Source organism: Mastigoproctus giganteus, chromosome 7, assembly GCF_048544385.1.
Source record: "Mastigoproctus giganteus isolate SK-2022 chromosome 7, ASM4854438v1, whole genome shotgun sequence".
NCBI classification, from domain to species: Eukaryota; Metazoa; Arthropoda; class Arachnida; order Uropygi; family Thelyphonidae; genus Mastigoproctus; species Mastigoproctus giganteus.
In genome coordinates, this window is record NC_143581.1 from 90,783,765 (window position 1) to 91,026,619 (window position 242,855).

The 242,855-nt window shown below is 37.6% G+C and overlaps 1 protein-coding gene across 1 annotated transcript; it reads left to right on the forward strand.

Moving 5' to 3' along the window:
* Positions 1-28,090: 28,090 nt before the first annotated feature.
* Positions 28,091-236,201, forward strand: LOC150083067 (hexosaminidase D-like). Its single transcript, XM_090378382.1, has 15 exons — positions 28,091-28,170; positions 46,585-46,680; positions 62,635-62,689; positions 72,779-72,888; positions 87,962-88,049; positions 117,362-117,440; positions 143,967-144,052; positions 152,106-152,289; positions 161,210-161,284; positions 175,144-175,339; positions 200,242-200,324; positions 204,879-204,960; positions 215,410-215,520; positions 221,236-221,322; positions 236,012-236,201. The coding sequence occupies exons 2-15, from the start codon at positions 46,643-46,645 to the stop codon at positions 236,199-236,201; spliced, it is 1,464 nt and encodes a 487-aa protein (XP_090234508.1). The 5' UTR covers positions 28,091-28,170; positions 46,585-46,642.
* Positions 236,202-242,855: the final 6,654 nt, after the last annotated feature.

Sequence of the window (242,855 nt, forward strand, 5' to 3'; positions counted from 1 at the left end):
TTACTCATTCAAGCAGTAGTCGCCGCACGAAGAGCATGCATCAATATACGAACTGTGAGCTAGCAGACATGCACCTAGTGTATGGATTAGCAGAGGGCCCACACGGTGTGCGCCCCATGCGGCACAACATCGCTTCGCAATAAATGTGTGGGCAGGTATGGTCGGTGACTGCTTAGTCGGACATACCTATTACCGTCCCGCATGAACTCCGCTAAATATCAGATCTTTCTTGAACAAGTTCTACAAGGGTTACTTGACGATGTTCCAGCAAATGTGAGACGCAACATTTGGTTTCAACAGGACGGGGCGCCTGCCCATTATGGAAGGTGTGTTCGTGACCATTTGAACAGGCGTTTTGGGCGTCGATGGATTGGCCGTGGTGGACCCGTTGCCGGCCCCCACGCTCACCTGATTTATTGAGCCTTCATTTCTTTCTGTAGGGGGGGCCCTCAAATCTATCGTGTATGAATCGTCTAAGTACAAATGTAAGTGTAAGTGTTTTTAGGGACAAGCGGCACCAGGGATTCCCACCATCTCCGCGTAGTTTACGTTGTGGTGTATTACAGTAAATGCCAGAGATTTAAAAGTGTATGGATCTTGGATCGTGTAATGTCGTGTACCGTTGTTCTTCTGGCCATTTAGCCGCTGGACCCCAGTTGGGATCCAACGTTGCCCCACTTACGCCCCGTGGAGGCAGGCCAGGAACTCCGTAGACTTAGTTTACTCTGGCAGGTCCTGCCGCTTAGTTTCCTGAGATTTCGGCGGCTAGGACCACAAAAAAAAAAAAAAAAAAAAAATTTTGGGTGGCATATTCCAATGGTCATCAAGAAAATAAAATAAAGTGATTTTTATTATTTGCGTTGACGTGGGGATATTATCGCTTTAATTTCTTAGACTGAATGCTGGGCGTATGGCGGTTTTGATGTATTAATTTTGATGTGTGCGACTTTCGCTAGCGTGAAGATAGAGGGGAGGGAGGCAGAAGACTGGGGGGGAAAAGGCAGAAGTATGGAGCCAATAGAGAAGGCGGCCCCAGTTTCAGTGGGGCATGCCCATGCCCCACCAGAGAGGAAACAGGGGATGGCGAGAAGGGGGGGAACCGTGTGGCCGTCCCCTCCTCCCAGGGAGTTAGGAATTATAGGTGAAGAGGGCTAGAGTGCTCTCTTCAGGTCTCCAATATGACCTTTGTCTTACGTCTATTTCTCTTCACTGTCACTCATGGGGCAAGTCGCATCCTTGTGTTCCTCTTTCTTTAGTTCAGCATCCTTCTCTGATTGTGTGATACCTTTTTTTTTTTTTTTTACTTCCCTATCAGGTGGGTTCTGTTATCTTAAACGGGTGGCGTTCCGTTCTCAACTTTGGGTGGCCTATTCCAATGGTCATCATCATTGGTTGATATCCCCGTCCTTAGTTTCTCGTATTCCTTGGTGTCCATATTTGGTTTCATTACTCCTGTTGGCCTTGGCGAATGGCTATTTGTAGTTTTCTTCTGGAGAAGACGTCCTGGGCAAAGCGACTAAAGGCCGCAAATTCTTCTGGTGTGTCCAGTAGATGGTGTTCCTGGGTGTTAGGGATGTATTTAATTCTCGTGATCATTTGACATCTGATGTCTTCGTATATTTCACACTGATGCATAATGTGATGCCATGTTTCTAGTTCGCCGCAGAGACAGTGTGATTCCTCGATTATGCCCATGGCATTTAATTTGCCCTTGAAAGGACCGTGGCCGGTGAGTAGAAAAGTAGTGTTCAGGCCTGGGTACAGCCATGCGGGAGCCTTGGGATACAGCTTGGTTACTTGGGGAATAAATTTTTTTGTTTCCGCTCCTTTTTCCACGTCTGTCCATCTTCTCTGCCAAATTTGTACTAGGTGGTCCACTATTTTTTGTTTCTCGTTTTTCCTGTTATTGGTGATGTCAATGGTAAGATCGTTGTAGGTGGTTTGGGTTCCTTTGGCTAGTAGACACATAAGTCCGCAGCGGGTTACCTCTAAATCCAAGGGTAGGGTCCCCGCAAGGACCTGTAGGGCACTCGTACTAACCGTGTTACATGCTCTTGTTATTGTTAATAATATGTTGCGTTGGATCGTGTCCAGTATCCTTTTATTCACTGCTGTTCCTGCTTTCTTGTACCATATGGGAGATCCATATGTTATTATCGGGATGAAGATGGCTTTATAATACAGGGACAGGGTTCTCCTGTTTAACCCCCAGTCCCTGCGTGTAACTCTGGCAACGAGCGCTGTGTATTTCCGCAGCTTCTCTTTTAGATAGATTAGGTGCGGTTTAAATGAGAAGTTCTGATCGATGATCAGTCCCAGATATTTAATTTGCGTTGACAGTTTGATTGTTTGTCCTGCCAGCTTGATTTGTGGTGGTCTTCTAAGGTTTAACCTCCCTCTCAATAGCACTGAGTCCGTCTTCGTTGGCGAGATTGTTAAGGTGTGTAGTTTTGCCCAGTCCTGCAAGCGTTTCAAGGTTCTGTCTGGAATCCGCCGCGACCGTCAGTACGAGGTCGTCTGTGGAGACGGAAATGGATCTCGTGGCGAGATTCGTCTGCGCTGCTGCTACTGTCAAAGAAACTCCAGGTGTGTTCGACCATGTCCGCCAATCCATGCTGCGTCGGTGTCACGCATGCATCGCGTCTCATGGTGGAACCTTCGAGCATCTGTTGTAACATCATGAAATGCATCCATCTCGTACTCCACTGTTAATATTATGTCAAATAAATGTTTGCCACTAATTACTGTCTTGTGTCATTTCTGCTTCTTGTGCCTCTGCTACTACTTTCCCGTGACGTTTCCGGTTATGGGTTCCTATGCGATTCACATTCCTTTAGATGTTACCTACCTCCCCTAAACGTTTGTACCAATATTTTTGAGACACCCTGTATATTGGCTCGACCCAAAATTTACTTTCGGTAAGGATACAGCAGCATGTGGCATCACTTAGGGCAGGTAGAACGGGTGCCTCTGAGCTTGCGTTTCATGCAACACTAATGGACATGTGTTTCCTTTTAATGAATCGAAAGTTATTAATAAACAACAGGAATATTTTAAATTATTAATTGCCGAAACATCAGAAATTAGATTAAATGTTGACTCTATTAATATACGCAGACTTTACGTGGACGCTTACGCGCATGCATGAATAGTAATTCATACATTGGTCTATATAAACAATCTCATGTCAGGTGTCGTTAATTTTATATAAAACAGGGGGGAATATCATTCGCGAATCACTTTTGTACTTCTTGTGAACACGGTAATAAATCGAGTAAAATGGTCTCTTAAAAGAAGTTTAAAAACGGTTTTAAAGTTTAATTTTTGTGTGAGTTAATGGATATTTATTTGTTTCGTCGTTTTTAGGTTTTTGCGACAATTGTTTTTCAATTCTTATGGTGGCATGTGATGTTGATTGGTTTTTTGGAGGTTGGTGGCCGCCGTCTTTCCGTAATTCTTTCCGATTCGCTTGACGTGATATGAAAGTTGAAGGCATGATTATTTTAATTAATAGCTATTGTAATTTGGTTTATTTATGACTATGCACGGGGGGGGGGTTCACATTATAATCATTCGCGATTGATTGTTGAGAGATTAATAGTCCTACTAAAAAAGGTACGAGGTTTTCTCCTATAATTTAAGATTTCGGAAATGCGTACATTTATATGCATTTCCGGCAGTATATTTGTCTACTCTCAACAATGGTTTTGTTTTAGTTTCTTATTGTTTTTTTTTTTAAGATTTAGTTTCATTGTTCATTTACGTTTATAGCTATTTTCTGATCGTCTGTCATGTCAACCTTAAATTACATGCCGGCAGGCTTTACATTCTCCCTTATAGCTTTAATTTTACATTATTTCATATAATTTTTTTTTCCAATATTATATTTATATGTAATTCTATTTTGTCATGGCATGTATGTTACGTTAGAAACAGAGGACATTATATTGTCTTGTGTATCAATTCTGGTGGTTGACGCTTGAAAATGAATCGGGATTCTGCGTTATATGACAATATAATCATGTATATATCTAGTATAATAATATTGACTTACTTTATATACACCGATGAGCCAAAACATTATGACCAGCGCGAGTCGTTATGTAAATCGAAGCAACTGCAGGTGAAATACGGCACGTGAGCGGGTCGCGACACGGTATAAAAAACACCTGATACTGAGCTCCGTTAATCAGTGTTACTCTTTTTCTTCAGATGGGAAAGGCAGCGGACTTAAGAGCAAGTTTGGCAAAGGCCAAATTGTAATAGCGAGACGACTGGGTCAGAGCATATCCAAAAAAAAAAAAAAAAAACCCAACCAAAACCAAACTATTATTTTTAGGCCACCCGAATAATTAAACTCATCTGCCGTGCTGTGTGTGTCTTATGTCTATTAATTGCGTGTGTTCTATGGTCGATTTCTCTGTTTTGCTGGACCAAAAACCCCAGATTCTGAGGAAAAACCTTGCTATCTACGCCTGAGACCAACTCTCTCAACTAATTCAGCCATGGAGTGAAAAAAGCCCATTAAAGTTCCTTGCGTCATCGACGGGATTCGAACCTGGGCCTTTTCCACCCGGTGTGGGGAGGACGGTGATGGTCAGAGCATATCCGAAACGGCATGGCTGGTGGGATACTCACGGTTACCTGTGGTCAGTACCTATCGAAAGTGATCCGAGAAGGAAAAACCACGAACCGCCGGTGAGGTGTTGGACGACCACGGCTCATCGATGCTTGAGGTAAGCGAGGGCTCTTCCGGATGGTACATGGCAAAAGAAGAGCGACTGTGGCGCAACTCGCCGGTAATTGGAATGCTGGTGATGGGAGTAATGTGTCATAACATACACAGTACATCGAACCCTGCCGAAAATGGGGCTGCATAGCCGCAGGCCGCTCCGAGTGCCCATGCTAACCACGGTTCACCGGCGATAGCACCTACAATGGGCATGCGAGCATCGAAACTGGACCTTAATTGATTGGAAGGATGTCATCTGGTCCGATGAATCAGGTTTCCTGTTGCACCATGTGGACTGCACCATGTGGACACTGCCGGGTACGTGTTTGTCGTTTACCTAGGGAAGTTATGGCGCTTGGATGCACTGTGAGACGGAAACAAGCCAGTGGCGGCAGTGTCATACTTTGGGCGATGTTCTGCTTGGATACCCTGGGTCCAGTCATCCATGTGCCAGGCACTCTGACATCTACCACCTAATTAAACACCATGGTTAAGCATGGGCTACTCTATCAACTGACCAAAGGCAGAACAGGAACATGCCTCGACTACACCATAGATCTGTCAAATGATTCCAATTTCAAAATCAATGCGTCTGATAGGAAAAAAATATCTATTCATTTCGTTTATCAAAGCAAAACTGAGTGTTCACATCGCTGATCTACGGTCTAAGACCATTATACTCCCCATTAACAAAAAAGACAAAATCAATGTATTTTTCCTGCATGTGATGATGATGTTACTTACTGTAATTATTAATGTTTGGTTCTCAAGGAGAAAACCACATCGGGGAAAACCGCTTTGTAACGTGCTAACCACACAAAGCTAGGCTTCCAACATATACAAAATTTGTACACACCATCACTCGAGTTCAAGAAATTAGAAAGACTAGCTCTGAAGAGTTAAAATAGGCACTCGTGTTTGTTTCAGCGAAATGTCCATTTTTGATTCAGTTTACAGAAGCAATAATCTGCTATTAAATAGATTTTTTATTTGTAATACATTGGAAATGTCAATTTATTCAATTAATATTACAAAGGTTTATTATTTATTTTATTTTTTTTTTGCCTGTTTGGATCTATCAGAAATTGTATGCATTTATCTCAAATATGTATATAAAGTGCTTAGCATCATATCAGCTTGAGGCTCTAGCCCTAAATGCGCCTTAGTCTTTATCTCAAATATAAAATGCTCGAGGTTGTTCGCACAGAGGCCGGAAATGACCTCGAACTTACCGACATGTTCTTTTCGAGTGGAAATTAGTCAAACTGGAGAGAATATCGTGTACAGTCATGTTTTCGCTTAGCAATATGCATACACAAACAACCGTGAGCAAAGACAACAAAGTGAGCCCCCTCTGAAAAACCTCACCAAGGTTACTTTCATGAAAACAGCAGATTGACTCTACTTTTTTTACCCTAGAGCGTATGTAGCACCTTTCTTGCAAGTTACAGGGAATATCATATGTAGTTATCGGTACTCTGATTACCTATCAATGTTCTGAACACACTGTAAACCCATCTAGAACTCTCATTAGATGTAATTTTAACTATTCCAAACAATCTGACTCGTGCATTTGAATCCCCGATTGTGTTTAAAAGGGGAAAACTCGGTTACAGTTTCGTGTTCCTGTGTTATTCCTTAATTTTAATTTCTGTTACCCCCCCCCCCCCCCGCATTCTTCGGGGTACGCCTGTGACGTCTATCTTGCTTCAATTATGCAATCAGTTAGGACAATAATCTGAGCCCTGGGAAATCAGGGGTTTTAGGGGCCCCGGATTTCTGCGGTAACAGATCGCGTTGTGTTTTTAATGGAGAGATCGCTTAGCATCTTTCCATCCCACAAAATCCATTTTTTTAGTTTGTTTACCCTGGTTTAAGGTGTTGACAGAGAGAGAGAGAGAGAGAGAGAGAGAGAGAGAGAGAGAGAGAGAGAATGCGACATGCAGATAACACTTAACAACATTCATTATAAATAACAAGGTCATGTACACAATCTGCTTTCACACAATAATAGTACAATGAGTAAAGTGTGCATTAGTTCTAAGTGCATCAATTATGCGATATGCTAACAGTAGGACATAGAGTTACAAAATTCAATGGTCTCGTGATTTCATGCGATTGTGCATTTCATCTTTCTAAACAAATCTTATTCCTTACTTCTAACATCCTATAAACAATACTAGAATTGTAAACGATGATACACCTTATTGAATTAATTCTAATTTCCACATATAAAAGAAAATGAGAAAGAAAGCATTGAGTTTAAAGTATATTTGGCTGTTTCACACATGTTCATTTATACATAAGGATAGTTTGCTTACCAGGTTAAGTTGGTTTGACCTGGAGCTGGTTACACGGCTTCCTTCTATAGTGGAGTGGACTGTGTTCTTCTCTGGCCATCCCAGTTCTATCTCTTCAGCCTGACCTGATGGTTCGGGCAGCTACTGAAGAGGCGTGAGCGAGAAGCCGATGATAACTTCGGCAGTGGCGCCAATCAGCATCGATGACCGCAGGGATTCTCTAGACGACGGCGAACCGGCAGCGACTATGTTGGTGGTGAATATCTTCCGAGGAACATAGGAGTGATGTTGACCAGAACTAGCAGGGCCTTTGGCGGTGGCGACGAAGACACCCCTTAAGTCTCATATGGGCTCTTTTTATGTTTTGTGCTCTCCTTTGTCTTCTAGAGCAAAACTCTCTCATTGGAGACTGGAAGTCACGAGTTTCCTACCCAAACGGTCTAGGGATGATTCATGCTTCCGAAAAGATCCCTCTGTCTCTGGTTAACTTATTTGGGCACCATGGTGTTGGAGACGTTAATGAATAATAAGAAACGCCCATTTACTTTCTCACGCTAGTTTTCCTTCTTACCAACCTCCCACGACTTCTGTTCTGTTACCCTGGTTGTAAAATCGTTTGGGCATCGCGGTTGGCAAAGAGGGCCTCACCCACTACATTCTTTCATTGTAGATTAATTGATGCAATCCCAGATGTAACCCTAGATAACATTCTCTCTGACTCACTGTATCCCATGTTCGACATATGCTGCAAATGTGTGGCCTTTAGCCTGGGTGCTATGATAGTCTTTGGGGAAGTTTTTTCTTGCTTTTCATCGGATATGGGGGAGAAACTAGTTAAAGGAAGAGATTTTCACATTCCCTTGGTTTAGCATTAGCATTAGCATTAGCAGAGGCATTTGATGCAAGAAAGCAAGCTTATGCAGCATCAGCCAAAAAAAAAAAAAAAAAAACCCACTTCCACTTCACCCCTCTGTTCGTTCAAAATACCTGTCCAGCTGAGCCTTAAACTTATTTAGGCTATCAACCTCCACTACAAGGGATGGAAGTCTGTTCCACCAACCAACCACCCGCTGGCTAAAGGTAAATTTCCGCACGTCTATCCTACATCTGTCTTTCCTCAATTTGAATTTATGCCCTCTCAGGTGATTATTCTGAGCTAGAGGAAGAATCCCATCAGCATTGAGCATGCTCAAACCATTCAAGGCTTTATACACCTCTATCAGATCACCTCGCTGGTGCCTAGTCTCCAGACACTGTAATTTGCAAAACTTAAACCTTTCTTCGTAAGAGCACCCTTTGTTCCATTCACTAATCTTGTTGCCCTTCTCTGTACTCGTTCCAGCAGCTCTACATCCTTCTTGAAATGAGGCCTCCAGACCTGTATACAGTACTCTAGGTGTGGCCTGACCATTGCCTTATACAAGGGAATAATCACCTCCTTATCCCTGCTGGAAAAATTCCTGTATATCATTGACAATACTCCATGAGCTACTCTTGCAGCCCGTCTGCACTGCTCAGAGGACTTCATATCTGCCTGCACAACCACCCCCAAGTCCCTTTCATTCTCTACCACTGTCAGTAGTGTAGTACCACAGAGTTGATACGTTGCTCTGGGGTTGCTGTTTCCCATGTGTAGTACTTTACATTTGTCAATGTTAAACTTCCCTGGGATACAAACTTTATCTAGCTACAATGGGAATATTCTCTCTATTCTTTCAACTGGCAATAGATACCCAACAGTTACACAACTCAGGCTTGATGTTGCTCCATTACAATATTGATAATTGAGTATTAGTATGGCTTGGTTATAATTCCAGGGAAAGTAAAAACACTCAGGCTAACATTTCACCTGTAGGAGAATGTCTGAATCAGAGTGCTATGGTTACTGGGAGTCTGGGGATAACAGAGTGTAGAGTGTGTTTAGTGTCAAACGGCACAAGGGGTTCCCCCCCCCCCATCTCCGCGTAGTATACATTGTGGGTAAGTGTAAGTGTAAGTGTAAGTGTGTGTTGTTGTCTTACGGCACCAGGGGTTTCCCCCATCTCCGCGTTGCTTTCATTGTGGTGAACCAGTTCACTGGGAAATGCCAGAGATTTAAAAGTGTGTGGGAATTGTTCATGTGTTGTGTTCTGTACCGTTGTTCATCTGGTCATTTAGCCGTTGGACCCCTATTGAGGCCCAACGTTGTCCCACTTACGCCCCGTGGAGGCAGACCAGGAACCCAGTAGCTGTAGATTCACTCTGGCAGGTCCTGCCGCTTAATTTCCTGGGATTTCGGCGGCTAGGACCTTAAAAAAAAAAAAAATAATAAATAAATAAAATAAAAAAAAAAATAAAATAAAAATAAATAAAAAAAAAAAAAAAAAAAATAATAAAAATAAATATATAAGTAAATAAAAAATCTGCGCTGGGGTAATGTCGCTTTGGTTTGCTAGGCCGAGTTTTGGGCGTAAGGTAATTTTATCATATTTAGTTTTTGACGTGTGGGGCTTTCGCTATGATGAAGGTAGAGAGGGGAGGGAGACCGAAGATTGGGGGGAAAAGACAGAAATATGGGGCCAATAGAGTAGATAGCCCCAGTTTTCAGTGGGGCATGCCCATGCCCCACCAGAGTAGAAGTTTGGGGGTAAGGTGTAAGGTGTAAGGTGTATTTAGTGTCAGACGGCACCAGGGGTTCCCCCCATCTCCGCGTAGTTTTCATTGTGGGTGTACCAGTTCACTGGAAATGCCAGAGATTTAAAAGTGTATGGATATTGTATATGTGTAGTGCCGTGTACCGTTGTTCATCTGGTCGTTTAGCCGCTGGACCCCTGCTGAGGCCCAACGTTGCCCCACCTTAGCCCCGTGGAGGCAGACCAGGAACCCAGTAGACTTAAGTTACTCTGGCAGGTCCTGCCACCTAATTTCCTGAGATTTCAGTGGCTAGGACCTAAAAAAAAAAAAAAAAAAAAAAAAAAAAAAAAAATAAATAAATAAATAAAATAAATAAATAAATAAAAAAAAATAAATAATAATAATAATAATAATAAAAAAAAAATAATAATAATAATAAATAAATAAATAAAAGAAAATAAAATAAATAAAGAAATAAAATAATAATAAAAGGATAAATAAATAAAAGGATAATAAGAAAAAAAAAAAAAAAAAAAGAATGTATTTATATTGCATGCATATATGCATGTATACAAGCACATATATGTACACACAACGTGCATACATGTGCCAACGTCAATCGTGGGGTTGACGTCGCTTGAATTGGGCCAGAACGTGGGTGAAGATATTTTGGATGTATTTAAATTTAGGTGTGTGGGACTTCGCTAGCGTGAAGATAGAGAGGGGGGGAAGGCTGAAGTCTGGGGGGAGAAAGACAGAAATATGGAGCCAATAGGGAAGACAGCCCCAAGTTTAGTGTGGCATGCCCATGCCCCACCAGAGTGGAAATGAGGGGGGGGGGGGCGACGAGAGAATCGTCTCCCCGGGGGAGTAGGGTTTAAAGATGAAGGGGGCTAGGGTGCCCTCTTCAGGCTGCCGTGAGGCTAAGTTTGGGGGTGGAGGAGAAGGAACAAAAAATGTCCCCTCCCCCCAAGGAAGTGGGAATAATAGGTGAAGAGGGCGAGGGTGTCCTCTTCAGATCGCCATCAAGCTGTTTGCAACTGTGCTGCGTTTAGTCTGTTCTCTACTGTCTGTGCTGCATTCCCCCGTCCTTGCTTTTCTCTTCCGTGTGATCAGCACTCTTCTTTTCCAAGTACTGGTCCTCTGCAAGGTTTCAGTTTTTTTGTCACATTTGGCGCCGATTTTTGTCAATCTCTGTGTACGTTGCTGTAGATAGCTATTAGTGTTTTTCTCCTGGTGAATAAGTCTTGCGCATACTGGGAGAGTGCCCTATATTCATCCTCAGTGTCCAGGAAGTGGTGCTCCAGTCCTTTTGGGAAGTATCTTAACCTTGTTATTAGTAGCCCTCTGAGGTCTTCATAGTGTTGACAATCATAGACTATGTGGCTCCAGCTTTCACTTTCTCCACATATGCAGTTGGGGTCCTCAACGAGTCGGAAGCCAAACAGCTTCTCCTTGTAGGGTCCGTGTCCGGTTAATAGTGTTGTCATATGGTACCCTGGGAAGTACCACGGTGGCTGCTTTGGGTATATTTTCTGGAGGTCTGGTAGAAATCTTTTTGTTACTTCGCCTTTTGTAGTCTCTGTCCATCTTCTCTGCCAAAGATCTAGGAGGTGGGTCTGTAGCCTATTTTTTTCGTGTTTTAGGTTGCCCGCCGGGTCAGTCGTGTATCCTTGGTGGGTAGCGGCCACTCCCCTAGCCAGCAAAAACAGTAGCCCGGCCTGAACTGCCTCCAGGTCCAGAGGGAGCGCTCCAGCAAGTACCTGCAATGCTGGGGTACTTACCGTGCTGCAGGCGCGCGTTGTTGATAGCAGTATGGTCCTTTGGGTCATTTCTAGTGTTCTTTTGTTGACTACCAGTGTCGTTTTTGGATACCAAACCGCTGCTGCATAGGGGATTGCAGGCAGGAAGGTTGTTTTATAGTAAAGCATCAGTGCTTTTTTCTTGAGTCCCCAATCTTTCCTTGTGATTCTGGTTACCAGTCCAGAGTATCCTCTGATTTTTCTTCTGATGTATTTCAGATGCGGCTGGAACGTCATGTTTTTATCTAGGATAACGCCCAGATACTTCAGTTGGCTCACAAATTTGATTGTTACATTGTTGATTTTAATTTGCGGGGGTCGTCGTAGTTGCAGAGTCCCCTTTAGCAGGATCGATGAGGTCTTGTCTGACGATATTTTCAGCTGGTTCTTTGATGCCCATTGCTGCAGCCGCTGCAGTGCCTGATTTGCCAGCGTCTCCAATTGGGCCCTGGAGTCCGCCTCTACCGTCAATGTCAAGTCGTCCGCGAAGGCGTGTACTGCCACAGAACCCAGGTCCGTAGTCAGGAATTCATCGAGGACCATTGTCCACAGAAGCGGCCCAAGCACCGATCCCTGCGGACATCCTCTGTGCACCTCTCTTGTTATTTTTTGATAGTGTACATTGATTTCCACTCTTCTTTGTGTTAAATAGCTTTCGATTACTTTGTAGAGGTTAAGAGGCACCTCAGCCTCCCTCAACCTTGCCAGGACGCTTGGCCACCAAAGTGAATCAAACGCCCCAGCAAAGTCAACAGAGATGAGCAGCAGATACTTTCGTCTACAATCCTGGAAAATCCTTAGCAAGTTTCCCAGTGCGTCCACGGTTGAGGATCCTGGTCTGAAGCCATACTGATTTCTGGCATGTAGGCCTGCCGCTTCATAGTGTTTTATAACTCTCACATGGAGTAATCTTTCAAACAATTTGCTTGCCACTGGGAGCAGTGCGATGGGTCGATATGAATCCGGAAATTCTGGATTTTTGGTAGGATTTTTCAGTATTAGTTTTAAATTTGCTGTTTTCCATGCAGTTGGGAAATGTCCTGTTTCCAAGCATCTATTGTATAGTGTTAGGAGTAGGTGCGGATTGTATTCCACGGTTTTCTTCAGTATTTCAGGCTCAATAAGATCGAGGCCCGGGCATTTTCTATTTCTGACCCTACTAGCGGCCACGCTGAGTTCATCCAGGGTGAAGGGAGGCTCAATCGCCTGGTTTCTGTAGTTATCGTTTCTGTAGCATGTCTGTTTCTGACCTGGCATAGTTAACATATTTGGTTTTTGATATATTCTGTCGAGTATGTTATTCATCGACTGCTCCCAGGTTGTGGTGAGATCTCCCTGCCGAGTCCTAGTGGTAGAAATCACCTCCCCCCTAGGCAGTCTATTGGTTGTTACTTTGTAGACAGTGCCCCAGGGGTCATTGTTCCCTGCTGTGGAGACCAAGGACTCCCAAGAGCGTCTATACATTGTGGGTGTGGAACAGACATCGATCTTCTGGAAATAGCAGAAGGCCTGGAGACCTATCGCTCTACACAGTGGCGTAGCTACAATGTAGGCGGGCCAGGCAATTGCCTCCGGGCCCGGACCCTTTAGAGGCTCGGCATCTTTGGCTGGCTCATCTTTTTGCAATTTTCATTAATTAAGTAGGGGCCCGAACATGTTCTTTGCCTCCGGGCCCGAAAAAGGGTAGCTACACTACTGGCTCTACTTCTATGTTTCTCACCACCACGTTGTTCATCACTTATAGGCCCATCCTTAGTGTGTCCATAGTATCTGTATTTGCAGAACAGCCAGCCTGTTATGACGCTGATGTTTCCGCCAGCCAATCGAAGTACCACTATACTGATTAGCATTAGTAGAGGCATATGACGCAAGAAAGCAAGCTTATGCAGCATCAGCCAAAAAAAAAAAAAAAAAACAAACACGCTCCCATTTCATCCCTCCGTTCATTCCAAATACCTGTCCAGCTCAGCCTTAAATTTATTTAAGCTATCAACTTCCACAACAAATGATGGAAGTTTGTTCCACCAACCAACTACCCGCTGGCTCAAGGCAAACTTCCGCACATCTATCCTACATCTGTCTTTCCTCAATTTGAATCTGTGCCTCCTCAAGTTCTTAATCTGAACAAGAGTAAGAATCCCATCAGCATTGAGCATGCTCAAACCATTCAAGGCTTTATACACCTCAATCAGATCACCTCGCAAGTGCCTAGTCTCCAGACACTGTAATTTGCAAAACTTAAGCCTTTCTTCTTAAGAGCAACCCTTTGTTCCATTCACTAATCTCGTTGCCCTTCTCTGCACTCGTTCCAACAGCTCTACATCCTTCTTAAAATGAGGCCTCCAGACTTGTATACAGTATTCAAGGTGTGGCCTGACCATTGCTTTATACAAGAGGATAATCACCTCCTTAACCCTGCTAGAAAATTTCCTGTATATCATTGACAAGACACTATGAGCTACTCTTACAGACCGTTTGTACTGCTCAGAAAACTTCATATCTGCCTGCACAATTACCCCCAGGTTCTTTTCATTCTCTATCACTGTCAGTGTAGTACCACAGAGTTGATACGTTGCTCTGGGGTTGCTGTTTCCCGTATGTAGTTGCTGATGATGAAGATCAACGGATGAATGCGGTCGATTTGGAAGAGGCGTCAGTGAGATCCCGTGACTTTAACAGCTTCTTGTCCCAGGATTCACTTGATAGCTACTTTTCAACTTCGGGCGTGTTGGAGTGATCACAGTATGGAAGCACTTTCTAGAATAATGGGTATACCAGTCAGAATAATCACGATTAATTGTAAGTGTATTTTCTTTTCGGAAGTAAATTATTTTGTGACAATTCAACTGTTTCCTTTTCACCATTAAGGAAAAAATAGTTGTGTAAAAAAAAAAAAAAAAACACATCAAAAATAATAAAAACTATTGACAATGGAACTGCTTAATTTTTTGAATCTTAAACTTTTCTTTTTTTTACATTTCGAAATTATTTACGCATCAAGTATATTCAGAGATTTAAAACACATCGCTGTACACTTCATAAGTCTTCAAAGTTACAAATAGAATTAGTTAACCCTAACGAACTTGTGAGTTGAAGCCTAAATTTGTTTTTTTCTAAAGTGGAATTTCTTTTGATTTTGAGTATATTTTTTTTATTTAGGAAGTAATTGAAGAAATATTGAATTACATCTAAGTACGAATTAGCTTAGCAAAATTAACACGTTGCTGTCTATATCGCGTGTAAGGCGCCTAAGTCTTTCACGTTAACATATGATGGTTATTGTGATCTTCTATCCTGGTTTGTTTGTTTTTTCAGGAAAACGCTTCATCTCTCTAATGTTTTTGTAGCTGGTGATCAGGGAGTTTTTTTTTTTTTTCATGATGACGAACTGCAAAGACATGAACGTCACAAAGTATGAGCCCTAAGTGGCCTTAAATGTGTTCATGGATTTTCAATAAAACTATGTTTTTTGAAAATTATATCTGTGATTGTTTCTTTTTTTAAGGATAAAAAATTTAAAACTTTAATTGTTAATGAGTTTTAATACTTGCAAATATAACTTAACTGTCTAATTTCATCATTAAAACTTTGGAAATTCTCATTTCAAGTAGGTTGCTCAAAACATCTTTATTTGCTTTATGACTTGGAATAAAAACTTAACGGTCTAATTTCATCTTTAAAACTTTGGAAATAACCTGGAAAAGTGTAAACAACCACTTTCATTACACTTATAAAGTTCATTTCCACTCAACAATGAGAATGGACAGAAATCTTGGAATGTTGCTATGTTCCTTTCAACTCAGTTTGAATCAAAAAGGGGACAGATTCGAACAACTCGTCGGCTTGTACTTTTAAAACTTTTTCCAATTTGGATCCATCAGAAATCGTATTCACGTAGTGAAAATAAAACGAGTGATTATGTTCACTTCAAATAGTAAATGCACCCCCCCCTCCCCCCGAATGGATTGGTACATCTCAAAAGCGAGGAAATGATGATGATATTAAAATGATGATGATATTCAAAAAATATCCAGTGAAAATTAACAAGAAGAAAAAAAAAAATTTGCATTATATCGTTTCAGCCATTAAGGACAATAATTCGCCATGTGATTTTCGTGTGTGTACGTGAGTGGTTAGGCTCGAGAATATTTTACCAATTTCCCCATCAAGTAAGTGCAAATAAAGGGCTGAAAGCTTTTGAATAGTTTGCTTTTGAAATTTTATCGGTCTTTGTGATTACTAAACATAATTACTTTGGATAGAGATAAAGGTATAAAAATAAACTGTTGACGTTAGAAAAAATATTCTGTATAACTTTTTCAGGAGGGAAATATCCATTTTAATTACAAAGACGTGCATTATATAACCAGAATAAAATCGAATTATCTAGTTCTCGATATTCACAAATTACAGTTTTGAGAAAAGAACGTAATCATTGCAGGTTAAACTAACAAAAAACCTTAATGGAAGCCCATAGGTTTAATTTTCAGCTTTTCAAGAACAGGTGGAACTATGGTCAAGAAAAACTAAGAATATAGAAATTTATCAGTCTTTGATTCCTAAACATAATTACTGTGGATAGAGCTAAGGGTATAAAAATAAAATGTTGACAAGAGATATATATACAGGATGATTCACTACCAGTGCGACAAACTTGCAGGAGGTGTAGGGGGCACAAAGACGAATCGGAATCACATAGCATTGCAGGGTCCGAAATGCCTTCGTCATGCGGTAGAGGACGTTGAACGGGAGGCGTGTGAACAGCGATCCCGTTGGAAGTCACCATTTGCGAACCGTTTCTGTTGAAGAAACCAAGTAGCAAAAGTCCTCTGGAGTGGATAATCCGCAGGCTCCAATGATTGGACACGTTGCAGATGGTATGAACTCATTTGGTTTGTTGACAGTATCCTCCATACAGTGGATTGGGAAATACCCAATCGTTGGCCTATCGCTCGAGTACTCGTACTCGGATTGCCTTCTGCAAGACGTAGGACATTCTCCTCATTGTCTGGCGTCCTCGTCGTTCGCTCTCGATTCATGGTACCTCTCGTGAAACAACCAGTCTCACGTAACCTTCTGTGCACACGTGCGAAAATCGTATGATGAGGGCATGCCTGTGCGGGAAACGTTCCTGGTACAAGCGCAGAGCGGCGCGCCCGTTACAGTCCGCAGCTCCATACGCGAGGTGCATGTCGGCCAGTTAAACGTTTGAATACTCGTCCATCCTACTGCCTCGGAAACCGGTTCGCAAATGCTGACTTCCAGCGGGATCGCTGTTCACGCGACCTCCCGTTCAACGTCCTCTACTGCATGACGAAGGCATTTCGGACCCTGGAATGCTATGTGATTCCGATTCGTCTTTGTGCCCCCCTACACCTCCTGCAAGTTTGTCGCACGGTAGTGAATCACCCTGTATATATATTCTGTATAGGTTTTTCAAAGGAAAAATATCCATTTTAATTCCAAAGAAGAGCAATATAACCAGAGTAAAATCTAATTGTTTAGTTCTCGATATTCACAAATTACAAAAAACAATTATGTTTTTTTTTTCTTTTGAGAAAAAAAAAAACAATCATTGCAGATTAAACTGACAAAACTTCAAGGAAACAGTTTTAATTTTCAGCTTTTTAAGAATAGATGGAAGTTTGGTAGGAAAAAACTTTAAGAATGCAGATTTTATTTTCAGGTCTCAAGAACAGATGGAAACAGCAAGGAATTTTTTTTTCAGAAAAAAAAAGTTTTTCATCCAGGATGGTTTTTCATCCTATCACACAAGGTGCCGTTACTGCGTCTGCAAAGCAGATTCGGGGTGACGACCCTCCCCCACACAACATAAACACTCCAAAATAAACCCCCCTATTAAGACCCACAATGCATTGCCAAATAACGTTAAAATTATCTGACGTCATAACCAATATATTCAACTACCATCTTTGCTCTCACTCTGCCAATAAACAACATATCCCCGCGGAAATGCAGATAGGCACCAACCAGACAGATTCAAGCCGTAAAAAAAAATTGAAAATTATATTCTGAAATTAAAACAAGCCATTTACCGAGAGAAAAACAAACCTTTTTATTTCCAAACAGGCCGACCGGGCTAGCCAGGTAGGTAAAGTGCCTGCCTGGCAACCCAAAGGTAAAGTGTAAAGTAAAGTGTGTTTAGGGTCAAGCGGCACCAGGGGTTTCCCCTATCTCCGCGTAGTTTACATTGTGGGTGAACCAGTTGACTGGAAAAGCCAGAGATTCAAAAGTGTATGGACTTTGTATATGTGTGATGCCTTGTACCGTTGTTCACAACCCAAAGGTAAAGTGTAAAGTGTGTTTAGGGTCAAGCGGCACCAGGGGTATCCCCCATCTCAGCGTAGTTTACATTGTGGGTGAACCAGTTGACTGGAAAAGCCAGTGATTTAAAAGTGTATGGACTTTGTATATATTTGATGCCTTGTACCGTTGTTCATCTGGTCATTTAGCCGCCAGACCCCTACTGAGGCCCGACGTTGTCCCACTTTAGCCCCGTGGAGGCAGACCAGGTACTCACTAGTATATAGTTCACTCTGGCAGGTCCTGCCACCTAATTTCCTAAGATTTCAGTGGCTAGGACCTTAAAAAAAAAAAAAAAAAATCGCGTACATGTCGCGGGGAGCGCTAGAAGTCCAAAATGTTGGGCAAAATTAATTTAGATTGGTGATTTTAGATTGTGTGGGGCGTGTTCACGTTGCTATCAGATAGAGTGGGGTCACAACCCAAAGGTAGCGGGTTCGATTCCCGCCTTGGACTTGGATCACAGTAAAATGCAAAAAAACTTTGGGAGGTGCATTATGGCCATAGAAGCTGATGCGCCAACAACTAACAAGGAAAAAAAAAAAAAAATTTCCAAACACCATTTCCCGCCAAATCGGAACCCGCCTCCTCCAGGGGGAATGAGAAGCATTCGGCTCATGAGTCATACGTCCACTTGTTACCACCAACCTCTAGGTGGTGTGGTGGGGGGGGGGAACATGTGAACCACTCATTCTCAAAGTATTCTGGGTCAATTTCATTACTACTACTCTGTCTTTCAGGTATCCCGCTAGCCAGAAATCACAGGGATTGAGATCTGTTGATTGGGCTGGCCACGCCTGCAGAAAGTCTCTAGAAATGATGCGATCATTTCCGAATGTTGAACGGAGCAGTTCCTTCACTTGTCGACCAACGTGGTGAGGAGCACCATCTTGCATGAACACTATGGTCTCCAAGCATTGCTTTTCTTGTAGAGCGAGAATAATGTAATCTCTTAGAAGAGCATGCACTAGCTACTGTACCCCTTACGGGGTCGTGAGGTGTAGATTCCTCAAAGAAAAATGGTCCGTTTATAAACTGCTGTGAATCCACACCATACTGTAACAGATGGACAAGAAGTTCCCTTATTCGGCAGTTTTGTGCATTTACAGCCCCTTGAGGAGTGAAATGTGCCTCATCAAACCACAAGATCTTTCGAGCCCAGGTATCGTCAAGATCCATACGAGCCAGAAATCGTAGAGCAAAGTCTATTCGTTGTTGATGATCACAAGACTTTAGTTCTTTCACTATGTGAATCATGTATGGGAACCAGCTTAAAATTATTCGAGGCACTTTACGTAAAGGTATACCAAGGAAGGTTCAAGTCTCTTGACACACCTCTGGCTCTACTGACTGGTACTGTTTCGCATTCGGACCATTGCAACCGCCACTTCATCCACTACCTCCGTACCGATACGTGGTCGTCTCCTGTCTGGAATTACACCTAACTCCCCAGTCTCTTCAAATTTCTTTATTTGTTGGTTTTCAAAGCCCCACTGACGTCAAAGGCCCTTTAAGCAAACTTTTTAAGTTTCTGATATTCATGTAGTGCTGCATTAGCATTACTATTATTCTGGTAGAACAGTTTTACTAAAAGAGCACGTTCCTTTTTTGTAAGAGCCATAATAGTTATTGACGGTAGTGTTGGTTTTTCTGCTGTTATCTAACAGGACGTCATTTGCGTAAGCAGCGTGTCTTGAAGTAAATGATAACTTTTACACATGTGCAGTGCCGTTTTCCCCCTGGTGGCGGAAATTTGAGATAATTTTTTTCTACTTCAAATCGCTTTCCCATACCCTAAATGACATACCCACCGATGTTCACAGCGCTATGCTAACCGTTTTGATACTAGGGTATATTGAATAGGGAAACTTATTTTATAACTACCCAGTCTTTATATATATATATAGCCATTCCATGGCTTAAGCAATACTCGACTTACGGATTTTAGACTTTACGTAAGTTTTTGCCGGCTGGAAAACGGCCTCCGTAGCCGAGTGGGCAGGAGCGGGAGTGCAGTAGCACACGCTCTTTGAGTAGACCGGGGTTCAAGCCCCTGCCTGCTGAATACGGTCGATCTGCCAACCCGCACTGGACCAGCGTGGCAGATTATGGTCCATTTCCCTCAGCATGAATTGTTGAGGAGGCTTCCACCCTGCAGTGGGTTGATAATGGCTGCACTTTTTTTTTTTTTTTTTTTTTTTGCCGGCTGGTGCAAACCAAAAAAAATGTGGGCACTTATTTTGCATCCCGTAGGAATAAATGGAGGTATCTTGAAAATATCATAATGTGAAACAATTCGTTCCAAGATCTCGGAAGTTGAAATTTTCGCTATATAACTAACCTATTTATCTCTCTAAAAGGTCATTTTTATAATGGAAATTTTACTACGCTTTCATCGTTATCATACACTGTGCTGCCACTTTATTAGGTACACCCCTGCTGTGTACACAAATGGTTTGTCCCACAACCATTTGTGGGAACAAATGGTTGTGGGACAAATCAATATCATATATCAATATCAAATCAATATCATATATCAATGATATTGATGAAGGTATATCAGGCTTAATGTCGAAGTTTGCAGATGATTCAAAGGTTGGCAGGGTTGTTAATGACAGTAATGGCAGTGTGCTACTGCAACAGGATCTAGATAATTTGGGCAGATGGGCTAAGAAGTGGCAACTGAAGTTTAACTTTGACAAATGCAAAGTACTGCATATGGGTAGAAGTAACCCCAGAAAAACGTACCAACTGTGTGGTACTACACTTAAGGTGGTAGAAAATGAAAAAGACCTGGGAGTAATTGTGCAGGCAGATATGAAGTTTTCTGAGCAATGCAGACAGGTTGCCTGGGCAGGTCATGGGGTTTTGCAATGATATATAGGAATTTTGCTAGCAGGGAAAAGGAGGTGATTATCCCTCTGTATAAGGCAATGGTCAGGCCACGCCTTGAGTACTGCGTACAGGTCTGGAGGCCTCATTTCAGGAAGGATGTAGATTTACTTGAGCGTGTACAGAGAAGGGCAACAAGATTGGTGAGGGGAATGAAGGGATCCTCTTACCAAGGGAGGTTTAAGCTCTGCAAATTGCAGTGGCTGGAGACTAGGCACCTGCGCGGTGATCTGATTGAGGTATGTAAGGCCTTGAATGGGTTGAGCACGCTGAATTCTGATGGGATCCTTCCACTTGTTCAGATTATGAACTTAAGGGGACATAAATTCAAATTAAGAAAAGACAGATGTAGAATAGATGTGCGAAAATTTGCCTTTAGCCAGCGGGTGGTTAATTGCTCGAACAAACTTCCATCTATCGTTGTGGAAGTTGATAGGTTGAATAAATTTAAGGAGGAACTGGACAGGCATTTGGAGAGAATGGTGTGATTTTTTTTTTTTTTTTTGTTGGCTGATGCTGCATAAGCTCATACATTTGCTTTCTTGCATCACATGCCACTACTACTACTACTACTACAACGTTGCAAGTAACATGACCACAGTTGTGGATATAAATGAAGCAGAACAACCTTTCTAGTATTAGTTAAGCGTACAAACCGTAGCAAGGATGGGGAAAAGGAGTGATCTAACGGACTTCGAACGTGGCATGGTAGTTTCAAGGCACCACAGTTTCAAGGGGGTATCGAGAATGGTGGAACGAACAGAAAACCTCCTCTCAACGGCACTGTTGTAGAAGAAAATCACTTGTTGATGAGAGAGATCAGAGGCTAGAATTTTGCAAGCAAACAGATGGGCCACAATGTCGCACATTACGTCTGAATACAACCTTGGTGCGCAGAACAAAATATCGCAAACCTCTAGTCGCACTTTGTCGCGAATGGGCTTCAACAACCGACGGCCACATCGCGTACCTTTATTATCAATGAAGAACAAGACAGCATGCCTCCTGTGGACACAGCAACATCAGCACTGGACTATCGAAGATTGGAAAACAGTTGCTTGGTCTGACGAGTTGAAGTTCCTGGTGCATCATGTTGATGGAAGGCCCTCAAAATTTTGGGGAAAACAACATGAATCCCTGGACCTGTCATGTCTGACGACTACTGTGCAAGGTGGTGGTGGCAGTGTTATGATGTGGGGAATATTTTCTTGGCACACGTTGGGTCTATTGATACCCATAGATTCAGGTCTGAATGCCACATCGTACCTTAGCATCGTTGCTGACCAAGTGCATCCGTTCATGTTGACAGTTTACGCTCAGTCAGTTGGTTATTTCCAGCAGGATAATTCGCAGGTGCACAAAGCCTGAATCGCTATGGAATGGTTCCAGGAACATGACAATGACTTTTCTTTGCTGCAGTGGCCCTCTCAGTCCACGGATCTCAATCCTTTTGAACATCTCTGGGATGAGCTGGAAAGGGTTGTTCGCTACAGGCCCACACCTCCGTCGAATCTCAAGGAACTGCGTGACACACTCATGTCTGCATGGTATTCCATTCCTGCATAACGTTTCAGTATCTTGTTCAATCCATGCCTAGACGAATTCAGGCTGTTTTAAAGGCTAAAGGAAGCTCATCGCGCTACTAGATAGGTGTACCTAATAAAGTGGCAGCACAATGTATATTCGTCGAACATTTCTTTTTTGCTTTAATCAAATTTGCTAGTGCTGCATAAGCATTTAGGGAAATTCTGAAGTATGTAGAGTTCCGCAGAACAAAACCCTTACGTAAGTCGTGGGGTGGCCATATATATATACATGGTGTTTCAAGAATGATGGTCAATAATGTAAAAGTGAAAAGTACAAACTAAAATAAGCAAAAGAGTTCCCGTGAACATCAGACCGCAAATGAACCGTTTTCGAGATAATGCACATTTTCTGTTAAGATCTGCCACTGACTATGGGAGCACTATTTTAGCCAAAAGCTGTGAATCCTTTGCTGAGGGTGGTTTTATTAAACATAATATAAATACATTTTTAATTTTTGGTTTCAACACCACAGGATTTTACAGATGTTACAGGATTTTACAAAAGGTGCCATTGTATCCCTACGCAGCTTTATAATCTTGTCCGCATTGAGTTGCGAATGCTCTCAGGCATTCCTGGGTCATTTCTGATTTCCCGAAAGGCTCCTTCAACCCGAAGCTGCAATTCCTCAACTGTGTTAATGTCAGATGTGTCACCAAGCTTTTTACATGACCCCAAATACAAAAATCATTGGATTTAAGTCTGGTGATCTAGGAGGCCATATTACAGCCCCACCTCTACCTATCCACCGTTGACCATACCTTCTAGTTATATACCGAGTCACAACTCGAGCAAAATATGCCGGTGCACCATCATGCTTAAACCACATGTTCTGGCGTTGCTGAATAGGAACATTATCATCATCAAGGAGGTCTGGAAGTACATTCTGCAGGAACTGAAGGTACAGCTCTCCTTTTAGCCTGTTTAGCAGAAAGTGTAGTCCAATTAGACAGTCTCCTAGTAGTCCTGCCCAGACATTCAACGAGAAATGTTGCTGATGTCGTGACTCATGAATTGCATTAGGATTTTCGTTGTACCAAACGTGACAGTTATGAAAATTATAAATACCATCACGAGTAACCCAGCTTCGTCAGTGAACAAAATGTTGTTTAAAAATTGGGAGTTCAGGACACACTGCTGTTGCATCCACTGGCAGAAGATCACTCTGGGATGGAAGTCTGTATTGCTCAGATCTTGTACACACTGGATATGGTAGTGGTACAGTAATTGGCGATGTAAAATTCGCCACGCACTGCTATGACTCTGTACACGCTCTTGTAGAGCAACCCTCCTTGTCGAAATGCCTGGATTTTGTTCTAGTATTCTTTCCAATACCCTTTCCTCAACATCGGATATTATGCTTCTGGACCTACCTTCTCGTATTCCATGTGCGAAATGCTCATGTTCTCTAAGGCATTGATGTACCCTGATGAATTTCAGCCTGTCGGGCTGCTTCGGCGGGGAAATTTTTCTTGGTACAAACGTGCAGCCTCGCGTGCACTGCCATTGATTTTACATTACATGGAGTGCATGTCCGCATACTCTTCGTTGCTGTGACATCTTTCCATGTTGACTATCCTTTGACAAGTACTACTGTCTGCTATGTCTCAGAGCATTGAGAGAGGGGAAAGGGAGAGAATGAACATACCCTTAACAAACAAGTCAGTGGTGGATCCCAACTAGAAATGTGCAATATCTCGAAAACGATTCATTTAAGGACCCATGTTTACTAGGCTTTTTTGCATATTATATTGTCTGTACAGTTCACCTTTAAATTATTGACCATCACTTTTGAAACACCCTGTATATATTGCTAGCAGGGATAATGTTCCCTTGTATAAGGCAATGGTTAGGCCACACCTTGAGTAATGCATACAGGTGTGGAGATTCCATTTTAGGAAGGATGTAGAGCTTCTGGAATGAGTACAGAGAAGGGCAACGGGATTGGTTAATGGAACAAAGGGTTGCTGTTACTAAGAAAGGCTGAAGTTGTACAAGTTGCAGCCTCTGGAGACTAGGCACCTGCGAGGTATTCACCTTGAATGGTTTGAGCAAGCTCAATGCTGATGGGATTCTCCCTCTTGCTCACATTACTCACCTGAAGGGACATAAATTCAAATTGAGGAAAGACAATTGCAGAATAGATGTGTGGAAATTTGCCTTTAGCTAGCGGGTAGTTGATAGTGGGAACAAACTTTCATCTGTCATAGTGGAGGTCGAAAACTTAAATAAGTTTAAGGAAGAAATAAACACGCATTTGGGGTGAATGGATGGGTGAAATGGGAATTTTTTTTTTTTTTTGCTAATTCTATATAAACTTGCTTTCTTGCATCATGTGCCTCTTTCAATGTTAATGCTAAATTCTCAGCATAGAGACGGGCAAGTGAAGGACAACAGTGTAGATAAAATAGACCCAGCCTATTCTGTGCAACTGTCGTGGTACTTCAACAAGCATTCACGGTAGAACTCCAGATCTTGGGTACAAGTCCATAATTTGACTAACGGTCAGAAAGAAAGAAGTGATGGGCAGGTGCCACTCACTGCTTTTCCCGCCCACATGTAATAGGCCAAACACATAGTAATACATCGAAGTCTAAATAAAGATAAAGAGATACGGCAACACAAAATTAAAATAAGAGAAAATAATTAAAATGTTAAAAAATAACGTAGTTATTTCATTAAATCCCTCCCGAAGTCGCATAAAAACCCTCCCGAAGTCGCATAAAAACTAATCTTTGTTAAAATATCTTATAAAAATGTGAACATTTTTATATCGTGATACATTCCCATGAATAGCCACACATTACTTTTGCTAGTCACTATATGTATGAAGCAATGAGGCCGTGTTGAAAGTTGTTTTGTCTAATTCTATGTTATCTCCGCAATAGGAAAGCAGTAATCGAGTTTCCATCTCACTCCCATAGTTTCGGTCAATTCACTGCATGGAGGCGAAACTCGATAGGGTCAGCTAAGCGTCGCGTGAGCATAGCTCAGGTATACAGTGGCAAAATCTGTGGGTGCCAGTGAGTAGATCGGAATTAGGAAAGTACTCTTGAGGGAAATTCGAGCTGATTACTGCGAGTTGACTCTTGTCAGGAAATGGATAGAGGTGAAGAGACATTGAATGTAGAGAATGCCTTTATACAACCCGGAAACACCACCGCATATCAATTAATAATTTGCTCCTCTCTCTCTCTCAATAGATTTCTCAAATAAAACTAATTACGAGGATGGGGGATCTTAGATGCGCTTTTCCCTACAAAATTAGCCACTAACCAATCTAAACATTGCCATCGAAAAGGGGAACGGGACCTATATATATTAAAAATAGGAAAAAAAAGGGGGAGAAAAAATTGGAAAAGTTGGCTAGCGAAGACACGTTTTTGCGGGACGGGTAGAGAAGAAACGATTGGTAATAGAAGTGAAGATAGAGAAGGAGATTCTCAATGGCCAATGATAGAGGAAGAGTATTGCCTTGCCAGTCAGGATGGAATTTATTGGGTAAGTCCGCCCCCCCTAGTTTAATGACCGGATACCTGGAATTATTAAACAGCTACATTTACCATATCCCCTGCCTAATACAGCATACTAACATCCCTCCTCCCAGATACATATACCGAGTAATGTTCACTTCACAATGGAATACTGTTAGAAAATATTGTCAATTGTACTGATTAATGATAGTTATATTTTCAGCCATTATAAAGTTAGATGATATGTCAGCCTTACATAGTTGCCGTACATTTGTATTTACAATAGAAGCCTGTCTATGAGGGGACCAAGAAAAACTAATTGTTTACAGAAGATCACACGAAGAACACTGACGTTTTGGGCAAATATATACATACATCACGATACCTTGATTCTTTACCTGGTACAACTTAAAACTATGGCAATTGAATCAGTTATTCTTACAAGACAATTATTAAGTTGTTAAACAGCTATTGTGTAATTTGTACATATATAATAAACAAAGTTTTATTTGTTTATCCCTTTTGCCTCTTGACTATTTTCTCAATAGAAACAACGCACAGTGCTGAATTAGTTATTTAAAGAACGTTATTTAAATAAATTAGTTATTTATTTAAAGTGGTCTTGCGGCCACTCTAGATCGCTGCCATAAGGAAAAGAAGGGGGCAGAGTGGAGAACACAGCGCATCTCGATGTTGCAGTTTACTCTTTACTTCCCAGAATAAATTTTAGAACGCAGCTATTGTGTAATTTGTACATATATAATAAACAAAGTTTTATTTGTTTATCCCTTTTGCCTCTTGACTATTTTCTCAATAGAAACAACGCACAGTGCTGAATTAGTTATTTAAAGAACGTTATTTAAATAAATTAGTTATTTATTTAAAGTGGTCTTGCGGCCACTCTAGATCCCTGCCATAAGGAAAAGAAGGGGCCAGAGTGGAGAACACAGCGCATCTCGATGTTGCAGTTTACTCTTTACTTCCCAGAATAAATTTTAGAACGCAGGATTCAGTCCTAAATAAACCACTAGACTTCCATATTAATCCAAGTCCTTCTAGATCTAATATTAGTGTTTGGGGTTTGCCCAAAGTAGTTTGGTGTCTGGCAAACGCTACACTATAATAGAAACGACTTCGGAACAATCTCTTACCGTTGATTTTAAATAGGTAACTCTTTTCTCCGCTATAAAAACAGGTAAGGCGGGGGATATGGTGATTCCCTTCTACTTTTGACACTTGTTTTCCCTCCCTCTCTCCCTCCCCCTCTCTCTCTCTCGCCCCTATATATAGGGGGGAGGGCAATGTTCAAAGGGCGCCTGAAAACATGAAACTTACATACACATATGAGGAAAAATTTAAAGCCCGGGTGCCAAATTACGATTGGCACCAGGGCACCACATACCCTAGGAACGCCCCTGTATATATATATATATATATATATATATAACAATAAATATTTATTGTAGTTAACCTTGTTAATTTTAATTTCCTGCGCTTATAGCAGCAATATTTCCCCCACTGCTACAAATAAAGTAATAAAATTTGACATTCCATCCGGAAATAAACTATTCATACACTTTGTACACCACGATAAACAATTTTAATATTAATAATGAATATTAAAGGAAAATTTTAGGGTTTCATGTCGTGAAATACACCCGACGTGCATGCACATAAATAAATGAATTTATGGGTAAACTATGGTGTATCCATACCGATATTATATAACAAATTAATTAAGTAGAATGGGACGTGTAGATACGTATATTGCGAAAGTATCTTACTACTCTGTGTCTGTGCGTATATGCATTCTCTTATTACAGCGGTAACGTGGATACTTCAGTCTGCTTTATACCTGGACTTGGTATGCACACGAATATACGAGTATGTCCCGTTTTAAATTTTGAAATTTGGGTGCATACACACACACATTAGAAAAATATATATGCGTGTGTATTTCAATGATTTGAAACACCATAATTGTATTACTTTATAGAGCAGCAGAAATATTGCTGCTAAAAGCGCAGGAAATTAAAACGTTAACTACAGTAAAAAAAAAAAAAAAAAATCATTCATTCTTATTGAACATTGGACAAATCTCATCCAGGGGGTGGGGAATCCAACACCAAGAATAGGAAGTTTAAATTCCCAACATACAGACGGGAAAATTTAATCAAAAAGAAAAACGTTAAAAGTATATACATATAAAAAAAAAACTTACAATTATTTCTGAATTATTGAAAGTACGTCGCAAAAAATAGAGACGGGCAAACAGAGTGAGCCAGAATAACACTGGCTGGAATCACTAGTTGGAGCTGGAGCGCATCGATGCCAAAGTAAAGGATTGCTAGCAGCCCAGAGAAGTATGTGGCTAGCAGTTTGAGTCGATTGATCATTCCATTGGCTTATTGGTGCGGCTGTGGTTAATGCGTGTTTGGAATTGAACTCTGGTAAAATTTTCGTTTCATGAAATTTAAACATTCAGAATTCGATATTTTGATATAAGAGTTCAGAATTCAACATTTTGTTATGAATATGTTATAAATGTTATGTTACAAATTTTATCCTTTAAACCAGAATAGTTTAGCCATTTAAACCAGTTTAGCCGTTGCGTCATTTTGTAATGCTGTTTGCGCAACTATGAAAAAAAAAAAAAAAAAATGAGCGTTGTAATTATTAGTCGCGATTACTTATTTCAGGGGAGTAGTTTATAAATCAATGAACTAATTAATAGTTTACAAAACAAGCATAATAGTTGACTGAAACACGAATTAATTTTTTTTTTAATTTCAAAAAGTTTTTTAACTCTTGGAGGTTGCCCGCAGAACTGGGTCATGCGCTTATTTATATCCTAATTATCTACCTAATTTCCTGCCTTCTTATTTAGATCACGGAAGTGTATAATTATTACAGTGAAACCCTTCTAAATTTACTGTCCAAAGCGGACACAAATGGGTTAAGAGAAAGTGTCCGTTATAAAAAGGTGTCTGATTTTCAGTGGTTCATGTAGCTGGTTTCAGTAATTCGAGAAAATGGATTTAACTGCAACCGGTTGCTTACCCAGACTAGTTTTTATTGATTATCGATGGACTTAATGTGTTTCGATTAATTGTCCTTTACACAACCACAATTGCTCATTCCCGAGTGGAAGTGGCATGGGAAAATTGGTGTCGGCCCTTAGGCATGAATTTACACATCGCTATTGTTAGAGCATTTAGGAAAGTAGTGTCCAGCATCACATAGTCTTTTTTTTATCGAGTTTGCTGGGTTGTCACAAACAAACCTTGAGAAAACCAATTTGTTATTGTGTGACTAGAGTATATGATATTACCTGAAACCGCTTACAAGTTATAGGGAATATCTAGGGTTGCCACTTTCAAAAATAAAAAAATACAGGCCACCAGACAAAAAAAAAAAAAAAAAACAAACAAACAAAAATTCAATCAAATTTCTTCAATATGTATAATAATTTTTTTTTAAATAAAACATTATAAAAACATACCATGTCAGGTAATTTTATTTGCAAAACACCCAGATAATGCTTGAAAATACATATTTTAGTTTTTACCTTTTATCCAACATCAGTTAAAAATAGCAGACAGGGGGATAAAATCCTGCACTAGTGGCAGTCCTAAGGATTTCTTCAAGTTTTTATTCTCCAGTTAGAAAATGTGCATGCCCTAGTAGGTGGCAGCATAATTGCATGACTATAATTATGGATAAATTTACCAACAAAATTTTCACTGCCTTGGTTTTGTTTTGATCAACCCAGAGCCGGACCAAGGTATTTATATACCGCAGGCAGAAAGATTTTTCAGGGCTCTTTACTAAGGATATATATGTTTTTGCCTCATTGTTCTGTTTTTGGTGCCCTGGGCGAGGGCCCTGCTAGCCCGTATCTTGATCCGGCACTGGGTCAACAGCTTCTATACAAGCTGTAATTGTATGATTTCATCCTCAGGCAGTGACGTAACATGTTACATGCTTGACCTTGTCATGTTAAGCTCACAATTGGCATGTCATGTGGATTTTCCTGTGCTTTGCATTAAACCCTCGAATCATCCCCACTTCATACCTCACTGACCTTTTGTTTGGTCACTAGCCTCTGCCAGGATGATTGTACAAACAGGTGTCCTCTATGAATTTTCCATGCCATAGATTTGCAGGCGAATTTTTTGAAAATAAAAGCTATTTTCAAAAAAAGAGAATTATTGCTTGTACAAAGAGCCAAATTATAAATGCTGTGGTGTAGATATATTATGTGATGACATTTTCTGTAATTCATGTAATCACCTTGAAAGGGGGGGGGATTGATAGTGGTTTTTATACAACCAGTCTGATTCCAAAAATAATAAATGTGATCCCTTGCATTATGTTTATGAGATGCCTGTTAGATTAAATTTCAGGGTACGATAGATATGATTTCATTCCCAGTTAATAATAAAATTATAGAAAATGATGCCTGTCAGGTGCATGCTGTTCTGGTTTGTCACATGCCTGGTAATAGGAATCCAACACAGGTCCTTTGTGTGGGAGGAAAGTGCATCTGGATCCCAGACTGAAATGGGCTCAAAATCCCAACAAAGGGTCCTTTTAATCCTTTTGGATTAAGAGAACTGGGGCACATATTGAGAAGAGCCTTTCATTGTTCTTTATAACAATGAAATTCTGCATTCATTCATTTTATCAACCCCTCTTAGAACCTTATAAACCTCAGTTAGGTCTCCTCTAAGGTGCCTGGTTGCCAAGCTCCAGAGCCCACACAAAGGCTTTCCTTGTATAGTTGTCCTTTTTCTGATCTTGCCATTTGAGTTGCCCATTCCTTCCAAGAAGCAACATTACAATTTATATAAAATCAGGCAACTTGGGGTTCAAAATTCTGTCTATTCCCAGGACCAAATAATGTTCAAATAGGCCCTGTTTACTCTACTTTATGGACTAATTAGGCTTTTGTTGGCTAGGAACTCCCCCCCCCCCGCAAGGCTTTTTACAGACATTCTTCCAGATGTAACAGCCCCGGGTTTGCCAAATGGGGATCTAAAGTGCTGATGGAACTGATATTCAGATCTCATTGTGAATTAAAAGGACTGAATTTCAGTGAAGTCTGGTTCTGTAATAACCAAATCTTCTGCTTGCATCTTCCCTATTTGCAAGGCATGAAACACTGCATCTAGTATACTGGAGATGACTATCCAACATGTGAACCAATGTAAACAAGGGTTGAGGTATGACAACACCGCAACCCACGCCTTGAGTACTGCATACAGGTCTGGAGGCCTCATTTTAAGAAGGATGTAGATTTGCTTGAATGTGTACAGAGAAGGGCAACAAGATTGGTGAGGGGAATGAAGGGATCCTCTTACCAAGAGAGGCTTAAGTTATGCAAATTGCAGTGGATGGAGACTAGGCACCTGTGCGGTGATCTGATGAGATGTATAAGGCCTTGAATGGGTTGAGTACGCTGAATTCTGATGGGATTCTTCCACTTGTTCAGATTACGATCCTAAGGGGGGCATAAATTCAAATTAAGAAAAGACAGATGTAGAATAGATGTGCGGAAATTTGCCTTTAGCCAACGGGTGGTTAATTGCCGGAACAAACTTCCATCTGTCGTTGTGGAAGTTGATAGGTTAAATAAATTTAAGGAGGAACTGGACAGGCATTTGGAGGGAATGTGTGATTTTTTTTTTTTGGTCGATGATGCATAAGCTCGTACACTTGCTTTCTTTTATCACATGCCATTACTAGTACTACATCGACATCACACAGAGGAATGCCATTCCTCTGTGTTTCCAGGCAATACTAGGTGATATGTGACTTGCATCATCTGGTGCAAGACATGTTTTGTTCCAGATGATGAGCGAGTGTTCAGAGCAAGGCTCTGGCAACCTTTTATCTTTTCCATTATGCAGTATGAATGATGCCTTTGTGGTTATGATTTACTTTATGACAGGATCCAGTATTCCTTATGTTTATTTCAAGAGTAATGGTGTTTGTAGGCTGAGGCTGCTAGATAATCTACTGGACTGAACCTATTTGTAATTTTCTAGGAGTCATCCTGATCAGCTAGCTTATCATCTTACTGCCTTTATTACTCAGCCAGCTGGAGGGAATCTAGTTAGTTATTAGTATTAGCAATGGCCACATGGTGCAAGGAAGCTTATACTGCACCAGCCAAAAAAAAATTTAAAATAATAATAAAATAGAATAAAAAATAACAAAAAAAAAAAAATCATTAATAAGAGAAAAGGAAATGGACAACCTGTGCGTTTCCCTTCTCCCGTAGGTAATTGTCCAGCTGATTGTCATCAGAAATGCCACCCAGGCAAAGAGAAGCCTGGGGCAGCAGTGGAAGAAATGTTCCATGGCATAGGAGAGTGCGGAGTTAAAGCTGGTAAGGGAATTAAAGTCTGATGGAGTATCCCCTCATCGTTATAAAATCCAGAATTTGATTATGACAAGGGGATACTCCATGAAGACTCAGATTTATGGTGTTGTGCAAGGCATCGGTGAAGAGAACTGTCTATGGGAAAAAGCCAGGTAGAGTTGTATCAGTATCCAGGATTGGAGTGATTGATGAATTCAGAGCTTACTAAGCAGCTGTAGATTAAAGGGGCATGCTGTTCAAATCTGATAATGTGAAAGGCACAATGTTTGACAGCCTACATGGCATACATGGTAAATGCATTGTAGGACTCCCTGGTAATGACGAGTTGGTGTTCTAGTTTTAAGTGAGGTGCTATTCAGAGGGTGCATGAGAGTCATCCTGTGGTTGGTGTACATTGGGCACATTAGCATTAGCAAAGGCACATAATGCAAGAAAGCAAGCTTATATAGCATCAGCCAAACAAAAAAAAAAAAAAAAAAAAAAACCCCCCTTATTTCACCCACCCAATCGCTCCAAATGTTTGTCAAGTTCTGCCTTCAATCTATTTAAACTGTCAACTCAACTTCTACTTCTACAACGACAGATGGAAGTTTGTTCCAGCAATCAACCACATGCTGACTAAAGGCAAACTTTCGCACATCATACTACAACCGTCTTTCCTCAATTTGAATTTATGCCCTCTCAGGTGATAATTCTAAGTAAGAGAAAGAATCCCATCAGCATTGAGCATGCTCAAACCATTCAAGGCTTTATACACCTCAGTCAGATCACGTCGCAGGTGCCTAGTCTCCAGACACTATAATTTGCAAAACTTAAGCCTTTCTTCATAAGAGCAACTCCTTGTTTCATTCACTACTCTTGTTGCCCTTCTCTGTACTCATTCCAACAGCTCTACATCCTTCTTAAAATGAGGCCTCCAGACCTGTATACAGTACTCAAGGTGTAGCCTGACCATTGCTAGCCAGGTGGGAAGGAGCAGCAGTGCGTAGCACACGCTTCTTGATTAGACCGGGGTTCGAGCCAGTCACCATCAAATACGGAGGATGCGGAAAGGTCAGGGAATGACCACCGCATTTCCCGGAGCAATATGGCCTTAGTTGCTAATGCTCCTAAAAACCAAATAACTAACTAACCAACCATTGCCTTATACAATGGGATAATCACCTCTTTATCCCTGCTAGAAAAATTCCTGTATATCATTGACAAGACACCGTGAGCTACTCTTGCAGACTGTCTGCACTGCTCAGAAAATTTCATATCTGCCTGCACAATTACCCCTGGGTCCTTTTCATTCTCTACCACTGTCAGTGTAGTACCACAGAGTTGATAAGTTATCTGGGGTTACTGCTTCCCATATGTAGTACTTTACATTTTTTAATGTTAAACTTCATTTGCCACCTCTCAGCCCATCTACTCAACTTTTCTAGATCTTGTTGCGGCAGCATACTGTCATTAACAACCCTGCCAACCTTAGTATCGTCTGCAAACTTGGACATTAAGCCTGATATACCATCATCAATATCATTTATAAATACAGAAAACAACAATGGACCAAACACTGAACCCTGAGGGACTCCACTAATAACATTAGTCCACGAAGAGCAGTGTCCATTGATTACCACTCTCTGTCTTCTCCCACTCAACCATCCATTTATCCATAGCAGCAATTTGCCTCCAATGCCACACTGCTCTAATTTGTGTGGCAGTCTGCCATGTGTAACAGTATCAAAGGCCTTTCTAAGATCCAAATATATGATATCAAAGTTATTCTTTGCATCTAGTTCCTTTGTGACTACATCATAGTATTTAATCAGATTGGTCAGACAAGTCTTCCCCTTAACAAACCCATGCTGTGTCCGAGCTATAACTGAAGTCTTGTCTAGATGATCCTGCGATGCTTCTTTAACCAGTGCTTCCATTAATTTCCCTGGAACAGGTCTGTAATTACCTGCATCTCCCTTTGATCCTCCTCTGTGGATTGGGGTCACATTTGCACATCTCCAGTTCTTGGGTACCTCCCCTGAGTCCAGGGAGCTCTCATAATTATGGCTAAGGGTTTGCCTACTTCCTTTGCTGCCTCCTTTAATTTAACTGTTCTTTGAGGTTGTCGCAGACATTCTCTCAGATATGCCAGACAAGCTGTACTTGCTCCTGGGAGTCTAAAACGCTGATGGAACTGATACTCGGGTGACACTCAAGTCAAGTGGACCCAATTTCGGTAAAGTCCGGACGGTCTGTGACAGCCAAATCCTCTACTTGCACCTTCACGATGGTGGGACTGTTAGTAATCCTGGGTATGACCTCCATGCACAAGTACATGATGGGTGACCACCCAAGTGTGAACCAACGTAAGCAGGGGTCGAGGTGTGGCACCCACACCACATGGAGGAACGCCACCCCTCTGTGTTACCAGGCAGTACTAGGTGGTAGATGACTCTCATCAACCGGTGAAATACCACCACTTTGCTTATTGGAGGCTTGAAGTGGTGGAACCCATGTTTAGTCTCTAGAGCTAAGTTCCGGTCAACCCTTCCCTATCTCTTCCATCATGCAGTATGATTGATGACTTTTGAGGTTATGATGAACGTCGTGGCGAGATCCAATATTCCTTACATTTCGAGGGTACAGCTCTAAAACGGTGTTCGCAGGCCAGCCGCTAGTTAGTACACCGGACTGAACCTATTGGCAACTCTCTAGGAGGCTTCTGGATCAGCTAATGTATAATCTTGCTATCTCTACTCTGCTAGATAGTGATTGGAGGGAGTCTGAGTAGTGTGTATGCAAGGAGTGTTGTCGAGACCACGTTATGTCAAGGATCTGCGTATATTCTTACCATGTACGCCATATCCAAAAATTTCATTACTTCATACAGCATGTCACATCCACTTTTTCTTACCATTGAATACACCATGAGTTGTCAAACTAATACAGCAAGCTTATATGCGAAAAGATCTAAACCTCCAAAGCACTTCCTAATTCATTCCCCAAATATACGTGGTCTCAATTCTAATCTCAACAATGTCCATTTCCACTTGCAGTCTGCCAAACCCCATGTACTTTTTCTGACAGAATCTCGGTTATCGGTTGATTCAACTACTGCTCATCCCAGATGCCCAAATTATTCACTGTATGATTCCTTTCACCTCAAAGGTGATACTTGTGCATATGTCCATTCTGATATTCCCTGTCAGAGACTTGCCAATTTGGAATCTCCTCTCTTTGATCTTCTCTGGCTTAAAATCTCTTTACCTCATTGTGTAAAATTCATCTGTTGTCTCTATCGTTCTCCCAATTCCACTGATCACTTGGAGCTCTTTGACTTCCTCTCTTTGCAACTTGACTTTCTCCAGTCAAACTTTCCTAACAGCGAGATCATTTTCCTTGGTGATTTTAATGTTCACAACTCCAGCTGGCTTCCGTTTTCTAGTCACACCGACCCAGCAAGTTGAGATGCTGAGGCTTTTGCAATTACTAATGAACTAGCATAGATTGTTCATTTACGTACAAGAATACCGGACAATCGTAATCATACAGCCAATACGCTTGATCTTTTTCTCACAAACAACCCTTCTAAGTACACGGTCGAAGTGAGAGGTCCTTTAGGCACTTCAGATCACAACTTGGTGATTGTCTCTTCTCCAACGGAACCTTTATCTCATGGATATTCCCAACCTCGTGTTGTTTGGCATTACAAGAATGCAAAATGGGATGACCTGCGAGACTTCTTTTCTTCTTTTCCATGGTCGGATTATTGTTTCAAAACTTCTTCTGATGTCAACGTTTGCTCAGATCGTGTCAGTGAAATTATTCTTGCAGGAATGGAATCCTTTATCCTACACTCCACTTTAAAATCTCATCCTTTATCTAAACCTTGGTTTTCCAATAAATGTGCTAAGGCTGTTCAAGAGAAGAACGTTGCATATCGTAATTGGCTTGTTTGTAATTCTTCAGTTTCATTTTCTGCCTACACCAAAGTTCACAACAATTGTAAGGCAGTTATTAATCAGTCCAAACTAGCGTTTGAACAGGCTAAGAGTAGAAAACTTGCTTCTTGCCCTAATGGTAGCGAGCATTCTGGTCTCTTGCCAAAGCTATTGGCCGCAACTTTTGCCCATCTCTGCTCCCACCTCTGTTTAAACCAGATGGTTCTGTTGCCACTTCAGCCAAGGATAAAGCTGACCGGCTAGCATCCCATTTTTCTTCCAGCTCATGTATTGATGATCTTGGTAAAGCATCTCCCACCATTCCCAACACACTCCATTCAGTGCCTCCTGTGGTCTTCCGTTAAAAGGATATCAGAAGGATTTTGATGAATCTTGATGCTAAGAAAGCTCCAGGTCCTGATGGTATTTCTTCACTTGTTCTCAAAACCTGTGCTCCTGAACTTACTCCTATTCTTTGCCGCCTTTTTTTTACTTTCTTATTCCAAAGGTGTTTTTCCTTCTGTTTGGAAATTTGCTCATATCCAGGCCTGTTCCTAAAAAGGGTGACAAATCCCTCCCATCCAGTTATCGTTCCATTGCAATTATTTCTACTCTTTCTAAGGTAATGGAGAAATCAATTAACCGCCAACTCTTAAACTACCTAGAAACCTTCCGTCTGATCAACGATCGCCAGTATGGATTCCATCAATGTCGATCCACTGGTGATATTCTGGCTTATTTTACCCATTTATGGACTAATTCGATGGAAAGGTTCGGTGAAACACAAGTAGTTGCTCTTGACATCTCAAAGTCTTTTGATCGTGTTTGGCATAAAGTCTCCTAAACAAACTTCCATCTTATGGTTTGCCAACTGTTTTTAGTAATTGGTTATCTAGTTTTCTCTCTTATCGCTCACTGAGAGTGATGGTAGATCGCTCTCTGTCTTCTAACTTCTCCACTAATGCCAGTGTCCCCCAACATTCAGTTTTTTCCCTCACTCTTTTCCTCTTGTATATTAATGACCTTCTTCCACTGACTGGAAATCCTATCCATAGTTTTGCTGATGAAAGCACAATGCATTCCCCTTTCCATTTTGAGAAACCTTGTTCTGCTCAATCAGCTTCAACATCTCTAAAATCTGCTACCAATTCCTTAAATCTGCTACCAATTCCAAAGACAACTTAGTTGATTTAAACCCTTCTAAAACTCAATCTTGTCTTCTATCTCGCAAAAAAAGGATTCTTCTGCTCCTATGCTTATCTTTAGTGACACTCCGATTTCTAGGCAAAATGATATATCTCTTTTGGGGATTACCCTGACTTCTAATCTCTCTTGGCACTAGCACATTACAAATATTGCTTCCTCTGCATCTAAAAAACTTGGTTTTCTCTTTCGCTCTTGGCGTTACTTTTCTTCCAAACAGCTGCTTACTTTGTATAAATCGCAAATCTGCCCTGCCATGGAATATTGTTCCCACATCTGGGGTGGTGCCCCCAAAACCTCTCTTGGGCTTCTTGATTCCATTCAGAAGAGGGCAGTTATGTTAATTAATGATTCATCTCTAACAGAGTCTCTCCACTCACTTTCTCATAGACGTACTGTTTCTGCTGCATGCCTCTTCTACAGATACTTCCATGGGCACTGTTCTTCTGAATTGGCTTCTATAATTCCTGCTCTCTCTTTCAAAACAGTCCGAACATGTGGCGCCACCAGCCAACATCCATTTACTGTCCAACTTCAAACCCACAGAACCAACTTTTCTTCTTCCTCATTTATTCATTCAACTGCCGTTTTCTGGAACAACCTTCCTTCATACGTATTTCCTGAAAATTACAGTCTACAGAAGTTCAAGTCCTGTGTCAACAAATATCTTTTTTCGTCTTCTCAACCTCCAACCCAAGCATGGTACTAAGTACTATAGGTTGTAATACCTCTCGTGTTTGGGGTTCACTTAAAAAAAAAAAAAAAAACAACTGGATAGATTCCATCCACCCCAGGTGCCTTTCTTATATTTATCTTCAACAATTTCTCCTCCACTCTGCTCTCAGTTATTACAAGATTATCTAGCTTACTGTCAGAGTTTAATACATCTGTGGCATTCCCCTCCCTGAATAACTCCTCAAATTTGAATGTAAATGCAGAATATTAATTTAGTTTGTTAGCTACCTGAGCAAGATCATCAACAGTTGAACCATCGATATCAAGTGGACCAATCTGATTCATCCCTAGAGTTTACATAAGTAAAGAACTCTTTGCCGTTTTTCTTTGCATCCTTTGCCAAAGATTTCTCGTAATTTGCCTTTACCTGTCTAACCTCCTTTGTGACTTGGTTACAGACCAGCTTATATCCATCATAGGCGTCTGTGTCACCTGTATTTTATATGTATCCCATGCATTTTTCCTCTCTGCCACATGTCTAATTAGTTCATCTGACATCCATTTAGGCCTAAATCTTGAACAATATTTCTTAGTTGGTACGAGAACCCTAGTAGCTTCCAAGATTAATTTGAATGATTTTGAATTTGTTGTTGGTAACATCTTCAGTTGGTCCCACCGTATAGAATTTAAATACTGTCTCTGACCATTGTAGTCACCTTTATGAAAGCAAAAACCCTTCCCTTTACTCTTGATGGTAGTTACCTCTTTGATTAAATCTCACTTCAGTACACTGTGATCACTGCCACCTAGTGGTTCCTGTATCTGCAAATTCTTAATTCATGAAGAAACTCTACTGATAATCAGATCAAGAGTATTACTCCCTTTAGTTGCCTCCTGAACATGCTGCTGTAGAAAACCATCATCCAGTAAATCCACAAAAGACTTGCTAGTGTGTGTGTGACAAACCCACAAATTCCAGTCAGTATCTGAGATATTAAAATCCCCCATTATAAGACACTCTAATTTAGTGGCACACTCTATTTCTCTGCAGAATTGCTCATTATACTCATCAGGCCTATAACACACACTTACTCTCATTTTTCCTTTTCCACTGCTTATGTCATACCAAACAGACTCAACATTGCATTGTCCACCAACATCAATTGAATGCACTTCCTTAGATTTTATGTGTTTTTTAATTAACAGCATAACCCCTCCTCTCTTTCTGTTCTGTCTGTCCTTTCTTTACACATTATATGTACATGTGCATTATATGGTTCCAGTCCTTCTCATCATTACAGTTATAGAGTTCATTTCCTTGTAATCTAGGTTTTATGGTTTTCATGAATTTCACTGTGAGGAAATTTTCTGTGACTTCACCTTTTCTAGGAGCTGACCATATATCCTGCCATCAGGTACGATCATATCTCAAGTACATATTTTCTCCCTGAGGATGTCAGTGTCTACCTGCAAGTAAATTTTGAAGTAGCCCACTGATATGTTGGTTCTAATGTAATGGGCAAGGTCCATAGTAGGCAGCACAAAGATCTAGAGGTAGCTTTTCTGTTGGCACTTGGAGAGTTGTGGTGAAGATGGTGCAGCAGTCTTTTCATTCAGTACCCAGTCTCTCTTGGTGATTCTTGCCAAAAGGAGGAGGTTCTTTGCCCTCTCCTTAATGTACTGGACATGAGGGAGAAATGATTTATGGTTGTACTGGATAATTCCTATGTGCTTCACAGAATGGCGTTTTTTTTTTTTTTTTTTTTTTCAGTGCTGTTTTGGTAACATTTAGTTTGAAGTTGATGGATGTTTAGCTTGTCCTTCAATATCAGGGTGCTACATTAGGTGAGACAGCTTGTATAAGTTGAACCACTGAGAGTGCCAAAAGAACATTGTTGGCTTGGGACTCTAGCACTGCCCAGGTAGGACCATATACCACAGTGACAAGATTGTCAGCATAGGACAACATGAATGTGTTAAGAAAGAAATTAGCATTAGTAGAGGCATATGATGCAAGAAAGCAAGCTTATTCAGCATCAGCCAAAAAAAAAAAAAAAAAAAAACAACAACCACTACTCCCATTTCACCCCTCCGTTTGTTCGAAATACCTGTCCAGCTGAGCCTTAAATTTGTTTAGGCTATCAACTTCAACAACAAAGGATGGAAGTCTGTTCCAACAACCAACTACCCGCTGGCTAAAGGCAAACTTCCGGACATCTATCCTACATCTGTCTTTCCTCGATCTGAATTTATGCCCTCTCGGGTGATTATTCTAAGCAACAACTACCCGCTGGCTAAAGGCAAATTTCTGCACATCTATCCGACATCCGTCCTTCCTCAATTTGAATTTATGCCCTCTCAGGTGATTATTCTGAGCAAGAGGAAGAATCCCATCGGCATTGAGCATGCTCAAGCCATTCAAAGCCTTATACACCTCTATCAGATCACCTCGCCGATGCCTAGTCTCCAGGCTCTGTAATTTGCAAAACTTAAGCCTTTCTTCGTAAGAGCAACCCTTTGTTCCATTCACTAATCTTGTTGCCCTTCTCTGTACTCGTTCCAGCAGCTCTACATCCTTCTTGAAATGAGGCCTCCAGACCTGTATACAGTACTCAACGTGTGGCCTGACCAATGCCTTATACAAGGGAATAATCACATCCCTGTCCCTGCTAGACAAATTCCTGTATATCATTGACAAGACACAATGAGCTACTCTTGCAGCTCGTCTGCACTGCTCAGAGAACTTCATATCTGCCTGCACAATTACCCCCAGGTCCTTTTCATTCTCTACCACTGTCAGCGTAGTATCACAGAGTTGATACGTTGATCTGGGGTTACTGTTTCCCATATGTAGTACTTTACATTTGTCAATGTTAAACTTCATTTGCCACCTCTCAGCCCATCTGCTCAACCTTTCCAGATCCTGTTGCAGCAGCATAGTATCAGTAGTGTCCTTAACAACCCTGCCAACCTTGGTATCGTCTGCAAACTTGGACATTAAGCCTGATATACCATCATCAGTATCATTTATAAATACAGAAAACAACAATGGACCCAACACTGAACCCTGAGGAACTCCACTAATAACATTAGTCCACGTTGAGCAGTGTCCATTGATTACCACTCTCTGTCTTCTGCCACTCAACCATCCCTTTATCCATAGCAGCAATTTGCCTCCAATGCCACACTTCTCCAATTTGTGACGGAGCAATATGGCCTTAGTTGCTAATGCTCCTAAAAACCAAATAACAACAACATCTCCAATTTGTGCAGCAGTCTTCCATGCGCAACAGTATCAAAAGCCTTTCTAAGATCCAAATATATAATATCAAAGTTATTCCCTGCATCCAGTTCTTTTGTGACTACATCATAGTATCCAATCAAATTGGTCAGACAAGACCTGCCCTTAACAAAACCATGCTGTGTCTGAGCTATAACTGAATTCTTGTCCAGATGATCTTGCAGTGCTTCTTTAACCAGTGCCTCCATTAATTTTCCTTTAACCGAAGTTAAACTAACAGGTCTATAATTACTTGTGTCAGCCTTTGATCCTCCTTTGTGAATTGGGGTTACATTTGCACATCTCCAGTCCATGGGTACCTCCCCTGAGTCCAAAGAAGCTCTCATAATTATGGCTAGGGGTTTGCTTACTTCCTTTGCTGCCTCCTTTAATATAACTGGATAGATCCCATCCACCCCAGGTGCCTTTTTTATGTTTATCCTCAACAATTTCTCCTCCACTTTCCTCTCAGTTATTAGAAAATAATCTAGCTCACTGCCAATGTTTACTTCACCTACGACATTCCCCTTCCTGAATAACTCCTAATGTGTGAATGTAGATGCAAAATACTAGTTTAGATTGTTAGCCACCTGAGCTGGATCCTCAACTGTTGAACCATCAACATCCAGTGGACCAATCTGATTCATCCCTTTCCTTCTTGAGTTTAAATAGGTAAAGAACTCTTTTCTGTTTTTCTTTGCATCCTGTGCCAAGGATTTCTCATAATCTCTCTTTGCCTGCCTAATCTCCTCTGTGACTTGGTTACAGACCAACTTATATCTATCATAGGCTTCCATGTCACCCATTAATTTGTATGTATCCCATGCATTTTTCTTCTCTGCCATATGTCTCATTAGTTCATCTGACAACCATTTAGGCCTGAACCTTGAACAATATTTCTTGGTTGGTATGTAAAGCCTGGTAGCTTCCAAGATTAGTTCCTTGAATGCTTCCCATTTTGAATTTGCTGTTGGTAACATCATCAGTTGGTCCCATTGTATAGAATTTAAATACTGTCTCAGACCATCATAGTCGCCTTTACGAAAGCAGAAACCCTTCCCTTTACCTCTGATGGTAGTTACCTCCTTGAGTAAATCCCACTTCAGCACACTGTGATCACTGCCACCCAGTGGTTCCTTTATCTGCAGATTCCTAATGCATGAAGAATCACTACTGATAATCAGATCAAGAGTATTACTCCCTCTAGTTGCCTCCCGAACATGCTGGTGTAGAAAACAATCATCCAATAAATCCACAAAAGCCTTGCTAGTGTGTGAGTGACCAACCCACAAATTCCAGTCAATATCTGGGAAATTAAAATCCCCCATTATAAGACTCTCTGATTTACTGGCCCATTCTATTTCCCTGTACAGTATCTTATTATACTCATCAGAGTCATTAGGCCTATAGCACACTCCTACTCTCAATTTTGATTTACCTATGCTTATGTCACACCAAACTGACTCGACACTGCCCTGTCCATCAATGTCGACTGGCTTCACTTCCTTGGATTTTATGTGTTTTTTAACTAATAGCATAACCCCTCCTCCCCTCCTGTCTATCCTTTCTATACACATTGTACTCCCCAAATTCCAGTTGTGCATTTCTTATTTCTGTGTGACACCACGTCTCTGATATCCCAACAATATCTGCCTTTGATGTTTTGAGCAATACCTCAAATTCATCAAATTTATTTACTAAACTCCTAGCATTGGTGTACACGCAAGTATACATGCACCTGTTTCTATTCTTAGCTACCCTAACACAACTCATGTGTTTACTTGTACCGCAATGACTTCCAGCAGTCTCTGAAATATCCTGCATCTTGTTTTTCAGGCTTCTGCTCATTCCAATAGAAGCAGTGCAAGAATCTCTTTCACCTCTGCCAGTGGCTACTGTTAATCCATTAGTCTTTGTCTCCCCCCCCAAGCTAGCAGTTTTCCGACCCACCTAACACTGCCTCGATAGCATCAGCAAATATTCTTGCACCCTTTCTATTTAAGTGTATCCCATCCCTGTAGAAGCAATCTCTCCTGTTAACAAGTACATTCCAGGCTGAAAAAAATTCTACCCCTTGAGCCTTGCACAATCTTTCCAGGGCCGAATTGATCGACAAGGCTCTCATCATATACTCCCTTCTATCGTGTCTGGGCAGAATTGCAGACACTTTCAAATTCCACCCTACTTCACGGCTTTTTTTCAACAGTGACCTGTACTTGTTAAGTAATTCCGCTGGTCTCCTGCTCTTAATATCATTAGTGGCAACGTGTACAACTATATCACCTTTTGTGCCCTTAAAAGATGATATCTGCTCTGCAACGTCATCAACCTTTGCCTCTGGCAGACATACCCTGGTCCTGTTCCACCTATCCTTTTTACAAAGCATGTTCCCCGTTTCCCTGACAAAGAAATGTCAACCATTCATCCATGACTATGTTCCAGGCTGATGGTCAGTAATAGAGCCCTGAGAGTATCTCTAGTCACAGGCCTGGAAAGTTGGTGGAATTTGCAGCAGTGATCTTTCTGCAGGCAAAGTAGGCTTTTGAAGGCAGCAATGAACTTCCTTGGATCATTACGCAGAACATGCTCTGCAAACAACACTTTGCCACCAAACTTTCAAATCAATGAAAATGGTATACATGCATAGGTGGAGGGCATGGCCTTCACTTGAAGAAGAATGTGGAAGAGGGCATTCACTGTGGAGCATAACTTCTTGAATCTAAATAGGTTGCTGCATACCAGACTTTGGGTTAGCTACTCGTAGGTAAGCTGGGTGATAATGTGATGATCAAAGATTTTTTCAAAGGTTTTGTAGCAGGGCTATTGGTCTGTGTGCTTTAAGCACATCTGCAGGGCATGCTGGTCCGTTTATAATCAAGCAGTGATTAGCATATTTCCACTTAGAAGGGAAGACGCCCTTGAGGCACCAAGTGTTGAACAAGTCCATCAATAGATGTGGTGCCAGCATCTGGTGCTCCTTCACGGCTCACTCTCAATGAAATTGTTGAATGGTGCTTTTTTGTGCTTAATCTGTTTTGATATTACACTTTGTGCCCTTAAAAGATTATATCTGCTCTACAATGTCATCAGATTTTGTCTCTTGCAGATGTATCCTGCTCCACCTACCCTTTTTGTACAATATATTTCCCATTTCCCAGATAATGGGGTCACCATCAACAACTAGTTTCTGTGGGAACAGCACATTCTGCCTTGGGGGTTGCTGCTGTGTTGCCTGATGATAAAGTGCAAGCTCTGATGTTGATGTGGGCAGCTGAGAGCTTGATGGGCCCCAAGTTTAATTCCTTCAAGGGCATAGACCTTGTTCTTCAAGCTGTCGTAAAGGGCGATAACAGTGCTGCATTGGCACCTAATATCCTCACACTCTTTACATTAAGCACATGACATCCCCCTTGTCAAAATCATGTCCCTTTTCTGATAGCTCTCAAGCATCCAAGAAGTCATACATCTTATAAGGCAGTGATTTGGAGGACAACTGCCCCCCCCCCATTGTCAGAGCCACAGCACCCCAATGGGTTGACACTGCTTTGCTGCTCTGGTCTGAGGCATGATTTTCATTCAAATTTAGTATAATTAAAAATACTTCACTGAACAAATATATCTAATGCAGTAATTACACTATATACTGGCTGTGCTATGAAGTTTACATTAGTAATTATATATAATTAAAATTCAAACGTTCTTGTCGATATTGAACATTCTTGTTGTGGTATAAATAGTGGCAATTAATACAAGAAAGCAAGCTTATGGAGAATCAGCCAAAAGGGGAGTGGGAAAGCCTCTCACATTCCCTATCCATCCCCCTCTAATAATTTGTTTAATTGCTTAATCCTTCTTTAAATTTATTTAAACTGCTCACTTCTAGAATACAAGATGGAAATTTGTGATAACAGTCAATTATTCTCTGGCTGAAGGCAAACTGTTGCACATCTATCCTGCAACTATCTTTTTTCAGTTTAAATTTATGCCACCTTGTATGTTGTCTGAGCAAGAGTAAGGGACCATTATAATTTAGTTTACTCAATCTGTTCAAAGCTTCAAACCTCGGTGAGGTGTTTGAAGCTATTTGCATGTGCTCCGAATTCTAGGCACTGAAATTTGCAAGTCTTGTCTTCCTTGGTAAGTGTACCCTCTGACTAACCTTGTTACTCTTCTCTGTACTTGTTCCAATAGTCCACAACATTTTTTGAAATGAAGCATCCAGACCTGTATGCAGTGCTGAAAGTGCAGCCTAACCCTTGCCTTATACAACAAGATAATCACTTCCTTGTCTCTGCTGGCAGAATTCCAGTATATTATTGACAGAGCCCTATGAGTTGCCCCAGCAACCCTGTTTTCTGTGTTCAGAGAACTTCATGTCTGGCAGTGCAATTACTCCAGGTCCTTTTTTCTCCCCCACTGCCTCAAGAGTGGTACCACCCAATTACATATGTTATTAGTAGTGTTATCATATGTTATTTCTGTGTGGTTACTTCTGCTCATATGCAGAAAATTGCATTTATCAGTGTTAATTCTCTAATTGCCACTTCTCAGGCCATCTGTCCAATTTTAAATGCTTGGAGATGCCTGCACATTTTTGAATATTTTTCCTATTATTTCATTTAACTATTTTTAACAGTTTCACCAGTGTTCAGTTTTGTGTTAGTGTAGTCTTGTATGTATTGAAGTTGGAAATTTATATGTTGCATCCTGATGTGCACATTGTAAAAGGTCAGTTAGTGCCTTAAGAGTAATGTATATATAAAAAGAAAGCATTGATTTGTTAGCCCATTTTAGAATGAGAGTTGAAGTTCCGTCCTTGCAAAGAATTAAATCTAGGCAAATGATTAGTATACATCACATATGCCATGGTTATGAGTTTTATCCCACAGGTTAATTGGCTCAGACAGACATTTAATGCTAAGCTTGATAAAAAAAAAAAAAAAATTAAGTTTTTAAAGTGGGTATTGTGTCAGGAATAAATATGTATTTGTAACATCATAGTTTCTTTTTTAAATTCTTAAGTCAAGTGTCAAGTTTTATTTCATACTGTGGGGAAGGAAACTGAAGGGCTGTCTTTAAGTGGTAGAACCATTTTTTGGTATAATCTTAGTTAATGCTTGAATAAGGCAGGCTGCTCAAAACAGGCTGCTTTTTTTTTCTGCTATTAAAAGTAAGGAAATTCTATTTTTTTTTTTTTTTTTTTTTTTTTGAAATCGAGCCTGGTTGAATATAAATATTTGTTTTGCTGTTCATATTTTGCTAATTGTTTTTAGTTCTCTTTCTTAAGATAAGCTTGATATATAAAACGACATCATAAGAGATTTACACTTATTTGAAATATATTTTATTTTATGTTGTGAAATTTGCTTTGACTTTTTTTTCCCCCTTATTACAGATCTTTAAAAGAGTTTGAAAAATTTTATCCTTATTGAGTATTGCATTCATGATTAGTCATGAGTTTACTGGATCTTTCTTCTGCTGAATTTGAAAAGTAAGGTTCCGTTTATTTCTTGTTTACATGTATTTAAATTACTTTGTTTATTGTGTGCATGATTTGTGTAATACACACCCTATTTATTTATCTTCTTTGAAAAGAGCAAGAAAGATTGAATTTCTTAGCAGAATTTTTTCATATGCTTATAACTGCAAAAATAACTTTTCTTCTTGAACTGACTCTCTAAGAAGTTTTTCCAAATGTAAAGGAACACGTGTTGATGGCACTTTATTGATATATAAAAAATACATGCATAAATTTATATTTAGTAATGAGTTCTATTAATTTTGCAAGACCATAAAGTTACTAATTTGTATACATCAGTTTATGTAAATCTTTACCCCTATGATACCCCCAGCCTTTCTTACATTTTTGCAGTTCTGTATACAGGATGTGTTCTTTATTTTATGATAGAATTGAAGAATTATTAAAAGCAGTTAAAAACGACTTGTATGAAAAAAAAGGACTTCAGTGCCTTTTTGCTGATCATTAAGGATGCATGTTTGTATACTTAGAGGTAGTTCATTTGCAAAATTCACTCAAAGATTCTGGGAATAGCAAGCTGTCAGTTTTCAAGATTGATGATAGAGAGACAACCCCTACCCCCTTTATTTAACATATTCCTACTCACCATCCTAACAGTTTTTTTTCTGTTTTTCTCACAAAAAAAAAAAAAAAAAAACAGTAAAAAACTGGTTTTGCCATTAAATTCAGAGTTTTTAAAACAGTTTCTGTCATTAAATTTATCCCCATCTATTATGTAGCCATCCTTTTTTAGTTGCACTTTGTCCACCTTGTGCACAATGTTTGAGAAAGTCTGAATACCATTATCATTAAGTTTGCTTGATCCCTTTAGAGCAACGGTTCTTAAACTGTGCTGTGATCCCCCAGAGGGATTGTGAAAAAGATTCTGGGGGTTGCAGCAAACATTGATAAATGTGAGTAAATTAAAAAATGTATTATAGAACTATCGAAATTATTATACTCTACAACCTTTCATTCTATATTTGTTTAGTTTATTACAGAAATAAAGCAGGCTGGCCATATAAAAAAACTTAACTTAACTAGTACTGCTAGGGGTCGCTAATAATTTTATCTTATGAAAAGGGATTGCAGATAAAAAAAAAAAAAAAAAGTTTAAGAACTGTGCTTTAACACCTTAAACACTTCAGTCAGGTTTATTCAGAGGTGTCTAGTTTTGAAGTGCTGCAATTTGCAGATTTGAAATCTTTTGTGGTAAGAGTGCTCCTTCGTGTTCTTGACTAATCTCTGTACCCTTCCCTGAACCCTTTCCAAGAACTGCACATCATTTCTTAAATTGAGGCTTCCAGACCTGTATGCAGTACTCAAGATGTGGTCTAAGTATTGCCTTATACAATGGGATAATCATCTCCTTGTTCCTGATGAGTGCACGTGTAGTGTGTAAACAAGTGATTTGTATGCTCTTCAACTTTTAAAAAATTTATATAGTTTCTTCCCGCTTATCAAATCTAAACTAATACTAATAGATGCCTCATTGGATGTTTTTCTCGTCCTTCAACTTATATTATGCAGATTGTCATCAGGTAACCTTCTTATTTGAAAAATTTCCTATATGATATGTATACATATTATGATACTCTGTTGCTGCAGTGTGACACAAGTGGTACACCAAAAAAGTGAAGTAGTGATGGTATTAATTCAACAGTGGTCAAGTATAATGCCAAAAGAATCTTTTTTGCACAAATTTTTAGTTCAAGGTTAATGACTGAAACTTTGCCTTCCTAAGACAGTTTTACTAGTGGTTTCTAAAGTGGAATTATGTTTTTCAGAGTCAGGATCTCTTCTCACACAATTGTATATTGTGTGAGAACAGTTGTTAGAATTTTTGTTTGAATTTTAAAAAATTGCTATGGAATTTAATGTTGAAAAATGATAAAAATAGTAAAAAAAGATGAATAAATAAATATGCACATAGTGTATTTTATTCGTATTTATTATTTTTTTTACCATTGTAAACGTAAACATTTTTTTAAAATTCAAACAAATATAGCTCCATGACTGTTAAAGCATATATGTTTGTATTAACTCTTTCATTATTTTTAGATCTTGGATTGATCCTGAAAGTACAGCCCACATATTTTGTAATACCTGTAATATACGCATGTTGAGTGGCATCTGTAATATACAATTATTGACAGCAAACTGACTTTACTCCAGTCGTTAATGCTCTCTGTCTTTGTTGACATTGACGCATCATGTGGAATCAAACTGTTAGAAGTGCACTTCACATTTCATGCAGCAGGCACTCCAATTATTGACAGACTGGCATCAAGTTGCATGAGTTTTTTGATTTTCATTTCACTCACCAACAGGTTTAAAGAGTGTGTTTTCATTTTAAAAATTAATTAAAAATGTTTTTAATATAAAAAATTGACTTTTCACAGTTATGTTCAGAAAAGATTGAAAATAAATGTGGCATCAAAAAAAAAGTCAACAGTTGTGATTATTTTAAAAAAGCACTGGGGTCACTGAGATCCCATGCAATTTGATTCCAAACAATCCTTTTTGTGATGGCTGATGAGTTAAATGAAAAATAAAGTTTAATTAAATGAGTAATAAAAGTATTCTTACTTTATGTATTTTAGTTATCTGTTTCTCTGTGTGTGTGTGTGTGTGTGTGTGTGTGTGTGTGTGTGTGTGTGTGTGTGTGTGTGTGTGTGTGTGTGTGTGTGTGTGTGTGTGTGTGTGTGTGTGATCATTTAACCCTAAAACTCCAAGCTAAAATTATCTACGTCTATTCCCAAGTGGGGAACTTTTTTTGCCTGCACATGTTTTTGGCACTCTATTTTCGCAAAAATGTTTTTTAAAAATTTTTTATTAAATTTTTTTTTAAAAATTCCATTAAAAATAACTTTAAAACAAGTTGTTGCAAAGAAAATTACCTTTATTGTTGATTATTTGGTATATTAAAATGCAGGCATTATAATTATAAAGAAAAAACACAGTATAATTACTTCATGAAACACAACTTATAGTAACATTGTTTAGTTGAAACATATTTTACAGAAATAAACTATTTTAGTCATCTGAGGACTGATCGTAACAGTTATTGCACAAAATGTTAGTTTCAGTGTGGTTTTTACAAACATTTTTTCCACAATGTTTGCATTGTTCCAACAATGGTTAGTCCGTAATTTTGGTATAACTCTTCTGTTAAATCAACCGATGTGTAATAATGATCTAATGATACATTTCAGCCACTCCCCTTGATACACTCTACAAGGAATTTCATAACTTCTTTTGGACCATGCTGTTCGTGACTTCGCTCATCTATTCCTGCATACATTTCTGTTTTAGAAACATAGTGAGTTTTTTCATCTTTAAGCATGCATGTGAGCATTCCATATTAACCAGCCGACCGGGCTAGCCGAGTGGGTAAAGTACCTGCCCGGCAACCCAAAGGTCGCGGGTTCGATTCCCGCCTCGGGCTTGGATCAAAGTACTGCAAAAACCTTGGGAGGTGCAATATGGCCACAGAAGCCGATGCGCCAATAACTACCAAATCAAATCAAAATCAACCATATTAACCAGGTTTTTCTTTAGGAAAAGCTTTAAAGGGGCATCTTCCTCTGTATAGTGACAGCATTTTGTTGATTATTGTGTGGAAACTAGGAGTATAATATTTTGTAAAAATAGCATCTCCAATATTGCTTTTGGTTAACCTAATCATGCATGAGAATCATTCTTTTGCAACCCTGGACTGCCTGAGTACCACTGTATTCCCCTTCTTCGGCGCCTCCGTAGCCAGGTGGGAAGGAGCAGCAGTGCGTAGCACACGCTTCTTGATTAGACCGGGGTTCGAGCCCGTCACCACCAAATACGGATGATGCGGAAAGGTCAGGAAATGGCCACCGCATATGCCGGAGCAATATGGCCTAAGCTGCTAATGCTCCTAAAAACCAAAAACAACAACATCCCCTTCTTCCAATTAATTTTTACTGTTCTTACACCCTTTATTTTTTATTTCTCATGTGCTATTAGGTTAACCAAAAGCAACATTCGAGATGCTATTCTTCTGCTATTTCTCATTTTTTCGTATCAAACAAAGTTTAGAGACTTTTTTTTTCTCTACTTTGTCAGTTTTATATGTCTCCCCTATACTGGGTTGTTTATGCTTCATTTGTTTAATTGCTTATTCTCTACTACATGGGTAACTTTGACCTATTTACATCTTCTTCCCTTTCCACACTTGGTTACTTCAGCATGTGAAGATGAATTGTCACATGAATTAGTGAGGCTAGTGGCAGAGAAAAAAAATGCATGGGATGCATATAAATTATCAGGCGACACAGAAGCCTATGGAAGATACAAACAAGTTTGTAATCAAGTCACAAAGGAGGTTAGGCAGGCCAAGGCAGATAACCAGAAAACCTTGTTAAAGAATGCAAAGAAAAATAGCAAAAGTTATTTACTTATGTAAACTCTACAAGGAAAAGGATGAATCAGATTGGTCTGCTTAACATAGATGGTTTGATGATCACGCTCAGGTAGCTGATAAACTGAATGAGTATTTTGCATCTACATTCACACATGAGAAGTTATTAAAGGAGGGGAGTGCCAGAAGTTTATCAAACTCTAACAGGGAGCTAAGTGATTTTGTAATAACTGAGAGCAAAGTGGAGGAGAAATTAGCATTAGTAGAGGCATATGATGCAAGAAAGCAAGCTTATGCAGCATCAGCCAAAAAAAAAAAAGAAAACCTTCCATTTCACCCCTCCGTTTGTTCAAAATACCTGTCCAGCTGAGCCTTAAATTTATTTAGGCTATCAACTTCCACAACAAGGGATGGAAGTCTGTTCCACCAACCAACTACCCGCTGGCTAAAGGCAAATTTCTGCACATCTATCCTACATCTGTCTTTCCTCAATTTGAATTTATGCCCTCTCAGGTGATTATTCTGAGCAAGAGGCAGTATCCCATCAGCATTGAGCATGCTCAAACCATTCAAGGCTTTGTACACCTCTAGCAGTTCACCTCGCCGGTGCCTAGTTTCCAGACACTGTAATTTGCAAAACTTAAGCCTTTCTTTGTAAGAGCAACCCTTCGTTCCGTTCACTAACCTTGTTGCCCTTCTCTGTACTCATTCCAGCAGCTCTACATCCTTCTTGAAATGAGGCTTCCAGACCTGTATACAGTACTCACGGTACGGCCTGACCAATTGCCTTATACAAGGGAATAATCACCTCCCTATCCCTGCTAGAAAAATTCCTGTATATCATTGATAAGACAACATGAGCTACTTTTGCAGCCCGTCTGCACTGCTCAGAGAACTTCATATCTGCCTGCACAATTACCCCCAGGTCCTTTTCATTCTCTACCACTGTCAGCGTAGTACCATAGAGTTGATACATTGCTCTGGGGTTCCTGTTTCCCATATGTAGTATTTACATTTGTCAATGTTAAATTTCATTGCCACCTCTCAGCCCATCTGCTCAACCTTTCCAGATCCTGTTGCAGCAGCATAGCGTCAGTAGCAGCCTTAACAATCCTACCAACCTTTGTATTGTATGCAAACTTGGACATTAAGCTTGATATACTATCATCAATATTATTTATAAATACAGAAAACAACAATGGACCCAACACTGAACCCTGAGGGACTCCACTAATAACATTAGTCCACGATGAGCAGTATCTATTAATTACCACTCTGTCTTCTGCCACTCAACCATCCCTTTATCCATAGCAACAATTTGCCACCAATGCCACACTGCTCCAATTTGTGCAGCATTCTTCCATGTGCAAGGGTATCAAAAGCCTTTCTAAGATCCAAACCATGGATCTTAGAAACCATGTCCCTCAGGGTTCAGTGTTGGGTCCATTGTTGTTTTCTGTATTTTTAACAAAACCATGCTGTGTCTGAGCTATAACTGATTTCTTGTCTAGATGATCCTGCAGTGCTTCTTTAACCAGTGCTTCCATTAATTTTCCTGGAACAGAAGTTAAACTCACAGGTTTATAATTACTTGTGTCAGCCTTTGATCCTCCTTTGTGAATTGGGGTTACATTTGCACATCTCCAGTCTGTGGGTACCTCCCTTGAGTCCAAGGAAGCTCTCATAATTATGGCTAACGGATTGCTTTCTTCCTTTGCTGCCTCCTTTAATATAACTGGATAAATCCCATCCACCCCAGGTGCCTTTCTTGTATTTATCTTCAAGAATTTCTCCTCCACTTTACTCTCAATTATTACAAGATCATCTAGCTCACTGCCAGTGTTTACTTCCTCTATGGCATTCCCCTTCCTGAATAACTCCTAATGTGTCAATGTAGATGCAAAATATTGATTTAGTTTGTTAGCTACCTGAGCAGGATCATGAACAGTTTACCCATCGATATCAAGTGGACTAATCTGATTCATCCCCTTCCTTCTAGAGTTTACATAAGTAAAGAACTCCTTGCTGTTTTTCTTTGCATCCCTTTTCAAAGATTTCTCGTAATCTGCCTCTCGCCTGCCTAACCTCCTTTGTAACTTCGTTAGAGATCAACTTATATCTATCATAGGCTTCTGTGTCAGATGTTAATTTATATGTATCCCATGCATTTTTTTCTTCTCTGCCATATGTCTCATTAGTTCATCTGACATCCATTTAGGCTTAAATCTTGAACAATATTTCTTAGTTGGTATGAGAACCCTAGTAGCTTCCAAGATTAATTTGAATGCTTCTCATTTTGAATTTGCTGTTGGTAACATCTTCAGTTGGTCCCACCGTATAGAATTTAAATACTGTCTCCGACCATTGTAGTCACCTTTATGAAAGCAAAAACCCTTCCCTTTACTCTTGATAGTAATTACCTCTTTGATTAAATCTCACTTCAGTACACTGTGATCACTGCCACCTAGTGGTTCCTGTATCTGCAGATTCTTAATGCATGAAGAATCACTACTGATAATCAAATCAAGAGTATTGCTCCCTCTAGTTGCCTCCCGAACATGCTGATTTAGAAAACAATCTTGCAATAAATCTACAAAAGCCTTGCTAGTGTGTGAGTGACCAACCCACAAATTCCAGTCAATATCTGGGAAATTAAAATCCCCCATTATAAGATTCTCTGATTTACTGGCCTACTCTGTTTCCCTGTACAGTTTCTTATTATACTCATCAGAGTCATTAGGCCTATAACACACTCCTACTCTCAATTTTGATCTCCCAATGCTTATGTCACACCAAACTGACTCGACACTGCACTGTCCAGCGATGTCGACTGGCTTCACTTCCTTGGATTATATGTGTTTCTTAACTAATAGCATAACCCCTCCTCCCTTGCTATCCTGTCTATCCTTTCTGTAGAAGTTGTACTCCCCCAATTCCAGTTCTGCATTACTTATATCTGTGTGACACCACATCTCTGATATCCCAACAATATCCGCCTTTGATGCTTTGAGCAATACCTCAAGTTCATCAAATTTATTTACCAAACTCCTACCATTGGTCTACACACAAGTATACATGCACCTGTTCTTTTTCCTAGCTACCCTAACACAACCCTGTTTACTTGTACCCCAATGTCTCCCAGCAGTCTCTGAAATATCTTGCATCTTATTTTCCAGGCTGCTGCTCATTCCAATAGAAGCAGTGCAAGAATCACTGTCAACTGCTAGTGGCTACTGTTAATCTATTAGTCCTTGTATCCCCCCAATCTAGCAGTTTTCCGACCCACCTAACACTGCCTCGATAGCATCAGCAAACATTCTTGCACCCTTTCTATTTAAGTGTATCCCATCCCTGTAGAAGCAGTCTCTCCTGTTAACAAGTACAGACCAGGCTGAAAAAAATTCTACCCCTTGAGCCTTGCACAATCTTTTCAGGGCCGAATTGATCTACAGGGCTCTCATCATATACTCCCTCCTATCGTGTCTGGGTAGAATTGCAGGCACTTTCTAATTGAACCCTAATTCACGGCTTTTTTTCAACAGTGACCTGTACTTGTTAAGTAATTCCGCCGGTCTCCTACTTCAACAAATTGTTGAAGTTAAACATAAGGAAGGCACCTGGGGTGGATAAGATCTAAACAGTTAGTATTAGCAATGGCCATATGATGCAAGGAAGCCATAGGCTTCCTTGCACCAGCCAAAAAAAAAAAAAAAAAAAAATTAACAAAATAAATAAAATAAAATAAAATAATAGGAATAAAATAATAATAACAAAATTAAAAAAAAAATAATAGTAAGAAGAAAATTAAAAAATAATAAGGAGAAAATTATATTAAAGTTATATTAGAGTAGGTAGCAGAGGAAGTAAGCAAACCCTTAGCCATAATTATGAGAGTTTCCTTGACCTCAGCCTGCACACTCTCTCTCTCTGGCTTCTGGACTCCATTCAAAAGAGGGCAATTGGGTTAATTAATGCTATCTCTAATAAAGTCTCTCCACTCTGTCTCATAGACATTGTTTCTGTTGTGTGCATTTCCTGTAGGTACTTCCATGGGCACTGTTCTTCTGAACTGGCTTCTGTAAATCCTCCTTTCTCACTCTCTTCCAACCCTGTCTAAACATGTGCTGCAATCAGTCAGCATCCTTTTATTGTCCAACTTAAAACTCATGGAACCAACTTTTCTTCTCTCATTTAGTCCAACTTCAAATTTCTGGAACAGCCACCCTTCATACATATTACCTGAAAATTACAATGTACAGAAATTCAAGTCTAATGTCAACAAATGTCTTCTTTCATCTCAATTTTCAACCCATGCATGGTACTAAGTACAATAGGTTTTAATATCTCACATGTTGGGATTTTCCTTAAAAATAATAAAAAAATAAATAAAATAAATACTGATCACAACAGAAACCACTTTCTTCTTTCAGTTCATTTATTGTATGGGGATTATTTCTATACTCATGGTGTTTCAGATACTTTCATAAAAAGTGATCATGGGTATCAAGGTCAGAAGAACATGGTAGCCTTAGCTATTAGCATCGCATCCAGTTAAACAACTCAAGATAACACAATAGTAGGGTACTTATTGAGAGTATTGAAAATTGAATTTGCTGTACGTAGCACTTCATCCTATTGGAAGAATGTTTCCTCAAACTCGAATACCCATGCCTTGGAGAAATAGGATGAAGTCTACTGTATATGGTCAAGTCCTATCCTGTTTGAAGATTATTTTCTCAAACTAAACACTCATGATGAAGACTTTAATGCTTTAGAGAAAAGCTATGGAGTTTTCTTTTTTAAAGACTTTATGAAAATAATTTAGATGTCATTGTATTTGTTGGTATTGGAGATGGGACTACCAATTCCTTTAGCTTGAACCAGCACACTTTTTTTTTTGTCATTTTGTTGATTGTTGTGTGTCATTGTCCAAGGTCATTGTTGTAGTGTGTGAGTGACCATTAATGTGTTAGGATTTTCTGTGGCTCATCTTCACATGTTCTGCTTTTTAGCCATAGAGATGAAAACAAACCTCATCTATTCAAAATGTTTTGAAGAATTGCAGGATTTCCTTGCAAACGTGAACAAACTCAATTCTAATATGTTTGGTGTATTTTCTAAGACATCAGTGCATTTGAGTGATATATGAAACATTGCCAGATTAGGATCCTGTTAGTTGAAGCTTATTATTTAGCCTATTGTTGTGACAGATGTTTCACAGTTTTGGGGGACTTTACATAACAGCTTAATTAATGCATGCAATGTTCACTTTTTACTGACATTGCCCTTTTTATTTTTGTTCACAATGCCTATATTTTAAAACTTTGTCTCAGCCTGTTTGTCAATGACCTGTTTAGACCTGCAATTGAATTACTGTGAGAGTTGCACTACAATGCCAGTAGAATAAAACATTTCCACTACAAGCACATATGTTTTTGGAAATGTTTTATAGCAGGCATGGGCAACCTCTTTTGTTCAGCAGGCCACACAAGAATAAGTCCATCCTGATTCACACCTAGGGTCCTGAGCTGGATATCATCATTCTTCTCTTTCTTGGTGATTCCCTTCTTCTCTTTCTCTCTCTTAAGGTAATTCAGAATTTTTTTTTTTTTTTTTTTTTGGCTGGTGTATTATTATGTATTATTAGCATACAGCTCATAATACATAATAATAATTCAGGCCACACTACTAAAATAATAGCAAATTTATCTAATAATCATAACTTCTAACATAAAATAATAAAATTTCAACTATTTTATTATAAATAAATCATAAAAATTATGAATTAAGATATATTAAGAAATTATATAGTTGAAGCAATAATATTTTCATATATCTAATTGCCATTCATCAAATTCCAAAAATATATATTGTAATTTTGAAAATTGTATAATTATAGAAACAAAGTTTATTAGAAAAAAAATGTAGCCAACTTAGATACAGGTAGTGAAATACTTTGCACTTGAGAATCTCTTACCAAATTTTCAAGATTAGCGGGAATAGAAGTTGTTGCTACCCTCTAGTTGCTTTCTAAATGTGTATTTTTCAATCTTGATCTTGTTTTAGACTTTTTGAATTTCATTCTTGAAAATAGCTGTTCACATTTATAGGTACTGCCCAAAAATTGAGGCACGTGTTCTATCAAATTTTATCATTTAGCATTAGCATTAGTAGAGGCATTTGATGCAAGAAAGCAAGCTTATGCAGCATAAGCCAAAAAAAAAAATAATAAATAAATAAAAAATAACCACTTCCACTTCACCCCTCTGTTCGTTCGAGATACCTGTCCAGCTGAGCCTTAAACTTATTTAGGCTATCAACTTCCACGACAAGGGATGGAAGTCTATTCCAGCAACCAACCACCTGCTGGCTAAAGGCAAATTTCCTCACGTCTATCCTACATCTGTCTTTCTTCAATTTGAATTTATGCCCTCTCAAGTGATTATTCTGAGCAAGAGGAAGAATCCCATTGGCATTGAGCATGCTCAAACCATTCAAGGCTTTATACACCTCTATCAGATCACCTCGCCGGTGCCTAGTCTCCAGACACTGTAATTTGCAAAACTTAAACCTTTCTTCGTAAGAGCACCCCTTTGTTCTATTCACTAACCTTGTTGCCCTTCTCTGTACTCGTTCCACCAGCTCTACATCCTTCTTGAAATGAGGCCTCCAGACCTGTATACAGTACTCTAAGTGCGGTCTGACCATTGTCTTATGCAAGGGAATAATCACCTCCTTATCACTGCTAAAAAAATTCCTATATATCATCGACAATACACCATGCGCTACTCTTGCAGCCCGTCTGCACTGCTCAAAAAACTTCATATCTGCCTGCACAACCACCCCCAGATCCCTTTCATTCTCTACCACTGTCAGTGTAGTACCACAGAGTTGATACGTTGCTCTGGGGTTGCTGTTTCCCATATGTAGTACTTTACATTTGTCAATGTTAAACTTCATTTGCCACCTCTCAGCCCATCTGCTCAACCTTTCCAGATCCTGTTGCAGTAGCATAGTGTCAGTAGTGTCCTTGACAACCCTGCCAACCTTCGTATCGTCTGCAAACTTGGACATTAAGCTTGATATACCATCATCAATATCATTTATAAATACAGAAAACAATAGTGGACCCAATACTTGAACCCTGAGGAACTCCACTAATAACATTAGTTCACGATGAGCAGTGTCCATTGATTACCACTTTGTCTTCTCCCCCTCAACCACCCCCTTTATCCACAGCAGCAATTTGCCTCCAATGCCACACTGCTCCAATTTGTGCAGTAGTCTTCCATGTGCAACAGTATCAAAAGCCTTTCTAAAATCCAAGTATATAATATCAAAGTTATTCCCTGCATCCAGTTCTTTTGTGACTGCATCATAGTATCCAATCAAATTGGTCAGGCAAGACTTCCCCTTAACAAAACCATGCTGTGTCTGAGCTATAACTGAAGTCTTGTTTAGATGATCCTGCAGTGCTTCTTTAACCAGTGCCTACATTAATTTTCCAGGAACAGAAGTTAAACTAACAGGTCTATAATTACTTGTGTCGCCCTTTGATCCTCCTTTGTGAATTGGGGTCACATTTGCACATCTCCAGTCCATGGGTACTTCCCCTGAGTCCAAGGAAGCTCTCATAATTATGGCTAAGGGTTTGCTTACTACCTTTGCTGCCTCCTTTAATATAACTGGATAGATCCCATCCACCCCAGGTGCCTTTCTTGTATTTATCTTCAACAAATTCTCCTCCACTTTACTCTCAGTTATTACAAGATTCTCTATACTTACTGCCAGAGTTGAATACACCTCTGGCATTCCCCTCGCTGAATAACTCTTCATGCGAAATATTCATTCAGTTTGTTAGCTACCTGAGCAGGATCATCAACAGTTGACCCATCGATATCAAGTGGACCAATCTGATTGATCCCCTTCCTGCTAGAGTTTACATAAGTAAAGAACTCTTTGCTGTTTTTCTTTGCATCCCTTGCCAAAGATTTCTCGTAATCTGCCTTCGCCTGCCTAACCTCCTTTGTAACTTGGTTACAGATCAACTTGTATCTATCATAGGCTTCTGTGTCACGTGTTAATTTGTATGTATACCATGCATTTTTCTTCTCTGCCATATGTCTCATTAGTTCATCTGACATCCACTTAGGCCTAAACTTTGAACAATATTTCTTAGTTGGTATGTAAAGCCTAGTAGCTTCCAAGATAAGTTCTTTGAATGCTTCCCATTTTGAATTTGCTGTTGGTAACATCATCAGTTGGTCCCACTATATAGAATTTAAATACTGTCTCAGTCCATCGTAGTCACCTTTACGAAAGCAATAACCCTTCCCTTTACCCCTAATGGTAGTTACCTCTTTGAGTAAATCCCACTTTAGCACAATGTGATCACTGCCACCTAGTGGTTCATTTACCTGCAGATTCTTTAATGCAAGAAGAATCACTACTGATAATCAAATGAAGAGTATTACTCCCTCTAGTTGCCTCCTGAACATGCTGATGTAGAAAACAATCATCCAATAAATCCAGAAAAGCCTTGCTAGTGTGTGGGTGACCAGCCCCCAAATTCGAGTCAATATCTGGGAAATTAAAATCCCCCATTATAAGACTCTCTGATTTACTGGCCCACTCTATTTCCCCGTACAGTTTCTTATTATACTCATCGGAGTCATTAGGCCTATAGCACACTCCTACTCTCGATTTTGATCTCCCAATGCTTATGTCACACCAAACTGACTCGACACTGCACTGTCCAGCAATGTCGACTGGCTTCACTTCCTTGGATTTTATTTATTTCTTAACTAATAGCATAACCCCTCCTCCCTTCCTATCCTGTCTGTCCTTTCTGTAGACATTGTACTCCCTAAATTCCAGTTCTGCATTATATCTGTGTGACACCACGTCTCTGAAATCCCCACAATATCTGCCTTTGATGTTTTGAGCAATACCTCAAATTCATCAAATTTATTTACTAAATTCCTAGCATTGGTGTATACGCAAGTATACGTGCACCTGTTCTTTTTCTTAGCTACCCTAACACAATTTATGTGTTTATTTGTACCCCAATGATTCCCAGCAGTCTCTGAAATATCCTGCATCTTATTTTCCAGGCTGCGGCTCGTTCCAATAGAAGCAGTGCAAGAATCACTTTCACCTCTGCCAGTGGCTACTGTTAATCTATTAGTCCTTGTATCCTCCCAATCTAGCAGTTTTTTCCGACCCACCTAACACTGCCTCGATAGCATCAGCAAACATTCTTGCACCCTTTCTATTTAAGTATATCCCATCCCTGTAGAAGCAGTCTCTCCTGTTACCAAGTACAGACCAGGATGAAAAAAATTCTACCCCTTGAGCCTTGCACAATCCTTCCAGGGCCGAATTGATCGACAGGGCTCTCATCATATACTCCCTCCTATCGTGTCTGGGCAGAATTGCAGACACTTTCAAATTCAACCCTAATTCACGGCTTTTTTTCAACAGTGACCTGTACTTGTTAAGTAATTCCGCTGGTCTCCTACTCTTAATATCATTAGTGCCAACGTGTACAACTATATCACCTTTTGTGCCCTTAAAAGATGATATCCGCTCTACAACGTCATCAACTTTTGCCCCTGGTAGACATACCCTGGTCCTGTTCCACCTATCCTTTTTACAAAGCATGTTTCCCGTTTCCCTGAGAATAGAGTCACCAACAACTACTAGTTCCTTTGGGCCCAGCGCAATCTGCCTTGGGGGCTGCCGCTGTGTTGCATGATGACCAACCACAAGTTCTGGCATTGGTGTGGGCAGCTGAAAGCTTGATGGGCCGTCACTTTTAATCCTTCGAGGGTATCCACCCTGTCCTTCAAGCTCTCATATAGGCCCATAATAATGCTGAGTTGTCGCCTGATTTCCTTACACTCCTTGCATCGCGCGCACACAAAGACATCCCCCATGGCAGTATCATGTCCCGTACCTGACTGCTCCACAAACATCAAGCAAGTAGTGCATTTTAATAGGCTGTGATTCAGAGGGCAACTTCCCCCCTCAGTTCTCCCTTGAGCCACAGCACTCCCATTAGCTTGAGCCTTGTGGAAAGCAATCTAACGGAAGAGAGGCATAGAATTCCAATAGAGAAATATGTTGAAATTTTTATAGAAGAAGATCACTGTTTTTAGTTCAATTAGTTCTATTTGCAGCTCTTTTCTTGCCTGATAAATATCTGCATTAAAAAAATTTGAAAATAGTGTGGAATTTGCATCTTTTGATTTGAAATCTTGAAATGTAACACCGAATTCTATGTTAATGGCTACTAACTTTTCAGCATATGAAATATAATCAGAACTATTGTGATTGGCTCAAGTCGAAAAGTGGTTAGTGTGACCATCTCTAAGTTGTCTTTTCTGAAGTTGAAGTTTGGTTTGAAAAGCTTTTATATGAGCATAAAGTTCATGAACTAACTGATTTTGTACTTGTATTTTCTGATTTTGCTTGTTTAAATGAGATGTGATAGCAACAAGAAATGCAAGATCATGTGTCCATTCAATATTTTCTAGTTCTGGAACAGATTTTCCTTTCTTCTCCATACAGACTTTTCTAAGATTATAAAAGTGCTGAAGCATTTTTCCTTTGCTAAACCAATGAACCTTACAGTAATAGACCCATGTTCAATATTCATTCTCAAGTTCCTCAAGGAATAGCTTGAACTGGCGATGGTTGATCCCCTTTGATTTTGTAAAATTAATGGTTGAGACCACAACTTTCATCACATTTGCAAATTTAAGAGATTTAGCAAACAAGTTCTCCTTGTGTATCAAACAGTGAAAAGAAGCAAAATCTTTTTCTTCCAAGTTGAGAAAAATGTATTTCTGATTTTATTTTGGAAATTAGACCCACTTTATTTCCGATCATTGCTGGAGCCCCATCTGTTATCACACTTTTGAGCTTATTAAAAGAAAGGTTAAATTTCTTCATGGATGCTTTTAATTTGTTAAAATCGATACTACCACAACACCTGTGATAGTATCATTCGTACTTTAAAGGCTTCAAAATTGCATCAAGTAGAACAGTCAATTTTGTCTAAATAGCTAACTTAATTTTATTTAATTTTAGGGATATATATATATATATATATATATATATGAATTAACATTATTTATTTTATTTAACCAAATCCTTATCTTTCTACAAAATTATAACATTATCTTTCATAGCAGAATTTACAGTTTACAGTATATTAAATATATTGTCTGTATTGGTTGCGGGCCACATGAAAAGTTGTCTCTGGCCCACAGGCCCAAGGTTGCCCATAAGTGTTTTATAGCATGTCGCCAAACAATGATTCTGGAAGTTACTATTTGTGACAGCATATTCTCCCAACTTTGGGTAATTAACAGCCTAAAATTATTCCTGGATGTTAAATGTATTGAAAAATATATGCAATTTAAACTGAAGTATCTTTTTGATTGCACTTGTACATTTATCTGAATATTTTGTAGTTAATTTTCTTTTATTTTTTATTTTGCCCTAATTATCAGTTCTTTCATTTTCAGACTTGTTCATCTTGATTTAAAGGGTGCCCCTCCAAGGATATCGTACTATGAGCTGGTAAGAATTTAAATAGAAATACAGAAAAATTGCTTAAATTCTTTAATATATATATATATATATATAAACAAATGTTTATATTCAGTGTATAGGGAAGGAAGGGTTTCTGACCAATCAATTGTAATTACCATGGAAAAATTGAGAAGGCCTGTAAGGTGAAGGAGATAACCTGAAATAAATTGATTAACATAAAAATAATAATGATGTTACCTAAAGTAGTGGGTCCTAGGGCTTTTACTACTTCTTCAAAGGTTCAGCAGCCAAAACTGTAGGAGCCACCACAATAAGCAGGGTCTCTGTTTCTCTTACAATGTATATGTGCAAAATGTATAAATCATAGCTGACTTGACAGAGACCAAAAAGAAAGGAATAAAATTAACTTTCAAACAAAAAAAAAAAAAAAAAAAATTAGCTAAAATAATGCCATTAAAGCAAAAAGAAGAATAAAAATTTGAAATCAAAAAGACCAATAGATTACAAAAATTAAAAAAGTAACTGTAGATTACAGGATAAAGTCAGGTTAAAGCCAACTTATTGTGTGTTTGGACCAGAATCGCTGAAATAGCTGCGTGTGGTGTTTACAGAGCAATACTTGCAGCTATTTCTGTGAAAGATCTATCGCACTTTCTTCCTTGAATATTCTGGACAGAGATCTATCGGCTTTCTTCCTTGGGTCTCCAATGTTTCTCTGTAAACACCACACGTAACTATTTCACCGATTCCGGTCCAAACACATAGTAAGTTGGCTTTAACCTGACTTTATCCTGTAATCTACAGTTACTTTTTTAATTTTTGTAATCTATTGGTCTTTTTGATTTCAAAATTTTTATTCTTCTTTTTGATTTCAAAATTTTTATTCTTCTTTTTGCTTTCAAAATTTTTTTACAATTGATAGGTCAGCATCCCTTCCCTATACACTGAATATAAACATTTGTCTATATTTCATTATGGTTGCCGGGGTTTCTCTACTGTAACTAGTAGTACCCATGTAGGATCCATGACACAGTTTAATAAATTTGTTTTGCTTGCTTGCTTTGTCATTCAGTAACCTGATTATTTTTATCAATATTTTATATATATACAATGGATAAGAGATATATATATATATATATATACACACACACACACACAGTCCATTCCGGTTATTTGGAACACATCGGGACTAGTGCATTTTGGCCTGATTAAGTGGCTGCCCCAATTATCCGAAGTTTCACGTAAATAGTTAAAAATACAATGTACCCCCCCCCCCTTTACAATTAGGTCACTGTACAATCAAATCAACATATTAAAGTACCATTCACTATATGATGTGTAGTAAGCGCCGGTCATTGTGATCACTTTTACAAATTGAATTTTAATTCAATTAAACAGCGATTATAATTAGAGAAAATAGGAGGAATATTATCCACAAGCTATAAAAGTAAAGATATTAAACACAAATTTACCCTTTATTACATTACCAATTAAAAAATTAAATGATATGTGAAAATCAGAAGAATATACATGATAATCGGAATAATTAATACGTACTGTAATATGTACATACGAACTAGTTGACATTTCTGTTCACTGACATTTTTGGGTGGGGGTTAAAATTTAAAACATTAAAAAGATAAGCAATCAGTAACAAAGAACACAGCACACACAAATTGCAAGTAACACGATATGTGCAAGTGAGAACAGAGTAACGAGTTATAAAGCTTTAAAAATAGGAATGAAGAGAAGATCTGAAAATTAATTTTTTTATATGATTGAAGATTCCATGGAAGTGTAAACACATTTCACCATAATAAACCACAGAATTCCAGCTGTCGGTATTATCGCAAATTCAGTAAGATCGAGTTTACTGTCTGTTTTGATAGATTTCACTAACAGAAAAGCCCAATAAACAGGTGACTGCTTATTGTTTTATGGTTGTGACCTCCAGAATTTCGACTGAACCACGTGGTACCGTCGGAGACAATCGTAGGGTAATCTCCACTGCTGCGGTCTCCTTCCCCGATTAAATGGCAAGCTATCCCAATTAAGCGAAGTAAATCCTGGCTATTTTCTCGATTGGGTTCTGTTTTTTAAGATTTGCCCCAAATAAACAGCTGCCCCAATTAACCGATGGCCCAAATAACCGAAATCCACTGTACTTATATTTGAATAATGTTTGAAATAATTGAAGACTGAATTTTTCATAATAAAAATAAAAAGATAAAGCAAACATCAGAGGCAGCAAAAAGCATATTCCTCTACATGATGCTTGAAATATAAAAGTAAAGTAAATTAGAATGATAATTAAAAAATAAAAATAATGCCAGTAGCATGGCAAGACAGAAGAGTGAAAATAATCAAAATTAAACATAACGATCAAACCAACAAGGAGGGAAGAGAAGGGTAACAAAAGTAAAAATATTTCAGCAGAAACTCTCCAAGATAATTTAGAAATTCTAAATACAAAGATAATAATCGATTAAATTTTGAAAGCCAATTAAATAGAAATTTAACGGCGCCCCCTATGATGGGCACCAAGTCCAAATTTATGTGAAATATCACCAGCAGAGAAGTAAACCAACTACAATAAAATAAAACAAAAATAAACCAAAAAATAGACTGACCATTATGCTCCATCTCAACAAAGGATCATAAGGCCAATAATGGTCAGGGAATTGCTGCATTTCGATCGCTAGACAAATCACCACAAAGGTGATTTGTCTAGCGATCTAATATACAGGCTAAGGATAGGATACAAAATACTACACCAATCAACAATAGTAATATCAAAAAATACTTTTTCTGTCCCATATGTTGAACAGTGGCACAAACAGCTTAACAGATTCTTTAAAGATTCCGAATTTAAAATTGTAGCTAGGCCAATATGGAAGTTACACACTATACTGAACAATCGCTCAGTTCTTTCCGCGTTTGCAACACAAATTAATGATCTGGTATACAACATTTCTTGCGGTGATTGTGACTCGTCTTACCAAGGTTCGACGCGATTTTCTCTTAATATTCGTGTAAATCAACATGAAGCCTCAGTTCGTGCTTCTCGTTCAGCAGCGTCAGAATTAGCCTTTCATGCCATTAACGAAAAACATACTTTTTTATTTAACGAGGCCAAAATACTTAATGTTCAATGTAATTATACGCGACTATTAATTGCAGAAACTGTTGAAATTAAATTACACGAGAATTCTGTTAATGTTCGGCGGCCATATTTGATCTCCGATGAGTGGACCTTTTCGCGCATGCGCGAAGACAAATAATCACTATTTAAGTTTCAGGTTTAACTCGATTCAGTAATTTTCATTCCTGTGATCACGACCATACGGTCGAAAAGCGTTGTCAGCTTCAGGAAGGAAAATCATTTTGAATATTTTCGTTAGATTATTTTAATTGCGTTAATTTGATTTTTAATTGTTTTAAATTGATTTGAATTGTGTTAAATTGATTATTTAATTATTTATATTTTACTCTAATGTACTGGTAAGTTGTCGGTTTTTTTTCGTTTTTCCGTTTTTATTTCTGGAGGGTATCATACGGAAGTGTTCTACGTACTATATTGAGGTAAACTCCTCTTATTATTTTACTAATATTGGCAATATATGTACAGCGGAGTGCTTGTTACCCGACGGCAAAATGATACTTACAGTGGTTGTCTATATTTTTCCTAACAGTAACATACAGGATATAATTGACTTCATTCATTTTGTTTTGCTGCCCTACTCAATTCAAGGTGCAGCGCTGTTAAAGAAAGATTTATATAAAATAACCATGATCATGAGTGGCGATTTCAACATTAACTTTGAATTGTAAGAAACTAAACCATTAATTGCTTCATGCAAGAAAATGAATACATGATTTTACTCTAAACACTTATCCCTCAATTTCAACTACAAGATCAGGCACCTCAATCAGTGTTGTTTTCCACAGACATTTAGATAGCAACCGCAAGTATACATCTCTTACTTTAGTTATTGTAAATCCATTGTATCTTGTCTTCCAGCTGAAATTATGGAAATTTGTGAATGATGAATAAAATATTTACAATACAAAAGCTCTTTTATTTGTAATCAATATATACAAATCAAAATACTGCAAAGGATGTTTCACATAAAACCATCTAGTGCGTGTATGTGCAATATTTTTTTTTTTTTTTTTTTTTTTTTTGGCTGATGCTATATAAGCTTGCTTCCTTGCATCACATGCCATTTTTATTACTACTACTATCAATCCTCTCCTAGTTAGTTTCCCTGTGTACATGGTACTGTTAGCTGTTCATAAGTTTGGTAAATGTTAGCATATAGTGAATGCTGACAGCAGTGAGTATGTGGAACTTTTCATTTTCCACTTTTGTGAGGATATTTGCATTTTGTTTGTTACTATGTATATGAAACCATATGAGCAATTAAAGACAAACTGTAACATTCAGAAATTTTTAAAATTTGAAGATCACATTCAAAACAATAACAATAAGAAACGTTGATCTTCAAAGTTTAAAATTTTGTCTATATCTTCGCTACTGTTTACTGACATGGTATGGGCTGTTTAATATAAATAATTTTTTTTTAAAATTTTGATGAAATGTAATGAAAGTAAGTACTTTATAGTCCAGATGTTAGACTGTATTTTAAATGTCCAAATGTATGTATTTTACAGTCCAGATGTTAGACTTTTAGTATGCTTGCTGTCACAGTGGCTTGGCAGTTCCTTTATAGAAGTAATAATAACCTTATTTAAGCCCAGCATTGTCTGGAATATATTTCAGGCATAACCATGTTTCAAAAAAAAAGAAAACATTTTAGACAATGTAACTGTTTATTGTAGGGAATGAAAACGTGGCATATTATTTTTAAATTAAATTTAAGCGACACTTGAACCACAAAAATAAATATAGCAAAATAATTAATGCTGATAATAGGGTTATGAGTAAGGTGCTATACTGTTCCTGAATGTAACCACTCCTATATCAGAACAAAGAAAAAAAAATTAATTAATTAAACATAAGTTAAAGAAAAGGAAATAAAGGAACCAAAGGAACACTTGCTCCCCTGGAAGGGGGGGGCCAAACACAGCACCTCAACCAAAGAGACACATGTTTGTTATATTTGTCTTTCTTCTATAGTTTAATTTTATTGCTTATGTCCACCACTATGATTATTCATTATGTTTTAATTTATTTATCATTTAGTTTATAGTAGTAATTTAATTATTTGAGTTATAAATGAATAGCAAATGCTTAGAAAACGGTACTCACCTTGTATAAATCTGCAATAAAATATTTTTTGGTAGATGGTGGTTAAATTTAGGTTGAGAAGCATTAAAAAGAACTAAGGCGGGGAATGGGGTGAAAATTATTTTAAACAGATTTTAAAATGAGCGCAAGGAAGTAGAAATGCAGACCTCCAATCCTTGGTTGTCATAAAGAGGTTAAAAAACGTAAATGAAAAAAGAGAGAAGACCGGTGGTGGCGCCAATAGTCGTTACGAAGGACTTTCTTGAGTAAACCGTCATCAGTTGGCAAATGGAAGAAAAGTGAGCGCGTGTTGTATTTAAAGTTATCTAAACTCCCATGATGCTCTTTTTGACACGTGGGAACTTTAGCCGCGAGAGGTTCCAAGCCGGTGAAAGGTTGAAGGGAAGTTTAGCGTTAATAATGTTGAGATCAGAATGGTGTCGGTACCATTCGATGGTGAGGGCTTCATATTGAAGAATTCTGTAGCTCGATCTAAGTTTAATAATAGTGATGGTAGAGTCAACAAGGGGGGGGTGTGGTTGTGGGTTTGAGCATGGGTTGTTAACTCAGTGCAGGATTGACTTGTCTTGAAACTGTTGAAGTGGTAGTATGTGCGGGTATTGGAAGTTGTGGAGGAACCGAATTTGGTGGTAGTGCTGCCGATGTAACAGGTGTTGCAGTTCGGTTGACATTTTATGAGATATATTAAGTTATTGAGATCATTGATGGGATATTTGTGTGTATCTTTGTAAGAATTAAATAGGGAATCTAGTTTATTGTAAGTGGAGAAGGTGAGGGAGATGTCGGTATCTTTGAATGTACATCGGAATTGTGCTGCGAGTTCACTATGGTAAGGGAGAACTATGCAAGTATTTGTCTTGTGACTGTGTCTGGTGGGATTATTAATACTGTTTTTAACGGTGGATATTGTGTGTTGGATGAGTTGAGGGGTATAGCTCCTGGCTATGAATTTATCAGTAAGGTATTGAAGTTCATTGTGTAGATCGTTTTGTGAAGAGGTGAATTTGATAGCGTTGTAGATTTGGTTGTGTAGGACAGCTTTTTTGGTACTAAGGGGCAAAATAATGTGAAGTGAAATGTAGATATTTATCGGTGTGCGTATTTTTTCTGAAAATCTTGGTATTTAAATTTGTGTCCGTTGTATAAATAGTAAGATTAAGAAAATTAATCTGGTTGTTTGTTGCGATTTCGAGGGTAAGGTTTAGCCTGTCATGTATTGTATTGAATTTTAAGAAAAGATTGTCTATGGTTGTTCTGTTGCCTATTATTATTAGGATATCATCGGCGTAGCAGATGTATAATTTAATTTCAGAGGGGAAAGGTTGTAAAATTTGATTTTCAATAGTAGCGAAATAAATTTCAGAAAGGGGGGCAGAAATGCCTAAACCCATTGGTAAACCAAATGTTTGTCGATAAATTTTATTGTTGAATCTAAAATATCTAGCATCTAGTAAAAGAGTGGTAAGTTCAAGGATGTGGTCAACTGAAAGAGAGGTACGTTCCGTTAAAGTGTCATCAGCTGTTCGAAGTACGCTCAATGCTTGTAGGGTGAAAGGGATATGCACATTAGTGTATAGGGATATGACGTCAGAAGAAGCTAATACGTCTTCGTCGGATATGGTGGTGTTGCTGATTTTTTGGAATGCTTGGTTGGTATTATTAATTTTGAATGTAGAGAATCAAGTGAGTGAGGATATAATTTTGACAAGGAAGGTGGATAAATTAGCAAAAGCTGACTTACTAAAAGAAACGATAGGTCTTAGTGGGTGGCCAGATTTGTGTAACTTGGTTATTCGGAACATGTGAGGCAGAATGTTGTTGCAAATACCTATCTGTTGTAATGTAAAGAGGTTGATTTCTTTGTTCTGTCTGAGTTTTCTGAGAATTGTATCAAGCTTATTTTTAAGTTTTGTAATGTTGTGGTTGCTGTCATTTGTATATGTATCTTGGTCGGCTAAAATTAACTCCATTTTTTTCTGTGTAGGTGTTCTTGTCCAGGATAACGATTGTCTCCTTTGTCAGCTTTTTGGATGATGATATTTGGGGTTTTGCTTAGTCTTTGTAAATCCTAGAGTTGTTGTTTTTTTATGTTAGGGAGATGTGAGTTTAGAATTTATTATCCTATTAGACTGGTGTATAAGTCGCCACTTATCGGGATGTTGATAGAGTTCAGACTGGAGTTCGATTATGCAATCTTTTATTGGATAGTGTTGTTCTTTAATGGCAAAATTGAAGCCAAATTCTAGGCCGGAGAGTTCAGAAGGAGTGAAGGATTTTGAGGAGAGGTTAACAGTGGAGATTTTTGGGGGTGGTTTTGGATGTGAGTGTGTTCCATTTTTTGGTGTGTGTTTGTGCTATGTGTTGGATGGTGGCGTTGATATGTATATTGTTGTGGTTAATATATTCAATCCAGGGGTCTGGTGGCATGTTTCTTTTGAGAAAGAATCGTAAGTGGTGTATACAGTTTAAAAGTTGGTGTTTTTTGTTAAATCTTTTCTTAAGTTCTTCACGTATGATCGCGATAGAAGTGTGGTGTATGATATGCGGGTATTTTTTACAGTTATTTTTGGGAAAAATGCGGGCGAATTTGGGGATGACGTTGTGATATTAGCATTTTAACTTAAGGCAATGACAACCAAGGATTGGAGATCTGCATTTCTACTTCCTTGCGCTCATTTTAAAATCTGTTTAAAATATTTTCACCCCATTCCCCGCCTTAGTTCTTTTTAATGCTTCTTCCAACCTAAATTTAACCACCATCTACCAAAAAATATTTTATTGCAGATTTATACAAGGTGAGTACCATTTTCTAAGCATTTGCTATTCATTTTTTAGTCAGATTTATCACGGTATTATAAGGTTACTATAATTTCACTATTATTTGAGTTATTTATTTAAGTTCAAGCTTTGTTTTTGTGATTTTTTAATTTTGAGTTGCATGTTGTTTTGGATACCTTGATTGTAGGAATCGATGCCAAAATTTTCATCTTGTTATGTTTTCTTATTTATTCCATAAAGGGTGGCATAGGCCATAATGTTTGATTTTTGTTATTTCTCTTAATTTCTGGGGCTTATCGGGACATCAGCTGATATTTGACTGGGATAGTGATCAGTGATTGAAATACTACCCCTTTTTCTGAGTTCACAAGTGCTGATGTCTCTTGAAAAGACGGTGCTTGTGGGCTGTTTCTCTTGTTGTGGTATTTCTATTTTAGTTGTGCTTGTTCTTTGAGGTGTGGGCATGTCTCTTTGGATAGGTTGCCATGTGTTCCCTCCCACAAGAATGAACGTCACTTTAGTTCCCTTCTTCCTTTTCTATTTTTTAACTTATTATATTTTTATGTTTAATTTATTCTTTATTTATTATTATTATTTTTTTGTGGTGGTCGTTAGTTTCATGAAAACAAGATAACACCTTACCTTACCTTACCATTTGATACTGTTGCACATGGAAGACTGCTGAACAGATTGGAGCAGTATGGCATTGGAGGCAAATTGCTGCTATAGATAAAGGGATGGTTGAGTGGGAGAAGACAGAGTGGTAATCAATGGACACTGCTCATCATGGACTAATGTTATTAGTGGAGTCCCTTGGGGTTCAGTGTTGGGTCCATTGTTGTTTTCTGTATTTATTAATGATATTGATGATGGTATATCAAGCTTAATGTCCAAGTTTACAGACGATACAAAGGTTGGCAGGGTTGTTAAGGACACTAATGACACTATGCTGCTGCAACAGGATCTGGAAAGGTTGAGCAGAGATGGGCTGAGAGGTGGCAAATGAAGTTTAACATTGACAAATGTAAAGTACTACATATGGGAAGCAGTAACCGCAGAGTGATGTATCAACTGTGTGGTACTACACTGACAGTGATAGAGAACAAAAAGGACCTGGGGGTAATTGTGCATGTAGATAGGAAGTTTTCTGAGCAGTACAAACGGTCTGTAAGAGTAGCTCATAGTGTCTTGTCAATGATATACAGGAATTTTTCTAGCAGGGTTAAGGAGGTGATTATCCTCTTGTATAAGGCAATGGTCAGGCCCCACACCTTGAGTACTGTATACAGGTCTGGAGGCCTCATTTTAAGAAGGATGTAGAGTTGTTGGAACGAGTACAGAGAAAGGCAACAAGATTAATGAATGGAACAAAGGGTTGCTCTTACGAAGAAAGGCTTAAGTTTTGCAAATTACAGTGTCTGGAGACTAGGCACTTGCGAGGTGATCTGATTGAGGTGTATAAAGCCTTGAATGGTTTGAGCATGCTCAATGCTGATGGGATTTTTCCTCTTGTTCATATTAAGAACTTAGGAGGCACAGATTCAAATTGAGGAAAGGCAGATGTAGGATAGATGTGCGGAAGTTTGCCTTTAGCCAGCGGGTAAGTTGGTTGGTGGAACAGACTTCCATCCTTTGTTGTGGAAGTTGATAGCCTAAATAAATTTAAGGTTGAGCTGGACAGGTATTTGGAATGAACAGAGGGGTGAAATGGGAGCGTGTTGTTTTTGTTTTTTTTTTTTTTTTTTTGGCTGATGCTGCATAAGCTTCCGTTTTTGCATCATATGCCTATGCTAATAACTCTATTAACAGCATTAATTGTTTTGCTATATTTTTTTTGTAGTTCAAGTGTTTCTTAAATTTAATTTAAAAAGTTAGACAATGGCAAACTATTTGTGTTGAACAGGAAATATTGTATAGGTTAGGCACTGTGAAGGTGATTTCTTAAGGCCATTGATATTAATTTATTAGGAGTAATTTTTTTTTTTTTTTTTTTTTGTTTTAGAATATCTTCTTTTCTAATATTTTGTCATTTTTTTTTTTATAAAAATTATATATGTACATTTCAGTTATTTCCATTACTAAAGCAGTTGGGTGCTACAGGTTTGCTCATTGAGTATGAGGATATGTTTCCTTACCAGGGTGACTTAAATAGTATTGTTTCGTCAGAAGTTTATAGGTAAGTAATAATTGTAAGATGATTACATTTAATAACAAATGTTATTAGTGATTTCAATTTTAACTTAAAAAATAGATTCATACCTGCCAGCTTTTCTTATATAGTTGGAGGTTTCCTGATAATTGTGCACCTTCTAGTTTTCTGGTAACTTTAGTTTTCCTCCCATTTTTGGTAGGAATAAGCAGATAAGCAGATATTGTTTTTTGTCAACTATACATCTTATGTTTAGTTGATTTTAATGATATGTGTTTTATAGTTGATGCTAGGTAGTTCTATTCATGTTTAGCCTAAGTCTAGAGATCATTTTCCATTGTGTTCTCTTTAGTTATGGAGATAGTAATGATTTGATGCTCTGAGTAGAATATCATACTGATGCTATCAAAAACTATAGTGATTTTTCATTCCCAGGCAATTGACTACATTTACCTGGGAATACAAATTCTTCATTTTGATATATGGATCAAGTGGTATTTATTTCTTATTTAAAGTGCTCTTTGCATGCTTTTAATATTCATTATCATTGGTAGGTGATTTTACAGAGTACAACATTGAACATTTTCTACTGAACAGACTGAAAGCATGTGGGATTCCTCCAAAAACTATCTAGCACTTAGAATTGATAATGTGCTGGTTATGATATGCCTAAAAATTGTAGTAGTAAGGATATTAAAAGAGGAAATTGAGCATTTTGTAGTAATAGGTTGCCCTTATTATCTTATTGATTTGTGTGCTGAAAAGGAAGCTGTATGCCTTCCTGTGAAATTGCATAAATATTGGATGGAAATTTATTATTATCTAGAAAGAAGTGCTAAAAGAAAGATTTTTACCTTTCTTTTAGCACCAAATTGATCCTTTATCCATAGCAGTAACTTGACTAATGCCACTTTGCTGCAGCTTGTATGGTGGTCTTTTGTTGGTAACAGTATCAAAACCTTTACTGAAATCTAAGTGTATGATATCAAAATGATTTTTTGCATTCAATTTCTTTGTTACTGTTTCATAATATTCAATCAATTTGGTCAGACAAGATCACCTCTTAACAAATTGATGCTGTGATTTGCCATATAACTGGATTCCTGTTTAGATGAGTCTGCATTATTTGTTTAATCAGCGAATCTGTTATTTTACTCCAACAGGTGTCTAGCTTGCAGTTCTATAATTACTCATTTCTCCCTGTGATCATGCTCTGTGAATTGGGGATACATTTGCATTTCTCTAGTCCTTGGGTACCTCCTCTGAATCCAAGGATGCTATGGCTAAAGATTTGCTGAGCTCTTTTGCTATCTCTCTTAATGTAATTAGGCCTAAATGGATGTTAGATGAACTAATGAGACTTTAGCATTAGTTGAAGCATATGATGCAAGAAAGCAAGCTTATACAGCATCAGCCAAAAAAAAAAAAAAGAAAAAAAAAACCTCATTTTACCTATCCGGTTACTCCAAATGTTTGTCTAATTCAGCCTTAAAATTTATTTAAGCTATCAACTTAACAACAGATGGAAGTCTGTTCCAGCAGTCAACTACCTGCTGGCTAAAGGAAAACTTCTGCACATCTATTTTGCAACAGTCTTTCCTCAGTTTGAATCTATGCTCTCTCAGGTTTGTAATCTGAGCAAGTGAAAGAATCTCATCAGCATTGAGCCTGCTCAAACTATTCAAGGCCTTATACATCTCAATCAGATCACCTTGCAGGTGCCTAGTCTCCAGATGCTACAACTTGCAGAACTTAAGCCTTTCTTTGTAATAGCACCCCTTTGTTCCTCTCACCAATCTTGTTGCCCTTCTTTGTACTCATTCTAGCAACTCTACGTCCTTCCTAAAATGAGTCCTCCAGACATGTATGCAATACTCAAGGTGTGTCCTGACCATTGCCTTATACAAAGGGATAATCACCTCCTTGTCTCTGCTAGCAAAATTCCTATATATCATTGACAAGACTCCATGACCTGCTCTGGAAGCCCATTTGCACTACTCGGAGAACTTCATATCTGACTACACAATTACCTTCCCCCACAAAAGTCTTTTTCATTCTCCACTTCTCTGAGTGTAGTACCACACAGTTGGTACATTTCTCTTGGGTTACTGCTACCCCTATGCAGTACTTGCATTTGACAATGTTAAACTTCAGTTGCCACTTCTCAGCCCATGTGCCTAACTTTTCTAGATGCTGTCAGTAGCATACTGTCTTTACTGTCATTAACAACCCTGCCAACCTTTGTATCATCTGCAAACTTGGACATTAAGCCTGATATACCTTCATCAATATCGTTGATAAATACACAAAACAACAATGGGCCCAGCATGGAACCCTGGGAATTTCATGGACTAATAGCATTAGTCCATGAAGAGCATTCCATAAAGGAAATGAACCATCCCTTTATCCATTGTAGCAACTTGCCCTTAATGCCATACAGCTCCAATTTGTACAGCAGTCTTCTGTGTATAACGGTATCAAAAGCTTTCCTGAAATCCAAGTACAGGTGAAAAAAAAAAGTACAGCTAACTCTTGTATAACACGGTAGTTAGGTTCCTCTAAAATGTTGTGTTGTGCGAAACTGTGTTATATGGTACTAAGAAAAAGTAGAAAAAGGGGAGTTACGTTCCAAAAGCTAACAAAAATACACTATTTTGTTAACAAAATTAACAAAAATACAGTATTCTAGATTTTGTGTATCTTCTGCTCTCTTTAAAAAATCAGTAATCTTGTTTTGTTAGCTTTTGCTTGATAAATCTTTGACTTTCATCATATGGAACTAATAATTTTTGAAGCTCCCTTTTGAACTTTGGGATTCTTTCATTCAAGAATCTGCATTTAATAAATAAGATTCTAATTGCTCGGGTAACTTTATGCCTTCCCGTATGCTTTTTAGTGTAAAATTTGGAAGTTTAGAAGTTTAGATGATAGTGCAGATGAAAAATATGTGCTATCATCCTCTGAATTGATTTGATTTGCCTCCAATGCCATTTCCAACAAATCCGCCTTGCCAGCCTCTTTTTTTCTACCAGTAATTCTCGAATGTCTTCAATAATCATATATATTTTTTTATTTTTTACGAGCATCGGCGACTAAGGCCATGTTGCTCTGTGTGTATTGTCTATAAATTGTGTGTGTGTGTGTGTGTGTGCTGAGATTGATTTTCTATTTTGCTGGACAAAGAACCCAATTATCTGGGAGAAAAAACCATGCTACCGTCGCCTGAGACTAATGCAGCCACTTTGTGAAAAAGACCCATAAACATTCCATCTGTTAACAACGGGATTCAAACTAATGTCTTTTCCACTCGATGCGGGGAGGAGGGCAATTCTACCAACTGCGCTACCCACGAGGGCATCAGTAGTCATATCATCAAAATCTTCCCCTCCTACTGATAACAAGTTCTATTATCGCACCAATTCTGTTTTCAGCCGGTTCGACCATATTTCCTGAATGAACTGGCTCTGGCCATACATTTTTCCACACGCATTTAACGTTGACGGTTTTACTTCTTTGAGCGATAAAGCTATGATTCTGATACAGTCCAAAATTGAGAAATGTTTCCATGTCTCCATTACTGCAATAGATTCGGAATAAATTTTTTCCAAAATCCATTGTAACAATTTTGTTTGTTTGTTTGTTATTTGGTTTTTAGGAGCATTAGCAACTAAGGCCATATTGCTCCGGGGATATGCGGTGGTCATTCCCTGACCTTTCCGCATCCTCCGTATATGGTGGTCATGGGCTCGAACCCCGGTCTAATCAAGAAGTGTGTGCTATGCACTGCTGCTCCTGCCCACCTGGCTATGGGTAAAAATTTTGTCATGTAATGAGTTTTAAAGGTGGATATAATGCCTTGATCTAATGGCCGAATGAATGAAGTTGTATTAACCTAGTACAAATGTGTTGGTAGAAACAACTTCATCGTTTGAATGACTTAAATCTTTTGGATGGCCTGGCGTGCTATCCAATAGGGCACCTCTGTAGCCAGGTGGGTAGGAACAGTAGTACATAGCGCACGCTTCTTGATGTAGATCGGGGTTTGAGCCCATGACCACCAAATAGGAGGATGCGGAAAGGTCAGGGAATGACCACCGCATATCCCCGGAGCACTATAGCCTTAATTGCTAATGCCCCTTAAAAAAACCAAATAACATAACAAAATAAATAAAGCTATCCAATAGTAATAAAACTTTGAAATCTAGATTTTTCCACAAGATCAACAAGCACAAGTTCAGTAGCACAGAACATAACATGGGATTTCGCAACAAAATAAAATTCAGGGATTTCTCAATTTTTTTTTTTGACTTGTGGGTCAACAGCAGGAATTCAAAAAGAGTGGAAATGTTAAAAAATTACATCTAACATAATATAAATTACATCTAACAAAAGCTCAAAAATACCCTGTTATGTGAGGGTTGCTAAAATTCTCTAACTGTGTTAGAGCAAAACCGTGTTATATAAGTACCGTGTTGTGCGAGGATTGCAGCAATTATCAATCATGTTAGAGCAAAACTGTGTTTTAGAAGTAACGTGTTATACGGGTGTCGCCTGTATATGATACCAAATTATTTTTTGCATCTAGTTCCTTTGTGACCATATCATAGTATTCAATCAAATTGTGGCAGAGAATAAAAAAATTCATAGGATGCATATAAATTATCAGATGACACAGAAGCTTGTGGTAGATATAAGCTAGTCTGTAATCAGGTCACAAAGGAGGTTAGGCAGGCAAAGGCAGATTACAAGAAATCTTTGGCAAAGGACGCAAAGAAAAACAGCAAAGATTTCTTTACTTATATAAACTCTAAAAGGAAGTGGATGAATCAGATTGGTCCACGTGATATCAATGGTTTGACTGTTGATGATCCTGCTGAGGTAGCTGACAAACTGAATGAGTATTTTGCATCTACATTCACACGAGGCATTCTGTAGGGAAGTTAAGGATGGAAGCTTATCGGACTCTAGCAAGGAGCTAAATGATTTTGTAATAACTGAGAGCAAAGTGGAGGTGAAACTGTTGAACTGAAACATAAGAAAGGCACCTGGGGGTGATGGGATCTATCCAGTTACTTTAAAGGTTGCAGCAAACCCTTAGCCATAATTATGAGAGTTTTCTTGAACTCAGGGGGAGGTCCTTGTGGACTGGAAATGTGCATATGTGTCCTCAATTCACAAAGGGGGGATCAAAGGGTGACACAAGTAATTGCAGACCTGTTAGTTTAACTTCTTCTCCAGGAAAAATATTGCAGTTACTGGTTAAAGAAGCACTTGCAGGATCACCTAGACACTTTGGTTATAGTTTGGGCACAGCATGGGTTTGTTAAGGAGAAGTCTTGCCTGACTAATTTGGTTGGATACTATAATGTGATCACAAAGGAACTGGATGCAAAAAATAATTTTGATATCATATACTTGGATCTTAGGAAAGCTTTTGATACTGTTGCACATGGAAGATTACTGTACAAATTGGAGCAGTATGGCATTAAGGAGAAAATGCTGCTATGGATAAAGGGATGGTCGAATGAGAGAAGACAGAGTGGTAATCAATGGACACTGCTCTTCATGGACTAATGTTATTGGTGGAGTCCCCCAGGGTTCAGTGTTGGCTCCATTGTTGTTTTCTGTATTTGTTAACGATATTGATGAAGTTATATCAGGCTTAATGTCTAAGTTTCCAGACGATACAAAGGTTAGCAGGGTTGTTAATGACATTAATGATAGTACACTACTGCAAGAGGATCTAAATACATTGAGTAGATGGGCTGAGAGTTGGCAACTGATCTTTAACAGTGACAAATGTAAAGTACTGCATTTAGGTAGCAGTAACCTCAGAGTAATGTACCAACTGTACGGTACTACACTCAGGATAGTGGAGAATGAAAAAGACCTGGGAGGTAATTGGGCCATCAGATATGAAGTTTTTTGAGTAGTGCAGACAGGCTGCTAGAGTAGCTCATGGTGTCTTGTCAATGATATACAGGAATTTTGTTAGCAGGGATAAGGAGGTGATTATCCTCTTGTATAAGGCAATGAACTGACCACACATTGAGTACTGCATACAGGTCCGAAAGCCTCATTTTAGGAAGGGTGTAGACCTGCTGGAATGAGTACAGAGAAGGGTAATGAGATTGGTGAATGGAACAAAGGGTTACTGTTACCAAGAAAGGCTGCAATTCTGCAAATTGCATTGTCTAGAGAGTAGGCACCTATGAGGTTTGTTTGTTTGTTATTTGGTTTTTAGGAGCATTAGCAACTAAGGCCATATTGCTCCGGGATATGCGGTGGTCATTCCCTGATCTTTCTGCATCCTCCATATTTGGTGGTGACTGGCTCGAACCCCGGTATAATTAAGAAGCATGTGCTCCTTCCCACCTGGCTACGGTGGCGCCTACCTACGAGGTGATTTGATTGACGTGAATAAGGCCTTGAATGGTTTGAGCAAGTTCAATGCTGATGAGATTCTTCATCTTGCTCAGATTACTCACCTGAGGGACATAAATTCAAATTGAGGAAAGACAGTTGTAGATTAGATGTGCAGAAATTTGCCTTTAGCCAGCAGGTAGTTGATTGTTGGAACAAACTTCCATCTGTCATAGGTGGAGGTGGACAACTGAAATAATTTCAGGCAGAATCAAACAAGCATTTGGAGTAGATGAATGAGTGAAATGGGAAGGGTTTTTTTTTTTTTTTAGCTGATGCTATATAAGCTTATTTTCTTGTATCATATGCCTCTACCAATGCTAATGGCTCTCATCCATCCAATGTGCATTATTTATATTTACTTTCGCAATTTTTCCTCGCTAACAGATTTAGTAATCCTCTATGATTATTAAATCAGTTAGCTCCCTGTTATTTGATATACTACTGGGATCCCCCATCCCAAAAAAAAAAAAAAAAAAAAAAAAAAATTCTTCATGTATGCATGAATGCAAAATATCTATTCATTTTGTCAGCAATCTAAGCAGGATTATTAATAGTTATATCATTCATGTCTAGCAGGTGATTGGTATTTAACCCTTTCCTTCTAGTGTTTTCTTAAGTAAAGAAGTATTTGCTACTTTTCTTTGTATTATTTTCTAGAGATTTCTTGTACTTTGCCTTAGCTTGCCTAACCTGCTTTACGACTTGATTTTAAGACTAATTTATTACTACTGTAGGTTTGTCTATCTCCTGTTTATTTATAAGCATCCCATGTATTTTTATTCTGTGTCACTAGTTTCATCAATTCGTCTGACATCCATTTAGGTTTAAACTTTGAGGTGTATCTCTTATAAAAATGCCAGGTAGCTTCTCTAATTACTTCACTGAATGTCTCCCGTTTAGAATTTACTATTGATAACATCATTGGTTGGTCCCACTGAATAGATTTTAAAACTTTCACCTTTACAAAAGCAAATTCTCTTTTTCTCTGCCCTTGACTATAGTTTGCATCTTTAAGTAAATCTCACATCAGTACTCTGTGATTACTGTCACCTTTATCTGCAGATTCTTAATGCGTGAAGATTCACTGCTGATAATCAAATAAAGAGTATTGGTTTCTCTCATCACCTCTCTCACACCGATGTAGAAAAGAGTCATCCAGTAAATTCAGAAAAGCCTTGAGTGACCAACCCACAAACTCCAGTTAGTATCTGAAAATTTAAACTCCTCCATTATATGACACCTGAATTACTGGTCCACGCTATTTTCTTTATAGTTATTTTATTCGTCACAGTCATTTGGCTTATAACATACTTTTACCCTCATCTTTGTTTTTCCAGTGCTTATGTCACACCGTACTGACTTGGTATGAGTGCACTGCTTTAGATGTGGATACACTAATGTTGGGAGTATAGCAAACAAATCTGAATTTGAGGTACTCATTAGATAATCATATGTGGACATTGTAGGGTTGTCAGATACTCTCCATATTCAAATTCTGTATTCCCTCTGTTTGAGTGGTGCCATATCCCTGATAACCCTACAATATCCTTGTTTCATTATATAATGAGTACTTTGAATTCAATAGATTTGTTTGCTGTACTTCTAGCATTAGTTTGCATGCAAGTATACATGCAGCTATTTTCACTCTTAGTAACTGTGACGCAGCTCGTGTATTTTCTTGTTCCGTGAGGATCTCCCCCAGCAGTGATTGCAATCGCTGACATACCTTATTTTCTAGGCTGCTGCTGCTGCCTGTCTTAATAGAAGTAGTGCAAGAATTACTTATACTTCTGCTTGCAGCTGCTAGTAATCTGTTAGTTTGTTTATTTATACGATAATGTATACACAGACTAATATATTATGAGCAGCTTACTAATAGATTACTTGCATTTGAAGCAAAAATTGTGATCTTCCCCCCTTTCCCCAGAAAGTATTTTACACAGAATTTTTTTATCCAGATGCAGAGCCTGAGGAGTTTTTTTTTAACTGAAAACTCAGCATTTTTATAGGTGAATTTGAGAGTTTGAAGAAAATGGTTGATGCCCCAAGATTTAAAATGCTTGTCCCATCAAACTCCCAGCGGAACATTTCAGTACTGGAGCTTACACTCTTGCATCACACAGCACATCAGGATCACTAAAGGTGGAAGTCACTGGTCCCACAGGAAGACTGCTGTCAGGGAAACAGGAAATATGCTGTAGAAAATGGATAGGTGGAATAGGACCTGGTATGGTCTTATTCCATCATATCCTTTCAGCCAGAGGGTAATATGACTGCTAAGGGCAAAATTTAGTGACATTATAGAATGGGTATCTTTTAAGAGCACGAGAGCTGTACTCTGCAAGTGTGAGGCAGTGTTGTGAAAAAACTTAAGCTCGATTGGAAGGAGTACTTGATAAGAGCCTTGTCAATCAATATGACACTGAAAAGATTGTGCAAGGCTCATGAGGCAGATGTTTTCTCATCTTGGCCAGTACTTGTTAATAAGAGAAACAGTTTTTTGAAAGAATGGAATATGATTAAATAGAATACTTGCTAGTGTTATCGAAGCAGTATTAGAATGATCAGAAAACTGCTATTTTGGGGTGGGGGAACACAATAACAGATGAATGGCAGCTATAAGCAGAGACAAAATTGAATATTATGGTACTTCTGTTCAGATATGGAGAAACCTAGAAGCAAGGAGTGGAGGATTAAAAAGACTGTTGAGGAGACGTGGTACTAGCAAATATTTGAACTCAGAGTTACTGTCCAAATGCTTATACTAATGTTAAGAGCATTAAGTGCAAATAAGAGCTTACTTAGCTGAATGATTGCCCTACAATTTTGCTTAAATTAAAGTTGGTTAAACATTCTAATTGCCTATCATATACTGATGGACATGTCTTTACCCAACCTTCTCAGTGAAGCCAGTTGTGAGCATGAACACTAATCGGGTTATTTTAAAAAAAATCATTTTGAAATTTTCATTTTATTCACATGGCTATTAAAAGCAGACACGTAGGCTGTGCTCACACAGAGGAATAGCAGCAGTAAAGTCTTTATCTCCATTGTGTACGTGTATCTGCTTCCCTGCCCTTGTCTTTCTAGGTCCATGCAGCAAATGGCAATTAAGAATCATAAACAGAAAGACAGTTGTGGTTCCCTTGACATGTAGGATTAACTTTGAGTGGGGTTTATGGGCTGATTCTTTTAAGGTTTAAAAAATTTGGTAGCTGAAAGCAACTTGCTTTGTAAAGTCAGATTGCAACAACTATTTTATCTAATGGGGAACTGCTCTGGCATGGATAATATCTGTGTGAGCTGCAAGACTGAATCAAAGATGACGGTTAAATGTAGTCTGTCTTACTATTTATTGTATTCAGTGCCTGTCACAGAATATCATAAAATTCTCAAAGCAACAGAGATGGATTTTGTTTGTTCAAGTTGCAGGGCAGTTCTGAGTGCTCCAATCACAACAATTAGGCATGTGTGTTGCAGACTAGCTTGGAACACACGTCTGGTGAAAGTAACATTTATTATTATTATTGCTCTTATATTATTTCTCCCTGATTGGGGGTTCCACCTCGTGATGGGTATTGCTACCAAATACACAGGGCTGTTGTTGTTATGTCTGGTGTTACTGTTGGTCGAGGAACTCTCTGACTATCCTACAGATGTTCAGGATTGCGACTTTCTGGAGTTCCTTGTAGGCGTTTGCTGGGAGACCTATTGCTGCTAGGCTGTTATGTAAGGTCTTTGGCACCATACCTGTGGTTGACACGACAATCGGGATGGTCGTTACTTCTTGCATATGCCACATCTCTTTGATCTCCTGTCTTAGGTTCGTGTACTTCCTGATTTTTTCCCCATGGGTTTTCTACAGGTTGCAAGTGTTGGGTACTGCCATGTCGATCAGATAGGTAGTCTTTTCCTTCTTGTCTACGGAGGGTTATGTCCAGTCTGTTGTGCGGGATTGTTCTATCCGTTATTATGGCACGGTCCCAGTACAGCTTGTGGGTTGGGGTCTCTAGTTACTGCCTGTGGTTCATACTTGTAGTATGGTACACTTTCTTTGGTCAACTGGTATTTCCTTGCTAGCTTCTGATGTATTATCCTTGCTATCTAGTCGTGTCTATGAGTGTACTCAGTCTGGGTGATCACCTTGTACCCCGTGGTGATGTGTTGGATCGTTTCTGAGGCCAGGTGGCATCGTCAACAAGTATCATCGGACATTCCGGGCTCCTTGGCGATGTATTTTCTGTAGTTCCTGGTGTTGATTACCTAGTCTTGGATGGCGAAGCATGAATCCTTCAGTCTTGGGGAAGAGTGTCCCGCTCGTGAGCCGTGCATTGGAAGCAGTTTTATCTATGTGATCTTGATGGAGATCACTGTAGTGTATACCATGGAGTGTCTTCTCTGCCCATCTTTCTAGCTTCGTTTGTACCTCCTGGTTGGGGGGGGGACTTCTCGCTTATGTTGAGTGGGATATACCGCTTTTTTATCTTCCTTATGGCCTGGTGGAGTGCTGCTGTGTATTTCTGGAATAATCCTTCAGGTTAACTATCGCTGTCTTCTTATTGCTCAGTGAGGTCTATCAGGCCCTTCCTCCTTCTTCCCGGGCAGTTGTCAGTCTCTCCATGGCAGATCTCGGGTGGTGTTGGTGGCTCTTGGTTATCATCGTCCTTGTCTTTTTCATGATATCCTCCAGCTCGGTGTTAGTCCAATCTATGACCCCCTAAGGAGTATGTTAGCACTGGGACTGCATAGGTGTTTATGGCTTTAACTGTGTTCTCTCCATTCAACTTTGCTTTCAGCAGGTTTCTGAACCTCTGATGGCATTTTTTGGTCAGGCAGGCCTTAGTTTCCTTGTGCTGTAAGTGCTGAGCCTGCATCATCCCCAAGTATTTGTAGGCCTCTCTCTCTCTCTGCCATGGCTTCAATCTCTTTACTAGTTTGTAGATGGTAGTTTCGGTTGACTAATTTTCCATGGTGCAATCTGTGGGTCTTGCATTTGTCTAATTATTAATTTTTCAGGAGAGAGGTTGTCAGATCCATCACTTTAATGTGAAATATGAGGGGAGCTAAAACACGATTCATACTAGCTGTATTCATTGTAATAAAATAAATAAATTTTCTGTTTATATTCCAGGATCAGAGGAATTCCCACAAACTAGAGAGTAATAAATGCATTACTGCATTTATTTTGTAGTTATGCACATGCAAACCACAGTTTAGTGAAATTCGGTTTGTGCAAAAAGTGAAAATCACCACTGTTTAATATGGATACAGAGTGAAAATAAAATGATTTATACTTTGGTACTACATTCCAAATCATTGAAGAAGTGGCATTTTAACATTCCTCTATCAATGTTATCAACAGCATTAAAAAATTGTAAATGAAATAGAAGACACATAATCCTTATTGTAAAAAACCTAACTGTTTTAATTAAATCTAAAAAAAAAAAAATAAATTTCAAATTTTCATTAATGTGATTCTTGTGAATTCTGATTTTCATTCTTTCAGAATTAAGTTGTTTTTCTTTTATTTTTATGAATATATTAAGTAAAAATGTGTGTAAAATGCCAAATTAAGGTTTAATTGGAGTAAACTAGGGGGGGGGGGGAGGAATTAGAAAGCTGATTTTGGCATGTTCATTTCACAAACATTGTTATTACAAAGTGAGAGAAATTAGGCCCCTTGAAGTTTGTGTTGATGAGTTTTTCCTGCTATTAGAATGGATTATAAAAAATTATAAAATTGAAAGGTTTTTTTTTTTGCCAGCATTAGAAGTTTGCTCTGCAGGCTACCAACTAGAGCATCATCTTCTGAACAACTTAAAAGCCTGTAAAATTCCTTTCAAAAACTATCTGGCACTTAGTGTTGATGATACCCTATTATGGTAGGCCTGAAATCTGGTGTAACAAGGATGTTAGATGAACAGATTGGGGCTCTTGGTGGTAATAGGCTTTCTTTATTTTGTTAATATATGGACTGAAAGGGGGAAGGGGATGAATGCTTTCCTGTGAAAGTGAATAAATATTTGATGAATATTTACTATGATCTAGAAAGAAGTGCTAAAAGGAAAAGATAGATTTAAACAGTTTTAATTAATATATGCCACTTTGAAGTAAAAGATTTTGAAATGTGTGCACACATGTTGGTTGGTTTTGAGTAAATTTTTAATTAGACTGTTAGAACAGTGGAAAACTTTCCAAGTGTTTTTAAAGAAGAGGTTAGAAGTTGAGAAATGCTGTATGTGCATTTTTTCAGTGTTACCAAATTGAAAAGTACAAGTGATCACCAGTGAGTGCTGACTCATATTCAAATCCAGGTCATGATTCAAAAGAAGTTTTTAAAGAAGACATTAATGACCTTTTTAATGGTTTTGGTGAAAGTAATCCTAAACAGGCCAAGCAAGCTGATAATTTTATTCCTGTTGTCCTCACTTGTGCAGAAAGTCTCTCTTCTGGCTTGAATAAAGCAATTTGTTTTTATTAAATGTTATGCCAACTTTTGAAAATCTGAACATTGATCCAACATACCTGACATGCATGTACTGAGTTCATTACTCCAGGATATTTTGAAGAATGCTGTGTAAAAATTTATTATACTAATAGGTTTTAGATCTTACACTTCCATTTTGGAAATTGATTACCATGGCAGACTAAACTAGATTCTGACTTAGTAATAGGCATTTATACTGCCATGGTTATGGTGAGTCTAAAATGGGAAGAGAAGGATCTGCTTTTTGTTTGAAGTACTCTATTGTTGCATGCGACTGCATGGTGCACAAGTTCCCATTGAAAAATGTTCTTATAAATGCCAAGGCAGCACAAAGTTCATAATCTGGCAGTGCATCATTTTTCAAAATTTGTGGACAAGTTTCCAGAAATACTTCTTGATGTCATTAAAGATAATGAAATAGATGAAGGAATGGATGCTTTGTGGCATCAGTTTCAGTGTGAAACCTACCAGACACTATTATGAAAGAAAGAAAGAAAGAATCAATGTACAGTGGTCCTTAGTCAGGGAAGTTAAAAGTGCACAAGGAAGCAAGAAATACACCATATTATTCCAATTCATCCTTGGCATTTTAATAATTCCTTATATCCATGCTGAGTGTCAGAGAATATTCAGCCAGCTGAGAACAATAGAGCCAGTTCAGATCTCTTTCTGGTGAGACTTTGGAAATGCTCTTTTTTTACTGCCAAGTATTAACAGCACTGTCATTATTATAAACAAAAATTTGATTCAGCATTTATGAAAATGCAAAGTCTGCTACAATATCTCTCTTATAGCAATCATAATCAGTTGATGTCTAACAGATGTATAAGACATTAACTGATGTCAGTATAAGCAGAAATCTACAGAAAGAAAAGTCCTAGGTAAGTTAATGTTTGAAGGCGTACATACTAGTAGACATGCCTATGATTGTATTTTAATGAAAAATGCGTATTTTGCTAGTAAAATCTAATTTGTAGTCAGTGTCCACTACTCCACAAAAGCTCCAACTTTTTTCTGAAAAAATCTGTTTCTTTGTTTTTTGTCACTCAATCCTGCTTTTTTTTCCCAAAAAACCTGTTTTTTTGCTGTTTTGACAAAAAAAAAATTGTTTTCCTCCTGCTTCCAATTTTCTGAATCTTCACATTTTTGAGAGTTAATAAAATTGTCATTTATGTGCAGAAATTTGCTTTCAACCAGAAAATAATTAATTGTTAGAATAAATATCCTCTGGGTGTTGTCGAAGTGAATAGTTTGAATAAATTTAAAGGAAGATTGGTAAATTGTTTAGACGGGATGGGCGAATTAAACTTTTTTTTTTTTTTGAAATGGCTGATGCTGTATAAGCTTGCTTTCTTGTATCATTTTATCACTACTTATATTACTGCATTGCTGTTTATTTAGGAGTGTCATTGCTTTGACAGCTGTTTCAGTAGTATTGTTGCTCTAACAATACCACTGAAATATCTGGTTGTTTTATCTCAGACGAAACAGTTTAATGAAAAAAAACAGCTTGAGAAGAAACTGTGTAATAGTCGAAATTTTTCCTTGCAGAAATATAAAGTAAGGTGAGCTAAAGCAAAATTAAAAGATATATGATTGTTTTTATAAAATTATTCTTACAAAAATGTTTAATGAATTTCTATGTAAACATTTTTTTACCCTATAACCGAATAATCTCCCTTTTTCTTCTATCAAAAAAGATAGTTCAGCAGCAAGTTGGCTTTAACAATATAAAAATGATATATATATTTTGATGTAAAAACTCTATGCTCACCCTGAAGGTGAAAAGGGCTGCAGTAATAAATATCCATGGTAGAGTATGATTTGCGTACTCACCTTCTGATTCTTTTGATAGTACCCAGGGGCTCACATCTGTACCCAGGGGCTCACATCTGGTGAGTATGGGCTTGGCACACCCAGGGTCCTGAGCTGGATATCACCATTCTTCTGTTTCTTGGTGATTCCCTTCTACTTCTCTCTCTCTCTCTCTCTCTCTCTGGGTAACGTGGAAATTTTTTTTTTTTGGCTGGTGCAGCATAAGCCTCAGGCTTCCTTGCACTATATGGCTAGTAATAATAAAAATCTCTTATTGCTACATAGTTGCATTTTTTTTATTCGTATACAAATTTGCAGTACTGTTTTTAAGTAAAGAATATGGCTAATGATAGGTCATCTGATATTTTACAGCAAAGAAGACATAAAGAAAATACAGTATATAGCAGACAATAGTGGTCTTACAATAATTCCCCTAGTTCAAACATTTGGTCATTTTGAGGTAATTTTTTTTTTTGTATATAATAAACTTATTGAATAAGCTGATAAATGCGTATTCTATTATTACTATTGAAAATAACTGCATATAGTGGTTAATTCACTGGATGTACAATGGAACAAAAAAAATCCATTTTAAGCTGATAAATCCATTTTATCAAAAATGGATTTTAATAGAAATAGAAATGGATTTTAATTTAATAGCTGAAAAAATCCATTTTAATAGAATAAGCTGATAAATGCGTATTCTATTATTACTATTGAAAATAACTGCATATAGTGGTTAATTCACTGGATGTACAATGGAACAAAAAAAATCCATTTTTTTGTCCCATTGTCAATCTAATATAGTTTCTCTCCATTTTTTTTCACAAAAACAAACCTACACCTTCACTATTAAATTTAGAGATTTAAAAACAATATTCTAAATTAATGCTTTAAATTTCATTGTTTGTCTCTAGTTAACAGATTGGCTGTCAGGTATATTGCATGAAATATATGAAATGCTGAAACAAAGTATTATGCTTCACACAGTATAACTTGCAACCTCTGTCAGATATAACGTTATATATATTTTTTCCACTTTAAATGTGACATGTGTAGCTAAATTTGATCTAAAGTAAGATGCCAAAGAAATACATTATTGTGTTTAAGAAGAGAAATATTCAAGATGAAATAAATTCAAAAATAGGTGTAGTGAAAAAAAAAAAGTGGATACAGAAGAACAAAAATAGAAAACATTGTTAGTGAAATTAGATGTTGTAGTGACCTTTTCGTAATAAAATAAATCATCAAATTAAATGTGGATTGCTTTCAATACCAGTGCTGGAAAGTGACTCTACAGGATACGGTGTTGCCATCTTGTAATCAACCTAAAAAGGAGATTCAGTTAATTTAGAAAACTATCTGGCACTAGGTATTAGTAATTCCTCTTGTTATGGTAGGCTTAATTTACTCTTATCATCTAATTGACTTGTATGCCAAGAAGGGACTGCATGTCTTCCTTTGAAAGTGGATGAATGTTGTATATTATTTTTTTTTTAAATGTTTAACTTGACTAGCAAAACAGTAGCAACCTCTGACAAGTCTATTTAAAGAAAAGGTTAGAAAACCTGTATGAGCACTCTTTTCAAACCATGAAATTGAAAAGTGCATTAAATAATCAGTGGAGAGTGAACTTATGACTTATGAGAACTATTGAAAAAAAGACAAGTTAGTGAACTCCTCAAGAAAAGAATTACTTAATCACAACCATCCAGTGTAAACAATCCAAAAAAAAAAAAAAAAAACAATCAATGCAAGCAGAATAACTCTAGGCAAGTTATTCTTACACATGCAGAAAGGCTGTAATGTTCCTTGCTTCTGGCTTGAAAAAGCATTGTGCTCACTGCTTTTTAAATGTTATGCTGCTGTTTGAAAATGCAAACACAGCTCTGCAATCACACTTGCCTCATATCTAGTTACTGAAATCATTACTCCTTGGTACATTGAAGAATGTGATGTATAAATTTGTTAGGCCATCAATTATTAATTTTTCCACTTTCATTTTTGAAGTTGATTACTAACACAGAAGGCGCCTCCGTAGCCAGGTGGGAAGGAGCAGCAGTGCATAGCACACGCTTCTTGATTAGACCGGGGTTCGAGCCCGTCACCACCAAATATGGAGGATGTGGAAAGGTCAGGGAATGACCACCGCATATTCTCGGAGCAATATGGCCTTAGTTGCTAATGCTCCTAAAAACCGAATTACAACAACAGCTAACACAGACTAAATGGCAGTTAAAGTTTAACATTGACAAATGCAAGGTACGGCATATGGGTAGCAGTAATAACAGATTAATGTGCCAACTGTTTGGTACTACATTCAGGGTAGTGGAAGATAAAAAAGACCTGCAGGTAATTGTGCAGTTCTGAGACTGAACAGTTCAGACAGGCTGCCAGGACAGCTCGTGGAGTTTAGTCAGTGATATACAGGAACTTTTCTAGCAGGTATAAGGAAATGATTAGCCCATTGCAAGGCAACGGTTAGGCCTCATTTTAGGAAGGATGTAGAGCTGTTGGAACAAGTACAGAGAAGGGCAACGAGATTGGTGAGAGGAACAAAGAGTTTCTCTTACCAAGAAAGGCTTAGGTTCTGCAAATTGCAGCATCTGGAGACTAGGCACCTGCATGGTGATTAAGGCTCTGAATTGAGCAAGCTCAGTGCTGATGGCATTCTTGCTCTTGCTCAAGCTGTGCATGCGCGCGCGCACACACACACACACACACACACACACACACACACACACACACACACACACACATGAGAGGACATGAATTCGTGAGGAAGGATAGTTTGAGGATAGATATGCAGAGGTTTGCCTTCAGCCAGTGGGTGGTTGATTGTTGGAACAATTTCCATCTGTTGTTGTGGAAATGGATAGTTTGAATAAATTCGGAGAAGAACTAAACAAATATTGGAGGGGGATGGACAGGTTATGTGGAAATTTTTTTTTTTTTTTTTTTTTGCCGTTGCTCTATAGGCTTGCTTTTTAGCATCATATGCCTCTACTACTACTAATAATAATAATCAGTCAGAATCATTCTGATTTCTTTTTATGTAATTCATCTGCCTAAGGTGTAAAGAGTATAAAACAAGAGAAGATTGTTTTTTTTTTTTTTCTGTGATAAAGTGCTTTATTGTTTTGTGTGACTATTTGGTGTGCAAGTTCCCACTAAAAATGATGTTTTTATAAATGTGCTAACACATTTTTTTTTTTCAATTTGCAAAGCATTTTGAAATTTTATATGTACAAATTTCCAGTACATCCCAATGTAGTAGTAGTGGCATGTAATGCAAGAAAGCAAGTGTATGAGCTTATGCAGCATCAGCCAAAAAAAAAAAATCACACCATTCCCTCCAAATGCCTGTCCAGTTTCTCCTTAAATTTATTCAACCTATCAACTTCCGCATGTAATTGATGATAAAGAAATAGATGAAGCAATTGATGTTTTGCAGTATTAGTTTTGTCGATTTCAGTGTGAGAACCTACCAGAAACTATAATGCAAGAAGAAACAATTGTTGTATGGTGGTCAGTGGTTGGAGAATTGACAAGTGCAGAAGGAAACTTAAAATAACAATCATCACATGTCAGTCTCAGAATTTTAATAGTTCCTCATAGTAGTTTTTAGTACGAGAGAATGTTCAACCAGATGAAAGAAAAGCAAACTCAGCTGAGATATTTTCTTTCAAATTTAGATAGCAAACATATTGTTTTGAACAAAACTTTTACCCAACATTTCTGAAAATGGCAAAGTCTGTTGTCTACCCTCAGACAGTTGTAATCATTTGGTATCTAACAGACAATCCAAACAGAAATTGACAGGCAGAAAAATCCTGGTTGTGCTAACATTTGAAAGCATAGTGTACTGGAAAACAATCCTGTGGCTTATATCTTTTACTATAAAATATGCATGTTTTAAGTGAAATTTAATTTTAAGTCCAAAGTCTGGCATTAATAAAATTCGCTTTCTCCATTATTCTCCTCTTTTTCCTTTTGCTGAAGGTAAACATGAGAATAACATAGAAAGCAAAGGACCTTCTTTTTGCCTGCTAAAAGTTATGAAATCTCTGGATTTGCAGTATATAATTTTTTAAATTCATTTACAATGAAAACAACTGTTTTGATTAATTTAAAATTTCAAATAGGATTTTCCTTTGTGATTACTTATTATGTTGCTTGTCTGATTAATTTTTAAGAGGGAAGAAATAATAATAAATTATTAAATAACAGCAAGACACTTTTGTCCATATATCACATCTCATGCTAGATTTAATTTCTGTATTAATTGTTCAATTCCAGAAGTCCTTCAAGTGCAGCTAATATTAGTTGGGTTTTTTTTTATGAAATTAGTTCAATTTAGCTATATAGGTTGAAAGGACAATTTTTTCCCTTCTTAATATTGCATTAAGATGTTCTCACATGTAGGTAATTTTAATATTCAGGTGACACTCATGAGTCAAGTGGACGGAATTTTGTGAATTCTGATCATTCTGTGACAACCAAATGCTCTGCTTGCTCCTTCACAATAATAGGACTGTTAATAACCCTGGGTATACCTTTCTAGCATACTTCAAGTGACCACCCAGATATGAACCAGTGTAAGCAGAGGTCAAGGTGTGGTGTCCAGACCACACAGAGGAATGGTACCTTTCTTTGTCACCAGGCAGTACTAGGTGGTAGATGATTCTTACCAATGGTGAAATACCACCATTTTGCTTATCAGAGGCTTGAAGTGGTGAAATCCATGTTTAGTTTCCAGAGTAAATCTCCAACAACTCCATCTCCATTAAACAGCATGGGTGATATCTTTTTAAGGTTATGATGGTCATAATGGTGAGATCCAATTTTACTTACATTTTCAGGGTACAGTTCTAAATACTGTTTGGCTATGAACACACATCCAGATTTGGAATTCATTGTGATGGCTTTTGCTATAAACAAATTGGTGTGGAGGAGTTGGCATAAGTGTAACTTTATAACCACTGTTCTGCATGTCGAGGTATATGGCATTGTTACAGATCTAATTTTGTAATAATTGCATGTGGCTACCAAATTGTATGAATTTTTAATCATGTGTATATTCCCAAAAAGAATGAAGAGTTCAATGACTTACATATTAAGGATCAAATGTTAGTATGTCTAGCCATGTTGAAAATTCAAATGATGAAATGGAAAAAGAAACAATAAGTACATTGTCAAGGGAAAATGCAACTGCTGTTTAACTTGTGCATTTCAAATACTACAGGAATTAAAGTCATGGTTTATTTTACAAAACAAGGAAGATTTGTTGGATATACAATATACATAAGTTCCATGGAATTATCAAAATATTTTAAATGTTAACATTTTTACTCTTTGACTAAATAAAACAGTTATTCCTTTAATTCTTAATTTTATATGTGATGTGTGTTAACCTTCAAAGCAACTAAGGATATGAAGTGCCAGTATATGCTGTAATTGTAATTGTTTGCCTCTTTTGCTTTATGAAAAATTTGTTTCTCAGAGATAAAACCATTCAATCCTCACCCATTTAATAAATGCATTAAACCAATGCGGGAGACCAACTTAATTGGGCAAATTTACGAAAAAAGATTGCCATAAATTGCATCCTTGATAGGATTTTAACAGTGGCCTTTTCCAGGGTTCAAGTTCCATCAAAGGAGGATAGTAATTATAATCACTGGGCTACTCATGAAAGCTAATTTTTATATAATGAGACTTTATGCTATTATTTTTTCATATTTTCTGTGACTAGAGCTGCCAAGCAAAGATCACAGACTAGTGAGAGTACCGTGACTCGGTGGAGAAACGAAGGGGGTGATTTACCAATGCATCAGTCTCAAAAAAATGTGCGAAATATTGAAATGTTTGTCGACCTTTCTAAAACAGGACTTCTAGCTAAGGAGAATGCCTTTGTTTGGTCTAGAGTGTCAAGAAATTAGGCACCGACTCAGCATTCTGATGGGCATCTATGAGAGCTTGAGGTGTAGGATAAATGCCCTCAAAGAAATTAATATGACAGGCCCATCAAGCTGTCAGCTGCCCAGCTCAATGGCAGAGCTCACTCCTGTGCATCAAGCAACACAAAGACAATCTCCAAGACAGAATACAGTGGACCCACAGGAACTAGTTATTGTTGGTGACTATATTGTCAGGGAGACTGAGAATATACTATCAAGAAGGATAGGTGGAACAGGACCATGGTATGTCTGCCAGGAGCAAAAGTTGATGTTGTAGAACAGATATCATCTTTTAAGGGTACAAAAGGTGATATTGTTGTACACATTGGAACTAATGACATTAAGATTAAGAAATCTACAAATTTACTCAACAAGTACGGGAAAATGTTGGAAAAAAGTTGCGAGTTAGAGTTGAATGTGAAAGTGTCTGCAATTCTGCCCAGACTCCATAGGATGGAGTATATGATGAGAGCCTTGTCGATCTATTCAGCCCTGGAGAGATTGTGCAAGGCTCAAGGGGCAGAATTTTTTTTCAGTCTGGTGTGTGCTCGTTAACAGGAGAGACTGCTTCTACAGTGATGGGGTATACTTAAATAAAAAGGGTGCAAGAATATTTGCTGATGCAATCGGGGCATTGTTAGGTGGGTCGGAAAACTGCTAGATTGGGGGGATACAAAGACTAAAAGATTAACAGTGGCTGCACGCAGAGGGAAAAGTGATTCTTGCACTACTTTGTAGGGGGGGACAATTATATAAGGTTATTTTTTATAATTAATTATATCTCACAGAAGAGTCTCAGGATCATGAGGGTAATTAGCATTAGCAAAGGCACCTGATTCAAGAAAGCAAGCTTATATAGCATCAGCCAAAAAAAAAAAAAAAATCCTTATTTCACCCATCCACTCGCTCCAAATGTTTTTCAAGTTCTGCCTTGAATCTATTTAAGCTATCAACTTCTACAATGACAGATGGAAGTTTGTTCTCCCAATCAACCACCTGCTGGCTAAAGGCAAATTTCCGCACATCTATCCTACAACCATCTTTCCTCAATTTGAATTTATGCCCTCTCAGGCGATTATTCTGAGCAAGAGGAAGAATCCTATCCACATTGAACATGCTCAAACCATTCAAGGCTTTATTCACCTCAATCAGATCACCTTGCAGGTGCTTAGTCTCTAGACACTAATTTGCAAAACTTAAGCCTTTCTTCATAAGAGCAACCCTTTGTTCCATTCACTAATCTTGTTGCCCTTCTCTGTACTTGTTCCAACAGCTCTACATCCTTCTTAAAATTAGGCCTCCAGACCTGTATACAGTACTCAAGGTGTGACCATTGCCTTATACAAGGAGATAATCACATCCTTATTCCTGTTAGAAAAATTCCTGTATATCATTGACAAGACACCATGAGCTACCCTGGCAGACTGTTTGCACTGCTCAGAAAACTTCATATCTGCCCGCACAATTACCCCCAGATCCTTTTCATTCACTACCACTGTCAGTGCGGTACCACAGAGTTGATATGTTACTCTGGGATTACAGATTCCCGTATGTAGGGAAGCAGTACTTTTGTCAACTTTACATTTGTCAATGTTAAACTTCATTTGCCACCTCTCAACCCATCTGCTCAAATTTTCTAGATCCTGTTGCAGCAGTGTACTGTGATTAGTGTCATTAACAACCCTGCCAGCTTTCTTATCATCTGCAAACTTGGACATTAAGCCTGATATACCATCATCAATATCATTTCATTTATAAATACAGAAAACAACAATAGACCCAACACTGAATCCTGAGGGATTCCACTAATAACATTAATCCACGAAGAGCAGTGTCCATTGATTACCGCTCTCTGTCTTCCACTCAACCATCCCTTTATCTATAGCAGCAATTTGCCTCCAGTGCCACACTGCTCTAATTTGTGCAGCAATCTTCCATGTGCAACAGTATAAAAGGCTTTTCTAAGATCCAAATATATGATATCAAAGTTATTCTGTGCATCCAGTTCCAGAGGAAAGCCAGAGGTGTATGCAACTCTAGCAGTAAGCTAGAGAATCTTGTAATAACTGAGAGTAAAGTGGAGGAGAAACTGTTGAAGATAAACACAAGAAAGGCACCAGGGGTGGATGGGATCTATCCAGTTATATTAAAGGAGGCAGCAGAGGAAGTAAGCAAACCCTTAGCCATAATTATGAGAGCTTCCTTGGACTCAGGGGAGGTACCCATAGACTGGAAATGTGCAAATGTGACCCCAATTCACAAAGGAGGATCAAAGGCTGACACAAGCAATTATAGACCTGTGAGTTTAACTTCTGTTCCAGGAAACTTAATGGAGGCACAAGTTAAAGAAGCACTGCAGGATCATTTAGACAAGACTTCAGTTATAGCTCGGACACACCATGGTTTTGTTAAGGGGAAGTCTTGCCTGACCAATTTGATTGGAAACTATGATGCAGTCACAAAAGAACTGGATGCAGGGAATAACTTTGATATTATATACTTGGATCTTAGAAAGGCTTTTGATACTGTTGCACATGGAAGACTGCTGCACAAATTGGAGCAGTGTGACATTGGAGGCAAATTGCTGCTGTGGATAAAGGGGTGGCTGAGGGGGAGAAGACAGGGTGGTAATCAATGGACACTGCTCATCGTGGACTAATGTTATTAGTGGAGTCCCTCAGGGTTCAGTATTGGGTCCATTATTGTTTTCTGTATTCATAAATGATATTGATGATGGTATATCAAGCTTAATGTTGAAGTTTCCAGACGATACAAAGGTAGGCAGGGTTGTCAGGGACACTAATGACACTATGCTGCTGCAACAGGATCTGGAAAGGTTGAACAGATGGGCTGAGAGGTGGCAAATGAAGTTTAACATTGACAAATGTAAAGTACTACACATGGGAAACAGCAACCCCAGAGCAACGTATCAACTCTGTGGTACTACACTGACAGTGGTAGAGAATGAAAGGGACCTGGGGGTGGTTGTGCAGGCATATATGAAGTTTTCTGAGCAGTGCAGACGGGCTGCAAGAGAGTTGCTCATGGTGTATTGTTAATGATATATAGGAATTTTTCTAGCAGGGATAAGGAGGTGATTATCCTCTTGTATAAGGCAATGGTCAGGCCACACCTAGAGTACTGTATACAGGTCTGGCAGCCTCATTTCAAGAAGGATGTAGAGCTGCTGGAACGAGTACAGAGAAGGGCAACAAGATTAGTGAATGGAACAAAGGGGTGCTCTTACGAAGAAAGGCTTAAGTTTTGCAAATTAGAGTGTCTGGAGACTAGGCACCAGCGAGGTGATCTGATAGAGGTGTATAAAGCATTGAATGGTTTGAGCATGCTCAATGCTGATCGGATTCTTCCTCTTGCTCAGAATAATCACCTGAGAGGGCATAAATTCAAATTGAGGAAAGACAGATGTAGGATAGACGTGCAGAAATTTGCCTTTAGCCAGCGAGTGGTTGGTTGGTGGAACAGACTTCCATCCCTTGTCGTGGAAGTTGATAGCCTAAATAAGTTTAAGGCTCAGCTGGACAGGTATTTTGAATGAACAGAGGGGTGAAGTGAAAGTGGTTTTTTTTTTTTTTTGGCTGATGCTGCATAAGCTTGCTTTCTTGCGTCAAATGCCTCTACTAATGCTAATGTTCCTTTGTGACTACATCATAGTATCCAGTCAAATTAGTCAGACAAGACTTCCCCTTAACAAACCTATGCTGAGTCCGAGCTATAGTTGAAGTCTTGTATAGGTGATCTTGAAATGCTTCTTTAACCAGTGCCTCCATTAATTTCCCTGTTACAGAAGTTAAACTAATAGGTCTGTAATTACCTGTCCACAATCTCCACCAATCCACAATATCCATTGTGGATTGGGGTCACATTTGCACATCTCCAGTCCATGGGTACCTCCCCCGAGTCCAGGGAAGCTCTCATAATTATGGCTAAGGGTTTGCTTACTTACTTTGCTGCCTCCTTTAATATAACTGGATAGATTCCATCCACTCCAGGTGCCTTTCTTGTGTTTATCTTCAACAATTTCTCTTCTCTACTTTACTCTTATTTATTACAAGATTATCTAGCTTACTGCCAGAGTTGAATACACCTCTGGCATTCCCCTTCCCGAATAACTCCTCATGTGTGAATGTCGACACAAAATATTCATTTAGTTTGTTAGCTACCTGAGCAGGATCATCAACAGTTGAACCATCGATATTGAGTGGACTAATCTGATTCATCCCTTTCCTTCTAGAGTTTACATAAGTAAAGAACTCTTTGCTGTTTTTCTTTGCATCCTTTGCCAAAGATTTCTTGTAATCTGCCTTCGCCTGCCTGACCTCCTTTGTGACTTGGTTACAGACCAGCTTATATCTGTCATAGGCTTCTGTGTCACATGTTAATTTATATGTATCCCTTGCATTTTTCTTCTCTGTGACATGTCTAATTAGTTCATCTGACATCCATTTACGCCTAAATCTTGAACAATATTTCTTTGTTGGTATGAAAAGCCTAGTAGCTTCCAAGATTAATTCTTTGAATGCTTCCCATTTTGAATTTGCTGTTGGTAACATCATCAGTTGGTTCCACCGTATAGAATTTAAATTCTGTCTCAGACCACTGTAGTCACCTTTATGAAAACAAAAACCCTTCCTTTTACCCTTGATGGTAGTTACCTCATTGAGTAAATCCCACTTCAGCACACTGTGATCACTGCCACCTAGTGGTTCCTTTATCTGCAAATTCTTGATGCATGAAGAATCACTAGTGATAATCAGATCAAGTGTATTACTCCCTCTAGTTGCCTCCCGAACATGCTGCTGTAGAAAACAATCATCCAATAAATCCACAAAAGCCTTGCTAGTGTATGAGTGACCAACCCACAAATTCCAGTCGATATTCGGGAAATTAAAATCCTCCAATTATAAGACACTCTAATTTACTGGCCCACTCTATTTCTCTGCACAATTTCTCATTATACTCATCAGATTCATTAAGCCTATAACACACACCTACTCTCATTTTTCCTTTCCCAGTGTTTATGTCACACCAAACAGACTCAACATTGCATTGTTCCCCCACATCAATTGGATGCACTTCCTTAGATTTTGTGTGTTTCTTAACTAACAGCATAACTCCTCCTCCCTTCCTGTACTGTCTATCCTTTCTGTACACATTGTACTCCCCAAATTCCAGTTCTGTACTGCTTATGTCTGTGCAACACCATGTCTCTGATATCCCAACAATATCTGCCTTTGATGTCTTGACTAGCACTTCACGCTCATCAAATTTATTAATTATACTCATAGCATTGGTGTACATGAACCTGTTTCTATTCTTAGTTACCCTAACACAGCCCCTGTATTTACTTGTTCGACTATGACTCCCAGCAGTCCTGGAAATTCCCATTGCATTGCTTTCCAGGCTGCTGCTCAATTGCATTTCAATAGAAGTAGCGCAAGAATCACTTTTACCTCTGCCAGTGGCTATTGTTAATCTATTAGTCTGTGTATCCCCCCCATGCTAGCAGTTTTTCGACCCACCTAACTCTGCCTCAATAGCATCAGCAAATATTCTTGCACCCTTTCTATTTAAGTGTATCCCATCCCTGTAGAAGCAGTCTCTCCTTCTTAACAAGTACAGACCAGGCTGCAAACAATTCTACCCCTTCAGTCTTGCACAATTTCTCCAGGGCAGAATTGATCAACAAGGCTTTCATCATATACTCCCTCCTGTAGTGTCTGGGCAGAATTGCAGACACTTTCAAATTTAACCCTAACTCACGGCTTTTTTTCAGCATTGTCTTGTACTTGTTAAGTAATTCTGCCGGTCTCCTACTCTTAATATCATTAGTGCCAACGTGTACAACAATCACCCTTTGTGCCCTTAAAGGATGATATCTGCCCTACAATGTCATCAACCTTTGCCCCTGGCAGACATACCCTGGTCCTGTTCCCCTCTATCCTTTTTGCACAATGTGTTCCCTATCTCCCTGACAATAGAGTCAACTACAACTAGTTACTTTGGGACCAGCGCATTCTGTCTTGGTGGTTGCTGCTGTGTTGGGTGATTACCAAGTACCATCTCTGGCATTGATGTGGGCAGCTGAGAGCTTGATGGGCCCCTCAATTTAAATCTTTCGAGGGGCAGCATCCACCCTGTCCTTTAAGCTGTCATATAAGCCCATAACAATGCCGAGGTTGGCGCCTGATTTTCTCGCACTCCTTACATCGCGCACACACAAAGACATTCCCCTTGGCAATATCATGTTCCGTTCCTGATTGCTCCACAAACATCAAACAAGCAGTGCATTTCAATAGACTGTGATTCACAGGACAACTGCCCCCCTCAGTTCTACCCTGAGCCACAGCATTTCCACTAGTTTGAGCCTTTTACTTTGCTGCTCTGGTCCGGGTCATGATTTCTATTCAAGTTCAATAAAATTCCAATACAAAATATAACCCTAAACCTATATCTCAATGCAGTTATAACACTATATATATGTATTTTGGTATTGAATATTATCTCCGAGTTATGTTATATGACTTTCTTAACCCCTGTGAACTTATATGTATTAATTTATGATGTTACATTTGTAATAACTAGGTTGCTATATTTATTTAGTTAAAGTACAATTCAATTGACAATGAAATTTAATAAGATTAATAAATTTTACTGATTAATTGATACTACTATACTCGCTATCTAGTTTTCCATTAAACCTTACGCTAGCACACGTATCATATAACAATGGCGGCAAGTTATGAACGGTTAATCTACAGACACGAGGTATTATTTACTTTCCAAATCGCGCTATCTGAATTCAAAATAAACCACGGAGCTTGACTAGGTCTATAAGCTACTTATAGAAAATAATTTAATCTAACAATTAAGTCAATAAAGCGGCTAAGTATAATTAAAAACTTTTCGTTTGCAGGAGCTGCAAAACCTGTCCACACGTGGATTTGATACCCTTACTTGATACTAAGTAATAACCTACAAAATCTCTATCTAAATTCAATTTAAACTAAAGTATTGTTACTAGGAATATAAAGCAACTCTAAAAAATAAATTAATATGCCAATTTAAGTCAATAAAAAAGCAAAAACTTCTCTATTTGCTGGGGCCGTAAAAACTTCGCCTGTTCACATGTACTCTCGCACCCACTGTCAATTTCCTTTGTTTCCCCTTAGTCGGGATTCTCTTGCCAAATTGTGTGAGAGCAACTCTTAACTAGGCAAGCAAGGTGTGTGCTACTTAGAATAACAGGACTCAAGGTGAAAATAAAACATGAAATTTATTACATGCATATATACAACATAATGTATTTGGAAAATTAAATGCACTAGGCATAATCCTTATGGGTTTTGATAATTAACTATATAATATCGGTGTAAATACACCATAGTTAACCCATATATTTGAGCTACGATTGTAGTGTAGAAGGCATCGTTTTAAATGTATCTCATAATGTGGTTGCCTTCACAACAAGATAGCTACTATTGAATTACTTCAAATAAATAACGCTTCTCTAGTAGAGAAGACTACTGTTATTTATTTTCAGCAGTACCACCACCCAGACGATCGTTTCGAAGCTTTTTGGCTTCGTCATCAGTGGGTGGGCAGGTACCCAGGTAATACAACAAGCCATCTCAGTTGCGAAGTTATATCCACATTATGAGAGATGCCATAATGTGCCATAATCGTAGCTCAAATATATGGGTTAACTATGGTGTATTTACACCGATATTATATAGTTAATTATCAAAACCCATAAGGATTATGCCTAGTGCATTTAATTTTCCAAATACATTACCACCACACCCTTCTGGCATCTCTCATAATGTGGATATAACTTCGCAACTGAGATGGCTTGTTGTATTACCTGGGTACCTGCCCGCCCACTGATGACGAAGCCAAAAAGCTTCGAAACGATCGTCTGGGTGGTGGTACTGCTGAAAATAAATAACAGTAGTCTTCTCTACTAGAGAAGCGTTATTTATTTGAAGTAATTCAATAGTAGCTATCTTGTTGTGAAGGCAACCACATTATGAGATACATTTAAAACGATGCCTTCTACGCTACAATCGTAGCTCAAATATATGGGTTAACTATGGTGTATTTACACCGATATTATATAGTTAATTATCAAAACCCATAAGGATTATGCCTAGTGCATTTAATTTTCCAAATACATTACCACCACACCCTTCTGGCATCTCTCATAATGTGGATATAACTTCGCAACTGAGATGGCTTGTTGTATTACCTGGGTACCTGCCCGCCCACTGATGACGAAGCCAAAAAGCTTCGAAACGATCGTCTGGGTGGTGGTACTGCTGAAAATAAATAACAGTAGTCTTCTCTACTAGAGAAGCGTTATTTATTTGAAGTAATTCAATAGTAGCTATCTTGTTGTGAAGGCAACCACATTATGAGATACATTTAAAACGATGCCTTCTACGCTACAATCGTAGCTCAAATATATGGGTTAACTATGGTGTATTTACACCGATATTATACAACATAATGTACAACTGAATTAGAAAGCATATGATCATAATATACAAAGTTGACCCAGAGATACCTTGCATATATTATTCTTATTCCAGTTTTCCTTCACTAGTTAATCTGATTTGAATATTATCTAAAAAACATGATTCATTCTTCTTGTCTTATTTCCTAATTAACTCCTAACATTTATACATTTACTATATCTATTTTCTTTACTCCTGGATAAAATACTGTTTCATATAGTAATAATCAAATATGCCACATTCATCATTCAGCTCTTTGTTCTCATCACACTGTTACAATATACTTGTAGACCAATCTTCAGTATCCTAAAGTCCCTACTTGTTACTAATCATTCAGATAAACCAACAAATCTTTATCAATTAAAACACTATATTCAGAGTTGCTCATATAACTTACCTATCATTTTTAAGACATATTCAGAATCCTTCTTTATACTTTACTACCCTTCTAACACATTATAACTATTTTTATCAATTTCATCTATTACTAATTCCTTCGTTTCTGTTGCATTATACACTAACCCTTTTTAACATAAACTCTGTTAGTATATCTACCTCAGAGATAATTTATCTTTCACTTTACTTTCTAGGGCTACCCCCGTTTCATTAATTACCCTACTATTTCACCAACAGTTCTTGTTAACTTAGTGTACTTAATATATTGCTCACCTACTTCTATCTTCTTCTTTTCTTCTCCACGGAGGTTTCAGGCTTCCATCTTGGGCCCTCCAAGCTATCTTCTAAGGCTTTCTTTCATCTGCTTTCTCCTGAATCTGCTTCAGATAATTTTCCAGAACTCTAGGCTGCTTAGGTCTGGCATCCTTGATCTCCTTCTTTGAATGTACAACTCCTCCTTTACTATGGATTACTCAGATCCATAGTAAAGTCCTGGTTCACTTAACCACCTTTCATAACTTTTTGCTTATCATTTGGTTCCTCCGTAGCCAGGTGGGCAGGAGCAGCAGTGCGTAGCACACGCTTCTTGATTAGACCGGGGTTCGAGCCCATGACCACCAAATATGGAGGATGCGGAAAGGTCAGGGAGTGACCACCACATATCCCCGGAGCAATATGGCCTTAGTTGCTAATGCTCCTAAAAACCAAATAATAACAACTTATCATCCTTGAACTTCCATTTTCATGCTACTCTTTAACTATTTCGCCTTTACTGTCTAGGGCCCTTTTTGCACTCCCTATATTTCTGCACTGCCCGACTTACTTTTTTCACTCCATCTCCATGATCACTGTTGTAGCCACCTCTTGTCTTCTTTTCACACTGACTATCCCCATCTTTTTTTCCATCATTTGAACCTCCTCTCATAGGACTCTCCACTGAGCTGGAAAGGGCTGTTCACTGCAGGCCTACACCTCCGTCGAATGCACCAAGAATGCACCTAATCATTCCCTCTTTTCTGTTCGTAAAAAAAATTCAATAACCCTTTTGCCCCGTGTGCAAACCAAGCCTTGTTCCTGTAATTTTATTGTTTAGTTCTCAGGGCAGCACAAACCTTTCATGTCTTCTGTATTCTCCCAGGATAGCCATTTTTGTCTATTCACATTTGCGAAAATGTTGACAACTTATCAAAACGTCACCACAGTGACCTGGTCTTTTCTGACCGAAACGCTAGCCCATCGGGACTTATGTCCAGATGCTGCATAGATCAAATGTTTCTTGAACACCCACATTTCACCGACCCATTCTGTTTCTAGTAATCCTTTTCCACTCATTCACTAATAACCACTCTTTTCCTAGTATGGGGCGGCTGTATTTTCTTTACTGTCATTCACCCCTTTTCCCTCGCATTTACATTTATATGTTACTTTTTCTTCCATTTGAGTGCTATTCCATTTATATCTGTAATTGCTTATTTCTAAATCTAGTATTCTTCCCATATATGCTTCTCTTAAATGTCAAAAATTCCTTTTCCATATCAAAGATTTACCATATCCAAGAATAATTTATTCCCAAATCACAAAAATTTCCCATAAACTCCAAATCAACATATTTGTAAGATTGGTATCTTACAACTTCTATTAAAATGAGTAGCAGCCTGGAACGCAAGGCAATGAAAATTTCCAGGACTGCTGGGAGTCATAGTGGAACAAGTAAATAGATAGGCTGTGTTATGGTGACTAAGAGTAGAAACAGGTGCTTGTACACCAATGCTAGGAGTGTAGTTAATAAATTTGATGAGCTTGAAGTGCTAGTTAAGACATCAAAGGCAGATATTTTTGGGATATCAGAGACATGGTGTCACACAGACATAAGCAGTGCAAAATTGGAATTTGGGGAGTACAATGTGTACAGAAAGGATAGACAGAACAGGAAGGGAGGAGGGGTTATGCTGTTAGGTAAGAAACGCATAAAATTTAAGGAAGTGCATCCAATCGATGTTGGTGGACAATGCGATGTTGAGTCTGTTTGGTGTGACATAAGCACTGGGAAAGCAAAAATAAGAGTTGATGTGTGTTATAGGCCTAATGAATCAATAGAGTGGGCCAGTAAATCAGAATGTCTTATAACGGGGTATTTTAACTTTCCAGATATCGACTGGAACTTGTGGGTTGGTCACTTGCACACTAGCAGGACTTTTGTGGATTTATTGGATGACTGTTTTCTACAGCAATGAGTAATACTTTTGATCTGATTATCAGCGTGGTTATTCATGCATTAAGAATTGGCAGATAAAGGAACTACTGCGTGACAGTGATCACAATGTTCTGATGTCGGAATTACTTAAAGATATGGCTACCATCAAGGCTAAAGGGAAGGACTTTTGCTTTCATGGCGCCTCCATAGCCAGGTGGGCAGGAGCAGCAGTGTGTAGCACACGCTTCTTGATTGGACTGGGGTTCGAGCCCATGACCACCAAATATGGAGGATGCGGAAAGGTCAGGGAATGACCACCGCATATCCCCGGAGCAATATGGCCTTAGTTGCTAATGCTCCTAGAAACCAAATAACAACAACAACATTTTGCTTTCGTAAAGGTGACTACAGGGGTCTCAGACAGCTTTTAAATTCTGTACAGTGGGATCAACTGATGATGTTACCAGTTTGAATTCTAAATATTCTAAATGGAAAGCCATCAGGGACTTAATTTTGTAGGCTACTAGGCTTTTCATTCCAACTAAGAAATACTGTTCAAGCTTTAGGCCTAAATGAATGTCAGATGAATTTATGAGGCTTGTGGCAGAGAAGAAAAATGTATGGGATGCATATAAACTGTCAGGTGACACAGAAGCCTATGGCAGATATAAGCTAGTCTGTAATCAAGTCACAAAGGAGATTCAGCAGGCGAAGGCAGATTACAAGAATTCTTTAGCAAAGAGTTCTTTACTTATGTAAACTCTAGAAGGAAAGGGATGAATCAGATTGGACCACTTAACATAGGATGATCGACTATTGATGATCATGCTCAGGTAGCTGATAAACTGAAGGAGTATTTTGCATCTACGTTCACACGAGGAGTTATTCAATGAGGGGAGTGCCAGAAGTTTATCAAATTCTAACGGGGAACTAAGTATTTTTGTAATTAACTGAGAAGTGGAGGAGAAATTAATGAAGTTTAATATAAAAAAGGCACCTGGGGTGGATGGGATCTATCCAGTTATATTAAAGGAGGCAGCAAAGGAAGTAAGCAAACCCTTAGCCATAATTATGAGAGCTTCCTTGGACTTAGGGGAGGTCCCATGGACTGGAGGTGTGCAAATGTATCACCAATTTTCAAAGGGGATTCAAATGGTGATATAAGTAACTATAGATCCGTTAGTTTAACTTGTGTTCTGTGGAAAATAATGGATCACTGGTTATAGAAGCATTGCAGGATCATCTAGACAAGACTGCAGTAATAGTTAAGACACAGCATGGGTTTATTAAAGGGAGGTCTTGTCTGACCAATTTGATTGGATAATATGACGTGGTCACAAAGGAACTGAATGCCAAAAATAATTTTGATATCATATACAGTCAGTCCTTGTATAACATATGTTTACACTACACGAATTCGATCAGACACAATTTATAAATAGGGGAACGATATTGTATATAATAAGTACCGTTTTCACTTGTGCATGATTCACCTTTGTGTTTACAAGAAATGGCAGTCGAATGTGGAATCACCCCAACTCAACACAACATGATAGCAATGAAGAGAAGATTCTGAAAATGTATTTATATTTTTTTATTTCAGTGAAGGGGAAACGCTTTTTGCCATAATAACGTAAAAACCAATGAAATTCCAGCTATCGGTATTATTGCAAATGCAATTAGATTGAGTTTACTACCAGTTTATAATAGATTCCACTAGCAGAAACGCAGCTGGAAATAGTTTTTATTGTTTTATGGTAGTAACCTCCAGAAATATGCTTTAGTAAAATATGAGCTAGTGAGGTGTTAGTGTGTCTCTGCCTTTACGGTGTTGTTTATTCAATTGCTAAATGCTCACAGCCTTGTTTATGTGTATCAAGCGAGCCTCCTCATTTTGTAATTGTGCTTTATTCCCTAAAAATGAGTAAAATACTTAAAAGGTGTGAAAAGGAAGTGTCCTGGTGAAGACACTACAGATTCAGAGAGAAAAGCAATATCAATAAACAGAGGCAGACTGGGTCAAAAATTCTTACCCGGGAAAATTTGTAGCGGCCTCGTACTAGTGTTTATGGCTAAAATCACACCGGCCTACATCCTCTTCTGGCCTCTGGCCCACCGTGGTTTCCCCGGTAATGCTTATGGCCAGTCTGCCTCTGTTGGTAGAGAAAAAATATGAAATTTTGAAACACTTTGAGCGAAATGAAGACCATGTGATATTGCACGTGCTACTCGCCTAAATGAGGCAATGCTGAGAATTAGAAAGAATGCAGAGAAAATAAAAACAACTTTCATTGCAAGAACAAAAGAACAACTCAAAGTGTAATTAAAATCCATTAGATCAAGACACAATGAATTGGAAGAGATGGAATGGCTGTCATATGTTTGGATAGAAAATCAAACAAAAAAACAAGTTTGCTTATAATAGAAGCTAAAGCATTAGCAATATTTTATTACTTAATCGTTGTAATAAAATACTTACGTATTTTTTTACGATTATTTATTGTGTTTGGTAATGTTTTGGTTACAAATGTGTGTTCAATCTTGGGTGGTCGGCACCTAACCCTATTTTTTCCATAGGGCCTGTTTTTTATATTGCACAATTTTGCATTGCACGAGGATTTCTATCATGCTATACGAGGACCGACTGTACTTGGATTTCAGGAAAAAAAGCTTTTGATGGTGTTGCACATGAAAGACTGTTGTACAAATTGGAGAGGTATGGTATTAAGGTTAAGTTGTTACAATGGATAAAGGGATGGTTGAGTGGGAGGATAGAGAGTGGTAATCAATGGACACTGCTCTTTGTGGTCAAATGTTATTAGTGGAGTTCCCCAGGATTCGGTGTTGGGCCCATTGTTGTTTTGTATATTTATCAATGATATTGATGAAGGTATATCAGGTTTAATGTTCAAGTTTCAGATGAAACAAAGGTTGCCAGGGTTGTTAACGACAGTAAAGACAGTGTTATTCCAACTGGATCTAGATAAGTTGGGCAAATGGGCTGAGAAGTGACAACTGAAGTTTAACATTGACAAATGCAAAGTATTGCATATGGGTAGCAATAACTGAACAGAAACAGTACCAACTTGTAGTACTACACTCGGAAGTGGAAAAGACCTGGGGATAATTGTGCAGTCAAATATAAAGTTCGCCGAGCAGTGCAGATGGGCTGCCAGGGCAGGTCATGGAGTCTTGTCAATGATATATAGGAATTTTGCTAGCAGGGACAGGGAGTTGATTATTCCATTACACAAGGCAATGATCAGGCCACACCTAGAGTACTGTGTACAGGTCTGGAGGCCTCATTTTAGGAGGATGTAGAGTCGCTAGAACAAAGAAGGGCGACAAGATTGATGAGGGAAACAAAGGGGTGCTCTTACCATGAAAGGCTTATGTTCTGCTAATTGCAGCACCTGAAGAGTAGGCACCTGTGAAGTGATCTGATTGAGGTGTATAAGGCCTTGAATGGGATGAGCAAGCTGAATGCTGATGGGATTCTTCTTCTTGCTCAGATTAAGAACTTGAGGGGATATAAATTCAAATTGAGGAAAGACAGTTGTAGAATAGATATGTGGAAATTTGCCTTTAGCCAGTGGGTAGTTGATTGGTGGAACAGACTTCCATCTTTTGTTGTGGAAGTTGATAGCCTAAATAAATTTAAGCCTGAGCTGGACAAGCATTTGGAATGAATGGAGGGGTGAAGTGGGAGGGTTTTTTTTTGGCTGATGCTGCATAAGCTTGCTTTTTTGAATCATATGTCTCTCATAATGCTAATTGAAATTTGGGGAGTACAATGTGTACAGAAAGGATATGCAGGATAGGAAGGGAGGAGGGTTTATGCTATTAATTAAGAAACACACAAAATCTAAGGCCGACCGGGCTAACCGGGTGGGTAAAGTACCTGCATGGTAACCCAAAGGTCGCAGGTTCAAATCCTGCCTCGGGCTTGGATTAGAGTAGTGCAAAATCTTTGGGAGGTGCATTATGGCCACAGAAGCTGATGCGCCAACAACTAAAAAAAAAAAAAAAAAAAAAAAATCAAAGGAAGTGCATCCAGTTCACATAGATGGTCAATGCAATGTTGAGTCAGTTTGGTGCGATGTAAGCACTGTGAAAGCAAAAATGAAAGTAGGAATGTGTTATAGGCCTAATGATTCTGAGTACAATGAACAACTGTACAGAGAAATAGTTGGCCAGTAAATCAGATTGTCTAATAATGGGGGATTTTAACTTCTCAGATATTGACTGGAACTTGTGGTTGGTCATTTTCACACCAGCAAGACTTTTGTGGATTTATTGTTGCCTCTCTAATGTGTTCTACAGCAACACATTAGAGAGGCAACAAGGAGTAATACTTTTGATCTGGTTATCAGCAGTGATTATTTGTGCATTAATAATTTCAAATAAAGGATGGTGATTGTGTTCTACAGCAACACATTAGAGAGGCAACAAGGAGTAATACTCTTGATCTGGTTATCAGCAGTGATTATTTGTGCATTAAGAATTTCAAATAAAGGAACCACTAGGTGTTAGTGATCATTAGGGCTTGCAAACCAGTTTTCATATTGAGTTGTTAAAACCGAAACAGAGCTTCTAAAACCGGATTCGATTATTTTCTTAGTTAGCCCTTGAATAAATTTTTTTGTTATGCACATTTTCTTTTGTTTGTTCGTTTGGGGTGGCGTCTCCGTAGTCAGGTGGGAAGGAGCAGCAGTGCGTAGCACACGCTTCTTGATTAGACCAGGGTTCGAGCCCGTCACCGCCAAATACGGAGGATGCTGAAAGGTCAGGGAATGACCACCGCATATCCTGGAGCAATATGGCCTTAGTTGCTAATGCTCCTAAAAACCAAATAACAAATAACAAACTTGTTCGTTTGGCTGGATCGTTCAACTGCTTTATGTTTTAAACATGCTTTTTATTTTATTTTATTTTATGTTTAGGTACGAATCTCATGGGCAAGTGGCCCCAGTCTAGGAGGGGTACCTTTTATCTTCCCACCTGTATCATGACACGATGCAGGTGTACTCATTTACGACTGAGTGAGTCGGAGCAATAGCGTAAAAGAAAATGCTCAACATTTTCTCCGTTCCATCTATCTTGTTCGCCAGGCAAGTTATGGAACGGGCCTTATTGATGGTTACCCACTAGAAACAGATTCACTGAATATTGCATCAAATTTCAATCGCAGAAAGTTTTTTGCTTCTTTATTCCTATTAAATTTGCGATCAAATGTTCTCCAAAAGGCAGCTTCACCAAATTTAGCTTTTATGTAATTTTGAAAATACAATAGATTTAATTGGGGGAAAAAAAATTGCAAGTAAATAAATAAAAAATTTCTTTCATGAAAATTTTGAAACTTGCCTTATTTAGACTCTTCATTCAGTACTTGCGGAGTGATGCATAGTATTGTGCATTTGTTATCTTCAATATTTTTATTTAAAATTGTCTGTGATATAAATTCCTACTAATTAATATTTATTACTCTTAATATGTCTAAGATGAAATCAAATGTATGGAATTATTTTGCTCGAAAAACCAAAGATGAAGCCCAATGTTCGAAACGTCAGAAGATAATGAAGTCGTCTGGAGGATCTACATCATCTTTGATGTTGCATTTAAAGAAAATGCATCAGATTGACATTAAACAAGATAACAGTGAACCTCCCGTAAAAATGGTTAGAACATTAGAAAACTTTATCGTTAAAAAATCTATGGAAGAAGAGATTTCAAATTTAGCTGCTTTTAGATGGATTTTCTTTCAATTCAATAGCCAAGAGTGAGTTTATACAATCAAGCCTTCACCTTCAGAGAAATAAATACGATAAATTACCACCAGCCTCAGTGAATGGAATTAAAAATATGGTTCTTAATTATTATAAAACTAAGAAAGAACTCATTCAGCATTTCAAAAAATTCATTGGATTTGGGTGCACGGTATTCATTGACTCTAGACGAATATATGTCTATACAAAATAAAAGGTATGTGAATATAAATGTGCATTCAAAAGACAATCATTGGTCGTTAGGTCTTATTGAGATTAATGGTTCACTTGATAGCAGAAGAACTGAGAAAATTGTGAATGGACACTTGAAGGAATTTGGTGTGAACTTGGATGAGGATATTGTTGCCTGCACCACCGATGGAGCAGCAATGATGATTAAGTTTGGCAAGAAAATTATGCCTAATCATCAACAATGTATAGCCCATTGTATACATCTGTCAGTTATAGATGTACTTTATGAAAAAGCAATCAGTTATGGTGCCACAGTCTCTGAGTCTCCCAAAGACAATGAAGAAAATGAAAATAATGAAAAAAGTAGTGATGATGAAGAAGTTGAAGAAAGACAGCAAGGCATGCTTTATCAAACCGACTTTACCAATGAGCTCATTTGTTTCTTCAATCCAATGGCCAATATTGCACAAACTATTAACAAAGTCAGAAAAATTTGCAAGCTTTTTTTGCAAGAAAAAAATTTGCAAGAAAATCGCCTACCAAAAATGACATATTACAAAATTTTGTTAAAGCAAAATTTAATGGGAAAGAATATAAACTTATATTAGATTGCAAGACTAGATGGGATAGCACATTCTATATGATTGAGAGATTTTTGAAATTGAAAAATTGCATTCCAAATGCTCCGTGCAGTACTGTCAACTGAAGCTGTGTCTGACGATGACTGTAAAATACTTGAATTGCTATGTGAAACTTTGCGACCAGTTGAAATGATTCTCAAGGCTATAACCTCAGAAGATACAGACTTACTTAAAGCAGAGTTTTCAATAGAATTTCTGCTTGCTAAGCTTGATACAGCAGAAACCCATTTGCTTTAAAGTTTCGCCAAAGCCTTTTGCAGCGTTACAGTGCAAGATGAAATTGCCAAACTGTGGCTTTGCTGAGCTATCTACACAACCCCAAAAAGTTTAGGAAAGAAGATTCAGGTTCAAGAACTTTTGATTTTCCAAGTAAGCAAATTTTGAAAAAGCATGCTGAAGAGATTTATCAGAGATTATTTGCAAAATATTCCGAAGGAGTCTTATCGTTGAATGAAGAAACTGAAAATAAGCGAACTGTTCTTTTAGAAGAAAACAAAGACTTGTCTAGTTCCGATGTTGGAGATACACTCATGTGAGAGTATGATAGTGTAATAAAGAGATTAACTTGAAGAGCCTTCAAAATATCCAAGTCAATTGGAAATCAGCAAAGAATTTAAAATTTTGGAGGCAACTAGCAGTAGAAGTGAAAATCTGGAGAAAGTTTATAGAGCACTGCTGACCATTAAACTAACAAGTGTCCAATCTGAGAGAGTGTTTTCGATCACTGGTCTCATTAACACAAAAATAAGGTAAGTCTATCAGGAAAAATGCTTAATATACTGTGTTTTTTAAAAGATCATTTTCAGAAAAAAGCTGAGCAATAAATAGTAAAGTAATTTCCCCAAGCTGTTTTTTTTTCACATTATTTTTATTTATTTATTATTATTATTATTATTATAGGGCTTATTATTTTTTTGTTTACTATACGAGAAGATAGTTTTTATTCAAAGGATTTGAATACAATTTGTAATTTTGTATAATCTCAAGCTGGTTACTTTTTTGGAGCATTTTAATTTTTTTATTTTTTTTACTATGAGAGGTGATAGATCTTGTTTAAAAGATTTGATTACGATTTGTACAGTCTACCCAAGATAAAATAAATACCTGTGTTAAAAGCTTTTAATTATTTTCCCTAAGTCTGAGAAAATCGGTTTTAAAACAGGTTTTAGGAGTAAACTTCGGTTAAACTCGGTTTTGAAATTTCTCGGTTTTATGCAAGCCCTTGTGATCACAGTGTACTGATGTCGGATTTACTTAAAAGATGTATCTAGCATAAGGAGTAAAGGGAGGGGTTTTTGTTTTCACAAAAGTGACTACAGTGATCTCAGACTGTTTTTAAATTGTATGCTGTGAGACCAACTGATGGTGTTACCAGCAGCAAATCCTAAATCGGAAGCATTCAAGTAAGTAATGGTGGAAGCTAGTAGGCTTTTCATACTGATTAAGAAATATTGTTCAAGGTTTACACCAAATGGATGTCAGATGAACTAATGAGACTCGTGGCAGAGAAGAAAAATGCGTGGGATGCATATAAATTATCAGGCGACACAGTAGCCTATGATAGATATAAGCTTGTCTTTAATCAAGTCACAAAGGAAGTTAGGCAAGCGAAGTCAGATTACGAGAAATCTTTGGTAAAGCATGCTAAGAAAAAAAGCAAGGAATTCTTTAGTTATATAAACTATAGAAGGAAGGGGATGGTTCAACTGTTGATGATCCTGCTCAGATAGCTAACAATCTGAATCAGTATTTTGAATCTACATTCACACATGAGGAGTTATTAAGGGAGGAAAATGCCAGAAGTTTATCAAACTGTAACACAGCACTTAATGATTTTGTAATAACTAAAAGCAAACTAGAGGAGAAATTGTTGAAGTTATAGATAAGAAAGGCAGCAGGGGTGGATGGGAGCTATCCAGTTATATTAAAGGAGGCCTAAAGCAACTAAGCAAACCCTTAGCCATAATTATGAGATCATCCTTGGACTCAGAGAAAGTCCCTATGGACTGGAGATGTGGAAATGTATCTCCAATGCACAAAGTAGGATCCAAAGGTGACACAAGTAATTACAGACCAGTTAGTCAAATCAGGGCCTCGGTAGACGAGTGGTAATGAGCGGGAATGCAGTAGCACACGCTCCTTGAGTAGACCGGGGTTTAAGCTCCTGACTGCTAAATACGGTCGATCTGCCAACTCACACTGGACCAGTGTGGCAGATTATGGTCCATTTCCTTCAGCATGAATTGTTGAGGAGGCTTCAATCCTGCAATGGGTTGATAATAACTGCATTTTTTTTTTAGTCAAATCAGTATTCCACCAAAGACCAGTTAGTTTAACTTCTGTTCTGTGGAAAATAATGGAGTCTGTGGTTAAAGATGCATTGCAGGATCATCTTGACAAGACTGCATTAATAATTCTGACAAAGCAGTTAAGGGAAAGTCTTTTCTGACAAATTTGATTGGATACTATGATGTGGTTACAAAGGAACTGGATGCAAAAAATAATTTTGATATCATATATTTGGATTTCAGGAAAGCTTTTGACAGTGTTCCACATGGAAGACTCCTGTACAAATTCGAGCAGTATGGTATTAAGGGTAAGTTGCTACAATGGATAAAAGTTCGTTGAGTGGGAAAAGACAGAGTGGTAATCAGTGGATGCTGCCCTTCGTGGACTAATGTTATTAGAAAAGTCTCCCAGGGTTTGGTGTTCGGCCCCCTCTGTTGTTTTGTATATTTATCAATGATTTTGATGAAGCTATATCAGGCTTAATGTCAAAGTTTGCAGTTGATATAAAGGTTGGCAGGGTTGTTAATGACAGTAATGGCAGTGTGCTACTGCAACAAGATCTAGAATAGTTAGGCAGATGGGCTGAGAAATGGCAACTGAAGTTTAACTTTGACAAATGCAAAGTACTGCATATGGGTAGAAGTAACCCCAGGGTAAGGTAGCAATTGTATGGTACTACACATAGGGTGGTAGTAAATGTAAAAGACTTAGGAGTAATTGTGCAGTCAGACATGAAATTTTCTGAGTAGTGCAGACGGGCTGCCAGAGCAGGTCATGGGGTATTGTCAGTGATATACAGGAATATTGCTAGTAGGGAAAAGTAGTTGATTATCTGTTTGTATAAGGCAATGGTCAGGCCGCTCTTTGAGCACTGTATATAGGTCTGGAGGCCTCATTTTAGGAAGGATGTAGAGTTGCTTGAGCGAGTACGGAGAAGGGCAACATGATTGGTGAGGGAAACGAAGGGATAGTCTTACTAAGAAAGGCTTAAGTCCTACAAATTGCGTCTGGAGACTAGGCAACTACGAGGTGGGATGATCGAGGTGTATAAGACCTTGAATGGGTTGAACATGCTCAGTTTTTATGGGATTCTTCCTCTTGCTCAGATTATGAACCTGAGCGGGCATAAATTCAAATCTAGGAAGACAGTTATAGAATAGCAGTGTGGAAGTTTGCCTTTAGCCAGTGGGTAGTTGATTGCTGGAACAAACTTTCGTGTGTCGTTGTTGAGGTTGATTATGTGATTAAATTCAAGGAGGAACTGGACAAATGTTTAGAGGCAATTGATATGTGAAATGTTTTTTTTTTTTGCTGATACTACATAAGTTTGTTTGCTTTCTTGCATCACATGGCTCTACTACTGTTCTTGGTATCCAGGTCTCTTGGCAGTATAGAAAATAATACATAAAGGTAGAATTCTAGCAAATAAGTTTTTTATAAATTCAGATGTGTCTTGGTTGGGAAAAAATGTGGAGCTGGTGATTACGGCATGTCTAAAATTTATACAACAAAAGTATAAATACAGTGGTATCAAAGAATTAAAAAAGGACTTCACAAAACACTAATTTTATGTACTGATGTGGATAATTGGCGTCTTGAAAAGAGGCTATTAACACTGGCCATAGAAAAACAAAAAAACATTTTTGAAGCATCTGTATATTACAGAACTTTCTGAAAAGGCAAAAACCTCAGTCACACCATGAAATTTCATCTCATTAGTAAAATAATGGCTCTAAGAAATTAATATTTCTCATTTCAATTTCAGAAGTAAATAGTGTATACTAAAAATACCTTTCAAGTTGATTTGTATACAAAGCACAAATCTACAACATTCATATTCCAATTAAACATAACACCCGTTCGATGTTATACATTTTTTACTTTGTGTGTGTAGTAGTAGTAGTAGTGTACATGTGTGTGTAATGCATATGAAGTGTGCGGGTGTCAATACTTTTCTTTCACCATAGAGACAGATGATCAAGTTGGTGTGCTGCATCGACCTGAAGATAAGTGATATTATATTCTGCAATTCAGGTTGCTTTCAGTGCAGTGTAGTTTGCAATTTATGTTATTGACTTGGATAATAAGCACCATTAATGGTGACATGGGATGAACACTTGCTAGCACCTGATATGAGAAGAATATCACATGCATCACTCTGAGCCTTAGTTGGCTTGTGTGATCTTCTTTCCTGGTGAGGTAGGAAGCTGCCATTCAGCACTCTGTTTCCATTCTGTGTTGTCAAATGTAGTCATCCATGACTAAAATGTGATTTAGGAATGTTGCATTCTCCACTGTGTTAGATAGCACTGCATTTGTGATAAGCTGATGATTATTTATTATTATTATTAGCCATGTGGTATAAGGAAGCCTGAGGCTTATGCTGCACCAGCCAAAAAAAAAAATTTCTGAATTACCCTGAGAGAGAGAGAGAGAGAGAGAGAGAGAGAGAGAGAGAGAGAGAGAGAGAGAGAGAGAGAGAAGAATGATGTTATCCAGCTCAGGACCCTGGGTGTGCCAAGCCCATATTCACCAGATGTGAGCCCCCGAGGCTTGTTCAACCTGTATAGATCTCTCTCTTCCGGATGTATGGTAAAGATGTGAAACACTTTCTGGTGCTGTTCTCACTACTATTTTTTTTTTTTTTTTTTTTAGCCTTTGACAGTTTTTTTTTTTTTTTTTTTTTTTTTTTTTTTTTTTTTTATGAAAACTCCAAACACGAAAGGTATCAAAACCTATAGTACTTAGTACTGTGCATGGGCTGAAAGAGAAGTATGGGGGGGTTGCTGGAAACTTTGCTCTAGAGACTAAACATGGGTTTCACCACTTCAAGCCTCCAATAAGCAAAGTGGTGGTATTGCACTGGTTGATGAGTCATTTACCACCTTGAGGGTGTCACTGTGTAGGAATTAATAGCATGTTTCTCATAATTTAACAGGTTCATATTTAATTCAAGGGGTTGATACTTGCATGGAATTTTCATAGCAATATTTGAAACATAATTGCTCCCTGATCATTTGTATTCATGAAAATGGCTTGTATTTTTTCACTATCCATAACTACACATGCTTTCTTGTACTTTTTTGTATACAATAGCTAGCTGACATTAGTGCCTTATATAACAAGAATTCACACGTACAAATCTTACATCTTGTGCACACATTACACACTGCTTTTGCTGCCATATAGGAAATGATGGGATACAGGTCCCTAAACCTTAGGAACTAAGTGATTTTGTAATAACTGAGAGCAAAGTGGAGGAGAAAGTGTGTGAACTTTTTTTCACCATTAGAAGCGAAGACAAAATCAACAGATGATTTCCTGTGTTTTTTATATACAATGGACACTTGACATAATTTTACCCACTTATCAGGAGTTCACTTTCTGGTGCTATTCCCACCAGACTATTAAAAACCATTACAAATTGCTGCTAATAGCCATATATGAAGCTTTTCTTGGCTTTGACTGCCCAGAGAATAAATGGGAAATTTTGAAATATTTGTAACATTACAATATTATTTGCCCACTGGTACAAAAGCGAGCTTTTGAATTTTGTCTCTATTGCCTTTGCATAAATACGAGGGTTGTCATACCATGTCTTTTTTTCTACAGATAAATCAGATATCCAGCATGTTTCTGGTGATTTTTAGATGATCATTTTTAGTACCTATATTCTTTATATTTTTAGTTATCTCCGCAGAAATTGCAAAATAATTTAATAATAGTGTTAGGACTGTTGATGGATGTGTTCAAATAAGTAAATTCAGCAGTTGTATAACTGAAGAATATTATAATTTATAGTTCATCCTGAAACATCAAAAATTCTGTGGGCTGAGAGAAATGGAAAGGTATCCAAATACTCTTTGTCCTAGTCATCCACGTAAGTTTGGGAAAATATTGCATGTGATTGTATTTTTTGCTGTGCTTGTTTCTGTAGTAACTTAGAGAGATTTTTATTTATTTATTTTTATTTTTTGTTCATGTAAATTTGCTATTTTGTGTGAAATTAAGAATAGGAGGAGTGATAATTTCTTTCACTAGAATATAGGGTAAGATAAATTCAAATTAGACATTAAGAAACAATCAAACATTCCAGAAAGCAATAGTCAGCTTTTGTAGAGGTGCATATTTCTAGCATTTGCCAAAAACACTGAAATTATTCTTTAATGTCCACCTCCGATTTATCTTACAATGGTGTATACATTGAAAGCAATCGTTTCTTCTTCCTACTCTCAAATTTTCAAGTTTTGGTAATTTAACAAAAGTGCCATGAGAGAACATTCAGTAATTGAGATCTACCTTTTCAAACAACCACTCTCATGTAATTATTTTTAAAGGCAAGCTTATCTTTCTATACATTAAAATAATTTTCTCATAGTGATATTTCTTCAGCCAATGGGAGAAGAGAGATGCGGGTTATGTGGTAATAACTTTTAGTGTGGGGGTATACACAGACTAAAAAGATAACAGTGGCTGCAGGCAGAGGCAAAAGTAATTCTTGCACTGCTTCTATTAGAATGAGCAGCAGTCTGGAAAGCAAGGTTATGGAGATTTCCAGGATTGCTGGGAGTCATAGTGGAACAAATAAATACATGGGTTGTGTTAGGGTGCTAAAAGTAGAAACAGGTGCATGTACACCAATGATAGGCGCCTCCGTAGCCAAGTGGGAAGGAGCAGTAGTGCGTAGCACATGCTTCTTGATTAGACCAGGGTTCGAGCCCGTCACCACCAAATACGGAGGATGCGGAAAGGTCAGGGAATGACCGCCGCATATCCCGGAGCAGTATGGTCTTAGTTGCTAATGCTCCTAAAAACCAAAAAAATAACAATAACACCAATGATAGGAGTATAGTTAATAAATTTGATGAGCTTGCAGTGCTAGTCAAGACATCAAGAGAACAGGAAGGGAGGAGGGGTTATGCTGTTAGTTAAGAAACACATAAAATGTAAGGAAATGCATCCAATATTGATGTTGGTGGACAATGCAATGTTGAGTCTGTTTGGTGTGACATAAGCACTGGGAAAGGAAAAATGAGAGTAGGTGTTTCTTATAGGCCTAATGAATCTGATGAGCAATTATGCAGAGAAATAGAGTGGGCTAGTAAATCAAAATGTCTTATAATGGGGGGTTTTCATTTTCCAGATATTGGCTGGAACTTGTCGGTTGGTCACTCGCATACTAGCAGGACTTTTTTGGATTTATTGGATGAGAGTTTTTTCTACAGCAACATGTTCGAGAGGCAATCAGAGGGAGTAATATGCATTAAGAATTTGCAGATAAAGGAATCACTGGGTAACAGTGATCACAATGTACTGGTGGGGGAATTACTTAAAGATGTAACTACCATCAAGAGTAAAGGGAAGGGCTTTTGTAAAGGTGATTACAGGGGTCTCAGACAGTTTTTAAATTCTATACAGTGAGATCAACTGATGATGTTTTAAATGGGAAGCCTTCAGGGACTTAATTTTGGAGGCTACTAGGCTTTTCATTTCAACAAAGAAATACTGTTCAAGGTTTAGGCTCGTGGCAGAGAAGAAAAATGTATGGGATGCATATAAACTGTCAGGTGACACAGAAGCTAGTCTGTAATCAAGTCACAAAGGAGGTTAAGCAAGTGAAGGAATATTACGAGAAATCTTTTGCAAAGGGTGCAAAGAAAAACAGCAAAGGGTTCTTTACTTATGTAAACTCTAGAAGGAAAGGGATGAATCGGATTGGACCACTTAACATAGATGGGGTAACTATTGATGATCATGTTCAGGTAGCTGATAAACTGAATGAGTATTTTGCATCTACATTCACACATGAGTAGTTATTCAATGAGAGGAGTGCCAGAAGTTTATCAAACTCTAACAGGGAACTAAGTTGTTATTTTATTTTTTTAGGAGCAATAGCAATTTTTTTCTCCTAATTTTTTTAGGAGCAACTAAGGCCATATTGCTCCGGGGATATGCGGTGGTCATTCCCTGACCTTTCTGCATCCTCCATATTTGGTGGTCACGGGCTCGAATCTCGGTCTAATCAAGAAGCATGTACTATGCACTGCTGCTCCTGCCTATGGAGGCACCTAGGAACTAAGTGATTTCGCAATAACTGAGATCAAAGTGGAGGAGAAATTGTTGAAGTTAAACATAAAAAAGGCACCTGGGGTGGATGGGATCTATCCAGTTATATTAAAGTAGGCAGCGACGTAAGTAAGCAAACCCTTAGCCATAATTATGAGAGCTTTCTTGGACTCAGGGGAGGTCCTCATGGACTGGAGGTGTGCAAATGTATCACCAATTCACAAAGAGGGTGCAAAAGGTGACACAAGTAACTATAGACCTGTTAGTTTAACTTGCATTCCTGGGAAAATAATGGAATCACTGTATAAAGAAGCATTACAGAATCATCTAGACAAGACTGCAGTAATAGTTAAGACACAGCATAGGTTTGTTGAAGTGAGGTCTTGTCTGACCAATTTGATTGGATACTATGATGTGGTCACAAAGGAACTGAATGTCAAAAATAATTTTGATATCATATACTTGGATTTCAGGAAAGCTTTTGATACTGTTGCACATGAAAGACTGCTGTACAAATTGGAGAGGTATGGTATTAAGGGTAAGTTGCTACAATGGATAAAGGGATGGTTGAGTGGGAGGACAGAGAGTGGTAATCGGTGGACACTGCTCTTTGTGGTCAAATGTTATTAGTGGAGTTCTCCAGTGTTCGGTGTTGGGCCCATTGTTGTTTTGTATATTTATCAATGATATTGATGAAGCTATATATCAGGTTTAATGTCCAAATTTCAGATGAAACAAAGGTTGGCAGAGTTTTTAACGATAGTAAAAACAGTATACTACTCCAACTGGATGTAGATAAGTTGGGCAAATGGGCTGAGAAGTGGCAACTGAAGTTTAACATTGACAAATGCAAAGTACTGCATATGGATAGCAATAACCGAAGAGAAGCTTACTAACTGTGGTACTACACTCAGGGGCACCTCCGTAGCCAGGTGGGAAGGAGCAGCAGTGCGTAGCACACGCTTCTTGATTAGACCGGGGTTCGAGCCTGTCACCACCAAATACAGAGGATGCGGAAAGGTCAGGGAATGACCACTGCACTGGAGCAATATGGCCTTAGTTGCTAATGCTCCTAAAAACCAAATAACAACAAAAACTACACTCGGAAGTGGAAAAGATCTGGGGTTAATTGTGAAATATAAAGTTCGCCGAGCAGGGCAGGTCATGGAGTCTTGTCAATGATATATAGGAATTTTGCTAGCAGGGACAGGGAGGTGGTTATCCCATTATACAAGGCAATGGTCAGGCCACGCCTTGAGTACTGTGTATAGGTCTGGAGGCCTCATTTTAGGAAGGATGTTGAGTTGCTAGAACCAGTACAAAGAAGGGTTCTTAATCTGTGCAAGCGGAAGTATCCCATCAACATGCAGCCTGCTCAAACCATTCAAAATCAGATCACTTCGCAGGTGCCTAGTCTCCAGATCCTGCAACTTGGAGACCTTAAGCCTTTTCTTCATAAGCATATCCCTTTGTACTTCTCACCAATCTTGTTGCCCCTCTCCGTACTCATATTAGCAACTCTACATCCTTTCTAAAATGTGACCTCCAGAGCTGTACACAGTACTCAAGGTGTGGCCTGACCATGCCTTATACAAAGGGATAATCACCTCCTTGTCTCTGCTAGCAAAATTCCTATATATCATTGACAAAACTCCATGACCTGCTGTGGCAGCCCATCTGCACTGCTCAGAGAACTTCATATCTGACTGCACAATAATTACCCCCCAGGTCTTTTTCATTCTCCACCTCCCTGAGTGTAGTACCACACAGTTGGTTCATTTCTCTTAGGTTACTGCCACCCATATACAGTACTTTACATTTGTAAATGTTAAACTTCAGTTGCCACCTGTCAGCCCCATCTGCCTAACTTTTATAGATCCCGTTGCAGTAGCATACTGTCTTTACTGTCATTAACAATCCTGCCAACCTTTGTATCATCTGAAAACTTGGACATTAAGCCTGATATACCTTCATTGATATTATTGATAAATACACAAAACAACAGTGGGCCCAGCATGGAACCCTGGGGGACTCCACTAATAACATTAGTCCACGAAGAGCAGCGTCCGTTTATTACCACTCTCTGTCGGGAAATGACCACAGCATATCTTTGGAGCAATATGGCCTTAGTTGCTAATGCTCCTAAAAACCAAATAATAATAATAACCACTCTCTGTCGTCTCCTACTCAACCATCCTTTTATCCATTGCAGTAACCTTCCCTCAATGCTATACCACACGTATTTGTACAGCAGTCTTCCTTATGCAATAGTATCAAAAGCTTTCCTGAAATCCAGGTATATGATATCAAAGTTATTTTTTGCATCTGATTCCTCTGTGACCATTTCTTAGTATCCAATCAAATTTTGACTTGTACATGAGTCAAAAAGCTGACATTGGCATACCAGAAAAAAAAAATTCTCTTAACTTTCACTCTTAGACAGAGAGACACATGGTTGGGAGTTTCCTCAACCCTCTATTTTAACTAACCACAAATAAGTGGTTTAATCAAGTACCATTACTGATTAATAAATTATATTAATGGAAGGTATATGACAAGATTGTTTAGATCAAAATTAATAATTAAATTAAGTTAAAATAATAAAGATGTATTGAATGAAAGTTACATAGGATGAATATTCAAAATTTAATGATATTAAATGCTTGACTTCATATTTGTTTTGCAAATTTGAATGATTTATCAAATCCCAAAAGTTTTTAAATTTTTGAAACTATATCCTATCTGTTGGAAGAAAATTGGTTTAAAGTTTATCAGTTTTTGGGACTTAATGTGGAGATCGATAGAAAGAAATGCAAAATGAAATCAAAGTGAACATGATAATGTGCTGAACTTATATATACCATTTATTATAGAGGTATTATATATACTCTATAATAAAATATATAGCTGACCAGGCTAGCCAGGTGGGTAAAGTGCCTGCCTGGCAACCCGAAGGTCCCGGGTTCGAATCCCACCTCGGGCTTGGATCAGAGTAAAATGCAAAAACTTTGGGAAGTGCATTATGGACACAGAAGCTGGTGTGCCAACAACTAACAAAAAAAAATAATAATAAAATATATATTAAGAAATATATTTTCCAGTAGTGATGTGGCAAAATAATGTGCATGTGGGGAAAACAAAAACAGCAGCCATTGTTAGTGAAACTAAACAGTGATGAAAACAAGCAGTAGTGATGGAATCTGTGAAAATGTGCCTTTTTTAAATTGCTGTAAATGGCATAATCGAAGTGCTTTATCCCATTGTTAGTGACCTTTTCTAAAAAAAAAAAATGTGGATTTTATTCTGCCTTCTATGTGGCATTTAGTGTTGATTGTTAATAGTGGCATTTAAAGCCACTGTTATTGGTAGAGCCTAAAAATTGCAGGGTATTAAAAAGAGAAAATTGAATATCTGTTACTAATAATATCTTTGTCATTTAATTAATTTGTGTTCTAAAAAGATGGGCTGCATGCCTTCCTCTGCAAGTAGATGAATATGAATATTTGGTGGACATTTACTCCTATCTAGAAAGAAGAGCAAAAATAAAAAGACAGATTGAAACAGTTTACACTAATGCAGCCATGAAGGCAGCCTTCAAGTTTTATGCATCCTCCTTCTTTCTGTCACAAAATACAGTTTCACATTGACTTTTGACAAATCATTTTTAATAATATTTAATTTTTCTGTATTGCTTTCTCATGTTTTATGTATTTTCCTCAGAATTTAGCAATATTATTATAACCATATAATAGGAAAGTTATTAGTGTTATGTGATAATTGGTGGATTTTTTATTTAATTATTAAATGAGAAAAAAATATTAAATATGAATGTAGATAATTCTACATTCATATTTAATGCATAATTTGTGATAAGGAACTAGTCTTGTACTAGTGGCATGTAATGCAAGAAAGCAAGTATGAACTTATGCAGCATCAGCCAAAAAAAAAAAAAAAAAAAAAAAAAAAAAAATTACAAAACAAATCCATATAAATGTTTCTCCAGTTCCTCCTTAAATTTATTTAACCTATCAACTTCCTCAACGACAGATGGAAGTTTGTTCCAGCAATTAACCACCCGCTGGCTAAAGGCAAATTTCCGCACATCTATTCTACATCTGTCTTCCTTCAATTTGAATTTATGCCCCCTTAGGTTCGTAATATGAATAAGTGGAAGAATCCCATTAGAATTCAGCATGCTCAACCCATTCAAGGCCTTATACACTTCAATCAGATCACCTTGCAGGTGCCTAGTCTCCAGCTGCTGCAATTTGCAGAACTTAAGCCTTTCTTGGTAAGAGGATCCCTTCATTCCCCTCTCCAATCTTGTTGCCCTTCTCTGTACACGCTCAAGCAAATCTAGCTTCCTTTCTAAAATGAGTCCTCCAGACCTGTATGCAGTACTCAAGGTGTGGTCTGACCATTGCCTTATACAGAGGGACAATCACTTCCTTTTCCCTGCTGGCAAAATTCCTATATATCATTGACGAAACCCCATGACTTGCCCTGGCAGCCTATCTGCATTGCTCAGAAAACTTCATATCTGACTGCACAATTACACCCAGGTCTTTTTCATTTTCTACCACCTTAAGTGTAGTACCACATGGTACATTTCTCTGGGCTTACTCTTACCGATATGCTGTACTTTGCATTTGTCAAGGTTAAACTTCAGTTGCCACTCATCTGCCCAAATTTTCTAGATCCTGTTGCAGTAGCACACTGCCATTACTGTCAATTAACATCCCTGCGAACCTTTGTATCATCTGCAAACTTCGACACTAAGCCTGATATACCTTCATCTATATCATTGATAAATATACAAAACAACACTGGACCCAACACCGAACCCTGTGGGACTCCATTAATAACATTAGTCCATGAAAAGCAGCACCCATTGATTACCACCCTCTGTCTTCTCCCACTCAACCATCCTTTTATCCATTGTAGCAACTTACCCTTAATACCATTCTGCTCCAATTTGTACAGTAGTCTTCCATGTGCAACATTGTCAAAAGTCTTCCTGAAATCCAAGTATATGATATCAAAGTTATTCCCTGCATCCAGTTCTTTTGTAACCACATCATAATAACCAATCAAATTTGTCAGACAAGACTTTCCCTTAACAAATCCATGCTGTTTCCGAATTATTGCTGCAGTCTAGTCTAGATGATCCTGCAATGCATCTTTAATCAGTGACTCCATTATTTTACCCAGAACAGAAGTTAAACTAGCTGGTCTGTAATTACTCATGTCACCCTTCAATCCTCCTTTGTGAATTTTGGATACATTTGCACATCTCCAGTCTGTGGGGACCTCCCCTGAGTCCAGGGATTTTCCAGGGATTTTCCATAATTATGGCGAAGGGTTTGCTTACTTCCTTTGCTACCTCCTTTAATATAACTGGATAGATCCCATACGCCCTGGGTGCCTTTCTTATGTTTAACTTCAACAATTTTTCCTCCAATTTGTTCTCAGTTATTACAAAATCATTAAGTACCCTGCTACAATTTGATAACCTTTTGGCATTTTCAAACCTTAATAACTCCTCATGTGTGCATGTAGATGCAAAATACTCATTCAGTTTGTTTGCTATCTGAGCAGGATCATCAACAGTTGAACCATCGATATTAAGTGGACCAATCAGATTCATCCCCTTCCTTTTAGAGTTTATATAAGTAAAGAAATCCTTGCTGTTTTTCTTAGCATCCTTTGCCAAAGATTTCTCGTAATTTGCCTTCGCCTGCCTAACCTCCTCTGTGACTTGATTACAGACTAGCTTATTGTAGCCTGCAACACAATTACCATGGCTGCCCATGCGACCCACAACCTTCAGCATTTGATATGTTTTGGCCCTTGGCCAAAAAAAAGGTTTCATGCTGCTGAACTAATGCATGCTACTGAAGTAAAAAAGATTTAAGCATATATGAGCACATTGGCTGTCTTTGCAAAATGTTTAACTAGACTGGTATAACATTGGCAATATTTGACCCATCTATTTAAAGGAGAGGTTAGAAGTGGTGAGAAAAGTGATGTTAGCCTTATTCAAAGTTAGTATTTGGAAAAAAGCAATAAAAAGTTGGTTGAGAGAGAGAGAGAGACACTGGCTGATGTCAAAATTCAATTTATAGTCCAAAAGAAGTTTCTTAAAGAAGACAAGTTAATGAACTCATCAAGGAAAAGAATTGCTGAATCACAGATTTCTGGTGTAAGGAATCCAAAATCATTGAAGCAGATAATGGTAGGTGGGTTACCCTCACATGTTCTAAAAGGCTATTTATTTTCCTTTTTTTTTTCCCACTTAAGTATTTTTTGTTCTTTTCAGATGTCATGCCAACATTTAAAATTTTGAACATAGTTTATCAATCACGTGCTTCACATCTATTTACTGACATGATTACTCCTTGATGTATTGAAGAACATGATATGTAATTTGTTAAAGCAGCAGTTGGTTAAATCTTCCACTTCTCTTGACAAAATTTACCACCAAAGTAGTTGAAATCAGAAGAATGATTTTAACTTAATTATTAAGACAAGTATAAATATAATAATAATAAAATTCTGTATTCATAGAAATGTAGAACACAATTCCTGCTACAGGCAACCAGAGGAATCTCATAATTAATGGACACATTATATTCAGTACTTAAAAAAACTACTTGGGTACACAGCAAATACATAAAATACATAAAAAGTGCTAATACTGTATATTATACAGAGCTTATAGTTATTATAATAGATTATACAGAGCTTATGTTGCATTATATCGTTATTATAATAGATTATACAGAGCTTATGTTGCATAATATCGTTATTATAATAGATTATACAGAGCTTATATTGCATTATATAGATTTTACAGTTATATACAAGCTGCAACACCTTGAGCCAGTCTGGAAACTTTCACTGGGAGTTATGACTAGTTCCGCTGACAATTTCAGGAATGCTGACTGCACTTGACTATGGATTTGTGCTTTTCTTCTCTGTAGTCAGAATCTCTGGACCACACATCCAAATCAATGTTTGCGGAGTTTAAAGCTCCGATGATCTTGTCCGGAAAGTGCCGCTTAAAGGTTGTGAGCTTCTGCAGGATAGAACAGAGCACTGGACAGTTTCTGAGGGCTCTACCAGGGATTTTCCAGCCTAGATCTACCAGATATTAACGAAGTTGAGAGCAGCGGAGCACAGATTAAGTTCCATTGTGAGCTTCCTCACATATGCCAGGTGCTGGGCTGGGGTGTATTTGAAATTTATGCAGAGCTGTGATTTTGATGTTGTATAGGGTAGGTGAGCCCAATTGTTGGCCCACTTTAGGATCCAGAATTGCAGACCACAGAGCATCTTCAGACTGGACATAGAAGCATCCAACAAAACTTCAATACCATAACTGATGATAGAACTAAAATAGTAGAGGAAAATTTTCTGACTGTTTCCTTGTGCACTCTACAGAGATCAAGTTTCATACCCCAGAAAGCCCGTAATGTTCTTGAATGCTGTTGCTGGATTTGTTTCTTATACGTTAGGTTTTCGTGCATTACCACTCCTAAGAATTTTACGGAATGAGTGGCGAAGAGAACAAGCCCCGCAATGGAGGGCTGCAGACAGGCTGCCGGATTGAGTTCTGCTTGTGCTCTAGGTGAGATGATGATATATATGGATTTTTCAGGGTTTATTTTAAGCCCAAAATAAGCAGTGCATTCACAGAAAGAGGAAATATATTTGTTCAGGATGACAGACTGATAATTTTTCTGTCTGGTCTGGTGAGGTGTTATCCAGGCTTGAGAGGTAACATACAACATCGCATAAGCTATAAACACAGGTATCTCATTCATTAGCGGAATAAATATCGCTGAAAAAAGCAGTGCCAACAACGATCCACCTTTGGTATACAGACTTCCACCTGTTTTGTGATGCAGTTATTCCCTTGCTGGAAGGTAAGGCACCTCTTGGTCAGCAAATTTCTGAGCAGCTTCGAAACATTACCCGTGAAACCATAGTAGTTCTCCAGGAGGCACATAAGGGACTTAACTTGCACTGAGTCAAAGGCCGCTTTCAGGTCCAGAAAAACAGCATAGCTTTGCTCCCAGGCTTGAAGGGTTTTCAAATTCAGAGCCTGTATGCATGTTATCGGTGATCTTTGTGAGAGTGTGTAATGTGTATGCTGAGGTCTCTGGGAAAGGATCTGATTGGCAACCACTTTAAACATGCACTTCTTCAGGTATTTTAGAAAAGGGGAGGAGATTGAAATAGGCCAATAGTCAGCAGTTGAGATTTGATTTTGAACCTTTGGAGCTGGGATGACTCTATAATTTAGCCAAGCATTTGGGATGATTCTCTATTGTAAAATTCTATTAAACAACTTCGTGAGCTCATCGTTGATGAAGTAAGAGACAACTTTAAGGCAAAAGGTGAGAATAGAATCACTTCCCGTTTTCTTATTGGACAGGGCATTGATGGCCTTGATTAGCTCCTCTTCACCAATCGTCATGTTAGTGAGATTAGTTATAGTGAGCACTGTTCCAGGGGAAGTCTGCAGCTGCACTGTCTGTTTTGACGAACCAGGTTACATGATCACACCATTCGGCCAAGTCTAATGATTCTGCTGACTGGATGTGATTGTCCAACCAGAATCGCTGGCCACGCATTATCCTCTTCTCCACGAACGAGTTGATTGGATTTCTGGAAACTGCATTTGGCTATTGAGTATGCTGAGTATATGAGCTTTCTGTGGGTGACCTCCTGAATTGGTTATGTAGTCGTTATTTTTCTTTAAACTGGTGCATAAGGATGCTGGACCACCACGGCTTCGATTGTGGGCAGATGGCACATACTCTTGACATGGCCACTCTAGCAATGAAAGACAACCATTTCTAAAGCCAAAACACAGCTTCCTCTATATTGATTTCACTGAGAGTTTGCCAGGAGTAGAGCCTAAAGAGATCCAGTGTTGTTTTAATTTTTAGGTATTTTGGATCATATACAGCCTTCCTGATCTTTTCAGTCGAGTTTGATTGGTTTGGTTGGTTATAGCATTCTTTCAACAGGATGAGAGAAACTTCAATTGGCCTGTGGTAGGTGGGAGATGCTGAATTAGAACTGATTACTGCTTCAACACTCCCATGGCTGGAAAAGATTCTCTGTAACTTGGCTTCTCTGCAAGAGGGGGTGGACACACAATGCAATGGATGTTGAGACTCGAGAGATCCGAAATTACCGATCAAGGAGCTTCGATGCAGCTGGCAGGGGCAAGTTGAATTCTCCAAGAATTATTATTTTCTGGTTGCACTTGATAGAGGTCAGGAGCCAAGCATAAAAATTCGTAACACATTGATCTGAATGGGTGGGGATAAGTAAACTGCACATACTAGAAGCTGTAGTCCATCGACTAATGTTATGAAAAATCCATGAGTTAGGATTAAATTTGAAAGCATCTGGAATTTTGCCTGGGTATGAAATGAGGGTGTACATGATGAGAGCCTTGTCATTCAAGTTGGCCTGGAGAGATTGTGCAAGGCTTGTGGGATAGAATTTTAATCAGCATGATTTGTATTTGTTCACAGGATAGACTGCTTGGGAATGACAAGTGAATAACCTTTTACAACGTTGGCAAAAGTCAGGATGGATATCCAAGGAGGTCTATTGGTCGTTACATGCTGCTGGATGTTGTTTACCCAGATTTTATGGGCTTCCAAAGATACAAAGTAGGTATACTTTATGTATCTTTATGTATCAATACACTCAGACCTATTGTATCATTTATAAACAGTCCTATGTATGCTTTATCTAAGTACTTAGATAAGCTAATTGCACCCATAGTAGAACTTTCTGGCTTTGTCATTAAGAACAGTAAGGAATTTGTGGACTTTATAAAAGGACAGACTATACGGGAAGATGAGATAATGATTTCTTTCGATACGTCACTGTTTACTTGCATTCCCATTAAGTTTGGTTTGCAGTGTGTTAGAATGGCCTTAGAAAAGGATGTATTGTTAAATACCAGGTCACCTCTAAGTATTGATGACATTTGTGAAGGAGTGGAGTTTTGCTTATCTAGTACCATTATGGTATTCCAAGATGTCATGTACAGGCAGGTCCATGGCACAGCCATGGGTTCCCCCATTAGTGCCATAGTGGCCAATTTAGCTATGGAAGAGTTAGAAGTCAGGATTTTTGAGGATTCGGAATTTCCCATGCGCAGATGGAGGAGATATGTTGATGACACATTCTCCATTATACAAAGGGGGAGGGAGGATCAGGTACTTAATGTACTTAATAGTTTCTCCCCTTTTATCAAATTTACTTCGGAGGTGGAAGCAGAGGGAATCTTGCCATTCCTTGACGTGTTGGTAATTAGGGAAGGTGGTAGGCATAACTCCAAGGTATTTAGAAAGCCGATGTGCCGGGGTCAATATATCCATTATACCTTGGCACAAGCCAGCCAGCCAGCCAGGGCGCCTCCGTAGCCAGGTGGGAAGGAGCAGCAGTGCGTAGCACACGCTTCTTGATTAGACCGGGGTTTGAGTCCGTCACCACCAAATACGGAGGATGTGGAAAGGTCAGGGAATGACCACCGCATATCCCGGAGCAATATGGCCTTAGTTGCTAATGCTCCTAAAAACCAAATAAAAACAAACAAACAAGCCAGTCAACACAAAAACAGTGTGGTCAAGGCTTTAATAGATAGGGTGGGGTCCCACTGCAGCACCTCAGAGGATAAAGATAATGAAATTGTTCGGGGTCATAGCAGACTTCAAGATGTGTGGCTACTCCCAGAGGGTGTTAGACAGAGCCATTAGAGGAGTAGAGTCCACCCGTAATGAGCAGTTCGCCCCTGTGAGCACCGCATACATTCCCTACTATCCGGGCCTTTCAGACCACATTGCACGTATAGTTTGGGGGTGTCAGATACGCTGTGTGCAGCTCCCAGGTCGGAGGTTGCACACAGTGATATCTCGGGTTAAAAACCCTATATCCAAAGAAGCCAGCAGTGGGGTGGTATACGAAATTAAATGCCCGGATTGTGGGGTGTGTTATGTGGGTGAGACGGGGCAGCGATTGAAAGACCGGCTGGGGGAGCATGTAAACGCAATAAAGTCCTCAAATAATGGGAAGTCTGCTGTGGCAGAACATTTCTGGGAGAAACAACATCAAATTTCCCCTGAGGATGCTGTCATCACAGATCATGCACAGGGGTTCTGGGACCGTAAATGGCTTGAGAGCTTACGTATTGGGGCAGCCAGCAATACTATTAATAGGGTTGGGGTGTACGTCTACAGCCCCTCCTGGAAACCGTCGTTCTTGGACGGGATGAACGGTTTCAGCTAGCGCGCTCCCGAGCCATTTCCAGTCCCGGTGTGCAAATGGAAAATTCCAACCGTGGAACCATGTGACATGTGCCGTGGATCTGCTATTTAAGGATGTGCCGCACAATAGACATATGCTACCTCTGAAAGCTACAGCAAATTTTATCACTTTTAATTTCTAGTTTTTTAGTATATTTTATCAGTGTTATTTATTTTTATTGTAAATATATATCTATTCTATATTTATTTTATTGTAAATAAAGTGTTTTTAGTTACAGTTTTGAAAATTTATTTATCTTCCGGCTGGTGTGAAGTTTAATCATCAACATTTATTGTCCCAGCCTTGTAGGCCTGTTTAGAGATATGGGGGATAACTAGTTTAGTGTGGGGATATTTACACTAATAGTTTAATGGAAGCTTCAAGCAGAGGCATAATATCTGGCATAAACTTCTAAACAAGAAGTTTATTGTCGACTGTTTTTTGCAGTTGGATATCCAGTTTTATTCTCTGGCTGCTCACTGCAGGTGGTTGTAGATAGTTATTTTCTGACTTCTCTCATGCCCCAGGGTTCAGTTTTTCTTTAGATCCTTTCATTTTGTATAATAATGAACTTCCATTTACTGGAAATGGTATCCACAGTTTGCTGACAATAGGCACACTGCATTACACCCAATTCGAGGAACCTTGGCCTGGTAATTTAATTCTCACAATGGTGCAAAGAAATCCTTCTAAAACTCAGTACTGCAAAAAAATTGTATTAGACCTGTGCTCATCTTTGCTGACATCAAATTTCTAGATATGATCACATATTTCTATTAGGATTATCATGATTTGTACCTAGCATTAGTAGAGGAATATGATGCAAGAAAGCAAGCTTATACAGCATCAGCAAAAAAAAAAAAAAAATTTCCTAAAATGAGGCCTCCAAACCTGTATACAGTACTCAAGGTGTAGCCTGACCATTGCCTTATACAAGAGGATAATCACCTTCTTATCTCTGATAGAAAAATTCCTGTATGTCATTGATAAGACACCATGAGCTAGTCTTGCAGACTGTCTTTGCTCAGAAAACTTCATATCTGACTGCACAATTATCGCCAGGTCCTTTTCATTCTCCACCACCCTGAGTGTTGTACCACACAGTTGATCTGGCATTACTGCTACCCACATGCAGTACTTTGCATTTGTCAATGTGTTAAACTTAAGTTGTTACCCCTCAGCAAATCTGCTCAACGTTTCTAGAACATCTTGCAGTAGCGTGCAGTCATTACTATCATTAACAACCCTGCCAACCTTCATATCGTCTGAAAACGTAGACATTAAGCCTGATATACCTTCATCGACAAGGGGCCTCCATAGCCAGGTGCACAGGAGTAGCAGTGCTTAACACACGCTTCTTGATTAGACCAGGGTTCGAGCCCGTGACCACCAAATACGGAGGATGTGGAAAGGTCAAGGAATGACCACCGCATATCCTCGGAGCAATATGGTCTTAGTTGCTACTGCTCCTAAAAACCAAATAACAATAACCTTCATCAGTATCATTAATAAATACAGAAAACAATGGGCCCATCACTGAACCCTGGGGGACTCCACCAATAACATTGATCCATGAAGGGCAGTGTCTATTGATTACCACTCTCTTCTCCCACTCATCCCTTTATCCATAGCAGCATTTTGTCCTTAATGCCATACTGCTCCAATTTGTATAGTAGTCTTCCATGTGCAACAGTATCAAATCGTTCCAAAGTCCAAAATATGTGATATCAAAATTATTTTTTGTATCCAGTTCCATTGTGACCACATCGTAGTATCCAATCAGATTGATCAGACAAGACTTTCACTTAACAAACCCATGTTGTATCCAAACTATAACTGAAGTGTTGTCTAGACGATCCTGCAGAGCTTCTTTAACCAGTGCCTCCATTAATTTCCCGGGAACAGAAGTTAAACAGGTAATTACGTGTCACCCTTTGATCCTCCTTTGTGAATTGGGGTCACATTTACACATCTCCAGTCCATGGGTACTCCCTGTGCTGCCTCCTTTGATATAACTGGATAGATCCCATCCACCCCAGGTGCCTTTCTTGTGTTTATCTTCAACAATTTATCCTCTATTTTACTCTCAGTTATTACAAGATTATCTAACTTACTGCCAGAGTTTAATACACCTTTGGTATTCCCCTCCCTGAATATCGCCTCACGTGTAAATGTAGATGGAATATACTCATTCAGTTTGTTAGCTACCTGAGTAGGATCATCAACAGTTGAACCATCAATATCTAGTGGACCAATCTGATTCATCTCTTTCTTTCTAAAGTTTACACAAGTATAAAATTCTTTGCTGTTTTTCTTTGCATCCTTTGCCAAAGGTTTCTTGTAATCTGTCTTTGCCTGTCTAACATCCTTTGTCATTTGATTACAGACCAACTTATATCTTCTATAGGCTTCTGTGTCACCTGTTAATTTATATGTATTTCATGTATTTTTCTTCTGTGCCATATTTCTCATTAGTTCATCTGACATCCATTTATGCCTAAACCTTGAACAATATTCCTTAGTTGGTATGAAAAGCCTAGTAGCTTCCAAGATTAATTCTTTAAATGTTTCCCATTTACAGTTTGCTGTTGGTAACATCATCAGTTGGTCCCACTGTATAGACTTTAAAAACTGTTTCAGACCTCTATAGTCACCTTCACAAAAGAAAAAAAACCCTTCCCTTTACACCTGATGATAGTTACCTCTTTGAGTAAATCTCACATCAGCACACTGTGATCACTACCACATGGTGGTTCCTTTATCTGCAGATTCTTGATGCATGAAGAATCACTTCATGCATCAAGAATACTGATAATCAGATCAAGAGTATTATTCCTTCTGGTTGCCTCCCGAACATGCTGCTGTAGAAAACAATTGTCCGATAAATCCACATAAGCCTTGCTAGTCTGTGAATGACCAACGCACAATTTCCAGTCAGTATCTGGGAAATTAAATTGCCCCATTATAAGACTGTCTAATTTACAGTCCCACTCTGTTTTTCTGTACAGCTGTTCATTATACTCATCGGAGTCATTAGGCCTATAGCACACTCCTACTATCAATTTTGATCTCCCAATGCTTATGTCACACCAAATTGACTGAACAATGCTTATGTCACACCAAACTGATTGAACACTGCACTATCCACCCATGTCAACTGGATGCACTTCCTTAGATTTCATGTTTTTCTTAATTAATAGCATAACCCCTCCGACCTGTCTATCCTTCCTGTACACACTGTACTTGCAAAATTCCAATTCTGCATTCCTTTATATCTGTTATAAAGTCTCTAATATCCCAACAATATCTGCCTTTGATGTTTTGACCAGTACCTCAAATTCATCAAATTTATTTATTGCACTCCTAGCTTTGGTGTACACACAAGTATACATGCACCCGTTCTTATTCTTAGCTATCCTAACTCAGCTTATGTATTTACTTATTCCGCAATGACTCCCAGCAGTCTCTGAGATCCCCGCCACCTTGTTTTCCAGGCTGCTGCTCATTCCAATAGAAGCAGTGCAAGAATCATTTTCACCTCTGCCTGCGACTGCTGTTAATCTATTAATCTGTGAATCCCCCCCCCCCAAGCTATCAGTTTTCCGATCCACCTAATACTGCCTCGATCGCATCAGCAAATATTCTTGTACCCTTTCTATTTAAGCATATCCCATCCCCGTGGAAGCAGTCTCTCCTGTTTAAAAGTACAGACCATGCTGAGAAAAATTCTACCCCATGAACCTTGCACAATCTCTTCAGGGCTAAATTGATTGACAAGGCTCTCATCGTATATTCCCTCCTATCGTATCTGAGCAGAATTGCAGACACCTTCGAATTCAACCCTAACTCATTGCTTTTTTTTTTTTTTCTACACTGACCTGTACTTTTTAAGTAATTCCGCCGTTCTCCTACTCTTAATATCATTGATGTCAATGTGTACAAAGATATCACCTTTTGTGCCCTTAAAAGATATCTTCTCTACAACGTCATCAACTTTTGCCACTGGTAGACATACCTTAGTTCTGTTCCATTTATCCTTTTTGCACAATATATTCCCAGTTTCCCTGACAATAGAGTCACCGACAACAACTAGTTCCTGTGGGATAGGCACATTCTGCCTTGGGGTTTGCTGCTGTCTTGCCTGATGTTTTAGTGCAAGCTCTGGCGTTGATGTGGGCAGCTTAGAGCTTGATGGGTCCCCTTAATTTAAGTCCTTCGAGGGCATCTATCCTGTTCTTTAAGCTCTCATAAAGGCCCATAACAATGCCGAGTTGTTGCCTCATTTCCTCACACTGCTTACATCAAGCACACACAAAGACATTCCCCTTGGCAATATCATGTCTCATTCCTGATTACTCTGCAAACATCAAACAAGCAGTACATTTCAAATGGCTGGTTCAGAGGACAACTACCCCTCCCTCAGTTCTCCCCTGAGCCACAGCACTCCCACTACCTTGAGCCTTTTACTTTCCTGCTCTGAGGCATGTTTTCAGTTCAGTTTTAATACAGTTCAAATATAAATTTAATACAATTAAAAATATTGCACTAAACGTCTATCCCAATACAGTAATAACACTAATATATATATATATATATATATATATATATATATATATATATATATATATACACACACACACACACACACACACACACACACACACACACACACACACAGTATAGAGTTTTTTTCTCCTTCTGAATTACTTTATATTAATTTTGTGTCTCTTATCAAGTTTAAGTTATATGTACTAAGTTCTAACATTACGTTTGTAAAATCGAAGTATTTGTAATAGATAATAAATTTAACTATCTATTGCCACCCATGTGGTTTGAACTCTCATGCCAGCTATGTGTGCCAAATGACCGATTCTTCTCAAGCTCTACTAATATTATTATTGTCGTACATTACATCTACGTGACAAATTAAATTATTAAAACATGTAAGCAGTGCTACAATTTATAGTTTATAATCCTCTGCTGATGCTGATTACACTGCTAAAAGTTGCATGGAAACTTCCAGTATCTGCTATACTGATACGAAGAACAATTGCTGAAGATTCGAATGCTACCATCAATACAATATCGGCAGATTCGACTGTGGTTTTCTATGCAATTACAAGGCCGAGTAACGAATAAATGCACTAAATTAATTGTAAAATCACAAAAAATATTATACTAATAAATTTAAATCAAAAGTTTTACAAAAACAATTTCAAATCGATAAATAAAAAAATCGACTTAGCAACTTAACATTAGCATTAGTAGAGGCATATGATGCAAGAAAGCAAGCTTATGCAGCATCAGCCAAAAAAAAAAAAAAAAAAACGCTTCCATTTCACCCCTCCGTTCGTTCGAAATACCTGTCCAGCTGAACCTTAAATTTATTTAGGCTATCAACTTCCACAACAAGGGATGGAAGTCTCTTCCACCAACCAACTACCCACTGGCTAAAGGCAAATTTCCGCACATCTATCCTACATCTGTCTTTCCTCAATCTGGATTTATGCACTCTCAGGTGATTATTCTGAGCAAGAGGAAGAATCCCATCGGCATTGAGCATGCTCAAACCATTCAAACCTTTGTGCACCTCTATCAGATCACCTCGCCGGTGCCTATTCTCCAGACACTGTAATTTGCAAAACTTAAGCCCTTCTTCGTAAGAGCAACCCTTTGTTCCATTCACTAATCTTGTTGCCCTTCTCTGTACTCGTTCCAGCATCTCTACATCCTTCTTGAAATGATACCTCCAGACCTGTATACAGTACTCTAGGTGTGGTCTGACCATTGCCTTATACAAGGGAATAATCACCTCCCTATCCCTGCTAGAAAAATTCCTATATATCATCGACAATACACCATGAGCTACTCTTGCAGCCTGTCTGCACTGCTCAGAAAACTTCATATCTGCCGACACAACCACCCTCGGGTCCCTTTCATTCTCTACCACTGTCAGTGTAGTACCACAGAGTTGATACGTTGCTCTGGGGTTGCTGTTTCCCCTATGTAGTTCTTTATATTTGTCAATGTTAAACTTCATTTGCCACCTCTCAGCCCATCTGCTCAACCTTTCCAGATCCTTTTGCAGTAGCATAGTGTCAGTAGTGTCCTTGACAACCCTGCCAATCTTCGTATCGTCTGCAAACTTGGACATTAAGCTTGATATACCATCATCAATATTATTTATAAATACAGAAAACAATAATGGACCCAATACTGAACCCTGAGGGACTCCACTGCTCATCGTGGACTAATAACATTAGTGCACGATGAGCAGTGTCCATTGATTACCACCCTGTCTTCTCCCCCTCAACCACTCCTTTATCCATAGCAGCAATTTGCCTCCAGTGCCACATTACTCCAATTTGTGCAGCAGTCTTCCATGTGCAACAGTATCAAAAGCCTTTCTAAGATCCAAGTATATAATATCAAAGTTATTCCCTGCATCCAGTTCTTTTGTGACTGCATCATAGTATCCAATCAAATCAAGACTTTCCCTTAACAAAACTATGCTGTGTCCGAGCTATAACTGAAGTCTTGTCTAGATGATCCTACAGTGCTTCTTTAACCAGCGCCTCCATTAATTTTCCTGGAAGAGAAGTTAAACTCACAGGTCTATAATTACTTGTGTTAGCCTTTGATCCTCCTTTGTGAATTGGGGTCACATGAATTGGGGGCTTTGAACAGGACTGGCTCCTACCAGCCTCATCAGCAGACTTATCTCACTCTTTTGGCATAAGCACATCACAAAATAGGTTTTCTTTTTTCTTCTTAGTGTTACTTTTCTTCCAAACAGCTACTCACTCTCTACAAATCTTAAATCTGCTCTTACTTTGGAATATTGTTCACATCTGGACAATATTCCAATTCCTTGAAAATTTCAGTATTCCTTGAAAGGTTTCGGGGTATGCCCCCCCCCCCCCCCAAAACCTTTCAAGCTTCTAGATTCAATTCAATTTAATTAATGACTCATATCATATGACGTCTCTCTGTGCTCTGAAACTGCATTCATATATTTGTTTAGTTTTTGTTATCTGCCTTTTCTGTAGATACTTGCATGGGTACTGTTCTTCTGAATTACCATCTGTAATTCCTCCACTATCTTCCAAACCAGTCTGTGCAACAACAAGTCAATATCTATTCACTGTGCAACTGTTGATAATTCACAGAAAGAGCTTTTCCTCATTTATTCTCTTAACTTCTATTTTCTAGAACAACCTTCCTTCACATATATTTATCAAAAATTATAGTCAACAGGAATCCAAGTCTAATGTCAACAAGTATCATATTTTCTTAACCTTCTCAGTCCATGCACTGTTACTAGGTATCATAGTTTCTAATACCTTTCATGTTTGGGGTTTCATAAAAAAAAAAAAAAAAAAAAAGTGAAAATGATTCTTACACTGCTCCTTTTGGATTATTCTGCAGTCTAAAAGCAAGGTGTGGGGGATAATTAGGCCTGTTGGGGATGAATACAAGTTCACTTGCTTGTACAGTAATGCTAGGAGCATAGTACAAGCAAGTGAACGTGTACGATCAAATCACTTTACGATGGACTCTCCATAATAAAATACCGTTCCCTATACAATATGTAGTAAGTGCCAGTCATTGTGGTCACATTCGCAAATTGAATTTTAGTTTTATTAATTGGCAAATCTAATGAGCAAAAATAGGAGGAATATTATCCACAGACTATAAAAGTAATGATATAAAGCACAAATTTACACTTTATTACCTTACCAATTAACAAAATTAAATGATACGTGAAAACCGAAAGAATAATTTCCATGGGTTAGCAAAATAAAAAATAAATTTATGCTTACGTACATAGCTTAATTAATACTGTAATGTGCATACTAAACTAATTGATATTTCTGTTCATTGACTTTTTTTTTGGGATTGTAAAATTTAAAACAGTAACAAAGATAATCAATAACAAAGAACACTACACACACAAATTGCAGCTAACATGATATGCGCAAGTGAGATACAGAGTAACAAGTTTACGAAGCTTAAAAAAATAGGAATGAAGAGAAGATTCTGAAAATTTATTTCTTTTTTTATGTGTGATTGAAGATTTCATTGAAGGGGAAACACATTTCACCATAATAATGTAAAAACCACAGAATTCCAGCTGTCGGTATTGTTTCAAATGCAATGATTGAGTTTACTAACTGTTTATAATAGACTAACAGAAAAGCTAACAGCACTATAACAATACACGTGAAGTGTGCATGGGCTGTCTGAAGCTAACAATGCTACATTAAAACTACATTTAATCTATGAATTTCTTTTTTCCATGCTAACTGTATGGAAAAAAGAAATAATAATGGCCAGATTTATTTATCTTATTTTAATGAAATTTGGTTTGGCTTGACGAATATTTTTAACAAGCCCAAATACAAAATGTCATGGAAATCCATCCACTGGAATTCCCTCTGTTACATGCTGGCAGATGGATGGGCATGTCAAAGACAATAAGTGCTTAGCATATATTTATACAAAAATGCACCTTACAAGAGGCCAATTAACTGTGTTGAGCATAATGAACAACTATACAGATAAATAGAGGGAACAAGTAAATCAGAATGTCATAATTCTGCAATAATTTCTACAATAAAATTTTTTCTGAAATTCAGCCCAGACACAATGGAAGGGAGAGAATGCAATGAGAGTCTTGTCAATCAATTCAGCCTTGGAGAGACTGTGCATGGCTCATGGGTAGAAATTTTTTCATCATTAATGGTCTGTGCTTGTTAACAGGAGAGACTTTTAATAAATAAAAGTTTATTTAAGTATATCCCATCAGAAAACTGCTAGCTTTGTGGGTGGGATATGCAGACTAATAGTTGAACAGCAGCTATTGGTAGAGTTGAAATTAATTCTTGTGCTGCTTCCATTCGGACACACTGCTGCCAGGGAAATAGGGTGTGAGGGATTATAAGAACTGCTGGCAGTCCTCATCAAACAGGTAATTGCATGGGGTTACTAGGAGGAAAAAGTGGTGGACATATTTTCTGTACATGATGCCTAGGTGTATATTAAATAATTTTAAGTATTGGTTAGGTCATGAAATGTCAAATTGTAGGAATATCAGAAACACAGTGCCACTAAGATATGAAGGATACAGAATTTGACTATTGGGAGTACAACATTTATAGAAAGGACAGTAGGGATAGGAGTAATGCTCTTGGTTAAGAAACACACACTCTAATGCAGTCTACTCTTTTAACTTAATAGGATTTAATTTTAAGTAAATCCTGCAGTGGTTAAAGAAATAATGAGAATTATCTTGACAGGAATGCAGTTATAGAGCAATCATGGCATGGATTTATTAAGAGGAAATCTTGTCTGGCCAATCTGATTAGCCATTATGATTCAGTAACAAAGAAACTGGATGCAGAAAATAATTTTAACAACATATACTTAGATTTCAGTAAGGCTTTTGTCAGTCATACATACCAGTCATATCAGTTAACTCATATAGCAGTCTTCCTTACGAAAGACTGCTGTATGAGTTAAACAGTATGGCATTAGGAGCATCTTACTGCTATGGATGGTTGAGTAGTAGAAGATGGGGGATTATAAATGGGCACTGCTCTTTGGTTTCAACAAACGTTTCTATTTTTATTTTCTTTAATTTTAAAGTCATACCTGTGTTATATGTTGTTGATTATTGATTGGTATCTGGTCCAGACAAGCAAACCAATCTAGCTTGTCTGGACCAGATAATTGCTGTTCTTGTTTGGTTGTCAATAACTGATTTAATGACATGTAATTATTTTACGATTATACTGTATTTGCAATGTAATCTCATTTCTTAAATCAAAACTTGAAAATTTACCAACATTTTGAAATAAATGGTTGTTTACTCAAATTGTCACATTCAGATGTTTAAATAATAAACATGTAAATGTGACATCTGTTCATAATCATTATATACACTGAGTTGGCTGCAATACTTGTGGGTGCCACCTTTTACGGAGGGTGACTCCATAGCCAGGTGGGCAGGAGCGGCAGTGCATAGCACATGCTTCTTGATTAGACCACCAAATATGGAGGATGCGGAAAGGTCAGGGAATGACCACTGCATGTCCCCGGAGCAATATGGCCTTAGTTGTTAATGCTCCTAAAAACCAAATAACAACAACAGCCACCTTTTACCCATTATGTATCCTGTACATCTCTTGGCATGGACTCCACACCCTGTTGTGGTAGTAATACCTGTGCATTGCACAGTGTCCAGTAATGCCTGCACAGTGTCCAGTAATGCCTGCACATTGTCAGGTTTATGGTCATATCATTGAATGTCCTTTTGCAGTAGGCCCCAAAATGCTAAGTTGGGTAGCCACTAGAGGTTGGAGAATTCATTGTTATATTCATGAAACCAGTTCACTTGTGTCATGGCATGTTGTCTGGTTGATAGATACCAGAATTGTCTGGATACACATATATCATCTTGGTCAGTGATGATAGAAAGGTAGGCATTCCCATTGAGCTGTTGATTAACAGTGATCAGAGGATCCAGGGCATGCCTGCCAAACAACAACAGTGAAACCTGGTGCCATGGACTCATGTTGGGTATATCCATCAACATGATAGAGTTGGAAACAGGATTCATCAGACAAGGTGATAGATTTCCACATGTTGGTGCTGATGTGCCCATGCAAAGTGTAGTTTCTCTTGTCTTGCATTGAGCATAGGTACCTGTCATGGCTATTGACTGCCATAGTCTATACCAGCTAATGTCTGGTGCATTGCCTATGTGGATATTAGCCTTGCTATTCCTGTATTGTACTGGGTGGTTAGCTGTGGTGTCACGTGTCTGCCATGAGTGACTCAACAGCAGTTGAACAACCAGGCAAAGGTCGTGTTAGCATTAGCATTAGTAGAGGCATTTGATGCAAGAAAGCAAGCTTATGCAGCATCAGCCAAAAAAAAAAAAAAACTTCCACTTCACCCTTCTGTTTGTTCGAAATACCTGTCCAGCTGAGCCTTAAACTTATTTAGGCTATCAACTTCCACGACAAGGGATGGAAGTCTATTCCACCAAGCAACCAACCACCTGCTGGCTAAAGGCAAATTTCCTCACGTCTATCCTACATCTGTCTTTTCTCAATTTTAATTTATGCCCTCTCAGGTGATTATTCTGAGCAAGAGGAAGAATCCCATCAGCATTGAGCATGCTCAAACCATTCAAGGCTTTATACACCTCTATCAGATCACCTTGCTGGTGCCTAGTCTCCAGACACTGTAATTTGCAAAACTTAAGCCTTTCTTCGTAAGAGCACCCCTTTGTTCCATTTACTAATCTTGTTGCCCTTCTCTGTACTCGTTCCAGCATCTCTACATCCTTCTTGAAATGAGGCCTCCAGACCTGTATACAGTACTCTAGGTGTGGTCTGACCATTGCCTTATACAAGGGAATAATCACCTCCTTATCCCTGCTAGAAAAATTCCTATATATCATCGACAATACACCATGAGCTACTCTTGCAGCCTGTCTGCACTGCTCAGAAAACTTCATATCTGCCTGCACAACCACCCCCAGGTTCCTTTCATTCTCTACCACTGTCAGTGTAGTACCACAGAGTTGATACGTTGCTCTGGAGTTGCTGTTTCCCATATGTAGTACTTTACATTTGCCAATGTTAAACTTCATTTGCCACCTCTCAGCCCATCTGCTCAACCTTTCCAGATCCTGTTGCAGCAGCATAGTGTGAGTAGTGTCCTTGACAACCCTGCCAACCTTCGTATCATCTGCAAACTTGGACATTAAGCTTGATATACCATCATCAATATCATTTATAAATACAGAAAACAATAATGGACCCAATACTGAACCCTGAGGGACTCCACTAATAACATTAGTCCATGATGAGCAGTGTCCATTGATTATCACTCTCTGTCTTCTCCCCCTCAACCACCCCTTTATCCATAGCAGCAGTTTGCCTCCAATGCCAATTTGCTCCAATTTGTGCAGCAGTCTTCCATGTGCAATAGTATCAAAAGCCTTTCTAAGATCCAAGTATATAATATCAAAAATTATTCCCTGCATCCAGTTCTTTTGTGACTGCATCATAGTATCCAATCAAATTGGTCAGGCAAGACTTCCCCTGAACAAAACCATGCTGTGTCTGAGCTATAACTGAAATCTTGTCTAGATGATCCTGCAGTGCTTCTTTAACCAGTGCCTCTATTAATTTTCCTGGAACAGAAGTTAAACTCACAGGTCTTTAATTACTTGTGTCAGCCTTTGATCCTTGTTTGTGAATTGGGATCACATTTGCACATCTCCAGTCTGTGGGTACCTCCCCTGAGTCCAAGGAAGCTCTCATAATTATGGCTAAGGGTTGCTTACTTCCTTTGCTGGCTCCTTTAATATAACTGGATAGATCCCATCCACCCATGTGCCTTTCTTGCGTTTATCTTCAACAATTTCTCCTCCACTTTACTCTCAGTTATTACAAGAATCTCTAGCTTACTGCCAGAGTTGAATGCACCTCTGGCATTCCCCTCACTGAATAACTCCTCATGTGTGAATGTCGATGCAAAATATTCATGTGGGACAGCCACATGTTTCAACACCTGTGGTGGGCATCATATGTCTCATAGCAAAGCAGTGACACAGCAGCACTGTAGCACTTAACCATGTTAGCTGTTGTTGAGATATTGGCACCTGCACATCTTGACCCACATTTAAAGTCATGTTAGCTGTTGTTGAGATATTGGCACCTGCACATCTTGACCCACATTTAAAGTCAGAAAAATCGCAGTGGTGACCCATTTTGCACTCACAGACACGCAAAAACTGATTGTCACATGTATGAACTGCAATCTTATATCAGCTGTTCCCAACTTTGAGCCTTCATCAGTGTCATAGACCAGTCCATTCCTACACAAATGAGTGTTTCGAAAGCAGAGCCAACTTAGTCTAATTGTTTTTTTCTGAACATTTTTTAAAAATTAAGAATTTTCAATCACATTTAAAAATCTGTTTCAGAGGGGCAGTCTGTTGTTCTTCAACTTGTAAATCAGGTTCTAGAGCTGCATCCAGGAGTAAAGAGATTTCACTTAGGTGCTGATGAGGTAGGACACTTCTTTAGATGAGTTTAAGTTGTCTGGTAATAAGAAATATATGTGTTGTTCAACAAGAGTTAGGATTCAGTTAGAAGAGCTAAGCATGCCACCTGTGGCATTCTCAGCTTTTGTTAGTGCATGTCTCCTAATGGAAAAATATATTAGTATACGACAGAGCTATGATGCTCAATACATTCTGCATTGTATTTCAATATTTGTACAAGAATAATAGAAATTTACCTCAATATGATACGTAGAACACTTCCTAATGACACTTTCCAGCAAATATTTGGTCCTTGAGGTTGTCGCAGACATTCTTTCAGATATGCCAGACAAACTGTACTTGCTTCCTGGGAGCCTAAAACGCTGATGGAACTGATATTCGGGTGATATTCAAGTCAAGTGGACCCAATTTTGGCAAAGTCCAGACGGTCTGTGACAGCCAAATCCTCTGCTTGCACCTTCATGATGGTGGGACTGTTAGTATTCCTGGGTATAACCTCCATGCACAAGCATACTGTGGGTAAGGTAACCACCCAAGGTGTGAACCAACATAAGCAGGGGTCGAAGTTTGGCATCCACACCACACGGAGAATGCCGCCCCTCTGTGTTACCAGGCAATACTAGGTTGTAGATGACTCGTCAACCGGTGCAATATCACCACTTTGCTTATTGGAGGCTTGAAGTGGTGGAACCCATGTTTAGTCTCCAGAGCTAAGCTCCAGTCAACCCTTCCCCATCTCTTCCATCATGCAGTATGACTGATGACTTTCGAGGTTATGATGAACATAATGGCGAGATCCAATCTTCCTTACATTTTGAGGGTACAGCTCTAAAATGGTTTCACAGGCCGGCCGCTAGTTAGTACGCCGGACGGAACCTGTTGGTAACTCTTTAGGAGGCTTCCGGATCAGCTAGTATATAATCTTGGTACTTCTGCTGTGCCAGATAGTGACTAGAGGGAGTTCTAGTAGAGTATATGCGGGGGGGGGGGGGGCATTGTCGCGGCCACGTTATGTCAAGGATCTGGGTATATTCTTACCATGTGTATGCCATATCCAAAAATTTCATTACTTCATACAGCATGTCCCCCCCCACTATTTCTTAGTTTGGAATACACCATGAATTGTCAAACTAATAGAGTAAGCTTATCTGCAAAAAGATCTAAACCTCCCAAAAACTTCCTACTTCATTTCACAAATATACGTGGTCTCAATTCTAATCTCAACGCTCTCCATTTTCACTTGCAGTCTGCCAAACCCTGTGTACTTTTCTGACATAATCTCAGTTATCGGTTGATTCAACTGCTATATATATATATATATATATATATAAAAGATGGTACCTGTTCATATGTCTGTTCCGTTATTCCCTGTCAGAAACTTGGTAATTTGGAATCTCCTCTTTTCGATCTTCTCTGGTTTAAAATCTCTCTACCTCATTGTGTCAAATTCATCTGTTGTCTCTACTGTTCTCCCAACTCCACTAATCACTTGGAGCTCTTTGACTTCCTCTCTTTGCAACTTGACTTTCTCCAGTCCAGCTTTCCTAACAGTGAGGTAATTTTCCTTGGTGATTTTAATGTTCACAACTCCAGCTGGCTTCCGTTTTCTAGTCACACCGACCCAGCAGGTCGAGATGCTGAGGCTTTTGCAATTACTAATGACTTTGCATATATTGTTCACTTACCTACAAGAATACTGGACAATCCTAACCATACAGCCGACACGTTTGATCTTTTTCTCACAAACAGCCCTTCTAAGTACATGGTCGAAGTGAGTGGTCCTTTAGGCACTTCAGATCACAACTTGGTGATTCTCTTCTCCAATGGAGTCTATCTCATGGCTATTCCCAACCTTGTATCGTTTGGTATTACAAGAATGCAAAATGGGATGACCTGCAAGATTTCTTTTCCTTGGATTACTGTTTCAAAACTTCTGATGTCAGAATTTGCTTAGATCATGTCAGTGAAATTATTCTTGTAGGAATGGAATCCTTTATTCCACACTCAACTTTAAATAATCCATTATCTAAACCTTGGTTTTTTAATAAATTTGCTAAGGCTGTTCAAGAGAAGAACGTTGCATGTCGTAATTGGCTTGTTTCCAATTCTTCAGTTTCATTTTCTGCCTACACCAAAGCTGCCAACAATTGTAAAGCTGTTATTAATCAGTCCAGACTGGATTTTGAACAGGCTAAGAGTAGAAAACTTGCTTCTTGCCCTAATGGTAGCTGAGCATTGTGGTCTCTTGCCAAAACTATTGGCGGCAATGTTTGCCCATCTCTGCTCCCACCTCTTCCATGCTGAAGTGACAACAAAACCTGACAGGCCTGTTGTCACTTCAGCCAAGGATAAAGCTAACCTACTAGCAGCCTATTTTTCTTCCTACTCCTGTATTAATGATCTTGGTAAAACACCTCCCAACATGCTCCATTCAATGTCTCCTGTGGTTTTCCGTCAAAAGGAAGTTAGAAGGATTTTAATGAATCTTGATGCTAAGAAAGCTCCAGGTCCTGATGGTATTTCTCCACTTGTTCTCAAAACCCGTGCTCCTGAACTTACTCCAGTTCTTTGCCTCCTTTTTTTCACTTTCTTATTCCAAAGATGTTTTTTCCTTCTGCTTGGAAATTTCCTCATATCCAACCAGTTCCTAAAAAGGGTGAAAAATCCCTCCCATCCAATTATCATCCCATTACAATTACTTCTACTCTTTCTAAAGTAATGCAGAAATCAATTAACTGCCAACTACCTAGAAACCTTCCGTCTGATCAACAATCGCCAGTATAGATTCCGTCAGTATCGATCCACTGGTGATATCCTGGCTTATATTACCCATTTATAGACATATTCAGTGGAAAAGTTTGGTTAAACCCAAGCAGTTGCTCTTGACATCTCAAAGATTTTCGATCATATTTGACATAAAGGTCTTCTAAACACACTTCTATCTTATGGTTTTCCAACTGTTTTTAGTAATTGGTTATCCAGTTTTCTCTCTGATCGCTCACTGAGGGTGATTTTAGATGGCTCTCTGTCTTCTAACTTCTCCACTAATGCTGGTTTCCCCTCAAGGAAATCCTATCCATAGTTTTGCCGATGATAGCACATTGAATTCCACATTCCATTTTGAGAAACCTTGCCCTGTTCAATCAGCTTCAACTTCTCGAATATCCGCTACCAATTCCTTAAATTCCAATCTCCAGGTAATTATCCAGTGGGGCAAAGACAACTTAGTTGATTTCAGTCCTTCTAAAAGTCAGTCTTGTCTTATATCTCGCAAAAAGGATTCTTCTGCTCCTATGCTTATCTTTGGTGACACTCTGATTTCTAGGCAAAATGATATCTCTCTTTTGGGGATTACCCTGACTTCTAATCTCTTTTGGCACAAGCACATTACAAATATTGCTTCCTCTACATCTAAAAAAACTTGGTTTTCTTTTTCACTCTCGGCATTACTTTTCTTCTAAACAGTTGCTCACTCTGTATAAATCGCAAATCTGCCCTACCATGGAATATTGTTCCCACATCTGGGCGGTGCCCCCAAAACCTCTCTCTGGCTTCTAGATTCCATTCAGGAGAGGGAAGTTAGGTTACTTAATGACTCCTCTCTTACAGAGTCTCTCCACTTGCTGTTTCATAGACATACTGTTTCTGCTGCATGCCTTTTCTACAGATACTTCCATGGGCACCATTCTTCTGAATTGGCTTCTATAATTCCTGCTCTCTCTTTCAAAACAGTCCGAACACGTGCTGTCACCTGCCAATATCCATTTACTGTCCAACTTCAAACTTACAGAACCAACTTTTCATCTTTCTCATTTATTCATTCAACTGCCATTTTCTGGAACAACCATCCTTCGTACACATTTCCTGGAAATTAGTCTACAGAAGTTCAAGTCTAATGTCAACAAATATCTTCTTTTGTCTTCTCAACCTACAACCTAAGCACGGTATACTAAGTAGTATAGGTTTTAATACCTCTCGTGTTTAGAGTTTTCATAAAAAAACTAAATAAATAAAAAAATAAATGAAAATAAAATTAATTAAAAACACATTATTAATTTAATTAAACAAATTATTAATTAAATTAATTAAGAAAAATTAAAACAAGTTCATTGCAAATTTTGAAAGAAGTCTTCCATTCCTTCAAAGTAAGGGAAGTCTTTTTTCAAAATTTGCATCGAACTTGTTTTAATTTAATTGTTTTTTTAATTAATTTTATTATTGTATTAATTGCATTAATTTTATTTTCGTTTATTTGCTGGAGAGTGTCATTAGGAAGTGTTCTACATATCATATTGAGGTAAATTTCTTTTATTCTTGTACAAATATGGGAAAAATAAAAAAAATAAAAATATATATATAGTAGTAATATTATATTGTCTAGAAGCAACAAAGCAGTTGAGAGAAAAATAGGGAAATTTTATGAAAGGGATCATATGTCAAATGCTCCAAAACGTGCAGGGCAGCAGTAAAAGAAGCAAAAGTATATAAAAATGTGACATTTGTAACATAAGAATAGTCTAAAAAGATGGAAAAGAAAAGTACACAGAGTGCCTGAACTAAAAGAAGTTTAAAGGAAAGTAGAAAAAGGAAGTAAAGTAGTAGTGAAAAAAAGTGAAAGAATTTTAAAAACCTAGTGCAATAATGAAATGGGACTATGGAAGAAAACAATGTATGAAAAATTACAAATTACCAAATAAATAATAGATATAACTGTATTCAGATATGGGAGGGCAATTTTAAGAAAGAAGGTTTAATATAGGGAATGCAAATATGCAAATAGGAATGACCTTTATCGTCGAAACTGGACACAAAAAAAAAAAAAAAAAAAAAAATTGTATTATAGGAAAGATTGTATAAAGGCCTAAATACACATAGGATTGACCTTCTTTCCTAAAGTTGCCCTCCCATATCCGAATACAGTGATATCTTCTTACTGTTTATTTGGTAATTTGTAATTTTTTGTATATTGTTTTCTTCCATAGTCCCATTTCATTATTGCACTAGGTTTTTAAAATTCTTTCACTTTTTCACTACTACTTTACTTCCTTTTTTCTAATTTCCTTTAAACCTCTTTTAGTTCAGGCACTCTATGTACTTCTCTTTTCTATCTTTTCAGACTCTATACTTGTTACAAACCACACACACACACACACACACACACACACACACACACACACACACACACACACATTGTGTTTTTTATTATTAAAGCTTATGTGATTATTTCTTCTTTATGTCTTGCTACGTTAATGCTATTGTCATGTGGCAATTGGACATTATACGTGCTTGATATATTACAGGTTAATTGAACAAATTGCTTCGATTTGGTCGATTTAATCTATTTTCTGGTATTTATTTATTAGATGTATAGGGAACAGGAAAAACCAGTTAGCATGTGTAGTCTAACTTCTTCCTGGGGGTCTGTACATGTAATAATAATAATAAATGAAGTTAATATTATATATATTTCAAACAAATATTAAATAAACATCAAATCAATGTCAAATAACATTCTTTTACCTGGTCATCTACCCGCTACTTCATCTGGGGCTTTGAGCGGATCGATAGCCAGACTAAAGGAATGTCTCATACCTACCCGTTTCTGTTATCCCTTTATCAGTTTTGCCTTTATAGTGATAGTGATAAAGGCAAAACTAATAAAGGGATAACAGAAACGGGTAGGTATGAGACATTCCTTTAGTCTGGCTATCGATCCGCTCAAAGCCCCAGATGAAGTAGCGGGTAGATGACCAGGTAAAAGAATGTTATTTGACATTGATTTGATGTTTATTTAATATTTGTTTGAAATATATATAATATTAACTTCATTTATTATATTACCATTACATGTACAGACCCCCAGGAAGAAGTTAGACTACACATGCTAAATGGTTTTTCCTGTTCCGTACACACCTAAATACCTATATAGATAATAAATAAATACCAGAAAATAGATTAAATTGACCCAAATCGAAGCAATTTGTTCAATTAACCTATATATATATGAAAGTAATATAATCAATTTGATAAATCAACATTAGTTTTGATAACATAATGCAAGGAAGAAAAGTTTATACAACACTAGGCAGGGGAAAAAAAACACACCACACTTCTTTTTGCCTATTCTTTCCAGAATTTGTTCGAACCTTCTTTAAATTTATTCAGTTTACTCACTTCCACAACACTAAGTGGAAATTGTTTTCAACAGTAAGTTACTATTTTTTTTTCTGAACACAAATTTCTGCACTTCTATTCTGCAACCATCCTTTATCAGTTTAAATTTTCCAACTTGTGTGACTCATCCAAAAAAGATGTTTAGTTTGCTTAATCCTTTTACACTTCATATAGGTTACCAAGCAGATGTAGTTTCCAGAGACTGCAATTTATAGACTCCAATTCTTTTTTGTTAAATGTATCTTTTTGTGACCCTGACTAATCTTATTGCTCTTCTCTGCACCCTTTCAAATAGATCTGTTCCCTTCCTAAAATGAGGTTTACAGACCTTTAGAAATGGCCTAACCATTGCCTTTTATAACTACCTCTTTATCCCTGCTGTCAAAATTCCTATATATGTATTATTGACAGAACAACTCTGTGAGCTGTTATGGCAGCCTGTTTGCACTGGGCAGTGAATTTCAAGTTGCTCTGTACAATTATCCCTCAGTCTTTTTTGTACTCTGTTAATATGAATTTGGTACCATTGAAATGATGTGCTATTCTGAAATTACTGCTAGCCAAATGCATTAAACTTCAATTGCCACTTATCTGCCCATCTGCCTAATTTCTCTCGATCTTGTTGCAGTAGCATACCTTGTGATTAGCTACCCTGTCAACCTTTGTATCATCAGAAAACTTGGACATTAAACTTGATGTGCCCTCAGCAATATTGTTAATAGATACTGAAAAAAGTAAGGAACCTAGCACTGAAACCTGGGTGGCTCCACTAATAACATTAATCCACGATGACTAGTGACTGTTTATAACCATTCAGAAGCAAATTTCATTGTTTTAGTTATTATTATGTCAAGACACTAAATAGCTATAACTTTTTCTTTCTTTTTTTTTTTTTTTTTTTTTCTTCTTCTTCCCCAGGTTGGCTCTGCAGTTTTATTTAATGAAAGGAAGAAGTTATATTTGTAAGGCTAAATTTATGGCCTGTTTCATACAAGTGAACTCTTTTTAACATAAAACTGCCAGTTTAAAATGTTGATGTCACCCCAGATGTCAGATTTATTGGATCATACTTTTTAATTAAAAACAGTTGATAACACAGTAGTGTGTATGTTATTTATTTTAATGTGAACTGTGATCTGCAGAAATTTTAATCCTGTTTTCCCAGGATTTTATTTGCATAAGTATCTTTTTTAAAACTCTAGTTTTATGTTACTTAGCAAAAACTATATGGTCTATTAAGTAAATTAATGGGATTGAGGACTACCTTGTTTTACCATGCATTTTGCAGGCAGTAGAATTTTAACTGCTATAAACATGCTACTATTGTCTTAATACTTGAGATAGACTCTTGAATATTAAGATTTTCTAAATCAACAAACTTTTGAAATCATGAATTGCTACAGAAATCACTACTTCTAAGCAAATAACACCTCCATAAGACTCCTTGTTTAAAATATTAGAGACAGTACAACAGCCTGTTTTAATGCCCTCACTGGTCTTTTTAAATAATCTATGGTCTCAATTATGTAAATAGGAAAGACACAATATGGCAATAGCAGCCTTTGTGTCATTAAATTCTACACAACAGCAACATTATGTAAATGATCAGGTAGTATAGTTGTGTTATTAATGAGGTCTCCTTGTAATTATATATGCTACAAAATATGATATATAAGCTATTGTTATTAATTTCTGTTTTATTTTATTTTTATTTAAGTATCAATATAACCCACTGTTTCACTACCTACCATCTCTCGATTGCTAACTTTAGTTTTTGCATGATGTATACCTAATGAATAATAAGTAGTTGAACTCTCTGATTTCTCTCAAAATGTTATCATAAAATTCAATGCAGACTTTTATCTTCTCAAAATTTTTATTTAGGTATGGCACCTTGGTGAGTGTAATCGCTGTAAACAAAAATTGAAAGAGAAAGGTTGGAGTAAGGAAAATCTTTTTCTACATCATGTTTGTTCTGTAGCCTGTACCCTACGGCAACAACATCCTGATATAACTCTAATAATATGGGATGATATGCTGAGGCTTATGGATGGTGAATTAATAAAAGGTAAGCTTGATATATGGTTATATTTATTCAGAAGAATAATTCTTACTCCAATCTTTCATTTCTTTTTTGCCTTCCAGAATGTTGAAAACTTGCCATTACTTAAAAGTGAAGTTTTTGTTCAACACAATTTTTTAGCTGTTAGGTAACATAATGCTTTTAACTATTTCATTCTTAGTATTTCAATCACTGACATGTGTAGGAATTTCATTTGTGGAGTGGAGGACACGTTACTGAGAGCAAAGTGGAGGAGAAATTGTTGAAGTTAAACATAAGAAAAGCACCTGGGGCGGATGGGATCTATCCAGTTATATTAAAGGAGGTGGCAAAGCAACTAAGCAAACCCTTAGCCATAATTATGAGAGCATCCTTGGACTTGGGGGAGATTCCCACGGACTGGAGATGTGCAAATGTATCCCCAATTCACAAAGGGGGGATCAAAAGGGACACGAGTAATTACAGACCAGTTAGTTTAACTTCTGTTCTCGGTAAAATAATGGAGTCACTGGTTAAAGATGCATTGCAGGATCATCTAGACAAGATTGCAGCAATAATTCAGGTACAGCATGGGTTTGTTAAGGGAAAGTCTTGTCTGACAAATTTGATAGGATATTATGATGTGGTTACAAAGGAACTGGATGCAAAAAATAATTTTGATATCATATATTTGGATTTCACGAAAGCTTTTTACACTGTTGCACATAGAAGACTATTGTACAGATTGGAGCAGAATGGTATTAAGGGTAAGTTGATTAAGTAAGGATAAGTTGGTAAGGATGGTTAAGTGGGAGAAGACAGAGGGTGGTAATCAATGGGTGCTGCTCTTCGTGGACTAATGTTATTAGTGGAGTTCCACAGGGTTCAGTGTTGGGTCCACTGTTGTTTTGTATATTTATCAGTGATATTGATGAAGGTATATCAGGCTTAATGTCGAAGTTTGCAGATGATACAAAGGTTGGCAGGGTTGTTAATGACAGTAATGGCAGTGTGCTACTGCAACAGGATGTAGATAATTTGGGCAGATGGGCTAAGAAGTGGTAACTGAAGTTTAACCTTGACAAATGCAAAGTACTGCATATGCGTAGAAGTAACCCCAGAGAAATGTACCAACTGTGTGGTACTACAGTTAAGGTGGTAGAAAATGAAAAAGACCTAGAAGTAATTGTGCAGTCAGATATGAAGTTTTCTGAGCAATGCAGACAGGTGCCAGGGCAGGTCATGGGGCTTTGCCAATGATATATAGGAATTTTACTAGCAGGGAAAAGGAGGTGATTGTCCCTCTGTATAAGGCAATGGTCAGGCCACGCCTTGAGTACTGCGTACAGGTCTGGAGGCCTCATTTTAGGAAGGATGTAGATTTACTTGAGCATGTACAGAGAAGGGCAACAAGATTGGTGAGGGCAATGAGGGGATCCTCTTACCAAGAGAGGCTTAAGTTCTGCAAATTGCAGTGGCTGGAGACTAGGCACCTGCGCGGTGATCTGATTGAGGTGTATAAGGCCTTGAATGGGTTGAGCACGCTGAATTCTGATGGGATCTTTCCACCTGTTCAGATTATGAACCTAAGGGGGCATAAATTCAAATTAAGAAAGGACAGATGTAGAATAGATGTGTGGAAATTTGCCTTTAGCCAGCGGGTGGTTAATTGCTGGAACAAACTTCCATCTGTCATTGTAGAAGTTGATAGATTGAATAAATTTAAGGATGAACTGGACAAGCATTTGGAGGGAATGGTGTGGTTTTTTTTTTTTTTTTTTTTTTTGGCTGATGCATAAGCTCATACACTTGTTTTCTTGCATCACATGTCACTACTACTTATGGTTAAAACAAAATTTTAGCGTAGGCCACTGTCTCATAGGTATAGAAGCATGTACTGAATATGATTTTATCTGAGTTTCAACTGGAAACCCAGATACCGTGATAATGCAGACCTGCCATCACAACATATTATCATTATCTTCACCATTTGGCATCTCTTATATTGTGGAATTAACTTTGCACCGTGATGGCATGTCTGCATTATCAGGGTACCTGCCTGCCCACTGATGAGTGAGCCAACAAGCTCCGAAACTTGTCTGGGTGGTGGTGCCTACTGAGAATAAATAACAGTAGCCTCCTCTACTAGAGAAGCATTATTTATTCGAAGTAGTGCAATACTGCTATCCCGTTGTTGAAGGTAGCCACAATATGAGATAAAATCAGATGATGCCGTTACACTATTTATGTAGTTAAATTTATGGGTAAACTATGGTGTATTTACACCGATATTATATAGTTAATTTCAACCTGTAAGATATTATGCCTTGTGCATTTAGTCTTCAATGTAATATTTTATAGAATCATAAGAATTTAAATTGTAATTTATTTTTATTGATTAGAGGTCATCAAACAAACCCAAGGGCTCTGCTCTTTGCTTTCTGTCAAAGCTATTTTAATCAAGAGAAATCAGTCAGAATGAAACACTAGGGCATATCTGATTTAAAAAAAAAAAAAAAAATCCCTCATCCTGTGTTAAAAATTTATTTTCAGGGAGTTCTTTTTATGGTTTGCAGAGCTAAGTTTTCTTTAAAAGAAATGAACTTGGGAATTCCACCACTTGTGATCCCAAGTGGTGGAATTCCCCAAGTTTATTTCAGTATTTATAACATGTTACTTCACTATCTTGTCTTTCACTTTTGTGGATCCACATAATGAAAATGTCAGCATTCTCACGACATATACCCTGTGGGGGGGGGGGTCTGAAATATCTGTTCTTCTTTGTCTTTCACTTTTGTGGATCCACATAATAAAAATGTCAGCGTTCTCGTGACATATACCCTGTGGGGGGGGGGGTTTCTGAAATATCTGTTCTTTACTTTTACTTCAGTTTTAAAAAAACACTTAAAAGGCTCATAGGAATAGAGGTTTGGTTCCAGGCTCACAAGATTACCTGACCCAGGTGCTGAGTGAACCTTGAGGTCAAGTGATTTTTCCTTAAATATTTTTTTGCTATAAATATGTCTTTTTTGCCCAGGACTAAAAGGAATTTTACATGGACAACCAGACTAACCATACAATTTTGGAGCAAGTTGACACCAGCATAGCAGCTGATGAATGACACAGTCGAATATGTCTCAAACTAAAATGATGACATTTAGCTCCTCTCAGTTTGCCATACCTTTTTATTTTTTGGTGATACACTCATTAACAACACAATCTGTCAAGAAGTTATCTGTTTTCTTACTACAGAAAACTATAGACGTTGTGGTCAGGTCACGAAAAGTGATCAGATGATTATAATTAGGTGATGTTTTATTGATACAAACTTCACAGTGTGATAAATCAGAGTTTGTTAAAAACAAAGACTTTTACAGGATTATCAGTTGAAACTCCTCGCATAATATCCTGAATACATACTTAAAAGATTATTAATACAGATTTGGACCTGTTATCTATTTCATATGAAGAACTTCTTTGTGGTCTAAAAGATCAGTTAATTACATGTAAGGAAAATAATGATGAAGAAAGATGATATTCTCACTCCAGCATGATTCTGTAATTCTTTCATTTAATAATCTGGCTAAGGTAAAGAATTATTACTTCAGTAATAATTCAGACACAGCATGGGTTTGTTAAGGGAAAGTCTTGTCTGAGTACTACCTGGGGTTGTACTTGTATTACGGTTCACTTTCTTTGACCAACTGGTATTTCCTTGCTAGCTTCTGATGTATTATCCTGGCTACCTGGTCATGTTTGAGTGTACTCAGTCTGGATGATCACCTTGCATCCCACGGTGAGATGTTGGATCGTTTCTGAGGCCAGTTGGCATCGTTGACATGTCTCATCGGACACTCTGGGCTCCTTGGCAATGTATTTTCTATAGTTTCTGGTGTTGATTACCTGGTCTTGGATGGCAAGCATGAATCCTTCAGTCTCGGGGAAGAGTGTCCTGCTCATGAGCCATGCATTGGAAGCAATTTTATCTATGTGATCTTGACAGAGATCATTGTAGTGTCTGCCATGGAGTGTCTTCTTTGCCCATCTTTCTAGCTTCGTTTATGCCTCCTGGTTTGGAGGGGGACTCCTTGCTTAGGTTGAGTGGGGTGTACCACTTGACTGTCTTCCTTACAGTCTCATGGAGTGCTGCTACTGTGTGTTTCTAGAATTAGTCCTTCAGGTTAGCAATTGCTGTTTTCTGTTGTTTGCTGAGGTCTATCGGGCCCTTTCCTCCTCCTTCTTGGGCAGTTGTCAGTCTCTCCACGGCTGACTTCGGGTGGTGTTGGTGGCTCTTGGTCATCAATGTCCTTGTCTTTCTCATGATATCCTCCAGCTCGGTGTTAGTCCAATCTATGACCCCTGAAGGATTGTTAGCACTGGGACTGCATAGGTTTTTAGGCTTTAACTGTGTTCCCTCCATTCAGCTTTGCTTTCAGCAGGCTTCTGAGTCTCTGATGGTATTTTTTGGTCAGGCAGGCCTTAATTCCTTGTGCTGTAACGGCTGAGCCTGCCTCATCCCCAAGTATTTGTAGGCCTCTCCCTCTGCCATGGCTTTGATCTCTTTACCTGTCTGCTGCTGGTAGTTTCAGTTGACCAATTTTCCCTGGTGCAATTCGTGGGTCTTGCATTTGTCTAGACCAAATTCCATTCTAATATCATTGCTGAATTGTTCAGTGACCCGGAGTAGTTGCTGGAGTTGCTTCTCGGTTCCCACATAGAGCTTGACGTTATCCATATACATCGGGTGGGTGAGGGTGTACAGGTTCTTCCTTTCTTCTTTGAGGGAAGGAAGAACCTTTATTTATTTTTTATTATTGTTATTATTTATTATTATTATTTTTTAAAATTTATTATTATTAGCAGTAGCAATATGGTGCGAGTAAGCCTGAGTTCTGAGAGAGAGAGTTGGAAAGAAACAAACAAGAGTCAGAGAGAGTGAGAAAGAAACAAACGAGAGAGAGAGAGAGAGAGAGAGAGAGAGAGAGAGAGAGAGATAAACAAGAGTCAGAGAGAGAGAGAGAGAGAGAGAGAGAGAGAGAGAGAGAGAGAGAGAGAGAGAGAAACAAGAGTCAAAGAGAGAGAGAGAGAGAGAGAGAGAGAGAGAGAGAGAGAGAGAGAAAAACAAGAGTCAGAGAGAGAGAGAGAGAGAGAGAGAGAGAGAAAAACAAGAGTCAGAAGTAGAAGGGAATCACCAAGAAAGAGAAGAGTGATGATAGCCAGCTTGTTAAGAGCTGTCCACTCAATACTAGGAAAGAGTATCGGAGAGTATATAGAGAGATCTAATGCAGAGATTTTGTGTTCCTCTTGGCAGATAAATGTAAGCTGGTGAACCAGTATTTAGTATGGTTAGATTTTGTCTGCCAATGAGCATTTCAGTGATTTGTCCTTGTCCGTCTGCATTGCAAGAACCCCACAATGGAATCTATTGAAGTCGCCCAATAAACAGAAAGGGGTTGGCAACTACCGAATAAGATCCTCAAGTTCATGAATGGTATAAGGATGATTGAGTAGCAGGTAGATTGAAAGAAGTGTCAGAGTACTACCAATTATTATATATATAGCAACAGCTTCAATAGAAAGGAATGTGTCTGCAAGGGACTTATGAATCTATGAGAATGACCACCCCTCCATGAGCATTATTTGTAACAGGTTTGTCTTTTTGGAAGAGTAATATTTTTATTGAAAGAGATATCCAAGGTGTTAAATATGTCTCCTGTAAGCAGATGCCAACTGGATTATGATGCTTAATTATCTTGTGGATGTTATCAATATTGCTGTGTAGGTCTCTGCAATTCCATTGGATGACATTGTTCATTATTTTGATTTAGATGAAGAAGCTGAGTCTGTCTACTTTTTGAAAGTCTGCTTGAGGCAGTCAGTTTTCATTTTCTCTTTTTGGAAAAATAGGTCTTGTGACTATTTCATCCTCTGGATAGATCTCCAGAATGGTTCTGATTTCTTTTTTGACTGGAAATTTCATTGGTATCCATAAGGAAAGAGTCAAATGACTGTTTTATAATGGTATCTGAGTTCTATGCTTGGATAGGTCTTACAGAAGTTGCATGGGCAGTAGGTGGTATTGTGACTGGTGTGTTGTTTGCTCTATTTGAAATCTGTTGCTTTCAGGATTGAGATACAGAAGAGAGCAAAGATTGAACCCATTCAAAAACAGAGATGCTTGGTGGAATTGATGTATCAGTCTGGACTGATACTGAATTAAATTTTTTAGAGATTTTAGCATATATACATCTAGGCATCTGTAGTTGTAATTGCTTTCTTGCTTCTGGAAATAAGTTTCTTTTCTATCTTGTGTTTCTGGATTTTTTTTCTTGTATTTTCACTGTTCACAATTTTTAGAGAAGGGTGACATGAATAATTACAGACCAGTTAGTTTAACTTCTGTTCCGAGGAATATAATGGAGTCATTGGTTAAAGATACACTGCAGGATCATCTAGGCAAGACTGCAGTAATAATTCAGATACAGCATGGAGTTGTTAAGGGAAAGTCTTCACTGACAAATTTGATTGGATACCATGATGTGGTTATAAAGGAACTGGATTCAAAAATTAATTTTGATATCATATACTTGGATTTCAGTAAATCTTTTAACACTGTTGTGCATGGAAGACTTCTGTACATATTGGAGCAGAATGATATTAAGGGTAAGTTGCTACAAAGGTTAAAAGGGTGGTTGAGTGGGAGAAGACAAAGGGTGGTAATCAATGGATGCTGCTCTTCGTGGACTAATGTTATTAGTGGATTCCCCCAGGGTTTGGTGTTGGGCCCACTGTTGTTTTGTGTATTTATCAATGATATTGATGAAGGTATATCAAGCTTAATGTTGAAGTTTGCAGATGATACCAAGGCTGGCAGGGTTTTTAATGACAGTAATGGCAGTGTGCAACAGGATCTAGAAAATTTGGGCAGATGAGCTGAGAAGTGGCAACTGAAGTTTAACATTGACAAATGCAAAGTACTGCATATGGGTAGAAGTAATCCCAGGAAAACGTACCAACTGTGTGGTACTGTACTTAAGTGGTAGAAAATGAAAAAGATCTGCGAGTAATTGTGCAGTCAGATATAAAGTTTTCTGGGCAATGCAGACAGGCTGCCAGAGCAGGTCGTGAGCTATTGTCAATGATATACAGGAATTTTTCTAGTAGGAAAAAGGAGGTAATTATCCCTTTGTATAAGGCAATGGTCAGGCCACGCCTTGAGTACTACATACAGGTCTGGAGGCCTCATTTTAGGAAGGACGTTGAGTTGCTTAAATATGTACAGAGAATGGCAACAAGACTGGGAAGGGGAATGAAAGGGTGATCTTACCAAGAAAGGCTTAAGTTCTGAAAATTGCAGCTTGTGGAGACCAGGCACCTGTAAGGTGATCTGATTGAAGTGTATAAGACCTTGAATGGGTTGACGAGTAGTCTCAATTCTGATGGGATTGTTCCTCTTGCTCAGATTATGAAATTGAGGGGACATAAATTCAAATTGAGGAAAGACAGTTATAGAATAGATGTGCAGAAATTTGCCTTTAGCCAGCGGGTAGTTGATTGCTGGAACAAACTTCCATCTGTCATAGAAGTTGATAGCTTAAATAAATTTAAGGAGCAGCTGGACAAACGTTTAGAGGGAATGGATGTGTGAAATGTTTTTTTTTTTTTTTTTTTTTTTTGCATCACATTCATTGAATACTACCAATACTATAATTGAATGCGTTTCAAAACTGGTGGTTTTTGACCACAAAGTAGGTGGAGGAAAAAATTCGAAGAAAATCTCTTATATTATACTAAAAATATCACAGTCAGAAATAATTTTTTTTCTGAAGTGACACAGATTTCAAGCTAATTTTATTCTTTAATTTAAAGTTGAAAAGAAAAAAGGCCCAATTTTATGACCATTTAAGTGTGTTGTATCAAAACATGACTGTGGAAATGAAAGGTGTCTATCTGTCTATTTACCCACCTATCTGGTATTAAAAACCTATCTGTGACATGCTACAAGGCTACATGGATGGAATAGTCTTATTCCTCTTATTTGTTTGATTTTAACATTAACGTTAACATCCATTTGACATTAACTTTGTTTTAGAAGCAAGTAGCATAATTTAAAATTCACTGCACAAAATTTTTGCCTTATGATTGATGAACTTTTAGGTATTCATTTTTTAATGTGAAGTAATGTAATTAACAACGGCCTCCGTAGCCGAGTGGGCAGGAGCGGGAGCGCAGTAGCACACGCTCTTTGAGTAGACCGTGGTTCAAGCCCCTGACTGCTGAATACTGTCGATCTGCCAACCTGCACTGGACCAGTGTGGCAGATCATGGTCCATTTTCCCTCAGATGAATTGTTGAGGAGGCTTCCACCCTGCAGTGGGTTGATAATGGCTGCACTTTACTTTTACTAATGTAATTAACTATTTATAAAATTTATGGATTTTTATCCATCTTTAATATATAATCACCATTGTATAGGACTTAAATAGTTACATTTGTTATTAACTTCAATGCCTCACTATATCCTTGGTGGACATGCTTTTTCTGAAAAGATATGGAATGTGGTTTTATAATTCAAAAGTGGTGAGGTTTAGATTTGATATTCATTTAACTTGGATATGGCTATCAATAATCTATCCAGCTTTCACTAGCAAGTGAAAGAATTTGAACTGTTCAAGTGTTTTTTTTTTTTTTTTTTTTTTTTTTTTTTTAAGTTGCAGGTATTTCTAGACAGCAACACAATGCTGGAATGAGTAACTTGATTTATAGTGATTCCGTTGAGAACAGAGTTGGGATGTGTTTAAGTATTAATAGAAGTAAACCTATAAATATTAACAGAAGTAAAAGTATGTGTGTATATAAAGTATGCATTCTTATATATTAAATATTATTCTCTCAGGCTCATGCTCATTGGCTATTAAAATATTTTTAATAAATTTTTGCAAAACAGTTTCAGGAATTGGACATTTGGTGGAACCTATGGTGTGGCATTATCTTCCAACGGATGAATTTCGGCTTGAGCACCGTACGTAGGCCTGTATGTTTGATTTTCATTCCACTTTTGTATTTCTAATTTTGAATGATATATTTTTAGAGGAAATATCTAATTTGTCAAATTAGACATACAGTAGATCTCGTTAATACAAGTTCAAGGGACCTAAATTTTCACGTTTTTTTATAATAACGAGGTCTCCCAAAAGTATCAAAATTCTACCTTTATTATTATTTATTATTATTTTTTTTGGCATATACTATATATCTAAGGATAGTAATAAATAATAATAATATAAAAAATAAATAAAAAAATAATTAAAATAAAAATAATAAAAACAAATGCCTTGTCTAACAATACAGTAGAATTAACAAACTTTTTAAAGTTTTTATTTTATTTGTAAGATAAACTAAGAGAAAAGCAATTAACAGAAATGAAAATATTGTACAGTATATACAGTATTTTAGTATCACAGTAAAAGAATTAATCTTAATATAAAAGGAGACATACAATCCATTTTTCATTTCTGTTAATTTCTTTTCTCTTAGTTTATCTTACAAATAAAATAAAATCTTTAAAAAGTGTGTTAATCCTACTGTATTGTTAGACAAGGCATTTGTTTTTATTATTTTATTTTATTAATTTATTTTTTTATTTATTTTTGATAAATTAATCTAATTTAAAGAATCCAATGTTGTTTGCATAGTTTTGTCTTATATGCATTTTTAACTACAGCACTGGCATTATAAAATGCAGTAGTTTCTTTATCAACGTTACTGCAGGCCAATGCATTCTCTATTATGCTCAATGCATTTTGGGCATCTTTTTTAGATGGTAGTGTGTGCTTCACTTTCCTGTCGCTGGTAACAAAAACATCATCGTTTTGCTTGGTGCTTAGCAGCTCTTCTGGTGTTGCATTGCTGTGGTAGATACTACATGTACCGTCACAAACTCTTCAAATTCGCCAACAAAATCCATAGCTCCTTCAAATTCTCAATGTTGCTATCACATTCTTCACATCCTCAATGTTGCTATCACATTTGTCTGCTGGACCATGTTTTTCGACGATATTCTCTCCAAATTCACCCTTTCTGAAGCAGTTGATGCAATACTGTCCCAAGCAAAATAACAGGATTATGGATGGCATCCAAGACATTCAATTTAGCTGTAAATTGTTCCCTCCCTCCTGTGTTGAGGATCAAGTACCTTATCAGGCAGGCTCTATATGCTCCCTTGTGGTTATAAATAATGCCTTGATCCAGTAGCTGCAAAAAACTGTTAGTAAAAAAAAAGAAAAGTAAACTGGAGCCATTATCAACCATTGCAGGATGGAAGCCTCCTCAGCAATTCATGTTGAGTAAAATGGACCATAATCTGCCTTGCTGGTCCAGTGCGGGTTGGCAGATTGACCATATTTAGCAGTCAGGGGGCTTGATCCCTGGTCAACTCAAAGTGTGTGTGCTCCTGACCACTCAGCTACGGATGGTAATGGGAGGTTAAAAACAAAGTCATATCTTTGTCAGCTTAAGTGTCTTGGCAGAATGTGCTTGACAGCACGTACAACGATCTAGAATCATCAAAATGTTCCTTTTTTTTCTGAAGCTATTCTTCTATCCACTTTTGGATAATCAAGACTGAAAAATTTTGACTGTAAGCCACTTCTATTGGCCACATAATCACAGGGAAGTTGGTTAACTTCTTTAAAAATCTTTGCTTGGAAACTTACCAATCACCAGTGGGCATAGTTTTGTATTGCCATTTGAAATGCAGCATAACAGAATAGTGAGTATTTGTTTACTTAATTTTCCAAATGACAACACTCTTCTCGAACAGCAAATGTTTTGTTTGGCAGCAAATTATAAAATAAACCTCTCTCATCAAGATTAAAAATATCCTTTGCCTCATTTTTCAAGAATGGACCATACAGAACAAAACCAGTCTGTAGTCTTTTCCTTGTCGACTAATCCAGACTTGCCGCAAAACCAAGTTATTCTTGTCTGTAAATCTTTGGAGCCAGCCACTGCTGCATTTGAAGTTGTTAATTCCATGTTGCTGAGCCAGATAATTTGCCTTTTCTTGCAAAGTTGGACCTAATATTGGTAAATTAGATGTACGCATTTGTTGGTACCACTTAAGCTCCTCATATTTTGAACCAGGAATTCATCTCCTGTTTTTTTATCGCTGCTCCAGAGTCACACAATTCTTCAAGTTTTATTTTTGGTTTTTCAGTATTGTAGATGAAGTAGGTAAAGGGATGTTGTATCACTTACAATGTCTGTTTTTGCTAAGTTCAATCCAATCAGCCTCTTGTATAATTTTCAGTTTAATTTCCAGGCTCAATTCTGTCAGTTTACATTTTGTAACCACAACACTACTAGATGAGATTTAATATAAACAAACTTTAAATTAATTTAAAGACAAGTTCCAAAAAAGACATCAGCTCAGGTAAAATGGCACAAAAAATAGATTACTGTACACTGTAGCAAAAGAGTCTTTGAACTGGTGTAACAATTGCAACTGACCTTAATCTCATGGAGAGTGCGGGAGTGTATGTAAACAACTTAGAAAACTGTTTTTATTCTTTTGTTAATTTAACATGATGTTTATCAGAATGCACTTGTGTTGTAGCTACTATAAACTGATTTTGTTTACACAAAAATAATTTCTAACAAGTCAGTGCCATCCTTCGAGAAGCAGGGAACCAGGTGGCCAGAGGCAGTAATCGGACAGCTGTGCTAAGGTTTGTATTAAACATACAAAATAACAATATTTATTTCTCATGGTGTAAAAATCAACTTTGTAATACATATTAACCGAATTTTGTAATAAACGAATATATTTACATAGAAACGCATATCCTTTCGCAGGGTAGTGGTATGTACTTCATATAAACGAGTAATTTGTATAAACTGAGTTTGTATTAACGAGATTTTACTGTATATGTGGCCCCGGGTGCCAAGCGTTCCGTGACCAAGCGATTCCTTTGCGTATCTCAAAGCATTATCTCTAAAGAGCCTTCAAGTGATAGATTATATTTTGTTTCAACAACCGTTTTCTTTATTTATTAATTAGTGTAGCTCTTTTGCACTAGAAGAAGTAGGCAAAGGCCCAGAAAGGAAAGTTACCTTTCTGTTTTTTATTTCTAATAGTACTAACTAACTAACCTAGCCGCTTGGTCACCTTGTGGCACTGCTCCTGCCTCCCCGTGGCGGGGCCGGAAATCTGGGTGGTAAAACCAACCCCCAGGGCCAAAAGGAGCAAAACATGGACTGTGACAATTTTCCACCGATTAGGACTGCAAATCCAAATACATTGGATTTGCACATATCCGATAATGACTTATCCAATCCAAAGAGACTGAGGACAGATGCTCCCCGAATGGAAAACCCAAGTTTTCTGATTCTGCATTCGCTAACTAACCAATCCTTGGGTAGTTTATCACCATTCCTCATTCAAAAATGTCTTGAGAGCGTAGCTGGCTCCCCTAAAATGGTACGACGACTGAAATCTGGCGACCTGCTTGTTGAGACCACCAACTCAAAACACTCTGAGTCTCTACTCAGACTCACCTCATTTGGTGGAGTTCCAGTTAAGGTGTCCCCACATGCCACACTTAATTCATCCAAAGGTGTTATTTCTGAATGGGACCTAATGAATGTATCAGAAGAAGAAATTGTTCAGGAACTGCAGGATCAGAAAGTCACACAGGCAAAACGAATTATGATGAAAAAAGATGGCGAACTCCTTCCAACTCGTAGCATAATTTTGACATTCAGCTCACCTAATTTACCTTCATCCGTAAAAGCAGGGTATTTGCATTGTCGCATTCGCCCATATATCCTGAACCCAATAAGATGTTACAAGTGTCAGAAATTCGGACACTCACAAACAGTCTGTCGAGGAGACCCCGTATGTCCTAACTGTGGTTCAAAAGATCATTCCCAGGCTGACTGTAAAGCCCAGGCTCCACTCTGCCCCAATTGTAAAGGTAACCATCCAGCCTTTTCTAAAAATTGTGAACAATGGAAATATGAGAAAAAAATCCAGAAATATAAAATAGAAAAGAAAGTTTCATTCCCAGAAGCAAGAAAGCAAATACAACTAATCACACCTAGACGCACGTATGCTGAAGCCGCTAAAAAGTTTCATTCAGTGTCAGTGCAGACTGATACATCAATACCTCCAAATACCTCTATCTCAGAATGGGCTCGTTCCCTGCTCAGTTCTGTACCTCAACCTTCAAAGCAACAGATTTCTACTAGAGTTAACAATACACCAGTCACGATACCACCTTCTGCCGGTGCAGATCCCGTAAGATCCGTCCAAGCAGATAACGCAGATTCTAATCAAAAACAGACATTTGACTCCTCCCTTATGGATACTAATGAAATTTCCAATCAAGATGATACTAAAACCATTCTGGAGATCCATCCAGAGGATGAAATAGACCAAAGACCAGTTTTCTCAAAAAGAGATAGGATTAAAATTGATCGTGCCAAACAGACTTCCAAAAAGCAGTCAGATTCAGTTCCTTCATCTAAATTGAAACAATGAACAACGTTGTCCAATGGAATTGTAGAGGCTTTAGGAGCAACATTGATGACATATACGACATAATTAAGCAGCATAAACCAGTGGGCATCTGCCTACAGGAGACATATCTGACTCCTCAGGTATCTCCTTTGATAAAAAACTATACTCTTTTCAGACAAGACAGACCTATTGCAAATAATGCTCGTGGTGGAGTAGCCATACTCATAGATTCTCGAGTCCCATGCAGACGCATTTCTTTACAAACCTCTATAGAAGCCGTTGCTACCCGAATAGCAATTGGCATCACTCTGACTCTTGTTTCGATCTATCTACCACCCAATCAACCGTGTACTATTCACGAACTTGAAAATCTTATAATGCAGTTGCCAACCCCTTTCTGTTTATTGGGCGACTTCAATGGACACCATCCATTGTGGGGTTCTCCCAATGCAGATGGACGAGGGCAACTCATTGAAATGCTCATTGACAGACAAAACTTAACCATCCTAAATACTGGTTCACCCACTTACATCCATCTCCCAACAGGAACAGTGTCTGCAATAGATCTATCAATATGCTCTCCGATCCTCTTTCCTAATATTGAGTGGACAGCTCTAGATGATCCACTAAACAGTGACCACTACCCATTAATCTGTAAGATCCAAACATCACGCTCTTCAACTGCAAAAAACCAAATAAAATGGAAATTTACCAAGGCAGATTGGGCAAAGTATACCTCTCATGTTTCATTTGATAAACAGATCATTGAATCCTTCCCAATTGACACAGCCACTGATCATATCACGAAAGAAATTCTAGCAGCTGCATCTATTGCCATCCCACAATCACAATCAGACACCTACAGACCCATAAATTATTGGTGGAACGATGAATGTAAGAATGCCAAAAAAGAAAAAAACCGAGCGTGGAATATATTCCGCAAATACCCTACTACCAACAACCTTATAAATTATAAGAAACTAAGAGCCAAAGCCCGACACATCAGAAAGGAAGCTAAAAAAAACTCTTGGATCCGATTTGCGACTTCAGTAAATAAAAATACTAATGTAAGAACAATATGGAAAAAAATAAGACAGCTAAATGGCAAATTTCCTCCATTATCCTCGCCAATATTCAACTGGAATGGACAGGAGCTCTCTACTCCTGCAGAAATTGCGAATACTCTAGGGACAGTATTCTCCCAGTTGTCTGCCTCGAACTCGTATGATCCGTCATTTCAGAAGATCAAAGCTTCAGCCGAAAAATCAAAACTTAACTTCAAAACCGCTGCTTCTCTACCATACAATCAGACACTTACTATGATTGAACTTCAAAAAGCTATATATTCCTCAAAGAACAGTGCTGCTGGTCCAGACGGAGTATATTACATAATGCTTCAACACTTAGACAATAAATCACTATCCTTGTTGCTGACCTTTTACAACCGTATATTCATTGAACATTCATACCCCACTCGCTGGAATCACTCCTATGTACTGGCAATTCCCAAACCAGGGAAAGATCATTCTATCCCTCACAATTATAGACCCATCTCTCTTACCAGTTGCTTGAGTAAAACATTAGAAAAAATTATACACCGCCGATTAACATGGTATCTGGATTCAAAACATCTAATCTCTGACAACCAGTTTGGTTTCAGAAAAAATCGCTCATCCCTAGATCTTATGGTTAAAGCTGAATCAAATATCAGGAATGCATTTATTCGAAATGAACATCTTGTCATGGTCTGCCTTGACATAGAGAAGGCCTTTGACACCACCTGGCATTTTGGTATCTTAAAAGATCTTCATTCCCTTGACCTGAGAGGTCACTTGCCATGCTACATACAAAACTTCCTTCAGTATAGATCTTTTCAAGTTCGCTATAGAGAAGTCTTCTCACAAATCTATATACAAGAGGAAGGAGTACCACAGGGCTCAGTTCTCAGTGCTACTTTATTTGCATTGAGAATAAATTATATTACCAAATGTATTCCCAACACTGTGAACTCATATCTCTATGCTGATGATCTGACTGTTTCCTGCAGTTCGCCGAATATGAACTTCATTGAAAGGCAACTACAAATCTCACTAAACAATATTGAACTATGGATGACACAGAATGGTTACAGACTATCTCATCAAAAATCTAGTGCCATTCACTTTTGTAACAAACGAGGGATGCATCCTGACCCAGAGCTACACCTAACAAATCATCCTATCTCAGTTATGAGTAGCATTCGCCTCCTCGGTCTAATTTTTGATAGGAAACTAAATTTTTTAGAACATATCAAATATCTCCGGACAACCTGCCAGAAAAAAATGAACATTCTCAGAGTTCTTTCTTCTACAACATGGGGTGCTGACCGTTACACCTTACTTCACCTGTATAGAACTCTAATTAGATCTCGTCTTGATTATGGAGCCCCGGTGTATGACTCTGCTAGGGAGAGTGTGCTAGTACGGCTTGCTCCTGTTCAACATTCTGCCCTCAGGATTGCTACAGGTGCTTATAGAACATCGCCAGTACAAAGTCTCTACGCCGAAGCCCATGAAGTTCCACTCTGCCTCAGAAGAAAGGTGTTACTTTTGAATTATGCCGCTAAAATTCAAAGCATGCCTACCCATCCAATTTGGCCTATAATTAGTGATCCACAGTTTAAAATGTTCTACAGAAATAAACCCAGATCAGCCCAACCTACTGGCATCAGATTGCAGGCTCTATCTGAAAGCTGGAATGTGCACCTTGAAAAAGTCCTCCAAGATCCAAACACTTCAGTTCCCCCATGGTCCTGGGTTAATCCATCCTGTGACAATTACTTCCTGAACTGGGGAAAAGATTCCCTTGCAAATATTAACGTGCGACAATTTTATACTTCTCACACATAAAATTATCCGCATTTCATGAAAATATACACAGATGGATCAAAGTCTGATAGTGGAGTAGGTGCTGCAGCAGTTTTCCCTTTTAACACCATCTCTGTATCTCTGCCTACTGAATGCAGCAGTTATACAGCTGAGTTATTCGCCATTAAACTTGCCCTAGAAAATATTATTCATTGCTCCATTAAAAAAAGTATAATATATACCGACTCGCAGAGTACACTAGTAGCCCTACAAAACATCTCCTCACCAACCAATCCTTTAATAAAAACCATAAGAAGTAAGATGATTCTTATTCAGGAACGCCAGCAAGTAGTCATCTTCTGCTGGATCCCAGGTCACACTGGGATCCCAGGAAACGAATGCGCAGACCATGCTGCAAAACATCCATCTAACCCATTATCTTCAGGCTTTTGCGTTCCATATGTTGATTACAGACCTATGATACGAAGGACATGTAAGGAACAATGGACACTTCTATGGCAAGCTCAAACGGGTAATAAGCTATTGGAAATAAAATCAGAACCACAGTTATGGACCTCTAGTTTTCGTACTAACAGAAAGGAAGAAGTCATCTTAACCAGAGCACGAATTGGCCATAGCCAGTTTACTCACCTATTTCTCCTCACAGGAAATGATCCTCCTCAGTGTTTTCAATGCAACTGTCAGCTAACAATGAAGCACATTCTTGTTGAATGCACTCTGTACAAACATGCTCGGCAATGTTCATTCAGCCTCCTTCCAAATCTAAAAGAACCTCTAAAACTCTCTCATATCATAGGCAATGATGCTAATCCCTTGGAGTTATTCTGTTTTCTTAAACAAATAAAACTATATGATCGTCTCTGACTGTTTCCATAACAGTCACCATTGATAACTTTCATATCACTGATAGGCACAATATGGTCTAAGCAGCCCTTGCGCCAAAAATAACAACAACAACAACTGTATATGTATCATTGATAGCAGAAGAAAGTATCTCTTTAACAATATACGAGGTGTGTCAATGAAGTTCCCCGACTGGTGCTGTTGTTGTCATGTTTGGTGAGTTTGAAAATAAAAGGAAGTGGTATGTTGTAGTTCAAATGTCCTCCAGCAGATTGTGGTAAAGAGATTGTCCAGTAGGTTGACAGTTTGCAAATAACAACCAGTTTCATTAATAGAATTAATGTTGCTTGTCACGATTTTCCAAAGAGCAACGAATGAATATCAGATTTTTCTTTAAACTGGGCAGACCTTCAACAGACACATATGGAATGTTAAAAACTGTTTATAGTGAAGAAATTTTAAATTGTGCTAGTGTGTGAATGGTACAAATGTTCTAAGACAGATGTGAGGACGTTTGTGATAACCAAAGCGGATATCCATCGGTCTCTCAAAATAAGGACAGAGTTGCAAAAGTTCGGGAAATCGTGACAAGAGATCGTCATTTGACCCTTAGAATGATGAGTGATGAATTGGATACAAATAAGCCAACGATTTGATTTGTCAAATTCTGCATGAAGATTGAGGGAAAAGGAAGGTCTGTGCAAAATTTGTGCCACAGCCTCATGGATGAGCAGAAACAACAAAGGGTGTTATCATGCAAAGTCTTCATCCAGATTTATCAAGACAATCCTGATTTCCTTGACTGTATTGTCACTGGAGATGAGTTATGCATGTTATGTATGTTATGCTTGGTGACTGCATTAGATCATGCAGTCACCAAGACCATTTATATAAGTCCAGGATTAAGGCAATGTCAATAATGTTTTTTTGACATTATTGACATCAGGAGAAAGATGTTACTACTGACCAGGAGCAAATAAACCAGGAGCAAATTGGCTAGCTAGTATCAGATTAAAGGAACTAACAGAAATCTGGAATATATATATATACACTTCAATAAAGTTTGCCAAGGTCCCATCCATCTAGAACTTCCATGGTTTATCTTTATACCATCTTGTGACTATTACTTACAGCAGTGAGGAAAACAATCTCTAGCAAACATTAATATCCAACAGTTACATTACTGCTCATACACAGAAATATCCCAACTTTGCTAAAACCTTTGTTAAGACCACTGTTTCTGTATCACTTTTCACAGAATGTAGTAGTTGCACTGCGGAATTACATGCTGTAAAGCTTTCTCTAGAAAATATTTTCTTTCTGTCATTTGAAAACAGCATAATGTACACTGACTTTCAGAGTGCTAAATTAAGTACTCTGAAACATATACAAAAGAGTGCTTAATTAATCACTTTTGTAATAGTTAATTAACTATACAAAACACACCTCCTTGCTGATTTTCCTCAGTGAACATCAGCAAGTAGTTTTATTCTGCCTGATCCTGGCCATGCTGGAATAATGGGGAATGAAAGCATAGATCATGCTGCCAAATATCCATCTAGCATAGCATCATATTTTCTAGTACCATTGATTGATTGATTGATTGATTTGGTAGTTGTTGGCGCATCGGCTTCTGTGGCCATATTGCACCTCCCAAGGTTTTTTGCAGTACTTTGATCCAAGTCCGAGGCGGGAATCGAACCCGCGACCTTTGGGTTGCCGGGCAGGTACTTTACCCACTCGGCTAGCCCGGTCGGCTCTAGTACCATTAACAGACTATAAATCCAGTATACAGAGAATATAGAAAAACCAATACATGCATCTATTCCATATATTGGTTTTTCAATATGCAAATACATATGCATAATAAACTCTTTCAGTTTAATAAACCAATACTTATCTTGCCTACCTTTTCCTTCTTACAGAAAATGATCTTCCACAGTATGATGATGCCCGACTCTTCTTGTTCAGTTTTTCCAAATTACAGGAACTTTTGTCAATTGGCCATATTATAGGTGATAATCCAAATCTCTTGTCATTTTTTTTCATTTCCTCAAATGAATTTGTGTATATATCACTGATTCCAACTGCTTCCACAGCAATCAACACTTTTGCAGCATCTCAACTACATTGTTAGTTACAATATGGTCTATGTAGTCCTTTTGCCAGAAACTACCATAATAGAGCAGCAGCAGCAACAACAAAAGCAACTCAATTCTTGGAATGTCTTGGTATCTGAATTCCATTGTGAATTTTTTTATTAGTTCTGAGTCTTCCTGTTCAATTCTTTGTTATACTAGTTGTCCCATCAAAAAATATCACTTAAGCTTTTTATTCTTACATATCACATCAGAAATGTGCAGCAGCAGTTACAGTTTATATGAGCAGAACTTTATAACAATATTAGGAATGCATATTTCTTATAAAGGCAAAGCTTAGCTCTGTTAATTCTGAGAAGTGCTTTTATACTAATTTCAATAAATGCCCATTTCTAATTTTTGAGTGCTGGCTTTCAGCTTTTTGTTCACATTTATTGGAAGTTTTGAGAAACAAAATAACAGGGTTAGATTTTAATGCAGATGTTGAAATATTATGGTAAAAATGCTTCTGTGATGAAAATGTATGATAAAAATGCTCACTAATGAAAATGTATATTAAAAATGCTTCACTGCTGTTATGGAGAAGCTGAATTCCCTCTATAGACAGTGAGAGACTTGGGCTTATCATTCACTTTAGAAACAACATCATATTATTGACAAATTTGCCTAAAATTGACTAATATTATGAATTTACTGTCTAAAATTTAATAAATAACAGATTCACAAAGGAAGAAAATCCATTTTTATTAAAAACTCAAGGCATCTGAAACAGCTGCTGTTGCAGCTGTTTCAGGTATTTCCAGACCCCTCATCATATAGTGAGTGGCCTCATTATCAATATTGTGTTGAAATGGTGATTAAATGTATTGAAGTTTAAATGAGCATCCAAATAGTGTGGAAGAAAAACTTCTGATTACAAATATAACAAAAGTTCATTATTGGTGTTCAATCAAGGGCAGACAGGCACACTGATAATGAACAATCACATACACTCAACAACAACTTCATATCTCCTAACTTCAGTCCTCTCCCTCATATCAACCATCCTTTCTCAGTTCATCTACCTCATCTACCATAGTTTTCCTTTTTCCCTTCTCAAAACCTCATTTTCCCCTCTAATACCAATTTTAGTCTTTTCCATCCTCCATACCTACGTCTGTCATTTCCAATCTTATGAATTTCCTTTGCTCATCTTTGCTTTTTCCACCATTAGGCTTCCCAAATACTTTTACATACTCAACCTATTGATTCTGTTTCCTTTTATTTCAATATTTAACTCACACCTTTCTCTTCCCACTTATCACACCTTTTCTTTAGCCTGTTAACTAATTTCTGCAATCCTTTCTCATAATCTGCCACCAGTGTCATGTCATCTGTGAAACTGATACCCTCAGTAACCTTTCTCCCCACCTTCATCCCATACAATTCTCCCTCATCTATATTTCCTTTATCAAATGCCTCTTTAACCATTTTTTCTACAAAATGTATTAAATGAAGTTGGACAATATCTGTGTATTATTACCTTTTCCTTTCTCTACACTTTCATTGTCACCTCATACTATTCTAACTGTTTACTTTTTTGTCCCCAGTATAATCTAATCATTCTTCTCTCCTTCAAACCTGCTCCTTTCTTTTACAATAAATTCAGTAATTTAACCCAGTAATTTAACTCAGTAATTCAACCTGATTAAAAGACTTCTCCATATCTGTAAAACATATACATATATCTTTATTCATTTCCAGATGTCTTTCTGTCGACATTCTCATCATACCTGTTGCATTGCTTGTTCCCTCTTTCCCCTCCTAAAATCAAATTGTCCTTTTCCCACATTTTCCTCCATACTTCTTATTATCCTCCTGTTTAATAATATTCTTAGTGTCATATTTTCTACTTGCAGTGCCAAACTTAGTGGCAAAATCTCTACATTTCTTTTATATTGATATAATTACTGTTGTCTTAAAATCTTCTCATTTCTTTTACGTTAAAATCTTCTGACCCTTTCTTTTACATTAGCCCACATAATTTTTAATTCCCTTAAGATCACTTCTTGTAACCTTATAAACTCCATTGGAATTCTGTTGATATCTACTGCCTTATTTCCTTTCATTTCCTTTAACACTGAAATTACTTCTTACTCCATTATGATTCTTCCCAAGACAACTTGGGAAGGAGAGTCAATATTTCTGCATTATCAAAATCATCCGGTTTTTGCTGCTTTGTATATTCCATTGCATTATATATTCCACATGAGCGGACTCCACTGCCGAGTGGTCAAGAGTGGGAGTACAATAGCACACGCTCTTTGAGTAGTCGAGCCCATCACCACCAAATACGGAGGATGCGGAAAGGTCAGGGAATGACCACCGCATATCCCGGAGCAAAATGGCCTTAGTTGCTAATGCTCCTAAAAAAAAAAAAAATCTTTGAGTAGACTGGGCTTCAAACCCCCGACTGCTAAATACAGTCGATTTGCCAACCCACTAGACCAGCATGGCAGATTATGATCCATTTCCCTCAACATGAATCATTCAGGAGACTTCCACCATCCTGCAATGGATTGGTAATGGCTGCAGTTTATCTTTACCTTTATATTCCACCCATCTGCTAATGGTGATATCCACCCATCTCCTCCTTATCTTGGCGTCTCCGTAGCCAGGTGGGCAGGAGCAGCAGTGCGTAGCACACGCTTCTTGGTTAGACTGGGGTTCGAGCCCGTGATCACCAAAATATGGAGGATGCGAAAAGGTCAGGAATGACCACCGCATATCCCCGGAGCAATGTGGCCTTAGTTGCTAATGCTCCTAAAAAAACAAATAACAACAACAACCTCCTTATCTCTGTTTTTTTCTTAGTGCTTTTCCATTCCTTCCCTTTATAACACCCTGACCTCATATTTTTTCTCTCTCTTATATGTTAATTTTTCTTACCTTTCTGACACTTAATTTTCTACAAAAATCCATCCCACCATTCCTCTCTTGCTTTACCTGTTACTCATTTAAGTTTATTGTCAATTGTGCTATACTACCCCTTCCTCCTGCAGTCTTTGGTATTAGTATTTTTTCATTTCCTTCTTTCCTCCATTTCTCTTGTCTATCCTCTGTCACCCGTGGGTTACTAGGTCTTATCCCATGCCTATGTCTTATTTTCTCTTCAGTGATTTTCCCTTCAGCCATGACTGTAGGAAAATCAGGAGGATGTAGGGAGATGATGGACAGATTCCCAGTTAAAATGTATATTTGGATTAAATATTTTTGTGTTGTATTTATTCTGGTGTTGAATATTATTATGTTTCTTTTCAATATGTTTTTTTTTCTTGTAGTTATTTACTATATAGACATTTAACTGATTTCAATTCTTAAAGAGCTGCTCTTTAAGAAATGTCACATGTTTATTTGTGACTTCCACTTAGCAGAGTGAAGTGCACTGCATTCAGTTCTATGTTGATACCTTCTTTTATAAATTAATAAACATAGTCCATACCTTGAAATTTTCATTAGAAAAATATTTGCTATCTTATTTTGTATAATAGTTTTTATATCATCTTTCTAGAATTATGGGATAAGTATTCTGCAGTATTCCCAAATATTTGGATTGCCAGTGCTTTTAAGGGAGCAACTGAAATGGCTCAGATAATTTCACCTCCACGCTATCATGTACTTAATCAAAAAGCTTGGATTCAAGTTCTGCAAGAAGAGTCATTTAAATTTCAAAGGGTGTGTGGAATTGCCATTACAGGCTGGCAGAGGTACAATGTTCTTTCACAATTTTTAGCAATTTTCATTATTGTTTTAATTTTTTAGCATACCTTAATCTTAAATTAATGCTGTGATGTGATGCATTCTGATATATTTTATTGTACTGTAATTTTAAGTCATTGCATGTTCTGGATTATACCGTTAATGTCATACAAAAATTACCTTAATGATGTCACCAACAGATTATTAGATTTTAAGGGGGGGTAAAGAGAATATTATTATTCCTGTAGGGACTAATGACATTAAACGTTCACGATCTTGATGATTTTTTGGAAAACTACAGGACCATGCTGAGGAAATGCCACGAGCTAGGTCTGCAATTCTGCCCAGACACGATAGGAGGGATTATATGTTAAAAGCCTTGTGGATTAATTCAAGACTTGAAAGACTCTGCAAGGCTTTTGGGGGGAAATTTCTATCAGCTTGGCCCACACTTGTAGGTAGAAAGAATTTTTGTGGAGACGGGATACACTTAAACAAAGGTGGTGCAAAAGTTTTTGCCAGTATTATTGAGGATACCTTAAAGGTTCGGGGAAACTGCTAGTTGGGGGGGGATGTGGGTAATACTGACACGCGTTTATCTGATAATATTGGTCAAAGTAACTCTTGCACATACCTCAAGAGTTCTTATCTGTTTCCCCAACTAGACATATTATCTAGATTTTCTGGGGGGCAGAAACGTTTCAAGTGAGTGGGTAGCTAATGCCAGGGAAGAGAGCCTAAAAAACTTCAAGGGTTGTGTTAGGGTTGTTAAATATACAAGAACAGTAAGTCTTAATTGTTTATACAGTAATTTTAGAAGTGTCATCAATAAAATGAGCGAATTCGAACTGCTGGTTAAAACAAGTAACGTGGACATAATAGGGCTTACGGAAATGTGGTGCCACCCGGAAATAGGGGATGATGAGTTTCAGTACGGCTTGTATAATGTATTTAGGAAGGATAGGGTAGATAGAAGGGGTGGTGGGGTAATGCTTCTTATCAAAAGCAGCCTGTGTGCGATGATAGCTTTCCAGGATTTAGACATTTCACGTGCTAGTATAGAATCTGTATGGTGTGAGATAGTTGGAAACAAAGGTATAATGCGAATAGGAGTAATCTACAGACCAGGTGATTGTGATGATTATGATGAAAGCCTCTACATGCAAATGGAATGGACAAGTAAGCGTCAATGTCTTATTGTGGGTGATTTCAATTTGCCTCTAATTGATTGGAGAAAATGGGAAGGAAACTCAACATGGGGAAAAAAATTTTTAAATCAACTAGATGACTGTTATTTGTATCAACATGTCAGGGAAAGTACTAGAGAAAAGAATATCGTAGACCTCATTATTACCCATGAATCAGATGACATAACAGGGCTGACAATAGAGGAACCAGTAGCAGGAAGTGATCACTGTGTTTTACAGTGGATGATGAAGAGAGAGGTAGCAGGAGTAAAAGGCAAAGGAATGGGTTATAATTTCAGAAAAGGAAATTACGATGCCTTAAGGTGCTATATACAGGAATGTATATAGCACCACAGGAATGTATATAGCAATGATATACAGGAATTTTTCTAGCAGGGATAAGGAGGTGATTATTCCCTTGTATAAGGCAATGGTTAGGCCACATCTTGAGTACTGTATACAGATCTGGAGGCCTCAAGAAGGATGTAGAGCTGCTGGAACGGGTACAGAGAAGGGCAACAAGATTAGTAAATGGAACAAAGGGTTGCTCTTACGAAGAAAGGCTTAAGTTTTGCAAATTACAGAGTCTGGAGACTAGGCACCGGCGAGGTGATCTGATAGAGGTGTATAAGGCTTTGAATGGTTTGAGCATGCTCAATGCCAATGGGATTCTTCATCTTGCTCAGAATAATCACCTCAGAGGGCATAAATTCAAATTGAGGAAGGATGGATGTCGGATAGATGTGCGGAAATTTGCCTTTGGCCAGCGGGTGGTTGGTTGGTGGAACCGACTTCCATCACTTGTTGTTGAAGTTGATAGCCTAAACAAATTTAAAGCTCAACTGGACAGGTATTTCGAACGAACGGAGGGGTGAAATGGGAGTGGGTTTTTTTTTTTTTTTGGCTGATGCTGAATAAGCTTGCTTTCTTGCATCATATGCCTCTACTAATGCTAATGCTATATGGCCTCTATTAACTGGGTAGATATTGCACAGAGAACGAATACAATTGAACTGTGGTATGCTTTTAAAACATTAATCACAGATGCCTTGAATGCGTATTTACCATTAAAAAAATATTCCACGAGGAGGGTTCCAAGTTGGATGAATAGTGAAGTTGCCACATTACTTGAGCAGAAAAAGGTGGCATGGAAAAGTTACAGAGCAATAAAAATTACTGAAGCCTATAAAAGCTACAAGATGATCTGTAATAGAGCCACAGAAAAGATTCACAGGCAAAGGCAATTTATGAGAAATCGCTAGCAAACAGAGCAAAGAGGGGGGGATAAGGAATTTTTCACATATATAAATGCTAAGAAGAGCAGGACTAACCAGATCAGACCTTTACGTAAGGGAAAGGGGATAGTGTTAAATACACGAGCTGCCGTTGCAGATGAATTCAACAGTTATTTTGCATTGATATTTACAGAAGAAAAACCTTTTGTGGCAATGGGGAAATTGTGGGAGTGAAGTTGAAAAATATGTAATTAATGATACTGAAATTTTGCAAGATTATTTAATGAAAAAACTTTCAAGCCTACAGGCCAGTAAGGCTCCTGGAGTTGATGGAATATACTCTATAATCTTAAGGGAGGCGGCAAGTGAGTGCATCGAACCATTGAGGCTAATTATGCGAGTATCGCTAGACTCTGAGGAGATTCCGTTGGATTGGAAAAGTGCCAGTGTATCTCCCATACATAAGGGTGGTTCTAAGAGTGAAGTGGGAAATAATTGACCTGTCAGTCTGACTTCAGTGGTTGGTAGGGAAAATCATGGAGGCAATGATCAAGGGTGGAATTCAGGATCATTTGGATAGAATTGAAATTCTCAAGGATACTCAGCATGGTTTTGTAAAGGGAAAATCATGTTTAACAAATCTGGTTCGCTATTTTGAAAGGGTCACTCATGAGCTGGATTTAGAGAATAATTTCGACATTGTTTATTTAGATTTCAGAAATTTTCAGACCAAAGCTAATCGGGCACTTCAGACACTTCAGGACATGGCAAACACTTGCACTCTTAGGATTGCGCTGGACAAAACTAACTCCACCTTACTTAGGGGTACCCTGGATCTGAGGAAACCTCCGCAGATCAAAGTTGTGGGATACACAATCAAACTGTCCAAACAACTCAAATACTGGACAGCAACTTATCCTTCATCCCCTTGTCATCAACTTAAAACAGAAAATAAGAAGATATACAGCCCTAATTGCAAGAGTGACACACAGGGACTAGGGGCTCAACAGGAGAACCCTATCCCTCTACTACCAAATGCTTTTTACACCAGTCATAAACTATGGAGCCCCTGCCTGGTTCTTAAAGGCAGGAACTGCAGTCAACAGATGACTACTAGAGACAACCCAAAGAAACATCCTCCTCCTTACGATCTCCACGGCAAGCAGCACAACAAGCACTGTGGCTCTTCAAGTACTGACGGGGGCTTTCCCACTGGACCTTGAGGTGCTCTGATATGGACTGATGTACCACCTCTCACGGAAAATTTCCATAGCGACGAATGGATACACATTGGATATGACTAATGAGTATAAAAAAGAAAAAGCAGGGTTATCGGATCATCTGATGCAATGGTGGCAGACTAAGTGGAGTGAGACAAGTAAAGGCGAGATCACCTGTAAATTCATGTATAACGTCATGAAACTATATCCAAAGGTTCGAGAATGGCTTTTCCAGGACTGAACACCACCTTCCTCCTCACAGGACATGGACCTTTTAAAGAAAAGCTCCATAGTATGGGTATCATTCAGGAATGTCACTGCCTCTGTGGCGAGATAGAAACCTGGAAGCATATCAACCATGAATGTGAATTATATGAAGACCTAAGAGGAGAACTCATCATGAGAATAAGATACACTCCTGCAAACCAAGAATACCGCCTACGTGACTCCAAGGAGGAATTTTCTGCTGTCAGCAAATTTGCACGGCATTATTCAGTAGACGAAAAACATTGATAGCAATTTATCAAGGAATGCACTAAGAGACAAACATCAGATGTGGTGTTGTACCACCTGGACAAGACTGTAAAGACAGGTGCTCCCCTAATGATAGCAATCCAACAAGGAATACACTGAAACGAGAGGACGTGACACCCGAATAAGACTGGCAAGACTAATGATTCCCCATCGAAAGTAATCCATCAGGGAAAGTACTAAAGAGGCAAAATCCAGATGTGAAGACATGCCACTCGGACATGACGTTAAAGACTGCTGATTCCCCAAAGATAGCAAATCAACGAGGAATGCATTAAAGAGACACACATCAGATCTGAAGACATAAAACCTGGGATAAGACCAACAAACTTGATGATTTCCCTGAAGAGCAACTCATCGAGGAATGCACTAAAAGACGGAAGTGAAGACATGACTCCCGGACAAGATTGTCAACTGGGTTTCACCCCAGAACTGACCCCTGATCATGACTAAAAAATATAATTGCCATATGGTGAACTGGACTGGATACCCTTGTTTCAGCCTTTCTTCACCCCTCCCTGGCAGGGGAAGGTTATGGCCCTGCTGTCTCCTCCCCCACTCCTGCTCTTCCCTCTGCCAGGGCTTGGGCATGCTCTGCTGCCCCCTGGAGGCCATCTTCCCTGTCGGCTCCCTCCTTCTGCTTCCTGCCCCCAGTCTTCTACCTCCCCCCACCCACTACTTTCTCCTTACACAGAGTACATTTCTTTCCCGACAGGTTCAAATTTAAAAAAACAAAAAATATTGCTCGACCTATTAGGCCTTTTAGAACAAAATTTTGGCAAATAACCCCATGCACTGTTAAAATCAACAACCGCATTTTGAAGAAACCGCGATCTTGCGTTTTTCTTGTGGTTTTTTTTTTTTTTTTTCCGAACCAGGTCCTAGCCACTGAAATCTTAGGAAAGTAGGTGGCAGGTACTACCCAGAGTACATTATAAAATACCGGTAACATCCGGCTGGCCTCCCCATTGGTGAGGTATGGTAAGGTTGGGTCCCATCTGGGGCTCAGCGGCTAACAGGCCGGAAGAACAAGGGGCGCAACACAGTACAAATCCCACACACTTTTTAAATCTCTGGCTTGCCCAATACAACGAACACAGGTGGAGATGGGAGAAACCCTAGGTGCTGCTAGAACTCAAACATACCTCATACCTCAATACTTCTTGACATTTGGAATAAAATCATTGGTAAACCAAATGAGATTACAAAGTGTTATGTTTGGTTAGTGCTATGTATGTAAGTGTAAATTTATTATTATTTTGCTTACCTGTGGGTAATATTCTTCCAATTTTCATGTATCATTTAATTTTGTTAATTGGTAAGGTAATAAAAGTGTAAGTTTATGCTTTGTCTTCATTTTTATAGCCTGTGGATAATGTTGTTCCAATTTTCGCTTATTAGAATTGCCGTTTAATAGAATCAAAATTCAATTTGCAAATGTGATCACAATAACAGGTGCTTACTGTAATTATTTTATGACACCAGCATAAAAAAAATAAATAAATGCTGGCTCGTTCAGATTATTTATGTTTCAAATTATTGACGTTTGGATTTTCGATGCTCTACTATAATATATTACTGAACCAATGGATATAAGCATTCCCATTGCACATCATGCATTTAGTATTAATAATTGGGTCATAGGAATTGTGTGACGGCATATAGATTTTCCTAGTAATCTGTAATAAAGGATTTTTTTTTAATTTCTGGTGTAAAATTGTGAAATAAAGTATTACAGGTTGACTTTTTTTTTTTTTTTATCAGAAATACAAAAGTATCAAAAGTTATATGATTATAACTGTTGATGCTTTTGTATTTGTGATAATAAACAGTTAGAGCAGCACAAAGGCATCAACAATTATGGCAGCACAAAAGCCTTAACAGTTATAATCATCTTCAGAGTGCATCATCACTCTGAAGATGATTTATTTCTGAGTGCATTCCAGGTGCCCAAGCATCAGGACATGGGTGCCAAGCAAAGTAACATCTTAAATGTGTTCTCCTGATCAAATTCCCTTGAAAACCAATAATTAGGTCATAAAATATGAGGTCACCCTATAAAATTTCTGTGAATACAGAAATTTTATAGGGTGAAATGTGTTATTGTATATGCAGTCCTGCAAGACATGACAGCAGGGATTACAGCCAGGCCTTGCTTGCATAACACAAGTTCGATTAACGCGTTTTTCAGTTACCGCTATTTGAAAAAATTATACCACTTTTCACTTTACATGATGCAAATTTTCAGTTAACGCGATCGGTTGATGGAACACACTGAGGTGGCCTGCTGCCCACCTCAGTGTGTTCCATCAACCATTGGAAGAAGACGTGTTACTTGTTTGTCTCCTGCTAATAAAGTCAATGCAGACCTGCATTTAAAAATTCAAATTTTTAAATGAGCCAGATGAAAATGTTACCGCGAAGGAGATAACGGTAAAAGAACTAGATAAAATCTTTCGTATCACAGAGAACTTCAAACAAAAGGTTCGAGGTTCTCTGTGGTATTTATTTTGCCAGGGCCCAGAGAAGATTGTTGTCAGCTATCGGAAATTGATTGATGAAAAGAGAAAGTCAATACTGTTCAGATATTTCTGCAACAGTCATTTCTTCATTGTGTATTTTATGTCAGAGGTTCCGGAACTGTTAGGTATTTCTTTTGGTCTAGAGGCCAAAAGAAATACCTAACAGTTCCGTTTATTAAGTAAAACTGCAGCCATTATCAACCCACTGCAGGATGGAAGCCACCTCAACAATTCATGCTGAGGGAAATGGACCATAATCTGCCATGCTTGTCCAGTGGCGGTTGATAGATTGACCGTATTTAGCAGTCAGGGGGTTTGAACCCCGGTCTACTCAAAGAGCATCTGCTACTACACTCCTGCCCCTGACCACTCGGCTATGGAAGTTAGGTCCAAACAACTTAATAAGAAATGTTGAAACTGTGAACTACCTCGTTTTTTTACCTCGATCTAATAGTTTGCGTGATGTCCGACATATGTCGAGTATTACTGTGTTTCCCTAGAAAATTTAAAATATTCCACTGCGCACGGTTTAGGAACTGCTGTTTTATGCAATAAACATTTAATTCCATAATTATTTTCATTATCTTTTACATTGTATACAGTTAAAAAGTTATTTAAAAGGTATTTTTAAAATTCTTCATGGACATTCCAGAAGGTCAAGGACCAATTATAATTTTTCCTGTTGATTATTATATTCGATTAACGCATTTCCATTTTGCGCGATGCGCTCGCGTAACAAATTAATCACATCAATCAAGGCCAGCCTGTATATGAGGGCCTTGTTGATTGATTCTAAACTTAATGGACTCTGCTAGGTTTATGGTGGGGAGGGTATTTTTCTTAGCTTGGCTAGTTGGTAAAAGGAATTTTTTCAGAAAAGATGGGATACACTTGAACAAAGAAGATGCAAGGGTCTTTGCTAATTTCATAAAAGAGGCCTTAAAAGAGTTCATGGGGAAACTTCGGATTGCTGGTGGGGTGAGCCAATGAAAAGAAGCAGATTAGCATTATGGATGTGTTATTGGTGTTACGTATCAAGATTCTTGCACTATTTAAAACTGTCCTATTCAGCTAACAATAACTTGAAAGTATTATTGGATTAATACAGTAATAGTGGGAACTGGCTGTGAAACTATGGGATCATGTAAAAATTATTGGAAATTATCAAACCATTGTTCAGAAAATGCAAGAACTAATAGATAATATTTGGGAAATCACTGCCATAAGCATCTTATCACAGTTTTCAATTAATAAATTTAGTGAACTTTATAAATTTTATGAATTTGAAGTACTGTTTTCAATTCATTGAATCCCAACAAAAATATCAGAAACATGATACCATTCTGATATACCTAATGTAGAATTTGAGATGCAGAAAGTACATAGATTCCAAAAAGTACATATGCAGAAATTACGTATATTCAAGAAGAGTATATAATATAAATTGGCTGGAAAACATTTAAATAATGCTGTTTCATTTTAGTGTGATGAAGTAAAGAGTGGAGAAACAGTATAATGATCAACTATCCATATACAGTGGAACTTCTCTATTACGAACTTCTATTTAACGAATTTCTCTATATTACGAATTTTTTCACGAAACATTGCATGCAAAATGTTTCGTGAAAATGAAATTACATGCAAACGAAATTACTTGAAACGAAATTACATGCAAAATTAACCCCATATAACGAAGTGTTAGTCTCTCTATAACGAATTTTTAAAAAAATTAGTAAAAGCATTTTTGAAGATTTTCAAGCATTTCGCATTAGCATCTGGAATTAAATAATCATCCTTTTAGTGAACACTTGTGGCCATTGATGCCCGTAGGGAGGGTCTTTGTTTCATTTTTGTTACAGTTATTAAACCAAATGAGTTTTCTTAAAAGTGGTCGTAAACTTTACAATAAATAGGGTAGATTTGTAAATTGATGTTGGCTCAGGGGAAAGCGAAATTCACTGCGGTAAATCTTTAGCATGCTGCAGCGGCAATACATAGAATGCTACCACAGTTGGTTTTTAGTAACGCCTACTGAGTGGCATTTGCTTCTCACCTCAACTGTACCACGTGACCTTCATGTCAATCATTATATGAGAGATGTCCATTCTGAATTTTTTTTTTTTTTTTTTTTCGTTCTTCATCAGTCACATAGGCTATATGCTCTTGTTTTTTTTTTTTTTTTTTTTCTGAAAATAACATACAGCATACGTTAATCATAAATTTTCTTTCGTGTATATATGAATGAAAGCGGAATAAAAGAAATTCACAAAGTCGTATATTTCTTCAAAGTGAGTGATACTGTTGAATTGGCAAGCGAACGTCATTGAGTAGGCGGTACCTGTACTAACAATTCATTATATGGCCATTGCAGCGAAGTTTCCGGTGTATGTATCGGCAAGAGCTGCAGTCCAGTAATTTTTACAATTGCGAAAACAGTCGAAGAGAAAGTGTTTAAGTGTTAACGATAAAGCAAAGATTGTTATGATATTGACCAGGGGTTTTAAGAAAAAAGATGTTGCAGAGAAATATGGCATATCTGCAAGAAATCTATCTACGATTTAAAAAAAATCGAGAATCAGTTTTAAATGCAATTGAAGGAGGAGCAGACAAGAAGCGAATTAAGTTGTGTGTATACGAAGATGTTGATAAAGCTGTTCTAAAATGGGTGCAAATGATACGTGAAAAGAATATCCCAATATCGGGCCTAATAATTAAGCAACAAGCTCTGAAATTTGCACAGTCTCTTGGACATACAGAATTTAATGCGAGCACTGGGTGGCTAGATAAATTTAAGAAGCGCCACAGAATTGTGGAAAAGGTTATTTGTGGAGGAAGTGTTAATGTAAGCGAAGAAGATTGCAACAGTTGGAGGAACAATACCTTAAAGAAGATTTTGGAAGAATATGAGCGTAAGGATGTTTCTAATGCTGACGAAATGGGTTTATTCTTTAAATGTTTACTGAATAGAACACTTGCTTTTAAGGATGATAAATGTTTTGGCGGAAAACAAAGCAAAGAAAGAATCACTTTGCTAGTCGGAGCAAATATGACAAGAAGTGAAAAATTAAGACTTTTTAGTCGTCAGAATATCAAACAACCCAAGATGTTTTAGAGGTTTGTAGTCAACTTCCAAAGATTAGTCAAAATCTTTGGAAGTTGACTACACCTTTAATAAAAACGCATGGATGATAAGTGATATTTTTGAAGAATGGATATTAAAACTAGACAAGCGTATAACAAAAGAAAAAAGGAAAATCGTGTTGGTAACTGATAACTGTCTGGCACATCTTGCCAGTATTTTTGCCAAACTTAAAAGTGCGAAGTTGTTTTTACCACCAAACGTAACGTCAAAACTCCAGCCAATGGACCAAGGCATTATTAAAAATTTTAAATTTCATTATCGAAAGAGAATAATAATGAAGATTGTCAATGTGTTATCAGAAAATAGAAACTTGGAGGTTACAATTAACCTTAGAGATTGCATCTCTGAACTGGCAAAAGTTTGGACAAACGATGTCACTGAATACACTATTCAAGATTATTTTTCGAAAGTGGGATTTGCATTGAATACAGAAGTCGAACAATGACTGGATGAACAAGATGAACTGCCCCTTTCACAACTGAAAAACTTTTGGACATTATTAGAATTGTCTGGAAACATCGAAAATGAAATAACAGTGGATAGTTATGTTTATGTAGATCAAAGCAGAACATCCAAGTGAAGATGAAATACTGCTGAACAGTGTTAGACGCGACCATGATCACGAAGAAATTAACGATGACGCTGAAGACGCATCAGAACAACCCATAGAAAAGCCAACTCACGAAGAAATGATTAACGCTTTTAAAACGATTTGTATGGGTCTACAGTTTTGTGAAAATGTTCCTGATAATGTTTTTAATGCTCTGAACAAATGTGAGGTTTTCTTTGGGAATCAGACAATTTTTTAATTGTACTGTGCAAACAAAAATTACAGATTTTTTTAATTTATGATATTTACCAGCGAAAATTGTGTAAACGTAATTTAAATAAGTATGTTTTTGAAATAAAATACATTAAAAATAAATGTAGATTCGTTTTCATTTTCTAATTAGATAACAATTTCTAATAAAAAAGATATTCTCTGTATAACAAAATTTCTCTGACAAACTTTTTCACCGGATCCATCGAATTCGTTATAGGGAAGTTCGACTGTATATGTATATATAGATTATTATTGTTATTAGCCGTATTGGTGCAAGGAAGCCTGGCTTTAAAAAATAAAAATTTGAGTTACCCTGTGTGTGTGTGTGTGTGTGTGAGAGAGAGAGAGAGAGAGAGAGAGAGAGAGAGAGAGAGAGAGAGAGAGAGAGAGAGAGAGATGATGATGATATCCAAACTCTGGGTGTGCCAAACATATACTTACCAGGTGTGAACCCCTGGGGTACTATATCACTTTTTTAAATAAATAAAAAGTTTCAAATTATCACCTATATGAAGAATACAAAAAAAAACCGCAGATTAGTGTTTCGGACATCATTCCTTGAATATTTTTCTCCAGGTTCTCTCTCTCAGGGGGGGGGGATATATGTATATTTTGTCTAGGTCCAAAAATTTACAAATACATCCCTGGTTGCTTTATGAAACTTAACACTTAGCTCAATTATGTGTTTCTACTTTGTTAGTATGAACCAGAGCTATAATGCTCAATATCTATATTTGTAAAAAATAAGAGAAGTTTACCTCAATGTGATACGTAGAACACATCTGTATGATACTCTCCAGAAATTAAAATGAAAACCATTTTGCAATTTTTTTTGTTAAATTAATTTTTTTACTTAATTTTTAATTGCGTTAAATTGATTTTTAATTATTTCTTATTGTAATGTAAGATTTTTAATTTCTGGAGAGTATCATACTGAAGTGTTCTACATATCACATTTGAGGTAAACTTCTCTTATTTTTTACAAATGTTTCTACTTTGTGTGTGGAAAATACTCTAAAACAGTGCTACTCAAAGTGTGGTCCCCCAACGATTTGTCCATTACCAGTTTGCAAGATTTGTATTTTACAAAAGTACTAGTCCACGAGGGATTGAAAATAAGAGAAACTGGTCCTTCACCACAGATAATTTGAAAAGCACTGCTCTAAAACATATTTACACTCAAAAAAAAAAAAAAAAAAAATTCACTTTATCCTGGTTTTCAAAAATGAAAACCAGGATAAAGTGAATTCTGGAGATGAAAATTGTGGACAAAACACACTCTGAAGAAAGGAAATGGAACTTCACTGCCAGTACCTACCTATAAAAGTTCAATTTTCACATAAAAAGTCCTGTTTTTTTGGGTCTGTATTATCCCAAAAAATGGGACAAAACAGCATCTCCAAAAATGTTTGGAGCCACCTGGATATTATACCACAGAATGAGACATAACAGTGTCCCTAGAACCTTTTCAGAAGACACCAAGATATTAAACCAAAAATCAAAACAATCATGGAAAAAGGGCATCCATTAACTTTAGTCTAAACAGCACTTCTGATTTTTCAGCTCACCCCACCCCCCCCAAAAAAATTCAGGTGTGCTGTTCTTTTAATATAATAAATTTGGACACTTTAGAAACATGATAAATTCTACACTGGAACAATTCGGATCATTTGGCCCACAACTGGATAAATTTAATTAGGTAAAAACAGCAGCTATTCTCCATATACGTGCAGCTGCATGAAGTAAATTAGAATATCTGATGGGAGACTAAATATCTGGACATTGACTGGGACTTGCAGACAGAACTCTTGCATATCTTGACTATCTTGGTGACTTCAGTTTTTTACAACAGTTTGTTAAGTATGCTGTCAGAGTTCAGTACTCTTGATTTTGTGATAATTAAAAATTTTTCTGCCATTAAAAATCTTCAAGCTTTGGAGCCAATAACTAGCTGGTAGCTATAATGTTTCTTATGAGAAATACAGTTGAAGCACTTTATAGTGATCCTCTTTTTAATGTCCCACATGTTATAATGTCCTATGTGGTTGGTTCCGGCCAATTTTTCATTAACCTAATTCATTAATTATTTTAATTATTTATTAGTGAAAGCAATTTTAATTATTTATTTTGACACAATGTTTTCTCACACTTGTGGTCATACTGCAGTGGTTTGATGTGTTTTGGGGTCGGGTTGGGACTCTCGGCTTTCGATTCCGTTGCACGTCGAATTTTGTCATATCTCCACGAGTGAGGGAATTCATTAATTCGTTTTTTCATCTTATTTTATTCGTTACAGTTGGAGAGAATTGACCGGAAGCATTCCACAAAAAAGATTGAGGTAACCTCTTACTTTTTTTTAAAATATAAGTAAATCATATCAAAGCTGTTCCCTACACGCAGTTCCTTCATGCTTACTTCATAATGCAAGGAGAGGGTCTGCCTTACACTCTGAACTGGTTTCTTCTTGAATTTTGGAGAGAAGAAAGATTGAGCATATCACAGATACTAATTTTGTATAAGCAACACTAGGAATAAGCATCTATTTTGTTTATATATATTTGCCACTGGAATTCTTCTATGTCTAAGGATACTTCCATTAAAATAAATGGGGGTTTGGAAACCACCTTAGCCACTTCTTTCAGCATAACCAAGCATCGGCTTCTCCTTTCTTCACTTTTAAACCTGTTTCACCAAACTTTTTCATTTATCGTAAATTTGTTTAATGCTGAATAATTATTAGCTGAAATAACCTCCTCTCTTGAAAAGTACATTTACATTCTTGTTTGAATGAAGATGCAAAGGACTTGTTCAACTCTTAGTCATCTGCTTGCAGTTGTCTATACTTATCCAGCTGCTCTTATGCAGTGCATCAATATGATCAATCCTTTTCACGATTAAAAAGGTATTAAAATCATGATTAAAAAAGATTAAAATCACAATTAAAATTTGGATGAACACTCAATTTAAACGAAATGCACAGCTGTTTCCCTTCCTTAAGCTGACCACGCTTTTTGGCTGATCGTCGTGTTCACAAGATGGGAATATCGTGAAGTGTTTGTGTGTGTATTTGGCTCTTAAAATAGAGAGATTATTTGTATTGATGTATGCGTAAAAAAGACTAGAAATCCGAAATTAGGTAAGGACATCACACGTTGATAGAATTTTCATGTAGTTTCATTTCAAGCATTTCAGCAATCAATAATTTTATGTAATTGTGTTGTTTGTTTAAAATTTCTGCTTCATTGAATAGGAATATGTGACCTGCATGAAAGGCCAACTCCGACGCGTTTGCACGCGATATGCGGATGGAAGCAGCATGTTGCTTGACACGTAAATCTAAAGTACAGCGAGTGGTCCCCTTGTACGATAAATCACACTGACTACATGAAATCTTATATACAAGATCATTTACCTGTGCCAAGCAAGAAGGAAGAACTGTGTGATTTTAAATATAATATGGAGCTCCTGCATGGGCCTGGCTATAATTTTGAATTCAGTATTTCTAAAAAGTTTATTGAGCTGCCTGTACCATTGTTCGACATACAGTGTGGAAATAGTGTTTTTTATTGGTTCTATTAATGATTTAAATCTGATTTGATTTATAACAGAGTGAGGATAGCCTCTATTTAAAAACCTGTCAGTAAGTGTAACAATTTCTAAGTGTAAGGTGGGTTCAGAAGTGGAATGTTTGTGAGCTTTGAAAAACTGGTTAAATATAATGGATCTTTTATATGTGAATGGATAATAACTCCAGCAATGCAGGTACATCCCCGAATTTGTGGGTTTTTGGCAAATGCTAAATTGGATTTTTTGCATGTCATGTGTGAGAGTGAAATTTAAGAAATTCAGGGCTTTTGTTTCTATCCGTTCTTCCTCCAATGTAAAATGTAGTCTCATGTGAATATTGTTGAATACCAGTAGAATGTCCTGAGTGGTGTTATGATCTGTTATAACAACTATATCGGCAATATATCTCCCTCCAACTGGGCTAGCCAGGTGGGTAAAGTACCTGCCTGGCAACCTAAAGGTCGCGGGTTCAAATTCTCGCCTTGGGCTTGGATCATAGTAGTGCAAAAACCTTGGGAGGTGCATTTTGGCCTCAGAAGCCGATGCGCCAACAACTAACAAAAAAAAAAAATATATATATATATATATATACACACACACATACATCTCCCATAGTAAGTAATGTGGGGGAGAAACGGTGTTCAATGAATGTCCTTGATATTGGCAAGATAGATTTCTGCTATAAGACCGCTCAGGTTCTAACCCATCGGTAAACCAAAAACCTGTTTATTTATAGTGTCTTTAAATGTGAAATAGTTAGCTTCAAGAAGAAGCTTGATTAATTTAAAAATTTCTTGTTTGGGTAATTTAGTGTGATTTATCACAATAGTATAGTTATTTAACAGTTTCCAAACTACATCGAAAGCATAGTCCATATACATTGGTGTACAAGGAGGTAACATCTAATGAAAATAATTTATCATGAACTCCAAGCTTAATATCTTTAATACTATTAAATAAAATGTCATAATTTTTTATGCCGAACTTTATCAACTATCTGAATGGTTTTATGTAGTTGTATAAGTGTGCAGCTAAGTGTGAAAACCCTGAATTTTTGTATGATACAATAGGAAATAGGATACAGTACATATGGGAAAACCGGGTTTATGAAGTTTAACCTGTCCAAAAAAGTACAGGAATATTATGTCCTTGTTTTCAGCTCTTTTAATTGGACCATGGAAATAAAATCACTCTTACGGTATGCAGTTAGGCTTTTGTTATATTGGTTTACTAAATTTGTGAATACAGACCGGTCTATCTCCCTGTAAGTGGAACTGTCCGATATAAGAGTCCAATTTTCCCATACGCCCTATTGTATCATACAAAAATCCAGTGTTTTCACGCTTAGCTGCACACTTATACAACATCATAAAACCATTTAGACAGTTGATAAAGTATAACACACACACACACACACACACACATAGATGTAACAAACTAATTAACATAAAAATAGGTAAATATAAGGGGTTTAATAGGTAAATTTACGGAGTTTAATAAGGGGTTTAATAGGTAAATATAAGGGGTGAGTCGATCAAAAAGATCAGCCCCTATCCAGTCAATAGGTCAGATAGGGGCTGATCTTTTTGATCGACTCACCCCTGCGACGATTTGTCCAGTGTTTGAAATGCTGTGATTCTCTGACCATTATTGGCCTCGTGGTCCCTCCGACAAGATGGGACATAATGGTCAGTCTATTTTTGTTTATTTAGTTTAATTTTGTATTGTAGTTGGTTTCTGACTCTGGTAATAGTGAATTTAATGCAATTTGAATCTGGTGCTGCAGGGGGCACCACTAAATTTTGTCTAATTCGATTTTTTATTCTAAATTCTTTGGAGAGTAACTTCTATAAGACTTTGTCTTGCTACCTCCCCCCCCCTCCCAGTTTGCATTTACCTTTAGTTTCAATCTATTTTTCGCTCTATTGGTTTGCCATACTGCTGGCTTAAGTTTTATTATTACTATTATTTTTCCTGTTTTATATATATATCTATATATATATAAAATGAATGTCCTTGATATTGGGTCCACAAACTTTTTATTCATTTTTGAAGGGTCCATAGATCTCAGTAGTTTGGGAACCACTGACAGGAAATGTTACAACTGTGAGTATTGCAGTGTAAGATATTGGGGACATGAGTTAAACACATTGAATAAATACACTAAATGCTGTCATTATGGACAGGTTTCACTCGATCCACTGTCTGAAGCATGTACTCTATTACGAGAGCTGGTTACAGGGGATACACGTTACAGGGGGTACAAATAACTACAGAGAGCATATACGAGAGTACAACTCAGCATTGGCATTTGCATAAATGGGTGTAAAGATTAAATCACTGCCTGGAAATGGTCCATACTGTTTTAGAATATATGGCCAGATTTATCATTAACAGATTTTTACCATATCAGATTTACTATTTGGTCCCACCATTATATCCAAATGAGGCAAATAAGCCAGGATATGGCTTATTTGCCTCGTTTCAACTCTGCTGAAGCAACAGCAAAATGGCTTGAAAAGCAATCAAACCAAGGGTGTATGGCTGAAGTAATACAACAATTGAACGAGATGATGTGACAAGTTAACCCATTTGCTGAGTCATATAAACAAATGCATCAAATAACCCAGGCCAATCTAACAATGAATGTGTGCGTGGTATTTATAGAAGACCCAGACTTGGATAAGAAATGATATAATTCACCTACATCCAAAACAGAGGTTGCTGCAGTATTTGTTGGAGAAGATGGGATACCACCTGCAAATAGAGACATATGCATATATCCCACAGGTGACTGCTGTAGAATTATATCACCACTAAACAAGAATGGAGACCCTATAGTGTATCCGTTGCTATTCCCATGTGGAGAGGGAGGTTGGCACGAGGAACTACAACACGCAAAAGGGAGAAGAACCGCAAAACATATTAGAGTAACACACTTACAATTCTTTGCTTATAGACTTGCATTGATACCTGGTTTTAGCCTAATTCCTAGCAGTGGGAAATTATGAAGACTGAAGGAGCTAGATTAAACTATTTACGCCATAATCAGAAAGGTCTACGAGTGGAAATGTACTGTGGACTGTTGGATGCAGTAGAAGCAAGAACTCAGAACCAAACAGCAGGGAAGATGATAAATTTGCCTTCAACTTTCCAAGGCAGCCCAAGGTACATGCAACAAAAGATCAAGATGCTATGGCAATTGTACGAAAGTTTGGGAGTCCTGACCTGTTCATTACATTTACTCGCAATCCTGCCTGGCCTGAGATTGTGAATGCAATGGAAGGGAAGCAACGACCCCAACACAGACCAGACATAACTGTGCAAGTGTTCAAAATAAAACTTGCAGAACTGCTTGACGACATTCTCAAGCAGATCTTTTTTGGTAGTGTGACAGCCTTCATTTATGTGATAGAATTTCAGAAATGTGGACTACGACATGCACACATACTCCTCACTCTCTCTACAGATTCTAAAATACGCACAAAGGATGACATTGACAGAGTCATAAGTGCAGAGCTACCATGCTTAAAACCAAGGTTGTTTGAAATCATCATAAAGTGCATGTTACATGGTCCCTGTGGCACACACTCAATGCACGATCTCCGTGCATGAAAGAAGGTGTATGTGGTAAGGAATTTCCGAAAGAGTTCATAGATACAACAGAAGATAATGTTAACGGCTATCTGATATATAAGAGAAAAGAAGGACCTGCTGTTAAAGTAGGAAAGTATGATGTGGACAGTAGATGGATTGTACCTTATAATCCATGGTTGTGAAAGAAATTCAATGGCCACATTAATATGGAAGTGTGTGTGTGCGCCTCCATGAAGAGTGTAAAGTACCTCTATAAATACGTTTATAAAGGTCATGATGTGGCATCTGTACGATTACAGAGGGAAGGTACCGATGGCAGTTTGGTCTTTGATGAGATTCAAACTTTCTTAGTTGTACAGTATGTTAGTGCACCTGAAGCAATGTGATGTTTGATTGAGTTTCCAATGTCGGAGATGTCGCACTCCATTATAAGATTGGCAGTGCACCTACTACCTGATCAACAGCAAGTGATCTTCCAAGAGGGCAGAGAAAAGGAGGCCTTGCAGCTGGAAATGTCTACAAAGACCATGCTTGAGGCATGGTGTGAATTAAACAGAACAGATGTGCAAGTAATGCTATTAAATTACGCAGAAATTCCAAAGTACTATGTATTTTAGAAAAAAATCAGGCAAATGGAAACATAGGCAAAGAGGTGGAGGTGGTGTTATTAGACGTATGCCTGTTGTAAATGTTCAAGACAGTGAGTTCTACTACCTATGCATGCTTCTTACAAGAGTTACAAGTTTTGAGCATTTGCGACAGTCAATGGACAACTCTGTGAAACATTTCAGCAAGGTTTCAGAGAACCTGGACTTTTGAAAGGGGACAGGATATGGCACAACATGCCTTCCGAAGAAATCGAGGCATGTACACCAAGTTATATATGGTTACTGTTTGCAAATGATATGTGGATTTGGAGAACCAGAAGATGTACTTGAACTGTGGAAAAACATAAGCTGGGCATGAGTGAAGATTTCATAAGACATTATTCTGAAGAAACTGGCCCTCTATGCTCTTGCAGAAATAAATGAAATATTGAAAAATTATGGTCTGAGTCTTTGAAAAGTGCATCTGCCAGCTGTTGAAATGATGACAGTACCTCTGCATTTGCAATCGTTTGATGTTTTGGAAGAACAAGCCAAAGCAATCGCAAATACAGAAAACTTAAACAACAAATAAAAAATGGCATTTGACATTATTCTTGATGCCATATACAATAAGTCAAACGCTAATCATAACTTTTTTTTTTTTTTTTTTTTTAAGATGGTCCGGCTGGAACTGGAAAAACATTTCTTTACTCAACTATACTACACGCCATACAAGGCAAGGGAGATAGTGTTATTCCTGTTGCATCTACAGGTATTGCAGCAACTCTGTTAGCAGGAGGCAGAACTGCTCACTCTACGTTCAAGATACCTCTGCTTCTGAATGCAACTTCAACATGCAGTTTAAAGCCGAACACAGAGGAAGCTAAGGTGCTTCTACAATCAAAACTGATAGTGTGGGACGAAGCACCAATGACTCGCGTTCATGCCTTTCAAGCAGTAGACAGACTACTGTGCGATCTGACAGGATTAGAGTCTTTTGGAGGGAAAGTTATACCACTAGGTAAAGACTTTAGGCAAGTCCTACCGGTGATACTACGAGGCATAAGATATCTAACAGTTGCATAAAGAAATATAGACTATGGACTCAATTCCATATACTGAAACTTACATGTAATGTGTGAACAATAGCAAGTGAGAAGGAATTTTCAGACTGGCTATTAGAAGGAGGCAATGGAAGAAGTGGTGCAACTTATAAGTTTGCCTATAGCCTGTTTTTCAAATTCACAAGACCCTGTAGAACAACTCTATTGTGACATTAATTTCAACAGTGTTACAGCTCAGCAACTCAAAGGCAGAGCAATACTGTTACAAATGATGATTCTTTGGAACTGAACAACAAAGTGTTAGACTGTATTCTTGGAAAAGAGACTGTTTACATAAGTGTGGATACTGTAGCAAGCGATGAACCAAGTGAGCATCTGGCATACCCTGAAGAATTTCTCAACATCTTAATACCAACAGGAATGCCTCCTCATGAGCTAAAACTGGAAGTAGTGCTATAATCATGTTACTACGGAATCTTATGCTATCAAGGGGACTCTGCAATGGAACAAGATTGAAAATTACGTGTCTACAAAGACACATCGTAGAAGCTTGCGTTATAGCTGGATTGAACTAAGATGCTGTTCTCACACCTCGAATGCCTCTTATTCCATCTGATACAAATTCAGTGCATTTTCAATGACCATTAACAAATCACAGGGACAGACTTTTGAAAGAATACGCTTATACTTTCCGAACCCCCTGTATTCAGTCACGGGCAATTATATGTTGGTCTCACAAGAGTTAGATCAGTGGACTCGTTAAGTGTTGTATCTTAGAAGAATGAAATTTTTAATTGTGTTTATAATGAAATTTATGAATAAATAAATAAAATGCATTGATATTTAATTAATAACCTTTAAGATCCGATGCTGATGGTGTAGGTTATGTCAGGTACAATTAGTTTCAAGGAAATGCATGTGAAGGAAGGTTATCCCAGAGAACAGAAGTGGAAGGGATAAATGAAGAAGAAGAAAAGTTTGTTCTACAAGTTTGAATTTTTACAGTAAATGGATGTTGACTGGTTGTGGCATGTGTTCGGACTGGTGTGGAAGAGAATGGAGAAATTACAGATGACAATTCACAACAGCAGTGCCCATGGAAATATCTATAGAAAAGACATGCAGCAGAAACAATGTCTACAAGACAGAGAGTGGACAGAGTTTGTAAGAGATGGTTCATAAATTTTTCTGACTGTTCTGTGTTGAAAGGGGCATAGAAGCCCGAGAAAGGTTTTGGGGGCAACACTCCACATATGAGAACAATATTCCATGATAGGGCAGATTTGAGATTTATATAAGATAATAATAGGCAGATATAAGCTAGTCTGTAATCAAGTCACAAAGGAGGTTAGGCAGGCCAAGGCAGATTACGAGAAATCTTTGGCAAAGGATGCAAAGTAAAAGAGCAAAGAGTTCTTTACTTATGTAAACTCTAGAAGGAAGGGGATGAATCAGATAGGTCCACTTAACATAGATGGTTTGACTATTGATGATCATGCTCAAGTAGCTGATAAACTGAATGAGCATTTTGCATCTACATTCACACATGAGGAGTTATTCAAGGAGGGGAATGCCTGAAGTTCATCAAACTCTAACAGGGAGCTAAGTGATTTTGTAATAACTGAGAGCAAACTGGAGGAGAAATTGTTGAAGTTAAACATAAAAAAAGGCACCTGGAGCAGATGGAATCGATCCAGTTTTATTGAAGGAAGCAGCAAGGGAGGTAAGCAAACCATGAGCCATAATTATGGGAGCATCCTTGGAGTCAGGGGAGGTCCCCATGGACTGGAGATGTGCAAATGTTTCCCCAATTCACAAAGGGGTTGCAAAGGGTGACACAAATAATTATAGACCTGTTAGTTTAACTTCTGTTCCAGGGAAAATAATGGAGTAACTGGTTAAAAAGGGGATACAGGATCACCAAGACAAGTAATAGTTCAGACACAGCATGGGTTTGTTAAGGGGAAGTCTTGTCTGACCAATTTGATTGGATACTATGATGGGGTCACAAAGGAACTTGGATGCAGAAAATAATTTTGATATCATATACTTGGATTTCAGGAAAGCTTTTGATACTGTTGCACATGGAAGACTGCTGCAATGGATAAAGGGATAGTTGAGTGGGAAATGCCAGAGAGTGATAATGAATGGACCCTGGTCTACATGGACTAATATTATTAGTGGAATCCCCCAGGGTTTAGTGCTCAGCCCATTATTGTTTTGTGTATTTATCAGTGATATTGATGAAGGTATATTAAGTTTAATGTCCAAGTTTGCAGATGATACCAAGGTTGGCAGAGTTGTTAATGACAGTAAAGACAGTATGCAACTGTAACAGGATATAGAAAAGTTAGGCTGATGGACTGACAAGTGGCAACTGAAGTTTAACCTCGACAAATACAAAGTACTGCATGTGGGTAGCAGTAACCCAAGAGAAACGTACCAACTCTGTGGTATTACACTCAGGTAGGTGGAGAATGAAAAAGTCCTGTGGGGTTATTGTGCAGTCAGATATGAAGTGCTCTGAGCAGTGCAGAAAATGGCTGCTAGAACAGGACGTGGAGTTTTGTCAATGATATCTTGGAATTTTGCCAGCAGAGACAAGGAGATGATTATTCCTTTGTATAAGGCAATGGTCAGACCACACCTTGAGTACTGCATACAGGTATGGAGGCCTCATTTTAGTAAGGATGTAGAGTTGCTAGAACAAGTATAGAGAAGGGCAACATAGGTGGTAGATGACTTTCATCAACCGGTGAAATACCACCACTTTGCTTATTAGAGGCTTGAAGTGGTGAAACCCATGTTTAGTTTCTAGAGCAAAGTTCCCGGCGTCCCCCTCCCTCCATACTTCTCCTTCAACCCATGCACGGTACTAAGTACTATAGGATTTGATACCTTTCGTGTTTGGGATTTTCATAAAAAAAAAAAAAAAAAAAAAAACAAGATTGTTGAGATTGTGCTTACGAGGGCTTAAGTTCTGCAAGTTGCATCATCTGGAGACTAGGCACCTGCCAAGTGATCTGATTGAGGTGTATAAGGCCTTGAATGGTTTGAGCAGGCTCGATGCTGACAGGATACTTCCGCTTTCTCAGATTAAGAACCTGAGGGAGCATAGATTCAAATTGAGGAAAGACAGTTGTAGAATAGATGTGCGAAAGTTTGCCTTTTAGCCAGCGGGTAGTTGCTTGCTGGAACAGACTTCCATCCATCTGTTGTTGTGGAAGTTGCTAGCTTAAATAAATTTAAGGCTGAACTAGACAAACATTTGGAGTGACCAGATGGGTGAAAGGGAAGTTGTTTTTTTTTTTTTTTGGCTGATGCTGTATAAGCTTGTTTCTTGCATCATATGCCTCAACTAATGCTAATGCTAATTAGTGCCAATGTGTACAACAATATCACCTTTTGTGCCCTTAAAAGATTTCTCCTCTACAACGTCATCAACTTTTGCCCCTGGTCCTGTTCCACCTATCCTTTTTGCATAATATATTCCCCGTCTCCCTGACAATAGTCACTGACAATAACTAGCTCCTGTGGAACCAGCGCATTCTGACTGGTAGATTGCTGCTGTGTTGCCTGATGCACAGGAGTGAGCTCTGCCGTTGAGTTGGGCAGCTGAGAACTTGATGGGCCCCCTCTTATTAATTTCTTCAATAGCATCTACCCTACACCTCAAACTCATAAATGCCCATCAAAATGCTGAGTTAGTGCCTAATTTCTTCACAGTCTCTGCATCTAGCATACACAAAGGTATTCTCCTTGGCTAGATCATGTTCTGTTCTAGAAAATCCTCATACATTTCACATTTTGCACATTTTTTTAATACTGTGATGTGTTGGAGAATCACCCACTTCTTTTCTTCCCCGAGCTACAACACTCCTGCTAATCTGTGCACGTTGCCTTGCTGCCCTAGTCTGGGTCATGATTGTGTTAAGTACAATTTAATTAACAATGAAATTTAATAAGATTAATAAATTTTACTGATTAATTGATAATACTATACTAAACTAACAGATTTCTAATATAGTGCTACGTATTTTGCTATCTAGTTTTACATTAAATCCTATGCTATCAAGTTCGGGGTATACGTTATGCTATTCTGTATCGTATAATGATGGTGGCAAGTTACGAATGGTAAAATCTACGGACACTAAGTAATAACTTTCAAAATCGCTATCTAAATTCAAAAGAAATCAAGGAGCATGACTAGGACTATAAAGCTACTTATGGAAAATAATTTAATATGACAATTAAGTCAATAAAACGGTTAAATATAAATAAAAACTTAGTGTTCGCTGGAGCTGCAAAAACTTGTTCAACACGTGGATGACTTTCATTTAAGCTCTGATATGGAATTAAATATGCATTTAACTGCCAAAATATGCTTTAATAACTTTTGTATGCCAAAATACACTTTAATAACCTTTGTATATGTTTGCAAGAAACATTAAGATATTCTTACAAAGATTAGCTAAAATGAAATAAAAATGAAATGCTAGAATATGCCATTGATGCAAGGCAGAGTTGGCTGAAATGCATCACATTCCCAATTCTTGTGCTAAAATTGACATATCCTATAAGAAATGCCAATTTTGCTAGCAATATCATGGATAGTTAAAACATTCACGCTTTATGAGATTGTGAACACAAGTGATTGCATCATAGGTCTTTTAGTTGAGTAAGAGTAAAGATTAGCTTTAAATTTGTGAACCCAGAAAGGTCTTCAAATGACATACAGCATGTTCTCCAAAAGTTGTTTTTAACATATCACATATTTCCATTGCTCTTTTTCCTAATTTGAAACAAAAGTTGATGAAAATTCATTGCTCACTAAAATCGCTTGTTTTAAAATGAGATGAAACACATAAATTACCTATGCAATATGCATTAATTTAGACTGACTGACTGACTGCAGATAGACAAGTGAATAAGCTGTTGTTGTTATTTGGTTTTCAAGAGCATTAGCAACTAAGGCCATATTGCTCCGGGAATATGCGGTGGTCATTCCCTGACCTTTCTGCATCCTCCATATTTGGTGGTGACGGGCTCGAACCCCGGTCTAATCAAGAAGCATGTGCTACGCACTGCTGCTCCTTCCCACCTGGCTACAGAGGCACCTAGTGAATAAGCATTACTGTGTCCAGATGAGTTAATAAACAAGTTGGGAGAAGTGATAATTCATTACAACAGCACAATTTCAAGCAGTCAGTCTCCACTTTTTTTTTATCACACCTCATATGTTGACTAGTTGAAGGTGGAGAAAAGCCAGACAGTACTGTGAACTACAGATATTTCATTCTTTAACCATCTAAAGATGGATATGATTTCATTTCCTGAATTCAAGCTTTTCTCTGTGATATGTGTAATATTCTTTTATTGAAAATGAAAAGCATGCATCATTTTTGCTTAATGAATATATCATTTCCTATTTTTAGGTATGACCACTTTACAGTTTTATGTGAATTGCTGCCTGTATCTTTGCCGTGCCTTGCCATTTGCTTACAGACAATTATAAATGGTAAGTTTGAACATTATTCAAAGAAATTGCTTTTGTTAGATTAGTATTAGTAATGGCATCATTCATTTTACTGATGCCTCTCAGAGCCTTAAACACCTCAATCAAATCTCCTCTAAGGTGTCTAGTTTCCAAACTCTGCAACCCACATATTCAAAGGTCTTTCTTCATAAGGATGCCCTTTTGCCGATCTCACCAGGCAAGTTACCCGCCTTGCACCCTTTCAAGAAGTCTTTCTTTAGGTGCGGTCTCCATACTTGAACACAGTACTCCAAGTGTGGTCTAACAAAAGCCTTATATAATGGGATTATCACGTCCCTCCCTCTACTTGCAAAAGTTCAATAGATCATCAATAGGACACCATGGGCCTTCCTTGCAACCTGTTTACAATGCTCAGAGAATTTCATGTCTGACCGTATCGTAACACCCAAGTCCCTTTCCTCCAGTAGTACTGGGTTTAGTTGAACTCCACTAAGTGAATAAGTTATTTTGGGATTACTGTTTCCCAGGTGTAATAACTTACACTTTGTTGGATTAAAGCATAACTGCCATTTTTCTGACCATTCCTGAAGCCTATCTAGGTCTCTCTGAAGAAGCTCAGCTTGACAGTGATCATTAACTACTCTACCAATTTTAACATCATCTGCAAATTTAGACATCACGCCCTCTATCCCTTCATCGATGTCCAATGATAAATGATAAAATGGTTTATCAGAGGCCTTTATCATTTTACTACTAGACATCTAACAAAAGCAATATATTTTAGAAGAAAAATGCTATTTAAACATAAAAGAATAGTATGAAATTACAGTGTTACAAAGAAATAAATTAGCTTGTGATATATGTAATAACAGCATAATAGGAAAAACATTGTTTCAGTTGTATTTTAAATTACAAAAGAATGACTAGTCCTTCAATTTAACAAAGAATGTATGACTTTACTATTAAGGAATATATGGTTTCTCCTCCTTACCTCTTTACTTGTATGAACCTGGTGTTGTCAGAAGTGTATAATTTGAATAAGTTTATCATAATCTTCACAATCACCTGGCCTCTAGATTACTCCCACTCTCATTATACCTTTGCTTCCAACTATCTTGCACCATACGTATTCTATACTAGCATGCAAATGTCTGAATCCTTTTGTTGTGCTCAAGCTGCTTTTGATAAGCATTACCCCATCACCCCTTCACCCCATCACCTAAATACATTGTATGTACTATACTGAAATAGGGGGTGACTTATCATCCCCTATTTCTAGGTGGCACCATGTTTCTGTAAGTCCTGTTATGTCAGTGTTGCTTATCCTAACCAGCAGTTTGAATTCACTTATTGACACTTCTGACATTACTGTATAAATAATTAAAGACTTAGTGCCCTTGTGTAGTTAACTACCCTGACACACCCCTTGAAGTTATTTAAGCTTGCTTCCCTGGCATTAGCTACCCGCTCATTTGAAATGTGTCTGACCTCAGAATCTTGCAAATATGATGTGTTATGGTATCAAATAAAAACTCTTGAGGTATATGCAAGCATTACTTTGACCAGTATCATCAGATAAATGCATATCTACCTTACCTTTGTTCTCCCAAACTAACAGTTTCCTTGAACCTTTAAGGTATCTTTGGTGATATTCATTCAAAGTGCCATTAAGTACCACCGCCCAAGCCTAGGCTTATATGTGGCATAGTGCTTAATGTCACTTAAACCTGGCCGTTAAAACTCTAAACTTTTAATTTAACTATCCTCAATGTTACTGGCAAAACCCTTGTATCACCTGTGTTTAAATGTATTCCATTTTTACAAAACAGATTCTTTCTACCTACAAGTGTAGGCCAAGCTGATAAAAATTCCCCATCCCCCAAAGCCTTGCAGAGTTCAAGTCTTGCGTTAATCCATAAGACTTTCAGCATATAATCTCACCTTTTCTGAGCAGAATTGCAGACACATAGATATTCTGATCTAACTCGCGGCACTTCTTCAGCACGGTCCTATATTTGTCTAACAAATCGTCAGATCGTGTGTGCTTAATATCATTAGTCCCCACATGAATAATAATATTCTCTTTGGCCCCCTTAAAATCTGACAGTCTGTTGGTGACATCATTAATTGTTGCTCCTGGCAGACATACCTTGGTTCTAGTCCAACTCTTCTTATTACAAAAAATATTTCCCATTTTCCTGAAAATGTAGTCTCCTAATAGAACTAAGTCCTTTTGAACCAGAGCAGTTTGCACTTGGTTATTCTGTTCTGGGACCAAGTTGGCAGTGCATCACTTGGTAGGTTACTGGAGTCTTGAGTCCCTGATGAGCTCCCAGTTACATTATTCTCGAGGGCAAGCACCTTTTTTTTTTAGCAACACAAATTGTTCTAGCAATGCACCAAATTTTAACTTTTTTTTTTTTTTTTTTTTGGTTGGTACATCCCGTACAATGGTAACAAAGAAAAAAAAATCGCCAGGTGAGCTATGATTATCCATTGGGTTGACTTTGAAATACATGCCACAGATACTACAAATGATGAAATCATGATTCACCTGGAAATCACCATTGGCTATTTCTGTATGAGTCATGATTCCCTTAGACGAAGTGTTCAAGGTGGACCTTGTCACAGCCATTGTTAAATTTACTAAATATTACAGAAAGTAACTTTAAAAAAAATTGTTTATAATATTATAAAAACTAAATTTACAAACTATTACAGGAAAAAAAAAAAAAAAACTTATATCAAAATAAACTACAATATATTAAAGAAATTAATTAAAAGCAATTATCTAACCTCTCTAATCTGTGTTCTATCCCTGCACTTTATACCTAGGAGCACTATGAAAACACATTCTCACTACAAATGCCAACAGTAGGAATTTTCGTATAGTTACTCATGAGCTGGATGTAGGGAACAGTTTCAAGATATATATTTTTTTGGATTAAAGCAAGGATTTGACTCCATTCCTTATAAAAGCTTACTGTATAAACAGAAACATGTTGAGATTATTAGCAAGATTCTAAGATGGATTTCAGGATGGCTGCAGGGCAGAAGGAACAGGTTGCAATTAATGAATTCTTCAGTTTGACGTACATCAGAATTGGTGTCTCCAGGGGTTGGTTCTTGGACCACTGGTGTTTCTGATATTCATAAAAGACATAGAGGGTGTGATTCCAAAATTTGCAGATAGTATAAAAGATGAGAGGGTCTTTAATGATCAGTATCAAGCAGCACTCCATCAGGTTGACTGGAACAAGCTTCAAGAATGATCAAAAAAGTGGCAGCTGTATTTTAACACAGCAAAATGCAAGGCCTTATACTTGGTCAATCCCTGAATAACTTATACAATTGGTGGGGTTGAATTAAAAACAGTAGAGGAAGAAAGGAATCTGGAAGTTACAATATGGGCTTCTCTGAGTGGTGGAAATAGGCAGCCAGGAAAGCTCATGGTATCCTAGCAATGATTTATCTAATTATAGCCTGTAGAGATAGGGAGGTCATTAACCTACTGGAAAGGTAGTTGTAAAACAGCACTTGGAATGATGTGTTCAGCTATGGAGACTGCACCTGAAAAAAACAAATTGAGCTTCTTGAAAGGTACAAAGACAGACAACCCACATTATGAATCTGGAAAATTGGTGCCATCACATGGAAAGACTGTGGGCTACAGAGCTTGGAACCAGGCACTTTAGAGAGGAGAATAAAATGAATGAAGGCAAAATTTTCGCTTATAAAGGATACCAGAACTAGGGGCCATAAATTGAAATTGCAGGCTATGAGGTTTAGACTGGTTGTAGGAAGTTTTCTTTCAGCCAGCAAGTTGGCTAAAAGCAAAAAAAAAAAAAAAAAAATCTGGAGCAATTGCCTTTGCAGGTTTGAGGCTGGCAGTTTGAAGAAATTCGATGGTCAGCTGGTTAGCTTTGTGAGGAGGTTATTTTCTTATCCACTTTTTTATATATCTTTAAATTTTTTCCTGTCTTTTATAGTTTTATTAATTTTTGATTTATTTATTATTTTATTCTTTTGTTATTATCATAGTTTATTATTATTTATTTTATTTTATATATTTATTTTTATTTGGCTGATGCAGCTAAAGCTTGTTGCTTCCTTTCATTATATGGATAATAATATTACTAACTAGATATTATAGATGGGGATGTGATTTAAATTTATGTAAAGCTGTGGGGGGGATAGGAAAATAAATATGAAATTTTCATGATTAGAAATGTTTTAGCTTTTGAGTTGTTAATTGCCTGCATAAGTTATTTTCATGGGTATTTGAGGCTGGAGAAATTCTGGTCAGCAGGTGAGGATTAAAACATACGAGGAAGTTTTTTTTTTTTTTTTTGCTTAAGAAGCAGAAGTCTATCTATTAAGGATTTCCTCTTTCATGGCTGCTGATATCTACTGATATGTTAAGTTTTGCAATCTGTTTGGAAGTTGATATACTTCCAAACAGGTGCAGGTAAAAAGATCTGTATTTTTCTTAATGATTATATAGATTTTTTTAAATTTATATATTGTGCTGTTATATTTTTTTTTTTAAGTATCACTCTTTCTGTTTGTTCCTAGGGGACTTATCAGATGAAGGTATTCAGATTGCTTCAGATGCATTAGGTTTTGCAAACAAAATTGAATTAGATCCATTTCCAAGGTAAGTTTTTAAACAGTAAATAGTTACTGCCTAATGTAATGCAGTAACATGTAATTTTATGAATATCTATTAAGACATATCTTTCTATTCATCTGTTTCATTTTTCATTGCCATGATAACAATATATGTCATCATTACATAAAATTTTGTATATAATATCGGTGTAAATACACCATAGTTAACCCATAGATTTGAGCTATGATTGTAGCGTAGAAGGCATCGTTTTAATTGTATCTCATAATGTAGTTGCCTTTACAACAAGATAGCTACTATTGAATTACTTCAAATAAATAATGCTTGTCTAGTAGAGAAGGCTACTGTTATTTATTTTCAGCGGTACCACCACCCAGACGATCGTTTCGAAGCTGTTTGGCTTCGTCATCAGTGGGCGGGCAGGTACCCAGGTAATACAACAAGCCATCTCAGTTGCGAAGTTATATCCACATTATGAGAGATGCCAAAAGGGTGTGGTGGTAATGTATTTGGAAAATTAAATGCACTAGGCATAATCCTTATGGGTTTTGATAATTAACTATATAATATCGGTGTAAATACACCATAGTTAACCCATAGATTTGAGCTATGATTGTAGCGTAGAAGGCATCGTTTTAATTGTATCTCATAATGTGGTTGCCTTCACAACAAGATAGCTACTATTGAATTACTTCAAATAAATAACGCTTCTCTAGTAGAGAAGGCTACTGTTATTTATTTTCAGCGGTACCACCACCCAGACGATCGTTTCGAAGCTGTTTGGCTTCTTCATCAGTGAGACCACATTATGAGATACAATTAAAACGATGCCTTCTACGCTACAATCGTAGCTCAAATCTAGGGGTTAACTATGGTGTATTTACACCGATATTATATAGTTAATTATCAAAACCCATAAGGATTATGCCTAGTGCATTTAATTTTCCAAATAAAATTTTGTATAAAGATGTAGTGTGTGCATAATACAAGGGGCAGTTGATAAGTTTAAGGCTAATCATGAAAAAAAGAAGCTGCAACAAAAATTAATATTTATTTTTTTTTTCACAGTCTCTTCTAAATTTGGGTGCACTTTTTATAGAAATCTTTTAGCATTGTTTATTCCTTATTTGTATAAGGAATAAACAATAATAATAACATCATTAATATTTAAAAATTTCATTCCCAGGTAATTTTTCATTATTTTGAACAAAGTCTGAGGGGACAGACAGCTGAAGATACAAAGAAAAAAAAAAAAAAAAAGCAGCATTTAAAAATGCTTACTTTCACATTTAGTGGGAAGGACATGTAGGCACCCACTATGCCTGCATGATGTACTGGATGAAGCCAAGCAAGCCTTGAAATCCTAATAAAAACTTGCAATATCTCTTGCAGAACATAAGAGCTATAGAATAGTAAGAAAAATCTGCTGTTATGACTTATCTGTATAGCTGATATTAGGAAACCTGATGTTTTGTTGTTTTTTTAAATGAGATTTCCAAGATTCAAGAAAATAAGCTACATATTTCATATGCAATAATAGTCAATTATTAATAATAATCAGATTGCAAATTATCTCTTGTGTAAGTGCAATCTTTATTTAAATTTACAATTTTATACCAAATTTTGCTTTTAGTGAATTTCACATTCGTGTTTGTCATGGAAGACTTATGAGTGTGATGTAGCTTGTGAATATATACAAAGAGAAAAAGAGAGAGAAGAAACTTAAGAAAAAGAAAAAATATACATACAGTTGTAATCAAACTAAACGGCTAAGCTTAGAGAACATAAATCTATTGAGTTTTATTAAGTGTTCTATAAAGTTATAATCTTAGTAATTAATTGATAAGGAGATAACTATATTTACTTTCACTTCTATTAATCATAACAAAAGGGGAAAAAAAATTCATTCAATTTAAATAAAATAGAATGCACCTGAAATGTAACACGCTGATTACATTAAATAACTTGTTTTTTTTTTTATTGTTTATCAATTGACTAAGTCCATAAATCATGAATTATTACTAGAATAAACTCCCAGTATAGCACTTTCAAAGGGACTATCCTGAAAGAGCACCGTAAGCAGGAGAGCATTATAAGTGGCACTCCTTAATTTGGTCAGTTTTTCATTTTCCCTCAATTTTGGTAGATAAGTATTTTTAGATACAATTGTTTATGAAACAAGGTTTTATTTCAGATTACTATGAATGTTACTTTTGGATGCATATGCGGTGAAGTATAAACAAGTTTTCTTATTTATTAGTTAATTAATTAGTTATTAATTGGTAACAAGAAGTTATTTAACAGAAAAAGAAAATTCAGTTAATTGAAGAAATAAAAATCTGTTTAATCTAATCTAATAAAATCTGTATTAAGTAATTTGTTTGAACTCTGCTTGAAGTACACCATTGCTTAACACCCTTTACATATGTATTGCAATACTTATTAGATGTAATTTCTTTTTATTTTTTATGCAAAAATCAAAAATTGAATTTTTTTTTACACAGTTATTTTCATGAAACAAAACTTTTATTAGTTCTGTTGAAAATGGTGGGGGGGGGGATCATAAAATACAAATGTGAAACTAGCATTAGCATTAGTAGAGGCATATGATCAAGAAAGCAAGCTTATGCAGCATCAGCCAAAAAAAAAAAAAAAACCCTTCCACTTCACCCCTCTGTTTATTCGAAATACCTGTCCAGCTGAGCCTTAAATTTTAGGCTATCAACTTCCACAACAAGGGATGGAAGTCTGTTCCATCAATCGACTACCCGCTGGCTAAAGGCAAATTTCCACACATCTATCCTACATCTGTCTTTCCTCAATTTGAATTTATGCCCTCTCAGGTGATTATTCTGAGCAAGAGGTAGTATCCCATCAGCATTGAGCATGCTCAAACCATTCAAGGCTTTGTACACCTCTATCAGATCACCTCTCCGGTGCCTAGTCTCCAGACACCGTAATTTGCAAAACTTAAGCTACTTCCATTTTCTAGTTCAGAAAAATGTTAAGAGTGAAAATTGTAACTTGTGCACACACATATTTTGTAAAATAAATAAAGTAATAAACAGGTAAAGAAGATTAACAGTCAAAAACTAGAAACCATTTTACATTATTAATAATAATTGAGACAAAAAATACATTTCATACAGTAATTAAACAAAAAAAAAAAGAAAAAAGTGTCTAATTTTTGTAGTAGAGGCATCAGCTAAGTCAGCAAGCATGCCAGCTTTTGTTTCAGCAATATATTGTTTATGTTAAGCTGAAATCAAAACAAGCATACAAAGCAGAAGGCAAAAATAGTAAAGTTGCACAGTATTGGACAGGTTTTTTACTTCTATAATGAATAAATAATATTTAGAAATGCACTGAATGTTTCAGCCATTTGCATTGAATCAACAATTAATGCACCACAGTTTTTTGGAGAGGGAGCTGTCAGGTCCCGAATGGGAATTGCTGGATTAAAGGTAATATGATTATTAAAAAAATAAATAAATAAATAAACCTAAATGTTTGGATAAAATGTTCTGTCTGCATTTATGAAATTATGATTTTCTGGTTCAAATGGCATGAGTGCCCACTTGCTGTACTTCAAAAATGATAAAAGAATATAAAAGTATTTAAAAATGCCATCAGGATCTTGTAAAGGCTTTCCTGATAGGAAAATTGAAAAGTTCTTACACTTTTCTGTAGTAATTAAGAGGTCAAAAAAGGAAACTCTTAAAAATAAGATAGTTCCTGACTGTTCCATATGGTGTGACTGGGTTCAGTTTTGCTTAAATTTCATAGGACTAAATGAAAAAAACTGATACAAAGAAAAATTGGTCTGAAGAATGGGCCAACAATTCAATTTTTCAAGCATGCATTTAGCAGTAAGAGATTTCTGGAAATATTTTGAACGTTGCATTTATGCCCCCACAAATGGACGAACAAAAGGAATTCAAAGTAGGTGCTCTGAACTAAAAAATATTTTCAGTTATCTGGTTGGAAAGTTTTGTGATGAATATTTTCTTTTGGGAAGAAATATTGCATTAGTGTTTAAAAATGGTTTTGTCATGCTGTTTTATATATTATTTCTTGTAGATCCAAATATAAATAAAATTTGAATAACACATTCAACTGTCAGGTCTTGAATGGGCATTGCTGGATTAAAGGTCACATGAATATTAAAAAAAAAAAAAAAAACTCTAAAGGTTTTGGATAAAAGTTCTGTCTGCATTTATGAAATTATGATTTTCTGCTTCTAATGGCTCATCCATATCATTATTAAAGTTTCTTGCTCTAACTTAACATTAGCCCTGTGGTGCAGGAAGCTACAAGATTTTGTTGCACCAGCCAAAACAATCACATATGAAAAAAATAAAAATAAAATAATAGATAAATAAACAAACTACCTTTTATTTCCCTTGTCATGAAGGTAACTATCCAGCTGACCTTTGAATTTCTCCAGGCCGTCAGCCTCGTCTATCCATGGAGTTAACTTATTCCAGTTATTCACTTGCTGAGTAAAAAAAAAAAAAAAAACAAGTAATGCAATCCAGATCTCATTATAATCTAAACCTCTTCCCCTATAATTGAATTTATGACTCCTAATTCTGGAATCATTTTTAACCTTTTGCAGTCCAGCATTTTCATTGTCTTCCTCATGCAATCCAGCTGTAACAGTCAAAAAAAATAAATAAATAAATAAATAAAAAAAAATACGACTAGTTGAAATCTGATATTCAAAAATTATTTATTTTTGGGTCTAAATGAAATAATATATAAAACAGCATGACAAAACCATTTAAAAGCTCTAATGCAGTATTTCTTCCTGAAGGAAAATATTCACCACAAAACTTTCCAACCAGATAATTGAAAATATTTTTTAGTTCAGAGTACTTACTTTGAATTCCTTTTGTTTATCCATTTGTGGGTGCAAATTTTTGCAAACAAAATATTTGCAGAAATCTCTTACTGCTAAATGCATGCTTGAAAAATTGAATTCTGTCTGTCCATTCCTCAGACCAATAATTTTTCTTTGTGTGTTTTTTTATTTAGTACCATGTTGATAATAACTCCAAAAAAATAATTCCCTTAGTTTATTTAAGTGAAACTGAAACCCAGCCACACTGTATGGAACGGTCAGGAACTATCTTATTTGTAACAATTTCCTTTCCACCCCTCCCCTTAATTTCTTCAGATAAGTGTAAGAACTTCTCAATTTTCCTATCAGGAAGGCCTTTACCATCTTGACAGCATGTCTAAATATTTAACGCTAACACAGAGTATAAATTACTTTGTGACTTCTACACACAAAAAACCCACCTGTAAATTGAATATAAACATCAAGTTTTTCAGATTGTTTTGTTTCATCCCCTTGGAATTCACTATTCCCTTATGATTTTGCTGCACAATTTTCATATTGCACAATTTTCATTTCTGGTTTGTCATTCAAATCAAAAAACTGGAAATTACGTTTACTGAGTGGTGCAGACAGGCTGCTAGAGCAGGTCATGGGGTCTTATCAGTGATATACAAGAACTTTGCTAGTAGGGAAAAGGAGGTGATTTTATTCCTTTTATGAGGAAATGGTCAGGCCATGCCTTGAGTACTGTGTACAGGTCTGGAGGCCTCAATTCAGGAAGGATGTAGAGTTGCTAGAATAAGTACAGAGAAGACAACAAGATTGGTGGTGGGGGGGGAACAAAAGGGTCCTCATACCAAGAAAGGCTTAAGTTCTGCAAATTGACTAGGCACCTGCAAGGTGATCTGATTGAGGTGTATAAGACCTTGAATGGTTTGAGCAGGCTCAGTACTGATGGGATTCTTCCTGTTGTTCAGATTACGAACCTGAGTGGGCATAAATTCAAATTGAGGAAAGACAGTTGTAGAATATATGTACAGAAATTTGCCTCTAGCTAGCAGGTAGTTGATTGTTTGAACAAACTTTCATCTGCTGATACTAACATCACACAAGCTGACGGATTGTGAACTGATTGGTAGTCCAACATTTATGGAAATCTTAACCAGAAATGTTTATATCTGCAGTACATTTAAACCGTATGTGTAATTTCTTATTTATTTTTAATAGAACATTACTGAAGCAGTTTTGTAGTTAATTGCTCTGCTAATTTCAGTGTATGAGTTTTGCACTGTCAAATTTTAGAATTACCATTAGTAGAGGCATATGATGCAAGAAAGCAAGATTATACAGCACCAGCCAAACTCCCCCTTCCCATTTAACCCATCCATTCACTCCAAATGAGGAGGGAAGGAGCAGCAGTGCGTAGCACATGTTTCTTGATTAGACCGGGGTTCGAGCCTCATCCACCAAATACGGAGGATGCGGAAAGGTCAGGGAATGACCACCGCATATTCCTGGAGCAATATGGCCTTAGTTGCTAATGCTCCTAAAAAAACCAAACCAAATCACGCCAAATGTTTGTCTAGTTTTGTCTTGAATTTATTTAAGCTGTCCACTTCTACAACAACAGATGGAAGTTTGTTCCAGAAATCAACCACCCGCTGGCTAAAGGCAAATTTCTGCACATCTATACTACAACCAACTTTGTCCTCAATTTGAATTTGTATCCTCTGGCGTTTACTCGGACCAAGAGGAAGGATCCCATTAGCATTAAGGTTGCTTAAATCCAAGGCTTTGTTACAGCTCAGTCAGATCATCTCGCAGGTGCCTAGTCTCCAGACACTAATTTTCAAAACTAGAGCTTTTCTTCGTAAGAGCAACCCTTTGTTCCATTCACTGATCTTGTTGCCCTTCTCTGTACTTGTTCCAGCAGCTCTGCATCTTTCCTAAAATGAGGCTTCCAGACCTGTATACAGCACTCAAGGCATGGCCTGACCATTGCCTTATACAAGGGGATAATCACCTCCTTATCCCTGCTAGAAAAATTATTCCTGTATATCATTGACAAGACACCACGGGGCTACTCTTGCAGACCGTCTTCACTGCTCAGAAAACTTCATATCTGACTGCACAATTACCCCCAGGTCCTTTTCATTCTCTACCACCCTGAGTGTAGTGCCACAGAATTGATACGATACTCTGGGGTTACTGCTACCCATATGCAGTACTTTTCATTTGTCAATGTTAAACTTCAGTTGCCACCTCTCAGCCTATCTGCTCAACTTTTCTAGAATCCTGTTGCAGTAGTGTACTGTCATTACTGTCATCAGCAACCATGCCAACCTTTGTATTATCTGGAAACTTTAGAGATTAAGCCTGATATACCTTTATCATTAATAAATACAGAAAATAACAATGGATCCAACACTGAACCCCGGGGGGGGGACTCCACTAATAACATTAGACCACCAAGAATCCATTGATTATCATTCTCTGTCTTCTCCCACTCAACCATCCCTCTATCCATAGCAGCAAATTGTCCCCAATGCCACGCTGCCCCAACTTGTATCAAAAGCCTTTCTAAGATTCAAGTATATGATATAAAAATTATTCTTTGCATCCAGTTCCTTTGTGACCACATCGTAGTATCCAATTATATTGGTCAGACAAGACTTTCCCTTAACAAACCCGTACTCTGTCTGAACTATAACTGAAGTCCTGTCTAGATGATCCTGCATTGCTTCTCTGACCAGTGCCTCCATTAATTTCCCCGAAACAGAAGCTAAACTAACAGGTCTGTAATTACTTGTCACTCTTCAATCCTCCTCTTTGAATTGGGGTCGCATTTGCATATCTCCAGTCCATGGGTACCCCCCCCCCCTTGAGTTCAGTGAAGCTCTCATAATTATGGCTAAGGGTTTGCTTACTTTCTTTGCTGCCTCCTTTAATATAATTGGATAGATCCCATTCACCCACCCCCAGGTGCCTTTCTTATTTTATCTTCGACAGTTTCGGCTCCATTTTGCTATCAGTTATTAAAAGTTATTATAAAATCATTTAACTCACTGCCAGAGTTTAATACACCTCTGACATTGCCCACCCTGAATAACTCCTCATGTTTAAATGTAGATGTAAAACACTCATTCAGTTTTCTAACTACCTAAGCAGGATCATGAACAGTTCACCCATCGATATCAAGTTGACCAATCGCATTCATCCTCTTCCTTCTAGAGTTTACTTTAGTAAAGAACTCTTTGCTGTTTTTCTTTGTATCCTTTGCCAAAGATTTCTCATAATCTGCATTTGCCTGCTAATGTCCTTTATTACTTGTTACAGACCAGCTTATATTTACCATAGGCTTCTGTGTCACCTGCTAATTTATATGTATCCCATCCATTTTTCTTCTCTGCCATGTCTCATTAGTTCATCTGACATCCAGTTAGGCCTAAACCTTGAACAATATTTCTTAGTATGAAAAGCCAATTGCCTTCCAAGAGTAATTCTTTGAATGGTTGCTATTTACACTTTGGTTGGTAACATGATTGGTTGGTCTTACTGTATAGAATTTTAGAATAGGACAGACCATTGTCGTCGCCTCTATGAAAGCAAAAACCCTTCCCCTTACCCCTAATGATAGTTACCTCTTTGAGTAAATCCCACATCAACGCACTGTGATCACTGCCACGTAGTGGTTCCTTTATCTGCATATTCTTAATGCATGAATAATCACTACTGATAATCAGATCAAGCATGTTACTCCCTCTAGTTGCCTCCCAAACATGCTGCTGTAGAAAACAATCATCCAGTAAATTCACAAAAGCCTTGCTAGTGTGTGATCAACGCACAAGTTCCAATCAATATCTGGGAAATTAAAATCCCCCATTATAAGACAATCTGATTTACTGGCCCACTCTATTTCTTTGTAGAGTTGTTTGTTGTTCTCATCAGAGTCATTAGGCCTATAACACACATCTACTCTCATTTTTCCTTTCCCAGTGCTTATGTCACACCAAACTAACTAAACACTGCACTGTTCACCTATATCAACTGGCTACACTTCCTTAGATTTTGTGTATGTCTTAACTAATAGCATAACCTCTCCTCCCTTTCTATCCTGTGAATCGTTTCTCTACACATTGTACTCCCAATTCTGCATCCTTATACCTGTGTGAGACCATGTCTCTGAAAACCCAACAATATCTGCCTTTGATATTTTAACCAACACCTCAAATTCATCAGATTCACCAAACTGCTAGCATTTGTGTACACACAAATATACATGCCCCTGTTCTTATTCTTAGGTTCCTTAACACAGCCCATGTATTTACTTGTTCTGCAATGACTTCCAGTAGTCTCTGAAATCCCTCACACCTTGTTTTCTGGGCTGCTGCTCATTCCAATAGAAGCAGTGCAAGAATCACTTTCACCACTGCCAGTGGCTACTGTTAATCTATTAGTCCTTGTATCCCCCCAAGCTAGTAGTTTTCCGACCCACCTAACACTGCCTCGATAGCATCAGCAAATATTCTTGCAACTTTTCTATTTAATTGTATCCGATCCCTGTAGAAGCACTCTCCTGCTTTTGACCAACAAAAGGAACAAACAAATAAATAATATAGTTGGCAAAAGTTAATAAAGAATAAAAATTAATCATGTAGAGAAAGTTCATACATAAAATAGGTGTTTTGAGAAGCCAGCATATTCTCCATTTTTCTCTGCTCAGATTTTGGCATTTATTTTAATGTCAAAAATTAAGCAGAGATAAATCCTTAAAATTTATTTTATTTTTCTCATTTATTTTTTTTTATCAATTTTAAATAATTTACCATATATGAGGAATGGTTAAAGAGTTTAATCCTTAAAAAAAAAAAAAAAAAAAAAAAAGTTGGGTGCATCAAACCAGACTGAAAATTTTTCAGGTTAGAGATCCATTGTGTTTCCACCGCATGCTCCCTAATTTAGATTCAGGATCATAAAAATTTAGTTTCATCACCACAGGATGATCTATCTGGATCAGCATGAATTGATTTTAAATTCTTTTTTGATGACTTTATCTCCTGGTGTTTGTCATGAATGGAAAGGTTTCTGGGAACTCACCTTGTGCAAATTTTGCTCATGTATTGTTGTTAAAATGCTTCCATGAGAAATGTTAAATAAGTAATTTTTCTAAATTTTTTTCTTGAATGATGGCAGTTTTTTTCAGAATTGATTGCTTCAGATGGCTGACTAGACCTTGGATCAACTCCCAACTGACTCCCATCCTCTTTTAAACCAACCTTGCAACAGTAGCATAACTGGGTGATACTTTCCCAAAACTCTCTTTAATTGGTCATTCTTTAATGGATTTCTTTAGCATTTATGCCCTCTTTGGCCAAAAGGTTATGAAAGAAGAAGAATAAGTTGCAAGTTACTTTTCAATTCATTATTCTTGCACCTAAAAAATTAAATTTTAGGAACTGCATAAGACATTGATAGTTTTTTTCATGTGATTTTGTAAGACATTAAGCTATCAAAATAATGTACTCTATAATTAATGATACATTTTGTGCCCTGTTCTCAGAACTTTTTGACCACCCTCATATAACATTTTTAGATGCTCTTTTTATATCAATTTTATTTGTATATTTTGGCAGGCCCCAACCTATGGACATGGTTCCCAATTTTCCTGGTGGTAGTATTTACAGTAATTGTCACCACTTAACTAACCTTATTATAGAATATCATGTATTTATGCATCATCCAAGGTAAATATACTATCAAAATTTTGTATACTTTTTTTCCTTCAGCTTTATTTTTTAATGTGTTTTTTTAGCCACATATTTGTATTAAAACACATTGAATTAATAACATTCCAATTTTCCATAATTTAATAATTTATTTAAAGAGTTGATATTTTTGAATATGTTCAAAGATATATGTTAGCCCAAGGAAAAAAAAAAAAAAACTTCCTGCATCACTTGTCTATCCCTACATCATTTTGTCCAGTCTTGTCTTAAATTTATTCAAACTAGCCACTTACACAATGCCAGATGGAGGTGTTGCGTAAGTGGGTAGGTTAATCATTTTCTCTCTTTCTGAAATCAGAAAATTTCATAAGAATCTCTAATCATTTTTCTCCATAGGTTAATTATTTTGTACTTCTCTCTTATGAATAATATAATTCTTTAATTTACTTGTTTTCTCAAAAAGAAAATCCAAATGAATGTTACGAAATTTGAAAGTATAAGCAATTTCACTGTTTGATATTAGAACATTCGATAACAGTAGTGATTGCAATATATTAAACCATTTATCAATGACATTACACAATATTTACTATATTTCTAGATGTTCTGGCACTTGACAATTTGGAATTATTTCAAGTCTGACACATTTTACAGTAAAATCTACATTTTAAAATCCGGAAATATTAAGAAAGCAATCTGGCACTCACATCAGCAATCACATTTGTCTTTAAAAATATAAGAATCCATACATTTCTTTCTTTATAAGTTTTTTGCAGGACTGTTTTGTCCTTTAATCCTTGCCAGCCACAAAAAACTTTAAACTGATAATTCAATTTAGTGGTCATAATTCTCATAATAGAACAAACTTTGCAACAAGTTGCTCTCATGGTGCACTACTTTCAAACAGATGGTCTTTCCCAAAGGTTAATTGGCCATTTTTTAATCCTTCAGTGGTTTCATGACCTTTCATGATGCAGTTAGTCATGTGGAAGACTATTGTTCTCCATTTTAAAAATTAATTTTTGCATTTGTGAATTTCTTTTTTCCTTATAATCTCATGATAGGTGTTTTTGGTAATGTATTCAGAGATGTTGATATGCAGCATTTTAGTTTCTGGAACTAAAAGTGCCACCTTAAATAATTGAGTTATCTGATGCATATCATTTAAAGAAAATATTTTAGAACTTTGCTGACTTTGAACAAGGAATACAGTTTTGGTTTCTGTCAAATGCCTATACATTTTGAAGAAATGTTTCTTTCAAAAAATGGTAACTAAGTTATTATTTTGGTGGAATAGTGTGCTGGTAAATTGAAATGAAAAAATTGTGATAATCGAAGCTTTAGTACAGTGAAATCTGGTTTTAATTTCTTGAAGGAATACAGATGATTCTCAGATATTTCATGATACTTCCTGTACCTCTTATTTAGTGAATTGCTGAAATTCACTAAAGAAGAATAAAATAAAAGATAGCAAAAGAAAGAATAAAGATAGCAATCCAGTCACTGAAGAAGTTGTACAAGAGCCACAAAATATCTGAAAATTATCTCTATTTCTTTATAGAAATTAAGGATAGATTTCACTCCACACAGGTTGAAGTACTCAGATTTTCACTGTTCTCCCAATAAAAACTCAGCAGTATTTTATTACAGTAAAAATACCAAAGTTGTTTGTAAGTCATACAGAAAACTCAGGTAGATGCAAATTTGATTTCAGTTGCTTCATTATGAAATACTGTTATTATCATTTCAGAAAAATAACAATTTAGGAAAAAAATATAACCATTTAATGATATATATAGGTTCTTTCAATTGAATTTTATTTGCTAATAAGGATATAATGATTTTGAATTGGTTGTAATTGTTCAAACAATTTACATATACATCAACATGATTGGAGAAAATTCACTAAAACTGTTTTCCATTTTTGTCTGGATGCAACAGAATCATGGTCAGTACATCTAATGCTGTAAACTTCAATAACATTGTTTCCATCTTCAAAATTACCATATTTGTCGGCTTATAAGACAAACTTTTCTTTCCTTATAAATACCTTAAAAAATCGGTCTGTGTCTTAGAAGCTGAAAGTGCTAATACAGCACATGTGCAAAACCGAGAGTTAACGTATAGTAGTTAACTACTATATGTGAGTACGCTTTCAGTAATTACCAGGTCGTTGGACTAACATGTGAATTCCAGTTATACATTTAAGCCCTAATCAATGGCGAGCTCATCAAGAAGGCAAAATTGGATTTAAGCTAAAAGTATTCATGGTCTTGTTTATACTCTGGTACGACCACCAAGTCAGTGGAATTTACAATAAATTATCAATACAAACGTTAATCATATTTAGCATTCACGGGCTTGAACCCCAGTCCACTCAAACAGTGCGTGCTACTGCACTCAACTCGGCTACAAGAACATGGGAACAGAGCAGCAGAACAAAATTTTGGATCACTACCTACTGAGAAGATGATTCGTCAATGGAGGAAGCAGTAAGTTTTGTTACAAGAAGCTGATAAAACAAAGCACAACCTTTGTAAAATTCCACCTAAATGGCCAAATTTGGAAGAAAACTTGTGTAGTTGGATAATGGAACTTAGAGATGTGGATATTGCAGTAAATACTAAAATGATAATAGTAGAAGCACAGAAACGAGCAGCTGATATCGGAATGTGAAGGAACCGAATTTTGGTGTTATTGCATCATGAAAAGAAACAGGTTAAGTTTATGTACAAGAACTAGAATAGCCCAGAGAATTTCTGCTGCGTATGAACAGAAAATATTAGATTTCCATAAATTTTTCCTTAATGCTAGAAAATGAAGCAAGTACGAACTTAGCCAAATTGGGAATATGGATGAAATTCCATTGACTCTTGATGTGCCAGCCAATAAAACCGTAAATCTGAGAGGACAAAAATCTATAACTATTAAAACTACTGGACATGAAAAGACATGCTACACCACAATTTTAACTTGTTGTGCTGATGGGATCAAACTTCTGCCAATGATAATTTTTAAAAGAAAAACTTTACCAAAAGATAAACTGCCAAATGGAATTCACGTACTTGTACAACCAAAGGGAGGGATGGATGGATGAAGAATGTATCAAGGATTGGTGTATAAAAGTTTGGTCCAAGTGTCCTGGAAAAATGCACTACAAATATGGTATCAGTTTAGAGCACATAAGAATGAAAACATCAAACAACTGGCTGAAATGATGAACACAGAATTGGCAGTAATTCCGGGTGGCTTAACTTCCCAGTTACAGCCGTTAGATGTCAGCATTAATAAGCCATTCAAGAAAATAGCATGCAGGAGCAATGGATAATAGAGGGGTAATCATGATACAATGCCTACGGGAAGGATGAAATGTCCATTAATAGCACAAGCGTGTGAATGGGTGCTGAAGTCATGGCATGATGTTAAGACTGAAATTGTGGTCAAGTCCTTTAAAATATGTGGTATAAGTAATGCAATGGATGGCACTGAAGATCATTTATTGTATGCGAGTGACAGTGTTACTAGTGAAGAGGATAATGATGATATTGAGGATAATGATGATCAAGTCAGTAATGAATCTGAAGTTGAATAATACTAAAATAATGAGTAATAATCCTATACCTTTATTGGCTTTTGGGTTTTATTTTTATTGAATTTTAAATTTCATTGTATTAAAAATAAATTTTTTTCAAAAGTTTTTTTTCTTAAATTTACCATTCTAAAATTAGTGTGGGTCTTCCACACTGCAGAATCCTATAAGCCGACAAATATGATATTTAGTTTCCTGGATGTCAAAAATCAGCATAGGCCCTAGGACAAACATCCTCATTGAGCCCATCTTCCTCCTCCAGTTTCTCTTTTCTGTAACTCATGGCTGTGGTATAGGCTCCTATTCAATGTCCAGGGCCAAGGTAGCTAAGTTCCTCCAATACCTCTGCCCACCCAATGTAACTAAGCAGTCATCCTACAAGATTGCTCGTCTTTTTATATACAGCTGTTCCCTGTTGTAGTGTAGTTCACTCAGTGCTCATTTGCTATAGTGCTCTGTATATTTTGATATGCTTCCTTAACACACGCTTCTTGATTAGACCAGGGTTCGAGCCCGTGCCCACCAAATACGGAGGATGCGGAAAAGTCAGGGAATGACCACCGCATATGCCTGGAGCAATATGGCCTTAGTTGCTAATGCTCAGAGACAAAAAAAAAAATTGCTCCCTTAAAAAAAAAATTAATGCTCTTCAATCTGATGTTCTGAATCAACTGTAATACATACCTTCAGAGGTGGGTTCCTTGATTTCACTTTATGTTAAAAATTTCACTATTAAAAATTGACTTTTAACGGATACTGTGATTCATGAGAAAAGAGATTTGTTGGCCACTTGTTTCCAATTTATAAAACTTTTCAAGCTGTCTGTACATTGTCCCAAAAGTTAGTTTTTATGCCAACAAATAAATTACTTATTGTGTAAATTACTTACACAATAAGTAATTTATTTGTCCTACCAAATTTAAAACTCTTTATTTGTCCTACCAAATTTAAAATACAGGTGTACATTGGTAAGTAGCAAATTCCCTTCATGGCAGAAAATGCCAGGGGATTTACATCTCTGTATTAATTTTCTGTAGCTGTTTGTACTGGCACAAGTTTCCTGTATCCATGTTCAAGCACACCATTTCTCATTTTATACCAAAAAGGAAATTTGGTGGGAGAAGGTATACACACTACATTCTCCTACCCACGAAATATTATGAGTAAAGGAGTGTCTGCTCTGGGAGTTCTAATTAACTGAAGTTTATTTATATTAAACTTCTCTTAGGAAGTGCTATTTTCTGACAGAGTTTACTTATACAGGTTGTTGTGTTTGGTGACATTGATCAGTTGCACTGCTTGGCAATGTTGTTTTAAATTTAGTCTTTCAAAATGTGCACGCACGTTTTGAAATTTCATGCACTTTATAAATGATCTTTTAAATTAGAAAATGGAAGAATTTAAGAGACTGATATTTCTGTTTTATATCTAATGGATTTTTTTTTTTGTAATTCTTAGCGAAATTATATTTTATTTTTGTTTTTGAAAATAAAAGGTGTCAAATGTGCAGCTTGCTTGCTTTAAAAGTTTTAATATTTTTTTGAGGTTTTAAAAAGAAAAGATGAAATATTGGCATTGTTCAAGCCAAATTAAACGAAATCCCAAAACTTTTTCCAAAAATTAAAAAAAAAAAAAAAAAAAAAAAAAAAAAAAGGATGAGACACTGTCAAATGCTCTGCCATTTTTTTTTTTTTTCTACAAATGGGGGTGCCACCACAACTGGGTTAAAGTTAGCTTGGCAAAAGTGCACCTAAATGACTGCTACATAAAGAGTGTTAAGTATTTTACTTCTCTGAAGCATAACTGAAAATGCCTCAGTAGGAAAAAAAAATAATTCAATAAATTAGAAGACTAATCTAATAGTAAGCACTGTAGAACAAAAAAAGTGAAAACGATGCCATTACCAAATATTCTTGCAAATTCCTTAGAATGGTTTGTGAACCCCTAGGGAGATTTGCTAACTTTTGGTTGGAAAATGACGATTTAGAATATCTCTATTTGACAAACTCAGATGCTTATTTAACTGTATTATGGATGCAGTATATTAATAAATGCAGAAAGCATAAAAAAAGCCTTTTCCCACCTTCAAAAAAAAAAAAAAAAAAAACCCCTAATTTTTATTATTAAATTTTCACTCTTTACAGCATTGAAGGTGCTTTTAGTAGCTATCAAGTTGCACATAATCGAACTAATCCAATCCACATTGACCAGTTTCTGCCAAAAGCCCATATGTGAGTATATTAATAATATTGAAAATAAAGTTTGATAATATATTAAATACAGGTTGGAGGGATTGGGATATTTCTTGTTCCACTTAAAGTTATTTAGGTAATGAATGACATGCCAATCTAATAAAGTAGAATGCCATAACTGAATACATGTCAGCCTTGTTAGGTTGACATGTATTCAGTTAAGTTAATGAAAATGAAAGCTTTTTATATTCAAAGTCTGGTTTGCAGTTTTAGAGGTATGAATAACATACTAAGACACTAAAAATTAAATTTATTAAATTTGTAAATGGATGACCGGCATGGAATTATATAGTAGTACAGTTGGTCGTCGACTTACGACCGACTTCTGTTCTGACTGACAGGTCGTAAGTCGATCTGGTCGTATGTCGGCCATATATTTATTAACAGTATTTTTTAACCTTTCTAATCTTTTTATTATCTTTATAATTTATTTTTATCATCTTTTATTTTTCATTTTAAATACAGTAATGCTTTTATCTTTTACTTTGTTTCTACACTTAGGCTATCTCTCTCTAGGAGGTTAAATTCAAACGCTCTGTACATTTTAATTGGTTTATTATTCATACTGTTTATAAAAATTACAAAACTACGATCTATAATTACATATACAGTATTGTCATAATTTGAAAAATAATACTGTACATAATGTACTGTAAACACAAAAATACAATCTGAAATTAATGTAAAAATTAATACAAATGAAATTTACAAAATCAAATTTTTTGTGGCCGTAAGTGCGGCCGGTCGTAAGTCGCATAGGTCGTAAGTCGACGACCAAGTGTATGTACACTTGAGTTTACCCTGGTTTGAAGCCACATGACCACAAAATTCAATTAATGATAATATTCTCATCAGAACGACTGGTTTTAAACTCCTCTGGTCTGAGTCATGTGCAATGCATTATTGTGAGGACAGTTAATATTATTGTGCATAAGGACCTTTTTTTTTTTTTTGTGAAAAACAAGCAGCTATGCTTTGCATATGTGTATAAAATTCCCAAAAAAATTTCATCGATCTTTTTTTTTTTTTTTTTACTGTATTGCAACTTACATTGTCCTAATATCTATTTAAATGTATACCGAGCCAATTGTCAAGTAATTTTCTTGGCCATAAAAGTTGTATTTATGCAGAAACACAATTGGTACAAAAATCCTAAAATTTTTTCCTACTTTGAAAGAAAGAAATTTTTTAGAAAGAAATTCAAAAATAGATCTAACATTGTTGGAGAAGGACATTACATGGTGGTTTTCCATTGAATCTAGATTTCTGTTATATACCACGTGATATAAAACGGAATCTAGATTTCTATTATATGTCACTCTTATACCATGTGAATATCTCAATTCTGACTGCATGTTCAGAACTTGCAGTCAGAATTGAGGCATTCAGCAAGGAGGAGGGCTGGCACCTCACCTCAGCCTTAAGGTTCCAGCAAGGTTGCCAAAATGTTACCTTAATGTATAGTTATTTAGTTAATTGTTAAATAAACTATGTTAATATTCACGTGGTATAAGAATGGTCATTACAGAAATCTAGATTCCAAAATTAGATGTTGCATTTTGTTGTGACAGTGATGTCATACACACTGAAGTTTATTTGCATCTTTTTTTGTCATGGAACATAATCTTCAGTGGAAGATTATGTTATATTGATCAAAATAGAAATCCTTACTGATTATGCAGTTTGCATTGTTCAGAAATATGCTTTCTGATTACAAAATAGCAAAAAAATACAGTTTGGAGGAACTAAAACAAGAGGCATTGTTAGCGAAATTGCATGGATAAGGAAAGAAGATTGTTACAGATAGCAGTAATCAGAGTGATTGAAAAATATTACCCTTTGTGGTGACCTGTTTTGTAATAAAAAAAAAAATTGAATGCAGAAAAAATTGAAAATTGAATATTGAATGCAGCTTGCTGACTACAGGGCACAACGTTGGACATACTTTTCAAAACAACCTGAATGCATGTGGAATTCCTTTAAAAGAAACTATTTGTCACTCGGTGTTGATAATGCACCTGTTGCAGTAGGCCTAAAAATTAGACTAGCAAGAGTATTAAAAGATATCTAGCATTTGGTGATAATAGGCTGTCCTTTTATGCTAAAAGGAATTAATTTCTATGGAAATGTATTCCTTTTAGCTAAAAGGAAAGATGAATTTAATAAATTTGAACTGGTGCAAGTCAATAAAGTAAAAAAAAAATTAAGCGTCTGTATATTTGGTACTTGCTTATTTGGTACTTGAGGCTCTTACTGATATTTCTCTCAGGTATGCCAAGTTGGGCTTGCTACCTGGGAGTCTAAAATTCTAATGGAGCTGATATTCCACTGACACTCAAGTCAAGTGAACTTAATTTCAGCAAAGTCTGGTTGGTCTGTCAGAGCCAAATCCTCTGCTTGTGCCTTCATGATGGTGGGACTGTTAGTAACCCTGGGTATAACCCCATGAGCAAGTCCTGAAATATGGCATCTAGCATACTGGAGATGGCCACCTGGGTGCGAACCAACATAAGAGGAGGTGAGGTGCTCACACCACATGGAGGAATGCCGACCCTCTATGTAATCAGGCAATACTAGGTAATATATGACTCCTATCAACCGGTGCAATACTTTACTTATTGGAAGCTTGAAGTGGTGGAACCAGTGTTTAGTCTCCAGAGTAAAACTCCAGCAACCGAACCCTGGAGGACTCCACTAATAACATTAGTCCATGAAGAGCAGTGTCCATTGATAGTCACTCTCTGTCTTCTCCCACTCAACCATTCTTTTATCCATTGTAGCAACTTACCCTTAATGCCATACTTTATAAAAGATGCAGGACATTCAAAATTGGACAATCTGAAATCATTGCTTTTATATATTTATTTTTTGATTATGGCTTATTTATTTTAATTTATAGTTACCTGTAATCTTTTCCTTTCAAGCAACTTCTGTAAACAGCAAATTATTTTATGCACACAAAAAATAGTTGTATAATCTTGCATGAGGTAAACTTTCACAACTGTAATCAGACATATGAAATGACATTATATTTATTATAGACTTCACTAATAACATTAGTCCATAAAGAGCAGATTCCATTGATTACCACTCTCTGTCTCTACCCTTTTATCCACAGCAGCAATTTGCTCTTAATACCATACTGCTCCAATTTGTACAGTAGTCTTTCATGTGCAACAGTATTAAAAGCTTTCCTGAAATCCAAGTATATGATAACAAAATGATTTTTTTGCATCCAGTTCCTTTGTGACCACATTATAGTATCCAGTCAAATTGGTCAGACAAGACTTGCCCTTGACAAACTCATGCTGTGTCTGAATTATTACTGCAGTCTTGTCTAGATGATCTTGCAATGCTTCTTTAACCAGTAACTCCATTATTTTCCCTGGAACAGTAGTTAAACTAACTGGTCTGTAATTACTCGTGTCACCCTTTGATCACCCTTTGTAAATTGGGGATACGTTTGCACATCTCTAGTCTGTGGGGACTACTCCTGAGTCCAAGGATGCTCTCGTAATTATGGCTAAGGGTTTGCTTACTTCCTTTTCCTCCTCCTTTAATATAACTGAATAGATCCTGTCCACCCCAGGTGCCTTTCTTATGTTTAACTTAAACAATTTTTCCTCCACTTTGCTCTAAGTTATTTCAAAATCATTAAGATCTGTGTTTGAGTTTAATAAGCTGCTGTCCTCCACTTCCCTACAGAATTCCTCATTTGTGAATGTAAATGCAAAATACTCATTCAGCTTGTCAGCTACCTGAGCAGGATCATCATTATACACATTAATGTATAGTCTTGCTGCCTCTATTCTGCTAGATAGTGACAGGAGGGAGTCTGATGTGGATGTGGGGGAGGCGTTGTTGAGGCCATGTTATGTCAAGGAGCTGGATATATATTCTTGCAATGTGTATGCCAAATCCAGAAATTTCATTACTTCATGCAGCATGCTTTCCCCACCTTTTCTTACTTCTAAATACATCACGAATTGTCAAACTAATAGAACAAATATAAAATATCTAAACCTCCCAAACCCTTTCTCGTTCATTTCACAAATATATGTGATCTCAGTTCCAATCTCAGTGATGTCCATTTCCACTTACAAATTGCCAACCCCATGTGCATTTTCTGACAGAATCCCAGTTATAGGTGATTCAGCCACTGATCATCTCAGTTGTCCGAATTATTTGTTGTACGATTCCTTTCGTCTCAAAGGTGGTACTTATGCATATGTCTATTCTGATATTCCCTGTTAGAGTCTTAGTAATTTGGCATCTCCTCTTTTCGATCTTCTCTGGCTTAATATCTTTCTACCACGTTCAGGTAGAAAGATTTTAAGTCAAATTCATCTCTTGCCTCTATCATTCTCCTACCTCCACCAATCACTTGGAACTCTTTGACTTCCTTTCTTTGAAACTTGACTTTTTACAATCCAACTTTCCTAACAGAGAGGTAGTTTTCCTTGGTAATTTTAATGTTCACAACTCCAGCTGGCTTCCATTTTCTAGTTACACAGACCCAGCTGGTTGAGATGCTAAAATGTTTTCAATTACTACTGACCTCGCACAGATCATTAATTTTACCTGCCAGAATACTAGACAATCCTAACCACACAGCCAATATACTTGATCTTTTTTTCACAAACAACCATTCTAAGTACACAGACAAGATGAGTGTTCCTCTAGGCACCTCAGATTACAACTTGGTGATGGTCTCTTCTCCAGTGGGGCTTTTCTCTCTTGGGCATTCTCAACCTGGTGTTGTTTGTCGTTACAAAAATACAAAATGGGATGATCTGTGAGATTTATTTTCTTCTTTTTGGTTGGATTACTGTTGTAAATCTTCTGATGTCAACATTTTCTCAGATCGTGTCAGTGAAATTATTCTTGTAGGGATGATATTATTTCTATCACACTCCATGTTAAAATCTTGTCCATTATCTAAACCTTGGTTTTCCAATAGGATCCAGTTTCTGTTCAAGAGAAGAATATTGCATATCATAATTTGTTTGTATCCAAATCTTTAGGTTCATTTTCTGCCTACACCAAAGCTTGCAACAATTATAAAGCAGTTATTAATCAGGCCAAACTAGATTTCAAACAGGCTAAGTGGAGACAACTTGCTTCTTGTCTACATGGTAGTTGAGCATTCTAGTCTCTTGTGAAAGCTGTTGGCTGCAATTTTTGCCCACCTCTATTCCCACATCTGTCAAAACTAGATGGTTCTGTTGCCACTTCAGCCAATGATAAACTACCTACCATTCCCAGTACACCCCATTCATCCTGTGATCTTCTGTCAAAAGGATGTCAGAAGGATTTTGAACAATCTTGATGCTAAGAAAACTTCAGTTCCTGATGGTATTTCTCCACTTGTTCTCAATACCTGTGCACATGAATTTACTCCTGTTCCATGTCAGCTTTATTCACTTTCTTATTTCAATGGTTTTTTCCTCTTCTGCCTTGAAATTTGCTCATATCCAGCTGGTAACTAAAAAGGGTGACAAATTAAAATTATCATTCCATTGCACTTATTTACTCTTTCTAAAGTAATGGAGAAATCAGTTAACCCCCATCTCTTAAACCGTCCATCTGATCGCAAGTATGGATTTTGTTAATGTCGATCCACTGGTGATATTCTGGCTTACGTTTCACATCTATGGACAAATTCAGTGGAAAAGTTTGTCGAAATGCAAGCAGTTGCTCTTGACATTTTAAAGGCAATTGATCATGTTTGGCATAAGTCTTCTAAATAAGTTTCCATCTTATAGTTTTCCAACTGTTTTTTGCAGTTGGGTATCCAGTTTTCTTTCTGATTGTTCACTGCAAGTGATGGTAGATGGCTGCCTGTCTTCTAACGTCTTCACTAATGCTGGCATTCCCCAAGGTTCAGTTTTCTTTTTCCCACTCTTTTCCTCTTGTTCTTCTTCATTTGACTGGAAATCCTATCCATAGTTTTGCTGATGATAGCACATAACCCCAGGGGCTCACATCTGGTGAGTATGGGCTTGGTATACCCAAGGTCCTTAGCTGGATATCATCGTTCTTCTCTTTCTTGGTGATTCCCTTCTACTTCAGACTCTTGTTTTTTTTCTCTCTCTCTCTCTCTCTCTCTCTCTCTCTCTCTCTCTCTCTCTCTCTCTCTCTAGGGCACCTCCCTAGCCAGGTGGGCAGGAGCAGCAGTGCATAGCACACGCTTCTTGATTAGACTGGGGTTCGAGCCCATGACTACCAAATACAGAGGATGTGGAAAGGTCAGGAAATGACCACCGCATATCCCTGGAGCAACATGGCCTTAGTTGCTAATGCTCCTAAAACCCAAATAACAAACAAACTCTCTCTCAGGATAATTCTGAATTTTTTTTGGTGCAGCATAAGCCTCAGGCTTCCCTGCACCATATAGCTAATAATAATAATAATAATAATAACATTGCATTCTATCTTCCAGTTTGAGAAACTATTCCCTGCACAAACATCTTCAACTTCTTGAATATCCACTACCAATTCCTTAAATGATGATATCCAGGTAATTCTCCTGTGTGGATAAAGATAACTTAGTTGATTTCAATCCTTCTAAAACCAGTTCTATCTTATATCTTGCAAAAAATATTCTTCTTCTCCAATGCTTACCTTCAATGACACTCCGATTTCCAGGCAGAATCATTTATTTCTGCTGGGGATTACCATGACATCTAATCTTTCTTGGCATAAGCACATTACAAATATTACTTTCTCTGCCTCTTAAAAACTAGGTTTTATCTTTTGCTCTCAGTGTTACTTTTCATCCAAACTGCTGCTCTGTACAAATTACAAATCTGCTCTACTATTGAATTCCCCTGATGTGGAAACTTTCCACATCAGGGGTGCTGCATGTAAAACCTCTCTCTCTCAGGCTTCTAGATTCCATTGAAAAGAGGGCAGCTGGATTAATTAATGACTCAAAAACTCACAGAACCAACTTTTCTTCATTTATTCATGCAACAACCTTCCTTCATACATTCCTCAAAATTACAATCTATAGAAATTTAAGTCTAATGTCAACAAGTATCTTCTCAAATCTCAGCCCCTGCATGGTACTATATTATAGGTACAAGTATTATAGGTTCTAATACCTCTCGTGTTTGGGGTTTTTGTAAAAAAAAGTTGATGTTTATAAGCAGATACCCCTGCTGTGCATTTTACCAAAGGTGTGGCATGATACTGTGTTTGACAAGTGTTACTCCTAACTGATCACACGATGTCACATGACATGTTCTGAGAGAATGGATGATACTGTCTTGCCTTCCTAAGCTGGTCACGTGACATCAACAGCACTATGCCCTTGCATCCTCTGATCTCGGCACAGCGGACTGAGAAAATACATGTACATCAGTGTGCTCTGCCAGTTCGTTCCTCCGATCTTGGCAGCCAGCAGTCTAAGAAAATACAGGTTCCCTCTTCTACACAATGCAAAGAATGATAGGGAAGGCGTTACAATAAATTTCATCTTTCCACCGGCTTTGTCTCACAGGTACGTTGAGAGAGCTGACTAAAGTTTTGCAAGCTGGTCTTGTGATATCATGTGACACTTATGCCAAGAGAACTGCCTAGGTTGTGCCTTGCCTAATTACCAGTGGTGTGCGTTAGAGTGAATGCTGTCTTTCACTAACTAAAGCTGGCAAGTTTGTGTTAAAAGTATATGGAAACATGGAATACCCTTTTCTAAAGATTTTGAAGATATGAAGGAATGCTGAGAAAGTGAATGCCGTCTTGGTGCTTGTTTAAAATTGTCCCCTTCGGTGCTGGTTTTAAATCAGGAAATGAGTTCCCCCATTTGGTGCCGATTTTAAATCGGGAAATGAGTTCCCTCTCCTCAGTGCTGGTTTTAAATTGGGAAACAAGTTTCCCTTCAAACTATTTTCATAATTTCTCCATAATCAGTCATATCTCAATAATCCAGCTAATTTTTCTGGCTTGCCAACTGATTCAGTAAGTATATATACTTCATTTTCATTTGCTCATGAGGTACTCTGCCCTTTTGAATAGGCCAAATGTGAAGAAATCCTGGCTGGCTAAAGCCAATTATAATTAGTTGCTGGTGTATAACAGACAATCCAAACAGATATTCACAGACAAAGATCCTAGGTATGTGTTAGTCACATGTTGCAAGGAAGCCACAGGCTTTTGCTGAACTGGCCAAAAAAAAAAAAAAAAAAAAAAAAATGTAATTAAATAATCATTAAAAAATGAACATACCTCCTGTATGTGCACATAAGTATTCAGCTGTCCTTTGAATTTCTCCAGATTAGTTGAGGCTGTTATCCTCAACTAATCTGTGAAGGTAGCTTAATAAATCAGTTAATATGTTGGCTGAAAGGAAACTTCCCACAATCATTATAAATATCTCTTCTCCCCCCCATTTAAATTTATGGTCTCTAGTTCTAGAATCATTCCACAGTGTTCATAATAAAATTTTCCCTTCCTTCATTTTATTTATCCTTCCCGGATCCTTATAGGTGTCAACGAGGTTCCCTCGTGTACAGTTACCAAACCCTGTAGCCCATATATTTGAAGTGTTTCCTTATCTGGGTTCCCTTATTAAATCTCTTCTTAAAAGATGAGCTACCAAGAAGGTTGCTCATCTTTTAAGAAGCTTGATATCTCTTTTTAGATGTATTCTCTGTGGCTTTATAACTACCTTATATAGTGAAGCTATGTTCTAATGTTTGAAAGCATACTGTACTAGTAAATAATCCTGGCTATATTATAATATGATGTGTATGCTATCATTGAAATTTAATTTCAGGTCCAAAGTCTGGTTCTTAGAAATATTCTGCTTTCTGAAAATGAAAGGTCGCTAGTTATGAAAATCTTTTTTTTGTTTTCTTTAACTATGGATTCTGCTCTGTAACTTATGAACACGTGTGTGATATTCTGTATTTTGATGTACTATATTAGCATTAGTAAAGCACATGATGCAAGAAAACAATCTGATAATGGTAAAAAAAAAAAAAATTTTTTTTAATTTCACCCATCCACTCGCTCCAGATGTTTGAATAGTTCTGCCTTGAATCTATTTAAGCTATCAACTTCTACAACAGATGGAAGTTTTTTCCAACAATCAACCACACATTGGCTAAAGGCAAACTTCCACACATCTGTCCTACAACTGTCTTTCCTCAATTTCAATTTATGCTGTCTAAGGCGATTCTGAGCAAGAAAAATTATTCTAATTATTCTGAGCAAGAGAAAATCTCATCAGTATTGGGCATGTTCAAACCATTCAAGGCTTTATACAGCTCAATCAGATCACCTTGTAGGTGCCTAGTCTCCAGACACTGTGATTTGCAAAACTTAAGCCTTTGCCTTATACAAGGCAAACCATTGGCTTATACAAGAGGATAAACACTTCCTTTTCCCTGCTAGAAAGATTCCTGTATATCATTGACAAGACACCATGAGCTACTTTTGCAGACCATCTGCACTGCTCAGTAAACTTCATATCTGCCTGTACAATTATCCCCAGGTCCTTTTCATTCTCTACTAGTGTCAGGATAGTACCACACATTTGATACTTTACTCTGGGATTACTGATTCCCATATGCAGTACTTTACTTTTGTCAATGTTAAACTTCAGTTGCCACCTCTCAGTCCATCTGCTCAACTTTTCTAGATCTTGTTACAACAGCATACTGTTAGTATCATTAACAACCCGGCCAACCTTCATATCGTCTGAAAACTTGGATATTAAGCCTGATATACCATCATTAATAAATACAGAAAACAACAATGGACCCAACACTGAACCCTGAAGGACTCCACTAATAACATTAGCCCACTATGAGCAGTGTCCATTGATTACCACTCTGTCTTCTCCCACTCAATCATCCATTTATCCATAGCAGCAATTTGCCTCCAAAGCTACACTGCTCCAATTTGTGCAGCAGTCTTCCATGTGCAACAGATATCAAAAGCCTTTCTAAGATCCAAATATATGATATCAAATTATTCCCGGCATCCAGTTCCTTTGTGACCACATCATAGTATCTAATAAAATTGGTCAAACAAGACTTCCTCTTAACGAAACCATGCTGTTTCCAAGCTATAACTGAAGTCTTGTCTAGATGATCCTGCAGTGCTTCTTTAACCAGTGCCTCTATTAATTTTCCTGGAACAGAAGTTAAACTCACAGGTCTTTAATTACTTGTGTCAGCCTTTGATCCTCCTTTGTGAATTGGGGTCACATTTGCACAACTCCAGTCCATTGGTACCTCCAATGAGTCCAAGGGAGCTCTTATAATTATGACTAAGGGTTTGCTTACTTCCTTTGCTGTCTCCTTTAATATAACTGGATAGATCCTATCCATATCCTATCAAATAACCCAGAACAGAAGTATGTTCCGGGTTATTTTACCCGGAACATACTTCTGTTCCGGGTAAAATAATGGAGTCACTGGTTAAAGATGCATTGCAGGATCATCTAGACAAGGCTGCAGCAATAATTCAGACACAGCATGGGTTTGTTAAGGGAAAGTCTTGTCTGACAAATTCGATAGGATATTATGATGTGGTAACAAAGGAACTGGATGCAAAAAAATAATTTTGATATCATATATTTGGATTTCAGGAAAGCTTTTGACACTGTTGTGCATGGAAGACTATTGTACAAATTGGAGCAGAATGGTATTAAGTGTAAGTTGCTACAATGAATAAAACAATGGTTGAGTGGGAGATGACAGAGGGTGGTAATCAATGGCTGCTGCTCTTCGTGGACTACTGTTATTAGTGGAGTCCCACAGGGTTCGGTGTTGCTTCCACCGTTGTTTTGTATATTTATCAATGATATTGATGAAGGTATATCAGACTTAGTGACAAAGTTTGCAGATGATACACAGCTTGGCAGGGTTGTTAATGACAGTGTGCTACTACAACAGAATCTAGAAAATTTGGGCAGATGGGCTAAGAAGTGGCAACTGAAGTTTAACCTTGACAAATGCAAAGTACTGCATATGGGTAGAAGTAACCCCAGAGAAATGTACCAACTGTTTGGTACTACACTTAAGGTGGTAGAAAATGAAAAAGACCTGGGAGTAATTGTGCAGTCAGATATGAAGTTTTCTGAGCAATGCAGACAGGCTGCCAGGGCAGGTCATGGGGCTTTGTCAAAGATATATAAGAATTTTGCTAGCAGGGAAAAGGAGGTGATTGTCCCTCTGTATAAGGCAATGGTCAGGCCATGCCTTGACAACTGCATACAGGTCTGGAGGCCTCATTTTAGGAAGGATGTAGATTTGCTTGAGCATGTACAGAGAAGGGCAACAAGATTGGTGAGAGGAATGAAGGGATCCTCTTACCAAGAGGGGCTTATGTTCTGAAGCCTAGTCTCCAGCCACTGTAAATTGCAGTGGCTGGAGACTAGGCACTTGCACGGTGATCTGATTGAGGTGTATAAGGCCTTGAATGGGTTGAGCATGCTAAATTCTAATGGGATCCTTCCACTTGTTCAGATTACGAACCTAAGGGGGCATAAATTCAGATTAAGAAAAGACAGATGTATAATAGATGTGCGGAAATGTGCCTTTAGCCAGCGGGTGGTTAATTGCTGGAACAAACTTCCATCTGTCGTGGAAGTTGATAGGTTAAATAAATTTTAAGGAGGAACTGGACAAGCATTTGGAGGGAATGGTGCGTGTTGTTTTTTTTTTTTTGGCTGATGCTGCATAAACTCATATACTTGCTTTCTTGCATCACATGCCACCACCACCACTACTACTACTACCACCCCAGGTGCCTTTCTTATGTTTATCTTCAACAATTTCTCCTCCATTTTGCTCTCAGTTATTACAAAATCATCTAGCTCACTGCCAGAGTTTATTTCACCTCTGGCATTCACCTCCCTGAATAACTCCTCATGTGTGAATGTAGATGCAAAATATTCATTTAGTTTGTTAGCTATCTGAGCAGGATCATCAACAGTTGAACCATCGATATCAAGTGGACCAATTTGATTCATCCCCTTCCTTCTAGAGTTTACATAAGTAAAGAACTCTTTGCCGTTTTTCTTTGCATCCTTTTCCAAAGATTTCTCATAATCTGCCTTTGCTTGCCTAACCTTCTTTGTGACTTGGTTACAGACCAGCTTATATCTATCATAGGCTTCAGTGTCACCCATTAATTTATATGTATTCCATGCATTTTTCTCTGCCACATGGCTCATTAATTCATCTGACATCCGTTTAGGCCAAAACCTTGAATAATATTTATTAGTTGGTATGAAAAGCTTAGTAGTTTCCAAGATTAATTCTCTGAATGCTTCCCATTTTGAATTTGTTGTTGGTAACATCATCAGTTGGTCCCACCGTATAGAATTTAACAGTCTCAGACCTCTGTAGTTGCCTTTATGAAAGCAAAAACCCTTCCCTTTACCCTGATAGTAGTTACCTCTTTGATTAAATTCCACTTCAGCACACTGTGATCACCACCTAGTGGTTCCTTAAGAATTCCTTAAATTCATGCATTAAGAATCTGCCTATTCTAAATTTTACCCCTTGAGCCTTGCACTATCTCTCCAGGGCTGAAATGATCGACAGTGCTGTCATCATATGCTCCCTCCTATTGTGTCTGGGTAGAATTGCAGGTACTTTTAAATTCATCCCTAATTCATGGTTTTTTTTTTTCAACAGTCACCTGTACTTGTTAAGTAATTCCGCCAGTCTCCTACTCTTAATATCATTAGTGCCAATGTGTACAACAATATCACCTTTTGTGCCCTTAAAAGATAACTGCTCTGCGTCATCGCCCTTTGCCCCTAGCAGACATACTCTGGTCCTGTTCCACCTATTCTGTTTTGCACAATATGGTCCCCATTTCCCTGACAATAGAGCCACTGACAACTACTAGTTCCTGTAGTCCCAGTGCATTCTGCCTTGTGGGTTGCCGCTGTGTTGCGTGATGTTCAAGTGGAAGCTCTGGCATTGATGTGGGCAGCTGAGAGCTTGATGGGCCCCTCAATTTAGATCCTTTGAGGGCATCCACCCTGTCCTTCAGTCTCTCATATAGGCCTATAACAGTGCTGAGTTGTCACCTGATTTCCTTGCACTCCTTACATCATGCACACACAAAGACATTCCCCTTGGCAATATCATGTTGCATCCCTGATTGCTCCACAAACATCAAACAAGCAGTACATTTTAAAAGGCTGTGATTCAGAGGACAACTGCCCCCCTCAGTTCTCCCCTGAGCCACAGCACTCCCACTACCTTGAGCTTTTTGCTTTGCTGTTCTGAGTCATAATTTTGATTCAATATCAAATACAATTTCAATACAAAATTATAACCCTAAACTTATATCCCAATGCAGTTATAACACTATATATATACATAAATTTTTATTTTCAGTATTGAATATTATCTCTGAGTTTCATTATATAACTTCCATATCTCCTATCAAGTTATATGTATTAATTAATAATGTTACATTTGTAAAATCTAAGTCGTTATATGTATTTAGTTAAAAAAGTACAATTTAAATGACAGTCATGCACATCATATCATAATATATATGTTCTTGTTTATACTCCGGCACGGCCACCAGATCAGTGGAGTATATGATGTGTATGTTATCATTGAAATTTAATTTCAGGTCTAAAGTCTGGATCTTAAAAATATTCTGATTTCTGAAATTCAGAGGTTGCCAATTATGAAAATCATTTTTTTTTCTCTTTAACTATATAGATTCTGCTCTGTAACTTAAGAACTATGTGTGATACCCTGTATTTTGAAGTACTATTATTTGTTTACATCAGAATTGTCGAGTTGACTTTTGTATAACTGAGTTCATTTCTTTCTCTAAAATGGTTAAATTAAAGAATAATTTGTTTATTACCACAGTCTTAGAAATAGAGAAATTCTCTATTAGTAACTTTCTCTAGTAGAAAAACTATTAGAGAAATTTATTGGTGATGTGTTCTGTTGTACACTTTTAACACCTAGTATGTTAGAACTAAAAATACCTCCCTGCAAAGATATCAAGTTTAAATACTAATTCAGTAGAGGTGATTACTTGTAATCACCTCTACTGAATGTCAACCAAACCAACCATATGATCTGCAGAGAAACCCAGAACAATATCACTGGTAACATGAGTAATTCAAGTGTACGGTGGCAGACATCTCTTTGCAAGATTAAATAAATCTAAAAAAAAAAAAAATTATTATTTCAACTCTGAATAGCTGTCTGCTACAATGGATTCAAATTACTTATTACATCATTGTTATGAACAGTATTGGTGCTGGGTTTTTCTGAGGGTCTTATAATGGTGTGTCTAGTTGATAGGTAAGTAAGGGTAGTTACTTGTAACTATCAGGATTTTACCTGGCATATGTCTTATTTTAATATGGAAAGTTTATTATTAATTTTAGTGTTAGAATTGTTTCATAGTTTGAAATAAGACAGGATAGATCTTAGATAAATGTAATTTTCTTTAATAAATTGCTAACATTTTACAGAGATAATTATCATTTTAGTCTTGTTTTGCTCCTTGAACTCATGTATTGTGTTGCACCAATATATTTTTTTCTCTAACCAACACAAAATCTTTCTCTTCATGTATAGTTCTATAACTCTTTACCCATATTTTTCCATTTATTAATCACTGCAGAAATAATATGATAATTTCAGTTTCTATATTTTTTCAGTCTTTTGATCAATATGGAAGCATTATACAGCCACTTACAAGAAGCTCTTATACAAGTTTACTACCCTAGCACAGTAGAGGAATGGCTTTCAGTGAATGTGCAGCCATTTCTAGAGAAATTAAGAAAACTTGTTTCAGACGCTGATCAGCAGGTCCTTCTTCAAGTTTCTGTTCCATCTACATCAGTATGAAAAAAAAAAAAAATGTTCAGAATTAATTGGATACTATATTTGAATGAAATGATGCAGAACTGGAATGAAAAAGATCTCGTTCATTGAACTGAATGGTATTTTATACATTAAATTGCATTCATCGAGGTTGGCATTTACTTGAATATGGTGACTATCAAATGATAATTCTTTTACTTAAAAGAGCCAAATTATCAAATTATAAAATCTATAATTCTGAAATAGCATAATCTTTTGATTAGTTTAAAAAAAAAAAAAAAAAATCATCTTACTTCACTTGAATATAATACTTCATATTTTCTACATTTTAACTTGGGCTGTTATGTGGCTAAATGTGCAATTTCTTCTGACTTGAATTGCGTTTTTTTAAACAAAATTCATGTATCTGCTCACTAAAAAAAAATAAAAAGAGCAGATATGAGGATTTAATATGATATTTTTTATGTTCAGCCTCATGATATTAAGAATGTCTTACAAAAATAAAATACATGAAAAACTTATTTTTTCACTTTTGTAATACATGTGATAAATTACACAGGTACTATTATAATAACAACAACAACAAAAAAAAGAAAGGTTGGTAGCCCCCCAGATATAATTTTGTTCTTTAACATTATAGTGGTTTATGTGATAAGGATACAGAGAGAGAGCGAGTATCTGTATAATTATTCCATTTAATATCCTGGAAGTATTGCCTTTAATCGTATGCTAACCTCTTCTAATCTGAAGCATATGTGAATACCCCAGAAGTAGGTGCATAGAATCATTTCAAGATTGATTGTGTGGTCCTAGCCTCTAGTGATCCTCAGTACCTTCAAATTCAACTACCTCCTCCCCACAACAACAACACAGATTTTACCATCACAGTGGAAAGAAATAAAATGACCCCATTTGTTTACAAGGTTTGTCATTGTCATTCTTGTGATTATGAATTGCAACATTTGCTCTGGTACTCTTGAATAAGAGGACATGATATAGCATTCTTTAGTGCTTGAATGCTTACTCAAAGTTGAGTAAGCATTAAAAATAAAACATTTATTAATTTTTTAATTGCATAAATTTAAAAATTTATGCAATTTTTGTCCTTAAATTTTTTTAAATTAACAAATCCAGGGAGAGGTCAATTTCTTTTTTGATTTTATCAAAGTCAAACTGGAAACTGTTTCACAACATGTTGATGAGAACAGTGACTAAAGCTTTTCAAACTCATTGAAGGATATTTATTGTGAATGCCTCGCCAGAATGCTGGAACAGATTTCAGAATTTTCCAAAGTGACATCAGTGGCCAATTCGATGAGTTTTGTCTTCTTCTAATGGTGTAAATAGGTTTCAAATATACAGGCTTTCATTACAATGTTATTTAATTTTGAGATTAGTCATCAGATTTCTTCCAAAATGTTTCCAATGGTGTGTTTTGATGATAGCACTGATCTTGTTTTGAACAAATATAATGTGCTTATTGGTTACTAATTGGGAATATTGTGGAAAATGGAAATACCTATATTTATTCTATCATTCATAACAAATATGCTATTTAGCACCCCTGCAAAGAAAGGTTAAGTTCATTTAGAATGTCAGGTATGTCACTCTGATAAATAAGATTTTCCAACCAATAGGCATTCTGAAAAAAAACAAAAAACCCTTAAATCTGACTTATTTTTCTTTCAAAAATATTTCTACTTCTGTTTTTCACCCTAAGTTGTGTTGATACTTTTCTGCATGAAAGCTAGTGAATATCATTATGTGAAAGAGGTGAAGTATAAGACAAATTCATTTCTTCAACATAGCACAGAAAAAAGTTGACACTATTTTGTATATTATAGTTTTGGTGCCATATTCTTAGATGCAAATTGTTGAAAATTCAAAACCCAGTAGGTAGCAAGGAAACCAGGGTGAGCTGTTTTTCATTCAAGATACAATTCTCCATTGATGGCCCTAGTCATTGTTGCCACATGAACGATACAAACACAAATACAGCATTTACACAGGAGCCTTTTTCTCTCAAGAATTAATTTGAAGCGTTGAAGATACATTCAGAAGTAGTACCTTCATCAGAATAATCAATAAATTCTTACATATATTAGTAAAATTGCATGGTTAGATCCATCTGTAGTTTCCACCCATCTGAACTGTAAAACCACTCTGATGATGTTTTTAAAATTTTTTTTTTTTATCAACTGTTGCAAAATGTCATCAGATAACAACTGTTTGATTTATAATATCATTAGATAATGATAAATTTGATTTATTATTATTATTATTTTTTTTTTGGAATAAGATTCCCCAGAAAAGTTCTGCACATACATCCTTTACGAGGCTTAATCAAAATTTTTCTGCAGCTGTGAAGCGACTCTTAGTTTTTGTGATAACTTAATTCCACCAAAAAATGATTTCATAAATGAAATATGTCTCACATGCTTACTTCAGTATTTTTTTTTCTCTGCATTTGATGTATGTCATTGTCTTTCAGTTTATTATTGTTTTGATTATTGTTTCAAAATAATCAGCTGGTTTAGATTTCATTATAATTTACATCATTATTATAGATTGCAACAAAACAAACACTGAGGGCTTTGAATATTACCTACATGCAACTATAACCATACTGCATGCACTGTTAAGTCCAGTGGTATAGCTAGAATTTTTGGGTCCCAATACAAAGACTACCAAAGGGTCTCCCTGCTCCCCATTTTTATTAACATAAAATGGCAATGCTTCACTCGTAAAAAATATTACAATGTTCATTATGTTATATTCAACAAACAAACTATAAAAAACTGTTAAAAGTACATCAAAATAAGAAATTTAATAATCTGTGTTATTAGGTTCTTATTTAAAAATTAATCTTCCTTGCTTTTATATTTGGAAAATCACTTAATTAGTTCTTTAAGGTCTATTTTGGCAGCTTTTTGGGCTCAGTTATCTAGTACAGCAAGATCATTTAATCTGATTTTCCCCTATAGAATTTCTTTTGTTATCTGCTGGAAACAGGAATAACTCCTGGTGACTCTCTACCTCTATAATAATATTATTATAGTTTTTTTTTCTATAATATTTATAAAAAAAATTTTATTGGGACAGACCTGTGCCATAGTTATAGCTAAGTCTCCGCAGAGTCTATTTTCATTTCTCATATTTTCCTGGACACATTTGGAAAGTTTCTCTACCACTCTTTCGGTCCTTGATAATGCTACAGTTACAGTACTGCACTTGTAGCATTAACAGGGTAGATCAAAATATGACACAGGCAGCCATCTGTTGACGTTGAGAGAAAGTACTGTTGCTAAATTATCATTTCTACTTGCAACAAACAACACCAACTATGATACCTGAATTTTTTTTTTTTTTTTTTAACAGGGACATTTTCCCTTTTAATTATAACATTAGTATGTACCCCCAGACATTTATAGACCCCCTGTGGGGTCTACAGCCCCCTCTCAGTTAAAAAACACACTGCTTTAATGGAATTTGGAAGCAATGTACAACATGCCTTGAACCCCACGCTTTGTTTGCAGATGAACCACATGCTATGATTATCTCAGTCTGGTGGTATCAGCAAACTTGGTTTACAGTCCAGAATTCATCAAGAGGTGGGGCTTAAAGTTCTCACATTACAGTGGTGGACAAAAAAACTGCATCACCTTAATAAAAGTAACATTTGTAGTGAAACATAAGATATTGTTTGATTACAGTCATTTTGTTTGTATCGCAAAGCAAAGGTATTGTATCAGATGCTTCTGTTGCATCAGCCGTTTCTATAAATACAGCGCTGGAAGGGTATACACGATCATTAGTATCCTGTTTTGTGGAGGTATAAGTGTGGCTCCATATGTTCAGTTGACACCAAGAAAAAAAAAGTGTAGCTGTTGCTCTGTCCCAGGAAGGGCTTTCTACATGTGCTATCGCTGATAAAATAGGCTGTCACCAGTATCCCAGGTGCTGAAATTAAAGCATGAAACCGGTGATGTGAAAAGAAGACATGGATCAGGCTATAAGAGTGACTATGCCTTCCCAAGATCGATATTTGAAATGGCTATGCCTTCGTAATTGCCATGCTAGTGCTCCTGATCTAAAACTGGACTACTTTGAGATCGCCTCTGCTGTTGAAACAAGTGCACAAAGATCGCTTTCGGAATGTGGTCTGCATGCCTATTGGACCAGGAAGAAGCCTTTGTTGACCCAACAAATGAGGAAGAAGCGACTTGCTTGGGCTAAAACCCATGTTTCATGGACAAAAGAGCAATGGGACACCGTCATCTTTTTGACAAATTGAAATTCAACCTGCATGGCTCGGATAGGAAGCATCTGAGCCATGCCATCAGAAGACGAAAGTTGGAGGCATACCATCCTGACTGCGTAACACCAACTGTAAAGTTCCCTGCCGGTCAGATGGTTGGGGATACATAACAAGCAAAGGGGTGGGGCAAATTAAGTTTATTAACAGAAAAGTGAATGCAGAAACCTACACTGCTATCTTGGAGGAATGCCTGAAACCCATTAGGGATTACCACACAGACATCTAAAACTGCAATTTTCAACAGGACTCTACAGAACATCTTCAGCAATTTGAATTCCATCATATTCAACTGTGGCACCAACTTGGAATGAGGTGAAGATTGTGCCATTTCAAATGAAATGGAAAAAAAACTTCACCAGGGATACAGATTGTGGCCATTGAATATGCTGCCATGAGGTTAAAATTTCTGAATGATTGGAAGATGATGAGAGGGATCCTATCCTGAGGTACCAGTTCTCTATAAAGAAGAAAAATCATCATTGAGATTTTCTGGAATATAAATATTGTCACAACCAACAGAACGTTACAGTAAAACTTTATTAAAACTGCACCGGTGAGCCAAAACATTATGACCCCCTACCTAATATGATGTTGGTCCTCCACGTGCAGCCAAAACAGCTCGTACCTGGCGAGGCATGGACGCTACAAGATTTTTAAATGTCTTCTGGTATCTAGTACCAACACGTAACCAGCAGTTCCTTTAACTCCTGTAAGGTCCGTGGATGAGATGCCACAGATTGGAGTTGCTGTTCCAACACAAACCACAGATGCTCAATGGGATTGATGTCTGGGAATTTAGAGGCCAGGGCAATACCTGGAAGTCTTCCTTATGCCTTATGTTCTGCGAACCAGTCTTGAACAATACGGGCGGTATGGCATGACGCATTATCCTGCTGAAAGACAGGATAATGTCTTCCCCTCTGGCATCGCCAGAGGGGAAGACCATTGCCATGGAAGGGTGTATCTATCAGCAATGATGTTTAGGTAGGTGGTAGACGTCAGAGTGCTTGGCACATGGATGACTGGACCCAGGGTATCCCAGCAGAACATCGCCCAAAGCATGACACCGCTGCCACCGGCTTGTTTTCATCCGATTAACATCCAGCCGCCATCACTTCCCCAGGTAAACGACGCACACGTACCCGTCTGTTTACATGGTGCAACAGGAAACATTGGACCAGACGACTTTTTTCCAATCGCTCAAGGTTCAGTTTCGATGCTCGTGTGCCCATTGTAGGCACTGTTGCCGGTGAACTGTGGTTAGTATGGACATTCGGAGCAGTCTGCTGCTACGCAGCTCCAGTATCAGGGTTTGATGTACTGTGTGTTGTGACACATTATTCCCGTTGTCAGCGAGTTGCGCCAGGTGCCTTTCTGTTGCCACATACCATTTGGGAGAGCATTCGAGGGGGTGCCTCCGTAGCCAGGTGGGAAGGAGCAGCGGTGCATAGCACACACTTCTTGATTAGACCGGAATTCGAGCCCATCGCCACCAAATACGGAGGATGCGGAAAGGTCAGGGAATGACTACCACATATTTCGGAGCAATATGGCCTTAGTTGCTAATGCTCCTAAAAACCAAACAACAAACAAACAGAGCATTTGAGCATCGATGAGCCATAGTTGTCCAACAACTCACCGGCAGTTTGTGGGTTTATCTCCTTGGACCACTTTATATAGGTACTAACCACGAATGTCTGTGAGCATCCCACTAGCTGTGCCGTTTCGGATATGCTCTGACCCAGTCATCTGGCCATTACAATTTGGCCTTTGTCAAACTCGCTTACGTCATCTGAAGAACAAGAGTAACACTGATTAATGGATCTCAGTATAAGGTGTTTTTTATACTGTCTCGACTTGCGTATAAGTGCCGTGGTTCACCTGCAATTGCTTCAATTTGCATAACGACTCGCTGGTCATAATGTTTTGGCTCATCGGTGTATACAGTGAGAATTAAGAAATAAAAATATAATAAAAGAAGAAAATATACGGAAACTATTAAAATACCAAAAGCAATAAAAATATAAAGACTGAGAGCATTAAAACAAATATACACCAATTAGCTTTTATACTAAAACCAAACTAATGCTGATTGTGGAGAGCAAAAAACAAAGTAAGGGGGAAAGGAAAAAAGAATAAAAAAACATCAGCTGAAAGACTCTGGATGTAGGATGATGTATATTTGCCATTATTTCTCATGTTGCAAAATGATCACTTCCATAATAGGGTGTATGCAAGTTCCACAATTGCAATTAATGTTGGAGCCCACCACAACTATATGGAATGCTTCTAACCAGGGACAATGACAAGCAACACATGCATGGATCAAAATTTCAACATTATAACATGGATTACAATTC

What these genes read in the sequence shown, in the direction of transcription:
- LOC150083067 (XM_090378382.1), top strand. Translation starts at nt 46,643, where the DNA reads ATGAGTTTACTGGATCTTTCTTCTGCTGAATTTGAAAA. An exon ending in AAACATTTGGTCATTTTGAG is followed by an intron (nt 88,050 to 117,361) that starts GTAATTTTTTTT and finishes TATAATTTATAG; the next exon opens with TTCATCCTGAAACATCAAAA. An exon ending in TGAATTTCGGCTTGAGCACC is followed by an intron (nt 161,285 to 175,143) that starts GTACGTAGGCCT and finishes TCATCTTTCTAG; the next exon opens with AATTATGGGATAAGTATTCT.